The sequence below is a fragment of the Podarcis gaigeae genome (genome assembly GCF_964106915.1).
Source record: "Podarcis gaigeae genome assembly, chromosome: 11".
Classification (NCBI taxonomy): domain Eukaryota; kingdom Metazoa; phylum Chordata; class Lepidosauria; order Squamata; family Lacertidae; genus Podarcis; species Podarcis gaigeae.
In genome coordinates this window covers 6,281,983-6,570,340 of record NC_139687.1, presented here as the reverse complement: position 1 = coordinate 6,570,340, position 288,358 = coordinate 6,281,983, and the positions used below count along the sequence as shown (strand labels likewise).

General features: G+C 42.2%; 8 protein-coding genes across 22 annotated transcripts in view; 7 read left to right on the top strand and 1 right to left on the bottom strand.

The window, feature by feature from the left end:
• HNRNPK (heterogeneous nuclear ribonucleoprotein K) overlaps positions 1-4,650 on the top strand; it is a 17,702-nt gene extending 13,052 nt beyond the window's left edge. For 5 of the 9 annotated variants that reach the window (XM_083702089.1, XM_083702088.1, XM_083702092.1 and 2 more), the window contains 5 exons: positions 373-423; positions 2,067-2,088; positions 2,168-2,250; positions 2,558-2,727; positions 3,468-4,650. In XM_083702089.1, coding sequence (XP_083558215.1) covers positions 373-423; positions 2,067-2,088; positions 2,168-2,250; positions 2,558-2,727; positions 3,468-3,501 — 360 coding nt within the window. In that variant the 3' untranslated portion in view covers positions 3,502-4,650. The remainder of the gene's footprint in view (positions 1-372; positions 424-2,066; positions 2,089-2,167; positions 2,251-2,557; positions 2,728-3,467) is intronic. The other 4 variants (XM_083702094.1, XM_083702093.1, XM_083702096.1 and 1 more) reach the window with 1 other exon arrangement.
• A 3,593-nt stretch (positions 4,651-8,243) lies between these two features.
• Positions 8,244-19,524, top strand: QNG1 (Q-nucleotide N-glycosylase 1). 2 transcript variants are annotated; one of them, XM_083702124.1, is made up of 5 exons: positions 8,244-8,380; positions 10,920-11,271; positions 12,950-13,209; positions 17,370-17,565; positions 18,819-19,524. In XM_083702124.1, exons 2-5 carry the CDS (start codon positions 10,935-10,937, stop codon positions 19,049-19,051), a joined length of 1,026 nt encoding a protein of 341 aa, XP_083558250.1. In that variant the 5' UTR covers positions 8,244-8,380; positions 10,920-10,934; the 3' UTR covers positions 19,052-19,524. The 2 variants fall into 2 exon arrangements, with proteins under 2 accessions (XP_083558250.1, XP_083558251.1); XM_083702125.1 differs by having other exon boundaries at positions 8,245-8,380; positions 10,920-12,480; positions 12,838-13,209.
• A 3,182-nt stretch (positions 19,525-22,706) lies between these two features.
• On the top strand, positions 22,707-63,577 carry KIF27 (kinesin family member 27). Of its 4 annotated transcripts, none has more exons than XM_083701892.1 (18): positions 22,707-23,035; positions 24,364-24,760; positions 28,578-28,778; positions 31,397-32,367; positions 33,681-33,824; positions 34,710-34,910; positions 36,302-36,477; positions 37,151-37,275; positions 47,778-47,933; positions 48,546-48,751; positions 49,446-49,643; positions 50,562-50,669; positions 52,839-53,015; positions 54,632-54,847; positions 56,218-56,424; positions 57,782-57,980; positions 59,179-59,334; positions 59,997-63,577. In XM_083701892.1, exons 2-18 carry the CDS (start codon positions 24,463-24,465, stop codon positions 60,431-60,433), a joined length of 4,176 nt encoding a protein of 1,391 aa, XP_083558018.1. In that variant the 5' UTR covers positions 22,707-23,035; positions 24,364-24,462; the 3' UTR covers positions 60,434-63,577. The 4 variants fall into 4 exon arrangements, with proteins under 4 accessions (XP_083558018.1, XP_083558016.1, XP_083558017.1 ...); XM_083701890.1 differs by having other exon boundaries at positions 59,176-59,334; XM_083701891.1 differs by having other exon boundaries at positions 22,713-23,035; positions 33,684-33,824; positions 59,176-59,334.
• A 935-nt stretch (positions 63,578-64,512) lies between these two features.
• Positions 64,513-80,777, top strand: GKAP1 (G kinase anchoring protein 1). Its single transcript, XM_083702114.1, has 12 exons — positions 64,513-64,939; positions 69,205-69,471; positions 70,717-70,860; positions 71,425-71,502; positions 72,080-72,209; positions 73,024-73,046; positions 74,382-74,531; positions 76,725-76,826; positions 78,049-78,112; positions 78,380-78,450; positions 78,888-78,965; positions 80,464-80,777. Exons 2-12 carry the CDS (start codon positions 69,253-69,255, stop codon positions 80,509-80,511), a joined length of 1,107 nt encoding a protein of 368 aa, XP_083558240.1. The 5' UTR covers positions 64,513-64,939; positions 69,205-69,252; the 3' UTR covers positions 80,512-80,777.
• Positions 80,778-82,353: 1,576 nt separating this feature from the next.
• On the top strand, positions 82,354-105,731 carry UBQLN1 (ubiquilin 1). Its single transcript, XM_083702038.1, has 11 exons — positions 82,354-82,997; positions 88,957-89,108; positions 94,901-95,010; positions 97,099-97,361; positions 98,485-98,643; positions 100,057-100,297; positions 100,567-100,709; positions 103,043-103,126; positions 103,375-103,490; positions 103,766-103,964; positions 104,594-105,731. The coding sequence occupies exons 1-11, from the start codon at positions 82,839-82,841 to the stop codon at positions 104,747-104,749; spliced, it is 1,782 nt and encodes a 593-aa protein (XP_083558164.1). The 5' UTR covers positions 82,354-82,838; the 3' UTR covers positions 104,750-105,731.
• A 2,194-nt stretch (positions 105,732-107,925) lies between these two features.
• Positions 107,926-120,402, bottom strand: IDNK (IDNK gluconokinase). The gene is made up of 5 exons (XM_083702156.1): positions 120,287-120,402; positions 113,765-113,795; positions 113,050-113,136; positions 109,605-109,648; positions 107,926-108,417 (listed from the first exon to the last, which is right to left on the bottom strand). Exons 1-5 carry the CDS (start codon positions 120,328-120,330, stop codon positions 108,066-108,068), a joined length of 558 nt encoding a protein of 185 aa, XP_083558282.1. The 5' UTR covers positions 120,331-120,402; the 3' UTR covers positions 107,926-108,065.
• Positions 120,403-137,703: 17,301 nt separating this feature from the next.
• Positions 137,704-274,666, top strand: FRMD3 (FERM domain containing 3). Of its 2 annotated transcripts, XM_083702028.1 has the most exons (16): positions 137,793-137,893; positions 138,182-138,390; positions 196,709-196,813; positions 208,982-209,024; positions 219,055-219,133; positions 225,298-225,395; positions 226,947-227,070; positions 244,435-244,522; positions 247,761-247,849; positions 251,845-251,908; positions 252,663-252,751; positions 254,883-254,957; positions 256,303-256,371; positions 257,487-257,608; positions 259,282-259,425; positions 270,648-274,666. In XM_083702028.1, the coding sequence occupies exons 2-16, from the start codon at positions 138,241-138,243 to the stop codon at positions 271,244-271,246; spliced, it is 1,938 nt and encodes a 645-aa protein (XP_083558154.1). In that variant the 5' UTR covers positions 137,793-137,893; positions 138,182-138,240; the 3' UTR covers positions 271,247-274,666. The 2 variants fall into 2 exon arrangements, with proteins under 2 accessions (XP_083558155.1, XP_083558154.1); XM_083702029.1 differs by lacking the exon at positions 259,282-259,425 and having other exon boundaries at positions 137,704-138,390.
• Positions 274,667-278,718: 4,052 nt separating this feature from the next.
• The window catches only part of LOC310826719 (uncharacterized protein), a 45,551-nt gene continuing 35,911 nt past the window's right edge, over positions 278,719-288,358 (top strand). For both annotated transcript variants that reach the window (XM_083701914.1, XM_083701915.1), the window contains exons 1-3: positions 278,719-279,408; positions 282,348-284,479; positions 287,267-287,381. In XM_083701914.1, coding sequence (XP_083558040.1) covers positions 282,463-284,479; positions 287,267-287,381 — 2,132 coding nt within the window. In that variant the 5' untranslated portion in view covers positions 278,719-279,408; positions 282,348-282,462. The remainder of the gene's footprint in view (positions 279,409-282,347; positions 284,480-287,266; positions 287,382-288,358) is intronic.

Sequence of the window (288,358 nt, the reverse complement as noted above, 5' to 3'; positions counted from 1 at the left end):
ATTTTCCCTGCACCCCCCACCAAATCTCTAGGGATTCTCAACCTTTGTAACAGAATGGGGTGGTCTGCATGGGGAAGGTATGGATAAAGGAGCATTCTCTGCATCTGATTAAAGTCAATTCTGCTTGCATATGGACTTCACTCGCGTTGCTTAAGAGCTGCACTTGGCTGCAGAATAATATAAGTAGTGCATATGGAAATTGCCTTAAATTGTCACCTATCAAGCTTGTTTTGCATATATTCTAACATGCAAACTGGTTTATGCAGTCTGTATCACATAAGTTTACAGGCATGTAAGCTTTATGATTTATGAGTCTATAAAGTCCCAGATAAATTGTTTCAAATGTATTTTTTCTTTCTTCTCTTTGGCAAGATGATGCAATGTCATGTCAATGCTTGCGATGACATAGAAACGCCAGAAATGGTGAGTACACTAATTAAAAAGCCTGCTTTGATTGGTGTTCTTGATGGTAGGAGAGAGGCAATAAGGAACTGGTTTTGCGCATAAACTGCCGTTGCTAAAAGCTTCCATTTGGGGGTTTGCTGGATTTTAAGCAAGTAATATCTCCAACATCTTCTCCTAGAAGCTTGTAGTTGAAATGGATATGTTTAGATTAAACTCAAATACTTGTAGAGGCAAAGGAAACAGTTGCCTTAAGTATGGATGATGCAAAATTTACCACCTACTGCTTAATTTGTACTGTGGAATTCCTTCTCATATACTCTTTCAATCCCAGAAATGTTACAACATATTGTTTGTGTAATTAAGTAATATGGGATGAATGAAACATTAAAATACCTGAAGCAGTGATTTGAGTTCCTTATCTTAATGTCTCCTGAAATTTGTGTGCCTCTAAGTTGTCAACTGAAGACCTGAAAGATTCCAAAATGTTTTTTTCTCTTAATATGTTGTGTGTTTGATAGGCCTTAACTGAAAATGTTCAAAAACTTTTATAAACCTGTGTGCGCACACTGCCATGATGAATGTATGCATACCCATGTGTGTGCATAGGCTGCTTAAGCTGGGTGGGGACGGAGGGAGAGCTTGCCAGTGCACCAGGAAGGCATTCCATCACATGTTAAATTAATGGAGCTGAATTTGTAACATGCCTCTGACTAGAACTGAGAATGTTTTGAGTGTTGATTGGAATGTAATTAACATTAATGCCTGCCGTTTTTGTGCAATGTTGTCAGAATGTTAAATAGGGATAATAGACTAGTATTGAGGGCTATATAGTTTAGTCATTATCTGGTATCGGAATCTAAACATTTCCACTAGAGTTGTTATCGCTGACTTTGCATGAATCATGCTGCATAAAATGCGCCTGGTCAGTTACTGATTTGGTGTTCTCCATTGGAAAGTACAGTGGTACCTCGGGTTACAAACTCCGCTAACCTCAGGTTAAAAACTTAAACTCAGGATGTGAACAGAAATCACGCAGCAGCGGGAGGCCCCATTAGCTAAATTGGTACCTCAGGTTAAGATTGGTTTCAGGTTAAGAACAGACCTCTGGAACAAATTAAGTTCGTAACCAGAGGTACCACTGTAGTTTGAGATTGTTGAGATACCTAGATTCATTGGGGAAGAAGTTCCACAATGCTGGTGCTTTGGTGGTGAAAGGCCCTTGTTCTCTTTTGAAATCCAGAAATGCACAGATTTTACCTATGGTTTTATGGCAGAGGTCCAGTTATATATAGGTAGAGCTATATAGATAAAGGTAAAGGGACCCCTGACCATTAGGTCCAGTCGTGACCGACTCTGGGGTGTGGCGCTCATCTCGCTTTATTGGCCGAGGGAGCCGGCGTACAGCTTCTGGGTCATGTGGCCAGCATGACTAAGCCGCTTCTGGCGAACCAGAGCAGCGCACAGAAACGTCGTTTACCTTCCCGCTGGAGTGGTACCTATTTATCTATTTGCACTTTTGCGTGCTTTTGAACTGCTAGGCTGGCAGGAGATAGATACAGATACAGATAAAGATATCAGCTGTGTAGAATACTTTCGTTAGCTTCCATGTTACATGAAACAAAAGCTGCTAAGACTTTTTCTTTTTGTTTCCTTTTTGCTAGTTCGAGGGTGGATCAGGATATGGTAAGTTTTAATGCATGTGTACTATATACAATTTACTGTTCAGTCATTAAAAGAGCAAGATGCATACGTTTTAAATCAGACTATTCTTATGCAGGGGGCCGTGGCTCTTACGGTGATCTTGGTGGACCCATAATCACAACACAAGTAACAATACCCAAAGATGTAAGTATATTCCCTGTAGTGAAAATATTTTCAAATAAACCTTGTGACATATGTTTTTTTAATCATTGCAGTATGTTAGACTTACTGTTATCTTCAGGGTTATATGTTAAGCTTGTATTCTGCTTTGAAGGAAATGGGTTGAAAATTTCCTCCCCAACTTGTTATTGAACATACTGTCCCGGAGTGCTGCCTAATAAATTGTCATATTGTGTAATGGTATGTTTTTGTACTCTGGTAGTAACTTTGTACGTTGTAATATTGCAATTACTAGCTGCCGCTAAAAAAAAACCCCTCACTTTTTTTCTAGCTGGCTGGTTCCATTATTGGAAAAGGAGGCCAGAGGATCAAACAGATACGCCATGAATCAGGAGCTTCAATCAAAATTGATGAACCCTTAGAGGGCTCAGAAGATCGGATAATAACTATCACAGGCACACAGGACCAGATTCAAAATGCACAGTATTTACTGCAAAACAGGCAAGTTGCATAGAACTGCAGCTGTAAACTAAATGTGTAAATCATTACTGAACTTTGTCTCTTGTATGGTATGCCTTTTTAAAGAAAGCTATTTTAAGAACAAAAAACACCTTTATGCTGGTAGTGTATACTAACTTCTGCACTTCGTAGTATGCCTTTCTCTTCTGTTTTCCATTCTTACTCTATGAAGACACCCTCAAAACTAATCTTGCTGGAAGTGACCTTAACCAAGCAGTCCTCATTTCTCTGGTGAAAACTGCTGCAAAAAACCTACTTGTAATCTATTACATAGAGCCTGTAGAAAATATAGAAGATTTCAGTGGATGTTGGTCTAGTTCTGTGTGGAAGACTAGTGATTTTGTTGTTTTTAGATAACCAAATCGACAACAAATCGCAGTCTGCCATATGGCACAGACCATGCCTCTACAGGACAAGTTGAAAACTATTGGTGCTGTTAATGCAGCATTTCACACCTCACTGGCATTGCTTCCTTTTCTGCCATCTATAACAGCTCTAGGTTGTACTTGCTTTATTTCCTCTAACATCAGCTGTCTAGTGAGCATTTTGCAATGTGTAACTTGTCTTTTTGAAAGTAGATAGCTACTAATTACAAACTGTAAAATTTTAACCAGTATGTATTGTCTAATATTTATGATTGTGTAAAATGTATTGCAAATATTGATTCAAGTTGTTTGTTCAACCATTCTAATACATGCCTTTTTTTTTCTTTTTCCTTATAGTGTGAAGCAGTATGCAGATGTTGAAGGATTCTAATGCAAGATATTTTTTCTTTTTTATAGTGTGAAGCAGTATTCTGGAAAGTTTTTCTAAGACTAGTGAAGAACTGAAGGAGTCCTGCATCTTTTTTTTTTCTTAAATCTGCTTCTGTTTAAAAAGCCAACATTCCTCTGCTTCATAGGTGTTCTGCATTTGAGGTGTAGTGAATTTTTTTTGCTGTCACCAGATGTAATGTTTTTAGTTCTCTACATATAGGTGGGTGGGAGTGGGGTGGCTTGCAAAACTAACATTGGTATTTTGAAACAGCAGCAGAGAAGGTGGATTTTATTTTTGTTCTATGTTGGTTGTAAACTGTAATGTTTTTTCTGTCACTTGTGAACCATCTGCTTTATACCTTTTTTGTTTTGAAGAGGGAGAAGAGTACTGGTAGTTCACTTACCTATCCCTGGCATCCATTCAAAGCAGTGTGCAGAATGTAATGCTCTTTTGTAAGATGTTTTATGATTTTAAAAATAAATTTAGTGAACCAATTCTTGCAGTCATTTTTTAAATGCATACTTCTGTAGCTAAATACACTCTCTACACACCATTAATTGAGCTTGGCTTTTTCCCTATACCAGAGAAGCAGAACACCCAATTTCATTGTTTTGGCAAATTGGGAGTATTGATAATGCACTGACTCCAAAGTTTGATGTGTGAAGAAACTGAAAAATATTGAAACAGTTTTACGTTCTTGTTACTCCAAATGTATGCCCCTAATTATTGTACTGCAACTTGTTGGTTTGAATAAAATTTCACAAAACTTGGTTTGTCATGGAATAGCAATTAACTGTAGAGGCTATTGGAATTTTAGTCATTTCTAGCATTGGCAATCTTGCCCATATCCAACTGTAACTTGTTTAAAATGTTTCTATTGTATAAAAACTGAATGACAAAACAATTGTATCTCACTGTTTGAGTTGCATAGAAAATGTGTGTGGAATCAAAAGAACCTGGATATTTTCATGTAAAAATCTCAGCATTTGTATTAATAGTTTACAAGTTTATTTGTCTCGAATAAACATTGTAATAACATCCAGCTGCATGTAACTTCGAGGTTTCAATATTTACTCTAGGTCTAATTCTCTACAGACTTAAAATATTTTCCTCTTTGTGTTTCACAATAAATTAAAAGATAATTTGAAATCTACCATGCCCTTCTTTCTTAGCTCTGAATGCTACACTGAGAAGCTGTAGAAGAACATTTGCCAAAGATTCCTTCATTTGAGATACCTTTAGTATTTAAGGAAGAACATCTTCATGAGGGCTTTTTGCAAAACCTGGTCATGTAAGTGCTACTTATGTCAAAGTTAAAAAATGGCATATAAAGTTGCAAGTGGAGAGGAAGCTGTGCTGCAGTGGAGTGCTTTAGAGCAAAAAGAACAATCTAGATCTGAATTGTCTGGCAGATCTCTGAATATGAAGTGGATCGGCAGTGATACTTGATATCCCATTGGTGAAATGAAGACTTGGATTAATCGAAAGTGGATTTTCAGGAGTACAGAAGAGCTCCATTCAGTTTTGGTACTCAAACGGATATTTTTGGACTATTAAGTTTTATGCCATTTGCACTAAGCTCTGATTAATGGAACTTTAGGTTTTCACAGAAAATGAAACATCCTTGCATTAGAGTGTATTTTTAATACCTCTGGTGAAATTCACCTAAAACAAAAGACTGCCTTTAGCGCTGGGTGTTTGCATTTCATGGAGGGGGGAGGTGGGTCACATCCTGCATTATGCATCAGGATTTGAGGCTCTTGTGTCCTATTTCTGAACATTGAGTAAATGGGTCTTTAATCAGAAGATTTAGGCCCCAGTGTACAGTGGTACCTCTGTTCACGAACTTAATCCATTCTGGAAGTCCATTTTTAAACTGAAACCGTTCTTAAACCAAGGTGTGCTTTCCCTAATGAGGCCTACCACCACTGGTGCCCTTCCACTGTTTGGATTCTGCTCTTAGACAGAGATAAAATTCACAAACCAGGACACTACCGGTTGTAAACAGGACTGTTCTTAAACCAAGGTACCACTGTATTTGCTGTAGCCTTTGGCTATGTTGCCTTTTAAGTGTGATTAAGGGAAAGATGATTTTTGACCGGGGATGGTACTTTTGTCAAGCTGCTTATTTTGTCCTACGGTGTTTTCATGATAACAGTTATGTCCCAACAGGTATGGAAGGGATGCTGCAAGCAAATATTTTGCCTCTTCTAAACTTCCTTTAGGGGAAGGGTGGGCAGAAGGCAGATGGGGTATTTTTGGAGTACTGGAATGGGTTGGTAGCCCCTCCTAAATGGGGCCGCTGAAATTGTGAAAGGGAGAAAAACATGTAAATGTGAGATCTACTTCAACTACTGAAACCTGTTCAGAACAGTACCTCCCCACTCTCCTATGTTCCCCTTCCTGAGTTCCGGCTGGTGACCTGGGTTCTAGTGAAAACCAACCTAGATCCTACGAGACTGAAGTCTGCTGACTCTTGCTCTAAGGAAATAAATTGTAAAGGAAACGAAAATGTAGGAATTTTGCAACCATCATAATAAAGGACTCAGTTTGATGGCAAGGTTAACATTTCATTAAATGCAACTACAGTACTTCTAAAAAAAAAAAATTTGTCAGGTTGGGATCCCTTTCTACTAAGAATTGAGTTCTTCCTTGCCCCTACAACCAGGCTTTTGAAAGGTTTGCAGAGGAGTGATACTTTTCTCAACGAAGAGGCAATAATCTTGAGTTTACAAGTGAAGCCTATCGTATGAAACAGACTCGCAAAGTCACTGTACTGAATAAACTAGAGCCTGTTTTCTTGCAGGCTGTTTAGACATCGTCATTTTTCATTTATTAAATGTGTATATTATTAAATTTGACATCCCACCACTATCCCGTAGACATAGGTTCGACGATAAGTCTGTACTTGTTCAATCGTTTCCACTTCCAGTAGGGCTTCCCCCATGTTAAGAACTGACGTGCTTCAGCTTTTGCTCGAATGCAGCAAGTTCCCCTTGGAACAGTAAAACAAAGGGGATCATCCCTTCCAAAGCCCTTTTCCGATTGCAGGAAGGACTGGGGGTATTGGCCTAGGAATTAACAGTTTGAGGAATACAGCCCACTGCACTTGGCAGTGCAAGGGATTGGGATTGGGTTCTTAAAAGCGCCACCAAGTAATGTGCATAGTTGGGCACAGGCTATTTAAGCTGATTTTTAAATAAATGCAATTCCAGCAACCTTCGAGAAAGTCAAGCTGAGCAAGTGATTTGCAGGGACTGTAAGCCCCAAACCCCTTTGATGGGTGCAGGACAGATTTAGGTTTGATGAGGCCCTAAGCTACTGAAGGCAATAAAAAGGTAAAGGGACCCCTGACCATTAGGTCCAGTCGTGGCCGACTCGGGTTGCGGTGTTCATCTCACTTTACTGGCCAAGGGAGCTGGCATACAGCTTCCGGGTCATGTGGCCAGCATGACTAAGCCGCTTCTGGTGAACCAGAGCAGCGCACAGAAATGCCGTTTACCTTCCCGTCAGAGCAGTACCTATCTATCTACTTGCACTTTTCGGGTGTGCTTTTGTACTGCTAGGTTGGCAGGAGCTAGGACCGGACAACAGGAGCTCACTCCATCGTGGGGATTCAAACCGCCGAGCTGATCGGCAAGCCCAAGATGCTCAATGGTTTAGATCACAGCGCCACTCGCGTCCCACTGAAGGTAAAAGGGCCCTTTAAATGTCCAGCTGTCCTTTGTCAAGAATAAATTGCCACTTTTTTGTGTTGAATATATGCTATATGTCTAGTTGCAGGTAGGTAGCTGTGTTGGTCTGCCGTAGTCGAAACAAAACAAAACAAAATCCTTCCAGTAGCAGCTTATAAGTATCTTATTGGTATGAACTTTCGTGTGCATGCAAACTTCAGATACTTCTAAATAGATTGTAGATAGATTGTATCTGAAGAAGTGCATGGACATGAAAGCTATTACCAATAACAAACTTAGTTGGTCTCTAAGGTGCTACTGGAAGGATTTTTTTTTTTATTGCTGTGGGTTTAACCACAGAGCCTAGGACTTGCTGATCAGAAGGTCGGCAGTTTGAATCCCCGCAATGGAGTGAGCTCCCATTGCTCAGTCCCTGCTCCTGCCAACCTAGCAGTTCGAAAGCACCTCAAAGTGCAAGTAGATAAATAGGGAAGGTAAATGACGTTTCTGTGCGCTGCTCTGGTTCGCCAGAAGCGGCTTAGTCATGCTGGCCACATGACCCGGAAGCTTTACCCCGGCTCCCTTGGCCTGTAAAGCAAGATGAGCGCCACAACCCCCGAGTCGGCCACGACTGGACCTAATGGTCAGGGGTCCCTTTACCTTTACCTTTAAGGTGCTACTGGAAGGATTGGGTTTTTTTTTATGTGCTATATGGTGATTTATGGACTTAATAGGTATCTAAAACCAGTGTTATTTTAGGGGGCAGTCTAGCAGGCGGGGCCCATGATTACATCACAGGAGCCTACACAACACAAAACACTGTTGCTGTATGTAGGTTTTATTTTATTCGTTTTTTTATCTTATATTTCTAAATGTACATACAGGGGTTTTTTCCCCCTTTAGTTTTTTTTTTGGGGGGGGGCCAAGACAGTGGGGCCCTAAAGCTTGCTCAGCTTATAAGGCAAATCCGGCCCCGGGAGGCCTGCGAGGCCGCACGCAGCTACTTTCGCTTTCCGAGTCCGCCCGCCCGTCTGCAAATACGGCTAATTCTGATTGGAGCGTGAAAGTGGGAGGGCTGGTACGAAGGTGGGAAAGGAAGGCATTTGCGCGCGCGGAAGCGGGGCGGGGGGAGGAATCTTGTTGCCTTTCCTGCAACCGGAGTCCAGGTATCGTCTGAACGTGGTAACACCTGCTCGCTTGCGGAGGTAAGAGGGCTTTGAGCGCGCGGAAGCGTCGCGATCTTTGGTTCAGGAGAGAAAAGCGGCGTTGTAACTCTGCAAAAAGTCACAAAATCCGCGCCTGCACCTATTTTCCGCAGGCCTGCGGGAGAGCAGCGCTGCTGGCGCGGCCACGTGCGTGGAGGAAGGGGAGAAGGGGACCCGATTCCCTTCTGCCCCCCGACTCGCGCGGAGACCCTCCACTGGGATCCGATTGGGGAAGGGGGAGGGAGGGAGGAGCGGGTTGGCGGGGAACGGCGCCTTTTTTGGTATCGTCTGAAATGCCTGGCTTTGTAAGAATCCCCGGAAATCGGCAGATCCGCTAGCATTCCGATCTGGAGGCCGCTTTGCGCAAGACGGCAGGATGTTAGATCAACGCTTAATAAAAAAAGAAAAAAAGGATAAAATGAGAAGTGAAAAGTCACCTGGAAAGCCTAGTTATGAGTGAAACCATTAATCTGAAGTAGGCGGTGCTGCAGAGAGTCTTGCTGGCAACCCTGGAGAGCCCCTGCCGGCCAGTGTCGGTAATGCTGGACTCTATGGGGATAAAACAAAATAAAAAAATTCCTTCCAGTAGCACCTTAAAGACCAACTAAGTTAGTTCTTGGTATGAGCTTTTGTGTGCATGCACACTTCTTCAGATACACTGAAACAGAAGTCACCAGACCCTTCTATGTAGTGAGAAGGTGGGGAGGGGTATTACTCAGAAGGGTGGTGGGAATGGGTGTTTGGCAGATAGCTGTGATGAGCCTGTTGACGACTCTTAACTCTATCTGCCAAACACCCATTCCTACCACCCTGAAGAAGAAGTGTGCATGCACGCGAAAGCTCATACAAAGAACTAACTTAGTTGGTCTTTAAGGTGCTACTGGAAGGAATTTTTTTATTTTGTTTTGACTATGGCAGACCAACACGGCTACCTATCTGTAACTGGATCTATGGGGATAAGTTGGCCAGGGAAGCTAGAAGAAGTGCTGTCTCTTCCTCTCCTCCCAGATTATTAAATGGGTCAGAAGAGTACTATATTGTACAAGAGAAACTGTCGTACATAAAAGGTAAAGGGACCCCTGACCATTAGGTCCAGTTGTGGCCGACTCTGGGGTTGCGGCGCTCATCTCGCTTTATTGGCCGAGGGAGCCAGCGTACATCTTCCGGGTTGCGTGGTCAGCATGACTAAGCCACTTCTGGCGAAACCAGAGCAGCACACGGAAACGCTGTTTAGCTTCCCGCTGGAGTGGTACCTATTTATCTACTTGCACTTCGACGTGCTTTCAAACTGCTAGGTGGGCAGGAGCAGGGACCGAGCAATGGGAGCTCACCCCGTCGCGGGGATTCAAACCGCCGACCTTCTGATCAGCAAGTCCTAGGCTCTGTGGTTTAACCCACAGTGCCACCCGTGTCCCTTTGTCATACATAAGCTCCCTCAAGTTCAAAGCTTCCCTAAGTGCAAGGAGAAACAAGCTGTTGTAGGCAATGTTCATTCAGTTTTTGTTGAGGCAGGTTATACCCGGAAGAGAGTGATCTCAGAAGGAGCAAGATGAGGCTATTGGCAATAAATACAACAATTGTGGAAGAAGTAACACCTCCTCAGGCATCTGGCTGCATCTCTGTGGGGCACCCTGGATTTCTTTGCGGAGTTGCAGGTGCTGTGGGCCAGTGAAGGGACCTGCTTCCTGTTTTTGTGAAGCTTTTTCCTCTGCCTCCTTCTAAATCACAGGCCCTGCTTTGGTTCCTGTGCTCTGAGCTGATAACTAGATAGTCCAGCAAGCTGAGCCTGCAATAGGCTATTTCCTTGGAGAGGCTTGGCTGGTTATTTGCTTGACCTCTGAGACTCTTGGATCCAATCAGAAGCTCATTTATTAGATAAATGAGAGCTGATTCATGCATATTCCACTCAGTGGTGCAAAGTGTGCTGGAAAGCTTTGTGTCTGTTAGTCACACATTCCTAATCATGGAACAACGAATGCATGTGCTGCTTTTTTTACTGACAACATGCAGTTCAGAAATCATTCCCTTGTTGTTCTTCAAGTATGTTCATTTCCCCTGCACCTGCTGTCCACAAAATCAGCTCAGGTTGGAGTGCTGTGTTCCACTTATGATGTTCCAAAACAATTACACTCAACATACAGATACCAGAGCAAAAAGCGGCTACATGCACAGCCTACTGAATGGAAAACTGACCAGTGGGTGACACTAATGCTGTCCACGTGCAGGGTGGTACAGACTTCCATGCAGAGTGTCCTTTTCCTCTCCCTGCCACCAGCGGCCCTTGGCATTGCTGTCAACTTTTCCCTTTTCTTGCGAGGAATCCTATTCAGAATAAGGAAATTTCCCTTTACAAAAGGGAAATGTTGACAGCTATGGCCCTTGGTGAGGCTGAAAATCTGCTACAGAAGGTTGATGGGGTCATGGTGGGAGGAGAATAAGGACTGGGGGATGCCTGGGGAAAGCAGAATTAGTGTTTCTGCTTGCATGATAATTGGATTTCAGCCAGATCAGATTAACAGGCAATATTATCTTTACTTAGAAACGTAAGAAGACCATGGAGCCATTCTTGAACCCTAAAGAATCTGCCAAATTCATAGCAGAACACAGTAAAGATGTGTACATTGAAGACGATGGTGTACGGAAAGTTGCAGAGATGTTATTTGACAAGGTCTTGGAGAAAGAGTTCAGTGTGGCCGGCTGGAAGTCTTCTCATGAGCTGAACCCTCAAGCGGCAAATGAAGATGCCGTGAACTGGGTGTTCCTTGCCGATACCCTCAATTTTTCCTTTTGGTCCGAGCGTGAAGATCACAAATGTCTGGTGAAGTATAAAGGCAAAACATACAGTGGTTACTGGTCTCTTTGCGCTGCCATCAACAGAGCACTTGATGAGGGTTAGTTCTTAATTTTCAAAATTAAAGAAGAGAATTTGTGGGCGGCAAATAACCTTGATTTGGGGGGAAATGCAAAGCTCCATTCAAGCCAGTTTTGAAATCTTTGTGTTACTCATACAGCTGCAACTTTAGGTTTGGATCCCAGAGTCACAGGTGTATCATCATTATTTTAAATAAGCAGGGCACTTGATACCTAACTTGCCATGCTTCAGAACTCCAGTACCGAAGGGCCAGATTTAACAATAAGTAACAGGATTTGTCTCTCACAGTCTCTGCACCTATGGGATAAACCTGAACACTACTGGTGCCTGTGTGGTCATTAGGTAGCTTGAGGAGCCTGGAGGCAAGCTGGACTGGATGGTACGTTAGGGAGCTGCTGAGATAGGGTATTTAAGAATGATAGCTGCTGCCCAATCTTAAATTCCTTTCCCTGAATCCTACAATCCGACACAGGAGAGCTCTGGTGAATGACAGAAATGAGTGAGGTGAGAGAGCAAAGAGAAATGATAGTTTGTGGTATGAACAAAGTATTGATAGGAGAGAAGCGATTGCCTCTGGGAAGCCTACTTAGCAGAGAGTGCAAGGGAAGTGGCTTAGTCGGGTGGGAGAGGGGTAACAGCCTCATTTTCTAGATCACAGAAAAAGCAGCTCCTGGTTATTAGATCACCATCATTACGAGATCTCCAGAAAACCAGTTGCTCCTGTAATCAAGGATGAATCTAAACAAAATACAAGCAATATTTCTTTTTGTAGGGTTGAGGATTCATTTGGAAATAATGAAATAATATTGTTAGCCCGTGGGGACTTTCTGTGAGTGGGGATTCCACCTCCCTTCTATGAGGTGGCATTTCGAATCCAGTACTGGGGGCTGCATAGGCTGTCTAAGTGTTGGGTTAGTTAATATTTTGGTGGGATGAAGATGCTAGAGCCTTCTTCCACTCGTGTATCGCCCTCCTCAGCGGCTGTGCATAGGAGAGTTAAGTTCTGCTTTATATTGTTTTTATGTATTTACTGTGATTAAAGTTAGGTGCTTTGAGAAGCTGGAGCTGAAGTTAGAACTACATCCAATAATAAACACAATTTGAAGGGGGGAAATAAAAATATATATTATTAAATAATAGGTTAACTCAGGTTCTGTTTTCAGGCTTTCTGTGGGCATTTGTCTGGCAGGAGCAGGATCCTGGGCAATTTAGAAGTAAACAGTTTACAGTGGTGCCCCGCAAGACGAACGCCTCGCAAGACGGAAAACCTGCAAGACGAAAGGGTTTTCCGTTTTGGAGGCGCTTTGCAAAACAAATTTCCCTATGGGCTTGCTTCGCAAGACGAAAAAGTCTTGCGAGTTCCTTCAGGTTTTTTTCCCTTTCCCCCCCCTTTTCCTAAGCCGCTAAGCCGCTTATCAGCTGATCCGCTGATAAGCCGCTTAACAGCTGATCGCTAAAAGCCGCTAAATCGCTAATAGCGCTAATCCGCTAAGCTGTCAATGGGCTTGCTTCGCAAGACGAAAAAACCGCTATACGAAGAGCCTCACGGAACGAATTAATTTCGTCTTGCGAGGCACCACTGTAGTTGCTTTAATAACGTGAGCAACGGTAAACTTTGCAATTCTGTAGCTGGGATATAAATAAATAGAGCTTCATCTATGGTTGTTACTGTTCCTTGTTGTTTTTGCTTTCTGAAGGAATACCCATTACCAGCGCTTCATATTATGCCACTATGACCCTGGAGCAAGTGAAACATGTCTTTCGCTCGGACACAGAGGTTCCCATGCCTTTAATCGAGGAGAGACATCGGGTGTTGAATGAGACCGGGACAGTTCTCCTGGAGAAATTTGGAGGCTCTTTCCTCTCGTGCGTTAAGAAGAGTGGGAAAAGTGCCCAGACATTACTACAGCTCATAGTAGAAAATTTCCCATCTTTTAGAGATGAAGCTTCATTTCAGGTATTATTTTTATTATAGTTGCTTTTTTATTTTTTTTACAAAATGTAATTCAAAGTGGTTTACAAAAAGTAATACCTACATTGAAAACCAGCTCAAACAGAGTAAAAGCTAAAAACACATTCAGATTTATAAAAAGACAGGATTAAAACATCCCACCAACTGAAGGGAAACCACTTCAGGACAGGACACCCCTAAATATTGTGAGAATTACGCTTACCTGTCTCTTGCCAGGGTGGCAGTCATCACCCATTTGGGGGAATATATTCCGGATCTACTCTAATTTTCAGTGTAGAAAATTTTCTCTTATCTTCTAAATATTCATAACTTCCCATTGCAAATAGACACCATTCTTCTCTGGGGAAATAAAATGCAAACACTGTTAAATATTATGGACTGGTGTTTCATTGACTTCACAAAACAGTGGCTCTCCTCAGACATCACACCAGGCAATGGGCATGTTCCAAATGTAGTTTAGAACCCAAACAATGGCTTGGCCTTTCAGATAGTCAGGAAAGCGTGGTTTAGAACTGCTTGTTTGCTTTGCTTTTCTGTCTGCTCAGCAGTCTTGTATCTGGGAGCCTTAGCCATATCTGGTTTATTGTCATAAAGCAGTTTATGGTCACATGCAAATAGGGTCAAACTATCTCTTAGCATGAGAGAGAAGATTGGGGCCGCGTTGTTCTTCCTCTGGTTATCCTGCTGTTCTTGCATTGCTGTGAGCAAAGTGTGTTGTCTGAACCTTGCCTTACAGTTTTTCTTGCTCCAGAGAAACCATAAGCTGTCAGCTATGTTGTTCTCAGTTTACAGATCATGGTTTGTTTGGAGAAGTCAAACGACAAATCTTGGTTCAGATGACACCATAAACCAAACCATGGCATAGCTCACAGAAGCTCAGCAACAGCAGAAAGAAGAAACTAACAATATCTTCTCTGAGAGCCCCTCTGCATGTGTGTTTGCTTGAAGCTGCAGCTTGCTTTAGTGTTAACATGCAAACTGAGCCATGGTGTTTTTGAAAACTCACTTTAAACCATGCTTTCTGATTTGCTAGTGGATCACAAACTCTGGTTTGTTAGTTCACACTTCACACTAAAACATAATTACAATGCAATCCTATGCATGTCTACTCAAAAGTAAGTACTTTCTCCCATGTAAGTGTGTGGAGTATTATAGCCATAAGCACCATTAACCAGGGTTTAGTGTGATCTTTGAATAGAGCTAGTTACCTATACATTTACAGCAATCTATCTATCTATCTATCTATCTATCTATCTATCTATCTATCTATCTATCTATTAATTATATTTATTTATTTATAGATAGATAGATAGATAGATAGACAGACAGACAGACAGACAGACAGACAGACAGACAGATATGACTTCAGTGTGCAAACATGGGTTGTATAGTATATTCTGGTTACCATGTGACTTGGAAGATCTTGGCTAAATAAAATAATATATTAAATTGTAGTAATTTGTTTTCAGTGTCCATGGATTTGAACACTTGACTGTGGCTGCTGCGTATTCAGCTACAATATCATTTGTCATTCTTGTATTATTTAACTTGAGACTTGAAGTGTCAGTTCAGAATCCTCGTTCTGCCAAATGTATGCAGTTGTTACTTATTTGCATAGTAGTTTGTTACAATTGAACTGTCTGAACTTTCCGTTTGTAAAGTTTTAGATCTTTTTAAAATGCAGAATTTAAGGCCCCTTAAGGGTTTTTAAAAATCCATTGTTCTCTAAAAGGAACAGTAGTAAACAGCAACCTCTGCAATAGAAATAAGTCCTCTCATCTTTATACAATTGGACTGTGACTTTCTAAGGGAGAGTCCTTGGCTATTTTATCCTACCAGGTTACATGTTCTGAAGGAAGACCAAATTTTCACCACTTCTAACAAGATGGATGCTAGTATCTGTTCGCATTGTCAACACAGTTTCCCTGGCAACAGATTGAGATATTGCAGAGATTTGCACCAAGAAGGGGTGTGAGACGAGATTTAAGTGGTGAAAATGAATTAGATTTCACCACTTTAGTAAAAATGCATACTAGAACATGGTAAATTTATTAGAATTGCATCCTAATCCTAAACATAATTATATTGAAGCGAGTTCTGTTGATTTCCATGGGATTTCTGTGTATCTGTTTTAAGACGTAGCCATAGATTTTCTGCTCATTTTACAAGGTGCTATATGAGATCTCAGCCTGTGACAGCAGCTGAAAACTATTATTCACCTGAGGGAGCTATGAAAAAATAAAATTAAGTATTAGTTCCAATATGTAATTTTGGTTGTGTATAATTTTGATTTGCATATTACTTCAATGAACTTGCTTCTCAAAGCATCCTAGTCAATGGATGAATATTACTTTTATGTTGTTAATTATAGATATGAAAATGTTTACAGTTAGCAATGTAATGAATCATTTCATGCTGGTGACATTGTATGGTGACGTACTAATGTTAACAGTTGTGCTGAATATATCTTAACCACATCTCATGCCGTATAACTAAACCAGTAATAGTTTTGAAGTTGTTAGCCCCAGTGAAATCTACATACAGAAGTGTTATTTGTTACATTGGAATGTCAGGTATAAATCAATCATGCATTTTGAACATATGCACTGCATTATAGTACTTTTGGTGAGATGTACACATTTGATAGCTTGGTTAGTTTGCCCTATGCTATTTTGCAAAATTTAATTAAAAGTGAAACATAAATTATGGAAGTAAAATAATACTAACAAAAATTCTGCTTTTATTCTTGATTAGAGCTGCATCAGAGCACAAATGTTTTGGAGTTGTTTCTTATTACACTGCTCGTTATAGTTTTTAAAGATTGGAACTTGTACATTTTACAGCACACTAACAAAAAGCAATAAAAACATACATAATCATGGAAATCCACAGTAGGGCAATGCATTTTAGTAGGAGCAGTCAAAATGTTGCAAAAATGGTGCTTGAGCTTTTAAGTTACTTACAACTCTTCACAAGGTTTTTAAGTTACTTATAACTCTTCACAAAGCTGAAGTTGGGTGAATGAAGGAAAAATCCATTAAAAAAATAGGCTGGATGTTAAAGCCTTGACGTCTGCATTTATACTCATTCTGAATATAGTGATTGCAGACGGATTAGTCTCTACTGTATGTTTGCAAGTATCAGGTTACACCTAGAATTCTGTGATGAAGAAACATCATCTACCTCCTTTTTTTGTACACGAAAGGCCTGCTATCTTGTCTCATGCCTTAAGGGAAACACACAGGTCAGGGAATAATTTAGCAAGTGTAATATTTTGATATGGCACTGGAGTTTTGAGGTAATGAAAGGATCGTTTCAGATCAGAATGTGTGTGCAGATCTGAATAGATAATCTGACCTTTGAAATTTTCCAGAAACATGTTGCTTCAAATGAAATCCAGTATATGTATAGAAATGAAATCCAGTATATGTATAGAAATATATATAGAATCCAGAAATATACTGATGTTTGGAGATTTACAAAAATAATCCAGTGTAGAGCACAGATGCAAACATTAGTATATCAGCACAACCCTTTGCCAAAAATGCAAAATCCCTGAAATAACTGAAGTAAATAGGTTTATCAATGTATAAAGCAGGCACGGCCAAACTTCACCCTCCAGCTGTTTTGGGACTACAATTCCCATCATCCCTGACCACTGGTCCTGTTAGCTAGGGATGATGGGAGTTATAGTCCCAAAACAGCTGGAGGGCCAAGTTTGGCCATGCCTGGTATAAAGTGTGCATAAAGTCTTATGATCCTCACCTGTACCTAGAGCTTTGGCAGGGCATTGCAGCAGCAGTTCCTACTGTTGAAGAGGATTTCTTTATTACTGAACTGGGCAAAAGATTCTTGCATGGCAGGGGGCTGGACTAGAACGCCCTCTTGGTCCCTCCCAACTCTATGATTCTGTAACATTTATATTGCACTCCAGAACCAGATTAGAAGCCAGTGTAGATGACTAAGTGCTGTTGCAATGCAAGTGAATCGTCCAGTTCTAGTTGATAATCTAGCCCCCCTCTTTGGGAGTCACTGAAGTTTCCAGGCTGTTTTCAGAGAGAGGTCTCAACATGCATCTATGCTATAACTTGTCGAAAAGAACCTTGAAGTATCATAATGGTGTCTGTTTTTCCTTTGCCTATCAGGGTAGAAAAGTGGCTTTCTACAAACGAGCGCAGATTCTTGTGGCTGACACCTGGAGTGTTCTGGAAGGAAAAGGAGACGGCTGCTTCAGTGATATTTCCAGTGTGACTATATTTGCTGATTATAGAATACCACAAGTGCTTGTTCACCTGGGAGCAATGAAATATTCTGATGAACTAATGAAAAAGCTCAAGGAAGGTATGAAACCATTCAGGATCGTCAAAAAATGTAACATTTGAGAATTTTTAGAAATAGCTTTTGGCTTACTGTTCAGGGATGGGGGACAAATCTTTGTAGTGGTGCTCAAAATATAGGCTAAGTCCTATTACAGACAAGTTTTTTCAGCCCATGGAAATTAAGTTGCTAAATTGAATCTGTAATTAAAGTACCATCTTCTTTCCTGCTACTCGGTTATTGAAGAAAAATACAGACAAAAATATAAGACTGATTATTTCTGCAAAATCTCATATAGTCTCTAAGGATTTCATTTATATAATTATTTTCTTATCCAGTGGCAAAGGAGTGAAAGTTTTCATATTTTTCACGTATTTCTAGCAAAACATAAGCGTAAAGAGATTTGCATTGTAAAGGGTATACACATATCTTTGCGGTTCTGTTTCCTACTCATACCATGTGCACTTGTGGTTTACTCAGTCACAGCTGTGTGTTTTTTTTCATTTTTCTTCAATAATGAAATAGCAGAGAGGAAGAAAGTGTGTCAATTTACAAACCCATGACAGTGTATTTCTGTAAGAAAATTACCTGTTACAGGCCTTTAATATTTTATTTTCCTTACTGGAATCAGAAGTGATTGGATTTTTTTTAAAAAAGGAAGGCTAATTAACTAGTTAGGTGTAAATCAGGCATAGGCAAACTCAGCCCTCCAGATGTTTTGGGACTACAACTCCCATCATCCCTAGCTAACAGGACCAACTTCATTTACTACGTTGCAATTAAGATTGGTGCTATTTATAAGGAGAAGACCAGGCTGGCTCTTGGACATAGACCACATTGTTAACCTCTTTTGCTAAATGTATCACCAACTATCTTAGGCTATGTACACATTAGTGGTTTAAAATGAAGAAATGTTTCCCCTTCTGCATTTCAAGTTACATTGGCATGTTGCTGTACACACTAGCAAGGAGGCACCTTCTCATGTGCATTATCTGTTTTACCCAGGCATGCGCGCGCACACACACCACCACCACCCATGTACCAGCAGTGGGAGTGCACAAGAGCCAGAGCAAACCGTATTGTGTACACAGCTCCTGTTAGGTTTGCAGGTTAAACCATTGAATATACATAACCTGAATTATCCTGATTAAAGTTGAAAGCATTAGAAATGCCATCTTTTTTATACATATAAAAAAAGTGTTGTGTACCGCAGGTAGGTTTAATATTCTGAGTGTCCTACCTCTTCTGTTTTACTAATTTATATTACTCTCCTGTAGGACACATGTTTCCATCTGGAGACTATCAGGAAGTAGAAATCCGAGGTTGCTCTATTTGGTGTTGTGATCTCATTTGCAATCACTTGCTGGAGCTTTACAAAAAGAAAGGCCAGAAAATGGATGAGAAGATCAATGCAGTTCTCCTCGATTATTATCTATGGGACTATGCACGGGATCATCGGGAAGATATGAAGGGAGTTCCTTTCCATCGTACACGTTGCATATACTACTGAATACTGTTTTAATAATTGAGGATAAAGTATAGTATCAAAAATCTAGATGCTGAGTTGTGCCAAGTAGTGGTGCCATTGAAATCAGTAAGACTTAATTTAGTCAAGACTCATTTAATTCCAATTTGTTACCCAATAACAGTTTTGTATAAAAACTTGCAAAGAGTAAATTGAGAGCACTTATCATGTATTTTTCAGAATCTACTCTTTTAAAAGCTATTATGCACACTGTCTGTATCACAGGAAAGGTGTTTTCTCGTAATGTTTACACCATTCCTTTGCTGCTTTGATTGCTTTGTTTCAAGCGCGCCTGAGTCTGTAATTGATAAAGTTTCTATTTCTGTTTCAGCAATATTTTTGCATTCAGTTCAATTAAGAAAATGGTGTGGAATTATATAAAACATAATTCTGGATTATATCTCATAATATACCAGTAAGCTGAATACGGCATCGTAGTAAATGCATCTTCAAATTAACCACCTGTCTGCTTGTGCTTATATGCATATATACATATGCCTTATATACCTTCTAGTACCACATGTCTGCTGAACTAAAGCCACCAAGTTTTATTTTTATGTAAAGCATGTTTGTTTTTGCCCGTTATCCCAGTGGATTCCAGGATGCTTTATAATTTTGTTTATTAAAAAAATACAAATATACATAATAAAACTACATAAAGGATGAGACCAACAACCAAAAGGAGCAGTCAACAGCACTTTTGGCTTTTAAAGACAAAGCTAATGAAAAGGTTTTGGCATGATACCTAAAGATATAAGACTTGATACCTTCTGCATGCAAAGCATGTGTTCTACCCCATGATTTATAGCCTCTTGACTCACCCTTACAAGGATGCAAATCTAGCCACACAAAATGAAGACAATTGTACGTTGTTGTATGTAAGGGGCTTTGGAGGGATACCTTCTGAGACCTGAAGAAGTCCCTGCTGTCAGGAGCTTGTCCTACACTCGAGTAGGACCCTGATAGAGACACATGCCCGACTGGCATGTTCTCTCCCTCCTGGTCAATTGTTCGGGAACTTCAAAAGCTTTCTTCAGCCCAAACGTCAGCAACTGATGCCAACAGACACCGGAACACTTAGCGATCCGCAGAGTCTTCGCAGTTTGCGTAACAGACCTGAGCAACTCAGCATTTTGGCTAATCTACTTTATTTACATATAAACACACGGAGCACTGCAACATGGCTCCCTCCCTCTCTAGCATCAGACAGCAAAGACAGAAAGCAAAGGACAATAGTCCCACTTCAGGGAACACAGTAACACAAACATCCTGTCTCCATTACTTCCCACTCTCTGGAGTCAAAACATACACCGTCATCTGATAGACAAAAATCCCATGATTGCAATCACGGAGCAGGAATTCTAACAACTGCTGCCGTGGCACATGTGAGTCAGAGCAGCCATATGCCTACGTGGAGCATCTGTGGTCTAAACCACAGAGCCTAGGACTTGCCGATCAGAAGGTTGGCGGTTTGAATCCCCACAACGGAGTGAGCTCCCATTGTTCTGTCCCAGCTCCTGCCAACCCAGCAGTTTGAAAGCATGCCAGTGCAAGTAGATAAATAGGTACTGCTGCAGTGGGAAGGTAAGCGGCATTTCCATGTGCTCTTGTTTCCATCACGGTGTCTCGTTGCCCCCGAAGCAGTTTAGTCCTGCTGGCCCCATGACCCGGAAAGCTGTCTGCAGACAAACGCCGGCTCCCTTGGCCTGAAAGCGAGATGAACGCTGCAACCCCATAGTTGCCTTTGACTGGACTTAACCTTTACCTGGAGCATCTCCACATAAAGTGGGGGGACCCTGGGCAAGCCCCCCACCCCTGGAACTAGTAAACCCATAGTCTGGTTGTACAGGAGTGCGGCCACTTCACACACTGGCTAAACACGCAGCTGGCAGAGTTGTGAAAGTCATGGCAGCTTCACACAACACTCTTTCCTCTTTTGGTGGGTGAGGAAGGCAGCCTGCGAAAGCTGGAATGGGGGCGATTGAGGCCTAGTAGTCCATAAACATCCAGCAATGGCTCCAGTTAAGTCCTGCCAGGGCCGGCCCATCCCTGAGGTAAGGAGGTCAGGACTCAGGTGGCAAGATCCACAGGGGCAGCAGCAGCAGCAGATCCCACTGTCAATCTTCTGCCCTTGTTCCCGATATGTGGGTCGTCCCTCCCGCCTTCTCCCCTGCTGGGCAACCCACTTGGGGGTCTGCCTTGGGTGCCAAAGCCTCTTAGCCCGGACTTGAGCTCTTCATGTGTGAATGGCCATCCGTGGACACTACAAAACGTTCCTGTTGCCTCAGAGACGGCCAGGGTCAAGTGCTTGGGCCAGTTCCATGGGCGAATCCAGTGTTTTTATTGGGGGGCGGCAAAAATTGTTGAGCTTTTTTGGCGGAGATTGGGGGGCAGGCCTCTGCTGGGGGGGCAGAGAACCTCAGTTAATGAAGCATTTTTCATGCTTTTCGATACTTTTTGATGGCTGCCGCCTTGAGCATTGTTTTAACTATGGAAAGGCGGCATACAAATAAAATGATGATGATGATGATGAAAGGAGAATCTGAGCGGTAAGGGCAGGGGTCCAGTCCACTGTCCCTCAGACCTTGTGGGGGGCCGGACTATATTGGGGGAGTGAACGAATTCCTATGCCCCATTGATGATGATAATAATAATAATTATTTATTATTTATCATTTATACTCCGCCCGTCCGGCTGAGTTTCACCAGCCACTCTGGGGAAATAACCCAGAGATGCATTTTAAATAAATGTACACAGTCTACTCATTTAAAAACACGCTGAGGGTGAAAGACTTCTGGAAAAGATATATAACGAATTGAAAAAAATGTTGAAATATACATTTATAAAGAAACCAGAGGCCTTTCTTCTTGGAATAACAGGTTTGGAATTGCCCAAGAAAGATGTTAAATTATTTTTGTATGCCACAAAATTTTGTTTTTTGTTAGCTAAAAAGTGGAAAACCCAAGAATTACCAACGATAGAAGAATGGCAGATGAAGATGATGGATTTTTTGGAGCTAGCCGACCTAACCGGAAGAGTCTGCGACCAGAAGGAGGAGGAGTATCAGGAAGATTGGATTAAATTTAATGATTACTTAGTTAAATATGTTAAGTTAAATTAACTGAAAACAGCTTGCAGATACTAAATTGGCTTAGGATTTTATTTAAGTGATGAATTAATATGTTTAATTTCATAATGTGAAGATCTAAGGATGTCAATGTTTTAAGTTAATTTTTTTTAAGAACTGTGATTTGGAAAAGCGTTAAAAGGACATGCAATTAAATTCAACCAAGGGGAAGCGAGGAAGTCACTTAACAATGTTATTAAGTGTAATTTTTAATAAGGCTATGATTTGTGTTTGTTTGTTTTATGTCTTTGTTTGTTTATAATGTTGTGAAAAGCAATAATTCTTTTGAAAGAAAATAAAAAAATAAAAACACGTTGATCCCTGGACCGCCAGCAGGCCGGATTGAGAAGGCGACTGGGCCCTTAGTTTGGCTACCTGTGGTCAAGGCAAACCGCGCGGCCTCGGCGGGAATCGCAGCTTGCGCCTGCAGGGGGCGCTGCGCTCCGGAGGGCCGCGGCGAGAACGCGGAGGCGGCGCCGCTCTTGAGGGAGCCGCCGGCTGCCCGTCGCCAGCGCGAGAGGCCCGCTCGGTTGCCTAGCGACCGGGGTAAACAAACGTGGGCGCGGGGCGGGCGCGAGGGAGCCGCGGATCTTTGCGGCGGGAGGGAGGGAAGGAAGGAGGGCGGTTTCGCCTCGGGTGCGGCGGGACGCGGCGCCCCGCTCCTCCTCCTCCTCGTCCCGCCAGCAGCGCAGGCTCCGTGGCGGCGGCGGCGGCCGGCGAGGGGTCGCTCCCGGGGCGGGCGAGGCGAAGCGCGCCTCGCTGGACGGAGAGTTTCCTAGTTCCTCCTTCCCTGCTGCTTTTCTCTGAGGGGCGGCGCGGGGATCGCAGCCCGACGGCCAGAGGCAACTATCCCAACTTTTGTTTGGGGTCATTGAGCAACTTCGGAAGCGCTTGCTTGGGAGGGAAGCCCTCTTGGCCGCTTTGGGGAAGGGGTGGTGGGCTTACTTCTGAGTAAAGAGGCCTAGATAGGTTCGGGCTGTAAAGGATCTTTAGGCTGTGGAAGACTCTTGTGACTTGTGAAAGGAAGTATTTTGCAAACTGTGTTTTATTCTTTGCGTGGTTCTGTGGCATCCCTTTTCCCATTAATATTATGCTGTTTATTGGTTCCAGACAATGTTTCTTACACGAACTTGGGGGGGGGGGGTATTATCCCAACTCTACCCCCCCCCCCACAAAAGAGGTAGGTTAGGGGAGAGATTAGGTTAGGACACGGGTGGCACTGTGGGTTAAACCAGAGCCTAGGGCTTGCCGATCAGAAGGTTGGTGGTTCAAATCCCCGCAGCGGGGTGAGCTCCCATTGCTCGGTCCCTGCCAACCTAGCAGTTCGAAAGCACGTCAGAGTGCAAGTAGATAAATAGGTACCACTCCGACGGGAAGGTAAATGGCGTTTCTGTGCGCTGCTCTGGTTCGCCAGAAGTGGCTTAGTCATGCTGGCCACATGACCCGGAAGCTGTACACCAGCTCTCTCAGCCAATAAAGCGAGATGAGCGCCGCAACCCCAGAGTCGGTCATGACTGGACCTAATGGTCAGGGGTCCATTTACCTTTACCTTAGGGGAGAGATGGTGACCTTGTGTGATTCTGGGTCTCCCCAGTCCTGTTTGTATGGAATCCAATCTAGCATGGTCGCACACAAACACACACACACATCTACCTTTGATTCCTGTGGCTATTATACAGTCCTACCTCAGGTTACAGACGTTTCAGGTTGTGTTTTTTCAGTTTACGGACCGCCAAAACCCGGAAGTACCAGAACGGGTTACTTACGGGTTTCGGCAGTCGTGCATGCGCAGAAGTGCAAAAAACGCACTTTGCACATGCCCAGAAGCGCCGAATCGCAACCCACGCGTGCGCAGACACACAGCAGCAGGTTGTGAACGTGCATCCCGCACGGATCACGTTCGCAGCCCGAGCATCCACTGTATATGCATAACACGGAGTTCAACAGGTTGTGGCTCTTGACAGCGTTTAGAAAAATTTTCCCCTGTCAAAGTTCTGTTTGTTGGTTTTATTGATCTTGAAGAGCCTCAAGCAGTTCTGGAATAGAAAATGAGAGAAGATGCTATTTCTGCATAACTTTTCAGAGCAGTTCTTCATTATAGGTAAGAGTAATTCTTTTCTAGGTAATAGAAAAGTAATTTCTAAAATGTTGTTCTTTGTTCCCCCTTAAGTGCTGAAGTCTGGGAATATAATGAGGACAGAAATAAAAAGAAACTTTCTCAAAGTGAAGCTTGCAAAGTAAGCAGGAATTGTTTCACACACAAGCTGCAATGGAAGAGATTCCAGTTAAAGTAGCAGTAAGAATAAGACCTCTACTTTCAAAAGAAGTGCTTCACAACCATCAAGTATGTGTGAGGTTAATCCCAAATACTCAGCAGATTATTATCGGAAAGGACCGTGTTTTCACGTTTGATTTTGTTTTTGGAAAACATTCAACCCAAGATGAAGTGTACACAACATGTATTAAGCCATTGGTGGCATCTTTGATAGAAGGGTATAATGCTACCGTTTTTGCCTATGGACAGACGGGCTCTGGAAAGACTTACACTATTGGAGGAGGTCATGTTGGTATGTGTTTGAAACCTTATATTTTATGATGATTTAATCATAGTTTTCTTACAATGTTATTTTATGTCTCACCATTGGTAAAGAGACAACAAGGAAACTTCTGCATAAACTGCATAATCTATTGATATCTGTTGTGTGTGTGGTTTTTTTTTACTTCTCTTCTTCTTGAAAAAAGATGTAGCCAAAACTCTTCACTAAAATGTGCTTTTTCTGAGTACAGCAGTCTGCCTAACAGCATTTTTTTGTTAATTGCTGCTATATTGAGGTATTCTTAATTAGCCAAAGTAAAAGTATTTAAAATGTATCAAACTATTCTAATCTTAGTTTTCTGCTGAAACATGGAATACAGAAGCTATCCAGAACAGAGGGTTAATCTAGATTACTCTCAAAGTAGCTAAAAGTAGAATTTATGAAATACCGCTTTCTTAGTAAGGGATTCACTTTGGTACAGTACTTCCCAATAAAATAAAAAAAACTATTAGCCACTTATTGTCAGTTAGATTTTAGGGAACATAATGTGTTTGTGATAGATGGTCTACCTCCTGGCTTTCCATATTAAGATTTCAAGATGTACTGATGTGAAGCTGTGCCATAGGTAACGACCACAAAGTAAAATGGTGTTTGTGCCAGTCATTGTCCACAAGGATGCAGAAGGAAGTGTCATTGTCAGGTCATTCTGTGCTATGGTGTCACGTGACATTTTTAAAAATGCATTGGCAGTACCACAATTTACTTATCTATTAAATTTATACCTCTCCCTTCCTCCCAGAGGATATAACAATGAGCACTACCCACTTTGTACATTTCAGCAATTTATTCATTTGCTGAAGAAATTGGGGAAAAACATATTGTGTCAGATTAAATTCTGTTAAACTAAGCCATAAATTTTGCACTCACTTTTTAACTACACATTTGCAGGCGATTTGGATAGTACCAATTTGATCTTGAATGCAGACTTAGGAATATAGAAAGCTGCCTTATACAGAGTGTTCTACCACTGCTCTAAGCTAAGGGTCTTGGTTGTTTTTGTATTATGACTCAAAGTCAGAAATGCTGGCCTTTTAAAAAACAAAACATCGTGTTTTTTCTCTTCTTTCTTTTTTACTTCCTGCTAAAGTTCAGAGCGTGGCTTGACTCCACAATTCTAATAGCAGGATACTGTATCGCTTCCAATATGTTTGCAGAATTCTGAAATCAGACTCTTGCTGTTCAAATATTGATGATGTCAATAGATAGGCTGTTCCATTGTATAGGAAAGGAGCTATTTTATGTTTCCAGTGACCTGGGCTTAGGTTGATTATAACATCAAGACTAGGTATTGTAATGAACTACCGTACTTCTTCATGTATAACACGCCCCCTATTTTTGGGGACTCAAAATTAAGAAAATGGGGGGGGGGGAGGGAAAGAGATTCCCCAAAGTTGTTGAGCTTTTTGGGGGGAGGATTGCCCAACAGTTATTGTTGAGCGGTTTTTAGGGAGAAATGCCTAAAAACGCTCACCCGCCAGACTGACAATGCCGCTTGCACTTGTTGCGAAAGCAGCCCTTGAAGCAGCTACCAATAAAAATCTCCAGCTCACAGCAGCAACCTATTCCATGGCCCCACAATGCACTACCCATGTATAAGGCAACCCCTAATTTTGAACATGATTTTGGAATAGTCTTACACACGGAAACAGTGGCGGCGCTTCATGCTCCGGCTCCAGGGGCAGAGAGCAGGCGGGAGTGTGATGGGCACACATCCAGGGGGCGTGGCACACGTCCTGGGGGTGTGGCGCGCCACCTACGGGGCCATGGCACCTAGCATGGGGGGGCAGCCGCGATGGCACCCCACTGGGATCGTGGTGCTGGGGGCGGTGCGCTTCAACTGGCCCCTCTTCCTCCGCCAGTGCACGGAAAAGTACGGTAACTGAAGACAGCATTTAATCTCTTGTGGTTGTAGGTAGCCATCAGCACTTGGACTTCATATTTGGTTCAGGCCATTCTCTAAGGGTGTTGAGGGCTCTTTTTGGGCTTATACATTGTTGGATATTTTCAGTTGGGGGGGCATGAGGATGTGCACAATGTGCTCTGTAGGCTTTACCAATTCTTTCCCCTCTTGGATGAGTCTATTTGGCAAATACTTTTTTCAATTTGTAACCAACTATTTGTTATCTATGAGAGGAAAGATTTCTTTGTGTGACCTTGAAAGGATTAAATGATTCATATTCATAAAGCTAAGAAGCCTTCAGAACCTTTGTGGAATTTCCATGTGGACATCTTTAGCATTTGAATGTACAAATTTTAGCTGAGTGCTTAGGCTGTTTTCTTGTTTGTTTGTTTTTTGTTTTGTTTTTTAATTTTTTATTAAAGGTTTTCTCAATACAACAAAAAAAGCAAACAAAATAACATATAATTTTTTCAATATCCACATTTTCTTCACTTCTTTGGACTTCCTCACATCTCTCGTTCCTGCGTTCTAAGTTTTTCGAGCTTTACCCAGCAATTTATCACCTTGTTTCAATTCTTATATTATAATTTCCAATATTTTATATCTTATATTATAATTTAATATCTTATATTATAATTTCCAATAATTTCCAATATTTTCCTAATTTTAGATAGTTTTACCCAAACCTTAAAAGCTTAATTTTAGCATAATATTTATCCAAAATTTGTCTTTTCTTATATTTTCATTTATCTTCATACTCCTTTTAACTATCTTAATGGTGCCATATTATTAATAATCTTACATCTTTCTTAACACTCATACAATTTACAGTATTTTTGTAAATAGTCCTTAAATTTCTTCCAGTCCTCCTCCACAGCCTCTTCTCCCAGGTCTCGGATTCTGCCAGTCATTTCTGCTAGTTCCATATAGTCTATCAGTTGCATCTGCCATTCTTCCAGTGTGGGCAAATCTTGGGTTTTCCAGTGCTTGGCGATAAGTATCCTTGCTGCTGCTGTTGCATACATAAAAAATGTTCGGTCCTTCTTTAACACCCTCTGGCCGACAATACCCAAGAGGAAGGCCTCTGGTTTCTTGGTGAAGGTATACTTAAATACCTTTTTCAGCTCATTATATATCATTTCCCAGAAAGCCTTAACTCTAGGGCAGGTCCACCAGAGGTGAAAGAACGTTCCTTCAGTTTCTTTACATTTCCAACATTTATTATCAGACAAATGGTATATTTTTGCAAGCTTGACTGGGGTCATGTACCACCTATATATCATTTTCATAATATTTACTTTCAAGGCATTACATGCCGTGAATTTCAACCCGGTGGTCCATAACCTTTCCCAGTCAGCAAACATGATATTGTACCCAATGTCCTGTGCCCATTTTATCATAGCCGATTTAACCGTTTCATCTTGTGTATTCCATTTTAGCAGCAAATTATACATTCTTGAAAGTACCTTATTCTTAGGTTCTAACAATTCCGTTTCCAACTTTGATTTTTCCACCTGGAATCCTATCTTTTTATCCATCTTAAAAACCTCTTTGATCTGAGCATAATGTAACCAATCTTGCACTTTATCTTTTAGTTTCTCCAAACTCTGCAACCTCCAATTATCTCCATCTTTTTCTATTATTTCCCAATATTTCAGCCATTTGGCCTCCATATTGAGTCTTTTCCGGGCCTTAGCCTCCATTGGTGACAACCACCTTGGGGTATTATTCTCCAATAAGTCTTTATATTTTATCCAGACATTGAACACTGCTTTCCTGACAATATGGTTCTTGAAAGCCTTATGAATTTTAACCTTGTCATACGGTAACTGAAGACAGCATTTAATCTCTTGAATCATATTTAGTGGTTTTCTTGTTTCGTTTTAGCATCAGTTGCAGAAGAAGAGAGAGGTATCATTCCACGTGCAATTGAGGAAATATTTCAGATTATTTCAGAAAACCATAATATTGATTTCACTGTGAAAGTTTCTTACATCGAGGTCTACAAAGAGGAACTCAGAGATCTTTTGGAACTAGAAACCTCTATGAAATATCTACAAATTAGAGAAGACGAAAAGGGCAATACAGGTAATTATTTAAACTTAATTTGTCTGTTTTCACTTCTTGCTTCTTGCCAGTAAGTAATGTTATAAATGAATTTTTAAAACATACAAGTATTGATGTCAAAAATCTACTGCTAACAAGACAATTCTAATAGTATATCATTACATCCAAAATATTACATGAAAACAGTTGCCTCTGCTTTGGTATGAATGTAATTTAAAGTCTTTACAGAGATGAAAATATATATTGGGTTGGAGCAAGACTGCCCATGGGTAGAACTCTGCTACGAGAATTCTCCTGCTGGAGGAAGTGAGGAAGGCAAAATACTCTGATTTCCCTTTTCTCCTGCAACCCAATGTGTCCCCTGTAAAGCTAGTCCTGAAAAGCAACTTCTTTGTGCTGTGCATCATTGTTGATGATAATGTCACTTGTGGTTTAAGTACAGTGGTGCCTCTGGTTACTTACTTAATTTGTTCCGGAGGTCCATTCTTAACACGAAACTGTTCTTAACCTGAAGCAGCACTTTAGCTAATGGGGCCTCCCACTGCTGTCGCGGCGCAATTTCTGTTGTCGTCCTGAAGCAAAGTTCTTAACCCAAGGTACTATTTCTGGGTTAGCGGAGTCTGTAACCTGAAGCGTATGTAACCTGAAGCGTATGTAACCCAAGGTACCACTGTAGATGCTTGAAATTAGGCAAGTCTTTAAAATGGATGTGATAACTTGCTGATTTAATACCTAATAACATTCTGTTTATAGCTTAAACATGTCCACCGTTGCCCTATATTTTTAGTTAGAGTAATTTTTCTCCACCTAAACTGTCTTCCAGTTGTAATATTTCATGAAATTTTCATAGAACACATTTGGCCCTCCAGGCCCCTCTATCCCCACATCCCTGGTGTTCTGGTTTTACAGATGCCGATGCTTGTTCCAAAATGAACAGGGATGAGAGAGTGACAGAGTTTTTTAAAAGTCACAAGAACATACAGCTATGAACTTCGGAAGCAAATTATCTGTGCTTGAGCTTGCTTTTCCTTTCTCCCTCCTGTTCTTTTTTTCTTGTGCATTGTGTCTTTTTAGACTGTGAGCCTGAGTTCAGGACCAGTCTTAGTACTGATTTTTGTGAGCTGCTCTGAGAGCCGTTTTTATTGGCTAAAGGACAGGGTATAAATGCTGTAAATAAATAAATAAATAAAATATAACTATAGAGCAGCATTGTCAGCCTTTTGTCTCCCATTAATTCCAATCCCAATTTTTATGCCATTTTGTTTTTTAATATTATTTTTATTACATTGATCAATCACCATATACAGAAGAAAAAAGATATAGTATGAAACTTAGTGTGTTTTTACCAAGTCTAACTCTTGCTCCATCTAGCTCAGTACTGTTAACACTGTCTTGTCAGCAGCTCACCAGTTTTAGACAGGATTTGTTCCCAGCTGTCCCTGAGATGCCTGAGATTAAATATACTTTGTGTGATCAGCTATGGTGTGTGTGTGTGTGTGTGTGTGTGTGTGTGTGTGTGTGCGCACTCACTGTTAAGTTGTGGGTAAACATATCAGATGACACAGCGATTCTTCAAACAGCTATTGTTTATTCAGAAGCCAGAACAGAACTGAACTGAAGGGTTCAGCCAGCCTGCTTATATAGAGCTCCACTAGAAAGTAACTGTAACAACTTTCTGTAACTATCCAATCACTGAATGTCACTTTCGATCCCTTATTTGCATATGTGGACCTGAACTATCTACAGTATCCACCTGCTGGCCCAGGGTGAGAACTTCAGTAGATAACACTCACAACACTCTTCCAGATGCTCCTAGTGATTCCAAATTATTGCTTTTCCATTGTAAGCTACAAGTGGAATTGCAATTGATTTTCCCTGCTTTTGAGAGCATTGTGCTTTCTGTCTACACCAGTGAGTGTGACAGAGTTGCTGTAGATAGGATCAATTGCAGCTCAGCACACATTCCCTTGTGGAGAGTGTCATTTAATAACCACACTGTTATTTTTTAAAATTAAAGAGGTATAGCGCTATAAGAATACTGTTGTAGTGCTATAACACTGTACTACATTTTAAAATGTAGGCAGAGAAGCATTGGCAATAGGTAGATTGAACAAACAAACAAATCAGGGTCATAAAATGCTGCCCACAACAAATGTTGCAATGTGTGTTGTGTGGTGATAGATTCACTTTCCCAATACATCACTGCCACTGTCAAAATGTTGTCCTTTTTAAAAACCTGGAAGAGTAGTATAAAAAGTGACTGAATATGGAGATTGTGCTTCTGAAAACAGGTGGACTTTCTGAGGTTAGATAATAGGGAAAATACAGTATGACAGTGACTGGATGATGGTGTTGTGTAAGGGCCCCATAAAAAGTAAATGAACAAAGTGGGGCAATTCACCTTAAATACCTAACATGGAAACACACGTAGAACACACCCCATTCAAATATCCCCTCTTCAAACACTTGCAGTTGTTTATAATTAACAGCTGCATACTTTCTAATGCCATAATTAATTTGTCAAATGCCTTCTTGAATGAGGCATTTGATTTTTAATAGTCTGTATTTTGCGGTTAGCTTTGTTTACTATTCTTTATGGTTTGCTCTTTAAAAATGTGTTTTTAAATTTATTTTTAAAGTAATTGTTGGTGCCAAAGACTGCCAGGTTGAAAATGTGGATGAAGTAATGAGCTTGTTAGAAACCGGAAATGCCGCTCGACATACAGGCACAACCCAAATGAACGAGCATTCTAGCCGATCTCATGCGGTTTTTACAATCAGTATTTGTCAACAACAACAACCGGGTCAGACTCAGAAGGACACAGATTCTGCGCAAGAGTCACCTCAAAGTTCAAGCCAGCTGATTGCTTCCAAGTTCCACTTTGTTGATCTCGCCGGCTCTGAAAGAGTAACAAAAACTGGGAACACTGGTGAAAGGTTCAAAGAATCAATTCAGATCAACAGTGGCTTATTGGCTCTGGGAAATGTGATAAGTGCGCTTGGGGACCCAAAGAGAAAAAGTGCACATATTCCATACAGGGATGCAAAAATTACACGTATTCTTAAGGACTCCTTAGGAGGCAATGCCAAGACTGTCATGATAACTTGTATTAGCCCATCATCATCGGATTTTGATGAATCACTAAATTCCATCAAATATGCCAACCGAGCCAAAAATATTAGAAACAAACCTATTGTCAACTACAACCCAGACTGGGACCTTATTGACGAAATGGAGTTTGCCATCAAGATACTCCGTGAAACTGTGCAAAACCAGCAGATCCCTGGCAGTCAAGGGTCACAGGATTCATTTCGGGACAGAAACAAAATCCGTTCTCTTGAAGAGCAGCTTGCCCAGCTTCAGGTAGAAAGTTTTAACTACCGAAATTGCATGGAAGAAGCCTATGTGTTCCTTGCCGAATTAAAAAATATTTCTGGCCTATCAAAAAGTCAACAGGAAAGATTGCAAGATTGGATATGTGTGGCTCAAGAACTCAGGAGAGAGGCTTCTTCAGTCATTCCCCAGGTAAACTGTGGAAGTGGAGGTAACCAGGAAGGACCACATCACATCACAATTCTTCAGCTGAAGAGAGAGTTGAAGAAGTATCAGGTATTTTACTGTAAATTTAATGCAAGTGGTGAGTACATAAAAAGGAAATCTATGCTGTAACTGGAAAGTTTATCCATTCTTAATCAAAGTTCTTTGTAAATTGCACATACATTGTTTGCTCGTCTGGAGGGCAAATAAAATTTGCTAGATGTCCAAAAAATAGATTTTATTCATTGGGATAATATTTTAAGCAGAATTGTAAAGTTTGGAGGAATAAAAATCTGCATCAGCTTTACATGGCTAAATTACATATTAGTTCCTTATTTTTTATATTCTTCTGCAGCTTGAATACAGACAATACTAAACCACAGCAAAACCGAAGTATTGGGAGAGTTTGTCATAAGGGTGAAATAATTATCTCATACAAAATGATGTCTTATATATGGATTGATGTGGTGATACCTGTTTGTAAGGGAGGAAATTTGCCTTTACCTTATTCAGAATTTGCTTTAGAACACTGATAAAACACAATGTGCTACATTTATTTTCTTCTTTTCTTAATAATAACAAATTGGCTCCTAGTTCATTGACAGAATCTCATTGAAAATAACTAAAATATTAATAGTTGTTTAGTTCTGTGGGGCATCTTTCTTTGTGTGTTGCCAATTTCCCTTATATTTACAGTCTTATCGCTGTTTGGCTAGTGCATGATTCCTTGTTATGTATTGTGGTGACAGAAGGAATCAGACTACTGTATATCTCTCTGCATTCTGCCGCGGAGTGAAAAACTAAAAATTCTCAGCAGGGGTGTTATACAAGGGAAGGTGAAAGTGCAACTCCCATGCTGGTAGTTTTGAACAGCTGTTTCTGCTAGGTCACACATACCTTGTTGGTCTACACTTCATAATAGTGCTAGACACAAAACCTGTAAAGAGAAACTCATTTTCCCATTTCAGCCAAGGTTTACTGTTCTTATTCTAGTCCCTACAGCAAAAAAAAAAAAAAAAAAAAATCCCACATGAAACACAGATATATATAGTTGTTGTTTGAGCCAGTTTGATTACTTCATAGAAAAAAATCCCTTGTTTTTGCTTCCTGTGACTTAAAGTCATATACTGTAATCAAAGGCAAAGCATTAATAACCTATAACATCCCTCTTTTAACTTGCTGTTGTCCTAGATTGTAACAAATACTAAGGGCTGTATTTAAATTATATATATAGTAGCTTTGCTTTCTAACAGTTGCTGTTCAGATGGTAGAATAAAACATATCTAACTAATGGAGGAGCAAATACATTCAAGTTCTAATGTGCACTTTGTGCAAGACCCTCCATTTCATATATTTGGTATTCTTTTTAACCCCTTATTACCTAGCAGGCTCTTGCTACCGATGCAGAAGTGTTTAGTGAGAGAGAGCTTGAGATAAAAGTATTGCAAGATCAAATACAGAAGCTGATAAAGGAGAATCAAGAATATATGGAATTGCTGAAGGAGGCCCAAGAGACAAATAGGCTACAGGTAACTTTCCGTTGTGCTGGTTATTGGTGAAGGCTGTATGAAGTGATATTAAAGCTGTCAATCTTATATAAATGATTAAACCAACATAGTGGAAATAATCTTAACCCAAGGGAAGTAATCTGCAACGGACATTATCTGAAAGTCTTAATAGTGATATTCATGTTCATTTTAAAATGTAAGTATGTGTAGGATTGCAACCAAAGTTTGGGTTATGCTCTGTCAGAATTGCACAGTATCATTCTAGATGATTTTTTAAAGGGTGTATGTATGATGTATTTTGGTTTCTGAACTACATTTATTATAAAAGTTTAAATATTACATTCCCAGTCATCATACTGTTAACGTTTTGGTGGACTTGACTTGAATGAATCTCAGCATTGCAGTATCCCAACTATTTAATTCTTAGCCTGAGTTTTGTTAAGTTATATAGCAACTCTTAATGCTGTTAAGCTCACAGAGTTCTGTTTACTTACAGGCAAACAACTTTAGTGCTTAAATTGACCACACCTCACAACATTTAATTACCAATTAGAGCAATCAGAACTTCTATTTATTATACTAACTCCAAAGATGTATCAATTCACTAGAAAGGAATACAAGAGAAATTCAGTATCTCAGCCTAATCTACCTCACAGTGTTGTTGTGGGAGGGAAGGAGGGAAGGAAGGAAGGAAGGAAGGAAGGAAGGAAGGAAGGAAGGAAAAATTCAGTAGCAAGAACTGTTCAGGCTTATGTATTGGTCAGCGAGGGCAGAAATTACTTAGTTTTGCAATTTTGTCAGATGTTTGATAAATACATGTTTTGTTTTGTTTTGTTTTGTTTTGTTTTGTTTTGTTTTGTTTTGTTTTGTTTTGTTTTGTTTTGTTTTGTTTTGTTTTGTTTTAAGAATGATAAAATGGTGGAGCAGCAGCTTATAATTGACCGGCTAAATGACAAGTTAGAGAAAATTAGAAAGGCCTCTGCCTCCAGTGGTGGTTGTGGGGATGGACCAGCTGGTGTGATATCTTCAAAAAGACCATACAGTGTTCCTCTAACTAAACGTTTGGTGCAATCCTTTAATGCTACCGTGGGGCTGGATTCTCGAAAGGTATTTTTTATTTAACAAGTTTTATATAGTGCTTGATTGTATGAAAACCTCTAAGCAGTTGAGAAAAATATAAAATAAAACATTAAACTGCCGAATAGACAGTTAAAAACAGGTATTAAAAACATTCAAAAGATGATTTGAAATGTTGGTATGAAAATTACCGTCTTTTTTCTGATATATAAGTACGGTACAAAAGTGACCATTCTCCACCACAGTAAATGGTTTATCTGCCACTTCTCCAACCATATTGAGAAAGTTTCTGGTAGCTTGCAGGTTTGCAGCTTCATCTTTAGTTGAAGAAAACCATCCTAGAACAGAATTCCTCCCCTTGGATTCAAGAGGCAGGGCAAAGACGGCAGATCTCCTGATTCACCTGGAAGGTTTTTAAGAACATTAGAAGAGCCCATCTAGTCCACAGTAATGTTCTTGCAGCAGCCAGCCAGATGCCTATAGGAAGCCTTCCAGCAGGATCCGAGTGCCATACCACTCTCCCCACCTGCAATTCCCAACAGAATTCAGAATATTCTGGTATTTGGAGGCATACAGCCTCCAACAGTAGAGGCTGAACAAAGCCATCATGGCTAGAAGCTATCGATAGCCTTATTCTCCATGGATATCCATTAAAGCAATCAAAGTTGGTGGCCATCACTATGTTATGTTTTTATCTTACACTATGTTACTGTTTATAGGCTGCCTTTTGGCCAAAAAATGCCTCCAAGACAGCCTGGACAGTCATCTAATCTTCCTTGCTGTATTATACTGAATTGTTTTAATTAGTGTTTTTATAGTTGTTTTGATTTTGTGTGGAGTGCCCTACCTAGGTGGATGGAGCAGCCAAGAAATTTCGTTGTCCCGAGAGGGGGCAATGACAATAAAGATATTATTATTATTATTATTATTATTGTTATTATTATTAGTAACAAACAAATACAGGGTGGAATTCAGTATTGTGCTATGGTGAACATAGTGACAGTGCAAGCATTACAGCTTGCCAGATGGAACGACGCCCCACTTCCACACCTGCACCCCTCTGGAGGTTCTGCTAATACCATCGCCATCACAGCTCTAGCCAATATCTGGTTAGTATGTATGATTAGGACTGTGGAGACCTAGGCTCAGATCCCCATTCAACCATGAAGCTTACAGGGTACGTGCGCCAGTCACACCCACTTAGGCAAACCTATCTCACAGGTTTGTTGAGAGTAAGATGGGCAAGTGTAGAGAACTCCATACCTCACTTTTTATTTTGTTCTGTGTATATCACAATGTTCTTTTGTTGCTATGGCCGATGGCTGAATGAATGAAGTTTCATTCATTCATTCATTCATTCATTCATTCATTCTATATCCCACTTTGAGTTCTTTGGCAACCATTTTTTTACGTCTCTAAAGGTACACACAAGCCCGCCAACATATTCGCTCAACAGAGTAATGGCTGGATTTCGAACCCGTAGCCAAATAGTGTTGGATCATGTAGAAGAACAAGATGAAGTTCTTCATTGCTGCTTTTCTGATCACAGTGATGAAGATGAAAGAAATGCAAAGAACAGAAAGAGAACCCTATTTAGGTACATGTTTTGTCCTGTTTTATGCCTGTGTATTTAGGAGGAAATACTGGCCTACTACAAACCTGGGTCAAAATGCATATTATCGTTATGCTAGGCATTCATACGAAGTTGAATGTACAGGTGATTAGCATTGGAGTAGCTCCAGGTTGTAACAGAGATGTACTTGAATAAATAGGGCTGGCCTGTTAAATATGTGTCTTTTAGCACAGGGCATTAAGTTGAGGTGGGTATAAGGCAGGAACAGTGGAATTCTAGCTCTGCACCAGTAGAACAAACCAGAAGAAAACTTAGCTACAAAGGGATGTCAGAGCGTTCAGTGTAATTATTTTTAGTAGTACCCAACCTATCTGATTGGGTTGCCCCAGCCACTCTGGGCAGCTTCCAGCATATATTAAAAAATATAGTAAAACATTAAACCATAAAACATTTCCTATAAAGGGCCACCTTTAGATATTTGCTAAATGTTATATAATTACTCATCTCCTTAATATCTGATGGGAAGACATTCCACAAGGTGGGCGCCACTACCGAGAAGGCCCTCTGCCTGGTTCCCTGCTTATGGATTTGGCAACCATGTGAAGCATTGCCAGAGAAAAACACCTCATGCATGTGGTCTCAAAACTGTATTTTTCGGGTTTTATCAATTAAAATGCGTGGTTTAATTTTACTCTAGACGCTCCTTAAATCGTACATGGACACGAAAACAAGCTCCTCCCAGCTCTACACATGAACCAAAAGAGATGCAGCACAATTCCATTTCACAAAATGAAAACATTTTACAGATGGAAACTGATACAGGTAAGGAAAGGAAATGGATGCTGTCAGGACTGCCGCTAGGTCCCAGCTCACAGAGGACCAACGCCCAGTGGATATTATATACAAAAGTCTTTATTGAAGTTTAGTTTCCATTTCCAAGCTCTGGGCGCGCAGCCCCACGTCTTAACGCTAGACCGGCTAAGTCCCCTCTGACTCACTGCTCCACCCACACCAGTTTAAGATTCTAGCCCGGCTCCACCTCTTGCGCTGCTCTTTCCTGCGTTGGGTCCTTCTGCCCTCTGGGGTTCCCTCCTTCCTGGACTCCTCTGACGCGGAGCCTCCTGAGTCTTGCCCCTCCCTCCGGCGGGCTTTAGGACCTGGCTCCCTTCCCGGGCTCCCCGCTGTGCCGCGCTCCTGTACATTTGAACTTGGCGCGCGCGCCCAGCCGGTGACTTTCCTTCTGACCGTTTCCCCGCTTCCTGATGTGGGTGTTGCCAAACCTGACTCCTCTCCTCCCTCTGGTGGTGAGGACACTGGTCCCGACTCCTGGGACTCCCCCTCCCCACTGCGCTCTGGTGGAGACGCTGGCCCTGATCTCCAGCTGCTGTTCAGGGACTCCCCGCTGGCCCCTCCCTCTTGAGGTTTCTCCCTTGGAATCTCCCTTGCTCTGGCCACCGGCGCTCCCTTCTGTGAGTCCTCCGATTCGCTAGAGAGGCTTGTGGAATAACTCTGGCCACTGTCACTGCCTGCGCCCCCCTCGTACTCCTCCTCCTCACTCTCCATTTGCTCCCCCTCCTGTGTCTCTCCTTCTGAACCCCTGACATCCATCCCCCCCTCGAAGCCCCCCCTTCCCCCCTCCCCCTCTTCCGGTGCGGGTTCCGGGTGCTCCATTGTTGTAGGGGTGAGTCCAGGATACAGCTCGTCCCCTGAGGCTTGCAACCATCGAGATAAGTCCGGGAAGTCCCCCATGGGCTCGTCGACGACGACCTCCGCTTCCATCTCCTGCGCGGTGTGCTCGAAATCTGAGCTCGACCCCAAATCACCCAAGAGCCCTCCTCCCCCTGTTGCTTGATGGGGGTCCACCTCCCAGGGCCCCTTCGGCATGTCTCTGCGCCAGCCCACTTCGGGTTGGTCCTCCCACCAATAAGATCCCCCCGTGCCAAACCCTGAAAGCGATCCCTCCGGGGAGCTGCCTCCCGGAGCCGAGTCCTCAGCTGACGAGAAACCCCGGAAAGTGCTGGCCGAGAGTGTGGGTGTGAACAAACAATCCTCGAAAAAGCCCGCCGGCATAGGCTTGTGCGGGAAAAGTGTGTGGAATTCTTCCTTGAGCAACTGCTCTTCCACTGCGTAATCCGGCACCCACCTGTTGGCGCTGGCCGGGGTGTCCTCTGTGGCGAGAAGATATTCAATCCCGTCCTCCCCCCACCTTGAGTCTAAAATCTCAGTGGCTTCATTAAGTGGCTCCCCTTTCGGCGACCCCCCTTTTTTGGGCGCTTCCCTGAGCGGGTCTGGCGCCTTCCCCGGTGCTTGAAACCTGTGGGGCTCTCTGTAGGGCGTGAGCACTGATCTATGAAAGACCGGGTGCATTCTGGAACCCTCCGGGAGTGTCAACCGGAAGGCCACTGGGTTGATCTGCGCCTCTACTTGGTAAGGCCCTAGCTGCTTGTGCCCTAGTTTCTTCTTGGCTAACGATCTGGCTGGAACTGCTTGTGCTGCCAACCAGACCCAGTCTCCCACCTGGATGTCCTCCCCAACCCTCCTGTGTCGATCTGCCTGCACTTTGTAAGCCTGTTTTGCCAACTCTAACTGCCTCCTGAGCTGCTCGTGGATCTCCTGCAACTCCGCTGCCACGTCCTCTGCTCCCTGTGGCTCCCCCTCCCGCACTGTGTCCAGACCCGGGAAGGTTCTGGGATGCCTCCCGTAGTTGGCGAAAAATGGTGTCACCCCCGTGGACCCGTGCTTCGTGTTGTTGTAGGCAAACTCGGCCAACGGTAGATAGTCCACCCAGGTCGATGGCTGCTGGTTCGCGTAGCATCTCAGGTACTGCTGCATGATGGCGTTGACCCTTTCCGCCTGCCCGTTAGTTTGCGGGTGTCTCGCCGACGCCAGGCTGACCTTGACGTTCAGGAATCCCATCAGCTTTTGCCAGAAGTTGGAGATGAACTGGCGCCCCCGGTCGGACAAAATAGACCGTGGTAGGCCGTGCACCTTGAACACGTGGTCTATGAACATCTTAGCGGTCTGCTCGGCCGTGGCCACCTTCGCGCACGGAATGAAGTGGGCCATCTTGGTGAACAGGTCCACTACCACGAGCACTGCCGTCTTGCCCCTTGAGCTGGGTAGATCTGTGACAAAGTCCAGGGCCACCCTCTCCCACGGTACGAACGGTGTCTGTAGCGGTTCCAACAGGCCCGCCGGCGGCTGGTGCACAGGCTTAGCCCTTTGGCAGGTGTCGCACCTATTGACATAGTCCGCGACATCCCCCCGCATCTTAGGCCACCAAAAGTCTCTGGCTACTAAGTCCACCGTCTTCTCCTTGCCGAAGTGCCCCGCGCTGGGCGCGTCGTGCAGCTGTTGCAGGACCTTCGCGCGGAGGCTGTCTCCTGGTACGTAGAGGACTCCCTTGCGTAGGAGCAGGCCGTCGCGCACTTGGAATTCGTTGCCCCTCGCCTTGCCACTGCACACCTCCTCCATCTTGGCTCGGGCGAACGAGTCCGTTTGCAGCGCGCGGCGCACCGCGTCCAGGTCCACCGTGGCTGACGCGCATGCCCACGCCTGTGGTGTGAAAATGTGCTTGGCCGCCGCCGGTGCCTCTGCCTCCAGATACTGCGGTTTTCTGGACAGCGCGTCCGCCAAGACGTTGCTGTTTCCTGGGATGTACTCAATTCTGAAGTCGAAATCTGCAAAGAACTCCGCCCAGCGGATGTGTCGCTGGTTCAGGAACCTCGCCGTGCGCCAGTACTCCAAGTTCTTATGGTCTGTGCAGACCTGCACCGTGTGCTTGGCTCCGACGAGGAAGTGCCGCCACGCCTTGAAGGCTGCATGTATGGCCAGCAACTCCCTGTCCCAAATGGTGTAGTTCTGCTCCGCTTTGCTGAGTTTTCTGGAGTAGAAAGCGCACGGCCTCCAGTCCCCCTGGTGGTCTTGCTGCAACAGAACGGCTCCCACGGCCCTGTCCGAGGCGTCCGTCTCCACTCTCATGGGCCTGCTGGGATTTACGTGCAGTAGGTTCTCCTCGGAAGCGAAGAGCTGCTTGAGCTTCTGAAAGGACTGCTCTGCCTGCTCCGTCCAGATGAACCTCTTCTTCTTGGAACTGAGGGTGTCGGTGATGGCCGCTGTCTGCATGGCGAAACCCTTGATGAACTTGCGATAAAAGTTGGCAAAACCGACAAACCTCTGTACTTCCTTCCTATTGCGTGGGCTCTTCCAGTCCAGTACTGCACGTACCTTGGCACCGTCCATAGCCAGTCCCTTGTCGGACAGTTTGTAGCCCAAGAAATCCACCTCCGTCTTGTCGAACTGGCACTTCTCCAGCTTGGCGTACAGCCTGTGCTCCCGCAGCCTCTGCAGAACTTCCCTAACATCTCTCTCGTGAGCCTCCGGCGATTCCGAGAAGATTAGGATGTCATCCAGGAAGCAGACGCACTTCTTGTAGAGGAGACCCGCCAAGACATGATGCATGAAGGCTTGAAAGCAGTGGGAACCATTTTTTAATCCAAAAGGCATAACTCTGTATTCATAAGTGCCCAGCGGCGTAAACATGGTTGTTTTCCACTCGTCGCCTTCCCGTACGCGAATGAGATTGTACGCTCCGCGCAGATCCAACTTGGTAAAGATGCGACCCTTCCTCACCGTCGCCAGCAGGTCATCGATCTTGGGCATAGGGAAGGCTGAGGGCTTGGTCTTAAGGTTCAAGAAGCGGAAATCAACGACCAGCCTCTTTTGGGGCGTGTCCCGCTTCTTTACAAAGAATACAGGGCTGCCCCCTGCCGCCTTGGACTCCCGGATGAATCCCCGCTTCAGGTTGTGATCTATGAACTCCCTGAGCTCTTGCAATTCATCCTCAGACATGGAGTACAGTTTCCCCGTTGGGAGCGTCGCCCCGGGCAGGAGGTCGATCTTGCAGTCGTAGGGTCTGTGGGGAGGCAGCTTATCCGCCTCTTTCTCGCAGAAGACCTCCAAAAACTCCTTGTATTTGTTAGGCACCGCTTGCAACATGCCCAAGTTCAGCTGTGGTCCATCCTCGTGCCCCTCATCTTCCAAGTCCGCCAGGATGCAGTGTTCTGCGCAGTAAGAGGAGCCGAAGGTCAGTTGCCGCTGGTACCAAGCTAATGCCGGGCTGTGCCTATCCAGCCAACTCATTCCCAACACTATGGGCGTGTCTGACAGGCGGGTGACGTTGAAGCTGATGACCTCACGGTGGTTTCCAATGCGCATCACCATTGGCGGCGTCTGCTGTAGCACTTGCCCTCCCAGTAGCTCCCTGCCGTCCACTGTGACGACTTTCAGAGGTACCGCCGCTGGCAGAAGGGCTATGCCATGTTGCTGGATGAACTGCATGTCTATAAAATCTGCATTGCTCCCCGAGTCGATGGTGATGGGAATTTCCACAAGTAGCCCATTGGGGAGCTGAAGGGATGCGGTGAGCTGCACTACTGGTTTGGGTGGGAGGGGGTCGGTGGGCTGTAAGATCCCTGGGGATTGCTTCACTGACTTGTCTGGCTGGTCCCCAGAGACGCCATCTCCAGCCAGACAGTGGAGTTTTCCTGCTGCGACTCCCTCTGCTGAATTGCGTCTGTTACTGTCGCTGCGGCTGCAGTATGCTTGTGAAACCGCTGGGGACACTCTTTTGCCATATGCTGAGCACTGTCGCAGATGTAGCACTTCCTGGTTCCTCTAGGAGGCTTCATCTTGACTGCTCCCGGAGGTAGGGCTCCGACTGTGGAGTGAGCCTTAGCACCACCTATCTCCATCGGCTCCTCTCCCCCTCCCAGCGGAGGCATGGATCGAGCGCGCGCCACCTCCTTGGGGAAGGGAGGCAGTCCTCTCGCTGGCGTGCGTCCCAAATGCCCTTCCTCCTTGCCCCAAGGGCGTCCTTCCAACCGAACCCCAATGGAGAGTGCCCGTTCCACCACGTCCTTGGTGGTTTGGGGTCTTCCCCCCCTTGCGATCTCGTCTTTCACAGCTCCGCTCAACCCCTCCCAGAACAGGTCTCTGACGGCAGGCGATTCTTTCTCCCAGGCTAGTACATTCACCAATCCAAAAAAACGTGAATGATATTGCCTCACAGTGGCTTTACCTTGTCTTAGTCCGTGAATCTCCCTCCTAGCGATCTCCACATCAATCTCAGATAAAAAACACGCATCCATCACTTTAATGAAGGCAGCCGCATTTTGGAGGGCTGGATCCTTGTCTCTCCATAGATTGCGCAGCCACGATTTTGCCTCCCTCCGTAAATGCGAAATAATAAATCCCACTCTCTCTTCCTCATTTTTAAAGTCTTTGTCCAGCAGCTGCAATGCATAAATTACATCTGCTCTGAAGTTAGGATACTCCTGCAGGTCCCCATTGAAGTGAGAAACCAGGCTCCCTCCTCTGTTTCCCAGCCCAATCCCTTCTGGTCTGGTGGCCGGTAGCCTCTGTGTACTTAGCACTTCTAACCTGGTTCGCAGATCCTGGCAGGCAGCAGCTGCTTCCTGTTCTTTCTTTCTGGAAGCCGCAATTTCTGCAGTCAACTGCGTCACTGCGTTTTGCAAACTCGCTATCCTCTCTTCGGTAGTCATTTCCCTGTTTTTCGTGAGCTCGCGAAGCACCAATCTTCACCCCTCGCTGCTTTCCCGCACTCCACGAGGTTGCAAAATTGGTGAAAAAAGGCTGTCAGGACTGCCGCTAGGTCCCAGCTCACAGAGGACCAACGCCCAGTGGATATTATATACAAAAGTCTTTATTGAAGTTTAGTTTCCATTTCCAAGCTCTGGGCGCGCAGCCCCACGTCTTAACGCTAGACCGGCTAAGTCCCCTCTGACTCACTGCTCCACCCAGACCAGTTTAAGATTCTAGCCCGGCTCCACCTCTTGCGCTGCTCTTTCCTGCGTTGGGTCCTTCTGCCCTCTGGGGTTCCCTCCTTCCTGGACTCCTCTGACGCGGAGCCTCCTGAGTCTTGCCCCTCCCTCCGGCGGGCTTTAGGACCTGGCTCCCTTCCCGGGCTCCCCGCTGTGCCGCGCTCCTGTACATTTGAACTTGGCGCGCGCGCCCAGCCGGTGACTTTCCTTCTGACCGTTTCCCCGCTTCCTGATGTGGGTGTTGCCAAACCTGACTCCTCTCCTCCCTCTGGTGGTGAGGACACTGGTCCCGACTCCTGGGACTCCCCCTCCCCACTGCGCTCTGGTGGAGACGCTGGCCCTGATCTCCAGCTGCTGTTCAGGGACTCCCCGCTGGCCCCTCCCTCTTGAGGTTTCTCCCTTGGAATCTCCCTTGCTCTGGCCACCGGCGCTCCCTTCTGTGAGTCCTCCGATTCGCTAGAGAGGCTTGTGGAATAACTCTGGCCACTGTCACTGCCTGCGCCCCCCTCGTACTCCTCCTCCTCACTCTCCATTTGCTCCCCCTCCTGTGTCTCTCCTTCTGAACCCCTGACAGATGCTATGATGCAAAAACATTTTCATGTATCATGCATTCTACTAATAATTATTAGGGACAGACATTAGGGTCCAACGAGTAGCATTGGTCTTGTAGTGTGGAAACATTGATCAGGATCTGTAAGATTAATTTGGGAGTGTTGACATTTGCCCTAGGGTGCTAACCTATTGTAATCTTTACAAAACAAAGGAAAACATACATAAAAAGGAATAGAAGTTGCCATCATATTATTATTTATTAAATTTCTATTGTTGTTTAGTCGTCTTAGTCGTGTTCGACTGTCCGTGACCCCACGAACCAGAGAATGCCTTGGAAACTCTCACTTTCTTCTCAAAGCTTGCGTGACGGAGACCTGGGTACGGGAAGGTGAAGTAGTCTCCCTACATGAGATAACACCCCCAGGTTTCTCTATCCTCCATCAATCGCGGACTGTGAGTCGGGGGGGGAGGAGTAGCATTGTTATTCCGGGAGGATTGCTCTTTCAGAGCTCTGCCATCACCGGCGATCTCCGGCATTGAATGTGTTGGTCTCGTGTGGGGCACCAAGGAGAGCTTGGCTGTCTGGCTGGTGTACCGACCACCCAGCACACCTGCAGCCACCCTGTCAGACCTGCTGGAGGTGGTGGCAGGCTGGGCCTTGGAGTTCCCAAACCTACTGGTTTTGGGAGACTTCAATGTCCATGCCGATGCCGCTCCCTCCTCACAGGCTCTGGACCTAGTGACTTCCATGGCAACACTAGGGCTCTCCCAGGTTGTTTTGGGCCCTACCCATCAAGCAGGCCACACGCTGGATCTGATCTTTGGGGCTGGCATAGATGTGATCATGCTCCCTGCTGTGGAAGTGCCATGGTCTGATCACTACGCTCTGAAAGCCAAGATTGACTTCCCGCTCCTCCCTGGCTCGGGTGGCGAACCTATTTGGGCTCGTCCGCGAAAACTGATGGATCCTGATAGATTCCGACAAGCCTTGCGGAACCCTGCTCCTCCTGGCGACTCATTAGATGACCTTGTTGAGGACTGGAATAACCGGCTCTTGGCAGCCATTGATGAGATCGCACCTAAGCGCCCTCTGCGACCCCGTCGAAACCGGGCCCCTTGGTTTACTGAGGAGCTCCGGAAAATGAAGCGGGATCTCAGACGGCTAGAGCGAGTATGGCGACGGACTCGTGACGGAGCCTCAAGAACATCTTATAGGACGCTTATGAAAGCCTATGAGATGGCTATGAAAGCTGCTAAGAAATCTTACTTTGCAGCTTCCATTGCATCCGCTAGCTCTCGCCCGGCACAACTTTTTAGAATAATTAGGTCAATAACGTCCTTAAGAGGACAATCAAATTTAAGCACAAATTCGACTCACAGCTGTGAGGCATTCACGAGTTTTTTTGCGGATAAAGTCCTATTGCTCCGCCGTGACCTCCCTGCCAATTTAGATACACTGACTGAACTGGAGGCCCCTCGAATGACTTCAGGTCCAGTGTTGGACCATTTCGATCGGATACTCCCTACTGATGTGGATAGATTCCTCCAAGTTAGTAGGCCCACCACCTGCCTCCTTGATCCGTGCCCGTCTTGGCTGATTAGGGAGTGTCCAGATGTTGCGCGGACCCCTCTGGTTGAAATTATCAATTTGTCCCTTGACACGGGGACATTCCCAGGGGAACTGAAGGAGGCAGTGGTGTGTCCACTCTTAAAAAAAACTTCATTAGATCCCTTAGACCTATCCAATTACCGCCCAGTTTCAAATCTCCCATACCTGGGTAAGGTAATTGAGAGAGCAGTTGCTGAGCAGCTTGGTAGGTTTCTGGAGGAAACATCGGCATTAGATCCATTTCAGTCCGGTTTCCGTCCTGGTTTTGGGACGGAGACGGCTCTGGTTGCCTTAACAGACGATCTCCGTAGACAACTGGATCGAGGCGGGTCAGGACTGCTGATCCTTTTAGATTTGTCAGCAGCCTTTGACATGGTCGATCATGATCTTCTGGACCACCGCCTCGCAGACGTGGGGATACAGGGCATAGCCCGTAACTGGTTGTGCTCTTTTATCTCTGGTCGGGGACAGAGGGTGGCACTAGGGAGGGAAATGTCGTCGCGCCACTCCTTGGTGTGTGGAGTGCCGCAGGGCGCAATTCTCTCCCCGATGCTTTTTAACATCTTTATGCGCCCCCTTGCCCAGATTATCCGGAGCTTTGGGCTGGGCTGTCACCAATATGCTGATGACACTCAGCTCTATCTGCTGATGGATGGCCACACCGACTCGGCCCCAAACACATTGACCAGATGCTTGGAAGCTGTGGCTGGATGGTTTCGTGGGAGCCGATTGAAACTAAATCCTTCGAAGACAGAGGTCCTATGGCTAGGTCGGGATGGCATGGGGATGAGGGACCAACTCCCTTCTCTTGCAGGGGCCCAATTAGTGCCATTGCCTTCCGTTAAGAGTTTGGGTGTAATCCTTGACGCCTCCCTTTCCATGGAGGCGCAGGTTACAGCAACAGCCAAGGCGACATTTTTCCACCTTCGCCGCATCAAGCAGTTGGTCCCTTACCTTTCCCGCCCTGACTTGGCCACAGTGATCCATGCGACAGTCATCTCCAGGCTTGACTACTGTAATTCGCTCTACGCGGGGCTGCCCTTGAAGCTGTCCCAGAAACTCCAGCGGGTACAGAATGCTGCAGCGAGGCTCCTCACGGGGTCTCTGCCATGGGAGCATATTCACCCAGTGCTTTTCAAGCTGCACTGGCTCCCGGTGGAGTACAGGGTCAGATTTAAGGTGCTGATTTTGACCTTTAAAGCCCTTCACGGCCTAGGACCCTCGTACCTCCGGGACCGCCTCTCCTGGTATGCCCCACGGAGAGCCTCAAGGTCCATAAATAACAACACCCTAGTGGTCCCGGGCCCTAAGGAAGTTAGATTGGCTTCGACCAGAGCCAGGGCCTTTTCAACTCTGGCTCCGGCCTGGTGGAACGCTCTGCCTCATGAGACCAGGGCCCTGTATGATCTGATTTCTTTCCGCAGGGCCTGTAAGACAGAGTTGTTCCGCCTGGCCTTTGGCTTGGAGCCAGTTTGATTCCCTCCCTCCCCCCCTCTTTTTCCCCCTTCTTTTCCTTCTCCTCCTGCGATGAGGCTACATTTTAATATTTTAATGTTCCATTATTTTAATTGTTGTGTTTTATTTTTGTTTTTAAGTTTGTAATCATTCATCTTGTTTTTATTATTGCTTGTAAGCCGCTCTGAGCCCGGCCTTGGCTGGGGAGGGCGAGGTATAAATAAAAAATTATTATTATTATTATTAAAGCTCCTTTTTTATGTATGTCCATGGAGTTTTCTTGGCAAAATACTGGAGTGGTTTGCCAGTTCCTTCTCCAGGTGGATCACATTTAGTCTAAACTCTCGGCTATGACCTGTCCGTCTTGGGTGGCCCTGCACGGCATAGCTCATAGCTTCTCTGAGTTATTCAAGCCCCTTCGCCACAACAAGGCAGTGATCCACGAAGGGGTAAATTTCTATACCACCCTTCATTTAAGGATTGCAGTATCTACTTCACAACATTGATTGCTCATGTTCAAATGCGAGTGGCGTTGGATGTGCCTTTTACCATGTTCTAGCACAACATACTACCACAAACATATTAACCAGTGTGGTACAAATTGTTAACCAAGGTCTGTACCAGGTGTGGGGAAGTGGATGTGGCTGGAGGACTGGATTCTGAGTTGGTTCACCCTCTGTAGACTATTTTGACAAGTGGGTGGTATCTGAGTGTCCTCTCTTGTTCAAAAATATAAATTAATTTTACTTAATAAATGTGTAATCTACTTTTGCTCCATGGGTCCTAAAGCAGATTTGTAGCTAAAAATCTCTTTAAGCTCTGAAATGAGCTGTACATTCTTTAAAAGATGATTCTTTTTCCCCGAGGTGCTGATATTGAATGTATTCAGAAAAGTCAAATACTGAATAGGCAGAAATTGAAGAACTCAGAACTAAAGCTTATTGCTGCTAAGCAAAAAATGAGTGAACTGGCCCTTAATATCAGAATGAAGGAAGAACTTATTAAAGAGCTGGTGAAAACAGGTAACTGGCTTTTGCAAGCTGAATTTTATAAAACTGGAAACATGTCAAAAATGATACCTTAATTACTGTTACAGTCAAACCTCGGTTGTCAAATGTAATCCATTCCGGAAGCCCGTTCAGCTTTTGAAATGTTCGACAACCAAGACTTCTGATTGGTTGCAGGAGCTTCTTGCACTTAAGCAGAAGCCACAATGGATGTTTGGCTTCCAAAAAAGTTCAAAAACCAGAACACTCACTTCCACGTTTTTGGTATTTGGGAGCCAAAATGTCCCAAAACGTCCCAAAACACAGAATTGATAACTTGGCACTCTATTCAAGGAAATAATCCATATGCACAAGGAGTCCCACTTATGCAACAGAACTTCCTCTCCTCGCCCCATGTCCGTGGGTTAGTAAGTCCATTTCAGTCTAATAAAGTGGTAGGTGGGGAGGACACCACCACAACTTGGAGGAAAGGGTGGTGATATATATGTTTATACAGAGAGAGAGAGAAAGATTAATAAGTTTGTGGGGTTTTTTTAAAAAAGGGAAGAAGTTCCTTTTGAGCAGTGAGCTGCTACGTTGTCAAAAGTTACAAATGATGCCTTTGCTTTTAATTTGTGGATGTTTAAGGTAATGATGCCCAATCTGTAAGTAAGCAGTATTCACTGAAAGTAACACAACTTGAGCATGAAGCAGAGCAGGCCAAAATGGATTTAGCTGAAACACAAAAGCAACTGCAAGAGCTAGAGAACAAGGAACTACGAGACATTGCTGAAAAAGCCAGGTTACAAAAAGAATTCAGAAAGAAGATGGATACAGCAAAGCTAAAAGTACAGGTATGTGTAGTTGGGAAACTAATTTCCCAATTTCCTTAATTGGCAAGTTGGCGTAGGATCTTATGTACTCCATTGTATCAACTTAATGATAGTATTCTCTCAAATAAATAGTTTAGGGTTGGGTAGAGCATGGTGGCTTAGAAACAGAGCCATTGATTAGGAAGTCATTGGTTTGGAATTACTAGGTAGCATCTATTTATACCACTTCCTGTATTGGTACCACCCACAAATCTCTTTCAGACTTGCAGTACATTCCCATCTATTCTGCATTTTGTTTTATTAGCCAGGTAATTTCTTGTATAGGCCAGGTGTATGTGCCATATAAAACCAGCAATGCAAATTTAACTATTCACAAGTGATTTCCCCGGCAATGAACTACTTTTTTGAATATGCAGTGTTAATAAATTCTGCTTCTAGGCAAATACCCATCGCCTTGGTTGATGATATTTATACATCACAGTACCCATTGCTCCCCACCCCATGCAAAACTTGGTTTATGTTCTGCCTACCTGTTTTTCTTTAAAGTATTTTGTACAGCTTGCCTTTCTACTTAAAAAACAACAACTCTGCAAGGAGGCTTAACAAAAGCCACATAGTTAAACATATTAAAGTGGTCAACTTTACAATTATAAACAACACAATAATACTACAATACAGTATAGCAATATGGACTAAACTGGCTATGTTGCATTAGGACTTGCAAAGAAAACAGCAAGACACCAAGAAACTGGCATCGCTGTCCACCCAGAATGAGAAACGTGTAACTGAACTGGAGCAGAATGTCAGTCACATGAAAAATCAACAAGTCCAGCTTCAGAAAAGATTGCAAGAGGAGAGTGAAAAAAAGAAAAGCTTGGAGGCAGAAATTCAGCAGGGCCAACTGCAGATAAAGGCAAGATATTTCATTTCTGCATGTCCTCATAAAACTGTAATACTGGTTTCATAGCCTTCTGTGAGACATATCTTTGGCACTTTTCCTGTAGAACATCATGCAGTACTAAGATGATTTTTGTGTCATTTGTAAACCAGGTAATCCCTGGTTCAAATTTCACACCGGCTCTGAATGCACTAGGTAACCTAGGCAAATTGCTGTCTCTCAGGATCACCACCCACCCGCCCTGAATATGAAGTAATAAAAACCTGCCTTACAGAGTTCTTTATAAAGATTATTCCATCCAAAGAACTCTGAAGATTCTGAAGTGATACATACACGTCTTTTCCTGATATTTCTATTTTGAAATACTTGTAACCCATCAGTTTGTTTCAAGACTCATATGTTAGAACTCCCAGTGCTGTAACAAATACTTTCTGTTACTAAAATAACAGACATTAACTACCAGGCTAGGTTCAAGGGGCTGGTTCTGATGTGGAAGGTCCTGTACAGCTTGGGACCAGGATATCTAAAGAGTAGTCCTGTTCTTTATTTGCCCAGTCAACCACTGCACTCTGCAGGAGAGGGTTTCCTGCAAATACCATCTTATTAGGAGGTCCATTCCACACAATATTGGATTTTGACCTTTAGTGTTCTGTTGAATATTAAACTGGTACCACCTCTATGTTGTCTTTTCAGCACCCACTAAAGACCTTCCTCTTTAAACCAGCCCTTTTCTTTCCCAAGCTGCAACTGTACTGGAATTGTTTTTGGATATTTTAATTATTTTATTGCTTGTCTGATTTCCGCCCTGGGCTCCTTTGAGAGGAAAAGCAGGATATAAATTTAATAAATATATATATAGAATAACAACTAAACTTTAGTTTTCCTTTCAAAAACTGAGCTAATGTGTAAAAAGGATTCTTTCTTTACTTACAGGAGCTCCAACAAAAGACAGAGCAGCAGGAAAAGATTCTAAAACTAAAAGATGAAGAAATTGCTGCATTTAGGAGAAAAAACTCATCTGAAACCACTCAGCAACTGCAGGTATGCAATATTTTGTAAAGTTGGCAAGTTAAAATGCTACTGACTGATTTTTGAGGCAGAAGCATCTTCCTTTACTAGGATCTACTGTAAAGCTCAAGGGCTGCAACTTGTTAACTTAATTTTTGAAAATAGAAATTCACAAGGAAAAAATGGTTCTCTAATTGAAAGCAACAACAGCAAGATAATACAGTGTTTCAGTTATTTGTCGTGCTTAACCAACCAATTTTTAACTGTACCATTAAAAACCCTCTGGTTAATTAAGCAATTACTAAAAAGCTTGAGATGCAATTCTTAACATGTACACTACCCTGCAAGCCACACAGATGGAGACTATGTTGGCATGTAGGGCTTGAAATATGCAGGATTCTTTTTTTGCAGAGCGCTTTTATATATAACATTTTGCAAAGGTGCATTCCTTTGCATTCCTTCTGACAATAATGTTGCTTAACACAAAAGTTGCTGTTTGTGCTGTGTGGACGTACAGGTGGGCATGTTTACAAAGTAATCTGCATCAATGTTTTATGCTCCCCTCCTCTGTTAACACAGAGCCATCCATATATACCTTTTCAACAGAATAGGGTGGGATATAGTAAAGGGTGCCTTTTACGGTTGCCACTCCTGCTGCTCTAGGGTCATTCCACGCCTTGAGTCTGACACTTATTGCCTAAATCCTTTGGTTTCATTCATAAGAAACTTGTTAGACATTTTTAAAGTACAAAAATTAAAGGCATACATTTTTTTCTTGCTGATTCAGAAAGGTCATATTGCATATAGTGGTCAAAACAGCATCATTGACCATATTACATGTACAGTGGTACCTCGGGTTACATACGCTTCAGGTTACAGACTCTGCTAACCCAGAAATAGTACCTCGGGTTAAGAACTTTGCTTCAGGATGAGAACAGAAATCATGCTCTGGCAGCGTGGCAGCTAAAGTGGTGCTTCAGGTTAAGAACAGTTTCAGGTTAGGAATGGACCTCCAGAACGAATTAAGTTCTTAACCCAAGGTACCACTGTATGGGAAACAAAATAGCTTTGACCATATCATTGCAGAAGTGTTTTACATACAAAAATGAACAAGGGCTCTGAGAGGTATTTTGTTTTTATTAAATAATCAATAAAACTTAATTTTAAAATAACTTCAGATGACATTGTAACATAAGAGGGTACAATTTTAACTATTCTCACAAATGTGTGAGTTATTTCAGGCTCAAAGAGCCCTTAAACCTGTCCAAAAAAAGTAAAAAAATTGTAAAAAAATACCTCAAAATCTATTTATTTTATAACCACAAAAAACACCCTCCTTATTTTTAAAACATAACAAGTACATGGTTAGCCATGTACTTTTGTTCTACAACAAAAGTATGATACACATGTTAGTTTTTTGCGCACTATGGCTTATCAAAGCTACCGGGAATAAAATTACAAATATGCACTTTGAATGGGCAGTGACCCTTTTCTGTGGCACTTAATCCCATTTTTATACCTTATTTTGAAAAAGACAACTAGCTTTATTTTGATACCAAAATAAGCCCAATCGGTTGAAAAATAAGTGAAACAGGATTTTTTTTTCTAAACAGGCGCAGAAATTGCATTAGCCTAAATCGTGCAAAAATCGAATTTTTCAAAAAAATCCATGCCCAATTTTAATAATTTATTTGAGGTTATCTGATAAGTATCTACAGATAATTTTTTTTTGAAGAAAATCTGAGTCATGAGAGCATGGTTGAGTATTAAAATCAGGTGATTTGGCATGGAATGACCCTCTAGAAAGAGACTCCATACGGTCATAATGTCCCTATTGTAAGTCTGGATCCAACTGAGTGTTTTGGGTTTTTTTGTAATTGGTCTGTAATTGGTCTGTTTCATATGAAACTGTCCTTTTACCGAGGTTTTCCAATGTGTAGAGTTGATTGATTATCAGTTTATTTCATTAAATTAAATATCTAGATGGCAGTTCAGTACTTAGTCAACTGAAACCGAAGAACTATCTGGTCTTAGTTCCACCCCTTCTAGACATGTCAGTATTAGGTCTTGTCCAAGAAATCTGAGATTGTGCTGTGTTTTTTTTTAATGTGGGGAAAGTGACTTTGTTGAAGACCATGTATCTGAGAATATATTTATGAACATATACAAGATTCCTCTGTTTTCTTCCTTGCCTTGATAAAGAAATTAGAAGAGAAGAAGAAATGGCTGGATGAAGAGCTAGAGAAAGTTTTGCATCAGCGGCAAGAGTTAAAAAATTTGGAGGAAGATTTAAAGAGAAGAGAAGCTATCATTTCCAAGAAAGAAGTGCTGACACAAGAGAAGAGCCATTTGGAAATTAAAAAACTGAGATCCAGCCAGGTGCCTTATTTTTGTAATAATACTTGCTGCTGTCTAATTGAAGAGGTGCCATGGACGCTCCCCAGCAAAATAAATGCACATGGCAGATAGATAACTCTTTATTGTCAAAGTTGACCACTTACAGTCATTTCTATGGCTCATGCACACCAGTCTTGCATGTAGGCAGCTATTCCCAGGTCTGCACTCTATGGAGCAGTTGCAGCAACAAGAGGCCACTTCACCTCCATCAGTTTATGTATCTTTCCCCCAAAGGCGCCATGCATGCAGCCTAAGACTGCGTGGAAGTTGCCTCTGCTCTTCCCACTTCAATTATCTCCTGGTTCTGGGAGACAGTAGTGCAGGAGACAGTTGTGAAGCACCCACTTCACTTGCCTGGCCAGGGTTTGGCTCCTCTTCTTCTGACCTATTTTGTGCTCCAACTTACTGCTCTGAAGCTTCCCCTGCCTCCAGCTCTTGCCTCCTGGCCGGTACAGTTCCCCACAGATCACTGGCCCAGACTCCAGCCCCTCTTCCCTCAGCAGCATCCTGCCATTCCCCTACAGGCATCCCCAACCTCGGCCCTCCAGATGTTTTGGGACTACAACTCCCATCATCCCTAGCTAACAGGACCAGTGGTCATGGATGATGGGAATTGTAGACCCAAATCATCTGGAGGGCCGAGGTTGGGTTTGCCTGCCCTACATAGTGTTAGTGAAAGCAGGTAGCACTCTGCTGCTATGGTCAAGAGGTTGAGGTTCAGGCAAAATAAACATAATTCTCCCCTTCCCTTTTTTTTTGTAAATTTGGGCTACGCCCATACGGGGTGAGATCTCACATTATGGCTAGCTCAGATCCGGTTTTCAATGTGTGCATTGGTGCAAGGGCATTGTACATTTCCTGCCTAATTCCTAAACCACACATCCACACAATTGGGCACTCTTTGATGGGAAGGCATGTACTTAGTACATACACACCCTCCGTTATCATTTCCCCCCAAACTGGGCAGGTGTGCACGTATTTCTTTACCAATGCACACACATCTCTCTCTATATATGCACACCTCTTTTTATTTGCAATGAAAAGAGAGTCCTGCAGAAATTTCCCCCTGGATCTGTCACCGAACAGCCAGCTGAGGAAGTCTGCCTGCCTGCCTGCTTTCCTCCCTCTCTTCCCTGGTGTGCTCTCCTTTCAGTAGGTGATGGCTTTCTAAGAAACCCTTAATGCAACTCAAATGTATTGCAAAGATGCTGCACCCTTCTGATTAGGGAGTTCTGCAGCACAAGTTGAAGGGAAGGAAAATGGAGCAGAGGCAGCTTCCACAAGCAGGAGCTCAGCTTGCTGGGATCGCTCCCTCAGCCCCATCCAGCACAGTCCCCTGACCTTGGGAAGCCATGGGAATCCAGCCCTGTTACATTCAATTAGCTCTGGATCCAACCCTATACTGTCAGTGAACTTTGGAAGGCTTTGTGTGTTAGTTGCTAGAACTTCTGCAAGTGCAGAGTTTCCATAGGCATGATATATACCATATTCATTGTATTGTTTTGTAATCAAACACTCTCTAATAAAGTGGCTTTTATGTTCTATTTCGGGGAGGGGTTATCCTAAAATAGATTTTGTTTTCACTTGTGGCTTTATAGGCCCTCAATAAAGACAGCTTAAGACTATCGACTCGTCTGAGTATGCTGAATCAGGAGTTGTGTGACAAAAATATGCAGCTGCAGAGCAGCAGCACTGATGACCAAGAAAAGATTATGGGAGAGATTCAGGCTCTACAAAAGGAAAGGGATCAGCTGTTGAACAGAAGGAATAGTGTGGATGAGAAACTGAAGAATGGCCGAGTGTTGTCACCAGAAGTAAGTAAACTTTTCCATTCAGTTAAGCACAATTATCAACCAATCGGAATGACTCTCTTATATTAATGGTAGCTAAAGAGCTAGTGTTTGGAAATACTAAAACAGAAATGAATCCCAGAGTTTTTCAAAACACAGTTTAAAAAATAATTGTGAGGATACATATCTAAATAACACTGAATTCAGCGCATACATATATTGTAGTAAGTTCATTCAACTCAATGAGACTAAATTCTCAGGAAGCATTCAGAGCACCAGGATGTACTTTAAAAGCACAATTTTAGAAGTCTGACATTGAAGTGAACCTACATGAGGAATAGATACTATTACCACTTGTATCTCTGGGCTGATTTTCCTACATGTAAATAATTTGGGGCTTTTGACCACAGGTTGGCAGTAAGAGAACTCTTATTTCATGCTGACAATCATGTGAAGGATTTTTCATTATATTGCAAAATATCCCAGGGGAAAGCAACCCTATCAAATACTATTGCCACCACCTCTAAAGCCCCCAAACGTAGAGGCAGGGGAAGCCCAAGTTGTTTCTGGGTTCTTTTGGCTCTTGTCTTTGTGAATCCCAACAGTCTGGCCACTGTCTTTTGAGCCCCAAGTCCAGTAGCGTATGACCAAGCAGCCATATACCAGATTCAGAGCCAGGCTTACCTTAAAAAGCCACACGAAGAGTAAATGAAATATTTTATTGAGGTTACAAACAACAGAATAAGAACACTTTACCAATAAAAGGCACTTAAGGAAGGCTCACCATGTAAATACACTTTTGGGAATTAAAGTACAGAACAAAATAACAAAGCTACCGGTAGCTTTGTTGCAATACATGATCCTTCATCTGATTGAAGGTCACTAGATCCGGGTCAAAAAGATCTGGATATAGAAGGTTATATTTTCCTTTAGCCAATCAGGGTGCAGGGGCATATTTCCCTAGCATTAGAGGGTGTGCATGCTGGAAGACAATGCAGCTACTCTGTGGATTTCAGCGCAGTCATTGTGATCTGGACACAATCTTGCATGGGGCACTCACACATGTGGCAAAATGGACCAATTAATGGATTAGTCTTCCCCAACAGCCTGCACCCAGAATCCTAAGTAAAAATTTTAAACTGAGCCAAAGAAGTGGGGATTCCTTTACACAGCTTAATTTAAACTATATACTGTATTTTTCCATGTAAAAGACGGTGTTTTTTGCTTTTAAAAAATTTGCAAAATCTTCTAGATGCCATTTAGAAAACATGGTCATATGCATGTTGTTTGCAATGTATTTTGAATGTTGGCAGATTTTAATAATATTTCAAAACTTTTCCAATAGCCTTCTGCTGTGAACCGTAACGATTTGATAATCTCTGCTCTCTTGCCAGGAGGAACATGTTTTATTTCAGCTTGAAGAAGGGATTGAAACCTTAGAAGCTGCCATCGCTTACAAGAATGAAAGTATCCAGAATCATCAGGACTCCATCAGAGCCTCATCTCAAATCCTCACACAGAGTGAGGCCAATGTGATGGGAAAGTTGGTTTCCTTGTCTGCTACAGAGCTGAGAGCAATTCTTTTAAAGTATTTTAATAAGGTTTGTTGTTTGAACAATTTATAACAGAGCAAATTCTGAACATTTTTTCTGTTGGCATAAAATGGCTTCATGGAGAACTTTATTTTGCTAATTAGTGATCGTTGTGAAGATATTTAATTCTGAATAGGGTGTATTTCATACACACTGTATATTCTGAAGCATAGGTAGGGACGTGCAGCCCTTGTTCTCTTTTCATTTTATGGTGGTAGGAACCCAGAAGAAGAAAAGTGTGGTAGTGAGAAAGCAATTGAGGGTGGAAGGGGAAAGAGGGGAAGACCTCTGCAAGCGATCAGGTAAAAGCTCAGGCAAGAGTGATGTTGCCCTGTCCTGGCAGCCCACTGTGAGCAAGGGTGAGAAATAGGGATGTCAGACAAAAGAAATGCGACCGTGAACTCTGGCCCTAACCACTACCGGCTGTGGCCCCCAACAGATTATCTCTGAGGCAATGTAGCCTTTGACAGAAGAAAAGGTTCCCCATTCCATCATAAAGGATTACCTTGCAAAGTGAGTGATATCCATTGTGTCATACTCAGAGTAAAGGTAAAGGTAAAGGTAAAGGTACCCCTGCCCGTACGGGCCAGTCTTGACAGACTCCGGGGTTGTGCGCCCATCTCACTTAAGAGGCCAGGGGCCAGCGCTGTCCGGAGACACTTCCGGGTCACGTGGCCAGCGTGACAAAGCTGCATCTGGCGAGCCAGAGCCACACACGGAAACGCCGTTTACCTTCCCGCTGGTAAGCGGTCCCTATTTATCTACTTGCACCCGGAGGTGCTTTCGAACTGCTAGGTTGGCAGGTGCTGGGACTGAGCAGCGGGAGCGCACCCCACCGCAGGGATTCGAACCGCCGACCTTTCGATCGGCAAGTCCTAGGCGCTGAGGCTTTAACCCACAGCGCCACCTGCGTCCCCATACTCAGAGTACACACATTTAAATCTATTAACTTAAGCAGGTCCACTCTGAGAATCACTAATTGGATATTGTCCTCTTGATAAAAAACATGTAGCATAGCCATAGATAAAGCCCAGTATGTTTTGTTTCTGGTTTTTTCTTTTTCTTTTTGGAAGTTTGACAGTTGTGGAATCTATGATGGAGTTAATAAATTATATATGTTTCCTGGGACATTTGGATTGGATGATTCAATTGACCTTCAACTCAAATATGGGACTCAAAATATCTTATTAGTGAGACTATATAAATGGTGAAAGATGTACAGTAATGTATTAGCTTTGCATCATATTCTTTCATACTTTGACTCGTTACAAATATGACCTCCATATTTCATTATTTGTATGGTTGCCTGATTTCCATGGCCAGGCAAGCTTTGATTTGGAAAAAGGAAAGGCTGTTTCTTTTTTAGGTTGTCGGTCTCCGTGAGACTGAACGCAGATTGCAACTTCAGGCAGAAGAAATGGGAATGAGGGTAACGGAAAAAGAGAACGTAGTAAGAGAACTTGAATCGGCACTTGAGCATCTCATGCTTCAGTGTGACAGGCGTCTGACCCTCCAACAGAAAGAACATGAGCAAAGGATGCAGTTAATATTGCTTCATTGCAAAGGTATTTTGGCTTTGAGAACCTTGAAGTAACATCTGGTTAATAATGATCGTGGGAAGCAGGATGTCAGTCTGATCCAACAGGATTCTTCTACTGTTCCTAATTTTGAAATTATATCTAGTCGCTACTAAAAGTGTAATTCCATCAGAAACGTTCATATAACATGTAAGATTTGTATATTTTACAGTGGTATGAAATTACAAATTTCATTTCAAGTATTCCATTATCGGGACGCAGGTGGCGCTGTGGGTTAAAGCCTCAGCGCCTAGGACTTGTCGATCGAAAGGTCGGCGGTTCGAATCCCCGCGGCGGGGTGCGCTCCCGCTGCTCGGTCCCAGCGCCTGCCAACCTAGCAGTTCGAAAGCAGCTCCGGGTGCAAGTAGATAAATAGGGACCGCTTACCAGTGGGAAGGTAAACGGCGTTTCCGTGTGCGGCTCTGGCTCGCCAGAGCAGCGATGTCACGCTGGCCACGTGACCCGGAAGTGTCTCCGGACAGCGCTGGCCCCCGGCCTCTTAAGTGAGATGGGCGCACAACCCCAGAGTCTGTCAAGACTGGCCCGTACGGGCAGGGGTACCTTTGCCTTTACCTTTTATTCCATTATCACTTCACTCTCTTGCAATCCAAGGATATAATGTCCAAGAATCTTATCCTCATCCCCACAAATTCCTACCCAGATTTAGGCAGCCAGACAATGCCTGGCCCACCAGGCATTGGATTTTATTTTAAGATGCAAAACATAATTGTATCAAGCAGAAGTATTGAAAGTAAGCTTGTCTGGGTTCCCTATCCCTAATCTTTAAGAATGCAAATGTTCAGATTTGCTTAATATTTCCCCCCCCCCCACTACTCAAATCAGTCACATTTCAAACTTGTTAATGATTATCTTCCTTTGAGCTGAAGTGTTAGTATTATGATTATAATTTCTCTCTCTCATCCTTACAGCTTCAATTATTTTTCTTTCCTCCATCTCTCCTTCCCTCCCTCCACTGCTACTCTTTTTTCATTTGTAAGAACAGTACCTATATTTCTGCTGCACTTCTACTAAACATGATTCCTAGATTTATACATTTAAACATATTGTGGCGCTTAACATTTACACTTTGAGACAAATTACAAATGAGATGCAGTGTATGCTATCTGCAACTCTGTTCGTGCTATAATGAAGTTTGAATCTAAACTTAGTTCTGTCTTTCTAGAAGAAGATGGGGAGAGTATTGCAGAAACTTTTAAGATGTACGAAACTAAAGTCCAACAACTGGAAAGAGACTTGTTCTTCTATAAGAAAACTAGCCGTGAATTAAAGAAGAAATTAAAGGAACTGGTTGCAGAATCAATACACCATCCTCTGACACAAAGTAAATATGAGAAGTATTGTAATTCTAAAACATACATAGCTGCAATGTAACTCTTACTCAGTTTGGTAGCAAAACTCCCATTAATCACAATGAAGTTGGATTTATTTTAACATTATCAGTATAGAGGATATTTTAGATTTCAGGTCTCCTTAATTTTCTTAATAGCTTTCAGATGCATAAAGAAACATTTTAGCCCTTTAACTTTTGCTGACTTGGATCATTAAGTTCGTACTCAGAAATGGAGATGAGGGAAGACAATTTTCAATGATTTTCCCCATGCTCCCTGATTTCCCCACTACTGGGATGGAGCCTTCAGCAACAGCTTGAGAGGTGGTGTTGGGGGCTGCAGGGGAAATGGGCAAAAATAATTTCCTAGCCATTTTCTCCAGCAGGAGCCCCTGCTAAACTACACTTCCTTCCATGAATGCAGCGAGCCCTTCTGTTTTCCAGCAAGGTAACTAGGGATCTCAGTATATTTTACTCTTTTTATTTTTTTAGCTAGCATTGTTTATCATTTATTAATTAACACCCTCAGTGGATACTGTAATAACAGCAAACAGTTGAACCAAGTTATATTCATAACATTACAAAACAGGACAAACCATAATAGTTCCCTCAAAGGATCCAAGCCAACTGCATTTTAAAAAAATATTTCTTTTTAGATAATTGTTCCAGTGATGGGATACTGAATCAAGAAGAAGTAATTACCTTGTCAGAAGAATTCAAACGGACATCCACACCAACAGGGAAATTAAAAGAAATAAACTCCCCAAGGAGTGATTTAGGAGCACAACAGAATTCATACAGATTTGAAGAGGAAGCTGCAGAACTGGGACCCAACACATCCAACAGTCACAAAGAGCAAGCAGGAAAAGTACATCAGCCTGCAAAATCTCACCCACAAGTGTGTTGCCCTTCTCAGGCAAGAGAGACTATGACACAGCTTCAAGGAGTAACCCCAGTAAAACTTCCTCGCAAAGAATTGCGCTATATCCCTGCTTCTGAGCTTTCATCAAGGCGTTCCGGCCTTGCAGTTGGTACAAATTCTGTTCCTGCTGATTCTATTGAAATGCCTAGAAAATCTGACTATAATATATAATTATCCTTGTAATATTTTGAAAGCAATTACACAGTTCCCTTTTATTTCCAGTTTATTTTAGGCAGCTACGATATTTGAGTTATTTCACATTGCGTGTCTCACACTGCTGATCATTTATTATGCCCCATAGAAATCTGAGGCCTTAATAGCAGACTGATTATATCAGGGGTTGAAACCAAATGACTTTTTGTCCTTAAAGAATTAATTTTATTTGTACTGATTTCTCCTTTAGAGTAACTGATGGATTTGTATTCCACGTCTTCATAAATGCATTCTTCTATACCGCAAAGAATCTTAGGGCTGGTTCACAAAATACATTTTTAGCTGCATGAGTTATCATGATCATTCTTGAGTGCATATTTATGAAGACAAACAATGTATAAAAGCAATCACAGTTACAGTCTTATTGTATAGCTGTGAGGGGTGGAAATCACATTAGGTTAAATGCTGCTGACTGTATGATTGGTTATTTTTACACATTATTTGTCCATATGAACATGGTGGTGGTGACAGCCTGGAGCACTCACATGGAAATAAGAAATCTGGTGTGAACCAGCCCATTGTAACAAAGATCTTCATAGATACATCAGCAATACTTGGTTTCCAGTCCAGGCATATTTATGCTGAAGTTTGACAAAGCACTTGTGACTGACCAAAGCCTTGGGTTGTGAATGTCCTTTAAAAACAAAACACGACTACAATGTTTCTAAGAAATTAATGTTTTCGCAAGGAAATTTATTTTGCCCAACTCATATTTTAAATGAATATGCTCTCAAACATCAATTTCTCTTTCTTATAACTAACTCTGTTGTTATGTGACTTTGAAACTTTCTGTGGGGAGAAAGTTTTTTTCCATAATAGAAAAGAAACATTTTTATCGGCTCCAGGGAAATTACTCTCTGCTGTGTCACGTATCACTGAGATAGATGTAGATGTGCTGTCAGTGAACTAGGGCAATAAAAAGTTATTCTGCTTGGAAGGCACAGCTGTGTATCTCTTAGCGTGAAGTACATGATAAGTTAGAAAACTGCTTTGTCTACTCGACCTGGTGTAGACATAACACTTACTGTGGATAAAGGGACCAGGAGCAGACTTGCAGCATATATGCTCACTCTTCCTATGATAATTCCCTTGACCCCAGTTTCTCAGTACATAAGGTCATTGTTAGTTCTAGATAAAATGACTCCAGGGGCATTTCTAAGTTTTTGTTTTCCTCATTGGTTCCCAAGTTGTTTATTATCTCTGCACAGGACGTGTTTTGTGCACAGATGGTACTCCAATCCAGCAGAGGCTTCCACTGGCCGAAGATGGGTGACTTCTCCCATATTGTCCCCCAGCCTCCTCCAGTAAATTTGAAAGACACAGAACGGTCAACTAGCAAAACTGCCTCAACCCCCCCCCCCCTTTCCATTGGCTGGAGCATCCCAAGTGGTAGTTCTTTCATGGAGCCTCTAAAATCTAAGCCAATGTGTGCCTAGTTTCTTAAAAAATTAAAAAATAAAATACAGGATTGTATCAAACTCTGTCCCTCTGCCAATAAAAGACACTTTTGATCCAGTAGATGCTTGCATGAGTGGGAGGTCAAAGGTGATTTGGGCAAATTCCCTTATTCCCATTGCTCTCTCATTCTTCCCATGTTGTTCCAGAGGATCCTTTAGCCTTCTGGAGCAGGGTTGGGAGACATAAAAAGGGAGGAAATTACGGGGGGTGAGAAGCTCTCCGGACTATCTCAGCACCTTTACTAATGATCTTTGGGGTAGACTATTGTGCATTAAATATTTGTCGTGAGTGTGAATGTTCAGATGTACTTTACAGATAGTTAATTGCCATTTTTGCAAATTTGGGCACATCAATCTTTGCTCTTAAAAATATTGGGTACACGGCACTCTGCTGGAAGAAGAGTTGTCAATTCTGGCCTTTTCTCCCTCCCCTGCTCTGCCTGCCAAAAATATGCCCTGGAGTGGCAGGGAACTCTGTTCAAGAGTGTAGGAGATTAATTAATGAAACCCACCTCTATCCTCCTTACTCCAATGGGAGCCTCCTCTGGATATTGTTGCTTTCCATAGGAGTCTGGATCCAGCCCATTGCTTTTAATTATTTTTTGCTTAGGTTGCATTTTTTAAAAAAAAAACCTGGATAATATCTTACACAGTTGCTATCTGCTTGTAGGCATCATTAACTTCCAGTAGTGATTCTTAAGAAGAAACCTTTCTGGTCAGGATATCATGTTTTAAGATAGGCTGTGAACATGCTAAAAACCATAGTTCATCCTATTCTGTGCCAGTGTGTCCAACTGCTTTATTTGTAAACTGCTAAAATATTTTACAATTTCTCAAGACGGAAATAATTGTTTTAATTGCATTTGTTATCTTTTGCTTTGTTGAATCGTGATTTGAGTTTTGCAAAGGGGTGTGGTCTTAAGTTCAAATATTTCACTCTCTTAACACTGCATTGTTTATGTACTTATACAACCCAAATACATCCTAAAACACAAAATGAAGTACAGTAAATGGTTCCTACAGTATGCAACTTCTTTAAAAAGGTGCAGCAAAGGAGGCTGTGTGGGTTGGTCAGCTCACAACATCACAAAGCTAATCAGCACAGTGAACAGCTGCTGTAAATGTATGGAGCTTTCTTTTTTCTTTTTAACCCTTAACTTGATGCTGGAGAGGAAATGGTGCAGAGAACCTTTAAGTATGGTTCCACTGTTGAAACAGTATTATCAACTAATTGCTATAAATTACAAATGTCTTCGCTTTCATAACATGTACCCATATACTAAATTAATAATCATATTTTAAAGCATGGGTTTCCAACATGGACACTGTGGCTTGCTTGACGTCTTCCATGGATGTCCATTCCTTAAAGCCTCTTATGTGCTTTTCAAGGTTCATTATTAATTTTCTTGGCTCTGACACTTACACTGCAAGATGTGTCTGTGGGTAGGTGTTCTCCGTCTCAGGAGCAGGGATAGTAACTTTAAAGGTGTTTTAATCTTCTCACTGCTTTAGGCAACCAATGTGGACACCACCACCTGTTCAGAAAATGTCTTAAGTCATTGCAGTGCACAAGTAGGCATGTCTAAATTGATTTCAGAGATGTAAAGCAGCACTATTGGCCTAATAAAGTTGGCTTTTTAATTTAGCCTGTGTGTGTGTCTGTACAATGGTACCTCTGGTTACGTACTTAATTCGTTCCGGAGGTCCGCACTTAACCTGAAACTGTTCTTAACCTGAAGCACTACGTTAGCTAATGGGGCCTCCCGCTGCCGCCGCGCCGCCATAGCACGATTTCTGTTCTCATCCTGAAGCAAAGTTCTTAACCCAAGGTACTATTTCTGGGTTAGCAGAGTCTGTAACCTGAAGTGTTTATAACCTGAAGCACATGTAACCCGAGGTACCACTGTATCTACCTACCTACCTATTGTTGTTTAGTCGTGTCCGACTTTTTGTGACCCCATGAACCAGAGCACGCCAGGCACTCCTGTCTTCACCTCCCTATACCTATCTGTCTATAGATAGGTATAGGTATAAAAAAGATAAAGGGACCCCTGACCATTAGGTCCAGTCGTGACCAACTCTGGGGTTGCGGCGCTCATCTCCCTTAGCCGGCGTACAGCTTCCAGGTCATGTGGCCAGCATGACTAAGCTGCTTCTGGCGGACCAGAGCAGCTTACAGAAACACCGTTTATCTTCCCGCAGGAGTGGTACCTATGTATCTACTTGCACTTTGACCTGCTTTTGAACTGCTAGGTTGGCAGGAGGTATAGGTATAAGTAGATACGTAGATACTGTATAGATACACACACACACACACATACATATATATACAGTATTTCTTTCCGGAGAGCGCCACTAACCCTGATTTTAAAAAAATGTAAAAGAGCATATATTAAAATGATAAAACCACAAGTGCGCAGTCAACGCCGGCAGAACGTCAACCACATGTTTCCCCAAAAGAGCAACGGAACAGAACCGTTTTGACTCCGGGGGGCGGGACCTTCCCCCCGCCCACGGAGCGCCCTTAATTGCGGGGGGACGCAAAGAGGAAGCGGCGCCGGCGGCGGCAGCGCACCTGAGGGAGACTGCGGAGTTTAGGGGGGGGGGGGGAGTGCGTCGCCCTCTCTCGCCCCCACCCCCGCCCGCGGCGACCACATCAGACGTCACAAACCCGCTTTGTTGCGCATGCGCCCCCCCGCCCCTTCTCCCCTCCCTCCGCGTCGCGCCCCCCCCCCCCTGGAGCGAAGCGGCCCGAGACATAAACAAACTCCGCGAGCGAGTCAGTCCGGCGCGGGAGCCTCTCCTTCCGCCCCTCACGCGACGCCCCGAACCGTTTCCCGAACCGCCGCCAGCTTCTCTCAGCCCCTCCGCCGTCCGGGAGGCGGCCTCCTCCGTGGCCCCTCGCTCTCCGCACCCCTCGGGGCCGCCATCTCTCTCCCCCGCCGAGACGGGGCCTCGCCTTGCCTGCCTCCTTCCAGCCCCTCAGAGGAGGCTGCTGCCCTCCGCGGTGGGTGGCCACCAACGGTTTGCTTTGGGGGGGCGGTTCTATTATTATTATTATTATTATTATTATTAGGGGTTCAATTATTATTATTCAAGGAAGTTTTTAATGTGTGACATTTTTATGTATTTTTAATCCTCGTTGGAAGCCGCCCAAGGTGGCCGGGGGTGCCCAGCCAGATGGGCGGGGTACAAATATTATTATTATTATTATTATTATTATTATTATTATTATTATTATTATTATTATTCAAACTGGGGGGGGCGGGGGCGGCATGCTACCCTCTGGGGAGACTTTCTGCTGAAACGAAGGGCTAAAGGTGGAAGCTCACCCCACAATTTCTGATTATCCCCTTAGCTTTCATTCATGTACTTTTTTATTTTTACAGGGTCCTCTCCAAAAAGTAGGGGGAGGGGGGTTTACTGCTGGGCCCGTTAATCTTGGGGTGTCTCTCAGTCACCCCTTTCTCGAAGGCAGAACCCAGAACTGGGCGGGGATATATGGCATTTCAGGAGCGCCATCCTCCACCCAGTGTCAACTCGTTTATGTGGGGCAGAATTAGAAAACGGGTCCCCAAACATGAGAACTTGAAAGGGCTTAGCTTTAGTTGGGGTCGTGCCCCTGTTGATATGGGATAAAACTGCAGAAAGCTATTGGCACTGGCAAGTGTGTTAATGATGCTGTTAAATGGCATGTTTTGTTGAACCAGTTTCTGGTGGTAAGAATGTGCAGTTGTCTGACCTTTGCAGGACTGTTCTTTAGGCATATATATATATATATATATATATGCTTTCGTAGATTTTCACGGGTACAGGAATGCAGGTTTTGGTGTCCTCGGGTGTCTTCCCGTGTAAAAGTTGGGGTGTCTAGGCGACGTTTCGACGAGGTCTCACTCGTCATCTTCAGGCTGGTGCTTTCGGCTTCTTGTTACTGGAACAGAGCGGGATCTCAATGTTTGAGTTCCTATAAATACTGTAGAGGGGGTGTGGTGTCTAGCCTCCAATGTTCTGGGCAGAGAGGAAGTTCTGATGGCTGATGGCTCCCTAGGACACACTATCTACCAGAAAAAAACACACACCAACCGCTACTTACATGCACAATCACACCACCACCCTGCACAAATAAACTCCGTAGCCAAGACTCTCATCTCCAGAACCAAACGCCTGGCTGACAAAGACCACTTGACAACTGAGTTACAGAATCTCTCAAATGTGTTAATTGCCAATGGATACCAGCAAAACAGGATTACGAAGCTAATCCAAAAGGAAACACCCCCCAAAAACCAAGACACAGAAGAAAACAATGGCATGGCCCTCCTTCCTTATATCAAGGGCACTACAGATAAAATTAGCAAAATCCTCCATAAACACAATATCAAAACAGCCTTTTGCACCAACCAAAAAATAGCCAATATCCTCAGAAACCCCAAGGATAAAATCCAGTTGGAAAACCAAGGGATCTATGAAATACCCTGCAAAGTCTGCCCAGCCACGTACATTGGACAAACAAACAGACGAATAAATGCACGTATCGCAGAACACAAGAATGCCGTCAAAAAAGAAGAAAAAACTTCCTCTCTTTTCCAACACATGAAAGAAACAGGACACGAAATTAATTTTGCAGATTCCAAATTGCTCTTTAACACGGAACATCACCACAAGAGAATAATCATGGAAGCCATCGAGATAGAGAAACACCCTCACAACATGAACAAGCGTGACGACACATCCCGCTTGCCAGACATCTGGAAATTAGCCCTCCCCACAAAAACTGACACCAGATCCAGAGGCACACAGAACGCCAACACCAATCAACCACACCAGACCCAAACCCAGACCCTCTCCACAGATGAATTACTGACACCATCCAGTAGCCAATCCATGGTGGCACCTCCGGATGCTGCACCCCCCTGCAATCCCTACACAGATCTGGCTGACACAAGCCACAAAACCACAGCTCGCCCCTATACACGAAGCCAAGCCAAAGCACAACTAAGTGCAATACAGCCATCTTCTCAGGAAAACTCTTCACAAAGTTCAAGAGGTCAAGACACAAAGACTTTAGCAACTAATCCACACCTAATGACCCACCTAAGTGGTACTCAGGATATCACTCAAGAAATCACTCAAGGTATCTCTCAAGTAATTAAGGAACAAAAGAAGAAAAGGCACACTAGCCTGGGAACTTCCTCTCTGCCCAGAACATTGGAGGCTAGACACCACACCCCCTCTACAGTATTTATAGGAACTCAAACATTGAGATCCCGCTCTGTTCCAGTAACAAGAAGCCGAAAGCACCAGCCTGAAGATGACGAGTGAGACCTCGTCGAAACGTCGCCTAGACACCCCAACTTTTACACGGGAAGACACCCGAGGACACCAAAACCTGCATATATATATATATATATATATATATATATTTGCTTTCGTAGATTTTCACGGGTACAGGAATGCAGGTTTTGGTGTCCTCGGGTGTCTTATAAGTAATAGTTTAACTGCATGTCTTGCCATGTTTACAGACACGTAAAGCATACGTATTCATTTTCATATATTTATCGTTCTGAAATTGTGTTTATTTAATCCATTTTATAGAGCAGTGTTTGCTCAGTGTTAATGGGACATTCCCAGGCTACTGCAATTAAGACTGCAACCTATTTAGCATCACAGAAGGCAATTTCATCCGCTTTCTAAAACATTTTGTCAAAACCTTGATTCTCATAAGTACACGCCTAAAAGCGGAAGATGGAAAGTCTCTTTTAAGAAGATCTCTGTACCTTTTGAAAAAACTTGCACCATGTTCAGAAAACATCAACATGGAATATTAGCGCTGTAGATTTTGATCCATAGTTTCTTGTTATTTGGGCCTTCTTGCATGTGGAAGAAGAGACACACTTATATTGAATTCTTTAGAAAGCAGGGAAGATGCCTCATGCTTATTCCTCTTGATTAAAAGATCTGTTAGTTCTGTCTTTGAACCTTGGACCTTCCTACAGTGGTGCAGCAAGATCCACTATAAACATTTTATCTGATACTTTTCACAGTTACACTTCCATGAAATTATATAGCTCTTTTTGTTTAAAATATGTTCATTTGATGGGAACCATAGTTCCACAGACTCCTAAACTTAATCCTTAAAAGTACATGATACTTTCTTAGAAAATCCTTGTTAATCTTCTGAAGACTATGCTTGTGTGCCACTGTTTTCAAAAGATCAACGAGCTTCCCTTTTGCAATCCTACATAGGAATAAAATGACAGCTACATTGTCAGTAATAGTTCCTATTGGTGACCTTTCTATCATCTGAAGTGTTTAATAAGCACAAAGTTTAGAGAGTGAATAACAGTATTTAGTTATCTATTTTTTTAAAAAAAACCCTATAGTATTAAGTTAAAAAAAATTGTTTTATTTTTATCACCATTCTTTATATTTTGCACAGAAAGTAGGAGTATAAATTAATCATCCAAGGCTGCTACAAGAAATTCAACAAAAACTACCAATTAAAAATATCTGAAGAAGTGTGCATGCACATGAAAGCTTATACCCAGAACAAACTTAGTAGGTCTTTAAGATGCTACTGGGCAATTTTTTTAAATTTATTTATTTATTTCAATTAAAAATAGTTATTAAAGAAGTACTTTGGGGCTGCAATTCCTCATTCATTAAAAGTATTTCTGCTTTCTTGCAAAAATTATTACCCTGTCCCTTGAACAACTTATTCAGGGTGTTGTCCAAAAAGGGGCCAGCTATTGAAACTAAATTGGAAATTGGAATACAGAAAAGGGAGGTGTGAGGAAGTTGGGAAAGTAAGGTACATGAAATTAAGAATTGAACTTATATATTTTTGTTTGATTTTTATGTGTTATATTGTTTATTGTTTGTTATTGTGTTGTTTTGTTTTGTTTGTTATGATAAAATTTGTTGAAACCTTAATAAAAATCTTTTTTAAAAAAACCAGAAAGGGGCCAGCTATTTTTGGGCCTATTAATCTTGGGCACGCTCTCAGTCACCACATTGATTAATGCACCTAGAGCTTAACGGGATATGGTATTTCTAGGTTACATAACTCTGCAAAATGAAAAAAAAAAAAATCTTATCAAACCTGATTCAGAAAAATGTGGTAGTTTTGTTTGTGAGGTCTTTTGGTTACTATATAAAACTCTGTGATCCATTTTTTAAAAAGTGATTTAATGTACCAGTTCTCCTATAGTAAAATGGTGGATCTTTTTTCTTCCCCCACCCCACCCCATCCTTATATTGCTGTTACTTATCCAGGTAGCTTCTTGAAACAGCGGCTTGCTTCTAGACGCCTCCAAAGTTAAAATGGCCTCTGCAGTTATTAGTTCGGTTCCTACTACTGCATCACGGTTTGCTCTTTTGCAAGTTGATAGTGGCAGTGGATCCGATTCAGAATCTGGAAAAGGAAGAAACAGTCGAAATGGTGGAAAGTCCCAAGCTTCAGGCAGCAAGTCAACCACAAATGAAAAGAAAAAAGAAAAGAGAAGAAAAAAGAAGGAACAGCAACAGAGTGAAGCCAATGAGGTGGTGTGACTGTTATGTTTCAATACTCAGTTGGGCCAGGTGTCCACATACATGCAAAGGAAAAGTCAAAAAGTGAGGGATCAAGAATTAAGTATACTTGAGATGTGGTGAAGATTCCAGCAGGGGTTAGAAGTGGGAAGGTGTTTATGATCAGGTAAATCCTAAACACTTTTCTTTCAAAACTAGAATGGCATCCTAATCCAAAACGTTTATCTTTGGAAGGAGATGTTTCTGAAGAAATCTGCCCTAAGGTAGGGCAGATGTTCGAGTGCTTCTTTTCTTTAATGTAGGTGTCTAGGTTCATAGCATATATTGGTGCATATGGTTCAGATAGTTTAAAAATAATACTGTTTGTGGGTGACAATGCCTATATACAAATATTATTAAGTAGTATTAAGCGTTATTCAGTTTTCAAACAAATACTAAATTAGCAGTACTTCTAGAACATACTATAAATTATTTTGAACTTGGAAGACTTCCTCAATTTTGCTTCCTATCTTACTATATTGTAGCTACTCATGATATTTGCAATGCATCTGTTGCTGTGGAATTCATGTCAGGTTATATCAAATTGTGCTAGCAAAAGCACTTCAGGCAGGGCACCTGATTTTCACTGATTGCCCCTGAAGGTTATGGGACCACGTGGAACAGTGGGATGTGGCACAGAGGACTGGAATTGATGGGAAGGGTTTGTGGCAATGGGGCACCTCACTTTAACTTTACCTTTTGAGCTTTACATTAGGAGAAGCACTTCAGCTTACATAAAACCACCATTGGCTACAACCCACCATTATTGATATTTTAAAATACCATACTTTTATTCCTATTTTCAGAGAAAACTAGTCTCCCAAAGCATCATGTCATTCAATAATTCAGTATAGTTCTGGTGGTAGGTGCAATACATAAATGAAAAAGAGATACATTTGTGCTTACTACTTACAAGGGGAAAGGGAAAGGTAGGGGGGGTCAGTTTGAGAATGCTGGAATGATGTGGTGAATTGTATATTACACTTAGTTTGGGCCCAGCTGATCTTTCCTTGTTCCTCTGGCCATTTGTACACAGGGAACCTAACTTGTGTTTATTGTTCTAGCCAGTTTAGACCACCAACATTATGTGAGGGTTTCTTCTTAATGAAATCACCACAATAATGTAAGGCACTTCAAAGCAAACCTACACTGAGGTTTCAGCTTGTCACAGCGTTTTACACTTTATAAAAAATTTATTTATGTTCATTGTTTTTATAGCTCAGAAATCTCGCTTTTAAGAAAATCCCTCAGAAAAGTTCCCATGGAGCTTCTTTGTCTCAGCACGAGCAAGCATTAAATAATTCAGCAAGAAAAGATTCTCAGGAAGAGAACTGGCAAGAGTGGAGACAAAGAGATGAACAGGTAATTCATCAAATATGTTATTTTAAAGTTTTAAGTGTTTGTGATTATTCATTTTAACTGCTGCACCTGCTTTGTATGCATTAGCATTGGCAGGCATTTGGGTCAGGTTTGAAAGAAAGCTCTATTAAACACAATAGGACTTAATTCTGCATAAACGTGCAAATGATCAGGCTATAACTTTCAGCAATCATGAGCGTGTGTTCTGAGAAAAAAGTTACATTTAGTTCAGTGAGATTTATTCTCTAGTCAAGGTGCCAAATAATATCATTTGCTACCCACCCCTTCACCCTTTGGTTCCCGGTAGGTTACAACAATTAAAACACAATGCTAAAAGCAGTTTAAAACAGCCAACAATCAAATAAGGTGGATCCTAAAAATATACATCTCTAGTGTCAAAAGAGGTGTGTCCTCAGCAATTTCCCGAAGGTATATAATGAATTTGCTAGATGTACTTCTTTTGGGGAGGGAGTGACTGATAAGTAACTGGCATATGATACTAAGAGGGTGGTGTATGTTTGAATAAAACCCTGCCACATGGTACACTTTTCCATCTTGTTTCTTCAGTTGACTTCTGAAATGTTTGAAGCCGATCTTGAAAAAGCTTTACTTCTCAGCAAACTGGAATATGAAGAACACAAAAAGGTATTCCCTTCTCTAAGTATGATTAAAACACAAATACAGTGGTACCTCCAGTTGCGGACAGGATCCATTCCGGAGCCTCAGTCGGATCCTGAGGTTTCCACAACTGGAGGGACCGCTTCTGCACAGGCACGCGTGTCGAAACCCAGAAAAATACTTTCGGGTTTGCCGCATTCGCATCCTGAAGGATACAGAACTGGAGGTGTGCGTATCCAGAGGTACCACTGTATTCTTAACAATGCACTTTTTATGAGCCTATGTACAGCTGTAGTTTTTTTTTGCTAGATTCAGTTGAGTTAATAACAGATCAAGAAAATATTGCCTATGGTAATAGTAGTGGTGAAAACAGAATTATTTCTTATGTAGTTTTGTGTACAATCCTGGATGTGTGGTTTACTTGTTTAGAGAGGCCAGTTGCATAGACATGGGTTCAAAATACTAAGCAAGAGACTAAAATGCTTTATATTGTTTCAAAATATTTCTTTGCGTAACTTGTTTTCCCTTTGGCAGTGTTTAACCATAATGTTCTATGATTTAGTCTCTCAAAGACAGATGTATAAGGTGTTTTTTTTCTTTACAGGAATATGAAACTGTTGAAAGTGCTTCTCCATCAAAAGCTGTGCACAAGAAAGAGAAAAGAAAAAATCAGCAGGGAAAAGACAAACCTCTCACTGTGTCTTTAAAAGATTTCCAGTCTGATACTAACATTGGTAAGTTTTTAGTGCTAAATGTTTCATAGAATCATTAGGTCTGTTAAAGAGTCACAAGATGTTGACACCTGTCAGGTTAGGAATTCAGACTTCACTTCCATCGCCAACAGTGTGAATTGGGGGGGGGGGGGCTTTTGCCAATTCCCCCTTTGTACCCTCAGATATGTTCCAGAGTATTGGGGGATTAATTGAAACAATCTGAGAAGTGTTTGTGTCCTGGGTGGTGGGTGGAGAATTGGCAAAATATGATTCTTCCCCTTTGGTTAGTGAGATCTTTCTGCTTAATCAGAAGTCTCCCATGGACAGAATGCCTGTACAAAGAGCTAAAGTGAAACTTTACACTGCTTTGATCTTTTATGTTTAAATACTGCTGAGAGAAGGATATAGTAGAATTAGCATAGTCGGACTCTCTCCTTCTATTCCCCAGAAAAGGTGGTCCAGCAGGACAGCTAAAACAGTTTTAGTTTTAACACCAGCCCCAAAACTACTTTGAAGGACCTCTAAACTGGTTTCATCCCAGAAAATCAGGGGCCATTTTGCAAATCACACACTTCATCACACTTTGTGGCAAATTTGATACTCAGTTGCAGTAGTTTAGTTTCAGGTGGGTCAAGTGGTGCTTTGTTACTAGATTTATAAATCTGGCAAAACAGAATACAAGGAATTTAAAGTATGAATGGAAATTTTAGCTTAGACTTAGAGAATCATATTATTTAGCAGCGTATGGCACTGAAATGTTCCTGGATAATCAGTTTTGGGTTTTCGTTCACAAATTAAATTTAATCTGTAACATACATTTTTCATGTTGTTTCAGATCACCTTCCCAAAAAGCAGGAGGTAAGTACCTGATCAAACAAAAATAATGCTTGAAGTATCTAATGAAGGAATTATTTAAATGGCACCATTAATTTTTCCACTTTCTTGGCAAGCATTAGTGCATGCTCTGTTCTAAATAAGTCACATGAAAATATTGTTTCTGGTTCTGTTGGGGAGACTTAAGTGAACAGCAGGACCCTGGAAATTGTGAAGAAATTGTATATGAAAGATTGTGCTATTAAATTAACATTTCAGCACAAGCTTTTTAAAGATTTCTCAGTGAATAATTTCTGTGGCTGCACCAAATTTTTTGCACTATATATTTTTAACAAGGAAAGTGGGCTCTTGAAAGTTCAAAATGGTCCCTTGAGAAACCTAATCAGTTCTTATTAGCTGTCTCTCTTGTACCTGTTCACAGCCTGACCTTTGGTTGTTTAGTTGCTATAATTTTTTGTTTCTAGCTTATCTTTTGGCTTCTTTCTGAATGACTATGTGATCTCAGCTAATCATGGTCCAGGTAGTGAATGCGATGACATCATAGTACTCAGTAGTCAGTCTAAGTGTACTACATGATGACATCACTTTGGGCAAATTACCATATTTTTCGCCCTATAGGATGCACTTTTTCCCCTCCAAAAATGAAGGGGAAATGTGTGTGCGTCCTATGGGGCGAATGCAGGCTTTCGCTGAAGCCTGGAGAACGAGAGGGGTCGGTGTGCACCAACCCCTCTCGCTCTCCAGGATTCGCGGACCTCTCCGCAAGCAGCGGAAGCCAGCGCTGGGCTCCCACGGCTTGCAGAGAGCTGCCTGTTTGGGGACTGGGGTCAGGGGAAGCTCAGGCCTCCCCCGCCCTAGCCCCGCGCCTGGGGGGGAAATAATTTTCCCCCCTTTATTTCCCCCCCCCCAAAAAAATAGGTGCGCCTTATGGGACGGTGTGTCCTATAGGGCGAAAAATATGGTAAGCCTTGGCTTTACCCTCAAACTGAATGAATGCAACACTTTCTTGCTGTGCTGGAAAGGCAAAGAATGAAAGCATTGTAGCAAGAGAATGGTTACTTGGTTGTTTCTGAAAGACACGAATGTATTCCATGTCTTGCTGCATTACAAGGCCACCAAATTTAGAATGTGATTAAAATAGTATCTAAGCATTATTAAAACAATGCTAATTTTTTGCCTGATGCAGTTACCAAGACCTATTGTAGGGATGGAGGGCATTTAGAAAAAAATATATTACTGTAATTTGATTTAAAGCTGAAATTTCATATTTAGATTGGAATTCCATATATAAAACTTAGAGTAATTACTTATTAAGTTGCTGAATTGTTTTACTAGAGATTAATTATAGTTTCTTGGCAGGAATTGAGCTCTTCACATACTGTGTTGCATGATGGTGAATTCTTCAATAGACTGGAGGATGATGTGCACAAAATAATTACTAGGGAGAAAAGAAGAGAGCATATCACAGATAATGGAATGGATAACAGTACATCGCGTGATCCCACACATGTATGTTAAATGCGTTAAATTCCTGAAAGTATACTGTACTGATTATAATAGAGGAGGTGAAATTGAGTAGCTGCTTAAAAGTGCATATAGGTATGAAAAGTCCACTAAATTTCCTCCTCTGAGAAATATCTGCCAAGGAAACTGTAACTTTAAGAACGGGTGCCTTAGTTTCTCTGTTTTACTCTTCCATTTTTCATTTTGTATAGTGCCTTTGGATTGTAATCCTCTGGCACTGATTGCCTTGTTTTTACTTTTTTATTCATCTTTTTGGCTGAAGAGTCAAGTAAAAGTAGTTTAAATAATGTGTGCCACAAGGATTGGTGTGTTTGTTCACCTACCCTAGGAGTGGAGAACCCGTGGCTCACCAGATGTTGCTGAGCTACAGCTCCCATCATCCCTGGCCATTCATTGCCCATGCTTTCCAGGACTGATAATAGAAGTATGAATTTGTAGAGTTGGAAGGGACCCTGAAGGTCATCTAGCCCAATCCCCTGGAATACAAGAATCTCAACTAAAGCATCCATGACAGATGGCCATCCAATCTCTGTTTAAAAACCTCCCTTTCACAGTAGTCCATTCCACCGTCGAACAGCTCCTAACATCAAAGTTCTTCCTAATATTTAGTTGGACTCTCCTTTCTTGTAACTTGAAGCCATTGGTTCAGGTCATATTCTCTGGAGCAGGAGAAAAGAAGCTTGCTCCATCTTCCCTGTGAAAGCCCTTTAGAGATTTGTAGATGGATATCTCCTCACTCTCTTCTTATCTAGGCTAAACATACCCAACTTCCTCAGCCGTTCCATATAAGGCTTGGTTCCCAGACCATTGATCATTTTGGTCACCCTCCTCTGCGCATATTCCAGCTTGTCAATACCCTTCTTAAACTGTGGCACTAAGAACTAGACACACCATTCCAGGTGTGGTCTGACCAAGGCAGAATAGAGTGGTATTATTACTTCCCTTGAACTGGACACTATTCTTCTTTGATGCAGCCTAGAATAGCATTAGCTTTTCTCGCTGCTGCATCACACTGTTGACTCATGTTAAGCTTGTGATCTACTAAGACCCTTAAATCCTTTTCATATGTATTACTGGCGAGCCAGGTGTCCCCTGTGCAACTGGTTATTCCTGCCTAAGTATGATACATTTGTCCCTATTGAATTTTTTTTTTGTTAGTTTGGGCCTAGTTCTCCAATCTGTTAATGTCATCTTGAATCCTGATTCTGTCTTCTGTAGCATTGGTTACCCCTGCCAGTTTGGTGTCATCTGCAGATTTGATGAACATCCCCTCAATTCCTACTGCACCCCATTTGTCTCCCCCCCCCCCCAGATGACAAGGAACCATTAATGAGTACCCTTTAGGTTCAGTCAGTCAACCAGCTACAAATCCACTTCACATTTACCTCATCCAGCCCACATTTTACCAGTTTCTGCACAAGAATATCATGGGGGACTTTATCAAAAGTGTTACTGAAATCAAGATATACTACATCCACAGCATCCCCCTGTTCCTTTAAGCTTGCACAATAACTTGGTCAAAAAAAAAGAAACTGTATTTCAATAGGCCTTACTTGTTTTGAGAAACCCAGGCTATGTCTTAGTAATCACAGCATCCTTTTCTAAGTATCCCTAGACTATCTGTTTAATTATATGTTCTAGGACCTTTCCTGACACCAGCATCAAGCGGTTCAGTAGTTACATGGGTCTTCTTTACCCCCCTTTTTCAAGATGGGGACAAGATTTGCCTGCCTTCAGACTGCAGGGACCTCACCTGGGAGTGGGTTGTAGTTGGCAACATGTGTAGAACCACAGGTTCCCTATACCTGCCCTACCTGAACTCTGGACAGGTCAACTTTTAATGCTGCTCTGAATTTCAGGGGCAGCTTACCCTCTGGGTAATGACTGAAATTTCTTTGTAGTGAAATAACTTTTGACCAACTGTAATAGCTTCCTGAATGAGGAAACATTTTGGACTAACAATCAGTGTTCTATGTCAGTTTCCATAGAATATGTGACCATAGAGTAAGTTCCATTGTATTTTTTAAATACGAAAAGTTTAAATTGCTAGCATTTTAAAGCATACCTATGTTCATTTGTTACTTTTCAAAGTATTTTGAATGCTAGTTCACATCTCCTCAACTTTGTTAAGGGTGTAAAATTCATTTTACATTGTATCTCTCTCTTTAAAATCTGGAGGATTTTGTATTGAAAGACGGAAGAATAGAGAGACTAAAGCTGGAACTTGAGAGGAAAGATGCAGAAATCCAGCAATTAAAGAGTGTAATCACTCAATGGGAGGTATGTAATGGGTTTCTTTATGCAGCATTTAATTTAAACAAATGTTTAGATTGAAAATATTTATTGTATTAGCCTTTTAAAAGCACTGCTTTTCAAAATAAAAATTACATTTAATCCATATTAGGAGGAGAGGTTGGCATCTAGATAAGGTTATTATTTCAGAAGTAAATAAAATATTTTTACTTAGTAAAATAGGCTTATTATTTAAAGGCTTTCAGTGTACGCTATCAGTCATCCAACCCCAGCCTCAGAAAGTCCACATGATGACATAGTAATTGTAAATCAACCGTTTTCTTACTGTTTTCTTTCATATATATTCTTTATTCTACCAGTTAATGCTGCTGTAAGGAGAGAACTTAGTAATTATAGGTGTTTCTACCACGTGAGAGAGTTGGACATATTGCATTAAAAGTCCACATTTATAAATAATTAACTACTTGTCAACAGTTTGTTAATGTTCAGAAGAATTTGGTTCAGTGGGGGGGGGGGGGGAATAACCACAGACTTGGTATGCGTTTACTAGAATCTTAAGAGTTGGAAGGGACCAAAGGGTCATCTAGCCCAACCCCCTGCAATGTAGGAAAATCAACTAAAGCATCCATTGACAGATGGCCATCCATCCTCTACTTAAAAACCTCCAAGGAAGGAGAGTCCACCACCTCTCATGGGAGTCTGTTCCACTGTTGAACAGCTCTTAACTGGTCAGAAAGCTTTTAAGAATGTTTAGTCGGAATCTCCTTTCTTGTAACTTATTAGATATTTTTGTTGCATTTATGAATGTTGCCAAGAGTAATTATTTTTAGTACATTGCCCACCTCATCTGTTTAATTGTCAGTAGGGATCAAGGAAGATTAATTGATCTTTGAAGGCAACAGTCAACCTTATATAAATGGGGCAATTTTGTGAATTTCCAGCTCAAAAATATATTTCTCTTTTTCGCTGCCATCCTCTCCTCTGATTCTTGAAGCTCACCCACACATACACTTTTATCAGAAATGGAATTTGGGGGGTCTTGAGTGTACTTGTGTTATTATATTTTCCTTTTGTCCCATTTATTAGAGATGGATTTTGAAATGTTCAGGCACCAATTCTAAATACACTTACTGGGCAGTAAATTTCAGTGAACATAGACATGGATAAGATTGCACTGTACAACCAATACTCTAATGTCCATATTGTTTAAATATGCCATTTGCATTAATTGAACTTTTAAAACGTTTAGGCTAAGTATAAGGAAGTGAAAGCACGAAATGCACAGCTGTTGAAAATGCTGCAGGAAGGAGAGAGTAAGTACTGCTTCGTTTGTTAAATATTAAAATTCTTTTAAAAACCTATGTTCCTTAAATCTATCTGCAAATTGTTTGGACAGTGCTAAGACAAAGAGGCTTGTTCAGTTTTTATTTCATAGCAGCCCTATGCAATCTGTGACCCTGCATGGCTGAATGCAGCCCATCAGACATGTTTCGTGGTGCTTGAAAAATGTGCCTCTAACTATTCTCAACATCTTTAAAAATAGAAAGTCTAATCTTTTTTGTTTTGTTTTAAAACTTTAGTGAAAGATAAAGCCGAAATACTGCTTCAGGTTGATGAATCTCAGAGTATTAAGAATGAGCTGACTTTACAGGTAAACATTTCTGCAATATATTTTAAAAAGCACACTAAATCAAAATATCAGAACAACTGGGTTGGAAGAACTATGAGTAATGTTATGTTCATGGAACAGGACCTTCCCTCTGCACCCAGCTTAGATGGCTTAATTTCAGTGAGGAAAAATTAGTAAGATGTAATCCTATCTTTTCTCTTTGCAACGGCAACTTTATGTAGTTTCCTGTAATTCTCAAAATATTGTGAACTTGCTGCCAGAAATGGTACATGTTGCCACATTATTTCCAGGAAAAGTTATCAGGCAATAATTTTGAAACTCAGATAATAGGCAAAATAGCACATACTGATTTTCTTTTTCATTAGTGCTGTCATAGGCATGTAACTTTATTATCTTCAAAATGTCGCTTTGTTAAGAGACAAGACAGTAGTTGTTGAGCTTCTATTTTGTTTTTTAAGGTTACCAGCCTTCATGCTGCTCTGGAACAAGAACGATCTAAAGTGAAGTTACTGCAAGCAGAGCTAACAAAATATCAGGTAACGTTACTAGCTACTTCATAAGTAAACAGAAACTCACAGGAGAAACTTTTCTTATACCCATCCCACCACTGCAGCTGCCTGTACTCCTAAAAAGCCTCTCCAGGAAGGTTGGAGGTCTTGAACAGTGTCAGAGAAGCAATGGGAGCTGCTAGAGGAAGGGGGGCAATAAACTTTTCCTTCAGTGAACTTACTTAGGATCCAAGCCTGTTTGTTTATTTTTACATACCAAGTTTGTGTCCGTTTGCTCTAAAAAGGAGCTTTTAAAGCAGACTTTACAAATATTTCCTCTGGATCCACTGTATTCAGTGAATCTCCTTTTCTGTCTCTTTGCTTAGTGATCTGCACAATTCCCCCATCACCATAATTGTTTATTACCTGTTATCTCTAATTGACAGTTTATACACACACAGATGATACCTATAGATACATATATAGATACACACACAAAATTACCGTATTGGCCCAAATGTAAGACGCACCCGCAAATAAGCCACAACTTTAAAATTCAAGGCTTATTTGCGGGTGCGGCCCGCCTGCCGGCACTACTGCCCTGAATGGGGGCGGCCGGCACCCCACTCCCCAAGCCGGCGCTTGGTTTTGAGCGCACTGCTCACCTACCTCCCAACACAACCACCTCCCAGCACTACCTCCCCAAGCTGGTGCTGGGGGAGGCTTGGGAGCAGTGGGCGGGCTGCGTGTCGTTGCCTCGGGCTGCTTCTGGGGGGGGAGGAGCCGCACTGCTTTACCGGTGGCCTCCACCCCTTCCCCCTTCCTTACAGCAGCTCGGGGTAGGCTTGGACGATGCGGTTGGGACGGGCGCTGCTGTCCCACACCCACGATGGCCCTCGTGGGCAGCTGTTTCAGCAGCGATACTGTAAGGTTGCGAATATAAGCCACACTTTAACTTTTCACAATCAGAATTTGGAAAAAAAATGAGGCTTATATTCAGGCCAATACAGTATCTATCCTGTGTGAGGGAGGCATCCAGACATGAGTCACTTCCACCCAGAACAGGCAGGGTCACATAATACAGTTATGAAGACCTGGGCAGGCAGTTCTTAATTCTCCTCTCACACACATCCTTTCTTTGTGTATATGTTGTACTTCAGTGTGCAATAAACAGCAACTTGAGAATACTATTAAGTCTCCTCCCTAGTATTATGCTCAGGATCCACAAGCGTATTCACTTGTTTCAGCAACAATGAGCATCCGTCTAAAGAAAGTGCTGCTTGTGGATGATGAATCACACCTTGAGAAGGGAAAGGACAAGTGATTTCTATTCCTCCTGGAAAAAAATAACCTGTGAAAAGGGAGAGAATCCACCCATTCTTTCAGGAGTGTTTCTCTCCTTCCCAGAGGGCTCTTGTGGGAAGTGGCAGTATTGAAGGGCACAGCTAGTGCTTTCTGCAAAAGCCCTGTTTTGGGGGGAAATTTAGCATTTTTTTGTTGATACTTAGGTTTTCATAACACAAGCTTTTTTCCTTCTCTGTTATAGGCTGGAAGAAAAGGGAAAAGAAATTCAGAGACTGATCAGTGCAGGTGATCACATTTGTACCAAAATCAGAGCAAAAAATAAATTTGATCTTCAGGGGTTTTGCAGAAATGTATTTGTACTACTGCTTAACTATGCAGTTTTCTGGGTTTGGGAGTGAAGTTTAATTGACTAATGTTCTGAATATTGAATCTATTGCACTTCTAGTATAAAGAAGAGAAGCTGGAAACTAATGTTACAGTGATGCTCAAACCTTGTTTGTCCTAATGCTACACCTAGTTTTTCATCACTCAATAAAGTTTTTGTCATTTTTATGACCCTGGTGTGTTTAATGTTTTTAGCCTTATTGAAATTGTTGGCCCATACTGTATTTCTATGCCATTTCCATCATTTGTACATTCTGCTTTTTCACACATCCACTCAATTTTGGGTGCTTGACTTGTTTAACCTAGTACTGAAGAGGGCATAATAAAAAAGGGGAATGCAGTGGTTCTGGACAAGGCCTTCTGAGGGTAACATCAGACCACAGGGTCTGCAACAAGAACTCCTGCCAACACTGTTTTGAAGGGTTCAGTAATTATGTAATGAACTTTAAATGATTAATGCTGTCACTTCACCTTTAGTCTTATATATAAACAAGATTCCTTAAAGCTAGGGTTGTCACGTGCATTTATTTGCTTTGCGTTCTCTTTTTTGTTCTTCAAGGTATGACAACCCCATGCGGTATGCTTCTTTCCAAAAAGAAATAAAACCTTTCTCCCTTACTCTAGTCCTGCCACATGGAAAATGTCCTAGATTTTTTTGCGCAAAAAGATTATCTTAAATAAAATTTTAAAATCTCATGGTTTAACAGGTTTATAATTCTACAATTATAATTCTACAATGTTTAAGTAAATATATTTATACTCTCAGCAAAGGCTTGCTTAGAGTAGAGCAGCAAGGAATCCTCAGTGCCCAAGACATACTTTTTCTTCAGGCACCTTTCACTTTCAAGTCCCAAGGCAGGTTACAACATTAAAAGACAACATTAAAAACAAGTTACAACATAACACTGGAACTGTTCCAGTTCTTCCTACAAACTGGCTTGAACAGAACCTAAGAGGACAATTGCTTTCCTTGCTAATTTTAGTACAGCTCTCATTTAGTTTTTTCTTTAAAACACATCAACCAAACATCAGTTTATCAGATTATGCGGCTCATAGAAAGTACCAACCCCCAGGTGTTTCTTCACACCACCTACATACTGGACAAGCAGCAGATTTGAAGATACGATTAGTATGCAAGGCTCAGCCTGTTCCTTTGCATATAAGTTGGCAACACCTCCTCTTATGGAACACAATCCTGAACTTGTCAGCGATGGACATCTACGGCATGAATAACACTTTTAAAAAGTGAAGCTGGATGACAATGACAGATAACAAGCTGCCGCTGCTGGAAGATGCAAGCAAATACCCTTTTCTTGAAGGTTAACTGAATAGGAACAGGCTTGAACAGAAAAAGAAATAAGGCAGGGGTGGGGAGCGTCAGCCCAGGGGACTGCGCTCAGGGCGCTCTATCCAGCCTGCAGGACTCTTGCCTTGCCAGGCCCACCCTAGTCCTTAATCTGTGCCCCGAGACAGCTGCTGTCTGGCTGGAGCACCCTTTGAACTATGACAACGCCTCTTGCTTGTCCTCAGAGGTGCCCAGAGAGGGACGTGTTTCAGCATAAACCCGCCTTACGTTGCTCCGTCCAGTTGGGAGTGCATCCCAGCACCAGTTCCTCCCTATCAAAGGTGGGAGGCCGGTATGTGCTGAGGCTGCAAAAAGGCAAATGGCTGTACGAGGCTCCACGTGCAGCGTAAAAAGCAGCGCCGCCGTCACGTGAGCAGCAGGGAGACCGTATCCGCGCATGCGCGAGCACCTCCTTACGGTGTCGTAGCAAGCGCTCGCCTAACAATGCCAGCCTGGGCCTTCCGTGACAGATGCGCTTGCGCAGTGGGCTTCCGATGTGCGCAGGCGCACCGTGCTCCTCTTCTCTTCTCTCTCCCCTCCCCCCCCCAGTTCTTTTTTTTACACATGCGCAACACGCTCCCGAGTCCCACCTCCTCAGTTGCCGGCCAAGTCGGTTCCTCTTTTCTAGTAACTTCCCCGATTCCTGACGTCATCAGCAGGCGCCGCGGCCGAGCCGGGCTGTTTCCGTTGAACTCTCCGAGAGTGCGAGCGCTGTGGCGGCGGCGTCGCGGAGCGAGTGAGAGAGAGGAGGCCGCGAAGCGTGAGGCGAGGAGAGGGGAGGGTCTGCCTTTCCCAGCGTCCCCCGCGCGGCTGGGCTAACGAGTCCCGGAGGCCCCTCGGCCGCCCGTCCTCCCTCTCCCCTCCCCCCCCCTCCGCGCGCGCGCGCCATGTCTGAGAGCGGCGAGAGCCCTCCTGGGCCGCAGAGCCCCGACGAGACCCCCGGCCCGGCCGCCTCGGCCTCGGAGCCGCGGATCATCAAAGTCACCGTCAAAACCCCCAAGGAGAAGGAGGAGTTCGCCGTCCCAGAGACCAGCAGCATCCGGCAGGTGAGGCCGGGGACGGGGGGAGGGGCGTGGCCGGTACCACCGCGCGAGTGGGCGGGGGGGGGAAAAGGTGTGTGTGAGGGGGCAACCGGCGTCTCCTTTATTTCCACGCCCGCGAAGACGGAACCCGGCCGGCGCCCCTGCGTCGTAGTCCGTTGGCGGGCGGAGCTCTTGCCTCACCGAAGGCCTCGGAGTGACTCGGCTGCAAAGGGAGCGCGTCTCTCTCGTCGCTCTTCCAGGTGCGTTTCCTCTAACGACGCCGCCGCCGCCGCCGGCGAGATGGCGCGCAGCCCGGTTCTGGACGACGTGTCCGTTTGCAAGCGAGGCCCGTGCGGTTCGGAGAGGCGGACTCCCCAGCAGGCGCGCGTAGGACTGAACCGGTCGAGGAAGTCGGGGCAGGCTTGGTGGTGGCAGGCGGAGAGAGCCTGGCTGGGGAAGCCCCGGAGATGCGGTGGCTTTGTCTGGGAGGGGAACACAAAGGAGCCAGGCAGATCGGCGAGGCGGGAAGGCGGGCAAGCGACCAGCCGGTTTTAAAGTGCAAAACGGGAACCTCAGGGAAAAATGTGGACTCCACAAACATAGAAGGTTCTCTAGTACTTTGGCGTAACACTGCTATATAGAACACAAAAGTACAAGCTGCGCCTAGGAGGTTAAATGTGGTAGAGGATCTTGTGTCTCTATATGGCTTCTATGCTGTTCCCTACATGGTGGTACTTCCTGACAGATTTTAAGTGGCCCTCTGTATCTTTTCATTACTTGATACTTAAGCTAGCACTACAGTATGTTTTTCTGATTGTATACAGTATTCTATGTATATGTATTACTGAAAAATCAGTGTGTCATTATACTTGAATATGGTAGCTGCCGAGTCATCTGCACGACTACTTCAGTGCTTTGAATTCGTTTCTTCTCAGCCTTTAATGTCTTGGACGAGTCATATTAACTAGGCCGGGTCATTTGGTAACAAAAGGCTACTGTAAAATTTTAAGGTTCTAAACATACTAGCTCAAAGACAAACTTCAGAGACTAGAAGATATATGCTAGCAAGATCTACATTGTGTGGATGAGTAGCCAATCCTTTGATCATGCAGATGTTAAGGCTCCTAATCACATTGTCATTTGAATGTGCTAAAGACATTGTATAGTATGTATCTGAAATCTTAATTTTTTACAGGTGTGAGAAGATTTTCTCAAACTGACACTTGGTAGTAGAGTGGCTACCTTTGTCTAGGGTTCTTCCACCTTGATTACAGTCTAGCTCATAGAGCAAGAATATGCCATTGGGATGACACTAATTTGCAACCAAACAATAATAACAGTTACACCAGTCAGTTCTGGTCATTTCATTCAGTATATTAAAACACTGCAGTTTTGTTGCTTCTAGGAATAGGCCATTTAATATTTAAAAACAATGCAGGTACCTCTGTTCTCTCTGGAGTTGGAATTTTTAAATTGTAAGTAACTGCAGTATAGGGTCATTTTATGTACTCACTTGGCAGTAAATAAAGTCTTGCAGGTCTTTAAAAAGAGCTTGTGGATTTTAGTTTTCTTCCATTGCTATTAACACTGGACTCCTTGTAATAGGTATAAAGTGGTAAACTTTGTTTGACTCCTTGATGTAGAAGGAATTTATGAACTCTTGTCCACAAATGACTTGCATTTACAAAGTACTTAAGTTTCCCTACTTAAAATATGCAGGATGTATATCTTGGTTATGGCTATTTTAATTAAGCTAAAACTAGTTCTACCTGAAAAACTAAGGCTTGTTATCACAAGTACTTTGTCCAGTTTAATAAACTCTTTACTATTACTTTATTTCTTGCAAGCACTTGCAAGACTTGAATTAATGATACTGGAAGCCAGTTTGCATTCAACTTTTCCTCTGAATTCTGGCATGTAACCCAGTTTTTGTGTATTCTTGGGAATCGCTTCCTTCAATCTCCCCATTGTAAGTAAGAACATATGAAGGTGCCTTGTAAAAAGTCAGATAATTTGTCCATCTATTTCAATATTGTCAACGCTGCCTAGCAGTGGCTCTCTAGGATATCAAATGGGACTTTTGGAGCCCTACCTTGGCATGAAAGGGATTGAACCTGGAACCTTCTGCATGCAAAGCAGATGCTCTGTTACTGAGCCAGAATTTTATTGCTGAGCCAGAATCCTTCCAGCCACAATGCACAACTTCTGCAGTTGTTTATTGGATATGCACAGACGAACAGGGGGAGAACGTGGGGCATCAGCAGGAAAAATAACATAAATATGAAATCTAGATCAGAGTACTTGTGGAAAACCATGAGAAAGTTCAGCTTTGGGACACATCTTTGAATAAAATCTTGAGAAATACTTGAGAGCCGTAATCCTGTTATTCCAGGTTTTCAGTTGATGTACACCTTGGGGTACTCTTCCGGTCTCAGCTATCTTTTAAATTATGGTGGCTACTGCACTAGCCCAGGAGTGGAGCCTGAAGTACTTGGATTTAAACAATTTCTGTGTAATCAGGATCCTTAGTTCATGTATAATTGGCGATACATTGATACATTTTGCCTATAATTTCAGTGCCATTTCATATTGCCATGACTAGCTCGAGAAAGGTTATGTTGATTTATCTAAAAACAGTTCTTAAAAATGTGTCTTACTCAGTTCATGCAGAAAGGGTGACATCACCAATCAATAGATTAGATAGTTACTTTGATGAAATTTGTTAGTGTATTTTGGAGATGAGCTTGTGTTATGCCTATGAACCAAAACCACCAATATTCAGGGTGCCTGGTTAGCCTGTACAAATAACAACCATTTTGTACACTACCAAGGCATGCACAACTGCCAACACGGCCACCGCTTTGTGCCCTGGAAGGGTGCAGGACAGGCTTACGTCCAACCGCTGACATGCACAAACAGAGAGTTGCCTGTAGTATTGTTAGCTTCCATTCAGAAAACCCAAACTGTAGTCACAATACAGTCATTTCCACAGAAATTGAAGCATTTCTTCTTTGCTTAACCTGTGAAGACAGGTGTAAGTTACTGGGAAATTGATGGTCATGAGGTCTGTCTGTGGTTGCAAAATCACAAACCCATAGGAATCCACAAATAAAGCATGGTGTAATTGGCCACAATGTAGCATGGTCAGTGTTTTCCTTGTTTCCACTGTGTGGTGCAATGCATTGCATGTTGATGTGGGTGGACCTTTTTGCTGTTTGATGTGGTATATGTAGGACTCCTAATACAGCCATACAGTACTCCCCTTCAGCAAAAATCTAATTCATGTTCCTGGACCAATAGAATTGTGTGCTGTGATGAATGCAAGGCTAGGGCCAAAGTTAGATTCCATTTTCTTCAAGAAAATTCTATTTTTTATTGGCGGGAAAAGGACAATCATGATTTCCTGGAGTTGTAACTTTTCACATCCAGCTAAGCAAAATTATAGTAAAGAACAAGTTATTTCAGTCTCCATTGGATGATTCAAAGCTAAAAACTTTGTTTGTTTGAACAAAGACTGGTATGCTTGGGTTGCAATAGTAGGTGTCCTTGGCAACATTGGTATAATCCTGATCTACTAATAGTAATCCTAACCACTAGACCTGCTGTCTAAATGTAATATAGGGCAATTGCAACCAGAAAAATCATCTGATGCTTTAAGAGTGATCTAATTAAGCATGTTTGCTTTATTTTATATATAGCAAATAAAAGTATTTTGTGTTCATTTTTTTTGTCCCAGTACCACTGTACTTTTCCAGGACAGTTTCTATATGTTATTAAATGTTTCCACATTCTTGTTTCATTGTTTGCAGACTCCTTCCAATAATATTTACATCTATTTATTTTATATTTTTTTTATACTGCTGTTTACCTTCAGATGTCAGGGCAGTTCACAACATAGCTTCCCTTCTCAGTGGCTTCATTATGATGATGCCAAATACTAGGTTTTTTCCTAGTTCAACATTGTTATGACTCAGTAACCAGATACACCACCAAAAAAAAAAAAAAGAGGGGGGGAAAAAAGATTTTATGCAAGCATTTTCATCTTCTCCAGCTCAAAAAAAGAAATTATATAATTATATAATGCTCAGGAATTTGTGCCTTCACTGAAAGTGAAATTAAAATGAATCTCCATTTTACTTTCACTTTCTCTAGCAGTCTGAGGCTAAATAAGACTGGTTTGATTTAACCTGCATAGCCAGTGAGGTGGTTTCAGTTAATTACTTGATTTATTTAAGGATGATAAAATCTGTCTTTAAATACGTTAAAGGAGATAGGACAGCGGTAAATAAATAAAAACAATAATAAATAGTCGCAAATGTAGAATAATTAAAAACCAGAACAATACATAATCATTCATGGCGAAGTATTCTAAAATTATACATTTGTTGTTTCAGTGTTCTTTCAAATACAAATCAGTGGCATATATGTATTATTTCACATTAAAGTTTTGAAGCTGTCAGCCTTCCCTAATGTTATACTTGCATTTGGCATCCATTCATTTTTACTAACGAATTTATGGACCGGTTTCCACACCACAAGTTGGGCTGGATAGCCTTGGATGTGTTTGATCCAAAGCCCCTCTGTTCTCCCAAGAAGGCCCAAGATTGGACCTGTTAACTAGGCCAACCTGGAAGTAGCACGCATATTGGTTTTGTTAGACAATAGGGGTTAAAAGGAGGGGGGAACACACTAGGAAGTATCCCACTAAGTCATACCCAGAGTAGACCCATTGGAATTAATGGACCAAATTTAGTGATGTCCATTGATTTCAATAGGTTGTATCCAGCACAGTTCTGCTGGCACAAGCAGTTTTAGCTGTGCAACTAAACTTCCCTTCCCTGTCCTCTCCCCATGCACTCCCTAAATATGTTCTGGAGAACAACAGCAGCAATTTCTCCAACTGTCTGAAGCAGTTTTGGGGGAGGGGAAGTCCGTCATGTGCCATTTCATATTAAAGCCTATGAAGTTCTAAAGAGATTGGTAGTTTTAGTTTTGAAATATCTAAAATCCGGACTGAGCTTTTGAGGTTTTTGTGTAGTCCAGCAAGGCAAAAAATGTCATTTTTTGAAATTTTAAACCCTCATAACTCAAAAACTGGATGAGATAAAAAAATTAAAAACAGAGACCTGGGGCCTTCTCTTATACTACTTTTAGGAAACTGAAACTGAAAGCAATATAAAATGGTGAGGTAAAAGTCCCTGGATCACTTGACATGGAATGACCCATAGAAAAGCCCCCAGTTACTGCAAAGTTTGCTCAGTCTCTAACCTTGCTGCCAAATCGGAAAAAGAATTAAATGAATAGTGATTTTCTGGAAACCGAATTCTACAGCCGATAACAGACTTGTGGTGATCTACTGGAGTAATCTGTTTCTCTACATTCCCATTGATATGTATAAACCATCTCTTAAGTATTTAGCAGCAATAACTTATAGCTAATGTGGTGTTATCTTTAAATATATATATATAGAAAATGTCAGTAAAATTATTCCACACTCGGAGTGAAATCCAGTGTACTTTTAAGGCTATTGCTCCAACAGTACAATAATTTCTGCTTGTACAATTGGAATTTTCTCCACTCCCCCAAACACCCTCCTCCAATCTTTTCTAAGATTTCCTTCAACCCTGGATTAATGTTGGATGTGTTATCTTAACGTATGTGTGCATACTTATAATACTACATATCTTATCTTTAAAAGACATCTGAAGGCAGCCATGTTTAGGGAAGTTTTTGATATTTAATGCTGTATTGTTTTTAACACTCGATTGGGAGCTGCCCAGAGTGGCTGGGTAGACTCAGCCAGATGGGCAGGGTATAAATTTATTATTATTATTATTATTATTATTATTATTATTATTATTATTATTATTATTACTACTACTACTACTACTACTACTACTACTATTCTGGTACATTGGTAATGCTAAGAAGAAGTGTATTGAATAAGTTAATCCTGAGAATGAAATTATGCACTCTTTTTCAGTTCAAGGAAGAAATTTCGAAGCGTTTCAAAGCCCACACTGACCAACTTGTGTTGATATTTGCTGGGAAAATTTTAAAAGATCAAGATACATTGACTCAGCATGGGATCCATGATGGGCTTACCGTTCACCTTGTCATCAAAACACAAAACAGGTAGGCCGGGGGGTATTATCTCCTGTTCAGTTATTCGTGGTTACTTCCATCTGTGGCAGCCTTGGTCAAGTTGAATTGTTTCAGAATTACCATAGTTTTCGCTCCATTACACACATTTTTTTCCTCCTAGAAAGTAAGGGGAAATGTCTGTGCGTGTTACGGAGCGAATACTTCCCTCCTCCGTGGTTTCCAGCGGGGAGAAGAGCCGCTGAATGGGGAGGAGAGAGGGAGCCGCTTCTTTAAAGGAGCAAAGCGGGAGGGGAGGGGAGCCGCTTACACAAGTGTAAGCGGCTCCTGTCTGGTTGGCTCCTTTAAAGCAAGCAGGCTCTCTGTATCTCTCTCGTCCCCACTCAGCGACTCTTCTCCCGCTTTGCTGGAAATAGCAGGAAAGATTTTCAGCTCGCTAAGGGGGGGGGGGGGGAGAAGCAGAACCTGCTTGCTTTAAAGGAGCCTACCGGACAGGAGCCGCTTATGAGTGTAAGGAATCAGACTCTCTGTCCCTCCAGCAAAGTTTTTCAGCTCGCTCTAGGGGGGGGGGGGAGGGAGAGAAGCAGAGCTTGCTCCACGCGTGCTCCTTATCCCTTGAGTGTTTTCCTTCCCTCCCCACTTAAAACGTGGTTACAAAGCACAGATCCACATGGATCCTCAGGATTTTTGCACTGGGTCACCCCAAATTCACCATCAGATCACATAGCATGTCCATGGCTACGGTTTGCACCAAAAAAATCACACACCTACTGTTGCCTGGGGTGCAAAACGTGGTTACAAACATGGATCCACATGGATCCTCAGGATTTTTGCATTGGGCTGCCCCAAACTCACCATCAGATCACATGTCTGTGGCCACAGCATGAACCACAAAAATCATACATCCACTGTTTCGTGTAGAATATTTTTTTTTTCTTGTTTTCCTCCTCTAAAAACTACATGCGTGTTATGGTCGGGTGCGTGTTATCGAGTGAAAAATACGGTATGTTTAATTTAAACCAATAGAACAAAACAAAGCCAGTAAAAGGTTGGGTTGCTGCAAATGGCAAAGGTATCTTTATGTATCTTATATCTGTGTGTGCTTCCTGTGTAGTCTGAACTCTTGGCAGTTTGTGTAAAATTTCCAGGTGCGTTTGGCTCTTCCTGCAGAAGTCATGCTTTCTCACCACCCATTGTAGAACTGAAGGGGTTGGTCAGTCTCAGTCTCTCTATCTGCCAAGTTGTTGTCTATGTTACTTTCGCTCAACGAGTGAAAGTGTGATGAAGGAGAGGCAGATTCTAGAGAAACTGGGCAAAATACAACAGTTGCACAAGCAGACAACTTTGGATAAGCCTTCAAAATCCGTCAGCCAGGTGCAAAATGCGCCTATTGGCCACTTGCAACCCAGTGAAGATACCTGGGCACTGGGATGGCACCTGACATTTCCACCATCTGGAGGTGCATGCCTGGGGATCCTTGGATCTTGACTCTTTTCACACACTAGCAACACATCCTGTAGAATTCTATTTGTTATATTTTATCTGCACAATCAGAATTAATTTTAGGAACTGACTGGCCCCAAAGTGGCAACTAGGCATTCTGTTTTAGAAACTGTAACCTTGGCTTAAGGAGCCATTTGGTTCCTTGTTTATATATCTGAGTTTCTAACACTGCTTTGTATATAACCCTCTGAGTGTCTTTACTGCACAGAGGATGTGGATCAGATACCCATGCCTGAGCCATCATTTTAGAGTATGTGTAAGAAATAGCCAAGTTTGTCAATAAGTGCAAGAACGTAGTCTTGTTATCTCTAAGTTCTTGCACTTACTGACAAATTTTAATAAGCTACCATGTCCAGATGGTATCATAATCTGTTTGAGTTCACATGGACAAAACATGACCTGCAAGTTTCTCCTAAAATTTGCTTCTGTAACACATTACTGGAAAATAGCCAATGAAACACTGATCTTTAGAAGCAGATCAAGGAAGCAACAGTCCAGTTAGCTTTGTATCAGCACTGAGCAAATTGGTGGAAAGAATTATTAACAGCTCATTTTTAGACACACAGAAGAACAAGATTTGCTAAGGAAGAATCAGCTTGGTTTGTCCAGAGGGAAATCCTCGCTCAGCATGCATTTGGAGCACTTTGAAAGTGTCAGCAAACCTGTAGTTAGGGGTGATCCTGCAGACATTATTTATTTGGCTTTCCAGAAGATGTAATGATGGCCGCTGATGGCTTTAAAAGGGATGATGTATAGCTATTGACAGCTGTTAGTGATGATGCCTATATGAAACCTCTGGATTTGCTGGAGAGAGGCAGTGGGAGAAAGCTGTTGCTTCCTTTTCTTTATTGTGGACCTTCTAGAAGCATCTGGTTAGCTATTGTGGGAAAACAGGGTGCTAGAGTGACCCTTTGGACTGATCCAGCAGAGTTCTTACAATCACGAATGGCCAGGATTTCAGCAACATTCAGAGCTACTTTTCCACATTTCCCCCCAACACAAGCACTTAATATTGTGTTGGAAAGATTGTGTACCTTGGAAGGGATTAAGACTACAGGAAGGCCACTTGTAGTGACATCCTGTTATCATCATCTGCATCATCAGGAGATGTGCTTGTAATAAACAGCACAAAATCACCATATGCATCATTTGTACTTTCCCCCAATACAGTTGGTCATATTTATGTAGGAAAAAATAATTTATAAAAGTCTGGTGTCACACAAGTGGAAACCCACTTGCACAACAATATTTATTCTTCCTTTCTCCAGCCCCACCCCCCTTTTCACAGCAATTGAGTCTACTTGCTTGTGGACACAATTGGGCAAGACCCTTTCCTCTTCTCACATGGTGGAGGAGGAGAGGGAAGGGGAACATACAAACCCAAAGCTGGCTGTGGTTCATTCACTATCATTTAAAACCTAGCTAGGGTCATCTGAACTAGGCCTTTAAAACCCACACAAGGATTCACCAGTCTCTTGTTGGCATCCATCTGTCTCAAGAGACAGTGGACGAGTCAAACCGTTGGAGAGTTACAGCACTTGCTTTGGTTCTTAAGACACAAGTTTTTCTCTGTCCTTCCTACCAATACTTAATGGTCACACAACTCAGCCTTGTAATTAAATAACACATACTTCCTTTGATATGTAAAATATTTTGCATTCATTATGCTGATTGAAAGCCCATTTTATGCAAATGCATCAAATAAGCCTGGTAAATATTTAGAACTGGAGTGTCAGACAAATGCAGTTCTGTGAGTCAGCTCGACTCACAACGAGATATCTGACTACCAGGAAGCATTTGTGTTCAGAAGATTACTGGTCCAAGAGTAGCATCAAGACAGATTGACTGGCTTCTAAATTCATGAATCTAGGGAAGAACGGCAAGCAACCCAAGCTGTTTCATGTTGGATATGAGTTAGCTGAGAAAAAATGCCTCTGATGTTTCCAAAAGCAGATCTGGGCTTTGAGGAATTTGCATTTTCCACATGGAAAGAATCAGGAGCCTGGGATATATTCCATTCTGTGTTTACTGCCTTTTAAAAGCTTTGCTGTGTCTGTATGAGAAATGAGCCCCAGGAGCAAGAATCCTTCTGGAGTATTTTTTCTTAGCAGGCTGACTAGACAGCAATCCTTTCCTGCTGTTGCATCATGTCACAGCTATTCCAACAATTGTAATATTAATTCATTAAGCAATGAGCTGCAGCAAACATTGGCTGTACTCAGAGTAGACCCATTGAAATTATTAGATATGGCTAACTTATGTCTCTTAATTCTATCAGGTCTACTCTGAGTAGGACACAACAAATTAGTCTTATAGCATGGAAATTTGCACGTAATTTTGCTTGAAAGTTGAATAGTGTTTTGATTCTGTAGCAGCACCATTCTCTGCATGTTGAGGAAAGTGGCTAATTGAAGTGCTAGATTTCCTTTGCCAGTGTTGATTTCACAATCATCCTTTAGTTTCTCTAGCTAAATTTGAATGGTTATTTTTTTCCTGCTGTCACCAAACCAGATTGTATCAAAAAGAGAAAGCCAGGTAATCCAACAATGAAAAGAGAATATTGGAGCTAGTTAGCATGTAACTTTGAGTTTGGTAACAATGACTTTTCAGCTAGCTTGTGAAATAGCACAGATGATTACGTGAATGCAAATACTATTTGTCTTCCAGCCCTGTACCTCTGATAAACATTAAAGAGACCTGGCAAGCAGCCTATTCAGTAGGAGCTGATCTAAGTTTTTATTGCTCTTGCTTTCATCTTTCTTTTTCTGGCCAGTATATGCTGCTTGCATATAAAAGTATGAGGCCTTTAATACAATAACTACAGACTACAGATGCCTGTTGAACTACATGCAAAATTGATATATTCTCATTTAACCATGGGTTATTAAGAGCTGGTAATGGGTTGGTGCAAAGGTTTTCAACCTTTTTTACTCCATGGCTCCCTTGACCAACTACATTCTTTCTGCAGCACCCCCGTGGGGCTCAGGAGCCCAGTTATGTCACCCCTTGCCTGCAGACCTGGCAGCCTCTCACCTTTTTTTGAACACCCTTGTGGAGTGTTCCCTCAGCCTCCTCTCTCCTCTTCTTGGGAGTCCTCCGGGCACCAGCTGCTGCTCTTCCTGGTCTCTGAGCTGCACCCCTCTGCCCCAAAGAGAGGTGCCACCTCACACTGCCCCATAGGGGACTGGGAAGAGGTTGCCCTCCAACCTTAGTGACCCAACAAAGACTGGCCAAAAGTGGATGTAAGGCCAGCACCGGGCACTCAGCTCCCAGGCAGGCCTTGCACACAGCAAGCACAAGAAAGTCCAGCGTGGCACCTGCCTGCCCGTTGAGCCTTCCACTTGTCCATCCAATCCCAAAAACTAGGGCTGATGGAATGGCTGGCTGGGCTCCCTTGCCCACTTGCTTGCTTACTCCAAGGCTGGCTCAGCTCCTGATAACCAGCACCCCCTGGCCAGCCCAGAGGCACCATTCGCCTGCTGAGCTAGAGGCCAGGGCTGCTGCAGCAAAAAGTTGTGCAAGCCTTTGGGAGGCAGAGACACGAGAAGGCATCAGAGGAGGGAGGAAAGGAAAGACGGACAGAGACCAGTGTTGCCCGCGGCACCCCTGACCATCATTGAAGGCACCCTAGGGTGCCATGGCACACTGGTTGAAAACCACTGGGTTGGTGTGTCATGTGCTGTACTAGAACAATAGTCATTAACTTTTTCAGACCAATGACTTCTCTTTATCAGCACCAGACTGTATACTCTTACATATTGAAATAAAGCTACTAAGTATATTCCTCTCTGTAGTAGGGCCACATGCAAACAATGGAATCTTCTCCGTGCAATGATCAAAAGTAAACTAGCTGTAGTCTCCTTTGCATATGGCTACCTTATCCCTGTTTGTTTTTGCCTTCACTTTCATCTTAAGGAAAAACCCTAACAGCAAACAAAATGTTGGTGGTACTTAACTTGTGTGACTTGTTTTAGGTTGGAATACAATCTACATGTTGGTCCTGACCCACCTGCTGAAGACCACCCTACTACTAGAAGACACTTTCCCATATCATTTCCTCAATTGTAGTGCATTTCTTCTCCCGTGATAGGCAAAAAAATAGAGCCCTGCATTTAATTTTATGTTCAGGAAATAGTATTGAAGTGATCTATTAAAATATGAATGAATAGTTCTGGTTTAATAGTTCGTGTTTAACATAATTGTAAAATGAGAAAATTGAATTGCTAGATATTTGTAAATTGGCCTTTCCAATAATCTTTTTGTTTTGAATCTCCTTTAAATTTCCTCATTTGTTGAAGTGTTTATGTTCTATATGTCTTTAGATCACATGACAATTCAGCTCAGCAAACAACTACTGCAGGGAGTACTGCTACCACAACAGCATCCACCAGTAGCTCTACAAATTCAACAAACACCAGCCCTTTTGGTTTGGGTAAGGCTCCATAGTGTTTTAGAGCTTCTTGAATAAGAATGCTGCTTTTCTAACGTAGTTCGGTTGTTTCAATCGTACAAATAACTTTTTCAAACATATTTATCTTGCTGTAGCTATATTTTTCAAGTAAAATTTATATTTGTATGTTTTATAGAAGCTTTTTCTTACTAGTTTTTAGTGAGTAGTCGTGAGACTGAACGCACAGTAATCTTTTCTCACCTTTAAATAAGGAGCTGTAGAAAAATCTGCTGGGTAGCTTAAGAGAATAAGAAGTTGGGTGTTTTCCAATTGAGCTCTAGCTGAATATGATTATACTGTTGGATTACTAAATACATGTGTTCTCTTGAGCAAATAGATGTGTGTAGTCCTAGGAATAAATGGTTCTAGGATCAGTTGAATGCCTTCCTGGAGTCTGTAGTGAAGTCCAGTGGTATCTACCAATGGATCAAACACTGCAAGTGGAAGAGGTTTCCTCTCTTAAGGCCGTCCCCAGAAGGTCTTCTGGGGTGTTTGTTTTTCTTTCTTCTTGTTAAAAGTCACAAATAAATGTAAACAACAATAAACAGATTCAGAGTACACAGGGGCTGCAGGAGAGTAGAGAGGAAGGAGAAACCCCATTGTACGAGTGGAGATATGATTGCACAACATTGGAGGTGCGCATACAACTGTACATGTTTCAAGCTGTACTTTTCCAAACAGTCAATGGAATGGCCCTAGGCCCGGGGACATCTTGCTACTGTGTTCCTGCTCTGCTTCTGAGCACATTCTGCAGGACATACTGTGCGAACAGGACTAGTGAATATCAGGTTTCAAAAAAAGTGTTAGTTTTTTGAGTTGTCAAGACAACTGTAAAGCACTAATTAATAGTACTGAATGGCCCAGTGTAGCTTTTTCACTGAATAAAGGAAAACAAATGATAAACGCTGCATCTTCTCACATGCAGGAGGAGGATCTGATTAGCAGTTCAAAATATCAGTGGTAATTTGCTTTTAATACAGCTTAGGGTCAGACTAGTTATTACCAAGTTATTCTAGGCATCAATATACCAGTGCCCCAAATCTGAGTACTAAAATCAGAGAGCAGCAGTATGTTTGGAATAAATTGTATAATTTTTGGCAGTTTTGTACAATCCACCTTGATTTAATTCATTGCCAAAGTAAGTTCAATGCTATGTGAAAGAATTGGTGCTATGACTTCTTAACACGCAATTAATGTAGGCGGGACAAAACTTTGGTGCAAATGTTTGGCTTCATTCAGTTAGTTTGAGATGTTCTGTTTGATAACGGAGAGAGTGTATTGAATGTCCAAGAAAAGATAGAAATTAAAACAGGAATTTTGTGGAGGGAGAGAGAGCTCCACTAGAAGTTTTTTCAATATTTAACCCTTCAAGAGATACATTCTGAATCAAAAGGATTGGAGCTTGCTTTTTAAAACTAACAGAATATGCCTTTTTATATATTTGTATATTGAGAGAAGATTAAGAACAGCAACTCCTTTTCTTCATGTAAAACTGAACAAACAAATGTGTTGTATTGAATATTGCAACCCTAGATAAAATGTGGGTAAAAGCAAATTGCTGTCACAATAAAATTAGGGAGGGGGGACCCTTATTTATTTTTATTACATTTCTATCCTTGTTTCCTTTGGTGAAACTGGCATTTCCGTGCAGTCACTGACCAAGACTTAGGCTAGCTTCAGCAAAATTGCTGCATCATGGGTATACAGACCAGGCTGCAGGGGACCTATGCAAAACTTCCCCTCTCCAGAATTAGTTCTGATAAAAAAAACTTCTGGTAAATAACATTTATAGGGGTTATTGAAATGTTCAGATACTTAGAATGCAGTCAGTTTTATCAGTGTTCTAGTCCTTATTTTCAGTAGACTTATTAGTTATCCAATACTTCATAATGCAAGTTGTCAATCAGTTGGATATGAAAACTAACACCGGGATAGAGTATTTTGGGGGTGCTGCTGCTAGAAAACGGTTTCTTTTGTTTTATGATACGAGAAACATTTGCACAAATAGAAACTGATCTAGGAACATGTTTAGAAAGTGCATTTTCTTCTTTCTCTCTCCCCACCCCCAAGGTGGTCTTGGAGGACTTGCAAGCCTGAGTAGCCTAGGCCTGAACACATCAAACTTCTCAGAATTACAGAGTCAAATGCAACGACAGCTCATGTCCAATCCAGAGATGATGGTTCAGATTATGGAGAATCCCTTTGTTCAGAGCATGCTTTCAAATCCAGACCTAATGCGACAGTTAATTATGGCTAATCCTCAGATGCAGCAGTTGATACAGCGAAATCCAGAGATCAGCCATATGCTTAATAATCCAGATATAATGAGACAGGTATGTGAATAGTTGGTCTCTAAAGAAGGTGTTTGCAGTTTGTATACTGATTCATCTCTGCACACTGCAAACAAATTCTGTGACATACTATGTTTAACATAACTGCTGAAACATTTACTAAGAGTGTTTTTCTTGTTTTTTGCCATTTTCCCAAATTAAAAACTTACTTTCAATTGACTTTTCAAACCATTGGTCCATTTAGCCCAGTAATGTCAACTATGGCTGGCTGTGACTCTCCCAAGCTCTTAGGCAGAGACATTTTCCAGGTCTGCCTACCTGAGATCCTTTAATTGGATTTGCCACAGATTGAACCTGGAAACTCATACAAAGCATGTGCTCTGTCTTTGAACTAAACAGGTTAAGGCCCAGCACCATTCATCCTGACCATGGTGGATGATCATCTATGAGTTCCTAAACAATAGTGCCATGAATGTGCACTCCTCCATCTCCCCTGCTAATATTCTTAGCTTCTTTATCGACTTTAAGAGAGAGTTGTCCACTTCAGACATAGTGGAGTACCCTGGCTTAATGCAAGGTAGTGTCTGCACTGCTAGTATGTGGCAAAAAGGAGTATAAAGTGCCAAACTTGAGGTAGCGCCTGTTATATTTTAACTACACTGCATACCTAGCAGTTCGAAAGCACGTCAATGTGCAAGTAGATAAATAGGTACCGCTCCAGCGTTTCCGTGTGCTGCTCTGATTCGCCAGAAGCGGGTTAGTCATGCTGGCTACATGACCCGGAAGCTGTACACCGGCTCCCTTGGCCAATAAAGAGAGAGGAGCGCCACAAGCCCAGAGTCGGTCACGACTGGACCTAATGGTCAGGGGTACCTTTATATTATATTTATATAAAACCTTTATATTCAGCAATCAGAAGAGCCACACAGCCAATTCCATGCTTCCAGGGGAGCTTTGGACTTAGTTTTGCTCAAATACTTTTGAAACTGACTAATTAAAAAAGAAAAGAAAAGCTTAATACCAGCTGGGTTGTAAACATTTCTTTAAAAATAAGTCCACTCTACATTTGCAAGCCTTTGAGCACCCCTAAAGTAGCTCATTGGACTCCAGTCTTAAGACCTTTAAGAATAGTTGTATTTCTAATGTGAACTATTTTATTTCCCAGACTTTAGAACTTGCTAGAAACCCTGCAATGATGCAAGAAATGATGAGAAACCAGGACCGTGCCTTGAGCAACCTTGAAAGTATACCTGGTGGTTATAATGCTTTGCGACGCATGTATACAGATATTCAGGAGCCAATGCTCAATGCAGCACAAGAGCAGGTGAGGAGGACTGGTGGGGAGGGCCCAAGCTGAGTTAAAGTGTTTTACCTCAGGTACAAATAAGGATTTGTCCCTGCTTGGATTCTTTTTTTTTTTTAACCTTTGTTTCATTCAGAGCTGCTGCCAAAAACAGCAACCATGTATTGAGTGCTCTTCCCACTTCCTGTAATATTTCAGCGCATTTGACCTTTGCCATTTCCCTGCCAGCCACAGTCAGTGTTGTGGACTGGGGATGGGAGAACATAAGACATGATTTCATTATCTGTTAAATTTATACCCCAGCCTTCCTCTCAAAGGAGTCCAGGGTGACCAACGTATGATAAAACAATAGAGTTAAAAATAAAACCAATCAGGTAAGGAAGCTTCATGACACAGCTAACAGGGTCTAAATGATGGGGGAGAATAATCACAAGGCTGCTGTTTTCAGCTACAGCCCAGTAGTTCTGGTCTAAGGTGAATAAATGGTTCAGCTTTAAATCTGGTATTTTATTTCCTTGGTGCTTCAACAGCTTTGGAGTATAACATTCTGTTTTTAAAAAATGATAGTGATTCACTTAAGTTGCATCAGATCATGGGTCAGACTAAAAGTCCAGCTTTGTGTTCTCACTGTGGTCAAGCAGGTATTAGTAGGAAGCTTGCAAGCAGGGCATGAGTGCAGCAGCATTCTCCCACGTGTGGTCTCCAGTAACTGGCACTCACAGGCCGACTCCCTCTGACAAGTGGGGGTGGCAAATAACCATCATGGCTAGTAATGATAGCCTTATATTCCATATACTTGTCTAATCTCCTTTTAAAGCCATCCAAGCTGATGGTCATTACTGTATCTTGTGAGACTGAATTCTATAGCTTAACTCCGTGCTGTGCTATAGCTTAATCTCTGGATGGCCAGAATCTTTCAACTTTCAGCTTCGTTGGATGGCCTTCATTGGATGTTCTCGAAAATGACTGAAAACGTTGCTTCAGATACATGCCCTGCTCCTCATTTGTTTGTTCAGATAAAAGAAAGAGATGGTGTAAGGTGCTCCATCTGGACAACATCTGGGGACTACAGGTTTCCCACCTGTAACTGAAACTGCACCAGGCAAGGAAGTGTCCCAAATTAGTTTTGAAAGGTAGCTTATAGTAGGACTCTAAAACAAGAAGAAAACTCATTACAGGCCTTATTGGCTGCTTACGGTGTGCTGTAGGAATTATAAAATAATGGGACCGCTAATCTTGACCATGGCCACTGCAAAATCTTGAGCAAGCTGTTGGCAACTCTTCTAAGGACCACAGTTCTTTAACAAGCAGCAAAGCAGTGCAATCATGGTCATGCACCTAAGTGTGTATTCAGGGACTTCTCCAAAGCAAGTTCTGTTGAATAAGAATGCTTCTCCTTAATCCTGTTTATCCATAAGCACTTTTCTTTTGTAGTTTGGGGGCAACCCATTTGCTTCATTAGTAAGCAATTCATCAGGTGGAGACAGCCAGCCATCTCGCACAGAAAACCGAGACCCATTGCCAAATCCTTGGGCTCCTCCGTCCACCACACAGAGCTCCCCAAACAATAGCAGCAACAGCGGAGACAGTGGGGGAGGCAGCAGTGTTGGAAGCAGCAGCACTGGAAACACAGGGCAAAGCTCAACAATACCGAATTTGGGACCAGGTCTAGGAGGTATGTTCACTACACGGCAGTTATATCGGCTTCCTTGCAAAATGATAGCCCCAAGGGCATGGCTGTTAGCTCTTTTCTCAATTGGGTTTGGACTTCAACTTCAATTATGAGTTAAATGTAACTTTTCAAGGAGTAATGGCTACTGTCCACTACAAAGCAGCCACAATTTGTTGGTTTTTCTTTTTGCTGTTGACTTGTGTGTCACTTTGTTAACTCACAACTGGTACCACATCCCTGAATTGCTGAAAGTTGTCTCCTCCTCTTTAAAGCTGGCATGTTCAACACACCCGGAATGCAGAGCTTGTTGCAGCAAATAACAGAAAACCCACAGTTGATGCAGAACATGTTGTCTGCCCCCTACATGAGAAGCATGATGCAGTCATTGAGCCAGAATCCTGATCTTGCGGCCCAGGTAAGTCCTGAAGTGCATAAAGATTTGGAATGCAGTGTTGTTGCTGGTATGGTATCCTATCCTGGACATCTACAAATACATTTTTCCAAGTCATTTTATCCAAATTGTCATTCTGGAAGGGCTGTAGCTCAGGTAGAGAGCATGGTTCAATCTCTCTGACATCTCCAGGTAAGGATAGGAATGTCCCCTGTCTGAAGCCTTGAAAAGTGGCTGCTAATGAACTGAGCCAGATTGAGCAATGGTCTGATTTGGTATAAGGCGCTTCCTGATGGGATGTTACTGGATTATTAGTTGTAGCTGGAGGCTGTTCCAAAGCTTTTTGTCCTTGGATAAATTGATGTAGACGAGCTTTGGAAACAAGATAAACTTGTACATAGCCAGATCACCACCAGCAGCAAAAACTACAGCCACACTGGCTCCCAGATTGTAGACATGATCCTTGTGGATCCCACTGGTCAGTCCGTCCTGTTTTAAACCCTATAACATCAACACAGTTGTGCAGATTCTCTGACTATCCTGTGACTGACAACTTCTGTTTCATTGCTCCTGACTTCTAGCTGCTCTCGGGACTACTGCTACTAATTGTCTTTTCTAGCAGGTCTAGTGAACTGGTTTTTTGTTTTTAATCTGTCCTGCTTTTCAAGATAACTCCTTATAAAGTACAGGTGAAACTAAAAAAATTAGAATATTGTGGAAAAGTTCATTTATTTCAGTAATTCAACTTAAAAGGTGAAACTAATATATGAGACTCATGACATGCAAAGCGAGGTATGTCAAGCCTTTATTTTTTATAATTGTGATGTTTATGGTGTACAGCTGATGAAGACCAGGAAGCTTCAATAGCAGCCTTCAGCTCTTCTGCATTGCTCGGTCTCATGTCTCTCATCTTTCTCTTGGCAATGCCTCATAGATTCTCTGTGGGGTTCAGGTCAGGCGGGTTTGCTGGCCAATTAAGCACAGTAATCCCATGGGCATTGAACCAGGTTTTGGTACTGGTATTTTTACAGCTGGTGTTGGTCCACTGTGCTTCATTAAGTCCAGGGTCAATGCAGCCATCTACCAAAAGATTTTGGAGCACTTCATGCTTCCTTCTGCATATGAGCTTTATGGGGATACTGATTTCATTTTCCAGCAGGACTTTGTCACCTGCCCACACTGCCAAAAGTACAAAAAGCTTCCTGGTCTTCCATAACACCTCAGCAGTGCCACAGGCTGATAGCATCCACGTCACGCCGCATTGAGGCAGTAATTGATGCAAAAAGGGCCCAAACCAAGTACTGAGTACATATGCATGCTTCTACTTCTCAGAGGTGCAATATTGCTCTATTTGCAGTCCTTGTTTTGCTGATTTCATTTAATATTCTAATTTTCTGAGATTGTTAATTTGGGGTTTCATCAGCTGTATGCCATAAACATCACAATTATAACAAATAAAGGCTTGATATATCTCGCTTTGCATGTCATGAGTCTATCTCATATATTAGTTTCACCTTTTAAGTTGAATTACTGAAATAAATGAACTTTTCCACAATATTCTAATTTTTCGAGTTTCACCTGTAGCTTACAAAACTCAAAAGCAGTATCACATCTTGCCCTGCTTGGGGGCCTTTTCTCCTGCACTTCAAACTGCATCCTGTAGCTCATTTTTGGTGGTTTGATGTTTGTCTTTCTGAGGAGCCAGCAAAATGTGCTGAAGGATCAGGTTGGAGGGAACAAAAGCTGAACCTTGCTGGTACATAACCCTCACCCCACCCTCTGCACCCCTGGCTCCCTTTTTTGTTGTTGTTCTTTTACTTTGGCTGTGCTTAATAATGTAAAATGCTGTCAGACACCCATCATTTTGAAGAGTATGTATGGGAAAGCCTTTATCAGAAACCAGCTTTTCAATACCAGGCATGTGTGAAGCACTAGTATCAGAATAATGTTTCTGAGTATATGCCCAGTGAGCATGTCTCACCACTAAATAAATGCAGCTAGTGGCACACAGAGCAGAGTGGTAGGGAGAGGAAAACAGATTGCTGGCTTGGTTTAGGGGCAGTTAGGGGGAGCGGAAAAGGAAAACCGAGATGGCTAGCAGGCTCGGGGATACTATGGAGGAGAGAGAAGTGTGGCTGCTCGCTGCAGTTAATTGATGGAAGGGAAAGTTTTTAAGTTGACTGAGGCATGTGTCAATATGAGAAGGGTGTGTGTGGCTGCTTGGGGAATTTGAGGGGTGGGCTGGATGGAGGAATGAGAATAAGCAAGCTTTGATCCTACCTGTAAGGCTGCCAATTTCTGGTGGAGTTTATAATTCTGCAGCTTTTTACAGATAAAATACTCACTTATCCCTACAGATGATGCTGAATAACCCTTTGTTTGCTGGGAATCCTCAGCTTCAAGAACAAATGAGACAACAAATTCCAACTTTCCTTCAACAAGTAAGCCACCTATTAGCTTCTTATCACAATTCTTTCCTTAAAATGATTCCATTCTTAATCCTAAATGGTTACAAAGGTTGCAAACCACTTTGTGGTTGCAAAGGTGTAGAACCATCATGCAACCACCCAAAGTATTTTACTGGTCTCCAGGGGTTCATGCATTTGCACATATTTCCATAACCAATTGTTACCAAATGATCATTTTGACATGTCTGCACATGTATGACGCATCGTGTTTCTCTTAATAGATGCAGAACCCAGATACGTTATCTGCAATGTCAAATCCTAGAGCTATGCAAGCTTTGCTACAGATTCAGCAAGGTTTGCAGACTCTAGCAACAGAAGCACCAGGACTTATACCTGGGTAAGAGTTGGCAAGATTTTTTATTTTCATAGTCTGACTATAAGTTTGCACCCATAATATTAATGTACTAAGCTGCTTGCAATTTAAGAGTTTGGCTTTTGAATTGGTAACTAATTTTTAGTAAGGAATAATTTGAGATTCTGATTTCGTGAAGAATTTGATAGTTGGGTGTTCCTTATTTGTGTCACAAATAAAATTCTTGTTTGTGGTAAACTGAGGTACGATTCCTACCTCTCGGGTATAAATAACTTGAATGTGTCTTCTATTTTGTGCAGATTTAATGCTGGAATAGCTGGATTAGGAAACTCTGGCTTAGGAAGTGCTGGACTAGGGAGCACTGGCCTTCCTACTGCAACAGCCGTGCCCACTTCCGTCCCAAATGAAACGACAAGTCCAGCGTCAGGAACTGGTGAAACTGGACACCAGCAGTTTGTTCAGCAGATGTTGCAGGCTCTTGCTGGAGCCAACGCTCAGGTAACATAGTAGATTGTTATGTTTTTATTCCTCTCCTATTGTATCACTAAAATAAGCAATCAGCATATACAGCTTTCAAGTCTATTCACCGAGAAAGCTGCAAGTTTTGTTGAAGAAACAATACCTTTTGTTTTCTAAACCACTGTCCTATGTAAAGGGCCCTTTGCTCAAGATTCTGCTTAATCTTTGGGTTCTACAAGTATCCTAGGACCCTGACCACCTCCCTGAAAGATGTGTCCCCATTTCCCATGAGATGGCTAGACTTTCCTTCTTGCTGATAAAGTCCAAGTAGCATTATATTCCTTGAGTAAAATAGATAGGCATATCTGAAGTCTGGTCCCTAAAACCTCAGATGCAGGAACTAATTGAAATACTTGATAGCCCCAGTGAAAATATCAGTGTCAGTGTCCTCAGAATAGGGGGGAACCTTTGAATCCTTATAACTTTGAAACCTGTCCATTGTTCAGCAACTGCTTCAACATTTTTCATTTCAGCCTGTTTAGAAAAATAGTTATTTGCAAAAAGACTGGCTGAAAAAAAAATCTAACTTTGGCTCCTCCTTTAGTTTTGCATGTTGGGTAGACATGTTTGTACAGAAATAACACCAATTTATATTTTTATCTTTTTAGCAATTACAAAATCCAGAAATCAGATTTCAGCAGCAACTGGAGCAGCTCAGTGCAATGGGCTTTTTGAACCGTGAAGCAAACCTACAAGCTCTAATAGCAACAGGAGGTGATATCAATGCAGCCATTGAAAGGCTACTGGGTTCCCAACCATCATAGCAACATTTCTGAAACTTGAAAAATGTAATTTATTTTTGATAACAGCTCTTAAATCTTTAAAATACCAGCTTTATTTCATTCTGACTCTTGGGAATTGTCTTGTTCTAACTAAACCCAGTCTGATGCATTAAGGTGGAGTGCAGTAGTTTTCTTCGAACAGTGGGAATCAATGCTTTTCACTTGGTTGTTGCATGCATCAAACACTTCTTCATTCTGCATTTATTGTGATTTTTTTAAAAAAGGAAATTGCTTATACAGTTGGGTGACCAGGTTTTATCTGACCTTCAACTGTCCAATTTAGTTGCTTCTTAAACATTAGCCTTTGATAGTAATTTATGTAGAATACAAATTAAAGAGGAAACTAATTGAAGCTATAATTTGTGGGTACATATTGCTTATTGTGACTTGGCATGTCTCTCTTGCTAGGAAAATGCTGTAAGATTTATACCACTTGATTTAGCTACTTTCTTGCTCTTTTGTCTCTATGAAAAAAATGTATAACACGGAAACAATATTTTTCCAAGCAAATCTTCATCTCAAAGCCAGAATAAGTGAAAGACATGAGACACCGCCAATGGAGTAGAATCTTACAGCATCTTTAGCAAGTATCTCTTAGCAGAAGTGCTTTGGCAAATTCTTTTAAAATACTAGGATTGCTGACCTGATCTTTACAACTGTACAGAAACCTGCATTGTAACATTGTCTCAAATATTCACAAGGATTGATTGTAAATTACCTTCGTCTTTGTGCAGATTGAAGGGGCGCAGCCTTTTGCTCTGAAACTGCTTTTGCCTAAAGCTCTTTGGCTTCCCCCTTGAGATTCTAACTTGCATTATGATTTGTAATTGGACGCATACTTTCACTGACACTGTCATGTGATATTCTAATTACTTTTAACCACCATGTAAAAATACTGTATATCTTTTGGGTTTTTATTGGTAGTTATTTCTCTTGTGCACAGGTAATAAATGAATTAAACTTCTTTGTGAGCAATTATTTGCAGTCATTTTATCCCTATCGGCAGACATTCAAGCCACCATATTTAAGGCTGGGACCATCTTTGTTCATCTTGCCCTTAACAGTAGCTTGCATTGGAGTTCTTTTCAATATGCAATGATGAAGATTATTGTCATAAAGCAGGCCTCTCTCACTGGTGTGAGCTCCTAACATTCTGTCAAACATTTTTTAAAACTGTTACTAAGGCCTCCATGTAGGCATTTCTGATACTCTATACCAGCAGATGTGTTCCTGAATCCTTTTCTTTGGAGACCCCTAAACCACAGGGAAGATGGTGTTTATTGGAACCCTTCTTGTAAGAATGATAAACATCATGAAGTGGCTCACTTGAGATGAAAAAATCATGTAAAAAATGTAAATTACTCATTTTAACCTACATCCCTGCATCTAGGTTCATTTAATAGAAAAATGTGGGCTTGCATTTTAGGGTTTGCCTGTTATTATACCACAAGAGGGCACTCTTTATTTGAATTTTGTGAGACTTGAGTAGTCAAAACATGAAGCAATTGTTATAATAATAATAATTAATAATAATTTTTTATTTATACCCCGCCCTCCCCAGCCAAGGCCGGGCTCAGAGCGGCTTACAAGCAATAATAATAGAATTTAATAGAAATTTAATAGATGAATGGTTACAACTTAAAAACAAAAATAAAATACAACATTAAAATAATGGAACATTAAAATATTAAAATGTAGCCTCATCGCAGGAGGAGAAGGAAAAGAAGGGGGGAAAAAAGAGAGTAATAGTAGCTGGGGGGGGAGTTAAATGTTCAGATTTCTCAATAATAAAAAATCTACCTTTGCTTCCATGAGGCAGGCTCAAGTGAAGCAAATGTTGTATCACCTCTAGGGTTTTTTATCCCTTCCCGATTTTACTTTGGTGACATGATGGCTCTACAAATGTGAGAACCTCTATTGCTAGAAGTATTGAGGTCATGTATTTCAATTTGTTTTAACTTGTTTTATGTGTGTTTCAAACAGCTGTATGCAGCTGGCTAAAAACATTTATTGCATAACTTGATGCATGTAGATCGCCCCCCCCCCCCCCGAATATAAATTCTTAACCCAAATTGCTGGCACACAAAATATCTACTGGTTAGATTTTCACACTGGGTGGTATCCATTGCTAGTCACTCAGAGTAGACCCGCTGGAATCAAGTAAGTTAAACCAATTGTATTTGGTCTACTTGAGTATGACTTATTTGGCTACCCCCATTTCCCCAAAAGCAAATTAAAAGTGTGTGCTCTAAAAATTTCTTAATGTTCTATTGAAGTTAGTGAGTCATAGGCTGTAGACAGTGGTTAATTTCAGCTGGTAATGGAGCACAATTTCATGTCAAAGAATGTGGCTTGTAGATTAGAAATTGTGTACCTTATCAGAGTTGCAGTATCAGAGACTTTTCACACTTGGCCCTTGGGATACTCTAGAATTGTTGGAGGCAAAATAGTTATGGCTTAGAAACTTAAAACACTTACTAAAGAGAAAAAATGCCAAAGTTCCTTCATAGCTGACGATCAGTACAACTGATGATGGGATGATTCTAGAGTTAATATCTGTATATTATGAACATCTCTGTTGTGACTTGGTACAGTCAAGATAATACTGTCACACACACACACACACACACACACAGAGAGAGAGAGAGAGAGAGAGAGAGAGAGAGAGAGAACTAAAACTACATCCACATCTTTTGCTTCCCTACAAGAATGACTTTTTAAACATCTGTCAGCTGCTATTTCCAGTTTTTGTGGAACTCTGCAATCTTAACTCGTGGAGGTGGTAAACATGAGACTGCTGTCACTTTAACTGCAAGTGTTTTGACTTCTGCCACTTATTTTGCACATAACTCTGCTGTTGCTGCAGAACTATAGACCAAGCACTTCCCCAATTCCACCTTATTCTCCCATCTGTTCTGCTGCCAGTTTCCTACCACTGTAAGGATGACAATTGTGGTTGTTGCCAGCTCAAAGGTAGTGGGTGGGTGGGTGTAGAGAGAGAGAGTCAGAAATAAGCCTTGCCTCATCCGACAAGTGGAACTGTGCTTCCCTCTTCTGTTGTAGTTCCTGGAGTCAATTGAACTTTTCAGGTGAGTCTTAAGTGCTTTCGAAAATCCTCACAACTCCAGCTTGTGTACAAAAGTTAAATACCATATGACTAAAATGTCTTTTATTTTGTGCTCTTCACAAGGGGGGGGGGGGGAGCCAATGCATAAAATTCTACTTCTTAATCAAAGAGAAATTGTAGGAGAGCTGTCTTTGTTCTGAGATGGTATTGTAGTTCAGGAACTTGGTACAATTAACAATTCAAATTTTTAATATATTCTTCGATTTCAGATACAATTTCTGAAGCGGACTTTTCTAAACTGACAGTAATAGACTTTTCTGGGGGTGATGGAGGTTCAAGAGTATCAAACTGAGACTGGAGTAGAGCAGGTGGCATAAAATGTCGCTTTCTTTTCTCCAGCCGTTTAGCAATTAGGTTCATAGGGCCAGCTAAGTGGACAAAAAGGATATTTAGTGGTGAAGGCACCTCATCTTCCTCTAGGTGACCACGGTCGCCACCAGTCCCTCCGTTCTCCAAAATGCATCTATACATTTTCTTCAGGGCTGAGCAGGCTAAAATTGCATTCTGTCCTGATGCTTGTTCCCTACAAAAAGGGAAAAAAATATTATTACTTGCACACCTCAGGAAAATATTATGCACTTAGTGATTAAGCTTCCTTAGGACCGAGTTTAAGGAACAGCCTACCTAGTTTGTACTACCTTCAAACATATAGTATTTCTGAATTCTCGCTCATGCAAAAAGCCCCCTGCATGTAGAAATGAAGCTAGGGTACGGTATAGTAGTTTTTCCACAAGCAAAAATAGTGACATGGGGGAGCATTTAGCCATGTATTCCCCCTCACACAAGTGGTATCATCCCCATTAGGGCTATGTTGTGTATCCTTCCTGCAATTAAGCCATTTACTGGCAGTTTGCTAGATTACACAAAAAGTTAAAAAGGTAAAGGGTAAAGGGATCCCTGACCATTAGGTCCAGTCGTGACTGACTCTGGGGTTACGGCGCTCATCTCGCTTTACTGGCCGAGGGAGCCGGCGTATAGCTTCCGGGTCATGTGGCCAGCATGATGAAGCTGCTTCTGGCGAACCAGAGCAGCGCATGGAAACGCCGTTTACCTTCCCGCCGGAGCGGTCCTTATGTATCTACTTGCACTTTGACGTGCTTTCGAACTGCTAGGTTGGCAGGAGCAGGGACCGAGCAACGGGAGCTCACCCCATTGTGGGGATTCAAACCTCCGACCTTCTGATTGGCAAGTCCTAGGCTCTGTGGTTGAACCCACAGCGCCACCCGCGTCCCATACACAAAAAGATACGGCAGAACTAAGCTTTGATTCCAGCTCTCCAAGACCTCTGGCAGGGCTGGGGAACCTTTGGTCCTCCAGCTGTTGTTGGACCAGAACATCCCTCATCAATGGCTGTGCTGGGTGGGACTGAAGCGAACTGGAGGCCAACAACATTCGGAGGCCCAAAGGTTCCTTGTCTATAGTCCTACCTACTGGCTTTCTAATAGTTTGCTCTCACTTTAAGTGGTTAATGTGCGTTACAGAAATCTGTCCTGCTAGTCATGGAAGCAGAGCTAAGTAAGGCATTTAATACTGAGCTCTTGACTCCTGGAAATCCTATTCAGCTATATAGTCTGAGGGGCTAGAAATCTTTCTTTCAACAAAACTTAATGAGCTCCATACTCAAGCAGCCGTTTTTGGCAATGGTGTGGGTTCTACAGCAGAATGCACAACACTGGTTTCAAGTTTCTTAAGATTCAGTCACTTTCATACCTCATTAATATGTCATGCAGGTGGCAAAGCCATGGGATTCTGTCCTAAGAAACAAGACAGACAAAACAGACAGGCTTAAGCAAATTCTGCCATTTTACCTGAAATAATAACGCCTAATACTCTCAGGTTTTCTGCCAGAAGTACATCATAAAAGGTAAAGGTAAAGGTACCCCTGCCCGTACGGGCCAGTCGTGTCCGACTCTAGGGTTGTGCGCCCATCTCACTCAAGAGGCCGGGGGCCAGCGCTGTCCGGAGACACTTCCGGGTCACGTGGCCAGCGTGACATCACTGCTCTGGCGAGTCAGAGCCGCACACGGAAACGCCGTTTACCTTCCCGCTAGTAAGCGGTCCCTATTGATCTACTTGCACCCGGGGGTGCTTTCGAACTGCTAGGTTGGCTCTTCATATTAACAGCAATCACAAATCATCATCACCATAGCTACATCTGCTTCAATATGAATCTTTAGTGAGGGATTAACTTCTGCCTGCTAGTTCACTTGGCTCAAATGAGTATGGCAAATACAATCAAAAAGATTGATCAGCTTCTCAACGTAATCCAATTTAAGCTTTATATTGCCTGCAGATTTCTTTGTAATTGCTCAGCATTAAAGCTTCACCTTTCTGTCTAGCTTGTGTTAAGACAAGTTTTATAAATGACAGCTCAAAAGTCTGCCAGGCTGGGAAGATGGTGGGAGACTGTTCATTCACTATGAAGCACACTCCTGTCTTCCAGGCGGCTTTCACAGTTTCACGCCACCAGTTCATTCATCAGAAACCATCTGCTTCCTTCACCGGCATAAACTTCGTAGTGTTGGCAAAGGCCAGTAAAGAGACACCTATAAAGGATGTTCTTAGGTGTATCCTATGAACTCTTATTTTGAGGGTGATACTGCTCCTTGCGGTGACATCATTAGTAAATCTTGAGTTTGCCCATGTGAAAATTGTATAGTAATGTGCACATGAGCTATGCTGGATGTAGCATAATCGTTTCATCCACTTACACAAGGTAGCTATTACTGTATACAGTATTAAGAAAATGGTTGCATTTTTACGTGTTATAAAAACGATTGCAAAGGTGTAAGTGGAGTCTGCTTTTAGCCAGCCACATTCCAAAACAGTGGCTGATATTCATATGTTCAGTTTCCTTTAAAATATTGCCTGTGCGGGTATGTTATATAACATTTTTAGTTGATTTTCACCAACAGTTCCTGTTAACTTGTGTATGTCAATTGAAAAAGCACAGGCACTAACTGATAAAAAGTGGAAGGAAGGAAGATCCACTGTGATGGATCTTTCTAGTTATTTCTAGTTGGTAAAGGTACAGTGGTGCCCCGCAAGACGAACGCCTCGCAAGACGAAAAACCCGCTAGACGAAAGGGTTTTTCTGTTTTGGAGGCACTTCGCAAAACGAATTTCCCTATGGGGTTGCTTCACAAGACGAAAAAATCTTGCCCCCCGGCGGGTTTTTTTTTTGCTTTTTTCGCCCTTTTCCTAAGCCGCTAAGCCGCTTATCAGCTGTTCTGCTGATAAGCCGCTTAACAGCTGATCGCTGGAAGCCGCTTGACAGCTCTAGCACTAATCCGCTAAGTTGTCAATGGGCTTGCTTCGCAAGACGAAAAAACCGCTAGACGAAGAGAATCGCGGAACGGATTAATTTCGTCTAGCGAGGCACCACTGTATCCTGCAAAGAGGACTATTCACAAACAGTGTCTAGCAGTGTAGTCAAAACGGCTTCAAAGGAATTAAACCCAAAGAAGGAAGATTTATAGACCATGCCTTCGGAAACAGCTTCAGTGAAAACATTTTTACTTCACCGGGTTTTCACTTGTGTAATAAGCGGGTGTTTTTGTCTGCTGTCACAGCTCATCCAACCAAAGCGAGGCTGCAATCCTATTCACTAGGGATAGAGACTCTCCTCCCTGAAAGAGAGGGGAGTGGTTGTGGGCGGGAGCCCGAGCACCGCCCAGCAGGGGGCGTTGCCCCCTGCCTCCAGCTCACCTGGCTGGCGCTCACGCCCCCCCGGTGGCCACCCAACCAGGTGCCGCGGTGGGGGCGTGTTCAGCAGCCTTTTGCTGCAATGGCAGCCTTTCCCTGGCCTCATTCCTCATCGTCGTCCCGTCACGAGTTACCCACCCTCCACTCCCTTTTAGTTAGGGCTTAGGTCATTGGCCTTGCTATGGACCTTAGGTTGGTCGCCCTGGTTGCCCAGGGGGCCTGGTAGGAGTTTTTCCATTTGGCAATAGGCTTTTTGGTTTTTTCGCCTACCTCGTAGCAATCGTCACAACTTTTGTGGTATTGGTGGGTAGGTTAGGCATTGGAATAATGTGTTGTGGTGTGTCGAAGTGCTAGGTGTGGCCATCGCCTATGCCTTCAATTTTTAGGGGTATTCCGTTAATGGAATCTGGCGGTCGTGTATTCCGTCCGAAGCCTGCTTGGCGGAAGGCCATGGCACGACCCTCGGTGACATCAGGGGTGAGCCTATAGTTGGATTAGCATCAACAGGTGATGAACCCCTGGTGAATAAACCCACTTGTTTCGATCCAATGCCTAAGCCAATACCTTTTCATTGCTGTAATCAATAAAGTTGTGGCCTTTTCTCGCCCATTAACCTTATATCACATGTCCTTGTGTCTTCATTTCACTTCGCGGGGGTCGGGCCCTCGAACCACAACCAATGTGACTACAACTTCCACCATCCCTGATCATTGACCATGCATCATTTGGAGGGCATCACACTGGCTACTCCTGCTATACTCACCTGGGGAAGTAACCACCACTTGTTTCTGACTTAAATGTGCATAAGATTATGCTGTCAATAAATTTTAAAATCCTACTGATTACAATGACAAAGTTAAACATATGCAATTATTGCACTGCTAGAAGTTAAGAATTGTTATAATCAACTAAATAACTGCACATGCGGAACAATGTCCACAACTTCAGTGAAACTTGCCTTGCCTCTACTTCCTCTGTGCACCCCCACAAATCTCTGTGTTTCCCCTAGCCCCCCCAAAGCAGATTAGGAAGGGATGTGGGTGGCATGCAAGGGCATGAGAACGTGGCTCATGGAAGTCATTTTGTGTGCACAACAATTTAGCTGGATGCAACCCAGAGTTGTATAAGATGAAAAACACGGCTCACCTATTCAAATGTAACTGGGATGTTTACTCAGAAGTAAGCCTCCCTGTGTTCAGTGGAGCTCATTTCCAAGTTAAGTGTGCACAGGATTACAGCCCCAATTCAACAGACAAAAGAAAAAGAGAGTTCTTGGTCTACTGGCACAGCAGCAATCCATCAGAGCCCAAGTAACCTGCAGATTATGGTTGACTGGGGTGTGGGAGGCATACAGAGACTTCCTGTTCCCCCTAATTGTAAACACATTGCTTGTTCACAGGCAGCTGAGAGGGGGAAGACGAGGCTTCTGGAATATACCAGTATGCCATACCTGGTCATTCAGAGGTATTCCTGCTGCCATTTTCTTTCTGTTCTCTTCTGGATGATAGTCGTCGCCATCATAGAATTTCCATCCGAGCTAAATAGGAATTATAATTAGGGATTACTTCATCTTAGTTTTGCAGCAACAAATCTTAGCAAACACACAATAAGGATTACACAACCCTTATGTCACAAAATGAGTCACCATTTATATCGGCCTTTCTCAACGTTGGGTCTCTGGAAGTTGTAGGACTCCTATCATCCCTGACCGCTGGTCCTGCCAGTGTGGGATGATGGGAGCTGTATTCCAACAACATCTGGGAGACCCAGGTTGAGAGGGGCTGATTTACAGTCCTGGAAAAAGAAAGTGCACATTCCATTCCAGGCAACCTCCCAGGGTGGGCAGGGCTAGAGGCAGAAAAGGGTGGAGCAGCTGATGTAAATTATGCCTTTGCACAGTCAGCATGTTTGTATGCACACACTCACAGCCCTCTCTGCATATCCAGGCAGAGTTACAGGGCATATTCCAGCCAGGCCAAAACATTCAAGGAGAGTGGAGTGGCTGGGGAAAGGGCGTGCCTTGCAGGGAGTCCCAAGGGTCAGGCAGAAGCCTGGGGGGCTGTCCTTTGCCCCTGGGTCTGAGGTCCTTCACCCCTTCATAAACACTTGGAAAGTGCAGCAACAGACAATGAACCCATGTATGAAAAGTAATATATCAACGGTACCTTCTCTCCCAGCTGGGAGCCCACAGTAGATCTGTAAAACAAGACGGAGAAGTGTAAATTCTGTATCTGGAGAATAAATTCGCTAGATAAAATCAACAGTCAATTCTATCTGTTATCCTGCCTATAAATGCCAGAGGACTGTTATAAATCTAAAGTGGAAACTCTCAAGTGGGAGAATTATGTTGATTATCTGGAGATAAACGTATCAGATATAAGTTACAAACGAGTAATATATGTAAGTGGGTGACTCACAGAACCTTCACTTCAATCAGTCTAACTGAAGTTACTATTCTAAACAAATGCAAATGTCCCAGCTGAAACAGAAATGAGTGTAAAATGCAAATTATTATTATTATTTATTAAAGTTGTATACAGCCCTATAACCATAGATCTTAGGGCAGTTCACACGATGCTGGCAGAATATAGGAGCTGACCAGGTCTCCACTGCAGGTTTGTGAGGAAATATTATAAATTGCAGCACCTCTGGTAAACTTCAAAGTCTCCACACCTTTTTCCTCTCTCCACCACCCAAAAGCAGCAGCCTGTCTTTCTAGTTCATACCACTTTGCATGAGGCTCCCAGCAATGTTTTCAACCGTAACAAACCAATTTCAATTTTCTCATTGCTGAAGCACAGAAAGAATAATGTACATTGTCACACACAGACCCAAAAGCTGAGACAGGCGAGTCAAGACGCTTCTCAGAGAGACTGAACATCTGAAGAGTCTTCAGGCTGAAGTCCTATAAACACACTTGGGAATAAACTCCACTGTAACTAAGGGAGGAAACTTTCTAAGGGGGGAAAATGCATAGGATTGGGTGCATGCTAGCCAGTTTTCGGGTTGGTGCTTAATCCTGAACTAAAATAGAGCAGGAGCTCTGTCTCTGCTGGAGACAGAGGTAACTTGGGTTCAAATTCTGTTGTACGTGTGAAGCTCACTGGGTAGTCGAGGCCTGTCTTATACTGAGTCAAGCCATCGGTCCATCTAGTTTAGTACTGTCTGCACTGAGTGGCAATGGCTCTCCGGGGTTCAGAGTTCTGTCTTCAAGGGATTGAACCTGGGAGCTTCTGAATGAAAAGTGTATGCTGCACCACAGTCACCCCCCCCCCGCTAACCTCAAAGAATAGTCGTTCTTGGTGTCTGCACTCATGCCTATGGGATCTGCACTAGAGATTGCTAAAAACTGGCACTCTTTCCCAGAATGGTGAGGTATCCTTACACTAAAGGTGTTATGTAGTGAAGTTTCACCCTGGGCCAGCAGGGGGATACTGTATATAGTTTTCACTCAGGTCTGTAGATAGTTTTCACTCAGGTCCACGTCAGTTATTTTAGGCGGGAACCCTGGGCTGTTGTTGCTACAATGTTGACAGCCGGCTGCCTATAAAAGCAGGCCGGCTGAGCTGTTTGCAGTCAGTTCTATTCCAGCTTACAAAATAAAGAGCTACTTGGAGAAATCGCTGTGTCGGCTGCTATGTCAACCCAAAACTTAACAAAAAGGATTACATTAAACTGCCCAGTTCTAACCAGTGTGCAGTAGCACATTTTCTGCAACAGTATATTCCTGTGAAGATCGCTGTGTCGCTTTGGACAAGTAGAACCAAACTCAGAGCTTGTTGTAAGAGTAAAGCAGGAAGGAGACTATGTATTCTGGTGGGAAACAAATGCTAAACAAACAAACAAACAAACAAACAAACAAACAATATTGTCTTTTTTGGCACTCTTTAGTGAAAACTGATGATTGCATCTGCATCATTGAGGCTGCAGCTCTATACACGCTTACCTGGGAACAAGGACCACAGAATTCCCATCACTAGACATGCATAGGGCCGCGCTGCTAAGTGACCGGCACTCTTGGTGTGTGCAAATTGCCACAGATAGAGGACATTGCCTCTGATCTCCTTCAACATGCCCTGTATAAGCCAATCAAAGGTTAGATCTCTGTCCCCAATTCTACATAATGGGAGCTTGAACAATGCAAAGTGTCAGTGCTGTTATCAGGTTATGATCATTTATAGCCTTCCTTTTGCTACTGCGGCGAACCTTTTTCAAGAGGTTGCCGTGTCTTCTGAAGAAGAATACTTAACCTAGGCAATGACATGACTTGTACAATAGTTGTTCTTCTGTCTGTATGTTGAATAGGCTGATCCTTAAGAATGAATGGGGCAATGCCCCAGCAATGTCAGCCAGCCTCCACCTCCTCCTTACATCCAGCCCAGGGTACAGCACTTCCTGACATCTGCTTTAGCTGAATTTTGCTTTAGCTGACATTCCCGCATCGCAGGGGGTTGGACTAAATGACCCTTGGGGTCACTGCCAACTCTACAATTCTATGATTCTTAGATTCCTAATCTCAGTGCTGCCTTTGCATAACTCAGCTGGGAGGTGGATGGGTGCAAAATTAGAATTTGTTGGCTCTGCCTGTTATTGGCCAAACTCAGCCTACTGCTCCTCTCTCTGCTTTCTGCCCTACCAGCCACCACTATCAATAATAATAATAATAATAATAATAAATAATTTATTTATACCCCGCCCATCTGGCTGGGCTTCCCCAGCCACTCTGGGCGGCTTCCAACAAAATATTAAAATACTGTAATACATCAAACATTAAAAGCTTCCCTAAACAGGGCTGCCTTCAGATGTCTTCTAAAAGTCTGGTAGTTCTTTATCTCTTTGACATCTGGTGGGAGGGCGTTCTGCAGAGCAGGCGCCACTACCGAGAAGGCCCTCTGCCTGGTTCCCTGTAACTTGGCTTATTGCAGTGAGGGAACCGCCAGAAGGCCCTCGGCACTGGACCTCAGTGTCCGGGTAGTACATATGCTTCAAGATTTGACGAGATCTGTAAAATACTATGGTTCCATAGCTGTGTAACTGTGAATGGCCATGCCAATAGCCAATGATATTCAACACATGAACATGATTGAGGGGAGCTGTATGTTTCATCTACCCTATTCTGGTGTATGCTCCAATAGGACTAGCATTGCCCTGCAGAATCAGTACAACACGGAGGATTGCTACAGGGCTTGCATCAACTTTCAGTACTAAAGGTCAACGAAGCAAGTCTCGGTTCCATGCAAGCTTACATTCTCTTCCCACTGAGCCCTGCACTTTCTTTTATTCTTTGTGAAGTATTTGGCCAGCCTTGCTTTGAGGAGATCCCAAAACAAACAGCAATTATTCACATTTAGTAAATAACCCTATATATAAAACTGATGTACAAAGAGTTGCTCCTGCGAAGCAACACTCTCTCAACGTGCAATTTGAACAGTACAATTATGGCAAGAAGGCCTATTAAAATACATACTGTCTCTTCCAAAGTAATATTTGGTAATAGGTTATCAGATTAGTTTTGACATGCATGTGTGGGTGTTGAACACGCCCACAAGGGTTTCTTCATGCAGCATGGAATTAAGTTTTCACATCACAAGCTCCCCAACATACTCTGGGGGGAAAGGAAGGCTGCTTTAAGTGCACATATCAAAAGCATGCAGATATGCGAGTTCATTTGGTGGTATCTGAGCTCGCTATGGAACAACGACTAGACCTCTGCAATCAAAACATTTTTCACTGTCATTCTAAATGCTGTTGTTTTAGCCTGTGATGTTGCCAGCACCACATAATGTGTTTTGCCATCTTGTACTAGCAAAGCTGGAGGAACACCCAGTTTCCACACACAGATTATCACTATCCATTAATTAACTGATTAAAACAGTGTATTGTTGAAATGTAGGTGATAGTTTGAAAATAAGGAGTAAGGACCTTATGATTTCCAGTGGAATCTTACAGGTCTACGAAAAAGGTCATTGTGTTCCTTGTGGTTTATTCATAGGAATCTGTGCATAGGACTGCAGGCGCCTTCATTGGACTACCTAATCAATCCTGCCAGCCTATCATTTCCACTCCTGGAAGAGTATGCATAATTATGACCTGAATCTATAGGTTGCCCTTCAGAGAGTTCTGGGGACCTGATTCTAGATTCATCTCTGCCTCAGAGTAACTCTCAGGACTGCTGGGCACGCAGACACTTCACCACAGCAAGGGGAACAACATGATTGTTGCAAGGCTTATAACAAAATCCCTCCTCCCCACAAATGGCTGCTTGCCACCATTTTTCCTGACCAATGCTCTGTGGCTTTAACCTGACAGGCAGATGTTCAAGAGGTATGGCTTCCCTAGCATGGAGTTGCAGCGAGACAGAAAAGCTGTCATTTTTTGCCTGTCCAGTAACATAGCCTCTGTCAGTATATATTTTAATGGCTCCCCTTAAGAGCCACAGTGCTTGATATAAACCCACATTGGACATTCCCTAGAGTAAGAATGATTAGAATAGGGTTTGGATTAAACAAAAACAACTTTAGTAGCTACTCTGTTTTAGAAGGGGAGACATTGCGGTCTATGGAAGAACTAACAAGGAGCAGCATTTGCGGAAGAAGCTCATATAGCCTTCCCACACAATGAAGCAACAATAATTGTGAAATGGGTTGTGATGTCTATGCTAAATACATATGCAAAGAGTGAGGAGGTATGATGTAATGTGGCAGCTAAGTGTGTGTAATCCAGGAGCCTTCTGTTTAACTGCAAGACATTTTATGTAAATATATGAGAATTCAGTGCACAAATTTTAATGGGCAGGATTCAACTAATGAGTCCTGTCCACCAAAGCCCTGCACACAAAGACCTCCGCTTGCACAATGAGGCTTTTTCCTCCCTCGTGTTCCCCAAATGTTTTGTGGGATTTCAGGAGAATCCTCAGAAGAGCCCACAGGTGGAGAGGAGAGCGGATCATGACATTTGGAAAGCCAAAACGCTCATCCTGATGGAACCATCAGCCTAGCACAATGTAGAATTCCTCCCTGTGCCCTTTATTTGGGAAAGGGCAGAACAGCAGCAGTTTTTAGCATGGCTGACAAATCAAGGTATCTGCAACTATATGAATCCAGCTATTTCTTGTGATCACCTTCAAAGCCCCTGCTTCATGTTCCCCTTTCTCCACAGGTATGGCGAGTGGGCCCAAGAGACAGAGCCTTTTCTGTGGTAGCACCAATACAGTAGAACAGACTGGCAAACATGACTGGATGCCTGGATATATCCTCTGTTCTCCTGCAACCAATGCCCTTGCCAGCACTGGTTTACCATCTACGTCCCCCTCCAACTACAGCAGCATTCATAGCTACAGCCGCAGAATGTGTGCCTTCTTGTCCCTCTCAGTTTGGCTGGGTAATGTGTGGGCTGCTTTGCTCTGGCAGCACTGCTGGGAAAGTGGAGTGAAAATGCTGACATGTTCTTGCAGGAGAGCAGACGGAGAGTCTTGCACCCATTTAAACTGGGTTAATTGTGAGATAAAAGACATGCTGGCGGTCACTACTGCCTGAGCAAGAGAACTGCTGTGGGGAATGGAAGCTGTGCTCACCCAGTGAATTTTCTTGAGGTAAAGTGCTTATGGGGCTGCTGTGAGAGGTGGGGTTTGGGTGGGAGGGCAAAGTACAGAAGACGGCTAAGAATCGAGTTTTTCTCCTCCCATCAAGAAAGCTCTGAAATAAGGCAATAACTGACGCCAATGAGTTTCTGAAGCTGGCTAAAGACAGATATGTTATATGCTTGCAATTAATATGGAACTGGTTCAGAGTGGATACTTGTGTAATTAATGGCATTTTAATGTGCTGATTTTTATAGAAAATATCTTTGTACTGCTGTGAATGGCTCTAGAATGATTGACAAAGAGCAGTATAGAAGTAGTTTTAAAAAACAAAACCAGACAAGATTTTAAAGATTTCAAAGTGGTAACCTGGCAACTTCCCCAACCCCTGGCAGCTGAGAATGCATAGGCAGTTCTTTCCCACAGTTTGTCAACTCAAATCCTTCTTCCAGGGCAACAGCTGTAATTAAAATATATTCCAAACCGGTTTTTAATCTCCAGCTGGAAAAAAAACAATAATTAGCCCGCTCTTCTATTCACACACCTTTGTTTATGTTTTAAATGGCCCCATTCCTGTTACTTCAGAGTAAAAGATAAGTGAAAAGGACTTTGCTCAGTTAGCAAGAGGGCATTTCACCCCTTTTTCTTTCCTTGCTCATCCACCAGGGACCATTTCCTTCAGCTGCTCCTTCCAGAAGGCACAAATCTCCCCGTGCATGGAACTCACACACGTGTCCTGCGTTGCTGGGCATCCCCTCCAGCGTCAGCTCCTACACGAGCGTGAACCCAGCAGGACAAGGCACGTGAGGACGGGGTACACGGGAGCCTGGTGGCACATTTGTCTCCGCGCCTCGCCTCTTTTAATCTTGCGCTTTCACACCGTTGCAAACCCCCCCCCCCCGGGGACCTGAAGGCGAAGGTCGGGAAAGGAGAAGCACGCTGTGAACATAGAGAAGACTGAAGAGACCTTTCAGAGCAAGGCTGCGAGAGGGAAGTTCTCGGAGACCCGGATGAGGAGGGAGGCGGCGAAACGAGCCTCTCCTCCTCCTCCTCTCTCCCGCGCCCCTCGCCGCCCCCCTCGCCCTCTCCCCTGCCGCCCTCTACCTACTTCCCGGAGCCGCTCACTCCCATGACCACCAGCTGGAGCGCCATCACGCCCAGGCGCCCAGCTCTTCCTTCCTGCGCTCCCGCTCCGCTCCGGCCGCCTGCTCTGCGCGGCCCCGCCTCGCCGCCGGCCCGCCCCGCCCCGCCCCGCCCCGCGAACCTGGCGGGCGGCTCCGCGGGCGAAGTGCACGGGGCGCCGCGCGCGAAACGCGTCCGCTTCGCCCTGGCGGGCTGCGCAAGCAGCGCCTCAGGGGGACTCGAAGGGGCTCCGCTTTCCTGGGGCGGGGGGAGGGGGGGTGCATCTTGCCCTTCCTCACAGCAGCCAACTGCTCGGGGTCCCTTCGGCCGCCCCAATAAAATACTTGAGGGACCAGCCCCCTCGACGTTGATGGCTTACCTCCCCCCCCCCGCATATTTTATGCAAGTGGACCTCCCTGCCCCCCTTGAAAGGAAGGATGGCTACCTGGAAGAAGTTTAAAGACTATTTGCAGAAATATTGTAAAATTAAGGAATGTTAGAATGATGTTGGATAGAAATTAAGTGGTTTTCAGGTGTAATGTTTAAGAGATAGGGAAAATAAGGTTCTGAAATAATTAAAAGAATTAGTGGTGAGGATTTGCTGAACAAACAATTTGAATTGGAATATAAGAAAGGGAGGTATGAGGAGGTCTGGAAAATAAGTCAAAAGAAAGTAAGTGGAAACTCTGTGTTTTTAAATTGTTTTTATTTTTGTACTTTTGTATTTTTGTTTTTTCTTTCTTTTTGTTTTACAATGCATTATTTTTGAAAACTTTAATAAAAATCTTATATATATATAAAAAAGAAGAAACGAAGGATGGCTACCTGCCAGCTACAGTTGCCCAAAGGGTGCCAAGGCCTTAATAATAATACTGTGTAATAATAATAATAATAACACAGTGGTACCGCTGAATGCAAAAGGGATCCGTTCCAGAGCCCTGTTCGCATCCTGAAGAGAACGCAACCCGTGTCAGCAGGTCGCGATTCACCACTTCTGCGCATGCGCATGACGTCATTTTGAGTGTCTGCACATGCACAAGCGGCGAAACCCGGAAGTAACATGCTCCATTACTTCCGGGTCGCCGCAGAGCACAACCTGAAAATGCTCAACCTGAAGTAACTTTAACCCGAGGTATGACTGTAATTTTATTATTTATACCCCGCCCATCTGGCTGGGTTTCTCCCAGCTGCTCTGGGCAGCTTACAGCATACAGTGGTACCTCTGGATGCGAACAGGATCCGTTCCGGAGCCCCGTTCACATCCTGAGCGGAACGCAACCCATGTCTGCGCATGCGCATGTCATGATTTGCCGCTTCTGTGCTCGTGCGGGACGTCATTTTGAGCGTCTGCTCATGTGCGAGCGGCGAAACCCAGAAGTAATGCATTCCGTTACTTTTCAGGTCGCCGCGGAGCATAACCTGAAAACGCTCAACCTGAAGTGACTTTAACTCTAGGTAAGGCTGTATATAAAACATAGCAAAATAACAAACATTAAAAACTGCCTGATACAGGGCTGCAAAAATTTCCCTCCGTTCTCTAAACAAGCCATGCAATGCAACCTTAGCAACCACTGCAATTATAGGCAAACCCAAGGCTGGATTAAGGGATAGCTGTAGAGCATGAGACTTGTTGTCAGGATTGCCCCACATTGGGCAGAAGATTCCTGCATTGCAGGGGATTGGATGAAATGACCTTTGTGGTCCCTTCCAAGTCTATGATTCTAAGGTGGTTGGGGGCCCTGTTGCAATTCCTTAGGCCCTGGATGGGGCAGTCTGTGATTCCCCCCTCCCTTCCCTGTTGAACCCCAGCTCCCCTCAGCCCCAATGGGCAGCAGCGAGGGAAAGGGTCCAGTTTTGGTCTGGCATGAGTCTCAATGGGGCATGAGGCCTTTCTCCCCTAACCACTCGCCGATAGAAAACTTGAGCTCCCTTAGCTCTCCTAGCAAAGTCCTTAGCAGAGTTTTTGCAGCGGCAGAAACTGTTGCCTTGTGTGTGGATAATAAATCAGACTGAATGCAGGCTTCTTGCTAATCTCCAACAGTCTTTTAATGAGAAGAAAAACATCATAAATCAGCCCGGCGAAAGAGCAGACATCCTTTCGCCTCTCAGCCATAAACGAAAGGAAAACACACACACAAAGAAGGATTCCCGTATGTGAACATAACCACGCCTCAGAATGTGAGACGTCACACAGAACTGTTTAACCCTGTAAGTTCTGATTCTCCTCACACACACACCAGACCTATGAAGTAGAGGAGGTAGAGACCAGACTGGATCAACTGCAGAACCGGATTGGAGCACAAAGCTGCCTGGAAGTCACCTCCCATCAACTGATAAGTGGTGACCTGAAGCCTGCCCAGCAAAGTCCCAGCAGTCATCATCTGACAACAGGTGATTGAGAAGTGGGTGGCCTCGCCCCACCCACCTACCTGTCAAATGAGCTTGGGAGAGGTAAGGGAGATAAGGATCTGGCCTGCTGGCATCTGGAGGACCTCAGGGTCTCCATCCCTATACTAGGGATATAATCCTACCCACTTTGGAGCCCTTTGAGCCCAGAGGAAAAATCCCAATATCAGTTGAAGCAGGAGACATTTTGCAGTAGTTTCATATGTTAAGTTGGAATCATTACCATATGACAAAATAAAAACTAGGAATGCAACGCTGACAAAAGAGTATTCCAAGACTGGCTGCTAAAACATATTTTAAAAGCTGTTTTCTCCAAACTGGTGCCCTCCAGAAGTTTTGTTTGACTACGATCCCCATCAGCCCCAGCCAGCATTTTTTAATAATAATAATAATAATAATAATAATAATAATAATAATAATTTATTATTTATACCCCACCCATCTGGCTGGGCTTCCCCAGCCACTCTGGGTGGCTTCCAACCAAACATTAAAATACAGTACTGTAATATTTACATACATTCCAAAACATGAGACAGCACCAGGTGAAGGCTGCTTTAAGGCTTGACCACAGAGTACCGTAATTACTGTAACAAGATTGTTTCCTTTTGTTGCATGGATTATATTGCAGGGCTGTAATATATCTCAAATGGAAGGAAAATGGAAGAGATTAAGACACTGACTCATTTTATGCATGAAATCATTCATGTAGTGTTAAATTATACTCTCAACTATATATTAAGATGCAATTTTTAATAATATCAAAAGTAAGACTGAATTTTAATTACTTTTCTTATAATTTCTACAGTTTGTGGTTTCTTATATACAGTTTCTTACAATTTCCACAGTTGCCACCGTTTATTAGGATTATATGCAGGTTTATCTAGGAAAAGCTGCATATCATCCTAAGAATAGAACAGATCCTCTCTCTGTCAATACTGCACTCCTGATCAAATTTGCAGGAAATGAACTTCAGTGGAAGATTTAAAGCAAGCTCATAATTTCCCCCCATTTGGATGATGCTCAGGCAATAGCTGGAGAAAATTTAATTTTGCTGCCTTGATGACAAAGCACCTCCCTTTTGTTTCCAGACTTGCTTGTGATAATACCTGGGGTTTGGCTTTTTAAAAATCTTGGATTGAAATGGAATGCTTATTCATGAAGTCAAAGACAACTTTGGATAATTTTTTGGGCACTGTATTATGGTCATAGATAGGCAAATGGAGTATCAAATTAAAGCACAGAACAAGATTTGAAGAAAAATAATAGAGACCTTGTGAGGGAGCATGGCAGTCCATGTCCTGTGCCACTTGAAGTTGCATTTTAAAAATTATATTGAAGTAAAAACAGCTTTTTTTAAATTAAAAAAGTTGTCACTGCCCTTCCTAAACAGTCCAGCCTCCAAAATCTCTCCTCCAGATTGATTTTCTTTTCCAACTTTCACCCACTCCCAGTCTCCATGAAATTCAGCAACAAAACACAACAAAAACAAGCAGCTGCTGCATGATATCCGATACATTTAAAGAAATATGTTCTGGAGCTTCCTCAGCTCCATCAGGTCCCAGGGCGGAGGGCAAGGTTGTAAAGGGGAGGCAGTAACTAAGTGACAGGAATTAAGAATGAAAATGAAAAAATGGAACTAATCTCCCAGCAAACACTTGATCCTGTAATGTGCTGTTTTTAATGCACTCCAGCACAGAAGAGGACACAAAGTTGGTGGCAACATTTTAATTTGCTTATGTCACCTCAACCCTTTAGGCTGGCCTTGACCATGGGCATCCTAGGCACTCTGTATAAGCTTAGTAGGAAAGGAAGAACTCTCAGGTGGTTGGAACCTCAGTTTTTTAGGGTCTGCTATATTTTCTATGAGGGACGCGGGTGGCGCTGTGGGTTAAACCACAGAGCCTAGGACTTGCTGATCAGAAGGTCGGCGGTTTGAATCTCTGCAACAGGGTGAGCTCCCATTGCTCGGTCCCTGCTCCTGCCAACCTAGCAGTTCGAAAGCACGTCAAAGTGCAAGTAGATAAATAGGTACCACTCCGACGGGAAGGTAAATAGTGTTTCCATGCGCTGCTCTGGTTCGCCAGAAGCGGCTTAGTCATGCTGGCCACATGACCCAAAAGCTGTACGCCGGCTCCCTTGGCCAATAAAGCGAGATGAGCGCTGCAACCCCAGAGTCGGTCATGACTGGACCTAATGGTCAGGGGTCCCTTTACCTTTACCTATATTTTCTATAGATGAACAAGCATTTGTCCAAGGAGTCAAGTCTTAGAATTTGCTGCTGAGCTGTCTTCAGCCTGAAACAATACTGATAGTCTAATTTTGTATGAACATATCTAACATAGATCTGATGTCTGGACTGGCTTTCAGTTTAGTCACCTTCATTCAAGCCATCACTGACTTCAGGCACTCTTTAATGAAAGCCATAGCTCCTCCTGGATCTCATAATAGTAAGATAAATAGGGTGAGTGTTATCAGCATAATAATGGCACTTGTTTATAACCACGAAAGACAACATTATCTCTGGAGGCAGCCAACAGGATAATTCTCAGGAGGAGCAACAAAAGTGCCTGCCATGTAGGAGTGGAACCACTGCAAATTGGAGCCCTGACTACCAACCCACACAGATGTATTTGTTTGTTTATGAAATTGCTATCTTGCTCTTTCTCCCAAAGGAGCCCAGAGTGGCAGACAAGAAAGTAGTAAAAGCAATACAATTCTGATAAAAGAAAACATATTTCAAACAATTAAAAGCATTTAAACACAAAAAGAACATTTTCAAACTTTGAAAAACAGCCACAAACCCTCACAACTAATCATTTCAAAGTTGCTAGGAATGTATCTTTCACCCATCAAATGACCCAGAAGGGCACATATATTTAATATATTGGGCATCTTCCACTATTTTTATGATTTATATATCACCTAACAGGCTTAAAAATTATAAAATACTAAAAGCAGTTGTACGTCTTTCAGATTTAAGAAGTTATATTTAAGCTCCAGTTGCAAAGAGAACAGTCCAACTGGCGTGGGTTTTGATTGGGGAAGCGGCTAGTATGTGCTGATTGCTGCAACCCTAAATTATGTACATGTACCAGGGAGTAAATCTCATTAGATACAATGAGATTTGCTTCCAAATAAACAAACATGGGATTGCTTCGTAATCTCCACCACATATATTGGTACTGTCTTTATGAATTCCATTTCTAGGCTGTTATCCCTGTTGAGTTTGCATGGTGGAAAAAAGCAGGATGGAATTCTGAAAGCATACATACATACGTAAACATCACTGTTGCTGATGAACTACTGATGTTCCGACTGTGCACTTCTTCAAAAATATTTCAGATTCCCAGTAAATCACACAGGAATAATTTAGATTCTCACACCCGAATATTCTTGTAATGCAACAGATTCATGTAATACAATATTCCCAAAGGCCTTAATTGCTTTCAGATTCCTCTATACATAGATATATAAATCTTCCTCATTATCTTCAGCCTCCATCAGAACACCCTGGAAGCACATTCTGCAATCTTATGGGAACTCTGATGCACTGATGCAATACGTGGTGGGGGAAGTTCTCCGAGGGCAGTGCTTAATGAGAATGCCAGCCTCTAGGCACCAACACTGTGCCACTGCTGTTAATTAAACTTTAATATGTAGCATAAAAGAAGCGAGGGGGGAATGCATGACTGGTAGAAATTACACCAGAACAAATTTATGACGAAAGACCAGATCTCTCTCCCCCCCCCCCAATTTTGTTTTTGAAGCATTCCAACATCATCTAAGATACAGTCTCCCCGACAAAATTAATCCTATCTTTTGATCTTCTGTTTTACTAGCTGGAACTTACAACTTTATTTCAACGTCACTTGGAATTACAGTACCTTTTAAAAATGAAAAGTGACAAACGGAAATCCACCTGTGCAACACAACTTCCAGTTTCTGTTCTTTCTCCTCCAAATTTGCTCTGGCGGCTTCTCTCCCAACCTTTCACAGCAGACTTGGGTGATGTGTTGAGGCTTTCCTTTCGCATGTTGGGTCTCATTCACAGATGGAGGGCTCTGTGATCCATGAGAGGATGTGATTTCTTTTTGCTGATTCCCCTTCCTTTCACAGCCCAATGCCCACACACCCCAGTCTGCTCCAGAGGATTGGAAGACACTTTTGAATACCACGAGTGGTGGCATGGGAGACAAAAGCTCTCATCCCTTTCCATTCATGGAAACCACTGCACCCAAGAGTCCTCCATGAGTGCAGGGATACCGTTGGTTACAACTTGCTGCATATAAACTCAGAATGGCCCTTATTCTGATACTTATCTTGCACAAATGTTCTGTACTAAAATCAATGGTAGCTGAAGCCATGCAATTTATACTCTCACTTGTTGAGTCTGGGTTAGTTGAATACAGAAGATGTTCCATGCAAGCTGTTAGAATGTCCTCATGTTTCCTCCAGCTTCCTCCCGTGCCTCCATCAGTCGGGATGGGTGCCTCTTCAAAATATGCCGCTAGCTGCCTATCAGCTACCTAAACCATACAACAGAGTAACTGTTTCCTAAATGCAGTTTTCCATGGTAAATCTTTGTGGATATGATTAAATTTACAATCATCTGCCAAGGGTGTCCAGAAACATTAGAGGAGTGCAGGAATGGAAGCCTAACTCTGGCCAGAAGTATAATTTTTTCTCACTTTGACCGTTCTTAAATTCTCTGCGTTAATGTTGCGTGTATATTCCCCTCCCTGCAAAGTACACATTAAGGACCTGTGCTCTGCATTACAATGAGAGTGCTACTCCTGCCATATCTGAGAAAGAGAATGTTGAGCCAGATTTGAGTATTGTGAAAGTGGCTCGATAGCACAGAATAACTCCTGTGAGATAAGCATATTTAATTGGTACAGAAAACATGTACAAAACAATTATCTCTATATAACACGTGACACCGGCCTGTTATTTGCATTCATTTTGTCTCATATACTCTCAGAGCACCACATTAATTCAAATGAATTCAGTGACTCTCTTTCAGCTCCACCCCATGGCTCCTTTTACTTATGTGAGAATCCAGCATCTAGCACATTTTCCCACCAACACAGCATTGTGATGAGAGATTATGTTCTGGTGGAATTTCTGTCTTCCTCAGATGTTTTCCAGAGAAGTAAAACTTATTCCATTTGGTGATAGTTAGCATAATGTTTCAGCCAATGCTTCTGTTAGAAAGATCCGTTCTATTCCTATTAGGGTGGGGAGCTTGGGTAGCCATTTCCCAGAATTCTTTGGGAGAAGTTGTGGCTCTTAAAAGTGCTTTGAATGCATGGTGTAGATGTGACTTACAATGCAGTGCCTTTATTCATTCAGTCAGTCCCAAACACTGAGGATCCAACATGCTGCCTTACTTTTGAAGTGACCCAACTTGTATAACCTCATCAAACCTTCAATGTTTGTTTGCTTTTTCAAAGTACCATCCTACCATGTCAGTAGCCATCAGTAGAGTGGAGCAGAGCCATGGAACCATGCTCCTGACACTGCCATCGCTACAGCTTATCTGCACTATGCTGGTGTGAGGCTGTGAGGGGTGACATGAGGGCTGGGGTGTGTGTGTGCACTGCTGAAGTCAATCTGGCAATCCTACATATGCCTGGCCTTCATGGCCTAGGACCCTCGTACCTATGGGACCGTCTCTCCTGGTATATCCCACGAGGACCTTACAGTCTTCAAATATAAACATCTTGGAGATCCAACCACAGGGCGGTTAGGCTGGCCTCAACCAGAGCCAGGGCTTTTTCGGCTGTGACTCCGATCTGGTGGAATGCTCTGTCACAAGAGACTAGGGCCCTGCAGGACTTGACATCTTTCCGCAGGGCCTGCAAGACAGAGATGTTCCACCAGGCCTTTGGCCAAGGCGCAGTCTGACCCCCTCCTTCTGTAATCCTCATAGCACTCTGGCCCAATGGTTGCCATTAATTTGATTTTGAATTAATTTTAGAATGAATTGATTTTAGAATGTATTTCAATTAATTGATTGTGATTTTATGAAAACTGTGTTATTTTTACTGTTGTTAGCCACTCTGAGCCCGGTTTTGACTGGGGAGGGAGGGATATAAATATTATTATTATTATTATTATTATTATTATTATTATTATTATGATGATGATGTTGCCCTGCAATGCTGCAATGCCGTTACTGGGACGGCAGCTTCATATTCGCCCCACTATAATGGGCGCTATTACTGCTTTAAAAATATTTTTAATAAACATTCTTAAATTGGTCTTGAGGTTTGGCACGTGTCTGCGGCAGGCTCAAGGGCTGATGTTTCCTCTAAAGTGCTTAGATTGCTTTGACTCCATGCTGTCCATGTATTAGAGAAGCCTCAGTGAGAGCAAGCAGATCCCTGCCCTGCAAGAGACAGCGAAAGTGAGGCACTCTGGACGTTGCCTTGCCTAAGTAAGCAATGTGCTGGTATTGTTCTGGACTTCTGGGAAGAAGCCATGACTGTTTAAAGTGGAATGAAACTGCTTTAAATGTGTAGCGCAGATGAGGCTCAAATGTGTACAGTGGTAACTTGTTCTGGAAGTCTGCTCCAAAACCAAAGTGTTCTAAAACCAAGGTGTGCTTTCCCATAGAAAGTAATGCAAAATGGATTAATCTGTTCTAGACTTTTAAAAACAACCCCTAAAACAGCAATTTAACAAGAATTTAACAAGAATAGAGGGCGAATTTCTGAAGGGAATACAGGCAATATACTTAGTCCAAACTGCCAAATTAGTAATAAACAATAATCTTACAAACACATTTAAAATCGAGAAGGGAACAAGGCAAGGATGCCCTCTCTCCCCGCTCTTATTCATCATGGTATTAGAAGTACTGGCGAATAAAATAAGATCGACATCGGAAATACAAGGAATTAAAATAGGACTGAAGGAGTACAAATTAAAAGCCTATGCGGACGACCTGATGTTATCCCTGGAAGAACCGCAAGAAAGTATGGGCAAAGCGCTGGAGATATTAGAAGAATATGGCAAGCTATCCGGATTCAAATTGAACAAATTAAAGACAAAAATGTTGACAAAGAACCTGGGAAATGAGCAAAATGAAAAATTAGAGAGAAATCATGGAATAAAGGTGGCAAAAAAAATAAAATATTTAGGAATATGGCTCACACCAAAAAACATAAATTTAATTGAAGATAATTATTCGACAACATGGAATGAAATTAAAAAAGACTTAGACATTTGGAATAGAATTAACCTCTCGTGGCTGGGCAGGATGGAGGTAATAAAAATGAATGTTCTTCCAAAGATGCTGTTCTTATTCCAGAACATACCTGTAATCAGGGGACCTAGACTATTCAAGGACTGGCAGAAAACCCTTGCAAGATTCATATGGCAGGGAAAGAGGCCTAGGATTAGATTTAAACTACTCACGGACCGAAAGGAGAGAGGGGGGTTTGCAGTTCCCAATCTAAAATTGTATTATGAAGCTGCTTGTCTCTGCTGGGTTAAAGACTGGATAACCTTGGAAAATAATGACCTATTGGACTTGGAAGGGGCAGACAACAGGTTTGGCTGGCACGCTTACCTGTGGGCAAATAAAGAGAAAGTGCACAAAGGGTTCTCAAGCCACATTATCAGGGGCCCACTGTATGAAGTGTGGGAAAAAAACAAAAAACTGCTGGAATGGAGAGTACCTTGGTGGCTATCCCCAACAAACATCCTAATAAACAAAAAAATAAACACGGAGGAGCAAAAATTGACTTACGAAGATTTACTGTTTAGATCGGAAGACAGCTGGAAACTAAGACCGTATGAAGAACTAAAGGGAAAGATGACAGGCTGGCTACAGTATCACCAAATCAACGCAATTTGGTCGGAGGATAAAAAAATTGGAATGAATGAAAAAAAATCAAAATTTCAGATTGAGATAATTGAAAGTAATTCTAAATTATTGTCTAAAATGTATAAAATATTATTGGACTGGGATACAAAAGATGAAGAAATCAAAGAAGTTATGGTTAAATGGGCAATAGACTTGGGGCATAACATAGAATATGAAAAATGGACAAAATTGTGGAATGAGGGAATAAAATTTACGGCGAGTGCTGCAATCAGAGAAAACCTAGAGAAGATGATATATAGATGGTATATAACACCAGAAAAACTAAGTAGGATATATAAGAATGGAAATAAGGCTTGCTGGAGATGTAAAACAAAAGAGGGCAATTTCATACATATGTGGTGGGCATGTGAGGAAATAAAGAAATTTTGGGACATGATATATAATGAGTTAAAAAAAATATTTAGATACACATTCCCTAAAAAACCAGAGGCCTTCCTACTAGGTATTATTGGAGAAGAAATTAGGAAAGAAGATAAAATTTTATTTCAATATTCAACAGCAGCGGCCAGAATGTTAATTGCCCAAAACTGGAAAAGCATAAACATTCCAACGGTGAGGGAATGGCAAACGAAATTATTCGATTTCGTTGAATTGGCAAAAATGACGCAGAGAATTAGAAACCAAAAGAATACAAAGTTAATTGATGACTGGATTAAATTTATGACATATATTGAAGGTAATCATAGAAACCTACCAACTGTAGCAGGACTGTTATAAAACTTCCGATGTAAAAACTAATAACCAATACCAGCTGTAAAAATGAAACTTTTAAAATTAGAAACCCGAAATCAGGAGGGAAGGAAGTCTGACAGTGTGTATTATGTATTAGTTTTTATTTTTCTGTAGTTTTCACCCTTTCTTTTTCCCTTTTTGTTTTGGTGCCTTTAATGTATTTGTGTTTTTTTCTTTCTTGTGTGTATGTGATAAGTGAAACTCAATAAAAAGATTTAAAAAAAATAAAATAAAGTGGAATGAAACTGCTTTAAATGTGTAGCGCAGATGAGGCTCAAATGTGTACAGTGGTAACTTGTTCTGGAAGTCTGCTCCAAAACCAAAGTGTTCTAAAACCAAGGTGTGCTTTCCCATAGAAAGTAATGCAAAATGGATTAATCTGTTCTAGACTTTTAAAAACAACCCCTAAAACAGCAATTTAACAAGAATTTTACTATCTAACGAGACCATTGATCCATAAAATGAAAGCAATAATCAATGGACTGTACTATAAAATAAATAAGACAGTATTGTAGATGATAAAAATTAAAATTAATTTTTTACTTACGTGCACTGATGATAGTCATTGTTTGGATGGGGGGCTTTTATCCATTTCTGCAGTCACACAATCAGTCAAGAGAGAGCCAGTATGGTGTAGTGGTTAAGAGCAGTAGACTCATAATCTGGTGAACTGGGTTTGATTCCCTGCTCTTCCACATGCAGCTGCTGGTTGACCTTGGGCCAGTCACACTTCTTTGAAGTCTCTCAGCCCCACTCACCCCACAGAGTGTTTGTTGTGGGGGAGGAAGGGAAAGGGGAATGTTAGCCGCTTTGAAACTCCTTAAAGGGAGTGAAAGGCGGGATATCACATCCAAACTTTTCTTCTTCTTCTTCAATCAGTAGCTGAACTGGGTTCCACACAGTCACAAAAACGAAGTCACAAGCCACAGTCACGTCAGTCCCATAAAATGAAGAACAAGTCACAGTCAAAAAACCGAAAAAGCGACACAAACAAAAACGGAAAAAAATAGCAAAAGCAAAAGCTCCAAATATCACCTCTGTGTTGCGTGGGTGCTCGGGACTCAACAGTTAACAAACTCAACAGGAAGCCTCTAATTAGTAGCGGGGGGCTCAATTTACAAATGGAACACCCTCAACATGTTCACCTTCCAAGGCAAAGTTCACAAACTGGAACACCTACTTCTGGGTTTGCAGCGTTCTGTTTCCAAGTTGTTCTTAAACTAAGCTGTTCTAAAACCAAGGTGCCACTGTATAGGATTGCAGTCTAATTCTCACAGACAGCAATGAGGTGGTAAACCTGTATCTTAATTGGAGGGGGGGGGCATTCCTACAGATATTAAACTGTCATGCTAGGCTAGATTAAAATCCCCTCCCTGACATTATCATCTACATAGTGCATGGATAGCTCAGTGGGTTAGGGCATGGTGCTGAGAATTCCAAGTTTGCAGGTTCAATCCTTGTATGGAACAGCTGCATATTCCTGCACTGCAGGGGGTTAGACTAGAATGTTCCTCCCTACCGTCTAGTTCTACTGGTAAGAAACATCTGCTGAGAGAATTAGATCTCTAATGCAACCTTGCAAATCAATGCCTTACATTTATATTTGTGCTCCTTCGCAACAGTTTTATTTTTTAAATGCATTTTTAAAAATGCCATTACATCAGGCATAGGCAAACCCGTCCCTCCAGATGTTTTGGGACTACAACTCCCATCATCCCTAGCTAACAGGACCAGAGGTCAGGGATGATGGGAGTTGTAGTTCCAAAACATCTGGAGGGCTGAGTTTGCCTATGCCTGCATTACATTATAACTATTAAGTGCTCAGGTGTCTACTCAAGTTTCATGCTAAGAGCAGAGAAGCTTAATGTTTCTAGTTGAATTCTGATGTTGAGGTCTGTTAGAGGACCAAAGAGTATTGAAGCCCCAGTGTTTGTGGACTGTAGTAATGAGATGCAGCATGATGGTATATCTGATTTTAGCATGGTGCACATGTGTTTTAAGAGTATGCCTCATTTCATGGTTTACATATTTGATTTCGTGCAACATTGCATATAGCATATTTGGGCTTGTTTACTCCTTCCTGGGCTCCTATATTATGCACATTGTCTGAGCATAAGGAATTTGCTGTTTCATCCTCCCTTCAAATGTTTATGACGTTGCCAGAATTGCACAGATGTGCACTTGTGCGATGTTGGGAAAATGTGATTGTGACAGCTTTCAAATTACTCCATTAACATCTTGATTGCCACTGTAATTAGCAGCAATCTTGTGGTTTTGGAGTTCCAAAATGTGAGTCCTACAAGTCAGTGACTCACTGCAAATTTGTTTTGTTGATAGTTCGACTTTGGCACAGGCAAAAAGTAGGAAAAGACAGATGACAGACAGGCAGATACGTACACTCCATAAAACTGTGAATGACCAAGGTATACTTACTGATTTATTTAAATAATACATAAATGATGCACCATTTGAAAATATTGAGGCAGTGTAGAAAACAAAAAGAAAATATATATATAAGATTTTAAAAATGCATTAAATCCATCCATATGAGAAGGGAGAAAGAATACACTTGCAGGACCATAAGGAGAATAATAATTGTGATAGGATCTTCCAGCTGTAGTTCTAGACAAGCACAGTGGTAATAACTAATTCCTGGTTATGCTTATACAGTACAGTCATACCTCAAGTTGAATGCACTTCAGGTTGAGAGCGTTCGAGTTGCGCTCCGCGGCAACCCGGAAGTAACGAAGTGTGTTTCTTCTGGGTTTTGCTGCTTGCGCATGCGCAGACGCTCAAAATGATGTCATGCGCAGAAGCGGCGAAAAGCGACGCGTGCCTGTGCAGACATGCCGTCACTAGTTACGTTTGCTTCTAGATGCGAACAGAGCTCCGGAACGGATCCCATTTGTATCCAGACGTACCACTGTAGTGGAGAGCAGGCCTTAAAACTGCACCTATTAGTAGTATAGATCTTAGGAGTCAGCTGATCTTTCTCATAAGTATCTATCTGTTCCACTAATTATGCAGATACACGAAATGTCAGGCCTCTGGCCCATATCTGACCCCCTGGGCAATCTTCTCAAGGCCTGCACACAGTCCAGCAATTCTGATTGTTCAGAGAAAGCCTTGATGAGCAGCCACAGCCTGGAGATCTTAAACTGCTCCTCCAGATTTAATGCAATTAACTCTTGTATTTGATTGGGATCATGTACAGTAAAACCAGCACTTTATTAAATATTAACAGAAGCAGAGGTAATTAGCTTTTTATCCTTTCCACTCTGCTTTCGCCACTCTATCCTGAATTCACCAGGACATGGTTAGGTCTTGATTAATATCAATTGTTTACTTGGGAAGGGGGTTTAACTGTACATTCCTCTCTCCCTTTCTTAATTACTTTACTATACAGTTGTCTGCTTATCACATCAAAGAAGTGCACTGAATTAAGTGCGTCTCTTCATCCTTATGCTATTTCCTGACACTTTCCCACAGGTTGGTAAGGTAACAGCTGAAGATTCACACTACGAAGCCATGACCCCATTCTTCCAGGCCTGATTTGGGTGCCAAGAAAGGCGCCAAGGAGCTAATAATATCAAGATTTACATCCTTCCACTTGGCAGAACAAGTCGTTTTTAGGAACTGGGAAAGGCCGGCCCCCAACAGCTGCCAAACCTATTGTGTCTAGCTGTTACTCGAGTGCAACAAAGCAACTAGATCAGAAGATCAGATGGGGTAGGGGACGGGTAGGAGAAAACGGAGAGGGTGCAAAAGAAAATGACCGGTAGACTTTTTGTTGTATTTTACAGTCATACCTCTAGTTGCGTTAGGTTCAGGTTGTGGATTTTTGGGTTGCGAACGCGGCAAACCTGGAAGTGTATACTTCCAGGTTTCGCCATGCGTGCACACACAGAAGCATTCTGCACGCTTTGCACATGTGCAGGTGTAGCCTTATTGCGTCACGTGCACGTGCAGAAGCAGAGCTCTACTTAAGAGATTTTTTGGGGTGCGAATGGTACCCCGGAACAGATCACGTCCGTAAGTAGAGGTACCACTGTATTTAAAGTATTTATGCACCTGCCCTTACATTCAAAATTCCCCAAGGCAGTTTATAAGAACTAATGCAAATCACTTTAAAAACAGTAATAGGCAGTACCAAAAATGATCTATGTTGTTGTTTAGTCGTTTAGTGGTGTCCGACTCTTCGTGACCTCCTGGACCAGAGCACGCCAGGCACTTCTGTCTTCCACTGCCTCCCACAGTTTGGTCAAACTCATGCTGGTAGCTTCGAGAACACTGTCCAACCATCTCGTCCTCTGTCGTCCCCTTCTCCTTGTGCCCTCCATCTTCCCCAACATCAGGGTCTTTTCCAGGCAGTCTTCTCTTCTCATGAGGTGGCCAAAGTATTGGAGCCTCAGCTTCACGATCTGTCCTTCCAGTGAGCACTCAGGGCTGATTTCCTTCAGAATGGAGAGGTTTGATCTTCTTGCAGTCCATCGGACTCTCAATAGTCTCCTCCAGCACCATAATTCAAAAGCATCAATTCTTCAGTGATCAGCCTTCTTGATGGTCCAGCTTTCACTTCCATACATCACTACTGGGAAAACCATAGCTTTTACTATACGGACCTTTGTTGGCAAGGTGATGTCTCTGCTTTTTAAGACACTGTCTAGGTTTGTCATCGCCTTCCTCCCAAGGAGCAGGCGTCTTTTAATTTCATGGTTGCTGTCACCATCTGCATTGATCATGGAGCCCAAGAAAGTAAAATCTCTCACTGCCTCCATTTCTTCCCCTTCTATTTGCCAGGAGGTGATGGGACCAGTGGTGATCTATAGGCAGAGGTTAATAAAGCCTGGGGAGATAAAAAGGTCTTTGGAAGGAAAAAGAGGAATGAGTAAAAGCTTATTTATTTGGCACGGAGAGCATTGCCATACTCACTGTGAAATAAGCAGTGACGCTCCTTCCCTGCCTGCTCCAGAGAGCTGTGAGTGCCATGCAGCCTGCCCTGTGCCCACTAGGCCAACCTGTTGCAGTGACGGACTCTGTTTTGTTAGCAGTGAAGTTTCATCTGCCAGTCTGGTGAGCCTCTGTAGTGTGGTCTAGTGGTTAGAGGATCAAGGAGAGCAGTGTTCAAAGCCACTCATAGGCCCAGTCTCTTAGCCTAACTCAGGGGCCAGCAAACTTTTTCAGCAGGGGGCCGGTCCACTGTCCCTCAGACCTTGTGGGGGGCCAGACTATTTTTTTTGGGGGGGGGGAACGAACAAATTCCTATGCCCCACAAATAACCCAGAAATGCATTTTAAATAAAAGCACACATTCTACTCATGTAAAAACATGCTGATTCCCGCTCCATCCGCGGGCTGGATTTAGAAGGCGATTGCGCCGGATCCGGCCCCTGGGCCTTAGTTTGCCTACCCATTGCCTAGCCTCATCTATAGGCCCGTTGCACAGATAATGGGGGAAAGAGATATGTATGGGAAAGACGAGGTAGAAACCTAACAAATTACTAAATGCATAGGATGGGAAGAGTGAACTCTTATCCTTGGCCTCAGGGGCAAAATGTCCTGCACTAGCCCTCAGGGGACGGTGGTAGAGCAGGAGGCTTTCAATCTCAGACTTGTGGGTTTGAGCCCCTTGCTGGACAAAAGATTCCTGCATTGCAGGGGGCTACAATTCTGTGAAATGCACAAGCCCCGCTGATGGTCACCCCCCCCCCCGTTTTCGCCAAAGAAAGCTTCCTTATTGCTTTCCAAACTCAGTAGCCAAGGGAAGTGTCCCCCAAGCGAGTGGGTCCCCTCTGGGTCTCTGCCTGGGCGCCAAGGGGAAGGGAAAAGGGAATGAAGGGGCCGAAGACAATATAAGGCGAGGAAGCGAATATGCGACGGAGGGAAAGTGGAGAAAACAAACGAAGGAATGAGGGGAGGAAAGAAAAGAAAAGTTGAGGGAGGGAAATGGGAAATGGCGCAAGGAAGGGGGTAAAGCATGAGTGGCGAAGGCCAGTGGCGTAGAGTGGGTTGTCAGCACCCGGGGCAAGGCAAGTAATTTGCGCCCCCTAACCCGTGGATTTGCGCTCCCTAACCCTAACCCCCAGATGTTGCGCCCGGTGCCGCCGGCCCCCCCTGCACCCCCCACGCTACGCCACTGGAAGGAAATAAATCTGAGGCTAGGGTGGAAGAAATGGAAAGGACGCGAAGAGGAGCAGGAAAGGAGGAAGGGAAAGGGCCAGGAAGCGAAGGAGAATCAGGAGGAGGCTGAAGGAGAGCGGCGGCGCAAAAGGAAGGGAATATGAGGGCGAGAAGGGGAAGAAGGAGCGAGGGGCGAAGGGGAGGGCAGGCGCCCGAGGGAGGGGCAACGGCGAGAGGGAGGGAGAGGGGGAGAGGGAGAGGGAGAGGGAAAGGCGGCCGGGCGGGGAGGGAGGCGCGAGAGGGAAGCCTGACGCAGCGGCGGCGGCGGCGGCAGCGGCAGCAGCGCAGTGAGCAGAGCCGTCCCCACCGCCGCCCGCCGCTGTGAGCGCGCCACGGGCGTTCTTCCTTCGCCTCCGGCGCCAGCGCTGCGCGCGGCCCCCTTTAGGCCGGGACAGGAGCTGCCGTGGGCAAGGCGGCGGGGGGGGCAAAGGGAGGACAGCAGCCTCCGCCTCCGCCTCCCCTTCGTCTCTGCTCCGCTCCTCCCGCCCCGCTTCTTCCTCAGCATGATGTTCACCCAGCAACAGCAGCGGGAACCGCCGCCGCCTCCTCCTCGGGCTTGAGGCGCCCGCCGCCTGGCGAGGGAGGGAGGCGCTCGGTCCCTCCTTCCTCGGCTCCCGGGGTCTCCTCCTCCTCCTCCTCCTGCTCCTCCCCGTCCATCTCCCCTCCCGGCCAGGAGGGGCCGAGGCAGCAGGGCTGGTCGCCGGGCCGCCCCCCCGCTCCGGACTGCGGTGCATGTTCGCGCCCTGCGAGTGCGTGAGGCGAGGCGGCAGGAGGACCATGAAAATGATCCGGTTCCGGAGCTCGAGCATCAGGTCTTTGAGCCAGGAGATGAAGTGCACCATCCGGCTGCTGGACGACTCCGAGATCTCCTGCCACATCCAGGTGCTTCTACCCGGCTGGGCTGCGAGGAAGGGGCTCTGGGGCAGGCACCCCATTGCCCCCATTGCAAAAAAGGGGGCTGGCTGGCGGACGCCCCCCGGCATCCCTGCTGGCGTCGCGCAAACTCTCCCTCTCTCGCGCGCAATTCCCCCGAGCGCATCAGCGCAGGGAGAACTTCCTGGCAGGCGAAGGGCTGGGTACCACCAGGTGGGTGGGTGGGAGAGCCGCGCTTAGAAGTGGAAAACTGGTGCTAAAAACCTGGGAAGTTAACCAAGGAAGGGCCTTCCCAGGCTACTGCTTTGCAGCGCAGCGGTTCCATAGCTGCTGCGCATTCCTTGCGTGACATCCAGACGTGCTTCCTCGAGAAAGCCTTTCTGCTTTGCAGAGGCTGCAGCTCTGCAATAGCAAAAGCTGCATGATATCGTTGCTTTTGGGGAAGGGGAGGGGAGGGGATGCGATCCTTTTTCCCACTCAGAGGGGCCATTGTGAGTTGGGGTGCTCTCTGGATAGCATGGATGGCACAGCTCTGGTTGGGTGATGCCCGTGACAATGCAGATGACAGGAGAAGCAACTTTTCTTCACCATTTATTAGTTGTGCTGTGTTTTCTACTATAAGAAACTTGTGCATGTTGAATTTGACTCATGGTCTGTCTGGGTGGTACTGATGATTCTGAGTCAGGGCGGTCAGCACTTTTTATTTTTTAAGAGTTGAGCACTGCCTTACTGTGTTGTTCAAATACTGTTCGGGAGTGGTCATGTAGTCCTTTGAAAGAAAGACATAAATAAAACGTAAGCACCACAAGTGAAGACTAAAGTATTCTGGTGATGAAACAGTGTGCCGACAATTTTTGCTCATTGAAAACAGGCTGTTATGGATAGAGGTGGACTCTTGCTGTTATACTTTCCTTATATGCTCCAGAATAGTGTATGGTATTTCTAGGGACATAGAATTCAACCGGGTGCTGGTTGGCTGGTCCTGTTGCAGAGGAGGTTTCAGAAAAACAAGGCTCTTGGTATCTATGTATGGTGTCACTAGGTATATTGCAGCACAGAAATCCTCAGCCTTTAGATGCTTACTTATACTGTATTTACATTTTGCATCTGTATATCAGGATGGTTAACAGTATGTGCAGCAGCTTTCCCTTTTTCCTGTGTGGTTAAAAATAAATAAATCTCAGACCAATACACAACCCAGCAACTGAATTAGGAGCTAGGGAACCCCCTGGCAGCAGTTCTAGCTGTGTTGGGTAATAGAAAAATATTTATGCTGTTTGTGGGGCTTAAACAAAAAGAATGATCAGGGCTGGCAACCAGACAGAGAATGTATAGTTGATTCCTGGCAGGTTAAATCAATTAATGAATTGATCACATGGAAATAAATTTTGAATATTATTCCTTTTTGAGATATTGAAAGGAGTACAATACTGTACAGCTTATTAATTAATAAACATAAGGAAAGCCAACACTTGCTGTTCAAGGGCCATTTTTAGTTTTCTCATTTTCATGAGCTCTTACATGAAAACCAAAATAGCATGGAAAAATAAATATCCCAGCAAATTAAAACTAATTATCCCTTATTAATCAACAAAACATTCAGTTGATTAATCTACTAGCCTAACTGCTGAAAGATTTCGGTTCTATTCTAGAAGGAATGTATGGGAAACATAACCTCTGCTGAGAGTGGTTGGTAGACTGCATTTTTCAATGCCTCTCTGACAAGTGGAGATGGACAATACAATTAAGAATCTATTAACCTCTTCCTCTCTCTTTATTTCCAACTGCCAGGAATTTTGTTCCAGTATGTTGTGCTGTTAACACACCCCAATGGCTTTTAACTGGAGGATTTAGTAGCAGGCTTCATTTAATACAGGAATGGCTGAAATCTATTGAATATGAAAGCTACTACTGAATCTAGTTCCCCAAGGGGGGAAAAGATTAGTGAACCACTATGCACTATATAGAAATGGTTGACTGAGTGTGTGTGTGTGTGTGGTGTAGAGGAATTTATTTACCTGTAGTAGGAAAACATTCATTTGATATATGTTTACTACGGAAATGTTGATTTGATAGATTGCCAGGGAATTGTAACATGAAGTGGTGGAGTTGTTGATATATTGGTCATTTAAAAAATAGAGTACAAATCTGATAATGTTCAAGATGGTTTAGCACAAGTGGATACTTGAAGCAATTTGAATAAGTCTTTCTGCTTCCACGGAAGAATATTTTGAAAGAGATAGTTGTTTCTTTGTTACTTGCAAAGGTTTGGAGATATTAAGTAGGTGAGGCAATATAACTTAAATCACTAACTTTTGTTTTTGTGAGTATATATAAATGTCTATGTTTGATAGCATTTTTTTCATAGGGCAGAAAAGAAAGAATTTGCAGTTATGACAGCAAATTTACTTATAGCAGATAAGTAACAGTTAGCACATTGGAGTTTTTTAGTACATCAAATAAAAGAAAGCTGAGTACACTGATCGGGAGGGGGCTATCAACTGCTGTACTGACCCAAGAAGCTGATGCCAAAGCATAGGGTTTGATCCGGTCCTTTGTACATAAAGATGGGCTTAACTGCAGGGAATGGACCATTCCTAGGTTTCCTCATCACAGTTGGATGATCAAGTATAGGAGGCCAAGAAGACCCTATTCACTTACTGGATGATGGAGAAGTGGGTGAGGATATATTGACCTGCAGTCCAGAGTCTACACTGGCTGGCCAAAGTACACACCCACATGCATCAATCTCTGCTCTGCTTTGGCCCCAATCAGGTATATGGACCTGCAGTATCCCTTCCTCACACAAACCAATCCCCAATTGCTTAGACTGCCAGTGGACTAATTACCGTACATACTGCAGGCAGGAATAGCCTTGGCTGCTGGACACCATGGTTGAGGTATGCGATCAATACTTTGCTATGGCCAGTCAGGAATCGTATGCATATGATACAGCAGCAAATGGGCTTCTATCTGTACACTACACCTAGTTGAGAGGCGGAAGTCAAAGCATATACTCCTATTCATATTTGTTGTCACTCTGCACCATGAGATCTATAAATATGGGGTAGAATCTGGACCATGCTCATAACATGGTGGAGTGGATGACCCAGCCTGGGTACTTGCTACAGCAGCAGTGGCCGGGAAGACATAACCATGAAACTTCATTCTCCTTTGCCAGAACACTTCTCCACCCTGGAGCAGGATCTGAGGACCTGCATCTGGTGTTGGGTCAACAAGGCTAATGGGATGCAGCTTTGGTTGGCTTCTGATACCAGTTGAATGCTTACTGGTTACTCTGAGTGTAAAAGTTGTTTCTATTAGATTGCTTCAGGAGGAGTTATGGGGCAAGGTGCTACCAGTAGGCTGATGACACTCAGCTCTATTTCTCCATAACATCCAAATCAGGTGAGGCTGTGCAGTGCCTGGGCCAATGGCGGTGGGATGGATGAGGAAAAATAAGCTGAGCTTGAATCCTCACCAATTGAAGGCACCATGGGTCAGTAGTTCCTGTGTTTGGGAACTTGGTCAACTGCCTACCCTGAATGCAGCTGACCTCCGCTTGAAGGAGCAGGTTTGCAGTTCCGGGTGATTCTGGATGCAGTCTCAGGTGTCTAGAAGTGCCTCTTACCAACTACAGTTGGCACAACAACTACACCCATTGCTAGACCAGGAAGGCTTGGCCACAGTAGTTCATGCACTGGTTACCTTAAGACTGAATTAGTGTAATGCGCTCTATGTGGAGCTTCCCTTGCACTTGATCCGGTAGCTGCAGTTAGTGCAGAATACTGCAGCACGATTGCTGACAGGAGCGAGATCTTGTCAGCATGTAGCACCTGCGCTCCGAGATCTGCACTGGTTGCTGATTTGTCAGGTTCAAAGGGTTGGTATTGGTATGTAAAGCCCTTAAAAACTTGGGACCCTTCTACCTGCGAGATTGCCTTACACCCTTTTGCTCTGTGAAACTGGCACTGTTACAGGTGCCACGTAATACCTGTTCTGCAGTCGTAAGAAATCGATCTTTTAATGTGGCAGAAACTACACTTTGGAACTTCATGCCTATTGACATCAGGCAGGTGGCTTCACTTTATTCTTTTCAGTGCCTGCTAAAACTATTTTTGTTTCAACCAGCCTACCCAGATATTTAGAATGCTGATGGGTTTTTAGTTTATTGCTAGTTTTTAATTTTTTGAACGTTTTAATTGTTGTTACTAATAATCTTGTTGTTTTATTCTTTTCGTAAGCCACTTTGAGGTTTTCTATAATCAAGCATGAAATAAATAAATATTGTATATTTTATTGTTTTCCAGTGGTTTGTACCAAACTGTTTTGTTGAACACCGCCTTGGTATTATTTTAATAAAAAGTACATAAATTATTTTGAATACTACTACTCTTCTATTACTACCACAAGCTATAGCAACAGCAACGTTGCAAAGTTTGTGCTTCATCTAATGGAGTAGAAGTGCAACCTTCATGCAACTTTAGTCAGTTTTACTTGTCTTTCAGTCAGTTTAGTTTCGTTCAGTCAGGACAGTTGGAATTCAGATTTGCCGGTGTAAGGAAAAGCTCGGGGATCTCATTTTTCTCCAGTCTTGGCGATGTGGTCCTTGTTCTGCAGACGTTTTAAAGGCAGGGTCTGTACAGACTGTCATGGCCGCTGGTTTTTAAGAGGTTTCACACCAACTTTTATGTTTTTTTCTACATGAATGGAAAGCATTCAGCATGCTTCCATTAAATGTTCCTGGGACAAGTAAATGAAATAAAAATGCACGTGTGGTTATGTGTGTTTTACACATTGTAAGTTACATAAATAATTTTTTTTCTGACTTGTGTTATTTATATTCATGTTGCAGCAGCCCATTACCAGCAATTCAGAGTTCAGATTCTCTTTTTTGGGAATTCTCCTATCTCATGCAAATTTTTGTGTGCTGCTATTGATAAAACAACCACGGAGGCTTGTGTAAACATCCACTCTTTACGCTGCCCGTATGAATCTAATGACCTTAGTGGAGTCATTTGAGGACACCTCCTGACATTTTATGCTAGAAGAAAAGACATGTACTTTAGGAGGTTCATGTTCTTGTAGCTCCAGCTGGTTCTGTTCCATGTGGACTAAATTCTCTGCAGATAGTGCCGTGAAGCATCATGCGCTGGCATGTGTTCACTGACAGACTGCCAAGAGCCTAAATGAGTATGGAACCTGCCTCAGGTTTAGTGGAATGCCAAGCAATAGGAGGAACAGTCTCTGAGACATTGTATGTATATCAACAATTATTTCATAATGGAATGTTATAGTGATGATCTCAAAGCTTACATGAGAAAGTGAGCATTAATGTCCTCCATAATGCCATTAAATGAAGCATTATTAGAAAAATAAAGTAAAGCAGTCTCTAAGTATAGGATTTGAAACCAGCTTTTCAGCTGTGCTTGTTTGGCATTGCATATGACTAGACTGTGGGCAAATTCATGTTGATGCACATAGAGAATATGGGATTTGGTGCTCTGGGAGCTGCGAAGGGAGACATATGCTGAAATGAGCATGAAGTGACTGGCTTCCATCCAGTGCAGGCTTATATTATCCCTATGCACATCTTGCTTAGATGTGTGTGTTGTTAAATATAGAAAACTGTTACTTTCACAGTCACAAAGTCATTTTAAAAAGAGACGAAGCAGGACAGCTGTGAAACCTGATATTATAGTACATGGTGCTCTTTGGTTCGAAATATTCTGAATTACCCAGTCTGCTTTCAGGTGCCCTTCAAAGCCTCTGTGATAACCTAGGGACAGCAGCCAATAGGTGCTTCAGAGTATACTTCCCTTTTAAGATTTTGATTTACCCGTTCCAGTCAGAAGCACCACAAACGACTAACTTCCAAAGCACCCTTATGCTGTCGTTTAGCATTCTATACCAATAATCTTTCAAACCAAACATCTGCAATGACTCTTATTTGTAGTGCATGTGAAGTTCCAGATAAACACTTATTCAAAACAATCCCTCTCCAACATTACAGAAAGTGTTACAGCAGCATAAGGAGGTATAGCTCAGTTGGTAGAGTATGAAACTCTGGATCTCAGAGAGTCATGGGTTTGAGTCCTAAGTTGAACAAAATATTCCTGTGTGGACTAGGTGACTCTTGTGGTCTCTTCCAATTCTACAATTCTATGTTTCTAATATTAAATCAAAGTAGCAGGCTATGAAACACACCAGAAAGGACATTATTGGTTACGTGGGATGTCTTTAGTTTGTTCTTTTTTTGAAAAGCAGCAACAATAGTTTGCCCTCTTTCCCTGGTGTAATTTTTTTAGTGTTCCTGTGAAAGTAGCACTAGCACTGGAATGCTAATGTTCTTTGAAAATTGGATCTTAGGCACTCAAAAAGGAACGTAGTGCCTAACATGGGTGATGAGGACTCCCTTTGTGGAATCATTGAGTGGGCTGAGGAATGTCTCAAATGAATCAGGCTATTGCAGATTCTAACCAGCTGGTTAAAAGGCAGAAGCATTATCATATAGGTTATTGCATGGCTTAGGGCTAGATTTCTTGAACAAAGGTCAACATTCAATATGCTGTTTTTTCATACATGGGACTTGATGATTAGCAATTAGGTGAAGCAGGCAAGTGGCAGTGGAAAGGGTCAAGACCCATGGCAAGACATAAGCAGTCTTTCTGATGACATAGTTGCCCTGGTGTTTGATTTATTTCTTAACCCCCCCCCCCTTTGGGACTCAGCTGCTTTGCAGCATCGTTGAGTAAAACTGCAATGGCACAGCAGAAAAAGGAGACAAGTAGAATGGAAAATAACCTGAAATCATAACGGCCACAGTCTGTAACACGCAGACTCTTTGTAAAAGATGGTTGACCTGCCTGACCAAACGCAAAGCTGAAAGGATTTCAGTGAAGATTTAAAGAGCAATTGTAGACAGACGCAGCTTAAAGCAGTGGAGGATTTTTTCCAGTCAGGTTGGCAGGTAGATAGTCCATGTCTGCAAATACAGGAATTATAGAAAAACAAATCAAAGACTTCTTCTTAATTGAATTTATATACTGCCCTATAACTGGATGGTAAGTTTGCCAAACCCATGGAGAATACATATATTTCAGTGCCTGTAATATAAAGACCTTAATCTAGTGTGGGCAGTCTTCAAACTTGTAGGATCTTTTTCTTTTTTTAAAAAAATATAAAATGGTGGCCCAAAGTCTGCCAACTAGAACCAGCTGCACGGCAGTAATTGGTGTGTGTGCCAAAGACGCTATGGAGGGGGGTGTTGCCACGTGACATTGTGAGAAGTGCTGACATCACCACTCAAAATTGAAGGGTTCTCAGTCCTCTCCTTAAGAACTGGGGGAGGGGGGGCAAAATGCTTCACCCCCCCAGCTGGTACACCAGGTTATGGGTACAGGCATACACTTAGAATTAAGAAACAGAATGCCTCTGGCCATGATTCTGTGCTATGATATTCTGTATGCTCAGAATACAGCATACTGTGTTTTCAGTACCATAGTTTACAGTCATTCTACTCGTTTTCCTGGGGCTTTTAATTTAGATTTGGACTAAATACTTAGTTTGCTTCCAGGTCGAAGACTTGCTTATTGAACATTCATCCTGATTTGTTTGCAGGGAGATTAGACAAGGTTGATGATTTAGTGAACATTCAATCTGATTTGTTTGCAGGAAGGCAAGACCTTGTTAAATCAAAGCAAGTGTTATCCCACACTTTCCACTGCACCCCCCATCACTTTTCTTATCACAAAATTCTGACTTTTTGGGGAAGCGTGTTTGTTGTGCATGTCCTCCCAATCAACCTGAATTTGTGACTCAATCTTACCCCCCAAAAGTGACAGCCTGGGAGTGCCCTTGAGTCTCACTGCTCTTTTGAAGACTTCCTGCCCTTTGTCCCACCACTAAGGCCAGCCAAGAAGTGCTCCTGACACTGACAGTGAAGGAGGGCAAATTCTTAGCGTATAGTTTAATATCAAACAACACCAAACTAAATGTAAAGCTTTCAGTGCTTGGTGTTTAATGTTGCCCTATTTTTTGGAGGGATGTGGTGAGGAATGCACTTTAGAAATAACAACAGGGCTGTGTAGATTCTGCACTTTAAAAATATCACAACGGTACCCTCTAAGCTCAATTTTGTGGTTTATATTCATTACCCAGATTAAGAAAATGTGACCATGTTTGCTTGTTCTGCACAACTTAATCAGCTGCTGCTGAATCTCAGGGAAAGGCTTCTGAGATTTCATGAGCCCCGTCCAACACACTTTCAAGAACATCGCCTTGTTTGTTTTTAAATAAAAGCTGTGATTTTCAGAAAGTTAAATTCCATGTCAGTACCAACTTCTGTGTTTATGAAGGGATCCAGAACTGCAAAATGCACACAGCCATGCATATAAATAATTCAAAATCATGTAGCTTTTTGCATTGTGGGACTGCAATTCAGTCTTCTTTCCTTTTCCTCTCTCATTTTGTATATTTAATTTAAACTATTGTCTTATGGCTGTGTGCGAAGAAAAGTTTTGTTTTGTTTTGGGAATGCACAGCTTAGCTGCCATCACCAAATTTGAAATAGAGGTTCTTAAGGAATTTGAAAGCACCACTAGTATTTGTGGTTCAGGAGAATAAGCCCTGTTGAGATCACATTTCATCTGGCAATGGAGGATGTCCTCACAGTAGTTAATAAATTCGCTCTAGAAAATCTGGACTGTAGGGAATTCCCATCACAGATGGTAGAGTGATCCAATCTGCCTACTCACTTTCCAACAAAGGGGACTTAATGTCTTTTTGATTATGTGCAGTCTGACAGGTGTTGTATACCAGTGGTTTAGCAGCTCGTTCTGGCAATTCTTCATGCAGATCAGCCTCTTCGCATTCACCACCCAGCTCTTGTTCCAGACTTCCTCCTCTAGTTTCTCATTCAGGTCTGTGTTCCATGCCAGGGTGTGAAACCTGCATTTTCTAATGAAAATATCTAATAAAAGTAATACTTCAATGAAAGTGGTTTTCTTTGGGGGTGTGTGAATTTTTCCAAGGCTAACTGAAGTAAGTTAAGAAGTGACTCTGACTGATTTACAGAGAGCAGGGCATTTTTGTAAGACTCTTGGTGTGTGTGGTGGTGGTGGGGAAATCAGATTTTATTATATCATCATAGATCATGTTTTCGATGTTTATATTGAAGCCTAACTTTATTTCTTGCTTGATTATCTGTAGCAATTATTCTGTGTGCTGAGGTAGGTTGCCTGGTTTATGTATGCCAGCCTAGTTGTAAAACACACGTAAAAAACTCTCTTGACCTCCTTCAGTAGCAGATGTTGCACCAGAGTTGTGCTTTCATATATATAATGCAGTAGTATTTAACATTCTTATAGCTTCATTATAGGTTATTTCTACTCATTCTGCTGTGATTGTATTTTTAAATTGTTTTCCCTTAGGAGCAACCTGTGGTGTAAAAAATGAAAATGTAGGATATTGTTTTGATATACTGCCAGTTATTGTACAATTAATGTGAGATTAACTAGTTTTCTATTGGTTTTATGCAGTTATATGCCGTTATTATCTTTTCTACACAGATTTTAATTGTTTAAATGTTCATTTATTAAAAAAAAAATCATATAATCAATTACATTTGATGGTACATTTTCAGAACCATTTCCTGTAAACAGTGCACCTGATATCTGCTTGTACACTGTGCTTTGAATTGCACATAGACTGATCTTTTCAGCTTGCAGGGTATCCTACTGGGCAGGAAACTATTTTGGAGGCAAATGTAGAATATGATGACCTTTGGTGGCATCTAACTCTGTTTCTGACATTAGTGTACCTTTGAAGAGTTCACTCAAAAGCCAAGTTATTTATCTGCAAAACGGAACTTCTTATTACGTGTGTTCCATGAGCCCTTTACTGCAACGGGCAAGATGCAGGCAATGCCACAGTTGACTTCTATCATTTTCATCTGCACAGTTACTGTACTACAGTATTGTAATCACCTACTCAGATGGTCAATAATTGTGTCATTTCCTAACTCCCAGTCTCTCCCCCTTCCCCGACCTTCAGCATTCATGTTATATGCTCTTTAAAATATATATATTTAGTAGTATGTGCTAGGCTTCGTATCTTATGGATAGGTAAAAGTAAAGGTACCCCTGCCCGTACAGGCCAGTCTTGACAGACTCTGGGGTTGTGCGCCCATCTCACTCAAGAGGCCGGGGGCCAGCGCTGTCCGGAGACACTTCCGGGTCACGTGGCCAGCGTGACATCGCTGCTCTGGCAAGCCAGAGCCGCACACGGAAACACCGTTTACCTTCCCGCTGGTAAGCGGTCCCTATTTATCTACTTGCACCCGGAGGTGCTTTCGAACTGCTAGGTTGGCAGGCGCTGGGACCGAGCAGCGGGAGCGCACCCCGCCGCAGGGATTCGAACCACCGACCTTTCAATCGGCAAGTCCTAGGCGCTGAGGCTTTAACCCACAGCGCCACCTGCGTCCCCCATCTTATGGATAGGTTATCTTAAAAATTAGTTCCCTTTCTCCAGAATCTCTTATTTAAAGTTCCTCCCCTTGTGATGCTTCATTGCAGCATATGTTGACGGCAGTCTTGAGGCACAGGGCCAGTGGTGGCTGGGAGATGAACCCCACTGTCAAGAGGTGACAGTTTGAGAATCAAGGAAGAATAGGAGGACAATAATGGGAATAGAGACCTATGGGGCCCATGGGTATGTGTGCAGAAAAGTGCCTTGGACATGGGAAACAAAAGGTTAAAGGATTATGCAGACAGCACAGCAGGCAGGAGATTTAGTGAATTTATATTTATCCTGCAAGTGATGTCAGAACCTCAATAAACAAGAGCTCTGATCTGCTGTGACAGTTAGCTCACAAACAGTAGCAATATAAGAACATAGAGTGGACATATTTAAAGATTGCTGCTGATGCATGTTTTGCTAGACTCTGTGAATTCAGACCCCACTCTTTTCTCAAATAGCAGACGGAGTACAGCATTTCCTCTTGTCCAGTTTTAGTGCCTGCATGTTTGTAACTTATATTTATCAACAGGATGCTCCACATGAGGCCATATTTTAGGATGAATTGGTCAAGCTGAAAAAGTCCCAGAGCCAGTGAGAAAAAAATTCTTGAGCTCTGAAAAATATAGTGCCCATAGGTTGTGTTTCTCTCTCTCTCTGTCTCTCTCTCTCTCTCTCTCTCTCTCTCTCTCTCTCTCTCTCTTTCTCCACCCTGGGTTCCTTCAGGAGGAAAGGCAGGCTATAAATGTAATTCAATAAATGGCATTTTATTGAATATTTTGTTTTAATATGTTTTCTGCTGCTTTGGGGGCCTTTGGCCCAAAATTTGATATGTAAAGAAATAAGGAAATGGCGCTGGTGGTGATGCTAAGTTTGCAGAGGAATTGTTGTTGTTCCAGTGGTGCATCTGTTGGTTTGCTTACACGTGGACTGGTCTGCAGGTGTGATAAGCAATCTGAATAAATTTTAAGTGAAAAACTGGTCATGGGGAACACCTAGACAGGCACGTGTCCTGTTTAAATAAGGACTGAAGTTGGTCTACTGTATTGGACGTTAAAATATGCATTGTTTCAAGATATCTTTTTTGCTAAATACGTTTATTTTAATTTATTACTGTTTGATTTTATTCTCAAACTGACTTGCCTATTGTTTTGAATGTCAGGTGGACTTGCTATGCTTTCAGGTCTGGAATATGGGACTTTTCCTGTGAAATACAGCTATCTAATCATGTACAGTGGTACCTTGGGTTACATACGCTTCAGGTTACAGACTCCGCTAACCTAGAAATAGTGCTTCAGGTTAAGAACTTTGCTTCAGGATGAGAACAGAACTCGTGTTCCGGCGGTGCGGCAGCAGCAGGAGGCCCCATTAGCTAAAGTGGTGCTTCACGTTAAGAACAGTTTCAGGTTAAGAACGGACCTCCAGAACGAATTAAGTACTTAACCTGAGGTACCACTATACAATCAAGTATAACATTGTTTGTTTTCTGACTCATGCTGATGTCTGGGGAATAAATTGGGGAGATGAAATCCCGAAAGTGGACAGGAAAGAAGATTTGGGGGGGGCAGAGCCCTTTTTTTAGCCAGAACTCACTGGAACTCAGTTCTAGCACCTCTCGAGTGGGTGCCATTGCCATTATAAGAGAACAAAGGAGGTGTTCATTATCGGTTCTGACACTTCTAGAAAAATAGCACTGTTTGGGGCCAGCACACTTTGAATTAAAATTATTCTTCTTGGACACTTAAGAAGCACATCACTATGTGATTTCGTGAACTATATTTGTTTGTATTGGGCCAATTTATTTTTCATTTTGGTGCATCCTTGATATTTTATCCCTCCCCCCTTCAGTGTAATTTGTACCTTCCTTTTTTGGTTTTCTTGCTAGTGGGTACCAACCTCTTTATTTTTGTTGCTTTGATAGATTTGTTAATCTCATATATTCTGAGACTTTCATAGTAACATAAAACTGGATATACATTCCCACCACAGTTCAGCTGGTTTCTCTGTGTTCAGATTCTTTTATACTTTCGCTGGAAAACTTAATTACTTCACCTGAATCCTTGAATTAATTTTCATTCTTGGTATGACTATTTGTATCGCAGAGACAACTCTGGGGGCTGCTGAGGTTTGAAGGATAAGAGTAATCAGTTCAAAGTTAAACAAAATCTACCCAGCTGAGCATAACAATATCCCTAGAGAAAAAGAGGCAGAATAGCTAAGTGAAATGTGAAGTGTAAATTGCATAGTTGCAGAGCATTCAGTTTCAATCAGTTTTAAAAATGAACCTTCTCACAGGCTTAATTCTTCTTAGGAGCAACAAAAACCTCTCATAGTCAAATTCATTATATTGCAGGTGCAAGACAGGCAACCAGAGTACATTCTATTTGATTATACGCCGTTCTGTTGTCCCTACATCACCATGAAATTTCTTTTGAAAGTCCAGCTTCTATCACTTTGGTTATTGTAAGAATATAGGAAATTGCTTTGCATTGAGTGTGTTTCATGGTCAACCATTCAGTACTGTCAGCCAGACGGGTAGAGCTCTCCAGCTCATAATCACATACTTTTCTTTTTAAAAAAATGTTTTTATTAAAGATTTCCTTGGCTTACAAAAGTACACCTCAGCCTTCAGGATCTTTAACGTTCATTGTGTTTTACCACTGAGCTTTTGCTCCTTCCTTGAGGTAACAACCCAAAGGACTGACATTGCCTTCGGTGGAGTTCCACTTCCTCTGAAGTCAGGTTCACAACTTATGTGTGCTTCTGCTTCCAACTTTGAGACTGGATGCCCAGGTTACAGCAGTACAGCTGAGGCTTGCCCATCCCTTGAATTATCATACCCAGCCATAGTAGAACATGTCTTCTGGATTACTGTAACATGGTCTATGTAAGAATGCCTTTGATGAGTGTTCATTAGCTTCAGCTGGGTGAGTTATTAGGATAATGAGACTCCACTGCTTCACTGACTAGAAATATATTCCTAGGCACAATTCAAAGTAATGGATTTGAACTTTAAATCCCTAAAGAAAGTGGAAGCTGGGTGTTCAAAGTGGTGGCTTCTCCTATATGAACCCTACCCAGGTCTGAGAATTTATAAAACCTATATGCAGTTGGGGACGTCTTGATTCTCTTTCAAAATCCCCTAATTATGTGGGCACCAGTAGCATAAGTTGAGCAGAGTTGCAATGAAGATAAGCTTCAAGACAGTATGCATCTGAAAAACAGTGCTGAAAATCAAAGAAGAAAGAGAGATAAATTACCATAATTTGTTTTACAGGAAATCAGAGATCACATGGCAATGGAAAAGGAAAGGAAGAAAATGCTTCCAAAACTGACCGAAACATGTGAAAAATAGAAAAAGAGCAAGGTTCTTTAGACAAGTGTCTTCCTGCATTGGCTGGTAATGATGAAACATCAAGCAGGGCACTCAAAACTTCCATTGCTCCAGGAGTACTTTTGTTCTCTGATTTTTCAAGAAAACCATACACTTTACCTGGGTATCAGAAGGAAAAGTTTGATTTGAGAGAGAGAAAGAGAGAACTGAACTTGCTGAGACACCCAAGTCCCGCTTTTTACAGAAAAAAGATCACTATTGACAAAGGGTATCGGCTCCTATGGTGATTCAGACCAGCTGATAGCTTGTAAGCCCTCAGAGAGTCTGTAAGGATGAATGATGTCATATCTGCAGTAAGAGAAACCTGCCCAGCTGGATTGCCCCTTCAGGTGGTACAGGGGGAGTCCTAAGAGAGGAACACAGACAGTCAGAATTTATAACATTTCTTGACAAGGCCTATTTGAGAATTTGGTTTTCACATGTGCTGAAAATGATGAGAGTGAGCCAAGTCCCAGCCCTCCAGTGAATCAACTCTCCTTCCACACAACCCACAAATCAGAATTTGTAACAATACAGTGGTACCTCAGGTTAAGTACTTAATTTGTTCCGGAGGTCCGTTCTTAACCTGAAATTGTTCTTAACCTGAAGCACCACTTTAGCTAATGGGGCCTTCTGCTGCTGCCGTGCTGCCAGATCACAATTTCTGCTCTCATCCTGAAACAAAGTTCTTAACCCGAGGTAATATGTCTGGGTTAGCAGAGTCTTTAACCTGAAGTGTATGTAACCCGAGGTACCACTGTATCTAGAGCTGATAAACCAGTGTTTCCCAACCAGTGTTCCGCGGCACACTAGTGTGCCGCGAGACGTTGCCTGGTGTGCCGTGGGAGGGAGGCGGGCGAGTTGTATGTTACGCTTATAGATCTCACCCTCTATGGTACTGGGGGAGTAAGGAGCGGCAGCGGATGCGGCGGGAGCAACGGAAGGAAGCTCTCCGGCAGCTGCCGGAAGCTGGGAAGCGGCGCGGCTGCCGGCGGCGCTTCTAGTAGCTTCCAGGCGTGGCGAGAGAGCGAGGGCGAGGGGCGCTCGCCAGCCAGCCGGGCAGAGGCAGAAGCAGCGAGTCCTTCAGCGAGGCGCTAATGGCCAAGTGGGGAGAGGGAGATCCGCGCTGGATTGTGGAGCAGCGCGCGGATGCCACCAACGTCAACAACTGGCACTGGTGAGCGAGGGGGGCAGGAAAGGCAGCGGGAGCTGGGGGGGCGGAGGAGAAGTGGCTCGTGTTTGGCGGGGGGGGTGCAGCTCTTCCCCTGAGGGCTTTGGAGGAATAAGGGCGGCCGTGCTGCCACCGCCACACCCACAGCCACCCACACCCCCGCGGTTGCGGGGACGCGTGTCTGCTTCTCTCTCCCTGTCTCTTGCCTCTGACCCCTTCGCACGAGATTCTCCACCGCTTATGCGTATTCGCGCCGGAGTCACTTTCCTTCAGGTTCGGTGGACCTTACTCTCAAATAAGTGTGGTAAAAGATTACAAGCGCGGGGGGAGATAGAGAAACCTCCCTGGCCTGGTTTAACCTCCTTTAAAAAAAAAAAATAACAGCTGGATCTGTAGAAGGGCAGCTAGTGAGAGTTTGGGTGCTTTTTGGCACAGAAAAAGAAATATGATCGCTAGCTACTTCTTTCAGATCAAGCTGCGCTGAAGTGCATGGGAGCTAGGGGCTGGTTAAAACAAACAAAAACGTTGGCAGTCTTTTCTAGGGGCCAGGTGCAGCATCTGGCAAAGCCAGCGAGTGCCTGCTGAATAAAAGTTTGCAACAGGGAGGCAGCCCCTCCACCTGTATCATAATCTGGTCTGCACAAGCACTCTCCAGAATAGGAAGCACCTTGTCAATTTTAATGGTGTGTTTGTGCTAACTAGCAATTCTGCCACATACAAATTAATGGCTGATTTGACAGCCAGATGGGTGGGGTATAAATAATTTATTATTATTATTATTATTATTATTATTATTATTATTATTATTATATGAACTAGAATAATTTTTGTGTGCTGCTGTAAGAAAGTCATTATAGCTCAGCATCAGTTGGTGGAAAGGACATGACTTTACAGGAGCAGGAGGAACTAACTGAACTGAGACAAAATCGTGGTTTCAAGCTAAGATTTGCTGATCTACCTTTGGACAGTTTTTGGTTGGAAACTGCCAAGGAGTTCCCCCTTCTGGCAAACAAAGCTATTTTGACATTGCTCCCATTTTCCACTACATATCTCTGTGAGTTGAGCTTTTCAAGCATGATTGCTATAAAAACTAAATACAGAGAGAGACTGAGAGCTGTTGACGAAGAGCTACGTGTGTGTCTTTCTTCGATTCCAGCCAGAATATCAGCTTTGTGTTCAGCCAAACAGGCCCAGGTTGCGCACTGAATAAAGTATTTTATAATTTTTCATATTTCTGTTTACTTACTATTTCATAATAAAGTAATTATAAAATACTATCTTTGTGTTTATTTGATTCCTATTAAAGAGTGTTACTTTATATATAGTCAATATAGGCACAGAGTTAATTTTTTAAACATTTTCTAATGGTGGTGTGCCTCGAGATTTTTTTCATGAAACAAGTGTGCCTTTGCCCAAAAAAGGTTGGGAAACACTGTGATAAACAACTAATGATTTCTCTAACCGGTTATGCTGTGATACAAAAACAGGTTCCCTTTCCCCTCCCTGCCAAATATGGCTTTGTCCACTGAGAAACTCCCCCCGACTTCATTGGATTTAAATGGTGGAATATCAGCTTGTGAAATCCAGTCCAGTGAATGGGAACTTTACAGACGGTTGCAACTCTAATGCAAAGTGTTGCAATATGTCTTAGTTTGACAAGCAATCTTCATGCTGCACCAGCCTCACACAGACTGGGAAATGGTTGCCAGCAATTCAATTTGATTGGCTGGATACTTGTAGTTTTAATGAAATATTTATTATTTGATAGTGCTAATCATTATTTTATCATGCTGTCCTTCCTGTTGATATGAGACAAAGAGTTTCTTTCGTTAGAACATTGAGAACTGCCAAGGCTCTGATTGTTTTGCCTTCTTGCTTGTTTCTTTCCAAAGGATTTGTCAATGTCTTTTGCTGGGAATTAGAGATGTGTTTCAGGGAGTAATTGTGCCATTTTTGAAGCAGCCCAGTGAAGAGAAAAGTTAAACACTTCTTTTTATAAGCAGAGAGGCTGGGTCATAGGACATGTCAACCTCATAGGATCATTTGACTGGAAGAGGCCGGGTAGTTAGTGACTCTAGCTCAGTGGTGGCGAACCTATGGCACACGTACCAGAGAGGGCACTCAGAACCCTCTCTGTGGGCATGTGCGCCATCGCCACAGCAGGGCCATAGCTTCCATGCCAGGGGTGGGCGGGGGAGGAGAGGAAGGCTTGCGCACGCCGTCCAAAGCCTGCGGCACCAGGGCCTGGCGAGCATCAAGGGGCTGAGCAGGCATTGACTTTCGATGTGCCAGGGCCTCCCGCTAGTCTCTTTTTCCTACTCAGGAGTAAGTCACCTTGAGTTGAGCAGGCCTTAACTCCCAGGTCAGTAAGCATATAAAGACAGCAATCTAAGAGGGGGCTGCTGGGTTTACATGTTCGCTGAGCTTTCCCGTGGAAGCCAATAGAGAAATTCATTCCATGGAGGCTGCGATCAAACAGCAGCCAAATAAATACAACAACAACAACAACAACAACAATTATTATTATTATTATTATTATTATTATTATTATTATTATTATTATTGATACCCCGCCCATCTGGCCAAGTTTATTTATTTATTTATATTTATATGTATGTGCGCACGCTATCGTTATTATCTCATTAAAAATTGGGAGAGGGTGGCTCTTCGTACAGCCCTCCAGTGTACACTAGTGGCCAGAATTGTGGAACTTGCTGGAAAAAATATATTTCCAAGGTTTGATGGCTGATAACCTCACTTTGTTTTCGAGTAATACCAGTGATTTTTTTCTGTGGGGGCGCAGACCCTTAAACATTGTGAATTTAACGGAAGAAGAAATTCACTATATTTATTTTTCCTGATTTGAACTGTATTTATTTTTCCCTGGTGGCGATTTTCTTGAGTCAAAATGAGAGTACCCCTAAACATTTTTTTAGAAAAAAAGCACGGAGTTATACCATAAAATTATATATCAATGGAAGGCTAATTTAATGAAGAATGCAATGCAATAACTTTTATGAAGGAATATTTATTACAACAGCAGTCATAAAGAAGAAACGAGAAACAGACAGAAAAAATGAGATATACAGGTTAAATTACCGTGTTTGCACTTTGTGATAAATAAGTGGGTTTTGCTTTGCAGTTTGGGCACTCGTTCTCAAAAAGGTTTGCCATCAGTGCTCTATCTGTTTGCTCCCAATGTGGGGGGCGGGCGCTGTTTGCCCTTCATCAGCTCCTCATAAATCAAGCTACCCAATCCAGACTGTGTGTTCCTAAAAGAGAACAAAACTTAACAATGTGACGACAACTTGCATGTGTAGCGGCAGTGTTGGCTCTAGCTAACTCAGATAAATCATCCTAGCTACATGCTCACTAATACAATCCTACGAGTATACCACATTTAGATTTCTAAGCTATTAAACTCAAGACCAGGTTGCATGGCACCTGATAATCAATATACAAATTGAAGATAATAATGGGATATATATTTCCTGGATGGTAGGTGAAAGATCTCATGTTTCTAAAGATAAAAAAATTGTGCTTGTAACCTTTCTTTGTAACATGCATGTTTACTACAGGTTTGGGGTCTATGAGATTTGAGGGATTGGGAGGGGCATTCCAACATGAGAGATCCACCACCCGCACTTTGGAGTGGCAGCAGATACTTGGAAACTTTGCCCCGTGTCTATATTTGCCCATGTGCCATAAAAAGGTAAAGGTAAAGGGCCCCCTGACAATTAAGTCCAGTCGCGAACGACTCTGGGGTTGTGGCGCTCATCTTACTTTACTGGCCAAGGGAGCTGGCATTTGTCCGCTTCCACAGACAGTTTTACTGGATCATGTGGCCAGCATGACTAAGCCGCTTCTGGCGAAACCAGAGCAGTGCAGGGAAACGCTGTTTACCTTCCCGTCAGAGTGGTACATATTTATCTACTTGCACTGTGTGCTTTTGAACTGCTCGGTTGGCAGGAGCTGGGACTGAACAACGGGAGCTCACTCCGTTGCGAGGATTGATCGGCAAGCCCTAGGCTCAGTGGTTTAACCCACAGCGCCACCCTCATCATAGATAAGATTAAATACATCCTTCACTGATGTAACCAACAAGGGTAGGGTTAGGATCACACACTCATGTTACAGGGCCTCTCCAACAGATCTTTGGGTCCAGTTAGTGTTTTATAGTACTGTCCTTTAGCTTTGCTTTGGGGTTTTTTCTTTAAAATTTGTGTTATACCCACTATAGTCGAGTTCTCAGCTCCCATTCATAGTTACAAGATAGTTGAAGGTGAATATTAACAAAGGTTTCTAGATAGCTTCAACTTTCTCTACTTTTCATTAATGGACACTATAGCACATATCACTGCTTTCTATGTTTATCAATTTCTCCAATGAAAACAGGGACGCCCTATTATTTTATTTTTATTTTTATATTATTTTATACTCCACCTATCTGACTGAGTGGGCCCCAGCCACTCTGGGAGGCTTCCAACATATAAATACAGTGGTACCTCTGGTTAATTCGTTCTGGAGGTCTGTTCTTAACCTGAAACTGTTCTTAACCTGAAGCACCACTTTAGCTAATGGGGCCTCCCACTGCCGCTGCGCGATTTCTGTTCTCATCCTGAGGTAAAGTTCTTAACCCAAGGTACTATTTCTGGGTTAGTGGTGTCTGTAACCTGAAGTGTATGTAACCTGAAGTGTATGTAACCCGAGGTACCACTGTAATAGTATAAAACATTAAACATTAAAAAAACCCTCCCTATACAGGGCTGCCTTCAGATGTCTTCTAAAGGTTGTATAGCCTTGGCACAGGGGAGGTCGCAAAACTCCATACCCTACAACATTTCTCCAATGATAATAAGGACATCCTAAGGAAAAGGGGAACATTCTGGGATCAAATCAGAAACCGGGACAGCTTCTGTAAATCTGGGACTGTCGCTGGAAAACAGGGACACTTTCAGGCTCTGAACCACCACTCATTGCTTAATGCTATAACCATACAGTTGCTAATAACCTTAGACTTACCAGCTCTACATAGCTTTGTTTATCTTATCTTATTTACAGTATTTATATTCATATGACAGTTCTCTGAGCAGTTTACAAGTAAAAATAAAATCCGTAAGATACAAAGTTAAATAGTAAACATGAAATCTAAAACATAATAAAGATAGCAAAATCCAAACAAAATTAGCGGCAGAAAATAACATAATTAGTAAGCAGGAGAAGATTTTAAGATTCAAAAGGCTGGAAAAATAACATGCCTTTGCCTGGTGCCAAACAGACCACAATGTAGGTGCCTGGTGAGCCTCTCTCGGAAAGGCATTCCGTCACCAGGGAGCCACCATCAAAAGGGACCTATTCCTTGTATCCACCCACAACACATCTGCACCCAGAGCAGGGCCACAGATGGCAAATGTAGTAAAATACACAAAGCAGAGTCATTATGATGCCTTTCCGCTAATGGTGCTGTGGACTCTCTCTCAACGCACTGCTCTGTCTTGCCACTTAGTGATGCTTCCAGAGTGCTAAAAGCTTGAATTCCATGGAGCTCTAACATATTCCAAAATGTTTCCTGATTAAATAGGAACTTCCTAAAGCGCACCATTTGTGATACTGACTACCTAGTTTTAAATGATCGTTATCGTAACATAATAAAAACCACACATTTCACATTTAAGGAACAGCGCTTATTTTAAAGTCTGGAAGTAATGCTCAGACATTACTGGTTCATTTACCTTGGATTAATACATAAAACATGCATGGCATCGTAACGGATGTTCTACTCAGATGAATGTTAGGAAATGGCAAAGTTCATCTTTGTAAAATAGCACTGCTAATATGTACTCTTTTCAGCAGCTGCTAAAAACATTCATGTTTAGATAGACCTACCCAGATGCTTAAAAAATTAAAGTAATTTCAATTTTTTAAAAATAAAAAACCTTTGTACGTTTTGAAAGTAGGGCTGTGGGTTTTCCCTTATTTTACTGTTTTATCTTCTGTAAATCACTTTGAGGTTTGGTTTTGTTTTTTTCAATCAAGTGGTGCATAAATTATACGAAACAAACAAACAATGCAACAGGGCAGACTCACTTTATTTAGGTTCACACAAAGAACTTCTCACTTGCAAAAGTATTTTTGGCATGCAGCATTTGGGAGGGGGGTTGCTGTTTAGGGGGGCTGGGAGAACCCAACTTCCTTGGTTTAATTTTAGAAAGTTGTTGACGAGCTGGAACACGTGCAGGAGGGCAACCAAGATGATGAAAGGTTTGGAAACCAAGCCTTATGAGGAACAATTAAAGGAGCTGGGTATGTTTACCTTGGAAAAGATGAGACTGAGAGGAGATATAATGGCCCTCTTTAAATATCTGAAGGGCTGTCACATGGAAGAGGGAACAAGCTTGCTTTCTCTGCAGAGGTGTAGCAAGGTCAGGTGGTACCTGGTGGCAAATGAGGATACACAGAACTGCTTTGAGTGTGGCCCCTTCAGTGGCAGCAAGGGCAAGGCTTTTTTAAAGGGCAAGGCTGTCTGGTGCCTTGTCCTAAATAACTATAAGCAGACTCGACAAAAGCTCATTTTACATCAGTAAAAACGTTTACACTTAATGACCATGCCAAGATGGGAAGAGGGAATATTTGGCCCCAATCTGCTTTCAAGTCCCTTGAGCTCTTCCATGAATTTGCTTTAAAATTATTGGAAAGTACAACAATTCTGGTGTGAACATTACCATTTAAAGCATGGAAAAAGGATGTTTAAAAAGTTATTGTTAAAAATCTGCTGTAGCGGGAAAGCATAATTTAAATTGGATGCTGGAAACACTTTTGATTCTTACTGTTCAATCCTGACCAGCCAAGTGCTGACTCACTGCACAATAAGAAGTGCAGGTTGTAAGGGTGTTGGTTCAAAAGTTCCTAATGCTCTGAATAGGTGTCATTGCTTAGTCTGTTGACAAATTTCTTGGGAAAGAAGGGCTCTGTAAACATAGTTTCTAGGAGTAAAAATAGAGAACAATTGGCAGCTATCAAACATACTCAGTTTTGAATTTGTTAGTTTGGAATGAAATTGTAGGGCTAATGAAGCAGACTGACAGAATGGGCAAATATCTCTCTTTTCAGCTGAGGTCAGGAAGTAGATGGATTTGGGCAGAAGAGAGAAAATAAGAAATGTTGCTTAAAAAATGTCTTTTATAGCAGCAGTTTCCAAAATTAGACAAGTGCAGAAAGGAAGAAAAGGGTTACCAACTTGGAGCTAAAAGAGAAATAAACAATTTCTGTGTAATACAGTACAGTATAGTAAATCTTCCCTATTAGACATTTAATGAGCAGAGGAATGTAAATGTTTTTTAATAAAACTTTTACAGTTGATTTTTAAAAGCATAGTTTAATATGATTAAGGACAAGAATGCTACCAGATTGAATCCCAGAGATCAAAAATATAAAGGGAATTGGTTTCCTGCTTGTTCCATTATTCATATCCCACTCTAGGATATTATGTATTAAATTTAATGTGGCATTCATGAATTATGAAAGCAATTTGCTTATTTGCAAGAGATTCTCCCATAGCTTTACTGACTGATCTATAACACCAGAAGTGAACATGAAAACCTGAGCGAGCATTCATTGCCAAATGAAAATCTTCAGGGTACTCAGAACTCTAAGTGAGTACAATAGCTTTTAAGATGTAGGAATGTTGCCCCCCCCCCAAAAAAAAGAATGACAGTGGACCCGATGTACCAGCACAAGGTCTTTGCACCATTAACAAGAACGGCACTTTAATTGAATGGAAATGCTTCTATGTGGTGTTTGGTCCGGAAATCTGAAATAACATGAGTTTAATTGCCAACACCTGAAGCTTATGTTGGAAGCACAAACCAAACACAGTGCCACAAACCTGTTCTTTGCTTCCCAACAGCTGTGGGAACTGGAGCATACACTTGCTTAGCCTGAGGCAGGATTACAAACGCCTAGGGAGGAAAATGAAGCTATAAAACTTTTTAGGAAGGTGGCGTAGCTGGGATTGTAGCTTTACTTGGTCAGACTTGCAGCCCAAAATACAGGGCAGATGGCATTTGCACCTTCCTACAAAATATATGGAGAAACAGTCTCCAGTGGAAATGCCATACAAACAGACATAGATAAGTTGGTGAAGGAGTAAGTACCAGTCTGAAGAAAGGAAGCTTAATGGTTTCAAGTGTTCCACCCAGCATAGCGTTTTGCAGTTGCCTGGACCTAGGGCATTCCTAGCCAGATTCTTTTTCCAAGGCATTGGACTACTTTGGATTTATTGGCTATCGTGTGTGTGTGTCTGTGTGTGTGTGTGTGTGTGTGTGTGTGTGTGTGTGTGTTCTCCTATAGTTGTGACTATAGGTAAAGGTAAAGGGACCCCTGACCATTAGGTCCAGTCGTGGCCGACTGTGGGGTTGCGGTGCTCATTTCGCTCTATAGGCCAAGGGAGCCGGCGTTTGTCCACAGACAGCTTCTGGGTCATGTGGTCAGCATGACTAAGCTGCTTCTGGCAGCGCACAGAAACGCCGTTTACCTTCCCACCGGAACGGTACCTATTTATCTACTTGCACTTTGACATGCTTTCGAACTGCTAAGTTGGCAGGAGCAGGGACTGAGCAACGGGAGCTCACTTCGTCGTGGGGATTCGAACCGCAACCTTCTGATCAGCAAGTCCTAGGCTCTGTGGTTTAACCCACAGCGCCACCCATGTCCCACAGTTGTGACTATATTTTCCTTCAAAAGAGGATGCATTTCAGCTTTAATGACATAGCCAGCAATATTTAAATTAAAAAATAAACTGGCAAGGAGTTGCTCCTACCTCGGTCATAAATGGAGAAGCTGGTCATGAGAGAAGAGAAACAGACAAGGAGTTTTATCCAGGACCTCTAGTACCAGAAGCAAGTGGGGGGGGGAGTGGAGGAAGGATGGAGAAGATATTGGCAGAGGGAGACAATGTAGACAGGCAGAGAGGTGGTTACACATAATCACTTACTCCTTGCTGGCCTTCGGTGCAGGGCAGATTGGGCCAACATCCAAGGGAGGCAAGTGGAGGGACACTTTTCTCTCTCACTTTAGCTGGAATGTGTGTGATGACATATAAAGTGGGGAAACTTTTAAGCTGTGAATGGTGTTGATATGCAGTTACTGAAATGGGAAAATATTATTGAAAGACGTTGAGACACCTTAGAATGAATGTTACATTTTTCCTCTGGAGTTGACATTGTATGCAGTGCCTATCATATCTTAGTTCAAAATTGGGGGGGAAAGCTGTTTGTGAAGCATTCCTGACACATCTGTCCCCATCCCTCTACAAAATAAAATAGCTGGGAGGAAACAACATTTGCATGTGGAAACATCTGAACATTCCAGTGGTCTATACTGTTTCCAACAAAGCAAACAGATATTTAGCGAACTGCTTATTTTTAGCAAAAACCACCATTTCTCTTCACCTGAAATATATACTGCCTGTCATATAATGAGAGGGTGAAATGTAAAAATATTTTACCAAGTTAAAATTTGGCCTGTAGTGTTTTTAGTTGAAGATGATCTGCATTGCAAATGAAAATCTGGGGTCTAGCTACCATTTAAAATAAAAATAAAAGTGAAGCAATACATACAGGCTATTTAATTCTTCCAGCTCAATAAGTTATCCAAAACTAAGGTGCAGTTGCATCTGCTCAGAGCAATGTCAGTACATAATAAGCAGTGCATGTCAGGTCTGTTGTACTAAGTGGATCTCTTTTCTGTCTTGTTATAGATATTAAGGTAGCCTGTTACTATAAAATGGCATGGGGAAAGTAACTCAGAGATCTGATCTAAAAGCGTAACTATAAAAAATCTATTTACATATTTTGCTTGCTTCAGAACTACAGCAGGCACTTTACAGAGACTCCACGTTTAAGAAACTGTTTGGAAATATATTTTGGATTGACATTAAAGTATTGTATAGGTGATTAATTTGAACTTTCTCTGCATCATGTAGAAACCTGCCAAGAATAAATCTTAGTGCTCTAACATGTTTTACATCCTGAAAATTGGCACACTCACTATTAGTTATGCTGTGATGGGTGTAGCTGTTAAAAGCTGTAAAAAAAAACCCAAGTAGCTGTGAAGATATGGGTGGCCAGACTTCAGTCATGTTGCATCTACTTTTTTATCTATCAACTAGAGTATCCCTTCTCAACCTTGGGTTCCCAGATGTTGTTGGACTACAACTCCTATCATTGCTAGCCAGTATGGCCAGTCATCAAGGATGATGGGAGCTGTAGTTCAAGAACATCTGGGGATCCATGGTTGGGAAAGGCTGAACTAGAGTAAGGTGCAAAAGAAAGCATTAAAGAACAGGATTCTTCTGAGCACCTTCCGAGCCTAGCAATTTGTTTCCAGTATTAGAACTGGACTAATGAGTTTACTCGGGACGCAGGTGGCGCTGTGGGTTAAAGCCTCAGCGCCTAGGACTTGCCGATCGAAAGGTTGGCGGTTCGAATCCCTGCGGCGGGGTGCGCTCCCGCTGCTCGGTCCCAGCGCCTGCCAACCTAGCAGTTCGAAAGCACCTCCGGGTGCAAGTAGATAAATAGGGACCGCTTACCAGCGGGAAGGTAAACGGCGTTTCCGTGTGCGGCTCTGGCTCGCCAGAGCAGCGATGTCACGCTGGCCATGTGACCCGGAAGTGTCTCCGGACAGCGCTGGCCCCTGGCCTCTTGAGTGAGATGGGCGCACAACCCCAGAGTCTGTCAAGACTGGCCCGTACGGGCAGGGGTACCTTTACCTTTACCTTAATGAGTTTACAGTTATTTCACCCAAAAGCCAACTACTGATTCAATTTCTTCACTTCAGCAGCCCAACTTAGGTGGGAAAAGTATTGATGTTATTGTTAAATAAGTGGAAGACAGAAACCCTTGGTAATCTACTGAAAATCACCCTAGGATCTACCTTCTGCTCACCTGTGTCTTAAGAGGATGCAGCGTTGCTTTAATCCAGTCATTTTTAAATTGCGGGTTCTGACTCACTGATGGCTTGCTGAAGGGCCTGCTCTATAGACGACTGCAGTACAGTGGTGCCCCGCAAGACAAATGCCTCGCAAGACGGAAAACCCGCTAGACGAAAGGGTTTTCCGTTTTGGAGGCGCTTCGCAAAACAAATTTCCCTATGGGCTTGCTTCGCAAGACGAAAAAGTCTTGCGAGTTCCTGCGGTTTCCCCCCCCTTCCCCCCCTTTTCCTAAGCCGCTAAGCTGCTTATCAGCTGATCTGCTGATAAGCCGCTTAACAGCTGATCGCTAAAAGCCGCTAAACCGCTAATAGCGCTAATCCGCTAAACTGTCAATGGGCTTGCTTCGCAAGACGAAAAAACCGCTATACGAAGAGCCTCACGGAACGGATTAATTTCGTCTTGTGAGGCACCACTGTATCCCCACTCCCAGCATATTACTTGAGTCGCAAGGAGGCACACAATCATTTACTTTCTACTGTTTTGCTTATTTTGTTCTTCCACGATAAAGGAAATATATTTGGCAGTTTTATGTTAGTCAAACTCTGTAAACTATCTTAGTAAATAGTGTGCATCAGGCTGGGAAAGAGACCTTAGAAGCTGCAAGAAACAGACTTGAGAAGGGTATCCTATTTTTGGTGCCCCACCATTTTCCCTGGGAAACCCCACTGCTTACCACGGAATCAGAACAAACTTCAATTTGCAGAAAACCTGATTGACATTTGTTATGATTCAGCGGTGAACAGGAGAAAGCGACAGGGCAAACAAAAAACCTATTTGACCCGTGCCTAGAAAGCACGAGAATAGTGGGAATGTGGGCAAGCCATAAGAGGTTGAGAAATAATTCTTCATGAAGTGCTTGGTCTGTTGCAGTATAATTACAATTACACTAACTGACATTATTTTGAGGTCACTCCGTGTTGCCTGGACTGCAGTCTGACTGTTAGAACACAACGTGGGAGTATAGGAATGCTGGATATCTACTGTCATTTATTTTACAGTTGGGCTTGTTCTTTGGACTTGACTCATACCACTTCACTTTTCAAGCCTTTTGTGTTAAAATGGGTTTTATCCCTAATTCACAGAAATAGCTGCAAGAAATAAAATGCAGGGGTGTAGTATACAGCTGTTCTAGCACTTGAGGTTTGTTGGAGTGTTTGCCTTTTCTACTTCCTTTTGTGTCCAACAATCTATTTGCACACACCTTGCCTATATTTAATAATTGTGGCATTTGAATGAGAATCATTTCCAAACAAAGAGCATATGATATAGTGAAATCTCTTTTGACAGATATTAGTGAAAACCTTTGAAATGAGATGAGGCACTCTGAGCAAATCAACTGCAGGTTAAAATGTGCTGTTGGGGTAAAAAAAAGAAAAATCATTAAAGGAATGAATGCTACTATTTGCTGCAAGAGCAATAGCTTGGTTTCTTTAATTGTAAAACACATAACATTTGATTCACTCTGCCTAAAGCAGCAAATCAGAGCTTGCTAGTCAAGTACTATGTCTGAGATGGCAATTTTCTGATTAAAAAAAGAGGGCACATCCATGCAACTCTGTCCTAAAAATGCAAAAGAATTCATTACACAGACTTTTGTGGTACATTGTTACCAACAAGCTAGCTCACAGCATACTAAATGAATATGCCAAGGGTTAGAAGATAACAAAGTTACTAATCAAATAATACGCCCGCAGAATAATTGGGTCAACTTTCCCAGTGAGATTGGATACAGTATTCAATTATACAATTTTAAACAAAAACATGCGGTCAACTACCAGCACCTTCCCATGGTTTGCACTTCTTTTTTGCAGTCAGGAAGCGGGTGGCATGGCATGTTAGCAGAACTGAAAGCCAAACAAAACACGTGACAATGGAGAATATTTTAATGGTTGGTGAAATATACTCGAAGTTGAGAGTGGATTTCATGCTCTTTATTCAGCTCATAGTGGTGAGGAGGAATGGAAGTTCCCCCACAATATCTGCTTTATATACATTGTTTACACAATGGGCTGCACGTGATTGGCTAATTCCGGGATTCTCCTGTAGGCCAATCAGGTTGTGGATTCATTTCCACCTGGAGCTGGATTGGGTGGCTCCTGCGGACCAATCATACTGCTGCATTGTTCTAGGACCAGTCAGACTGCTGCATTTTGGATCCTATTGTTCCAGGACCAATCAGACTGCTGCATTTTGGATCCTACTCAACTCAGTACATAACAGTTGGAATGTAGAAACTGGAAGCTAAGAGAGAGAGCAGAGTTTGAGTTGCTCATGTGTAGGACTGGTGACATGACTGGTGTTCCTGTTGAAGCCCTGGCCAACTTGGAACATCTGAATGGCTCAGGCCTCCAGAGCTTATGAGGAAAAAGGCTGAGAGATGGCTCAAACATGAATGGAGAAAAATTCCAGTCAAACTGAGCCTACGTAGTGGCAATAAAAGCAGCAAAGAAGGCATATTTTGCTGCCTCCATTGCATTCTAATTGTGCTGTCTGGCAAAACCTTTCTGGGTACTGCGGGGCCTTTTACAGTCTGGCCCAATGGAGCTGACAGATGGTAGCTTGTTGTGACTTGTCTGCAAAGCATTTTGAGGATAAAATTACTTGTGTGTGCTGGGACCTTGACTCCACTGTTACGGCAGATGAATCTCAAGGGGTGTCCAGAGCACAGTCAACTCCTAGGGGCTGGGGGTCTTTGGCATCTCCAATAAAATATTTGAGGGGGCCACCCTCCAATGTTGAGGGCATTGCCATTCAAATGGTGTGTATGTGCCATATCATGTAATCAATTATACTTAACTGCCCCTCCCAATATTTTATTCAGGTTGGCACCCCTGCCTGTTATGTTGGATGAGTTTCAGTTAGTAAGGCTCAAGGATGCAGACCAGGTGCTTGGATCTGTCTGAACGACCACTTGGGCTCTGGACCCTTGTCCCTCTTGGCTAATAAAAACTAGCAGAGGAAGGGACAGCTGTCTGGGTCAGTGGAGTGATTAATGCCTCCTTGTGAGAGGCAGTGGTGGGATCACTGCTCAAGAAACCCTCCCTGGATTTGGAAAATCTTAACTAATTACTGGCCAGTTGCCAGTCTCCCCTTCTCAGGCAAGGTTCCAGAACAGGTGGTTGTGGACCAGATCCAGGGGCTTTTGGAGGAAACTGATTTTCTAGATCCATTTCAATCAGGGTTTTGGCACAGAAATGGCTTTGGTTGGCCTGTATCAGGGGTGCCAGTTCCTGGGGGCTGAGCCCTTTCCCCAATATTTTTTGGGTAGGAGCTAGGTCCCCCAATGTTCAAAGAGCACAGAAGTGAAGAGCTGATTGTGGCACAGCTCCAGTGGCCAACTCCTTCCCCTCCTGCCATGGAGAAGATGGAGGATCGAAGCAGCCTCCTGCCAGTGGCGTCACTAAGAGGAGGTGGTAGAGGAGCCACTGACCATGGTGTGGCCACCATGTCCAGCTCTGCTCCTGGCTGCTCCCAGTGTCCTGACATCATGCCTGTGACATCCCCCCCTCCATCACCCTTTCAAGCTGGCACCTCTGCCCTTTATGGTGACCTCTGTTGGGGGAGAGCCAAGGGAAATGTGTCCTTGTTAAGTTTCCTCTACCTCTCAGTAGCTTACAATACCATTGACCACGGTATCCTTCTGGAGTGGCTGTCCAAGTTAGGGGTGGGTAGCACTGCTTTGTGGTGGTTCCTGTCCTACTTGGGTGGTCGTTGGGATCATTTGCTTGGGGAATGCTCTTTGGCCCCATGGAGCCTTCAACGTGTACTCCTCAGGGTCTGATTTTATTCTCCCATGATGTTTAACATCTACAAGAAACCACTGAGTTGGATCATCCAGAATTTTGGAGTATGTTGTCATCAATGTGCCGATGGCACACAGCTCTACTTCTCCTTTACATTTGCAGGTGTGGCAGTGGATGTCCTGGACCATTGTCTTGCCTCAGTAATGGACTGGATAAGAGCCAGTAACTAGAGCTCAGTCTAGATAAGACTGAGGTACTGTTAGTGAGTCGTTCTCTAGACTGCACAGATGGGAGATGGCTTTCTCTTGATGGGATTACAGTCTCTCTGAAGGAGAGGGCACACAAATTGGGAGGGTACAGAGGTGTTGCTTGAGGTTCAGGTGGCCTAAGTGGTACTTCTCACTGCCTGGTGTGTCTGCAGGTAACATGACATATTGCTCTGCCAGTTTCTCTTAAGTCCAAGTGCCCATCCGTTCTGTAAAGTGATATATCTATCACAATAATATAACATTTCGTCTTAAGCTTACCTTCCCTTCATTTTAAGCAACAAATTTGGTTGAGTCATACAGCATATTTTGATCAAGTTATCTCAATTTGAGATTCTAAACTGTCACTTGTTATTTATTTTTTGGCATTTCTCCCACTGAAATTAGCATTCATAATTCATGAAGAAAAAATAATGAGTTGATTATTTAGGGATAACTAACATAAATCTGAAGGATTGTATGTATGATTAAATGAATTTAGCTATGAAGAGCCAATTTAATATGTATTAAAAATGAGTGAAGTCTACAGATTAGAAGAAGAAAGTATCTCATGTCTTCATTCTCCAAGTTCAGCTTTTACTCTCTGCTTAAATGTGTTACTAGAGTTCATCTCTACATTGTATAATATAACAAGTCCATGCTGATTTTAAAAGAATAAAAATGGTACAAAAGAGTCAAGAAATAGTTAACAGCAGAAGCACATTACTAGTGGATAACAGATCTTTTTGATTAGCCCCCCCCCCCTTTTTCAGTCAAAAGATTGTTTTCAAGCACCAATTATACATCATTTATGTTTTACTGAACTGCTTAGAAATTTATGATTGGGTTGACATCAAGGTTAATATCTTCCTGTGGAAGAGAGCTAAGTTAAAATTGCAACGAAGTTCTGGAACCTAAAAAAAGTCCCAGTTTGTTATTTAGTAATGGTAATTACTGTTATATACATAACTAGGCGCTATTTACAGGTCAAAGTGTGCCTCAATGTGGAGATTTAAGAAGTATGAAATATACCTTGTCTGTAAGCAGATACTTATTTCACTGTAGTATTAAACATCATATCCTGCAAAAGGGAGATTGTTCTTACATATGGATGTCTGTGGAGAATTTGTGATCTCCAGATGTTGTGGTAATCCAGTTTGTACCAGCCCCTGTCAACATGGCCAATGGTCAGAAATGATGGGAGTTGTATTCCAATAACATATTGAAGGCCACAAGTCCCCTATCACTGAATTATGATAAATATGGCTTTATCCTTTCCCTCAAGCTGCTGCACCACTCATTTTATCTTCTCATCCATAATGTCTAACAGGATTTCCCTCAATCTATATTTCCTAGCCTTATCTATGTAGAACATTCTGATGTCACAGCTAGAGATGGACTGACCAGTCTAAGTCCATTCTGTGTCAAGTTCACTGGCTCTGAATTATAGATCCAGTCCATCCCTTTTTACTGACTTAGAGAATGCCTGAAAGATATGCTTGTAAATTGGACACATTTAGTGTGTACATGTTACTTAAAATACACATCTCCGTTGTACATATTTCCGTGCAGTTACCCCTTAAAGTTCATGTTTTATATGCATTTTAAAATAAAGTATTATTTTTGAGAGGCACTATCTGGGACCAAAGCTGGCTCAAATCCAGAGAAGTGTGGTATCTTACTGATAAAGGTAAAGGTAAAGGGACCCCTGACATTAGGTCCAGTCGTGACCGACTCTGGGGTTGCGACGCTCATCTTGCTTTATTGGCCGAGGGAGCCGGTGTACAGCTTCCGGGTCATGTGGCCAGCATGACTAAGCCGCTTCTGGTGAACCAGAGCAGCGCACGGAAAAGCCGTTTATCTTCCTGCTGGAGCAATACCTATTTATCTACTTGCACTTTTGACGTGCTTTCGAACTGCTAGGTTGGCAGGAGCAGGGACCGAGCAATGGAAGCTCACCCCGTCGTGGGCATTCGAACCGCTGACCTTCTGATTGGCAAGTCCTAGGCTCTGTGGTTTAACCCACAGCGCCACCCGCGTCCCATCTTACTGATAGTTGCATTCCAATCCACAAGCAAGTTCAGGAACATCAGATTGGGTTGGTCTGCTCTGAAAAGTGGACTGAATGAATTCCTGCCCCAACCCTAGTCACATTATGAAGGGTAAGGAGGACCTAGACATTCAAACTATTTGGTGGCAGTTATGCATTCTCCTAATTTCTAGGTTGGCTAATGTCTAATTATTTTAGTATAAGCTGAGGCCATAGTCTGCCCATTGTTTTATCTCCGTTTTCCTGTTTTAGCTTTGGATGACTGGGCAGAATTTTAGCTGGTTTTTAATGCTCAGTTGAAGCACTGGAAACCTTTGAATCTCTTTCCATCTGACTCTGACGTCAATAGAGTTGATACAGAGCAGTACTGTATTATAAAGCTGGCAAGGCATGTACATCAAGTTAACTTTGGGTGAAGGGAAGTAACTGTTCAGCACACTTCATTCAGCACACACAGTTGCATGCAAACACTTTGGGGGGGGGTAGGGGGAATTAGAATTAAGGCAGGTGATGTTTGCCCATCAAAAATATGTATGAGAAGATAGTGGAGACTAGAATTGTGACATGAAGAATAAAATTCCCTGACTAGAATTGTCATGCATAACTAAGCCTTAAAGGAGCTAGCAACTGCTAGTTCACGAAACAAAGAAGGCAGGATTTGGCATGAACTCTTATTTTTTTCCCTTTTAGCAAACACATCATCCAAGGGCATGCTCTAGATAGGAATTTATCTTAGCCATTGCCTCATGGAAGATACAAAGTACATCTTCTAGCTTATTATGAGATCTTGAGCAGTAATTTGCTTTCAGATTTTTCCTGTTTGTTATTATAAGGAACATCAGATTAGAGCTTAAAAAAAACCTTGATTGTCATGTTCAGTCCTTACAAATTGCTGCCAAAATTTGCACCCATTTATTTGTAAATCTTCTTTTCCCTAAGTGCCTACTAGTGCTTAGCAGTTAAACATTGTTATGAGTTTGGGTACTTGATTCTCCCCATAATTCCTAGAGTTAGTAAATGCTACTAAATGCTTGGAGTCTTCACCTGGGTGCAAAAGAGTAGTGTAAAAAATGCAGGCTAAGCTGTTTTTCCTGGGAGAGAAGCCATTAAGAAGAACAAAGGTACTGATGGGCAGTCAGTCCATCAGGGAAAGATCAGGCAATGCCAGGGTTTCAGTGGGCAATGACATCGGAGGCAGGAAAAATTGAGACTTGAAAAGCAGGGGAGCAGGGGGCCAGCAGAACTCTTGGCAAGCTAGCTGTGACAGGTTGGGACAGAGAGATGGAGATTGGCGCTTGGGATGCCTTTGAATTCTTTGCTGTGCTGATACAGGGAGCAAGCCCCTCTGGAGATGTCATTGCTCTGAACTCTCTTCATCTAGACGCAGGTTGTAAATATATGTAAATAAACTATATTTCATAAAGACACTGCAGTCTCCGCTGTGCCTAATTTCCAAAGGAAACACAAACCCTAGGGTGAACTTCTGGAACTCCCTGGAATCTTGTCACCACTTGTCAGAGATTGCAGATGGCTTGTAACCCTGGGATCTGTGTTTCCTTTGCAAAAAAAAAAAAAAAGTACACAGCGGAGACTGTAGTGTCTTTAAGATATATGGTTTTATTTACACATATATACTGTACACCTGAATCTACTGTGGAGAGAGTTCAGAGCAGTCACATCTCAAGAAGGGCTTGCTTCCTCTAGGAGTTCAGCACTGGATTCTAGGGTAGCCAAAATGCCATCATTGTGTTTCTGCCTCAGCTTATCTCATCAGCTCTCCTCCTTCTCCCCTGATTTTCAAGCCTCTTGCAAAAGACCACAATTTTTCCTACAGCCTACATCATTGCCCACTGTAACCTTGGAAACTTCCCCCCAAAACTCTTCCCTTGTCCCTCTGAATGGCTTATCTCCCAGGCAATGCCTCAGTCCAGAGGCTCTGCCTGTATTCTTACACTGTTACATCGTCTGGCACCAGGTGAAGACTCCCAGCATTTCATAATTCCAAATATTCAATAATCTCTGACATTTGCTAACTCTAGGAGTTATGGATGCCTTTGCACCCACCAATTCTGGGACCCGAACAAATAACAGTATATAATCTTTAAATGCTTCAGTTAAAAACGTAAGAATTGCTTTTCTGTGTCTGATGCCTCATGCCCACCCAGCCTTGCACTTGTCTCCAGTGGAGGCCAGAATTTTTACTGTAAAACCCAAGGTTGCATATCATGGAGACAGGATAAAACTAGCTTCACTGTGTGGCTGGATGCTGGAGATTACCAGTTCTTCTATGGTTGTAGTCACTCTGTAGCTCTTTACATGACTTTTTACAGAGTAGGAACAAAAAGGCGGATCCGGGTCCCAACACAGGGAGCAAGAGGAGTGTTTGTTAGTAGTCAGATGGGCTGCATGACAGACCTCTTCAAATACCCAAGGGGCCATCAGATAGAAGAGGGCAAAGACTTCTGTGCTGCACCACAGGGCAGGACTAAATCAGCTAGGCTTAAGTTACAGAAAGGTTGATGTCAGTTAAAGATCGGGAGAAACTTCTTGACAATAATAGCAGTTCAGCAGTGGAACCAGGTTCTCCTTTTGCTGAAGATCTTCAGTCAGAGGCTGGACAGGCATCTTAGAGTAGATGGCCTACAAGACCCTTCCAACTCCTGATTGTGTCAAGTTACTCATGCTGAAAGATCTGCTATGGCTGCCTATCAGCTATCAAGCCATGTTCAAGGTTTTTGTTTATTAACATTTGAAGCCCTAAACAATTTGGGACCAGATATTCCCAGGATACTTCCAGTACAGACCAAACCAATCTTTAAGGTCTTCTGAGGAGATCCAGCTTTACATAACCAGAAGATTATCACTTAGTGACAACACAGAAGTAGGCTTTTTCAGTGATAGTACTCACCCTCTGAAATGCCCTCCCTTGGGTAATTTATAAGTGGAGATTGTAATGATTTTTAAACACAGTTTATTGAAGCTTTCCTGGACTCTGACCCTCAATTTTTAATTCTTGTTTTGTACACTACTCAAATTTTATTTGTTATATACACGTGTTTTATTTTTGTCTCATTTTTATCTTGCTTTTAAGATATTTTTTTGATTTTTTTTTGTATTTTTCTGTAAACCACTTAGAGAATTTTTTTATTATATGAAGTGATATAATTATAACTAATATATAAACCATAGGACAAATTACTGATTCAGCATCCTATTTGCTGTCTTACTGCAGTTCCTATAAGACAATTTAATTTAGGAATGCTTTCTGGGGGGAAACCTATCCCAAATCTTATATGACATCTTTAAAATGGCAACCATGGGTCCTGTTAACAACAGATACTATAATGCAAATAACAGATACAGTGGCACCTCGGGTTACATACGCTTCAGGTTACATATGCTTCAGGTTACAGACTCCACTAACCCAGAAATAGTGCTTCAGGTTAAGAACTTTGCTTCAGGATAAGAACAGAAATTGTGCTCTGGCGGCACGGCGGCAGCAGGAGGCCCCATTAGCTAAAGCGGTGCTTCAGGTTAAGAACAGTTTCAGGTTAAGTACGGACCTCCAGAACGAATTAAGTACTTAACCTGAGGTACCACTGTACATATATTTCATGTTTGCTTTTCTGTGTATGCATTTTCCTTTGTGCTTTTAAACTGCTGTAAGAGTATTTTGTGTATGTGCAAACTCTGCTATTATTTCTCCTCCCTTCGAAGAGGCATAGCCAGCAGAGATACAATATGTTTCTGAACTGACCAGAAACTTAATCTTATTTTTCATATGTTCTCTCTGGATGATGAGTCCCCACTTTCTTTCCTGTATTACATCATCTGCTTACTTCAGCCTCCTTGCTTAATGGAAGTGCTGGTGGTTAGCCGGCATCAATAAGTGCCTCATCTCACTTTCCGTCACCAAATCCTTTAATACCTTGCACTCCTTTTTCCTTTGTTGTTCTTTCTAGCAGCATTGCTCCTGGGGGGGGGGGGCTCTTCTTGCAGCCTTTAAATTCCATATGCTTCCCTGTGCTCTTTAGCACACTCCTCTCTACAGTGTCTATAGTTCAATGCTGTCCCAGGAGGTATCATGTTATCTGGCTCAGGTTTAGAATTTGACAAGAGACACGGCTCAGTTTCAGCAGCTGATCTGAACCCAGTCAGGTATCTCAAATGCCTCTTCCTATTTATTTCTGCTCACTCAGTTTTGCTATTGTCAGTTTGCTTTTAATGGATCTACTTAGTGTATAATCCATTGCCAGTCTGTTTTTATCTGTCAGTAAGCAATTTCTGCTGTCCTGTATTTCGCTCTTCTCTTCATCTTTGCCACAGGTACAAACAAGTAGAGAGATAAATTATGCCCTCGATCCGTGGCCTGAATGTGCTGCTGCACTCAGGCTTCTAGTGGGAACAGGATACTGGGTTAAATGGGTCCTTGGCCTGGATCTAGCAGGTCTCTCCTTATGTTTTTAAATTAAACAACCCCATACAGAAAATGAGGGTGTTTTCATAGCACACCACTCTTGGCATCAGCACAGATGAATTCTTAAGCTTCCCCAGTTTCCGTTGGTAGTGAATTAAATGTACACTTTGGATGGAGGAGTCCTAGTGTGACAGCTCCACAGCTTCCTCAGAGGACTTGTTTGTGCCTCAGGGCTTGTATACACGTATGCTTCATTTCCATGTTTGCAAGAAATAAATATTCATTAAATCACAACATGCACAAGGCTTGACATATTGAAAGTATCTTGGGACCCCCTCTGTGAATATAAATGAAAACAAAAAGATATATCTTTGATCTTATCACTTGAGTTTTTGATTTGATGTATTTTTAATTTTTCCATCACTTGGTCTGGACTCTTAGTTCTGACACTCCCATGATGCTTCCATAGACTTAAGTAAATTGGACAGCTTAGCTCTATCGGCTTCTTTCCTGCCTAGGGATGGGTGAGCGGAAATAGACAATATCCTCAAGCACATTGCAGTGTGGAAATAATGACGTACAGATTCACATAGGTAAGTACGTGAGAACACAAAAAAGCGTAATACTGGCTTAAAAGAACCTAGCATTGGTGGTCTTTGGGGTCTCAAATTTCAACAGCACCCTGTGTGATTCCCAAATTCAGCACTCTCGGCTTTTTGCCATTCATTCTACATCATAGCTGACCAAACTGGTTGCATTCCCTTAAATTAAGGTTACCAGATTTTTTTTCAATGAATCCGGGGACACTTTTCAACTTCAATGGATTTTGTACGGGGACTGATTTGTAAATCCAGGGACTGTCCCCGGGAAATGGGGACGTCTGGTAACCTTACCTTAAATCCGCCTCTGAACCTAGTCATAAGGTTTTTTTTGTTTCTGAAGACATGATTTAGAAATTATTGTAGCCTTCCCTTGTCAAAGGAAAAAACACATATCTTTAGCAATGCCACATGCTAGAAAAAGAAACAAAGAATAACACCTCACTAATCTATATGCTGGATGTTGCCTTGCTGTAGGGGGGCTGCTTCAGATGTTACAAAATAGGCATGTAAAATGTCATTTTTTAAAGGTGAAGCCTTGCATGCATTCGGCAGATAAAAGTATGATTTATTTACATATGTTCCCATCATAAATGACATGTGCAAAGGAATAATTTCCTTGGTATAAAGTGTGAAGCAGCACCTACAGTTGGGTAGAACTGTGGAAAGGTTGATTTTTTTTAGTTGCTTCATTGTAAAGATTGCTCACTCATTCCAAGGGTTGGTAATGGTTGCAGCCCAGCCCAGCCCAGCCCAGCCCAGCTCCTGTTGCCTCCAGCCTCAGCCAGCCACAGGGGAGAACTGGATTGACCAACCAAAAATGTAAATCAAATGGACCAATAGTGGCCTTTTGGGAAAGCAGGGTTTCAGTGATGGACTAGACGGAGCAAGGCTTCACTCTAGTCCACTGCTACAGTATATAAAGGGCCGCTGCGCTGAGGGGTAGGCAGCGCATTTGGTGATACATAGTCATGCAAACCCAAGCGTCTGTTGTTTGGATGTTACATGTTCACAGCACTCAGATGTCAATGTGCGATTACTGCAAAAGATACAATTCACCCAGTCAGCTAATAGTTATAAAGCAGGTAGGATGAGCATATGGAATCCAATTGTATGAATGGGCATCTATTGGCTTTTCTCTGTGACACCATTTTCATTATTAGGTTGCTTTGGTTGTATAATTTATATTTTACTTTCTTCAGTAATGTTTCATTCTGGGTTGTTCTATTTGATGTTTTAATGTGTTGTAAACCACTTTGAGATTTTTTTCTTACAAAAAATTAGAGTGGTATAGAACTGAAATGAATAATAATAATAATAATAATAATTTTTCATGCTGAAAAGATACATTTTTAGACTCTAGGCTTTACAGCTATTTCCACTTGCTCAGCAGACCACTCGTGAATAAATGGGGGGGGGGTTTACTCCTTCTTGCTACCACAAGCCAGATAGCTACTTTAAGTATGCTACATCTATGTACGTATACCAGTGATTATTTTTTTAATGGCCATTTCCCCTGGTACACTGCCAAATTGTTTTTCCAGATGCTACCAACCTCTACAAAAGGTATAGAATTTAATGTGGTTTTCCAGCTTGTGGCCCAGTATCAGTAGCAAGAACAAAACTAAGTAGAATGCTTATATTTATGTATTCTTTTGCATGCATTAAATATTTTACACTGAACATATGACTGGCTCTGTCATATGACAATGTGACACAGCCTTATTCTTTTGCCAAGTATTTCTTACATAAGATTTTTTTTGGGTATAATTTATTGGATATACTGAGTTGAAATGGTTTGCTGTTTACCCGTGCCTGCCTTATTACTATATGCTTTGTTCAGTAAGTTGAAAAAGCTTTCTAATTTTTCTCAGTATAAACACTGAGGAACCAAGTCTGGACCCTCCCAACAACTTTCCATGAGGGAAAATTGTGTGTTGTAGCCGTAGGCTGTCTTTCTGCCTTGGAGCCAAACTACAATTAATACATAAATTTGTCTTGCGGTTATAAAAGAGGGATACAGTGGTACCTCGCAAGACGAATGCATCGTAAGACGAAAAACTCGCAAAACGAAAGAGTTTTTTGTTTTTTTGAGTTGCTTCGCAACATGGATTTCCCTATGGGCTTGCTTCGCAAGACGAAAACGTCTTGCAAGTTTGTTTCCTTTTTCTTAAAACCGTGCATTCACTTCGAGGAGCAACTCATAGCACGCGGTGTGGTAGCCTTTTTTGAGGTTTTTTGAAGACTTTGGTGATTTTTGAAGCTTTCCCAAAGTCCGTGCTTTGCAAGACGAAAAAATCGCAAGACGAAAAAACTCGCGGAACGAATTAATTTCATCTTGTGAGGCACCACTGTACATTGTCTGTGATGGAGGTATTGCTTTTCTCATTATTTCCCATACTAAAGCGAGACCATATGCTTTCTAGAGTGTTGCAGGGTGGGTTTTTTTAAAGGTGAGCTGTTTGTTCACAGTTTGTCACAGCTGTTGACCCAAATTCTTGCATTATGTCTCTGCAGGGGTCCAAAACAACAGGGGAGTTTTTATCTTTCGAGACAGCTTTGTACATTTGTGCAATTTAACTTGACGATTTGGGCCACAATCCATATCAGAGTGAAGCACACTTTAGCCCATGGAAATAAATGACATTGTTTGTTGGAAATTCACATTGTACTTTTCTTACACGTCTCAGTGGGACTTGTCAGGATGAGCACAACTGTACAAGAATCCAAAGCAGTTGGCCAGGATGGCACTATTTGGATTCCTGCTTACATAGTCACACAATGTGATATGTAAAACTCAGCAGTAGACTACACTAATCGGATCATGCCCAATCGGATCATGCATAATTTGGGAATTGCTCTCTGTCATTTGCAAGCTGCAAGGGATACTAGGATGGATTTTCCAGGTGGTGCTTGGAGCAGCAAAAAGTCTTGAGCCAGCTTCGAGGCTTACACATACAGTGGTGCCCCGCAAGACGAATGCCTCGCAAGACGAAAAACCCGCTAGACGAAAGGGTTTTCCGTTTTTCGATGCGCTTTGCAAGACGAATTTCCCTATGGGCTTGCTTCGCAAGACGAAAACGTCTTGCGAGTCTTGTGATTTTTTTCGCTCCCCCCCTTTTTCTAAGCCGCTAGTAGCCTTTTAGCCGCTAAGCTGCTAAGCCTTTAATAGCCGCTAAGCCGCTAATAGGGTTGCTTCGCAAGATGAAAAAACCGCTAGACGAAGAGACTCGCGGAACGAATTATTTTCGTCTTGCGAGGCACCACTGTAGTTTCTAGCCCACGGAATTATGTAATTGGCACAGTCTACACATTAAATGATATGAGTGCATCTCGATGTCATGCAAGTTTGCAAATCTGAAAATCCCACCTGATGTCATTTGTACTGAGGCCTAATTTTCTGAGCATGCTTTATTTGCTGGTAAAGTTGTTCTTTTTGGAAAAAAAAATTAAAAATGAACCATTTGAATGGAAATGTTTTTAGCAAACATTTATAAGCTGTTCTCTCTCTCCTATCTTATTCTAGTAAGCAATTATGGAAATATATATCAAGACAGCATTTTTCTTATATATAGAAAATGGTCATATTTCTCAACAATTTTCTCAAATTACATTTTTCTTTCTTACCCTTGAGGATTTTTCATAAATGGTTAGTTCTCTAATCAACTTGTTTTAGGGAAGAGTCTCTTTAATAACTTTCTGACATTTCTCAGCAAGCTTTTATCTTGACAGATAGCACTAGACATACACTGAAATCAAATGGATGCTTGCTGCATGAATATGAGCGATTTTGAAAAATCAGCTCTGTAATTTTGTTTTTGATTCTTCCCTTCTTTTAATCAGTGGAACAGAGCATTCCCTGCTGTGTTTGTAGTAGTAATTCATTGGAAATGTTTCAGTGGTTTTACTACTGTTTCAAGAAGCCTCATTCAGCAGCCTGCATGTAGCGATGGATAAACCATGCGATGTGCCTGAATCTGGGAGGTGAAACCGTTGTGAGATTCCCTCAGCAGATATTTCCTGAAACAACAGAGCTGTGCAAGGAATGATGATGTACTACCGGTACATATTATTCTCCTCCCCTCATATTCATCTCCCTGCTGTTTATATTCATTTTTAGATAGATTATGCAACTCAGATTATGCACATGACATTAAAAAAAGGTTTCAGAGTGGAAAAAAGAGGTTTGCATTCATTCAGGGCTTCACAATGAGTAACACATAATCTTTTAGGAAACTCTGATCTACAACAATTTCTCAGAGACAAAGGGTGTAGAAGCAGTCACTTCCAGGCCAGGGGATACTCCTTTAAAAAGCGGAGGTGGTGCAGTTCAGGAGAGGTATATCAGACTCACTCCAGACAGTTTATAGCATATTTAAAGCACTTGGCTGTACCCAAAGAATCCTGGGAACTCACAGAGCTGCAATTAGTTTGTTAAGTACTCCTAAGAAGCTATAGTTTCCTATGATTATTTGAAGGAAAGCAATGTGCTTTATCGTATGGATGTCATATACTGTAATGTATGTTGTGATTGGGGCAGGAGGACTTATATGACCTCAGCCAGCCTCCACTTTTTGTTGTAGCACTTTGCTTTCACAGAGATCTCCAAGGTGCCACCCAACCATGCCCCATTGGTTTGAAGAATAGAGAAAACAGTGGTTAGTAACCAAGAAAATCAGGTAAATGTGATGTGATATTTAAATCCGGTAAAATTGCTACATGTACACATGAGCCTTAGAGTTCCCTTTGGAGAGGGATTGGTTCGTAAACCACTCTGAAAATTGTAACTCTGAAAAGGGAATAGGGAACTCCTGATATCTCTCAGCATGTGTAACAAACTGAAGTTCCAACGATTAGGGTTTTTTTTTGGGGGGGGGCATGACTGTTAAAGTGGTATAACAGTGCTTTAAATGTTTGGTGTGAATGTGTCTTTAACAGAACAGTATTACATACCCAGTACATTTGTGTGTGTGTGTGTGTGTGTGTGTGTGTGTGTGTGTGTGTGTATAATGTTATTTCAAGTACTGAGTATATACTGGAAAACACTTATAATAGTGCCCACAGGTCATTGCCTGGCACTCTCACTTCAGGGTAGACCAGTGCCCAGTATGAACAGGATGCCAAAATATGATTGCTGCTCATTTGTACCAACTAATACATTATCCTGGAGCAAAACCTGCAAATATAATCATTTAGGTAAGGAAATCCTAGGTTGCATGGCTTAGTAAAATGTATTATAAGTGTTTTCCAGTATATACTCAGTACTTGAAATAACATGGTCTACCCTGAAGTGAGAGTGCCAGGCAATGACCTGTGGGCACTGATTGGGAATAACAGAGTTGGCTGGCAGCCATTGCAAGTAGGAGGTGCTGTAGCTGGTTGCTGGTAACAGAGTTGTAAGTATGAACTGCAGGACCCAGGACAGCTCCCAAACATTGGTAGAAACTGAATGGAACTTAAATGTACTTGCCTAATGTCTTAGTCAGTTAGACTGAGGCCAAGACAGGTACCAAATCAAGACATGTGCCAAATGACATGTACCAAATCTTCTGATTGCACTACTGTAGTCGGTAACATCATTTAACAGAAGGCGTGGAGATATACCCTGCACTGTGACTTGCCTCTGTTTGGGACAGTGTGAAATTCTCTGCCTTTGGTTCAAGGTTGATCTTTACCTAATCACCTGCTTCTTATTGTTACTCTGAAATAGGATGATATTCTAGTTTGGCAAGCTGTTGAGTAAATGTGGGGAAAATGAGATAATTCACACCATTAAATTGTAAATTAGCGTTAGAATTTACTGCTCAGAGTGCAATCTTACAAAGTAGGCCCCAAAGAGTTCTATGGGGCTTACTTCCAGGTAAGGATTGCAGCTCTGTTAAATCCGCTATCCAGTATCCAGTTTTCCTAATCCTGATGTATTCTTAAAGCATTAAAATAAGTCAAGATGTCTTGAAATAATAATGTAACTAAAATATGACTAAATGCATCTAATATATCTTAGCCTTTCATTAACCCCTCTAGTGTGATTATTTTGCAATAATGGCTGTTTATGAATTTGCTTAAGCAATTCCTTTCAAGAGATTGAGTAGTTTTGCTATTTAGTTTCCCTATTTTTTAATTAAAAATTTAAAATAAACCCATAACTTCACCTTTAACACTAAAAACATTCAGCAATGTTAAGGATGGTGTCTATTAGGGGATAATAGTAGGTAACTTCATAATAAAATGATTTCTCTTTTTAGGAAGGAGAATATGCTGCAACTTTTGCAATTCCTGACTACCAGGGCAGGTGTGCAAACAAGGGTCTCTGAAGTGAGGGTAAATTCCCCTTCCTAATTTATAGAAGACTGGAGAAGACACTTCTGTGATCGAGTTCATAGCCTCTGGGATAAACCAAGTGTACGTGAGAGTAGTCACAGCCATTTCCTCCTGTTTTTTTCTAAGCTTGAAACTGACATTAGAGACACTGGGGAATCATATATGATCTGAAAAGTGGATATAAGAGGAAAATATACAACATTCCCCCCCCACACCTGAGCTTCAAGTCACTTTAGCCTCTGGTGTATTAACTCTTGTGCCAGCATTTCAGATAAAAGACTTAATCCAAATCCAAAACCCTTCTGCTGAACCGGCCACTGTGATAAGGAGAAAGAGATGAATTTGCATAAACAGCACATAATAATAATCATCAGTAGCATAACTAAGGTCTCATGGGCCCTTTGGCCAGGAATAAACAATGCATTTATATAAGCTTGTTTCTGTAGGAAAAAAATACGTAGAAGAAGCTCCGAATTCAGTGTAGCAAATATCTCCAGTAATTTAATAAGCATACAGAATATGAAAAGCCCCTCATTTAAAGTAACATCATATCTTGTTCAAAATGTGTTTTGAAAAAGTATCCAAAAGAAGACGGAGAGTAGGAAGGCCGCAAAGGCACCCTCTGTCCTTACAATACCAACATTAACTCTTCAGAAAAAGCATGCTAAAACTATTAAATGAGAGCTAATTTTCATACCCAAACAAGCCCATACCCGCAAACCATTATGTCTTTGTCCATTAAAACTGTTCTGAAATTTCTAGATGTTGACCTGCTAAATGTGGTTTCTATTTTTCTATTTTTTTTTAAGATACCAGTTCTGCATTTGATGGCTGGAAAGGGACTGTAATTTTGAAATGGTTTCCTTTTCATAAAAATAATTTTGCCACTGGGGTAATATTATTCAACCAAGGATGAAGTATGGTGCATGTCTCCGCAAACAGCATGAGCTAGGAACTGGCTTAGTGGACTAATTAAATGATTTCTTTGCATGGATTTACTCTGATGCTTTATAGTGCAATCTTCTGCATGCTTACATGGAAGTAAGTCCAGTTGAGGTCAATGGAATTTACTCCCATCCTAAGGCAGCCTTAGCAAAGAAGCTATTTGTTACTTGATAAATTTCTCATATTTGTCAGTTGATAAATTTGCCTGCAGAGGCATGTGCTGTTTACACATGACAAGACAGTTTCAGATGCGGCAGCAATTTAATGCAACCTTTCTGTTAGGTGAGAACAGCAGCAGTTACTGGTCAGTCACATAAACTAGGCTATCTCATATGGAAGAATGCACATTACTATCATAGTGGCAATGTGCAACTGAAATAAGTAGGCAAACAGCAGAATGAAAAGCTTTCTCTCCCCTTTAAAAAAACAGCTTTAGAAAACTTGTTTAAAACACTCTCATAAAGAAGCCAAAGCACAACTATTCATAGCAATAAGCTTGTGCATCTCCCCTCACCCTGCTCTCTGAGTCACTGCAGTCATGGGAAATTATTTCAGAGTGTTAAATTTAAGATAAGAACTGGGACCAGCTAAATAAGAGCAGAACGTATCTTCAAGGCAAACTTTCCCATTAATATGAATTAATTATACAATGTGACAGAAAATCTTGGCCTTAGCTGTTAATGCTCTTTTCATCTAAACTGGTTTTTCACTGATAACTGTATATTAATTTCATGAAGTGTATTTATTTAAATTCCGAATTAATAAAGTTTGCCACGGATGGCAAGAAGCATTTAATTGGCTTCCCCCCTATTTTTCACACTTTAGTTAAAAAGAAAACTGTCCAATTAATTATGAGCCACGTATATCTTCAATTTTTGAATAGTAACAGGATTCAGAATTTTCTTCAATTTTCTTCATGTAGCTAGGTAACAAAATTAATATTTAATATAAGGTAGTCCTTGGAGTTCCTTGTGTTTTGATATTCTGCAAATCACTCTTCCTCATCTAAAATTTATTACTGGTGTTGTTTTACACAACACAGTCCAAATTAGTTTTAGAAGTTCTAATAACAAAAATCTAACCCATGCATTGTTTTGAAGTGTGGTATTTCCAGCTGCTGAGATTATCCCACTTTGACAAAGTCTGACAACTGCTGCATGTAATTTTTTCTAAAGTAATGATTAAAACTTTTTAGGCCTTAAATGCATTTAGTAGATGGTTTGCATGAACACATTTCATACAAAGTGAGTTTGTTGTTGCTATTGCTGTTGACAGTCAGTGTATAAGTCAATGTTTGTCTTTTCTAAGGAGTAAAAAGCAGAGACACCACATTACTGACAAAGGGCCGTATAGTTAAAGCTACTTTTCCCAGTAGTGATGTATGGAAGTGAGAGCTGGACCATAAAGAAGGCTGATCATCAAAGAATTGATGCTTTTGAATTATGGTGCTGGAGGAGACTCTTGAGAGTCCCATGGACTGCAAGAAGATCAAACCTCTCCATTCTGAAGGAAATCAGCCCTGAGTGCTCACTGGAAGGACAGATAGTGAAGCTGAGGCTCCAATACTTTGGCTACCTCATGAGAAGAGAAGACTCCCTGGAAAAGACCCTGATGTTGGGAAAGATGGAGGGCACAAGGAGAAGGGGACGACAGAGGACGAGATGGTTGGGCAGTGTTCTCGAAGCTACCAGCATGAGTCTGACCAAACTGCAGGAGGCAGTGGAAGACAGGAGTGCCTGGCGTGCTCTGGTCCAGGGGGTCACGAAGAGTCGGACACGACTAAACGACTAAACAACAACAACAACAACAACAACAAGGAATAACTACTTCCTGACCAACAAACATTTATGAAGCCTCACATTTCTAGGTTAACTAAAATATTAGATAGGATAGGGAAGCTGAATCAGTGGTGGGTAATATCTTAAGATAATGCTCTTTATAAAACCTACAGAATCCCTGTACCCTGCCTCTACCTTTTATGATAGAGCCACATCTTGAAAGTCTTATCTCCTTCCCTGTTCTGATTTTAGAATTTATCTCAGCCCTTCTGTCTTTCTGCACCCTTCACAAGTGCTGTTGCATAAGTACCTGATTCAGTTCTCTGGAATGGCAGATATTTTGCTGAATATGCCAGATACTCAGTTACAGTGCGTATGCCCTTCTGACTTCTTGCAAAGGTGACCAAGATAAATATACTTTTGCAACCTTTGTACACAGAACAATTCTTGCAGCTCAAATGGATTCCATCTCTTAAAGATGTTGCTATGTTCTCTTATTAACTTTTTTGGATGCACATATACTGAATACCAAAATAAAGAAATCTGCTTTCCTGCACCTAAAAAAGCAACCTCAGTTGTTGAGCCCTATGAACAAACTTGTTAACAAATAATAATAATAATAATAATAATAATAATTTATTATTTATACCCCACCCATCTGGCTGGGTTTCCCCAGCCACTCTGGGCGGCTTCCATAGAAACCAAAAATACACTAAAATATCACAGATTAAAAACTTCCCTGAACAGGGCTGCCTTAAGATGTCTTCTGAATGTCAGGTAGTTATTTATCGCTTTGATATCTGATGGGAGGGCGTTCCACAAATGTTAAATGAGGACAGCATCTGTATGTAATAGTGAGATTTGATGCTTTTTTCTTTTTAAGTTGCCTGCATTTTCCTGTTTACAAAAAACATATGAAGCGACATGTAAATAGTGTACAACTCTATGCGAGTTTTTGCAATGCAGATGTCTCTTTTGTGTTGATAATTTTGTCACTGTAGACCTCTTCCTTCCCACAAGAGGGCAAAAGCAGAACTTTACAATATGATGTACTTGCTGTACACACAGTACAGAAGAAAAGCCTGTCTTTTCTGAAGGAGGAATTTAGTATTGAAAAGATTTAAAACTGAAATAAGAACTATTGAAGCAAAGATGCCCAGAGTTTTTGCACTGACAGATTTAAATATGCCACAGGCCCAGCTGTAACTTTAATGAGATTTTTGGACATTTTCTTTGAGGCTTTTCTGGATGAAGATTTTGGTGGGGAAACAAACCACAATCTGCCAAGTTACAAGAAGATCAGAACAAATGCTCTCTCATAGATTTTCAAGGATAAGGAGATAATTCTTCCCCTCTCCTCAACTGAATCCATGAATTAAAAAAACTGTTTTGTTTATTTTCTTCCTTATTTGTTGTAAATAAACATTGCTAAGAAACAGGGGGTTGCTATACCTTTACACAAGGGTTTTCTTACGCATAGCTTATTTCTTTTACAACTGTTAAGGAGAAAACAAAAATTGGAGTACCCTACTTAAAGGGTTTCCCAACTTTGTCAGGATCTGGTTCTGTGGGTCCAAAAACTGTCAGATTCAAGAAGAGACTGCAGCCAAGTTAAAGAGCAAAAGAGCAGCTATTAAGCCTGATGGTTAATTGTCACAACAATGTTTCAACTCCTAAGCAAGCAAGCAAAGAAGAAGAAGCCAGAACAAAGGTTACAACAACTTTTTAAAAGCAACCACAATTTCCCACAATGCATTTCAAGAAGCATCATAAAAATGTCAGAAACATGTCGATGACGGTAGAAATCTGAGTCCTATGTATGCCCCTTGTCACTCAAGGCAGTGATTATATACCTGTCTTTCATCTTTTAAAGAAAGTATTTTGTTTCCTTGATCTTGAATCAGTTGACATCATCTATTCTTGATGCACCTCGTGAATCCCATCCTGAGATAGGTTTTGTACATTTATTGTGAGTCTGATGGGCTTCTGTCTGGCTCTTTGACATGTGTGATATTGACCAATCTGCCCATCAGGAGGGGGATTTGGCGATTATGTCTGACCCTGTCCCACCCCCATGGCTACTCAGGTCTTCTCCCCTCTACCTGTGTACAGCATCTTTATTACCTTTAGAACTAAATGAATCCATTTATTCAGCTATTTTGGGTGAATTTCTATATTTCAGAAAATGCGGTTTCCTTGACTTATTCTGGTAAGATGGTTGTAGGCATTAGTTCCTGAGGGTTTAATGGGTTCACTGTGTATCCATGTGTGTACTTTGCTTCAAGACCCTGCAACGCCTCTGATACATTGGTTGCGTACCCAGCGCCATCTTTACCTGGGGGTGCAAGGGGTGCGGGGCACACAGGCGCCAAACTCTGGGGTGGCACCAATTGTATACCTACTGTATACTGATTGGTGGCAGTGAAAAGCAATGGAGCGAAAGTCTCTGCCCCCCCTCCGTCGCTCTATTACTCCATAGCATCAAATATTCCCGATAAGTCAGGAAACAAATCAGTTTTCCCCGCTGCATCGTCGTTACAGGTGAGCGATTTGGGAGGCCTTTCATCCCAGCTCCGCTTCCTTAGCTGTCATTTTCACCCAGTGCAAAATGGACTATGGAAAAGATAAAATGTTTTATCTTAAGCTCAAATGCTTGATCTTACAAATGTTTTATAACCAACGTGATACTGAGTTAGGACCTGAAAGACAGAAAGAAAAAGGTATTATTTCATCAATATTGCCCCAACTCTTGTGAGCAGAAAATATATGTAAACAGTTTAGGCAATTATCATCTGGAGTTAAAGCTACGTAGCACTGGCTTCTCAAATCTTGTCCCTTCAAAATTCCTTAGATGTTTAGGACACTTCAGCTTTTTTCTACTGGCTTGTGTAAAGTTGTGTGTGGAATATGTTATTACATAAGTCTTCATGGCTTCTTTCCTAAGTAGTTCTTCCAAGAATAGAGCATTATAAGCTCTACAGATCTCAAGTGGGCATAGTTAATTATTTTTCTCTGGTACACTTTTAATGGTTCACCATTGGTAAAGAAAATGCAGAACAGAAGTTTATTCTAGAAGGTTTTACAATATTGTGTGAAAAATCTTTTGGGTGCAGTGAACAGGCATAGTTTAAGGATACAGTATAGTGATTTGAAGCCGGGAAAGGGCATATTTGCTTTTCATGCAGAAGATTTTAGGTTCAATCCCTGGCTTATTCATGTACGATTGGGAAAGTCCCCCATCTTAAACTCTGGAGAGCCATTGTCAGTCAGTTTAGGCAGTGCTGAGATAGATGGACCACTGGAAAACAGCTGCCGATATGTTCCTACATGTGGTTTATGTGTACAACAGCTGCCATGCCCCATCAGTTCCAAAGAGGTGCCGAGAAAATAACATTTTTGAGTGTTTGTATATTCCCAAATAATTTTTTTTTTTAATGTTCAGTTTTGGAAAAATAGTTCAGTTCCATTAGTACTGGTGTTTTTCTTCTGGAAGCGGCTTTAAAAATAATAGATGTCACATGACGTGGTCTTCAGAATATTGTTCTACAAATAACTGCATACCATCTTCATTATATAGTTTCTTTTGAATGCTTTTACTAAGGTCCAGTCTTAATATTTTTCAAGCTAGAAAAAAGGAATGTATTCTGTAAAGCAGAATGGGAGCATGAGGGTGATTTCTGAACAAGTTTTGAATGTTTTCTGATTGACTTTCAGATTTGTAAAAAAAAACCCAACCCTTCCCTGTTACACAGAGGCTATCTCCACATAGGAAACCTTGTCTACTACAAAGCTCTCACCCACTGAAAATACTGTATTCATCATTTAGGAATTCCTAAATGTCTCAGTGCAACTCACTACACCTAAGATATTGTAGCAGTTAAAGGTGTTTTAGTAGGAATTCAGATGGCATGTCATATACTAGCATGTTTCTCTTGCCTCACAAAGGGTGTCATCATGTCTTGATGAATCAAACAAATTACTTTTTAGCTTATGAGAGCCAGAGGATATAGTCATGATAGTAGTTCAAAACGGCCACATATCTGCTCATCTGTGGAGTAAGATTCATAACCTCCAGATGGCCAGAAAAGGTAACTCTTGTACAATGAAATAATTCAATCGTCTTCTTTCAGGCTCTCACAAATGACTACTCCAGGTTTATGCTGCCTGGCTGACATATCAAGATGTCTATGTCTTGTGCTGATAACTTATGTGGACTTTGAATAAAATTTTGATATTATTTCCATTTTCTTACCTGGATAAAAATGCTTTTCAGTGGTCATTCTCTTGAGCAACATTCTTTTGTGTATCTATTCAGAAGTAAATCCCACTGAGTTCAGTGGGACTTACTCCCAAGTAAATGTGTATTGAATTGGAACCCAAACTGACTTTGGTTTTCACTGCTAGATCTTAAAATAGCGACCACATTTAGTTTATGTAATTTGGATTAAATGTTACAGATGGGAAGAAATATAATCTGGTACTTTCGAGGTCAACAGACTCTCCTTTTTATATGAATGCAATTAATTTAAAGAGGATTTTAACCACATGAATTCTGTTTGGGACTAAAGTGTGCTGTGTTTTCTAGCTGCTGAATGGTCTGATAGAATCATTAACAGAATACTGTTTCACCACTGATTTCGAGGACTTGAATGTGATTGATGGATTTGATTTTTTTAAGCATGAACACACATAGTGAACTTATGTATTAACTGATGCAAAGCTGGCATTCAATAGAAATGGACTGGATTTACCCATCCCTATTCTGCCAGGCTGTAAGCAACTCTCTTATAACTGTCACAGAAAGGAAAAATTTTGGAGACTGAGGTTATATCAACCATAGTTCTGGGCAGAGGACTAGAAAACTCAGCCCTTCACCACATTTCAGTTCCCAAAATTCTTTGGGGAAGCCATGACTGTTCTTCGGCATCTTGTATTAGCAAAGTGGATAAACTACATAAGATGGCAAAATGGGAGACAGGGATACTGCATTGCATGCCCTTTGAATTCATATTGCATATATCATTCTTCTTCCATTGTATAAAGTGAAATCTCATAGCAGATTGATACTTTTTGTGATTTTTCTTCCACTTCTGACACAACTCAGTACCTGGAACAATAGGAGGATCATAGGAACACAGGAAGCTGTCTTATCCTATTGGTCCATCTAGCTCAGTATTGTCTACAAGGACTGGAAGTAGCTCTCCAGGGTTTTAGGCTGAAGTCTTTCCCAGCCCTACTTGGAGGTGCTGTGAATTAAACCTGGGATCTTCTGCATGCAAGACAGATGCTCTATCGCTAAGCTATGGCCCTTTCCCATGTCAACGTAGACTGGGACAGACGTGTGAACATGTGGGCTAGGAAGAGCACATCTTTGTTTGAGACTGTCCTGCCACGTGATGCCCCAAATCTTCCTGACGCATATGGAAAACATTGAGGCTTTGCTCCTGGCGGGTTTATGTTGCCCATGACTCACTTCCATAAAGCAGTGTGCTCAACACACACGCCTGATAGACCTTCATCTTGGTATTGGTCATTAGCATCACATTATTGTATAGCCTTTTCAAGAGGCAAGCTATTTCCGTAGCTGCCTTGCTAATAGGCTTGCCCAGCTCAGTGTCAATAGAAAGGTTGCTGGTTATGGTGGAGCCCAGGCAGACAAAATTGTCTACCACCTCAAGTATGTGGTCAGCAATGCTGATGCTGGTGATGTCCTGACCAAAAACGTTGGTCTTCATCAGGCTGATGGAGAGGCCAAACTCCATTCAGGTTTGGACAGAATGGTTGATGAGCCTCTACAGAGCTTCCTCAAAGTGCACTATCAAGGCTGCATCTAATTAAAACATAAACATCTAATTAAGGAACGTAGCATCCATAACAATTAGTCACTGTATACAGAATGCTCATACCTAAGTCGTCTTCTTCACAACCATGCTAACTCCTTTACATATGCTTTCTTTAACTTTATCATTGTATTTCCTCTGTCTCTTGCTGCCATTGTCTTTTTCAAAGCCCCTAATGGGACAATGCCTTTTAATAATAATAATAATAATAAATTTTATTTATATCCCGCCCTCCCCAGCCGAAGCCGGGCTCAGGGTGGCTAACAACACTAAAACAGTACAACATTATAAAAACATTATAAAAATTAATTAAGATCAAAATTGATGGCAACCATAAACTAAAGTTTTGTAAAGATTGCCAAAGGAGGGAGTCAGGCTGCGCCCTGACCAAAGGCCAGGTGGAACAGCTCTGTCTTGCAGGCCCTGCGGAAAGATGTCAAGTCCTGCAGGGCCCTTGTCTCTTGTGACAGAGCGTTCCACCAAGTTGGAGCCGCAGCCGAAAAAGCCCTGGCTCTAGTTGAGGCCAGCCTAACCTCTCTGTGGCCTGGGACCTTCAAGGTGTTTTTATTTGAAGACCGTAAGTTCCTCTGTGGGGCATACCATTGTTTACCTGTCACTCACTGTAACTCAGGCCAACATTCTATTCCTCTTGTGTCTCATTCTTCTGCCCACTCTTCTGCCACAGAGTCCTTATCCCATTGACAGTTCCCTTGAGCCCCCCCCCCCCCCGATTTCACCTGCAGGGTCTTCTCATTAAAAGTTGACTGGGACATAGTTTGAGTTTCCTCTTCCTCTCTATCCTTCACTATATCAACTGAAACTCCAATCATTCTCCTTGGGCCCCTTAGTCATATTCACAATTTAATACATCAAAGCCAGAGCAAAGCTGTTACTTTGTACTGTGGGGAACTGTTGGTCCTTAACGGGTTTCCCGAACATTTTCTTTTCTACTGTCCATTGTACAACCAGCTATGCAAAGTAAGTAAGCAAGCAAACAAGCAAGCTTTGGCCCTTTTTTTCATTTTAACACAGAACTGAGTTTCTTAACATTAAAGGTAAAGGGACCCCTAACCATTAGGTCCAGTCGCGGATGACTCTGGGGTTGTGCACTCATCTCGCTTTATTGGCCGAGGGAGCCGGCGTACAGCTTCCGGGTCATGTGGCCAGCAGGACTAAGCCACTTCTGGCGAACCAGAGCAGCGCACGGAAATGCCATTTACCTTCCCGCTGGAGCGATACCTATTTATTTACTTGCACTTTGCACATGCTTTCGAACTGCTAGGTTGGCAGGAGCAGGAACCAAGCAATGGGAGCTCACCCCGTCACGGGGATTCGAACCGCCGACCTTCTGATCGGCAAGTCCTAGGCTCTGTGGTTTAACCCACAGTGCCACCCGTGTTTCTTAACATTGCAACCATACTAAAATGGACTGCAGAAAGTGTGACCCAGAGCGCCTAGTTAAGATTCAAAGGACATAGGAATGTAATGCAGACATTTCATCCTTCTCATCTTCTGTTGAACAACAGCACCCCTCACCATGCAGCAGCTTGGGAGAGTTTCAAAATTTGTTGTGGGGCATATGGATCTGTTGTTTGGTGAACAAGCTAAAAGCTTAATACTGCTCAGGCATGCATCTGCATTATGCCTAAAGCGTTTGCCAGAAAGGTGGCATTCTGACATTTTAATAAATAATAGTGTGTGAAACTGTGGTTCTAGCCCCACTTAACCAGGGAATTAGCTCCATTAAATTCAATGGGACTGTCATGGTCCGGTCTACGGGTGATCAAAGTCCCGGCTGAGGACGTCGGGACCGGGGGCAAGATGGTGGGGTGGGAGCAGGAATGAGAGTCCAGAAGCCAGGGATCCAAGGGTCAGGAAGCAGGGAGTCACAAAGTCATGGGCCGAGAAGCAAGGAATCAAGAAGCCAAGGTTTGAGGATCAGGAAGCAAGAAGCCAAATGCAGTAAGGCAGGAAACAAGTTGCTGTGGCAAAGAGCCGAAGGGAAATGCTGACCTTATATCCCTTCCCGGCTCTTGCCACCAGGTGCAGTGAGTTACCAAGGGGCCTCAGTCCTGTGAAGCCCTACTGGTCACAGGGCCTGGCTCCTGCCCGCACTCCTGACGGGGACTTTCTTCTGAGTAGATTGATATGCACTTTATCTGCATATGTTCAGATGATGAAGAAGCTCAACTAAAGATACTTTTTGCTACTGAGCTAACTATATCATCCGTTTTAAGTGGACTGGGTTTTGTGCACACTGCGTTATAATGAAGAGCTTCATTCTGACTGGATTTGAATTAGAACTCTTAAGAGTTCTACTTCCCTTCTTTGTTTAATGAGGAAGGCTCTCTTTACTTTCATGCCTCTCCCTCTTCCTCACCCCCTCTTTCATTTTATAGGAATGTAGGAAACTGCCTTCTACGGAGTCAGTCTCTTGGTTCTTCTCGCTCACTGTCATCTACACTACTGACAGCATCTCTCCAGGGTTTTGGACAAGGGTTCCCAGCCCTAGCTGGATGATTTAAAAATGTATTTTCTGAATTGGAAGCGTTCCTTTAAAATTGTACAGCTCAACTCCACCATGGGAAATAAAGGAATTATTCCTCTATTATTGATTTGTAGATGCAAATCTATGAGATGAGGCACTTTGTTGTGGGAAGAAACTGTATATACCTCATATACTTTCAGAGCAGTCTCCTGAGGAATGACGCATTAGGGAAAAAAATCAGTATTTTTTCAAGCTGCCTCATGAGTGATGACACTTTAGAACAAACATACAGCCATTTACTTTTTAAGTTAGCAACATTAAATTGCCTGCAAGTGGGTGAGGAAGACAATACACAAATGAGCTGAACATAGGTCCTATGTGACATGAGGAGCATCTTTTGATTTATGCTGGGAGTAAAAACTGTATATTCCCCCCGCCCAAATGAACAGGTTTACCATGCCAAGCAAATCTCAATCGTCCCACCTTTACATCTGTGAAAAGCTCCTACCCATTCACTGCCATGGGACAAAAATATTTTGTTTTCTTTGGCATTAAATTCACTAAGCAGCATTTCAAGGTTGGGCTGTTTACTACAATATGTGAGGCGAGATGAGGAACTTGAGGCCCTCCAGATTTTGCTGGATAACAAATCTCTGTCCATAAGCTGTGTTGGTTGAGACTGATGGAGTTCAGTAACATCTGAAGGGCTAAAGGTTCCTTTACTCCTGATCTAGGGGAACCAAAAGAAATGTATAGAAGGGGTTTTACAAAGAGGCTCTGAGTTTGTAAAAGTTTTCTCTTGTGCAAAATCATGGTGTTGTTTTTTCAAAGCAAGCTCTGAAAGTTCAAAGCAAGCTCTGAAAGTAGGATGTAGTCAGTGACCTGGTGACCATAGAAACTGAAGAGCACCAATGGCTTGGTTTTATGGAATTATTCACTTAGGAATAGTCTCACTCAACTGACTCAGTGAGATTATTCAAGAAGTGCAATTAACCCTCCTGCCTCTACTGCTCCCATTTGTAAACATGTATCTCACAGGAAATTGGTGAGGAGCAGATGTTAGGGGTCATCTATTGGCATTACTTGAAATGGTGATCTATAACTGAAATTGCCTGTGTGCTTATGAACCTCTGGGAAAACATATTTCAGCTCACCCTTTAATTATGCTCGCTTGGAAGCATGCTGTATTTTAATCCTAAACTGAAGTAACGTAAATGTAAATGCAAAAGAAATGACTTCATATTGTAATGGACGTGAAGGTGACTGTGAATAACAGTTTCCATAAAGCAGATTAAAAACTTTTATCTCTCAACACTTTCTAACAAAAGAGAGAGAGAGAGGAAATTTAATAATAGTTATCCAAAGAAGAAAACATTTCTTACTATTACTCCCTACCTGTGGCTCAATATTGGTGATTTTTGCTTTAGAGCTAAGGTTCTCAAATGTTCTGAGGAGGGGTCCAGTGAGTGGTCTTAGAACACAATATGCTGTAGCATTACAGAAGCTAATCAAGTATGGATCTGCTTAATAATCCTAGATGGAGTCTATTGAGAGCTGATGTAGATGTATACATACCTACATGTATCTACCATATATTCTGGAAAGTTGTTTGTTCTCTGGGAATTTGGATGCTCTTTGAGATATTTCCACCCAATTTGACATTAGGGTTGCTGTGGTGGTTTGGGCTGGATTGTGGGTCAGGATTTCCTTGGGTCAGGCTGGATCCCTGTGTCTGGGGGTTGGACTGTACACAGCCATAAAACTAACAGAGTGCAGTATTTATTTCTAAATCTCAATTTTTTAAAATTTATTTCTGGTTCCTTAGAATTGCTGGCCAACACTGTGTACTGTTTCAGCTAGTCTATTGTGTGTTTGGGAAAGTTTCTTGATTGCCTTTTTGCTACGCATTTGGACACCATTTTGCGTGGTGATGCCTGAGATCAAGGAGCAGTTTTTAATCATGTACCATTTTGAACCAAGGTGGTAGACTGAACCTTTTAAAACTGCACTGATTTCAAAATTGCACAGTTTTCTTTGTTTTTTTTTCTTATAATTTCAGAGCAACACCAGGTATAAGGCTGCTCATTTTAGACATATTTTTTAAAAACTGCTGCTGTGGGGAACTTCCTAAGTTAAGAAAGATGTACATACTGTACCTTTACCAAGAGAGTTTGAACGTCTACTAAGTAGCTTGGATGTGGCTATGACTTTGTGAAGAAAGGTTTTCCAGTCTTTGCTTCACTCTGCTTCTTTCCCTCCTCACCATCCGTATACTGGGGTTGCTGCTAGTGATCCTTGTCCGTCATGATCATCTCTTGTGTCTGACAGAGTACCAGACAGGCAGCTCACATAGCAGTTCCTCACAGGGCAGCACTGTATGGCCCGATCACAACTTTGCTGCTGAGGAATTGGGGTGCTCGGTTGCCTGCCACAAGCAACCAGACATGAGTTAAATGCCAAAGCTCATATAGCTCTTCAAATGCGTACTTGAGCAGGGGCAGCCAGTATGTTGTCCTCTTGATGTTGTTGGACTATAGCTGCATTGGCCTATTGGTCGCCGCCCCCATCGTTCTGCCCGGACGCTGAGGTCCAGCGCCGAGGGCCTTCTGGTGGTTCCCTCATTGCGAGAAGCAAAGCTACAGGGAACCAGGCAGAGGGCCTTCTCGGTAGTGGCGCCCGCCCTGTGGAACGCCCTCCCATCAGATGTCAAAGAGATAAACAACTACCTGACATTCAGAAGACATCTTAAGGCAGCCCTGTTCAGGGAAGTTTTTAATGTGTGACATTTTAGTGCATGTTTGGTCTCTGTGGAAGCTGCCCAGAGTGGCTGGGGAAACCCAGCCAGGTGGGCGTGGTGCAAATAATAATAATAATAATAATAATAATAATAATAATAATTATGGACTATAGTTCCAATAGACCATTGGCTGTCTGTGGCTGATGGTTCAACAAGATGATCTGAAGGGCACCATGTTGGTCACCCCTGTACTTGAGCGCAAAGGAGCTATCTGATTGCATTTCTCCCTAGCTGCTTATAGATCCTGTTACTTATTACTGTATATACCAACTTCATTTCCACTGAATGAGATTCTCAAAATGAGTGATACTAACAAACTTGCATCTCGGTCATCGTATCTTTTGTTCAAACTTGTCTGTTGCTCATGTACCTATTTAGTATAGCTTTTGGTTTAGAAGAAGAGCTTTGTTGTTGGTTTGAATAAAATGATTGCATTATTCAGCCTTTGATCAGGTACTAATTAACTCAAGTACTCTGTGTATAGGGATCAGGAAGATTGATAATCCAATAAAATGAATGGATTAGAGAGTAAATCCTTCATGCTTATCTATTTTTTGTAATACAAATGCCATTTCCAGGTGTTGTGCTTGTAAGATGTTTGGTTAAAAATGATATTTTCCTTCTAGGACTTTTTAGCTGCTTAGCTAATTGAATAATTGGACACTTTGCTAAAATGTTTTTCACAATGCTGGATCCAACAGGCTATTCACATTCTTATGATCTTAAGTAAACACACATTCAAGCCCTTTTCAGACCTTGCCTCTGAACCCAACAAAATGGTGGGAGGTGGAAGGGGCAGAATCAGTGTGCACAGCCGTACACTCCATTCACTCTTAAAACTTTGTCATGCCTGAGAAGGACTTTAGAGAGGTGAAACTGTGGTGCTGATTGAAGGAGAGAATAGATATTTCTAATGGAATAGAATCCCCACTTCATGAAGCAACATAATTAATATATAAAGTGTGTTTAAACATTAATTTTAAAAGATAGGCATAATAATTATGTAGAAATAACCTATAGCCTTACTATATATGTGTGTCCTTTTTCCTTTTCAGAGAGAGACCAAAGGCCAGTTTCTCATAGATCATGTTTGCAATCATTACAGTTTGCTGGAGAAAGACTACTTTGGCATTCGCTATGTGGATCCTGAAAAACAGCGGGTATGTATATGAACTCTGAACAGAGTGCATTTGTCAATTTGTGTCAGGTCTGTAAAACTGCTAAGCTGGCAAGCAGAACCAAGAATTTCTTCTCATTTTCTATCTGGTCTTTCATTGCCCTAGTATAGATTCCTCAAATTGTGATGTCATAAGCGTCAGGGGTAAGTGTTAAATTCCCATTTATTGAGTTGATGAGCAATCTGCAATATATTAGGACAAGTGCAAGAGTTCTCCTGTGTGGGATGGTTAGGACCCTGCCAGTCTCTGAGCTGAGATACATACTACAGTTGCCATGGGGATCAGTATCCCTGTGGTGGCTATAATGTGTAGCCTAGCTGTATCTCTTCCCTGTTGCTCTGTCAACCCTTTTTATAGCATGACCAGGGGAGCCACAAATGTAGAAGCTGAAGATCCACAGATCCACTTCCACATTATGCCACAGCATTTTGATGCTAGCCTTTTCATGGTCTGGAACATATATAAACAGTGCTGGATTTACGTACAAGCTAAACAAGCTATAGCTTAGGGCCCCACTCTCCCCCCCCCCCATTTCAGTTCAACAATTACTTTGATAAAATACATATTTTGTTATGTGCAAATGGCTTTAGATACCTATTAGGTCCATAAATTACCATATAGCATATATCCAACACAAAAAACAGTGACAATTTGTTGTTGACAAAGGACAGCTGGACATATAAAGGTCCCCATTACCTTCAGTAGCTTAGAGCCTCCTATATAAATATAGGAGTCTTATTATTATTGTTTTCACTATAGTTTATACCGTTAGAGCCACATTGGTATTTGGGTACCTTGAAACTAAGATAATGGTTTAAAAATAGACATTCAAAGAATTAGTGAATTAAAGAATTTAAGTTTTGCATATTGCTCCACATTTTAAATCAAATCATTCCCTCCCCACTGCTCTGGGTTAATCTTCTTAGATTATAATAGTGGGGTTATGAATATATAAATTGTGTTCTGAGAAGCTACACCCTAGAAGCTTGCAAATGTAATGCAAGATTTGTGACTGCAAATAAATCACAGGAACAATAAGGCTGGAAGATGCGGCTGGCGAGTGGCTGTTGCAAATCTTCAGCTTGCAAACAATAGAATCCTTAGAAAAGCTTCCAAACCCTTTTTCAAAACTATAAATCTTCCAGCAAAGGAAGCCTCCTAGTTTAAAATTATAACAATGGGAGCTATTTACTAGTGACCTCAGTAAATGACTATTAATATTGTGTATTACGGTAATAGGCAAACATTTAGTTTTATACTGTGTGAGTGGGAAAATTCTAACTGAGTGTTACTGTTGTGCATCACAGAAGTTGATGCACCCTTCCTGCTAAGGATTTGAAATAGCAATAGAAAAACTCCATCTTCTCATGCTTAACATCCTATTCATTTTAAATGAAGAAATAAAATTACTTCAATTTTTAGTGATTTTCCAAAAGTCCATTTTTAAATCTTCTGTATGGGGTTTTGATGTCCATTACATCTGTCAACCTCAAACCATAACACACATCAATCACTGCTAGTTGGAAACACTTTTTACCTCCCCTCCTTGGAAAATGAACTTAAGAGGTTTCCACGTGTGGACTTTGTCACTTGGTTTTGCATATATTATGCGCTTAAATTCCCATTGTATGTTGAACACTATATTAACTACTCTTTGGAATTGTATATTTTACCACTGTAAGCAGCTTTGAGACCGACATGGTGAAAGTGGGATATAAATTTGTAAATAGATGAATAAAGATAACATTAGGAATGCATTATTCTGTTTTTAAAAATAGACAAAAATACATTGAGCTATGGCAATGGCTATGCATATTGGGTTGAAAGCAATATGCTTGTCAAGATGCTTCAGATGTCCCCATGCCAATAAACATTATAAATAATACATGGAGATGTGCTTGCATGCTTTAGGTGACAAAGACTCATATCCCTTGCCTTCCTTTAAATGATCACTATACAGAAGCAACTGGTGATATTCTTGAGATGAGTGGCAAATTTAAAAACAGATTTTTAAACACCTTGGTAGTGTCTCCTGAGGCTACTAAAGTTTTTTGCTGGTTCAATAGTTTGATGCCCCCGCCGGCCTGCACACCGTCTCTGATTTCTGCTGCCTGAGTTTTGCATACAACCGAGTTTGCTTAATTGCAGTCTGTGCAGCTGCTTCTGCTTCCAGAACCATGTGGCTCAAACTCAGATTTATTGCTCGTATTAAAGGACTCATCATGTTTATGAGTGCATTAGTTGTTTGCTGAATTGCACAAAAGTCAAGGATCTTCAAATGGAAGAGCTAACAAGCACACTTGGTTGGATAGCATTGCCTCCCAATAATATTTTTATATCATTGGCAACATTTATTCTTTTGAATTGATTTCTGTCAGAGCTTTATTTCTCGCCCAGTTTGCCTCTTTTTTCTTACAGTTTGTCCTTTTTTCCTTATGAAATTCATACAAAAGAATGTCTTGGTTTGGAGTAAAATTGACAAAAACCCCTACAGAATTATGCACATAGGAGCCCAGGAAAATAATCCTTTGCGCTGTTGCATTGACTGGTAATAACTTGGACAACTTGCTTTCTCACCTGTACAGCTGACCGCAAAACAGCTTACAATGTGAAAAGTATTTGTTTGTGACCTATATTAAAGCTCATCTGGACCAAACCTTTTGGAGGGATAGCTTTTGAATTTATGTAGTCAACTGATGCGTTATCTGCTTTTACGCAGCAGTTGTGGCACTGTTAAGGATGAAATGACAGCATGTACAATTTTCCCAAACCAGTAATTTTGGAAGACTCCTGCAGAGTAGCTAGAAGGAAGAAAGGAGAATAGTCTGCAGAAAACAGAAGTGAGAACACCGGATTTCTGTCTATGAGCAAACAATATTACTTCTTTTACCAGTTTCCCAAGTGAAAAGAACACCTACAAATTGTAGCCACAAAGGAAGTGCTGCCTGGAATTGTAGGCTATCACAATGGGCACCATGTAGAAGATTCTCTCTCTCCCTCACCCCAAATTTCCCTTGTAGTGTGTATTTGCTTGGGCCATTACTTTGCCAGATTGGTTCGTAGTTGAGGATGACTTTAGCAATTCTAAAGAATCTTTTAAAGTAAAGTAACATCTAAAAAAATGTCCTTTGGTTAAGGTAACCATTTACATGTGTCCCTCCCAAAAAAAAAGAGGCAGGGGGAGAGAAAGGAAGAAAGGAAGGACAGAATGAAAGAAATCACCAAAAAGGAGGAAGAAAGAGGGCACAGACTAATATAAAATTTGCATATGCTGATTTATTTGTATAGATGCAAATTCAGAAAGCATTGCTTTAGAAGGCATGTAGTTTAAACATAAATACAAGGCATCTCACTGTAGCAGGAAAAACTACAACCAGGAGGTGTGTTTTGTGCCTGTTCAGTCTGCTGTCCAAATGCTAACTGTGGATGGGGAAATGCAAAGCCTGGTCTCCTTTTTATGATTCTTTGTCCTGAAACTGAACTTGGAGCAGCTGACCCTAAAATAGAGGTATGTCCTCTGTAAAGTAGGTCACATGGTCTTCCAAACAAAGGCCAAGATTTTTCTGGACCAGAGCCTTCATCAGATACATATATTAGAAGTGGGTTCTGGTCCATGACGGCCTATGCTACAATACATCTATTCATATCTAAGAGGCTATAAGACTCTGTTTAAATTAGGGGTGGGAAACCAGTGGTCTTGCAGGTGTTGTTGGAGTGCATGTCCTATCAGCCACAGCCAGCATGACCAATGGTCAGGGATGATGAGAGCTATAGTTGAGCAACTGTATATATGTGTGTGTGTTTCTGTTGAAAGGGCACAATGCAAAGCAGATTGTGAGTGGCATTGCCTGTGAGTAATGCTGGCAATATTTCAAGTACGTCTGGCAGTAATAAACAAGGCTTTTAAATATTTAGTTCCCACCAAGTGGCAAATCTATTATGATGGCTGTTAAGTTGGTACGCTGGGATTTCCATGCTTCTATAATGTACCCTCTCATGGCTTAAAGCATGTTTCGCTTCTGAAAAATAGTGCTAGTATTTCTGCATAGTTTCCGCATTCCTGGGTCTAGGGAACATTTTGAAATTCAGTTTATTTTGTGTTTTCTAATTTGGAGGTGGGTAGCACTCTTAGATGTTCAGAAACCTCTTTAGGTACTTAGCTATGTTTAGATCTTTACAAAGAAAGCAAACAAATTTTCTGACTGCATGAAATGACAGGAACAATATAATTTTAAAGAATTTTAAAAGTCATTCCATTTAATCCCAACAAATCTTAAGACTTCTGCCATAAAAGTCTATCTCATTGTTTGCAGTTGTAGCAAACCTTCCTGAAGCAACCACCCCACCCCATTTTATTTAACTGAATATTGAAACAAATCATTCAGCGCTGCAACATTCTGGCACTTCGAAATTTATTTAATATAGAACTTGTATCTTTGAAAATGAAACGTGAATGGAAGGTTAAGCAATGCAGTTTTTTTTACTATATTTGTTATCTTCATCTGAATCATGCCACACAGCACCTTTTGCATAACGCCAAAGCACATTTGGTACATACTGCACTGACAATGCAGAATTCTCTGGAGGTGTCAACAAAACTGTAGATGTGGCGACTGAGCAGAAACCGTATACCTGGATTTTCTGCAAGCTTTTACAGAGTTATGTACTTCCCTTGTACCCTGTGGGTTAGGCTGATTATGGGCCCAAGGCCACTCAGTGAAGTGTTTATTCTGCCAAGGGTGGCTGTTCTGCTGGCAGACATTGTTGGATTGCACCACAGACCATGCAGGTGTTCGTTCAGCTGAACCAACCACTATGCATCTTTATTTACTCATCCTGTATCTAGTAATCCAGTTGTCTAAATCACGCTAAACGTCAGGAAGAACTTTTTGACAGTAAGAGCTGTTTGACAGTGGAATGGAATCTCTTGGTTGTGCTTCGAGGCCCCCAAGCCCTTCCCCTGAAAATAACTTTACACTGCCACATAATTTTAGTTTAAGTTATTGGGCAAAATTTAGGCCACAACTTTATTGATTACAGCAAAGTGAGCGGTGTTGGCTTAGGCATTGGCAACAGACTATAACTGACTCCTGCCTCTCTGGCTGGAAGTCTGAAAGGGTAAACGCCAAACGAGGGAGCAACATCGATGAAGACCAACGAAGCTCACCCCAGGGTTCCTGTGGTCCTGGCATGGCCCTAGCCCCTCAAGTGGACTTTGAACAAGATCCAGGACCCCCAGATTCCTTTACTGGAATACCCTTATTCATGGAGGGGCAGTTGATGGCCGCACCTCCCCTCCCACACACGTCAATAAGCCAATGCCTAACTGCCAAACCTTACAAAGTTGTGATGATTGCTAAGGGAGTAGGCGAAAACCAAGTGGCTACATCCAATCTGCCAAATGGAAAAAAATCCTACCCAGCCCCTGCTCCAAAGCAGGCGATCCAGTCCAAAGCAAGGCCAAAGCACGACCACCTAAAATTAGGGAGGGAGGGTGGGTGTTCGCCAGCGTTATGCAAGTTCCTCCAGTTACGCCGCACTGCCACTTTTATAGGCCCCAGGAATCGCGCCAACCGCCCGATAGGCCCAAATAGCCTGGCACGACCCTGGGGCCCAATGGTTAAAGCTTGGGCCATGCCCAGCAACAACTCTCTCAGTGGGGGTGCCTTAGGGGTCCGCGTGCAACCAGGACCCTCATTAAGGAGGATCCCATTAGGTTGTGGACCCTCCCTCGTTAGAGATTTTTAAGCAGAGATTGGCTGGCCATCTGTCTTGTGTGCTTTAGTTGAGATTCCTGTATTGTAGGGAGTTCACCCTTGGAAGATAGGCCTCCCAACTGTACAATTCTATCCAGGTACAGTTCAGCTAGGAAATTCTCACTCCCCATTCTCTTAAGGGAGAAGTGGTAACATACTGTATCTCTATCTCACCTCCTTATTGAAAGGAGAGATGAAGCCATGTTCAGCCTCACTGCTACCCCCTAAAAACTAGGAAGAAACAACTTCTACAAAACAAATACATTTTAATTGAAATGAGCCTATCTATTATGGGATATGAAATGGGTCCTCTTATGAATAATAACAGGTGAGAAGACAGGATTAAACAACAGTGATGATAAAGCAGGAAAACAAATAGAAGATCTATTTTAGGGGGTCTGGTGCTACTTTAAGAGACCTGTAAATTAGTGAGGTAGCAAAGCCTGGAGGTGAAACAAAATGATTCAGGAAAGTAAATTTTCAAGCAGACTCAAGATTTCCAAGAGGTTCTGCCCAAACCTGCTGCCTAGATAGCAAAATGGCAGATGATATTCCACATTTGGTACACAGTGCTGCACATCAGGGACATCATTGTAATATTCACTTATATGCCAATGGAATCTAAATAGTCTGTAACCAGCCACAAAAATATCCATGTTTATCCCCCCCCCCAATTAGTTTCTGATGAGGCAACGATGATGCAGATTGTCTGTCCTAAATCATAGAATCATAGAATCATAGAGTTGGAAGAGACCACAAGGGCCATCGAGTCCAACCCCCTGCCAAGCAGGAAACACCATCAGAGCACTCCTGACATATGGTTGTCAAGCCTCTGCTTAAAGACCTCCAAAGAAGGAGACTCCACCACACTCCTTGGCAGCAAATTCCACTGTCGAACAGCTCTTACTGTCAGGAAGTTCTTCCTAATGTTTAGGTGGAATCTTCTTTCTTGTAGTTTGGAACCATTGCTCCGTGTCCGCTTCAAATCAGATCGGGACCTTATGATGATATGAGGGACAATATTTGAAGAAGCATTTCTTCAGCATCATTTTACCTTCTAAGTATATAAGAGACGGGGACAACCTAAAGTATGGCTAATTTAGATGCCGAGATATCATATAAAGGCACATACGGAGAAGTGGCCATTTGACAATATTGTTAAATCATACTTGGGTTTTTCTCCCTTTAAATGTATTTTGAGCTTTGTGAAATGACCTTTCCAACACAGACACTTTCTTTGCCGTGGAGCCATGCATAACATATAGTCCTACTCAGCATTGTGGATAATCATCCAGAGGGCACCTGGCCTGGGAAATGGCGACTCAGGGACATCGAAATGCTGATCCAGGATTAATACAGTGCTTAGAAAGTGAAGAACATTACAGGTCAGCGCACAGCAAGCAATGGGATACCATATTGCAGGTGCAGTTGCCTCCCTAGCAAAAAAAGATAGAGAAGTCACATTACTTTAGCAATTAAAAAACACTTCTCTAAATATTTTCAGTCTGACACCTTCACAGATATTGAAATTAGCTCATAATAATGCATTTATGCCGTTTGATTTTGTCCACTCTGACCATAAACACCATGGTTAATTAATTAAGCCAGGATGCAAACTTGACATTTTCAAATCACTTCAGCATGTGAAGGTTTTGGTTCCATGCTTGTTAATATAGCAGATATTGTATTGATCCCTGTCATTTTCACCTTTTACATTTGTTGCTATAATTTAATTAAATTCTAATAATTTAATTTGCCTGCTCATGCATTTCAATTTTGCTAAATTTGTATTAGAAGAAGAGATGAGTGCAGATTGATAGAAGGAAGAAACTTCATAGGAGTGAATTAATAAGCATTTTAATGAATTATTAAGCGGAAGTGATAGAAAGATTCCAGCTTTTTATCACATACCCCGAAAGCAAAATTCAGCTTCTCTGGGAAAGTTGTAATAAATAATAAGTGAAATGAATATAACCTCTTTTGCCAGAAGCTAGAACAAAAGAGGACAGATTGCAGTGGTTGAGTGTTGGACGAGGGAGTCCCAGGTTTGAATCAATGCCAAGCCTCATAGTTTGCTGGGTGATCTTGGTCAGTCACAAGCCTAATCCAGAAATCCCTAACTATTTTCGCCTGGGAGCTCATCTGGAGATCTGTGAAGCTATTGTGTGCACTGCCACAAAATGGTTGCCATGAGGAGCTTGTCTAGTGACAAAGTGATGGCCTAGCAAGTAGTCAAGAAATGCAAATAACTTGTCCATGAAATTCAGTACCAGGCAGAGGTTGGGTCTGAGTTCCAAATACCAAACCACTATCCTCTCACCAGTGCATAACAAACTAAGCATTTTGCAAAAGGAAAATTGGTGGTGCTCAGAGAGACACAAATAAATATCACACATATGCACCTCAAAACCAACTGACAAAATATCCAAATATCCCCTTCAAAAAAACCCCAAATGCCTGCCAGCTTCTCCCCCCTCACTGCCTCCTGGCACATCTGGCAGTTTTAGCTGCCCTGTCCTCTTCCAGCCTATGAAAGATGGCTCTGGGTCTACGTGGCAACCAGAAACACTCTGTGGAAAAGAATGGAAGAGGCTGTCGTGGCTGGAGGCCTGCTCTTCACTTTCCAGTGAGCATAGTCATTGCACAAGGTAAAAAGGAGCATCTCCACCCTCATCATTCTGCCCAGACGCTGAGGTCCAGGGCCAAGGGCCTTCTGGCAGTTCCCTTGCTGTGAGAAGCCAAGCTACAGGGAACCAGGCAGAGGGCCTTCTCAGTAGCGGCACCCAGCCTGTGGAACACCCTCCCATCAGATGTCAAAGAGAACAACAACTACCAGACTTTTGGGAGACATCTGAAGGCAGCTCTGTTTAGGGAAGCTTTTAATGTTTAATGGACTATTGTATTTTAATATTTTGTTGGAAGCCACCCAGAGTGGCTGGGTAAACCCAGCCAGATGGGCAGGATATTAATAATATAATATAATATAATATAATATAATATAATATAATATAATATAATATAATATAATATAATATAATATAATATAATATATAATGATATGATATGATATATGATATGATATGATATGATATTATTATATAAAACAAATGAGCTCAAGGCACTCTCCATCTTGTTTTGATTTTTTAAAAGCAGTTTTTGGTGTCAATTTTTAAATTTTTCAGTAAAGTTTTTTTTGGGGGGGGAAGGAGTGACAGAGGGCCTTGATGGGCAACCAGGAGATGGTTGGGGGTGGGGGCATCATGGCATTACGCTGGGGATCCTAATCTATTTCACAGGGTTAGATGAAATAGGTGAGAAGAGAACCATCCATGCTGCCCTGAAGCTTCTTTGAGGGAGGGAAAAACAGTAACAAATGTAATAGAGGCTCACTATGTCAGGTTCCTACTGGAAGACCGGACAAATGCTAGAATGTTAGCAGTGGCAAAGTTTTTATCGGTGGTTGCAAGAATAAATGAGCCCTATATTCTAAACAAAATGCTTGTTTAAGCTGGAGGTAGGCTGTATGAACTGTGTATTGATTTGTAATGATTTGTTGGGTCTCTGGACCGTAATAAATATATATATATATATATAATAGAAACGCTGTAAGTGGATCATGCAAAAATTGTTCTTTGCTCACATTCCTTTGGACTCACTCCTGACATGCACAGTGTTTTGCAGACTGGTCTGCAGTTCCTGCTGTTGCTGACTATTAGCCTTGCTGGCTGGGCTTGATGGGAGCTGCAGGCCAGAAATCTGGAGGGCACTGCATTAGCTACGCTGGCGTATTTGATTATGTCTGTGGTTGTATGAGGCAGCTATATTTTTTTACCTGGCTTTCAGCAGAAAACAGACCTCTTTAGACATGGCTTTGTGAAATCTATATATTTTTTTATAATATTTATTAAAGGTTTTTTGGTTACAATATAAAAAAGCAAACAAGAATTTTACATATCATATTTTCTTATCTCCTTTGGACCTCCTCACATCTCCCGCTCCTGCGTTCCAAGTTATAAAATTAAACCAGCAATTTATCACCTTGTTTCCATCCTTACTGTCTAATTTCCAATGTTTTTAGATTTTAGATACCTTAGTTTTACTCCTTAAAAAATTAAACTTAGCCAAATAATTATCTAAAAATTTGTTTTTTCTTACATTTAACTTATCTTCCTAATTCACTTCATCTATTTTTAAATAGATAAAATAAAAAAATTAAAATAGGCTTTGTGAAATATAATCACCAACATTATTACGATCAGCAAATTTTTATTTGTTTGTTTGTACGCTTATGCTAAAACTTCTGTTTCCTTTGTGAACAATTTACAATCTGTCTGACTCTCTGGAAATGCATGGTTGGTGGGAATTTGCAGTATATATAAGCAATTATAAGAATTATATTTCTTTTTCATGCAGTGTAAATATAGCACAGCTTACCTTTTTACATTAAATATTTATGTTTTTAAAATACTGCTATAAATCAGCCTTGACTAACTTTCACAGCGGGGATTTAGAAGTGACATCAAATTTAAATGGGAAAACGGTTTCCTAGTTTCCTGCTAATTTATTTTATTCTATTATTTTTATTTATTAAATTTGTATGCCTCCCAAACGCGTAGGTCTCAGGGCGGTTCACATGATAAAATCAGAATATACCATATTTTTCCATGCATAACACACCCCTGTGTATAAGATGATCCCTATTTTTTGGGCCTCCAAATTAAGAAAATGGGGGGGGGGGAGAGATTGCCCATAGTTGTTAAGCTTTTTTGGGGGGGGGGATTGCCGACAATCTCTCACCCACCTCACCCTCTCCAAAGCCACCAATCTTATGCACACTTACTGCCAGCAACCACAATTTGCTGTAGAGATACTTCTTAGCAAATATACCATATTTTTCGTTTATAAGACACCCCCATGTATAAGACGTCCCCTATTTTGGGGGACTCACCAACTGCCAATTCACCCTCAGCACTATCCGTGTATAAGATGCCTCCTAATTTTTGACATTGTTTTTTTTTTTTAAATCTTTTTATTGAGTTTCACTTATCACATACACACAAGAAAAAACAAACAAGTACATTAAAGGCACCAAAACAAAGAGGGAAAAAGAAAAGGTGAAAAATACAGAAAAATAAAAACTAATACATAATACACACTGTCTGACTTCCTTCCCTCCTGATTTCGGGTTTCTAATTTTAAAAGTTTCATTTTTACAGCTGGTATTGGTTATTAGTTTTTACATCGGAAGTTTTATAACAGCCCTGCTATAGTTGGTAGGTTTCTATGATTACCTTCAATATATGTCATAAATTTAATCCAGTCATCATTTAACTTTGTATTCTTTTGGTTTCTAATTCTCTGCGTCATTTTTGCCAATTCAACGAAATCGAATAATTTCGTTTGCCATTCCCTCACCGTTGGAATGTTTATGCTTTTCCAGTTTTGGGCAATTAACATTCTGGCCGCTGCTGTTGAATATTGAAATAAAATTTTATCTTCTTTCCTAATTTCTTCTCCAATAATACCTAGTAAGAAGGCCTCTGGTTTTTTAGGGAATGTGTATCTAAATATTTTTTTTAACTCATTATATATCGTGTCCCAAAATTTCTTTATTTCCTCACATGCCCACCACATATGTATGAAATTGCCCTCTAAGTAGGATATATAAGACTGGAAATAAGGCTTGTGGAGATGTAAAACAAAAGAGGGCAATTTTTGACATTGTTTTTTAGGAAAAAAACCTAGTCTTATACACTGAAAAATACAGTAGTTTCTCGCTCTCATCCTAACCTCTCTTACAGGGTTATTTTTGAGGATAAAATGAGAGCGAAAGAGCCTGTAAACCATTCGAGAGTTGCTTGGAGGAAGCTATGGTGTATAAGAAATAAATAATATCTAGAGGTTTAAGTTTGTTCTAAGGAGCCTTCTCTAGCTCCCTGTATTAACAAGTTGTGGGTGGTATTTACTCAGAGTAGAATAATTGAATTGACTAAGTTAGGTCCATTAATATAAATGGGTCTAATTTGTTTATCTAACTTAGTTGAATGCTACCTTATAAATATATTTCTGTTCCACTGCTGAAAACCCTGCTTGCTTCATAGTTGATTCACTTCTTCCCATTCCTGTCCCCAAGGTCCAGACTTTGAACAAACATAAATACGCCCATTGTGTATACTCTTACAGCATTAGCTATGCCTTTCACGTTCAACTGATTCTTTTTCATTATCCTTCCACCAGTATAAGCATCCCTTTGAAGCTCTTTGACACAAAACACAATAGAAATCACAGCTGTTATGAAAACGGCTTGTCAGTTTATTATGACCTTGTGGCAGTAAATAAAAGTGATGTCTTTTGCAATGCTCTAACCATTTGTTTCTGCCTCTCTTTTCTTCAGCACTGGCTAGAGCCTAACAAGGCTATCTGCAAGCAAATGAAATGTAAGTGTTGATAGCTCAGTTTAAAATGTGGCGGGCTAATTTAAAAATGCCATGCAGTAGTATGTTTCTATCCCCTTCCCCACTGTACAAGATGGTTTCTTTATATCTGCTATTCTCTTGCTGGATTTCTTGGGCCATTTCACATGACTGTAGTCATTTTGAACCCAGAACCAAAGAAGCACCTCAGTTCATTCAGAGAGAGCTGTGAAGTGTTGAGTAAAATATAGAAATGAGCGCCATATTCCTACCCTTTTGTTTTGGTATTCACAAACTTTTTGCAAGTCCTAAAAGGGACTTACTGGGAAATATTGCCCAGTTTCAAGAAAGAGCCATGCAGTTTCTGGTCTAGCTCAGCTCCAAAGGTGTGGCTTCCTAAAAGCATGTGACTGGCCACTGAGAGAATGGGATGTGGGATTACACAGGCTGCTGCCTGATCTAGCAGGCTCTTAGGTTCCATTCCAAAACATTTGGAAGACAGCAGGCTAGAGAAGGTATATCGGATTGTGTTGTAGATTGTAAAGCAGGCTTCCTCAAATCTGGCCCTCCAGATGTTTTGAAACTACAACTCCCATCATCCCTGACCACTGGTCCTGCTAGCTAGGGATCATAGGAGTTGTAGGCCAAAAAAATCTGGAGGGCCGAGGTTGAGGAAGCCGGTTGTAAAGGATAAAAGTTGTGTGATTCTATTTAAATATTTCCTTCCTTCCTCCCTCCCTCCCTCCCTCCCTCCCTTCCTTCCTTCCTTCCTTCCTTCCTTCCTTCCTTCCCTCCTAAATGGCCGCAACTACTGTCATTTGTTGGTGATTTGATATGATGCCTGAGACGAAAGCTCAGTTTGCAGTATCTTAAGACTTGACTTTAGATAGTGAGATCTGCTGCTTGTTTTACTTATGTAGGTTGTTGTCAACATGGTTAATTTATGAAAAGGAGGGAAGTTCTGTCCCTTTAGTAGCATTGTACATTTTCAATAGAAGCATAAGTGATTCAGCAGCTAGCAGTGTATGACAGAATTTAGACATGTATATCAGAATGAATAAAATCGAAGTTGCAATCTTATACTCACTTAGGTAAAGGTAAAGGTACCCTGACTGTTAGGTCCAGCTGCGGACGACTCTGGGGTTGCGGCACTCATCTCTCTCTTTAGGCCAAGGGAGCTGGCGTTTGTCCACAGACAGCTTACAGGTCATGACTAAGCCACTTCTGGTGAACACGGAAACGCCGTTTACCTTCCCACTGGAGCGGTACCTATTTATCTACTTGCACTTTGACGTGCTTTCGAACTGAAAGGTGGGCAGGAGCTGGGACGGAGCAACGGGAGCTCACCCCATCGCGGGGATTCAAACTGCCGACCTTCTGATCGGCAAGCCCTAGGCTCTGTGGTTTAGACCACAGCGCCACCCGCGTCGTATAGAATTGAACTATATATTTTTAGTTGTGCAGAGGAGTCTTCAATGCTCTCCTCATTTCCTTAAAAAGGTAAAGGTATAAACCCATAATTTTAAAACAAGGTGCACAAGAGACAAAGACAACATCAGAAGGTCAATGTGTCACATATATCCATTATACAAAGGGGGGGGGTGTCTGTCCACAATTTTCCTGATGGCCTTCTAGTACAGTATGATGATCTTTCTTTTAAAGAAGGTTTTCTGTTTTTAGTGGCTTTCATGAATTCTGTCTGATTAGCTATAATTTGTTGAAATTAAGTGTGAATAGATCTTATCAGTCTCTAGGTGACCCCTCACAAAGAAACGTGTGCAATCTGCTCTTAGCATTCTGAAGGAGAAGCAAGAGTGAAGTTAAATAAGCAAACTGATAAATAAATGCCACTGTCGTAGCAAAGAGAATGATAGAACCAGAAGTGAAAGCCCATAAAGTTTAACAGAAATGTGAAATGAGAGAATATCCTTCCAAGTACTGGCGAACCCGGCTGAAAAATGGCTCTGGGTCAGAGAATATTCAAGCTTTATGGGATGCTCAAATTCATTTCCTGAACCAGCTTTTTTCATATTCAGTGGCAATTCAATTCTGTTGAACATATTACGAACCCCTCTAATGTGTGGGGCCCTTGTAGGTGGGATTCCTTCCCGTTAACAGTTTGTGTCAGGCTACCATCCCAAAATACGATTGCAGTGACTCTTACTTGAGAGTAAGGAAGAGATCTTTATTTGGGGTAATATTACATGCTCAGCAGCAAGCACAAGGTCCAGAAGTCAAGACTCCAAGGTATAAGAGCAAGACAAGAGGTTCATAACTGAATGGAAATTACAAAGATGTCCTGATAGTTCCAGCAAGCTTTTAAAGAGGAGGGAGCTCACTCATAAGACTCTCTCACCCTGTGGATCTGAGCCCACCTACGAAGGTGATGCCTGATTCTTGGAGATAAAAATGTCCTGCCCTTTTGCCTCCAGTTCTGCCACTCCCTCCTTTGGTTCAGCATCTCCCTCTGGCTGAAGTTCTCCCTTCTCCCTGATGAGGCTCTGCACTCCACAGAAGGAGTGATGGAGAGAGTTAGCAGATCTGCTTCCCCCTCTCTGACATCTTCCTTCATCCTCCCACCTTGGGTGCCATCCTCCCAGCCCTCCATCTGCTCCTTCGTCTTCCTCCTCTTCCATCAGGGGCTACTAAGCCATGCCAGTTCTTCGCAGAGCGGAGGGGGCCCTGACATCGGCATCTTATAGGAAGCTTTTATCTTTCCCTTCCCTTTGTTTCTTGAATACTCTTGGTGCGTAAGCCAGCGAGTTATTAGCATCACTTTAAAGATGCTGCACTGAATTCATGGCATGGTGTGTAAAATCCTTTTAAATGATTATGATTATGAATCCATTTCAGCAAAAGAGCTGTGCCTCAGATGACAGAAAAGCCTGTGACAAATCTTGGGCCCTCCAGTGTACCAGCTGGGCCTTATCTGACAGATAAAGAGGCTGTTCTGAAAGGAAGGACTCACTGCTACAATAAACTTGATTATTTATGCTTCTTTTGCATGAGAATACTTTAACCAAAACGACATCTTATTTTTCTTTTCCTGTTCCAGTTTTCCTTTTCAGTTCTTTGAGTGACTGCTAGGCAAATGGTCTGTTGCATTGTGCATATGTGTGTAATTTACTGGCCACTGCTGTTTTTCTCATGAGTCACTAACCTTTGTTTATTGTTCCATAGTCTTGTGCCACAGTGCCGCATTAAAAATGGCAAAACCTTGATAATGAAGTCCACTAAACATATGCAATAGGACTACTGAACTATTGGACTATTGTCCCCTGCTATTAAAATGGCAATCCTTGCAGCACTTTCCGTCCTAGTTACAACATGCACAATTGAATGATCCTTTAGCACTTTAAGCAGGGTGAAGACAAGGCCATGTTCGATAATGGCTTGTGTTTGTTGAGTGTCCATAGAGAAAAGGCTATCCCTGAAGACTCCAGTTTTTGTTTAAAGAGTGTATTATATTTCCCTTTATGTTATGGATGGGCAAACATTAACAAAAAAGTCTGACTGCTTTCAGCTCTTATGCCTGGCATTCACCAAAGCCAAGGCATATTCTGTGTAAAAGGTGTGAAATTCAGCCTTAGAGTTTTCGTTTCGTTTTGTTTTAGGATCCTACATTACTGTTGTTCAATGGACAAACGGAATTGATAGGTCATTTTAGTGCCTTACCCACAGTGCTGGGCAAACACTCTATATTATAGTAATATAATATAGCTACAGTATTTTAATATCTTTGGTATGCCTTTTTGCCCACAACTCATGCCAAGAAACAGATTCATCCTCAAAGCTTTCAATTTTTTAAAACTGACATGGACTTGAAAGTTTTTTTTCTACAGTGTGGTAGAGGTAAGATGGAAGTAGTTTCAGTAAACTGTGAGTTGGTTGGTTTTCATCATTTCATTACCTCAGTGAGGTAATAAGTGAATCCAGGTAGGGAATGTAGATGGACTGGTAGAACTCTTCTGTGGATTGGCTGGGATATTTGGCATGGCTTTTTCTGTTGTTTGGTTTGTCCAAGTGCTTTAAGTTCTACATTCACTTCATCTGTCAGTTTCTCTGTTATTGTGCTAAATGTCTCCTCTTTAGCTTCCCTGTGCTGTTCCATTGTTCCCCAAACTGTTGTGTATGTGCTTTCATTTCTATTACATCTAACTGAACAGATTACTGAGCTTGGATGTCTGGTTCTAGCATTGAAGAATATTTGCTTAGGGTCACAAGATGAACAATTAAAATTGATGTCCATGAAGCACACAATAAGTGGTACAAAAGTTGTCTTGTCTTGGCGTTGCTTGATCCTGCTTATTGTTTGAGATGCAAGACAACACTTGGGTAACTTTATGAATAGGGATACTTGTGAATCATTGAGTCTACTGTGTTTCACATTTCATTGGTACGTTAGGTTTTGGATGTCATCTTTAGATGCTCTAATGGAAAAAAACCCCTTTATAATGGCTCTAATTGTGCCAACCGTATTACACACATGATTACACTATTCAGATAATTTACAGTTAGATTAAGTCTATGGGATGAGCAGTGGACAAAGGTTGCCTGAGGATTGAGTGTCCTGATTTGTGCTTGAGTCCTACCTTCTTTTCCTGCCATGATTGAACAACCATCATATCCTTGTCCAACTAGCTTATTGCGATCTACTCCAAAAATCAGAACAAGCAGATAATATTGTGTTTGTTATGTCTACAGCAGTTTGGTCTGAGATTGAAATGAGCCCAATGATTCATTATGTATTCCCACCATTTTCTTCTATAAATCTTACACCTCAAGATGGTTTTTCTATGCCAGAAATATTCTCTTTTATCTGCTAAAACTGAGAATCCCATGGAAACTTTGGCTTTCCCAACAATGCCTGTCTGCAAAATTTCACCACACAGCTTCATTAACTCATTTCCTCATTCTTGCAGATGTGTGCTTGGCCTCACCTGTCCCAGGTTTTTTTTAAACAAAACAAAACAAAAATCATCCATTGAATTAGCACAAAACTATAAAACCTCTATCATGTTACCTGTTGTACTGGTCTTACCATGAAGAACATGATCATGTGGTCCACAACCCCCAGGGGCCATAGCTGTCAACGTTTCCCCCTTTTAAAGGGAAATTCTCTTATTCCGAATAGGATTCCTCGCAAGAAAAGGGGAAAGTTGACATCTGTGCCAGGGTCTGATATGATAGAGTACAGCTTCAGTTTATTTTCCTCTGGCTCTTATGACTTACTAAATTTCTGTTCAATTGACAGCTTTTTCCAAAATGAAAATAGGCAAAAACAAATGAAAACCTGTCCTGTAAACTAAAGAGCAAACCAAAACATAAATATTCTAAAATACTAAAATGTTGGTACTATATATGCCTTCTTGGGAATGTAGTATACTAAATATTGTTGAATGTGTCTGAGATGCTACTATGCAACAAGATAAGTGTGAGAGTATTTGTTCTAGTAAATATTATTATGCTTTTTAATTGCAAGTTAATGATTATAGTCAATTTAACATGCAGACAGTGGAAAAGAGCTTCAGAAATGTGAAAGGAAATCAACCCCCCTCCTTCCCTTCCCCCTCCCTTCCTTCTGTATAAGGAGCTTCCAAGGAAGTGATCCTTACTGTGAGAATAAAGATATTAAAAATATGCAAGAGTGACTCTGATATCATGTGTTGAGTGTTAAAGGATCTGCCATGTTTGTGAAGTCCAGATAATGTTTATTGAAAGGGATAGAGGGTCAGAGAGAGGATTGTTGTACCTAAGAAGCTGATACCACTAATCTGTCCACTTCTCGCCTCCCAGTAGATTATAACAATTCAAAAATATAGTGACTTGCCCTTTACAAGTGAACCATAATTGCCCTTGACAGAAAGTGATTTTTCATTGACAGCTGGGAGCTGGTTCTTAAAACCAGATGAGTCTTTCCATACACTTTAATAGTCTTAGACCTGGTTTAGGATCATGTAACATGGATATTCACACATTGAGGTATCCTTGGCCAATACCAAGGAAACCAGTGATCCAAAACATACGGTCGTATTTGTTAAGTTGTGGGTGAACATATCAGACGACACAGTGATTCTTCAAACAGCTCTTGTTTATTCACAGGCCAGGACAGAACTGAACTGAAGGGTTCAGTCAGCCTGCTTATATAGAGCTCCAGTACAATGTAACTGTTATTATTTTCTAAAACTATCCAATCACTGAACGTCACTTTCGATACCTTATTTGCATAACTATCTACAGTATCCCCTTGCAGGCCCAGGGTGAGAACTTCAGTACATGACAGTATTTCTGTACCTAATGAACTGAGCTAGCAAAATGAATTAAAATTTACACAACTGTCTGAATATATTACATTGTTTTTTCTTTCTTCAGCCACTTGCTTCCTTCATCTTATTTATCCATTTGCGGCTGACTTTCACACTCTGCTTCCCACCCTCCCCGCTTTGCACTGTTTTTCCTTAACCCTCCTCCATTGTCCATTTTACAATTTGTCAATTATTTGCTTCATAACAGTAAGTCGGGTCCTCAAAAGATGAAACTGAGAACTTTATAAAAAACATTGCTGGTTTCACAAGAGCTGCCTAACTGGTTTTTAAATTATGTGTAATGATGCCATATTGACCCACCCAATCATTGTTTGGCTGTCAATGTATTTAAGACTTACAGTTTCTTCATAGAAATACTTAAACTTGAATGTATATGATGCATATCACAGTGAAACATAAAAATACAAAAGAATAAAAGAAGAAGCTTTGCCCCTGTGAGAAGAGCCTGAATCTTGTGTTTTATTATGGTGAGGGATGGCTTGACAGAGAATATATCAAATTAATAGCACAATCCTGTTATGAATGCTTATTCAATCTCCGAGGCTTATATGGAATAAAGTAGACATAAAATTGCAGTCCTCCTACATACATTTTCTCCCCTGAATGCAACAAGACTTTTGAGTATGCATGTTTAGGATTACATTATAAGACTGTACCAGTTTCTGGGAACAAGAAGCCACAAGTTTCCAAGATCAAGTAAATATAATAAAATCTCAAGGCAGTTTACAAAGAGGACAAAGCAATAAAATTATCAGTAAAAACAGTTCAAAATAACTATTTAACATGTTTTTTAAAAAATCAGGAATGAACCAAAACCAGAAAACACATATAAACAGTCTACATATCTGGGCAGGCTTGTCTAAACAAAAGTGTTTTTAGCAGGCGCTGGGAAAGACTATAGTAATGACATAGCCTGGTGTCAATATGCAGAGGATTGATTTTTTGCAAATGTGGAACAGGTATTATGTGGCGCCCATAACGGTGCTAGTCCTGCTAGTTTATTCAGTGCCCGTTCATTCAGAGACTTGCTTCTGAAGAAACATGCATGTTGTAAATTACAGCAGGAACCGCTTCTTACCAGGTGGGGGAGGGGAGGCATTGGCGAGGACACGGCTGCAAGGGCGCAGCGGCAGGGGTGTCGGGGGAGGTCCACAGGTGTGTCTGCACGACCCCAACCTCATCACCACCTTGCCCCTCCCCCTCCCAGTAAGACAGAGTGACCCCAGTGCTGAGAGGCTCTTGCTATATCTCCACTCTGCTGGGTGGAGGCCAAATAGTAATTTTATTGCCGCTTGAGAAAGTGCTTTGTATTTCTCCTTCCATCACAAACTACATTCTTCTCCACCACTAAAGACAATTACATAAATAAATAATGCAAGCAGTCTTTTATTTCCCATGTCTTTTCTACCTGCGTGTCTAGATTACACTACACATGAAGTACCGTATTTTTCCGTGTATAAGACTAGGGTTTTCCCCCTCAAAAAATAATGTTAAAAATTAGGGGGCGTTTTATACATGGATACATCTCCCCCCATTTTCTTAAATCTGCGTCCCCCAAAATAAGGGGCATCTTATACATGGGGGCAACTTAGAGACGGAAAAATACGGTAAATCTGCAGAGGTGCCAGCTTGTGAGGGCAATTGGGGGGAGCCAACGTTGTGAAGGGACGCAGGTGGCGCTGTGGGTTAAAGCCTCAGCACCTAGGACTTGCCGATCGAAAGGTCGGCGGTTCGAATCCCTGCGGCGGGGTGCGCTCCCGCTGCTCGGTCCCAGCGCCTGCCAACCTAGCAGTTCGAAAGCACCTCCAGGTGCAAGTAGATAAATAGGGACCGCTTACCAGCGGGAAGGTAAACGGCGTTTCCGTGTGCGGCTCTGGCTCGCCAGAGCAGCGATGTCACACTGGCCACGTGACCCGGAAGTGTCTCCGGACAGCGCTGGCCCCTGGCCTCTTAAGTGAGATGGGCGCACAACCCCAGAGTCTGGCAAGACTAGCCCGTACGGGCAGGGGTACCTTTACCTTTACCTTTTAACGTTGTGTGCATGATGTCATGTGTGATGTCAATGTCCTGACATCATGCGGAGCTGGGGGTGGAGTTGAACACAGCAGCCATGTGACTTCAGTGGCTTCCTCCTCCTCCTCCTGACACTGCCACCAGTGGGAGGCTGCTTCGACCCTCCTTCCTCTCCACAGCAGCAGGAAGAGGAGAAGGAGCTGGCCACTGGAGCCATGCCATGCTCGGCTCCACAATTCACCTTTGTGCTTTTTATACATGGTGGGGCAGCCAAAACCACAAAAATATTGGGGTGTGTGTGTTTGCAAAAGGGCTTGGCCCCTAGGAGCTGGTGCCCCTGTTGCGTGGACAGGCGGAGTCCCCAGATCCCGCGCGGTCCCCCCGTCATGTGGAATAACAACTCAAGACAACGTGCTATGGGATTAAATTGGCCACAACTTTATTAAATTTCAAATGTGGGTAGACCTTGGCTCAGGCATTGGGCGTTCTCCCTCCCCAGTCCCCAGCCGGGGACCTAGGGAGCATCAGGGTTATCCAGTGTGTGGGGGGGGGGATGGGCCGGCTCTGGAGAACATATGTTCAAGCAGAGATAGCCGCCCCCGTTACGCCGCCGCCGCCACAGGAGAGAGCAATGACGACCTTTCGGCGTACGGTCAAAGCCTCCCTTCAGAAAACCCCTTTAACGGGGAACCCTGGTATCGCCGCCACAAAGAGGAAGATGGACTAAAGAATTCTGCCCAAGGCCTGATACCGCCAAAGTTGTGACGTTTTGCTACGGGAAAGGCGAAACCTGCCAATGCAGGGAAATTCCTTTCCGGCCCTTTAGCAGCGCCTGCATACCTGTGAAGAAAAGTTAACCTGCAAAATAAGACATTAACTGAGGGTGGGTAGGGTGGGAGAAGCTCTGGAGCCAAGTGAGGATTCCCAGGTAAGATCCTCCCTCTATTGTGTGGGCAGGTAATCCCTCCCCTACCTGGCCTGGTCTCCTTGGCAACGCTTCCCCCAGGTGGGATTGGACAACTGACTGAGGTAGGCAGAGACCTCCAGGTATCCCACCTGAGGGAAGGCAAAACCAAGCCTATGCTGTTGGAGCCGCTCCAGATCTAGGGGCTGCACGCGTCCACGCAAAGGGCGCCCCCCGTTTTAAGCGGGGAGCGGTCACTCTCATGATATAGTTGCAAAACTGGTGTGTGAATTTACAGGTGCTACAGGTTGCTGGGACAAGTAATTCCTAAGCAATATCATCTGAAATCTCTGGAGTGGCAAGGCCTGTCTAAGTACTGAGAGCCTAGCCTTCTGTCCTTCTCTGCACAACAAAACAGAACTTTCTGCCTACTGAATGTCTTCTGACTACAGGAACATGGGTTATAAACCACATTGTCCATATACGGCTCATTGCACAGCCCCTATGTCCAGCCCAGATACAACCAATAATTAGGATTTTAAAAAAATATTTATGGTGGAATTTCTCTGGCTTGCTTTCTTTAATTAAAAAATGACATGGTACACCTCTCTAGTTTAGACTGACTATATTGTGCTTATGCTTTGACCTTCCTTATCACACATTAGATCTGCTTTTTGCTTGGTTCTCTTCTTTATTTGCGGCACTGCATCTCACAAGCTATTCTGAGAAACCAGTGGTAACATTTCCTGCAGTGCAAGAGAGGCCATGTTTTATGCTGCTTTTCTCATGCTTTTTCTTTATAATGTTTCAGCTCATCCACCATATACCATGTGCTTTAGAGTGAAATTCTACCCACATGAACCACTGAAGATTAAAGAAGAGCTCACCAGGTATTTTTTTTTTTATCCCTGTCTGTTCATTTAGTCAATATTTTGGGAGCATGGCTAACTCTTATCATCACCTATGATATGCTAACCTTCTACACTTTAGCTAACTAAAACTGTCCACTCATACGCTGGAAATTTTAAAAACTGCTTCTGGGAGCTAAAATTGGGCCACCGGTGATTATTAACAGAGTAAAGGTGTTTATATGAAGCACTCGATGGTGAAGCAGTGGTAGAAAATGGGATGTGAAGCTAGATTCCTGGGCTCCTTTTCTTCTCCTCTAGCCCAGCAGGCCTCTTGGGATATGCTGCTGTTGAAATTCCTGGAGGGGTAATCTGTGGCATACTTACTCAGGTGTAAGTCCCACTGGGTTCAGTAGGCTTCACACCCACATAAATGTTCATAGTTTCATCCTGTTGGGGCAAGGACACCCACCTGTGCAATGGGACTTCCTCTCCTTTCCTTGTGTGCCCTGTGTGCTCCCCCCAACACTCTGGGGCAGATGGGGGGGGGCTGCAGAGAGAGGAGAGGGCAAGGAAGCCCCATTGCACAGGTGGAAGCCCTTGCGCCAGGGGGGTGACATAATTGCATACAACCCACAGTTCAAGGTATTCATCTGTTTCAAAGAAGAACTATGGGTCTGGACAGTTCCAGCGTGCATAGAAATAAAACCTCTAGGTCATGGGTAGGCAAGCTAAGGCCTGGGGGGCCGGATCTGGCCCAATCACCTTCTAAATCCTGCCTGCGGATGATCCAGGAATCAGCGTGTTTTTACATGAGTAGAATGTTTCCTTTTATTTAAAATGCATCTCTGTGTTATTTGTGGGGCCTGCCTGGTGTTTTTACATGAGTAGAATGTGTCCTTTTATTTGAAATGCATCTCTGGGTTATTTGTGGGGCATAGGAATTTGTTCATCCCCCTCCCCAAATATAGTTCGGTCTACTGTTCCTCAGTCCGGCCCCCACAAGGTCTGAGGGACAGTGGACTGACCCCCTGCTGAAAAAGTTTGCTGACCGCTTCTCTAGGTTCTGCAGCAAGCCTTCCACTAACCAGCATGCCAACTTCTTGTTTTCAATTAATTTTACTTCACTTATTGCTTTATTTTCTTGCAACATCTTTATTCGCCCTGCCTATGAACAACCTGAAAGTGCTAACTTTGTAAAAAGGTAAAAAACAAATGATAATTAAAGTGTGGCTGCCAACAGAAACAAAAAGCCAAAATGAAAATGGCCACGGTGAGAACTCGTTTTTGCGTTTTTTACCAAGTTGTGCTTCGTAGGAACACTTGCTTTATAGCTGAAATTATGGAGCTAAGTAAACGCAACAGTAGATCTTTGCGGTAGAAAAGCCTTGCCCAGACTGGGATCTTCCTGGGATGTTTTATGGAACTTTTACAACTCCCATGAGCTGTAGCCGTGAGACTTGTGCTACCTGGGTCTGCTGGGAATTGTATTCCAAAATATTTGGAGGACACCAAGCAGTGGAAAACTCTGGAAGACGCGCTTCCCTACCTCTTTCAATCCCTAATTTCTCCCCGCTAAAAAAAGGGTGAGATCTGCTTGCACAAGTGTTTGAGGGGTTAGATGCTTCCTGTACTCTAGAGGGCTGGGACATACCCCCAGACACATTTTGGCAAAGTGTGGGTAACTGGGGTGGGGCGGTGGGGAGAAGTCTTACTGTGCAAGTAGATTTCCATCATGCCAGTGAGCGGAGAACCCTAATTTTACTCTCATTTTTCTGCTGTGCCTTCCATGGGCATAGCCAGGATTTTTGTTGGGGGGACAGAACTGATGTGATTGGTTAGTTAGTTAGTTAGGTATTTCTATTGTTTTACTTGATCTAAGGGGGACAGCTGCCCCCCTGCCCCCCCCTTGGCGCCTTCATGTTGATGAATGTTTTTAGGTGCTGCCCATTGCAAACTGGTAATTGTTTATTTTGAGCAGTTCTAATTATTCGTAAATGAAAATGTAGTTTATAAAAAAATAAAAAATACAACACTACGTATTGGCAGGAGGCATTATAAATTATTTTTGTCAAGTGCATAAATATTTGAAATAACGTCAGTCTGTCTGGGAAAAGAAAACATTGACAACCCTAGGGAGAGGCTGTGTGAAAATGATGTTTGTTTATTTTGACAGCGCACTGTGTGGAGCAATTTGCTCTGTTGGCTGACATTGCCAATTAAGTGTTTTCCTCCATTGTTGTAAAGATCTTTCACTGAGCAATGGGGAGAATAGTTAAACACCTGGGAGCAAAGCTATGGTAAAGTCACAAATTTAGCAAAAGCAAAATCACCATAATTTTTATCTCTCTCTCCTCTTTTTGTGCACTGTATGCTAGCGAAGCTTAAAGTGTGCAAAATCCTTTACAGAGCTAGTGTGTTCTATCAGTTTTTGAGAATGTTCTTTTGGAATCTGTTACTGAAGAATCCTTTCTTCCCAGCTTTCTAGTTGTCCCTAAAGTCGTAATGATGAGACATTGGCAAAGTCAATTTTGGAACAGTCAGAGAAGCAAGGGAAACCTTTTAACACAGGGGGCTGCTTTGTATACTACATTTTTATTTGGGACTCGGAAATTAATACCAGCGTACATGCCTAGTATTATAATTATTAAGAAAAACATTTCTAAACTGCTCTTCATCCGATGGATGCTAGAAAAATGTACAGCAAACATAAAAATGAATCCAAAATGCAGTTATAATGGCCATCAAAGCAATTACTTACTGAGAGGCAACAAAAGATTTTAAAAGCTAACGGCAGGTTGAAGCAACAGTTATGATGAATGACCCACTTGAAATAGTAATCCATGCATTTTGCATGCTAATTGCACATGGAAAGCAACTGTTAAAGGATTGGACTGCTGTTCCTGTCTATTTTGGAGGTAAAATCTGCAATTTATGCAAATAGATTCAGTTCATATAAGATGCTATACATATGTTGTTGAAACAAAATATAAAAAATCCTTCTAGTAGCACCTTAGAGACCAACTAAGTTTGTTATGTGCATGCACACTTCTTCAGATATGTTGTTGTTTTTCCATTTATTATATGCATAATATGCATTTTTAATGTTTCAAAATGAGCTCCAGTACTACTACTACTACTATTAATAAAATGTAGATACTCATCACACTACTGTGTTTTGCGGTGCATTAAATGCTGAACGAATATACTTTTTGAATTGTGGGTGATTTCTGTTGCGAGGGAATATGCCTTCATTTGTGAGTGAAGATGAAGGACAAAGTGTGCTTCATGAAATAACTGTAGGGATACTTTAATCCAGCACTGTCCAACTTATGGTTCAAACTGTATACAAATATGTGCTATCATCTGATAAGAATTTGGTTTTGGAAACCTACACACTGTATGCTGTCAGTCAGAAACAGGCAACACTAAAAGATTATGTCACCACTACTGATCTCTTCCTAAAAACCTATTTACGCGTTATCTCACACTTGATCCTTTCTTTCAACCTTTGAAAACATCAATTTATAGCGATGGGGGAATCCAATGTATCTTGTTTATAGAACAGCGTAGCATGTACTGAGATGAAAACATTAAATTCCTCTCTGTGGAATTTGTATCACTTCTCACCAGAATGCAAACAGTTCCCCAAATGTGCTCTTTAGCCAGAGCAAATTCCCAGGGTAGTGCAAACTGATTTACACAACTAGGAAGTGTTATTAAAACTTTCCCCCTTCTTCATTTAGAGGCTAGTGTGGTAGTTCAAAGTATAAGCATACTGTGGACTTATTTAGCACATTGCCTTGTGAAGTAAGAAATTTTGTATCTGTTCACTATAGTGGAACAAATTTTCTCTCTCGAGACCCACTTATGTAACGTGAATTTTTCAAAGGAGCTTAATGAACTGTGACTGGCCAAAGATTACATTAGGAAGATGCCACAAAAAGGGCAATTATGAATGAAGCACAACAACAATGAATTCTGCAGTAACCTTCCTTATTGGACCGCACCCCCAAACAACTTTTTGAACGATTAAAGATCCCTGGATTTCAGAGTAGAGCTGGGATCCAAATTACTAGAGGACTGGGTGTGGGTTGTTGTTGTTTTGTTGAGAAACAAAAGTCCCAAACTTCCCCTTTATGTGTGTGGAAATAGTTACACAGATCTTCAGATCCTAGTCTAGGGATGTAGTTTTCTAATAACCTATGCAAAAAATGTATGTGGCGCACAGTTGCAAATATATTTTCTTGTGTGTTTTTAGTAGAAATCTTAGGAGGCAGAATTTTAGGAGGCAGAAATCTTGAGCAGAAGACCACTAAGAAAAGGAGGCTGCTTAAGCCTTGCCTTTCCAGTCACTTCCCTCACAAAACAGTCCCTCCCCCCAAACTCCTTTTTCCACTTGTGGAGAAAAAACATACAGATGCCCCTACCTTTTCCCGCAAGGGAAGAAGAAAGTGGCTGGGAGAATGATTCTGAGTTGGAAAATGGCCAGAGGGCAAAAGGTCAAGCAGCCCATTCCTTCCCTCTCCTAGTCTTTTATTTAAGATTCAGCCTCCCAAGATTCACCTGCTTTTGGTTAAAAAAAAAAGTCATGGAACATGATATCTGAACACGAAGTGGGGTCCAGCCACATATTGAAACTAAATCCTTTGAAGACAGAGGTCCTTTGGCTGGGTTGGGATGGCATGGGGATGAGGGACCAACTCCCTTCTCTTGCGGGGGCCCAATTAGTGCCATTGCCTTCCGTTAAGAGTTTGGGTGTAATCCTTGACGCCTCCCTTTCCATGGAGGCGCAAGTTACAGCAACAGCCAAGGCGACATTTTTCCACCTTTGCCGCATCAAGCAGTTGGTCCCTTACCTTTCCCGCCCCGACCTGGCCACAGTGATCCATGCGACGGTCATCTCCAGGCTTGACTACTGTAATTCGCTCTATGCGGGGCTGCCCTTGAAGCTGTCCCAGAAACTCCAGCGGGTACAGAATGCTGCAGCGAGGCTCCTCACGGGGTCTCTGCCATGGGAGCATATTCACCCAGTGCTTTTCAAGCTGCACTGGCTCCCGGTGGAGTACAGGGTCAGGTTTAAGGTGCTGCTTTTGACCTTTAAAGCCCTTCACGGCCTAGGACCCTCGTACCTCCGGGACCGCCTCTCCTGGTATGCCCCACGGAGAGCCTCAAGGTCCATAAATAACAACACCCTAGTGGTCCCGGGCCCTAAGGAAGTTAGATTGGCTTCAACACTGGCTCCAGCCTGGTGGAACGCTCTGCCTCATGAGACCAGGGCCCTGCAGGATCTGATTTCTTTCCGCAGGGCCTGTAAGACAGAGTTGTTTTGCCTGGCCTTTGGCATGGAGCCAATTTGATTCCCTCCCTCTCTTTCTTTTTTCTTTTCCTTCTCCTCCTGCGATGAGGCATTTTAATATTTTTATGTTTCAATATTTTAATGTTGTATTTTAATTTTGTTTTAAGTTGTAAACATTCAACTTGTTTTTATTATTGCTTGTTAGCCACCCTGAGCCTGGCCCTGGCTGGGGAGGGTGGGGTATAAATAAAAAATTATTATTATTATTATTATTATTATTATTATTAGAAAATGTGTTTTCTCTCCTTGCACTTTTTCTTAGCATTTTGATTAGAATTGCATGGCAAACTTTCACTTGAATGCCTTAGTCTGATGGCTGGAACAGAAACACTGAGCATGGTTTGACTCAAGAGTAGACCCAATGAAGTAAATGAACCCAACCTAGTCATTTATTCCAATTGGTCTACTTTGAGTAAAATACCACCCTGTGTAGATTTATACATTGGGGGGGGGGGGGGAGGAATGAATACATTTGCTGTCGTCCTGAGAGTCTTCTGTTGGAACCAAGAATATATTGTAATCCTTTAAAGGCGCAGTTGTGATAAAAGGAGATAAATTAAATATTGCATCTCAGCTTTGTTCATAAGCAGCATGCTTAATGTCATTCTTTCTTTTCAACACATGGCCTGGTTGGTAGAAAGGAGAAAATATATTCGTACCAGCAACCTGATTTTTACTTCTGCATTGGCTCTCTGGCCAATTACATTAGCTAATGTTGTGATGTACATTGATTAAATGAGAATAAAGGCAAAATAAATATAGAAACAGAATCTTCATAAGATAGGGTCCCATCCAACTCTATGATTCTATGTCTGTTATATATAGTATTTTTCCTTACACCATGCAGGTACCTTTTATACCTACAAATCAAAAGAGACATTTTCCATGGCCGCTTGCTGTGTTCGTTTTCTGACGCTGCCTTCCTGGGCGCATGCATTGTCCAAGGTAAGACAACAGCATCTTCAGACCTTTTCTCAGAATCCCGACCAGATATATATATATTGCAATATCAAAAACCTTATGAAAGATTTATAAACTAATTTGGTTTGGATCCAGATTTAGTTAGTCATAGTTTAGTCCCATTGAAATTGATATGATCTTAGTTAGCAATAGCAGCAGCTGCTGGGGGTGTATGTGGGAGCAGAGATGCGGGTGGCACTGTGGTATAAACCACTGAGCCTAGGGCTTCCGATTGGAAGGTCGGTGGTTCGAATCCCCATGACGGGGTGAGCTCCCATTGTTCTGTCCCAGCTCCTGCCAACCTAGCAGTTCAAAAGCAGGCCAGTGCAAGTAGATAAATAGGTACCTCTGTGGTGGGAAGGTAAACAGTGTTTCCGTGCGCTGTGGCTTCTGTCAAGGTGTCCCGTTGTGCCAGAAGCGGCTTAGTTCTGCTGGCCACATGACTTGGAAAGTTATCTATGGACAAACGCCAGCTCCTTGACCAGAAAGCAAGATGAGTGTCACAACCCCATAGTTGCCTTTGACTGGATTTTACCGTCCAGGGGTCCTTTACCTTTCCTTATGTGGGCGCAGTCTCCTCCTGGCAATGGCAGTGTTACATTTGCTGGGGTGGAATAAGGCCACTTGGAATAAGGCCACTTGCGATTTCACACTGTCCCACCCTATCCCAGTACAGTGGTACCTCTGGTTAAGAACTTAATTCATTCCAGAGGTCCGTTCTTAACCTGAAACTGTTCTTAACCTGAGGTACCAGTTTAGCTAATGAGGCCTCCCACTGCTGCTGCCGCCGTGCGATTTCTGTTCTCATCCTGACGTAAAGTTCTTAACCTGGGGTACGACTTCCGGGTTAGCGGAGTCTGTAACCCAAAGTGTTTGTAACCTGAGGTGTTTGTAACCCGAGGTACCACTGTACCAGGAAGCAGTGGCATCCACTGCAGGAACCACTGCAGCTCTGCCAGCTAGATATTATTCATTCGTTTGTTTATTTTTCACAGAACTGGTGTACTGTTTCATTGAAATAAAAGCTCAAAGTAGATTTCTGACAGAATGAAATAATAAGATTATTTACAAGAAAATCAGAAACGATAAGCTAAAAACTAGATTAAAACGCATGCTGACTAACTTGTCCCATTAATTTTGGTGGGATTTACTCCTGACAGGCTTAGTCTGGAGCTATCCAAATTGTAAATAAATATGTAGCTGAAATAACAGGCTGTGTGTAGCTTTTTCTGTTTCTCTTTGGAGAGAGCGTTCCATAGGCACCACAACCAAAAAGGCCGTCCCTTCAGTAGTCATCTGCTTAAGATTTGAAACTGCCAGAGAAAGGCTTTCTGAATGAAAAGAACCATTCAGATACCTGAGTCACAAACTATATAGGGCTTTAAAGGTAAGCACCAGTGTCTCAATATTATATGCGGAGGTCTACTCATATATTAATTACAAGTTTATTTTTTGTGACTAGGGATTCAATTTAGCTAACTGCTCACATATTTGGTACTTCTTCCCTAATCTTTCTTTGCATTTTTATCTGTGCAGCTGAGTTTGGTGACTATGATCCTGATGAACACTTGGACAATTATGTCAGCGAGTTTAAGATTTTCCCCAAACAATCCCAAAAGCTGGAGAGAAAAATACTTGATATACATAAAAACGAATTCAGGTAATTTTGAAAGCTGATTAAAAGATGTATTAAAAGAGGATTGTTTAACTATTATTTGTTAGTGCTTTCTGCAGGTTGCAACTTACACAGGTAGAAAATAAAAATCTGTATTTTAAAGGGGTCAATAGATGATAATGCAATATAAAATTTTGCAAGTCAACAGATCTGCTCAATATGTTATGATCCAAAACTGAGCAGATACCATGGTAAGGCCACAATTAAGCTCATTGATTTCAGTGAGCTAACACAGATGCGACTCCATATCTGATTGGTTTAAAAACACTTTGGTTTAAGAACGGACTTCCGGAATGAATTAAGTTCGTAAACCAAGGTACCACTGTATAAACTCTCAAAAGATCAACAAGTAGCTTATAATCACAACATACATAGTGTTTTATATTTCTCTATTTTTTACCTGGAAGTAGCAAATACTGAGCTAGCGTATATGAATGTCACTGCTACTGACAAGCGGTAATTTTGATTTTGTGGTGAATTTTAAAGAAAAGAACATGGTTGCTATCTAAAGGTTTAGAACATACTTTGGTGTTCAGTTACTTTCTGGTTAAACATTTTACCATTTCCTAAAGAGCAGCTATGTTAGTTTGTGGTGCCTTGCAGTAAAAGCTAACTTGTTTATTACTGCAACATATTCACAGGCAAGAGTCTACATCTTTGGTTTTTTTCAAAAATAATAATTTTATTTTTCATTTTCAGATTTTACAAATATTTTGACAAGAAAAACAAAATCTTTACAAATCTAAATTACCTTCCCCTCGACTTCCCTCTGCTGCTTTCTGCAGTTACTTATTTCATATATTTTTATTACGGTATTTCCAATTCAAATATATTAACAAATTTTCCCAAATCTTCCCCTTAATTGTCTCTTACTGCACATGTTTATATCAGTCCTGCTAATGTTTTAATTTGTTTACAATATGTCTTCAAATAGTCAATAATTCCCCCCCATTCTATTTTTACAAGTCTACTTTGATTGTAGTTCTCTTTCTAGAAGAAAATCATATGAGAGGTTTTATTACTTCTTTCATTTCAATTACCATTCTGTTGATTTTGTGGTAATTATCCTTTGAAGGATATTTTCTTATTACTGTTGGGTGAGCACTTTTAATGTACATTACAGTTTGTAAACATTGTTGTTTGGTTTTTATTAGTTTGAATTTCTGTTCTAGTTTCTTTGAGACTGTTCCGATGTAAAGCAACTCATAAATGTAATGAATATTAATAGCTTATCATCATCATCATCATCATATATATGTAGAACATTTCTCTCCATTGACATATTATTTGATAACAAAACAGAATAGAGAGGACAAACCATTTCTCTCTTTCTATAGACATTTGCAGCCTCTTATTATTTTGGAGATAAACGTTGTTTTGGGAAAGGCTGCCCCCTTCAGGCATACTTTTCAACTGAAGAATTAAGAGCATACTTTAAATTATCCTGCAGTAGATGTGAAAAGCGTCATGGAATGTTGCTAGAAAATCATTGGCTTTGTTTATGTAACACTTGTAATTACCAGCAGATTCCAAGACCTAGAAGTAGTCAGAAGTTCATTTAGGGAGAGATAAACTGTGCTAGCTGTTAAGGTGCTACACTCAATATGCCAGCAAATTTGGAAAACTCAGCAGTGGCCAGATGATTGGAGAAGATCAGTCTACATCCCAATCCCAAAGAAGGGCAGTGCCAAAGAATGCTCCAACTACCGCACAATTGCACTCATTTCACACGCTAGCAAGGTTATGCTTAAAATTCTACAAGGCAGGCTTAAGCAGTATGTGGACTGAGAACTCCCAGAAGTGCAAGCTGGATTTAGAAGAGGCAGAGGAACCAGAGACCAAATTGCAAACATGCGCTGGATTATGGAGAAAGCTAGAGAGTTCCAGAAAGACATCTACTTCTGCTTCATTGACTATGCAAAAGCCTTTGACTGTGTCGACCACAGCAAACTATGGCAAGTTCTTAAAGAAATGGGAGTGCCTGATCACCTCATCTGTCTCCTGAGAAATCTCTATGTGGGACAAGAAGCTACAGTTAGAACTGGATATGGAACAACTGATTGGTTCAAAATTGGGAAAGGAGTACAGCAAGGCTGTATATTGTCTCCCTGCTTATTTAACTTATATGCAGAATTCATCATGCGAAAGGCTGGGCTGAATGAATCCCAAGTCAGAATTAAGAAAAATCAACAACCTCAGATATGCAGATGACACAACCTTGATGGCAGAAAGTGAGGAGGAATTAAAGAACCTTTTAATGAGGGTGAAAGAGGAGAGTGCAAAATATGATCTGAAGCTCAACATCAAAAAAACGAAGATCATGGCCACTGGGCCCATCACCTCCTGGCAAATAGAAGGGGAAGAAATGGAGGCAGTGAGTGATTTTACTTTCTTGGGCTCCATGATCACTGCAGATGGTGACAGCAGTCACGAAATTAAAAGACGCGTGCTCCTTGGGAGAAAGGCGATGGCAAACCTAGACAGCATCTTAAAAAGCAGAGACATTACCTTACCAACAAAGGTCTGTATAGTTAAAGCCATGGTTTTCCCAGTAGTGATGTATGGAAGTGAGAGCTGGACCATCAAGAAGGCTGATCGCCGAAGAATTGATGCTTTTGAATTATGGTGCTGGAGGAGACTCTTGAGAGTCCTATGGACTGCAAGAAGACCAGACGCATCCATTCTTAAGGAAATCAGCCCTGAGTGCTCACTGGAAGGACAGATTGTGAAGCTGAGGCTCCAAGACTTTGGCCACCGCATGAGAAGAGAAGACTCCCTGGAAAAGACCCTGATGTTGGGAAAGATTGAGGGCACAAGAAGAAGGGGACGACAGAGGACGGGATGGTTGGACAGTGTTCTCGAAGCTACCAGCATGAGTTTGACCAAACTGTGGGAGGCAGTGGAAGACAGGAGTGCCTGGCATGCTCTGGTCCATGGGGTCACGAAGAGTCGGACACGACTAAACGACTAAGCAACAACAAACAGAATACAGTATCCGAAGGCAATGAGCCAGCACAAGACCATGCAGGGAACAGTATCTGCAGCATGAGAAAGTGCCTGTTAATGTGTGCATTTTTGCAGGATGGGCTTTGCACAAAATGACAAGATTGGTCTCCGTGATATAGGTACACAACTAGGGTTGCCACATTGATGAGCTTTTTTAAAGGAAAGACCAAGTTGAGCTTTGTTTCAAAATCCCCGGCACTTTGCCAAAGTTCCCCCTAGACGATATTTCCAGCAGGAAATTCCAGGCGTAGGGCAACCCTACACACTGCCTCTGTGGTTGTGCATCTTGCTTTGCATGCAGAAGATCCCAGGTTTTCAATGCTGGGCCTCTGCAGGTCGGGCTTGGAAGTCACCAGCCTAAGCCACTGCCAGTCCATATAGAGAAGTATTGAGTCAGTCAGGCCAGTGGTAAGTTTCAATGTGAGGCAACTTCCTATAGTCCTGTGTTCCTAGGGAACATTTTGTGATGGCTTGTGAATGCTCTGCGCAAGAAATGCCTCTGCTCACTCAGAGATACATATATATAGTCTTTATTTTACATATGTACAGACAGCACGTTACAATCATGCATCCGAATCCTCCGCCCCTTCTCCAACAGAAAATATGTGGAATTTTCATGTGATGTCTCTGTCCCCTCCTCTTTAACACTCTCCTTTCCTTGGCAGATGGAACAGGCATTGTTTCACTGTCTGTGCCAGAACTTCCCGTGCGGTGTTGAGGCTCTGGTCCAACATCTGTGAACTGTCCCTCCGCCTGGCTTTCCCTTCTTTCCTCCACTGCCACTTCCTGCCCCCCTTCCTCTGCCTGTCTCTGCTCCTCCCCTTCATTCTCCGTCAGTACCATGACACATATGCACACAAGTCTGTCAGCTTCTGTCAAGTGTAAATAGGTTGCTTATGATCTCTTCAGGTACTACTTCAGGGGACACCCCACCCCCACACAAATAATGTCTGGGTAAAATTGAGCAAGTGGGAAAAGTGAATTTTAAAAAAAGGAACTATGGAGCCAGACAAGTTGATACAATAAATGTTTGAGTGTGTTTAACGTGTTTTTATTTTTTAAAAAACAGCTGCCTGTTTGGGATTGGGATTTAGGATCAGGATTGTGCTATGCAAGGAGGGGTAATGTTTCCCTCTGCGTCATAGTCCTGTTGAAAATGCACCCGTCCTCAAAGCTGACGCTACCCCTGGAATGGAAGCTGATATTTGTCTCATTGCAAGACTGACTGATAGGCAGGTGAAAGCAAGACAATCTGCGTAGTGCTATAGATAAGCATATATTTCAGGAAATAGTAAATGAAAATGAAAACAAGCTGCACAAAACAGCAAGTGAAGTCACATCAGACTGCAGGTAGTCCAAAGTTAAATCCTGTGATTGGTAGAAGGGGCATAGAAACATTTTTACTTAATACAGGATGCTTAATTCTAGTTCATCAGGGGATCCATAGGTGCTTAGTATAACTGTCACATATTCTACACTTCAAAGCCTGAATTAAATGTTCAGTACTGTATTTGTAATATTGCCACATACTCATTACTGGCAGATAAAATATTGCTTCCATCTTCTATCCTCTGTGAGTTTAGAAAGACTGTCATGGGGTCTTGCCAGCTCAAAACATTTTTCAGATGTTATTTCACTGCTGGTGATTTTTGTTTGTTCAGTGCACTGTGCCATATTAAATTAGCATAAAGTGTCTCTGAGAACATTTGCAAGATCTCACTCTTTTATTCCACATTAGTCAATACACATTAGTAAATACTGTCATCCTATCTTTCTCTCTGTTCAAAATCTAATCACAAATTAGACTTATCAGTCCACGCTACAGAGTGCAGTTTCAATATCCTTTCATTTCTGTATATTAATTACTCTTAACGTGCTGTTGGTAACATGTTTCAGGTGGCTAATGAATGATTAGAAAATTGTCTTATGCACATTTTCAGTGCTTAGTTATGGCAGCAGTCTAACAATTCAGTGATGATACTCAATGTATTTTTAAAAGAATTAACCCTGAATACCATCACTGCAAGGGACGCAGGTGGCGCTGTGGTCTAAACCACTGAGACTAGGGTTTGCTGATCGGAAGGTTGGCGGTTCGAATCCCTGCAATGGGGTGAGCTCCCATTGCTTAGTCCCAGCTCCTGCCAACCTAGCAGTTCGAAAGCACATCAAAGTACAAGTAGATAAATAGGTACCACTCCGGCAGGAAGGTAAATGGCGTTTCCATGCACTGCTCTGGTTTCGCCAGAAGCGGCTTAGTAATGCTGGCCACATGACCCAGAAAAACTGTCTGCGGACAAACGTTGGCTCCCTTGGCCAGTAAAGCGAGATGAGCGCCGCAACCCCAGAGTCGTTCACAACTGGACTTAACTGTCAGGGGTCCTTTACCTTTACCTTTACCATCATTGCAATGGTTGAGTTTTATGGAAATGCTGATCTCTGATCCTGACTGCAACGGAATCTCCTAAGAAGCTGCTGACAGAAGGCATGGTAGCTTTAGAGCAGTGTTTCCCAACCTTGTGCCTCCAGATGTTTTTGGCCTACAACTCCCATCATCCCTAGCTAGCAAGACCAGTGGTCAGGGATGATGGGAGTTGTAGGCCAAAAACATCTGGAGGCACAAGGTTGGGAAACACTGCTTTAGAGGACTGTAATTAATTAGGCCTTGTAAGCTTTTCATCAGTTTGTCCACCATAGTGAACAAAGAGGATGCTACCCTAATTGACTTAGAAACTATCAGGTGCTAAATTTGTGTGATGGGGGAAGTTTTAAGCAGATATTCAGCATTACTAGTTTTCATGTTGCCTTAAGAAGTATGACATATCTGTGACAGTGTGAAAAGAGCAAATCAGTAACCAGGTGTTGAAATAAATAGTCAAGTGCTGTAAATTAAGACTCAGTAGAATGATAAGTAGAATGATACTGATTAAGACTCAGTAGTGCTGGGACGCAGGTGGCGCTGTGGGTTAAAGCCTCAGCACCTAGGACTTGCCGATCGAAAGGTCGGCGGTTCGAATCCCTGCGACGGGGTGCGCTCCCGCTGCTCGGTCCCAGCGCCTGCCAACCTAGCAGTTCGAAAGCACCTCCGGGTGCAAGTAGATAAATAGGGACCGCTTACCAGCGGGAAGGTAAACGGCGTTTCCGTGTGCGGCTCTGGCTCGCCAGATGCAGCTTTGTCACGCTGGCCACGTGACCCGGAAGTGTCTCCGGACAGCGCTGACCCCTGGCCTCTTGAGTGAGATGGGCGCACAACCCCAGAGTCTGTCAAGACTGGCCCGCACGGGCAGGGGTACCTTTACCTTTACCTTTAGAATGATATAATATAATAATATATAATATAATATAATTTAATTCTGGTGGTCAAAAAAATCCCAGGTACTAAATTTCTTTCTGCTAATTGAACATACTGTAGAAACCTCCTGTGGCAGCATTAGGATAACAGTTTGTCATGGGGTCCATGGATACAGCAGGGCAAAACAAATTATCAGTGAACAAACTCCGTATCACATGCATGCGCTGCTAGGGAAATGGTGACTCACAGTGACAGGTGCCAAAGTGGGGAAGAGGCATCTTTTTCAGGTCTAAGAACATTTGCCGTTTTCTTCCTCATGAAGATCTAACAAAATGTGGAGCATAATCTTTGTGAAAAGCAAACAGAATTGGTGTCTGAAGGCTGTTCTGTCTGAAGTAGATGTCAGATTTCTAGCTGTACTTTCTAGGGGTGCTTCTTGTCGTTTTAAATGCACCACCTTCCACTTTTATCAAAAAGAAAGTACAATTCACATTGATTCAACAGCAATTTTAGGGAGCAAACATACATACATACATACATACATACATACATACATACCATTGTGGCTAAATGCTGGTTCTAATGTAGTTTTGCTCAGAGGGATTAACCTTCATAGATATTTCATGCATTTTTACCTCCAAGAAGCTCAAGGCAAACATAGGGGGTCTGATCCTACAACAATGTTTCCTTTTCTCACCCCAGCAGCTTCCTTTCAATATTTTCCAGAGGATCTGGGGCCATTGCTGGGCTGTGTTACGGGGGGGGGGGGTGAGAGGAGAAAACTTTAACCTAGGCGATCTTGAGGTACAACCCATTCTTCCCTCCCATTTTAACCCTACAGAAGCCCTATGAAATTGGTTAGACTGAGAAAGAGTGAGCGGCTCAAAGGCATCTGGCTGAGTGAGCGAAGGCCTTCCCTGTCCTAGTCCATCACTGTCTGTTCAACAAACATAGGAGTCATATGGAAGGCTAACACATTTATCTACTATTGCATGGCATGGTTTCAACCACTTCTGGGATTCTTCACAGAGCATTGTCTGACTCGTAAGAAGAGACAGATAGAAAGCCTTACAATTGTATTAGTAGCAGCAATGTGTACATGGGCCATCACATATCTAACTTCAGACAGAACTTCAATTTCACTTCACACAATGCTTTTCAATATAGTCAGCTCATACACTTGGCTACTAGTCACCAAGTGTACAGTAAGTGCTTTGAAAATCCTGATTTTATTTTCTGGATACACATTGGAACATTAGAGTCATTCAGTATTAAAAGCGCACATTTTAAATAATATGGACTTTCTTTCTAGATCTGCGATCCAGCTATTGGTTTATAATGTCTCTTTCCTGCTGAGGAGATGTGAAAGAGGGTGTTAAATTTGAAGGTGTCAATAAATATGAAAAGGATTTTTGTTCCTAAGCTGTTAAGAGTCCTGCTGTATTCTCTGTTTTAAGGTCTGATAAATTTACAAATGCCATTTGAAAAATAGCGGTGTTAAGCCTAGAATGTCTCTTTCTACAGATAATGACCCCAATTTGTAACTCGGGTCGTGAGAAATTAGCCCTCCTACCTCTTCTGTAGTAGCTTGCTGTACAGATTGTAAAATGGCGTTTCTTTTTTACTGATCAACGTGGAGGTTCTGTAATTTCAGCTTGTTGAAATTCTGCTTATCCTTCTCAAAAAAGATCTCTGCAAAGTTCATACTCTCAGCAAGATGTACTTAATGTGAAGTTATTGGGATGGTGTGCTATTTAAGCAGTCCATAGTAGCTAAAACTGCTCCTCTAAATTCCACTTACCCAGTTTTGATTGCAGCTCTTCTGCTTTGATCCTTGCAACTTCTACATTTGTTTTTAATTCAAGTGTGAGACCAGCAGCTGTCCCAGATTCCAAACCCGTCAGCAAAGACTGTACAGAATTTCCCCTCTCACACTATTATGACACACTTAAGATCATTGCTCAGCCGCTGGCCCCTCAGTGGAGCTATAAGCAAGCATGATATTAAATCTAGCTTTTGGACTGGATTGCTTAGACCCTCCCATGGCCTAGGGGAAATCTTTTCATTGCATTAGTTTGAAATCATTTGAATCAAGGTCTGGCTTAACAATGACTCACGCTGACAAGAAAATAACTTTCTGTCCTTTTCACGTTACTTGAATGGTTTCCTAGGGATATTCCCCTAGAAATGAGGGGCAGGGGCATATTTCTCATGGCTGTTTGTGTGTCTCTGTGGTGGCACCTTCTTATAGTAGTTCCATCACCTACTACTGTGCCATGTTGCTCTTGTTTGCTACGCAAGTTGGCTCCCAATACACAGGTAGCCCGTATGCTGATGGCAAATCATGCTGCTGGCATCAAGCTGGTACAAATGAGACACAAAGGCAATAGGTGTTCCAGTCCCATAACTACTTGACACTGCAGTAAGTAAAATTATGCCTTAACCCCTGCAAGGACCTGTGGGACCGCCTCTCCTGGCATGCCCCGCGGAAGACCTTAAGGTCCATAAATAACAACACTTTGGAGGTCCCGAGCCTCAAGGAGGTTAGCTTGGTCTCAACTAGGGCCAGGGCCTTTTCAGCACTGTCCCCGACATGGTGGAATGCTCTGTCCCAAGAGACTAGGGTCCTGTGGGATTTGACGTCTTTCCGCAGGACCTGCAAGATGGAGCTGTTCCACCTGGCCTTCGACTTGGACTCACTCTCACCCCTTATATGGGATTTGGTATATAAATTTTCCCTTGGCTTTTTTGCTGGCCCATGTAGGACCAGCATGGATAGCTGGCTCGGGTGAATATCTGATGTTTCCTCCCTTTATGGTCTTGATTTATGGGCTACTACTAAAATGAGGCTGTATTTTAAGCTGTATTTTAAGCCGTATTTTAATTAACTGTTTTTTTCTTTTTTCCTATTACATTTTATTGTAATTTATATTCAGTGTTAGCCTCCCTGAGCCTGGCCCTGGCCGGGGAGGGCGGGGTATAAATAAAAAATTATTATTATTATTATTATTATTATTATTATTATTATTATTATTATTTATTAAGTGGGCAAGGCATTCTGCTCTTCCAGTCTTACCTGCAAATTCCTTTGCTTCCAGCAACAATAGTGCAAGGCTGTTTAGCTGTTTCCATCTTTGGGCCTTTAAAACTACCTTTAGATGTTGAGCTATCTTTTTTTATAATATTTTTATTCATTTTCAAATACAAATTTATTTAACCAATATCAGAATTTATCACATAATCTTCTTTTTTTTTTACTTCTGTTTTGTTTATTTATTCACACATTTTCTGATTTTAATATTGCCTTTGATATATAACCTCCCCAATCTTATTCCCCTTTTTACAATATTCCTCATATTTTCACAGAACCTCTTGAAAGCCTACAAGCATTGTCTGTTCATCGCATATACTTTTCAGATAATCTGTAAATTTTCCCCAGTCCTTGGTGAACTTCTGATCTTGCAAATATCGAATCTTCCCTGTTAGTTTATCCAGTTCTGCAAAGTTCGTGAATTTCAATCTCAATTTCAATTTCAATGAGCTATCTTGAAGGGGTCTGTGATGTTAATATATGGGAGTGCTGGAGGTGAAATAGTTAATCAGGTTACCCAATCAGAACCCAGGGGCGTGGAGTCAGAGGGACTATAAAACCAGCTCTGGGAAGGGCGGAGAGGAAGAGTTTGTTGGGAATTGGGTGGTTGGTTGGAGTGGGAGTGGATTGGGATAGAGTCTGTGGGTAGGTTGAGTTAGTGTAGCGAAATAAGCTGAGTCAGGAACCATTAGGGGCTAGGACAGGGGTCTGCAACCTTTAAGACAAAAAGAGCCACTTGGACCCGTTTCCAAAAAAACAACAACAACTGGGAGCCGCAAAAACATTGCAACATTTAAAACAAATATAACACTGTATATATTGTTTCTTGCCTTAATGCTGTATATACAGGATTGTGCAGTCAGCTGTCAATCTCAAGAAAAAAGGACAAATAGCTAATTAAAATATTTAATTTACAACCAGGTAACCAGGTTAATGGGACTTTTGCTCCTGAACCTCAGTGCTCAGTGTCTGCACATCAGGGCTGTAAGACGTCACCTTCATTTTCACACAGGCTTGCAAGCTGTCATCTGTGAGGCGTGATCGGTGTTTGTTTTTAATATAGTTCATGTTGGAGAAGACCTGCTCACATACATATGTGGAACCGAAGATCGACAGGACTCCAAATGCATACTTTTTCATGTTTATATAAGTGTTGGGGATGGCATTCCATGTTTCGAATACAAGTTTGTCCTGTTTGGGAAGGTTTTCAATATCACTCCATTTATGATTCTGAGCCAGAATGGCCTTCTGACGGGCAACATCCTCAAGAGTAGCGGTCAAGCATTTGAACTTGGACACCCATATATCTTTGTCGGCTATATCGGCCAGTTCCAGCTCAAGATCAGGTTGACCTACACCTGGAAATGCAGTCATATTCAATAGGGATGGATCGATCGCCAGGGGAGTGACAGGGAAGGATAATGTGTTTTTTTCCTCTCTGAACCCACAGAATCGTTTCCCAAACGAGCTTTGCATTGCGGTGATTGCAGACTTGAAATATTCCAAATTTATCGTATCATGACTTTGTTTGAACTCTCTCAAAGAGGGAAAGTGAGACAGTGTACCTCTCTGGAAATCTTTGACAAACACTGTCAACTTGCGCTCGAATGCCAAAACCTCCTCCAGCATGTGCAGGGCTGTGCCTCCTTTCCCCTGAAGGGTTGTATTTAGCGTGTTTAGATGGGCTGTCATGTCTACCATAAAATGTAATTTTTCCAGCCACTCTGGCTGTTCCAGCTCAGCAAAGGTAAGCTCTTTCCTGGCCAGGAAGGTTTTTACTTCTTCCAAACATGTGACAAAGCGTTTTAGCACCTCGCCTCTGGACAACCACCGGACCTTGTTGTGGAGCAGGAGGTCCGAATATGTGCTTTCCACCTCATCCAATAGCAAACGAAACTGGCGGTGGTTTAAACCCTTTGCCATTATCTTATTAACAATCTGAATGACCACATCCATCACTTTTGTGCATTCGGGGGGAAATGTTTGAGCACACAATGCCTCTTGGTGCAGGATGCAATGAAATGACAGCAGCGTTCTACCCAGTGCCTTCTGCAGTAGAGCCACAAAGCCCTTCTGTGCTCCTCTCATGCTCGGTGCCCCATCAGTAGCCACTGAGACCAGGTGGTTGGTGTTTATTTTTTTAGCACTTAAAAAGTCCAGGACATCCTTACAGATATCCTCACCCCTTGTTTGGTCTTTTGGTGGTATCAGCTCAATCAGTTCTTCCTGTGGCCCAGAAGAGTTCACATATCGGCAGAACAGCGCTATTTGTTCAATATCACCTTTATCTTTGGACTCATCACAGGCGATGGAGTACGCCACAGCTGAATTAATGTCTTGAATTTGCTGTTTGCTAATGTTTTCTGCCATTTTTAGGGTTCTGTCTTTAACAGTCTTCACAGACAGAGGCATGTCTTTGATTTTCTGCACAATTTCATTCTTGTTTTTGAAGTCCATGTATAGATGTTCCAAAACCTTAAGGAATGCTTCTTTTATATACTCTCCATCTGTGAACGGCTTCCCATGCTTGACTATTTCCTGAGCGGCTACAAAACTAGCATATGTTGTGGAATTTGCAGACTTCACCCAATTCTTGAAATTATTTTTGCTCCTATCAACCTTCCTCATAAGTTCTGCAACGGCTTTTCGTCTCTCATCTCCATCTGGATATTTTTCTGCAAAGGCTGCGTGTTTATTCTGGAAATGTCTTGCAATATTTGACTTTTTGTTGTTTGCAAATTTCTCACCACATATTAAGCATACTGGTAAACCAGTCTTGTCAGTAGAGAATGCAAATGATTCTGTCCATGTATCATTAAACATTCTGTTTTCTTCAGAAATTTTTCTTTTCTTGCCTTTATCCATGGCTGGCCTACCGGGGGTCCAAAACAGGGACGTAATTAGAAATCAGAGGGCTCCATAGCAAAATTTGCTATGCCCGATGTCAGGGAACTGACATCAGAGTGAGAGGCGAAGGGGAGGCTCCCAGATTCTGCAGGCAAAGGACCCAGCACCAGGGGGAGAAGCAGCTTGGTAGAGGGGGGAGGAAATCAGCGCAACACCAGGGATAAAGGGGGGCAGATGGGGGAAGCGGAGAGAGAGCTCCGGGATTCTTCTCTGTACATCAGTGAGTAGAACCCTCCACTAGCCACGCCCTCCCTGCGCAGAAGACTCCCGCGCAGTGAGAGGAGGAGGCGACTGGGAGTCAGACAGCTTCTATGCTGGAAGAGGTTTAAGAAATGCCCACAGACGGATTCTGCTAGCGACTGAGACAGCTACGCGGAGATGGGCTGTGCAGTCAGAACGGTTTTAAAAGGCAATTAAGCCTAGAGAGGCGGCAGTTTACGCACGAGTAACTCAGACCCATTACACATGCCCCAAAGTGTACCATAAATCATAATCAGTGCCTGATGTAAATAATAATTAATAATGAGGCATTCGTCATTATAAAAATACCTTTTTATTATTCATTTGTTTGACCCCTCAGAATTACTCCTCCTCATAGAAATAAAATTAACAAGTTACCTTTTTTTGAGTGTGTGTTCTTCACTCCCCTTCAAAACAGTGACCAGTGTATACGGCCCCTTTCAATGCAGCCTGCTTTCCCCAAGGAAAGAACAATTCACCAAACTTCCCCCTGCTTAAGTTTAAAAAGGGGCTTCAGGCAACTAACTCCTCCGCCTCCTCCCCTCGCCTCCTCCCCTCGCCTCGCCTCCTCCCCTCGCCTCCACTCCTCGCCTCCTCCCCTCGCCTCCTCCCCTCGCCTCCTCCCCTCCCCTCGCCTCCACTCCTCGCCTCCACTCCTCGCCTCCTCCCCTCGCCTCCTCCCCTCGCCTCCACTCCTTGCCTCCTCCCCTCGCCTCCTCCCCTCGCCTCCTCCCCTCGCCTCCTCCCCTCGCCTCCACTCCTCGCCTCCTCCCCTCGCCTCCTCCCCTCGCCTCCACTCCTCGCCTCCTCCCCTCGCCTCCACTCCTCGCCTCCTCCCCTCGCCTCCTCCCCTCGCCTCCTCCCCTCGCCTCCACTCCTCGCCTCCTCCCCTCGCCTCCTCCCCTCGCCTCCACTCCTCGCCTCCTCCCCTCGCCTCCTCCCCTCGCCTCCTCCCCTCGCCTCCGCCCCTCGCTTCCTCCCCTCGCCTCCTCCCCTCGCCTCCACTCCTCGCCTCCTCCCCTCGCCTCCGCTCCTCGCCTCCTCCCATCGCCTCCTCCCCGGAGCCGCAGCAAAGGCTTTAAAGAGCCACATGCGGCTCTGGAGCCGCAGGTTGCCGACCCCCGGGCTAGGAAGACGAGTAAATATCTGAGAGGTGGTTTAGTGAGTGAGAGCAGGTAGCGGAAGTTATAGGTCTGGATAGGCACCCCATGAATGTAATTGACCCAAACTGTTTATGAAACCACACGCTTGTTAAACTGCAATAAATAAATGTTCTATAAATATATATATAGACTCAGTATTGTACCAGGTAGGGCCTGGGTGGTGGCAGCGAGAAATAAAGTGGTGGCACAGGGATCAATAGACAGTGGAACGTCCGGGGACCCTGTGTGATTGCCACAGGGCCACCCAAACTTCACTGTAGTATTGTGCAATGGTACTTCAAAGAGAGCAGGAAAAGTGCTCTATTGCCACAATATCCATGAAATACCCTCCAAGGGTCCCTATTTTCCGGGGACAGTCTTGGAATTACGAAACCCACCCCAGCTTCTGATTTGATCCAAGAATGTGCCCATTTCTCCCTGCCAGCGCCACCGCCACCGAGCTTGGGCAACTCGTAGCGGCTGCATGGAGCAGGTGAAGAGGAGGAGAGGCTGTCGCTGCTGAGTCCAGCCTTGTGGGACGCACCATCTCAGAGGTGCAGGCAGAGTGCAGGGCCACCCTGGTTGCGAAGAAAGCGAGAGCGGAGCAGAGAGCAAGGAGTCTTGTAAAAAAAATAAATGCTTTGTGCGCCCGTGTCTAACCTTGAGGAGGTTTGAGGAGGGTCAATGGGGTGGGGAGTGAGAAATGCCCCTATTTTCATCTGAGGGAGGTTGGAGAGTATTCCATGAGTTCCACTGAAAGAGTAATTTTGCTGGATTTAGGTTCCGCGCATGTGAGTAAATTAACAGCCCCCCCCCCCACATATACCAGGACAGGCATCTGCATGACTGATCCCATAAGTCAGTGCTTTAATGAGGTAGCTTGTTCAATTGGGCTATTAGATGAAAATCAATTAGTCTACAAGGTGCTTTCGTTGGTTCTTGCTTCGTTTAGTTTGACAAGAATACAATCTAATAGCCCAATTTAACGTGCTGCCCTTGAGTACCCCCAGAAAAAAACGCTGTGTGATGTAAACCAGCATCAGAATTCTTTCACGACCCACATTCAGTTTTATGTTTTACTGCATTTTTTTGAATTGGGTGGGGTGTGGGGTTTTTTTGTCTTGAGAGTCAGATTTACTTTTCTTCTCTTTCATCCACATTGTTAGTGCAGCCCTCCCTGGTACAAAAGCAGATTTCTATTTTGCTCTCTAAGAATTTCAGAAATGACTCCTTCCTGTATTTAATGTCTTCTTCTATTACTGTCCTCACTCCTTTTCTCATTTGTGACATGAACATGTGACATTGCTTGTGAAGTGGCCAATTTCTTCACAGTTTGCCTGGGTTAAAATGTTTTAGTTGTTGCAAATCCAAAACTAATAATTACTAATATATTTTCATTTTCTTGGCTTTCTACCCATTCCATTTCCAAATCTGGGAGGCATTGCTACTTTAAAACAGTGCAAATGCATAACATAAATTCTATCTACTACTGTTAAACTGATTATTCTATATTTGACTGCTACTTAATATTGAGTTAGACCATTGGCTCAACTAGTCTAGTAGTAGTATTTATATCCCACCCTTTTTCCCTGACAGGGACTTAGGGGGCTTACAGATAAAAGAGAAGCAGCTACAAACATAGGAAAAAAGCTATTACTAAAAACAGTTTAATATTAATAATATATAAAAACGTTCTATTAAAACATACAGATCATTCTGACTGGCAGTGACTCTCCAGAGGTTCAGAGGACATTTCTTAGTTTGGGGCACAATTTTTTTCTCAGTTGCAGATCCTGCAATTGCCATATTTTTCACTCAATAAGACGCACCTAGTTTTTAGAGCAGGAAAACAAGAAAAAAAAATATTCTGAACGAAACAGTGAATGTATGATTTTTGTGGTTCATGCTGTGGCCACAGACATGTGATTTGACGATGCAAAAATCCTGAGAATCCATGTGGATCTGTGCTTTGTAATCACATTTTTGCACCATTGCGGCCCCACGCAACAGTGGATGCGTAGTTTTTTTGGTGCAGACTTTGCCATGGAAATGCAATGTGATCTGATGCTGAATTTGGGATGACCCAATGCAAAAATCCTGAGGATCCATGTGGATCCGTGCTTTGTAAATCTGCGCCCATCTGCCTGCAGTTGCTCTGCAGCAGAGCTCTGCACAAATGCTGTGCTTCATATTGGTGAATCATTCTGCAAAGCCAGAAGTGATCTGTATGGTTCCCTCCAGATATTGGTGGACAACAGCTCCCATCATCCCTGACTGTTGAGCCTGCCGACTGAGGCTGATGGTTATTGGGAAGACTCACCTTTGTTCTGATTTACAATTCAGTTAATCTGCAGGTGGGAAGCAGATGGGGTTGAATATCTCACACATTGAAAAAGTAGTTTTTTGCTTACTTTAGATAGTTTAGCATGGAAGGAGAAGGACCCATGCTTTCCCCAATATCCTATTCCCCAATGCAAATCCATAAAGAGGTCACTCTGTCCCAGGGAGAAGAAGAGCAAAACGAAAAATAACTTTGAAATTAAGCACGGTTGTGGAAGTGTGCACCGAGAAGTAGCATCTGAAGTGATCAAATAAATTATGATGACCATTTGGTCACTGAGAGCAAAATAAAGGAGAAACTTCCGTCTCACAGATTCACTTCCACCTGCCCCAGGGCAAAAAGCTGAAGGTCGCGCAGTAAAGGAAACCAGAGATGAGGGGGCCAAACCAGTTCTGCAGGATCAAACTCATTCCTACCATTAATTTGAATGATCTTGCCACACTGCTGGGTCACATGGCGTGTGGAGGGGAGCTTCCCAGGTGGAATTATCCCTTCCCCATGATCCCACCCCATCCCCACACACTCAGGGCATGGGAGGAAAAGATGGGGCAGGGGGAAGATGGTGCAGGACCTCCGCTGATGGGGCATATTAGGTGATTCCTTCCCCGTGGGTTTGTCAGGAGGCTGGAGGTTACAAACGCCTCTGCTCCCTGTGCATGGATCATGGATTACTGCACAGCATAGCCTTAATTATGGCTAATGCTAACGGCTTTTGATAATATTCACACCGCCACAAAGCATTTATGCAGACAGTAGATTTATCTGAAGTATGTATGTCAATCCTTGCTGTTTGGAAAAACACACTACCTTGGTGCCAGATCAGCAGGTATGCATGACATGGTTTACCATTTGGATCATGTTCGTGATTTGGATGCACGCATCGTAAAGTGGAGTGTTCCACAAGAATGCTGACAGATTCAAGTCTAGGCCTGGAGAGGCAGCCATGACCAAAATACCCTTGTTTATTTGCTTGTTTATTTCCAGAGCAGGAAAGAAACACATCTTAATAGGAGTGCTTCTTTAAAATGAATTTAGGAAATAGGTCATTGGAAACCAAGACTGCAGCTTATTTCTCACTAAGCTCCAACTGTCCCATGTGCACCAGGAGAGAGCAAATATTTGAAGGATACTTGATAGCCCCTGATTAACTGCACAGCTCACTGGAGTCCCGAGAATATGTCAAGAGCATCTAGGCTTAATCCAAAGGGATTAGGTGGTGTGAGAGAGTACAAGCAGAATCATATGAAAGATCTCCTATTTCCCCTCTCATGATAGATACCTTTGGCTAATTTTTTTTGTATTTTTAAATTTTTTTCATTATGCTTTTTTTTAGGGGTCAGAGTCCAGCTGTTGCTGAGTTTAATTTATTATTGAAAGCACATTCTTTAGAAACCTATGGTGTTGATCCCCACCCTTGCAAGGTAATGTATTTATGTTATTGTTTTAAGCACAATTAGCATTTTCCATATTTAGTGCCTGTTCAATACCTCCCCATCTATGCCATTAAATACGTACTGGCCTACCATGGGATGCAGGTGGCGCTGTGGTGTAAACCACTGAGCCATGGGCTTGCTGATTGGAAGGTCGACGGTTCGAATCCCCGTGACGGGGTGAGCTCCCGTTGCTCAGACCCAGCTCCTGCCCACCTAGCAGTTCGAAAGCACATCAAAGTGCAAGTAGATAAATAGGTACCACTCTGGCAGGAAGGTAAACGGCGTTTCCGTGCACTGCTCTGGTTTCGGCAGAAGTGGCTTAGTCATGCTGGCCACATGACCTGGAAGCTGTCTGCGGACAAACGTCGGCTGCCTCGGCCAGTAAAGCAAGATGAGCGCCGCAACCCCAGAGTCATTCGTGACTGGACTTAACTGTCAGGGGTCCTTTACCTTTACCTTTTTTTACCATGGGTGGAACTCTCTATACACAGTAAAAATGCCAGTGGTCAGTGGTAGGTACCTCCACGTGCAGTTAAGCACAATATGCAGTATATATTGGGAGCCTGATCATCATTATAATAGTAAATAAAGAGCCATGTATTGCCTTTTAAATGTATTTGTGAGAGGAGGGTACTGGTTTATTTTTGGGTGTTGTTGTGTTATTTGCATTCTCATTGTGTGTTTTTATGTTGTGAACCACCCTGTGATTTTCAGATGAAGGGCAATATACAAATTTAACAAACAAAGTTTGTTCAAACAAATTTAGTTGGTCTTTAAAACTAAAACAAATTTAGTTGGTCTTTAAGGTGCTACTGGAAGGATTTTTTTTTGTTTTAACAAACAAATGTATGCAATACATTACGCAATGCAGTACATTAAGTATTTTCTCTTTCTGTAGTATGATAACAGAGTACACTTAAAATTACCAGTATCTTTCATTGTAACTATAAGGTGTCTTCTACCAGACAGAAGGGCTGGGAAAGAAATTGTAGCATTTATCTTACTGTGTTTTGCTTCATATATTTCCAAACTGCTTTTAAAGGCAAACCGTATGAAGGCATTAAAAATGCATACTTGGCATCAGACAACAAAGGCCAGTTTGGTCCTATCAGTTTCAATGTTACTAAGCCAGTTTGAGTGTTAGAGTGCTAGTTTAAGCGGTTTGTTATATATATATATATATATATATATATATTTGCTTTCGTAGATTTTCACGGGTACAGGAATGCAGGTTTTGGTGTCCTCGGGTGTCTTCCCGTGTAAAAGTTGGGGTGTCTAGGCGACGTTTCGACGAGGTCTCACTCGTCATCTTCAGGCTGGTGCTTTCGGCTTCTTGTTACTGGAACAGAGCGGGATCTCAATGTTTGAGTTCCTATAAATACTGTAGAGGGGGTGTGGTGTCTAGCCTCCAATGTTCTGGGCAGAGAGGAAGTTCCCAGGCTAGTGTGCCTTTTCTTCTTAATTAAGGAACAAAAGAAGAAAAGGCACACTAGCCTGGGAACTTCCTCTCTGCCCAGAACATTGGAGGCTAGACACCACACCCCCTCTACAGTATTTATAGGAACTCAAACATTGAGATCCCGCTCTGTTCCAGTAACAAGAAGCCGAAAGCACCAGCCTGAAGATGACGAGTGAGACCTCGTCGAAACGTCGCCTAGACACCCCAACTTTTACACGGGAAGACACCCGAGGACACCAAAACCTGCATATATATATATATATATATATATATATATGCAAATTGTGTTTCAAGTTGCAGTCTAATGGCCAACATAGACATTTCCTTTGCCATGCAATTTGGGGGCTGGATAGAAATTTGCAGGGGGAAATCTGTGGGTAGGAGCAATGTGCATAAGCCCTCCTCTACTCTCCTGCAAATGCCCTCTTGCAAGTAGCCCTCCCAACTAGACTATAAAATTGGTACTGAGCACATTTCAGCAAAGAAAACTAGTGAGATTGATGTAGGTCTAATAAGAAGACCAAGGACACTGGTGGCACTCTGGGTTAAACCACAGAGCCTAGGGCTTGCCAATCAGAAGGTCAGCAGTTTGAATCCCCGCAATGGGTTGAGCTCCCATTGCTCGGTCCCTGCTCCTGCCAACCTAGCAGTTCAAAAGCACGTCAAAGTGCAAGTAGATAAATAGGTACCGCTCCAGCAGGAAGGTAAACGGCGTTTCCATGCGCTGCTCTGGTTTGCCAGAAGCGGTTTAGTCATGCTGGCCACATGACCCGGAAGCTGTACACCGGCTCCCTCAGCCAATAAAGCGAGATGAGCGCCGCAACCCCAGAGTCATCTGCGACTGAACCTAACACTCAGGGGTCCCTTCTTATTTCCTAATAAGAAGACCTAGCACTCATTCAAAAGCCAGAATCAGCAGATCAGCATTCCAGGCCAATATTTGACTGAGTGAAATGACACAGCATGCAACAACTGAGATGACCCTCAGGTAAGTGAGGAGTGCATCACTTAAAAGCAGCTCCCAGTGCATCTAAAACCTACCTCAGTTGGAGTTCAAACTGATGTAAGCTGGATGTCAACATGGAAAATGACAGGAAAGGTTCAAAAACAGGTTCCTGAATAGACCAAGTGGAGCTGATTAGGAATATAGTACAGTACTACCTTAGGGTCATGGGCGTAGTGAAGGGGGGGCAGCAGGGTAGCTGCAGCAGGGTAGCTGCCCCCCGCATCAAATAAAGAAATAGAAAAACTAACTGACCAATCACAACATAGATAGCTCAGTTCTGACCCCCAACATATATCCTGCCCCCCTAACATAAATTCTGGCTACATCCATGCTTGGGTTTGAAGGGAGGGGAGAAATCACTCTGTTATTTTTGCATAACAGTGTAGTGGCTCTGTAAAATTTGAAACATTCTTCACTATTATGTGTCTCTCCATTGCTACAAAAGTGTCTTGCACTGGTATAAACTATAAAACTTAGCAAGAGAGACTATCATATAAATGTACTTACATTACATTTTTATGCTAACAATTATATATGACCATTGTGTTAATCCTCCTGCGCTGCCCACTAAACCTGATTATATTCTGGCAAACTGCGACAAGCTCGCTTTCTTAAACAGCTGGAACACCAGCTTAAAAGCAAATTCATAGGATCTTCTACAATACGAGGAAATATATGTAGCCAAATATTGAATTTTCTGCATGTTTGAACACCCCCCTACAGTTTTTAATTTGTTTTATCTTTTTTTCCTTTCTTTCAAGGATTCAACAGGGACCACAACATTTTTAGGATTCACAGCCACAGGTTTTGTTGTTTTCCAGGGAAATAAAAGGATACATTTGCTAAAATGGTGAGCTGAAAAATGGTTAACTGAATATGATTTTTAATGTTCTAACTTGTCTTGGTTTCTTCCCTTCCAAAAACTTACGTTGGAAAGTCTTGCTATTTTTTCCTATATATTCATTGTAAAGCGCTTTTAGAGAACCAGGATTATTAGTCCACATTTAAACCATGCGATCCAACCTGCAGCCCAAGAGCTAGTTTTTGGTGGCTCTTGGCAACATTTGACTTTCATCCTGCCTTCCCAAAGCCAGCTAGTGAGGTGATGGGCTTTGGGAAGGAGGTGTGAGGGCCCTGACTGGGTGCTAGAGTCCTCTGGCCTCCTTCCCAAAGCCTAGTCAGCACTTTCCCAGCTTTGAGAAGGAGGTGGGAGTTCTCTAGGACCCTGCCAGAGCCTTCCCAAAACTCAGCGCCAGGTGAGATAGAAGGAGGTCATCCACATTGTGGGAGCTAAGCAAAAAGAAACGGACACTTTCCATACATTCAGAGAAGCACTTACATCTCCAAACTTCATGCATGTATAGCAGTCATGTCAAACCAGTCGATTGTGATTTACCAGTTGATTGCGGGGCGTCCCTGCTTGATCCTTGTCCCCCCCAAAAAACCTCAAGAGCTTTGGAGAATTCTCCAAAAAAGGTCGACAACTTTGGTCAGTCCAATGCATAGATCACTGCCAGTTTTTTTTATAGTGGGACTAGATTGCAGTCTCTTGGGAGTTGGACATTCCTGATGTATTGGATGAGATTCAGGGTTTGTTAAAGCATTACTTTTAAGTATCAACATGGCACAAGTCTTAAGATCTTTCATATCTCTTACACTGAGAAGTAGTACTACATATACAAACATAATTTCTCCCTGAATTCCAGACTCATCCCCAGAAAGAATGGGTTTCTCTACAACAAGGAAATCCTTTATTTTTAAAATGTGACTCAAATATGGATCAGGCATTACTCCTTACCCATAGGGAGGGGAAGGAGATGCCCAAGACTCATACTAGATTGAGTGTAACATTATGCTAGCTTTTGAAGCTGATTCCAATTTACTGCCCCGGCAAATCCGTTCTCAGATTAAGCACTGAAGTGGCTTCGTCTTCATTTCTGCTTGTGAAAGTGACCTTGCTGTACAAATGGAGCCACGGCACAGGACTGAAGTACACGGAAGTTGTATTCTGAACAATATTTCAGTGATTTCCTTTTATTTATTTGAATGCTTTATAGGCCACTTACAATCAAAGTGGTTTACATAAAAAATAAATACATCCTGGCACACAAGTATGCAGTAAATATATGTGCAACTGTTTAAGAAAAGAGAAAATCCAAGTCAATAGATCTAACATATATTTAACAATAATATAAATACTAAAAAAGAGAAAATGTGTATAATCTAGCTTTCAAAAACATCCTACTCACATCATGGCTGTCACAACCTCTCATTTTCATCAAACACTCTCACCCACGTACACAACCATTATGAGGGCTTTATTTCAATGTTTTATAACACATTGGAAGGACAGATCCTGAAGCTGAGACTCCAATACTTTGGCCACTGTCAGGGAACAGGGAACAGCCACGAAGTGAAGGGCTGTCCAGCCAGGAAAGGGTTAACCAGGCTACCTAGCCAGGAGTGGCGGCAACTTACGCACGAGCAACCCCATATAACCATTACAGCCACCTCATGAAAAGAGAAGACTCCCTGGAAAAGACCCTGATGTTGGGAAAGATGGAGGGCCCAAGGAGAAGGGGACGGCAGAGGACGAGATGGTTGGACAGTGTTCTCGAAGCTACCAGCATGAGTTTGACCAAACTGCGGGAGGCAGTGGAAGACAGAAGTGCCTGGCGTGCTCTGGTCCAGGGGGTCACGAAGAGTCGGACACAACTAAATGACTAAACAACAACAACAACATAACACATCAGCCATAATAACAATTATAAAGCGGCCAAAACTCAATAATAATCAAACTTTCCACACCAACAATGTCAGTAAATCTAGCCCACTCCCACAAAACTGACAGGTATTCTCTTTCTGCCTCTCAGTCCTGTAGCAGTGCAGCCTCTAACCCAGGGAATAGTGCAAGCAGCATCAGTTCCAGGTTGTACAACCTACACAATTCCTCCTAAGCCTCCTGGTTCATCCCCAGATATTTCTTTTTCTTCTTTGGTGTGCGTGTATATAAAGCTACATTCTTCCCAATAATGCCAAGCCAAATCATAATGCATACAGTGCTTTACCAGTTGCACCCCATGACAGATCTACAGCATGAATCCAGCAACAAATGCAACACAACATCAGTGTGGTTGCACCCTCTCTGCAAACCTAAAAGGTGGCAGGTTCACTTTTATGACTGCAAACCTGGTTTTTCCAACGATATTGCAGTTAGATACAACTTTGATGCAAATGCAATCCTTGCCTGCAATTACATGTGCTACCTCTTTATATAGAACCCTCATTGAGTTGAATACGATTCAAGCATTTGATTGCATCACTAATGATTAGATTGCATCACTAATGATTCTACCCTGTTTCAAATATACTGTAGCACACCTTCTTTGTTAAAATGCACTAATTGCCTATGTTTTTATGTGTACTGTAGGCCACCCAAAGTGACTGAGGAAACTCAGCCAGTTTGGGCAGGGTATAAGTAATATTTTTTTATTAATATTATTATTTTAATGCTTTATTCCATGCATTTAAGGGTCCTGAAGCATGAGCTATTAAAGCTGAAGTGTGCTAATAAAAATATATAACTTAGTTATGACTTCATGATTTGTACAAATAAATACAATGCATTGGCGTGAAAGTTTGTAAACAAGGGCAGTAGGGCAATTTATTAATTAGGTGCAAATTCTGTAACTTTCCTTTATCTCTGGTTGATTTCAATCTTCTGTCTGAAATGTGGATATACAGCAAATGAAATCTGGATATACACTTAATTAAGTAATGAGGCTTCCATTGTACCTGTGATTAAGTCTCAGTGAACTCAGCAGGTCAGGCTTATTAGTAGGTCCATGAAATTTCTGATGACTTGTCCATATTTGGACTGAAAATACCAAACCCATAACAGGAATGCTCATCAACCCATTTTTAAGTATAAAGCTTTAACCAATACAAGAGATCTATAATTTAATGTTTTAAGGGTATTATACCTGTCTGTGCATCATCTGTTCATTACTTCTCGTTTTCCAACTATCTACCTCCCAAGAATTAAAAATATCCTGATGTGGGAAGAGCACCTTAAAATTAATTTGAGCACCTCAAATTAATATCTTCAAAACCAGAAGAGTCCAAATGTGGCCCTCCCGGCCTCTTCATAAGGCCCTTGGGACTCTCCACTGGCAATGCCCTGCTCTTCCTCCTAAAGTGCACATGTGTGTAGAACCTTCTGACTTTCGCATGGCTGGATTTTAGCCTAATGTACAAAGGTTAAGAGCCACATCTATTGTTCCACCCACTTTGGCCTTTGGCACTGACCACCCCCAGAATATGTCCCTTTAAAAGGTTCCCCAAACCTGCTTGCTCTTTTTTGGTTTCATTTCTCCCATGTATTATTTCTTTTCAAGTTGTAGCCAGTGCTGCTGCTGTTCTGCTTCTACAATGAAGATCGCCCCCTTCTCCTCCCTGCAGCCCACTGCACACCTTAAACATCTGTTTTAGGTGGTTTAGGGCCCCCTAGAGCAGCTTTTGGGGGCATATGGGGAAGTTTAGTTATGCAAGCAGAACTCTGTGCAGGGTTAGATATAAGCCACTATAGATATTATTCTCCTTGGAACCATTCAAAAATTAAAAATAATGCCCCTACTCACAAGTTTTCAATCCAATATATTGAACTGTTCAGTTTGTCTTATGCTATGGGTTTTAATAAGCTGTCCTTACCCTTTGCACTGAAAATAATTCATTTCACAGCAGCTTATTCTGAATGTTTATGAATTGGCTATAGTTTCATGAAACTGCCAGTTGTAAAAAAAAGAGTAATGTATTTTCCTTATTTAAAGTGCTTTCTTTTTATAGGTGTGATGTTTGCAAATTAAAGTTTGAAGGAAAGACCTTCTATGTGATTGGAATTCAGAAAGAGGTTGGATATTTTAAGTTCCCTGAATACTAAAATATTTTAATTTAACATTTGTGCATTTCTAATGGATAGCAAGCATGTTTGTTCTTGATCTTACAAAATAAGCTTCTACCTTGCATATGTGAAGCAGTCAACTTATGCTTTTAATTAAATATAGAATTTCCTCTTATAAAATGTAGCCCAGTTTTAGACAGAGAAAAACGCAACTGAAAAAAACTTAGGAAATCTATATAGCCTGTTGCAAAGGATTCTTCTTTATTGTTTATTTTTATGCATATTCATTACTTAGCTTACACTTCATATAAGAAGAGTTGGGACAATAATCTTATTAGTGGCAAATCTTCAGAAATGAAACCATGTCAGCAGTATTACAAATTTGCCGATTCAAAGTTTCTGTATCTGGACTTTTTATGTTTTTCAATAATCCCAACTGGGAAATCTATACAAAGTGACACAGCAGGAGGCCAGGGGCTTACCAAGATACAGCCTAGACCTGCTCTAGGAAGCGGGTCTAGAAAATGCAGAAGGCAACCAGGCTCCATGTTGGATAAACATGGAGGCAAGATGGAAAGGCATCAGTAGTCTGTGGGTGGTAGATCATGGAACTCTTAGATTTGGAGACTTGGGGGAGGGGGAGAGAAGAGACCTAGTGGATCAGAGAGCCCACACTTCAAATTTTCTAAGTTGTAGGCCCTTCCCCAGCTTGAAGAAGTCAACTGTTTATCTACTTTTGTTTAATTTTTCTTTGAACACATAGAAAAAGGCTATGTTGTCATTCCATACCTCTACACCAGCAGCCTGCAAACATCTCTGGAAGTGTGGAGTGGAGAACCAAGCTTTTTACAAGTAAGCAAATCTATGTAATCCCAGGTTATAATGCAGAATGTGTAGATGAGCAGAGAGGAGTGAGAGATTCCTTTCATGTTCAGTGACCATGCTATAATAACAAAAAGCACTTCGACTGTTTTGCACATCAGCTTAGTGATGGTCCAGCCTCAGGTGATATCTACATCAATTGGTACGGTGGCTTTGATGTTGGAAGCGAAGAAATTCCTTTCAAATAACCTAAAGTTTGATTAGGTATATTCAGTCCATGTTCTTTAGACACAAAGCAGAATAAGTTTTTGTTTTTATAAAAAAGCGATATTTTTAAAGGATCACCTCACACATGCAACAATTTAGCATTTGCCACCCAGAGCTGTCACAGTGCTGTTCTGTCTCTGAAACTCTGGGGAAAAAATAGGATTTATAGCACACATTAGCATGGCAAAGGGTAAAAAGGAGATAATCAAGGCAAGGAAGTCATTGGAGACAGGAGACGGCCAAGCAGTATTTACACAAAATACAAGAAATACTAGGCTTGGCATTTGTACATTGCCTCAAAGCAGCACCAGTTTCTTCCTAAAGCTCCATTGTGCCTATAAATGAAGTCAGTGCAAGGAAGTCTGACAGTTATGAGATATACTGTTGTAAGTCATGCAGTTGAAATGAGCAAAGCAGAGACATGGTTTTCTCCTCAAATGTGGTGCAGCCTGGGAAACCAGTGGGCCACTGGCCATTTCAAGTTTCTGGGATGCAAACCATACCTTCTGGTTTGTGTAACCTCAGTTCCTTATTATTTTTCGCTCTATTGGACACACCGGACCATAGGAGGGGGAGAACAGGAAAAAAAAATTCCCCCTTGTTCTCCCCTCTAAGTCAAGGTGCGTTCTGTGCATTCAAGGTGCGTTCACCCGCTGGGCTCTGGAGGTTTTGGGTTCCTTTCAACCTGCTCTTTGGGGCTGGGGGGGGGGAGTGCTGCTTTCCCCCACCGCCAGCCCCAAAGACCAGGTCGGGGAAAAGCGGGAAGGTGGCCGCTGTCCCCCGAGCTTGTGGGGCTAGCGGTGGGGAGAAGCGCTGCTTTCCCCACCACCAGCCTCCAAACCAGGTTGAGTTTGGAGGCTGCTATCCACAAGCCTTGGGAACCCGCAGGAACTCCCACTGGGCTCCCCAGGCTTGCGGACATCATACCTACATGGAATTACATATGTCCTGACTGTAAATGCATGTGTATCTTTGCAAGAAGTAACTGAGCAACGTACCCGAACAAGAAGTCACTATTAACCACCAAGAGACAAGGCTGTTCTTTCTAAAGACCTTCCACTTTAGGAAATGCATGTAATGACTCTGAAACTGGAATGTTTGAGTTCATGGAGTGGATTTGGTTGACAGAGGACTGAACCCTGTTTTGAAAGGCAGAACAGGAATTGCACTGGAACTAGACTGTCTGCATGCTAGCTTTTATATACCCCTCCCTCTAATAATGGGGGGTAGGGAGGTGGCAACTTGCATGTTTATAATGAAAAATATTATTAAACATCATTCAAAGCACATGTACTCTGTAAAGGTTGCTGTCAGGGAACTGACATCGGAGCCAGAAGTGGAGGCAGGGCTCCCAAGCGATGCTGGAGAAGGGCCAAGCAGGGAGAGAGGGGACTCATCAGCTGGGGAAGGAAATCAGCGTAACACCAGGGATAAAGGGGGGCGGATGGGGGAATCGGAGAGGGGGCTCCAGGACTCTTCGCTGGAGACCAGCGGGGAGAGCACAGGTCCTCCGCTACCCACACCCACCCTGCGCAGAAGACTTCCGCGCAGGGAGAGTAGGCGGAGACTTGGCGTCAAAGAACTACTTTGCTGGAAGAAGTTCAAGAAACGCCCACTGACGGATTCTGCTAGTGACTGAACAGCCACAAAGTGAAGGGCTGTCCAGCCAGGAAAGGTTTAACCAGGCTACCTAGCCAGGAGTGGCGGCAACGTACGCACGAGCAACCCCATATAACCATTACAGTTGCTTTGATTTTCTTACCTCTCTGGAAATTGAAACAACATAGCAAGGAGTCTGCAAGTGATAGTGCTAACATTTGTGTATTAATGCATCCCTTTCCCCCCATCTTCCTGGAAATGTAACTGCATCTGCTTTGCTTTTCCTCCCCTGAAGGTATGCAAAATCAAGCCAAATAAAGACAGTGTCAAGCAGCAAAATATTTTTTAAAGGCAGCAGATTTCGATACAAGTAAGTGTTTTCTTATCCTTGTAGCAATGTCTGGGATGGGGCAATGGGAGCTGCCAGTGATATGATGGGAAACTTTCCATCTGTGATCTTCCTTACCTTAGTTAGGGTAAGTTACCCTAACTTACCTTACCTATGCTTTTGGGGCATTTACATTTTAGTTGCTTTATTCCTTTTTGTAAACTGCCTTAGGGAGATATTGAAGGATGATATAAATATTGGAAGGGGGGAGTGAACTTGGAGATCAAGACTGTAATTCTACACACATTTACTTGGGAGTATTCTGTTGGCGGGACGTGGGTGGCGCTGTGGGTTAAACCACAGAGCCTAGGACTTGCTGATCAGAAGGTCAGCAGTTCGAATCCCCACGACGGGGTGAGCTCCCGTTGTTTGGTCCCAGCTCCTGCCAACCTAGCAGTTTGAAAGCACGTCAAAGTGCAAGTACATAAATAGGTACCGCTCCGGCGGGAAGGTAAACGGCCCTTCCGTGCGCTGCTCTGGTTTGCCAGAAGCGGCTTAGTCATGCTGGCCACAGGACCTGGAAGCTGTACGCCGGCTCCCTCGGCCAATAAAGTGAGATGAGCCCAGAGTCGGTCACGACTGGACCTAATGGTCAGGGGTCCCTTTACCCTTTACTTTAAGTTCTGCTGGACTCAGAGAGACTTGCGTCTGAGGAAACATTCCTTCACCAATTATTCATATGAAATGTTTGAGAAGATGAAGGCACATTGTGTTTAGTGGGCAAGGGCCATATTGGAACCAACCTCTGCTGTAAATCAGAAATCAGTAAGCTGTGGTCTTCCAAATCTTCCTGGTCATCAACTCCCTGAACCACTGGCCACTCTCACTGGGGGTGATCAAAGTGGGGAGTCCAACAGCATTTGTAAGGCTGAAGTTTCCATATTCTTCTTGTAAATAAAGCTGGGATTTTATCTGCAATTCTTTCAAATGAGTTGAATTAATTTTTAAATATAGATCACCATTATACAGTGGTACCTCTGGTTACGTACTTAATTCGTTCCGGAGGTCCGTTCTTAACCTGAAGCTGTTCTTAACCTGAAGCACCACTTTAGCTAATGGGGCCTCTTGCTGCCGCTGCGCCGCCGGAGCACAATTTCTGTTCTCATCCTGAAGCAAAGTTCTTAACCCGAGGTACTATTTCTGGGTTAGCAGAGTCTATAACCTGAAGCGTATGTAACCTGAAGCGCATTTAACCCGAGATACCACTGTATAGGCTAATATCCTTTAAATATAGATATTGATTGGTTGAAGTATTCAGTTACTTTACTGCACATAACATCTCAGTCTTTCAAATAGCTCATATGTTAAACTTTGTGTTTTGTTATAGTGGGAAAGTTGCAAAAGAGGTTGTTGAAGCAAGTTCTAAAATTAGGAGGGAGCCACCGGAAGTGAACAGGTACTTTGTCATCTAAATTCCGCTAGCAAAAATGACTGTGGATGTCCAGAGAAGCCCTTAGAGCTCTTGCTCTTGGCTGCCAAATTGGTCATCATCCTAGTTCATGCCAGCATTGCCAATGTCACCTATACCTTCTAGACCAAAGAACTAAAGTAAAATTGACGTGTATTCCCAAATGAAGAAGTCACACAGTGTATATTTGATGATGATGATGATGATGATGATGATGATGATAATAATAATAATTTATTATTTATACCCCGCCCATGTGGCTGGGTTTCCCCAGCCACTCTGGGTGGCCTCCAACAGAATATTAAAATACAATAATCTATTAAACATTAAAAGCTTCCCTAAACAGGGCCGCCTTCAGATGTCTGGTAGTTGTTTATTTCCTTGACATCTGATGGGAGGGCGTTCCACAGGGTGGGTGCCACTACCAAGAAGGCCCTCTGCTTGGTTCCCTGTAACTTGGCTTCTCGCAAGTTTGCTGACTCATTGGGTAGGAAGTTGCAAGGAAAGCAGAAAGCAACTATAAGGTTTCTTTTTCTGTTTTCTGGCCCATTCCTGCAAAGGAACCACAACCTCGTAACTTGGAAGCCCAGTTTCTATTTCAGAAAATCCCAATGCTCCCCAAACAAGAAAATAATAATTGAGCAGAGCCACAATCATTGGCCACTATAAACACTGCATTGGCCAGAAGGTGGTGAAATGAATCTAGATATAAACCTCTTTACTGCCTGGGCTCGGAAGGTGTAAAAATAAGGTGAGCATAGTTGATCTCACTACAATCTATACAGTGAAGACTGGGCTCACCATTGAACCCCCCCCCCCCCAATTGCTATTTCCTTGCTTTTCATTATTTCACATTTTACATACCTCATTTTCCTGCTGACCAAATATCACACAATAATATTCTAGGGACTGTGTAAAATAAGGAAAGGTAGACCTTTACTAAATGCTCTTAAAGTGTTTCTAAACAAAGAAACGCTATAAAGACGATAGACTGGCACCAACTGGCCCTGCCATGCCTTTGTTATATGCTTTGAAATATTGAGGTTTTATTTATTGTCAAGTGTTTATTGGTGAATAAGGTCTCATTTCCCGCTTCTTCTCAGAACCAACATTACTCAGAGTCGCAGCTCTCACTCTTTGAACAAACAGCTCATAATTAACATGGAGCCTTTGCAACCTCTCCTTCCAGCCTCAAATGATCAGGAAGATGTCCTCTCTGATGAAGGCAAGTCTGTTCCTGATGCAGCTTCTTGTTTGTTTGTTTGTTTGTTTGTTTGTTCTCTCTCTCTCTCTCGCACACACACACACACACACAGAGCAAACAAAAAATAGTCCAAACCAAGCAGATTTTGTGCATAGAATTCTAATTTAACTTTTGAGAGATGTACAGCAATCCTGAAGGATCCTTTTCATTTGGAGTAACAGGAAACAGCAGCACCACTTTTAAAGTAACAACAACAACAATCTTTATTATGGTCCAGAGACCCAATAAATCATTACAAAGCAATACACAATTCATACAGCCTACCTCCAGGTTAAACAAGCATTTTGTTCAGAATATAGGGATCATTGGTTCTTGCAACCACCGATAAAAACTTTGCCACTGCTAATGTTCTAGCATTTGTCCGGTCTTCCAACAGGAACCTGACATAAAATTAGTATTCTGTGTTTGAAAATGAAACATTTCAGCTATTTTTGCTTATATTAGAGGCTGCTGCAGGCCTAACATGAAGAGTAGGAACTGGGACTCCTTCATTTGTATCATAATCTTGTGAAGTAGAACCCTCATTCTACAGAGGCAGCACTTAGGTTGAGGGATTACAAATTGTACAAGGCTTCCCATTGAGTGTCATGACTGAACTGGGATTTGAACCCAGAATCTGAGACTTCCATTGTCCAGTGAACGCATTGACTTTTCTTGTTGAAAGCCTCATGGTGAGAGTGCAGTATAACCACATTTACTCATATGGGCACAAATAGCCTGGATTTTGTGTACTTTTAAGTGGATTCTGTTTAGAAACCTAATAGGCCCAGGTGGAATTGGGAAAGTCCATTGGAATATCAGGTGGCCCAAGAGTGTCTTCCTTTTGTTGGAGGCTGTCTAGTTCTGAGTACGAGAGGCTGGAAACCACAGGTGGGAAGAGTGCTCTTTGGGGTCCTGTCTGCTTCCATGGGCATATTGTTTGCTACTGTGAAAACCAGGTGCTGGCTAGATGTGCCACTGGCCTGATTCAGCAGGCTCTTTTTAAGTTCTTTTGTTTGCAGTATCAAAGGAAAGCTACTATTAGTTTGTTAGGAAGAAAGAGTTAGGGCTACTTTAGTAAGCATGTGATAGAAGCAGCAATAGGAGTTTGCATAGGCTACTGAAGATGGTTGGGGAGGAAGGTTTGTATGTGAACTGATATTAACTAAGCACCATCAGAGTGGAACCGTGCTGTTCAATCTCTTTCTCTTTCTTTAATGGGGAGCTGCAACATCTAAACTTATTTGTTTCACAGGGTGGTATAGGTGGTGATATTATTGTGCTAACTTCACAGTTCTCCCATTATTTTGTTATTCCTGGGCAACATCCCCTATTTCCAGCTTTCATGATGTGAATGTATGTGACTGAATTTCCCCATCTCCAGTCCTCCCTCCTTTCTCCCCAATCTTCTACCTTTGTCCCTACATGAAATGCACAGTTTAACGAAAGCTCGGGTTTTCTTTTTAATGTGTTCCTTCAGAGCATGCAGCTGATATTATTCCTATCCTGAAAGCCTCCTTGGCTTTTTTCTTTTACTGGTTCCATAGACCTTCCTAAACTTTAAAAAGTCTTCAGCTTCTTTAGCTGGGTGGCTGAGAAGCTTCTCCAGCTGGGATCTTGCTCTCACTGCTGCTGCTCCTTTTATACTCTGGCAGGGGAAGACCCTGCCATCAGTTCTCACCTGGTCCAGCATGACCCCATCCCTGTGTTCCTCCCTGGAAGCCTGGCAGCTTGGGAATCTGGCTCCTTCTCCGTACCGCATGATCCTCCCTCCTGTGTTCGTGCCCCCAGGTGTCTCGGTGAGTGATGCTTTGGGGTGTCTTGGGCATTTGGTGGCTAGAGGAGGGCTGGCTAAATAACTACTGTATATATATTGCAGGTATATATATGTGTGTGACTACTGGGTTAAAAAAATGCATTTGTTTGTGTGATAGATGAAGAATCAGGCAGACATAGTGTACACTGTCTTCCTCATTGAAACATGGTCACATTTCCAAGCACAATTCAAAGTGTTGGTGCTGACCTTTAAAGCCCTAAATAGCCTCGGCCCAGTATACCTGAAGGAGCGTCTCCACCCCCATCGTTCTACCCGGACACTGAGGTCCAGCACCGAGGGCCTTCTGGTGGCTCCCTCACTGCGAGAAGCCAAGTTGCAGGGAACCAGGCAGAGGACCTTCTCGGTAGTGGCACCCGCCCTGTGGAACGCCCTCCCACTAGATGACAAAGAGAAAAACAACTACCAGACTTTTAGAAGACATCTGAAGGCAGTCCTGTTTAGGGAAGCTTTTAATGTTAGATGTATTACTGTATTTTAATATTTTGTTGGAAGCCCAGCCAAATGGGTGGGGTATAAATAAATTATTATTATTATTATTATTATTATTATTATTATTATTATTAAATGTATTTGGGGACTGGGTTTATGGATTACTCTCAGTGGCATTTTCCAGAACCTTGAACCTTTCTCTGAAGATTGCTCCTTGGGTTTAAACCCTGGTCATTTGGGGAATAAGAGTAGTACAGGATTTTCGACATACTGCATTCTGGCCTTGCTATCACGCTTATTCCAGTTTGGTCCAGAGGGGAGGGCTATAACTCAGTGGTGAAGCATCTGCCTCGTATGCAGAAGACCCCCAGGTTCATCCCCCAGCATCTCCTGCTAAGGCTGGGAGAGAAACCTGTCTGAAACCTTGAAGACCTGCTGCCAGTCATTGCTGAGCTGATGGAGCTGATGGGTTTGACTCGGTAGGAGGCAACTTCCTATGTTCCCATATCTGCTTCTGCAGACTGCCATGAATAAATTGGCAGTATATTCTCCCTTAGTCATTAGATTCGTGAAGGGCTTGGTGCTTTTGAACTCTCTATCCAAGAGGATTCTGTGAGTCATGAACTATTAATACAGTCCACATGAAGCTGCTGGAATCACCTTGGATCTCTGTGATCTCATGTTCCTTATAAAAGGTTGCTGTCCTGATGACAGGGACTTTGCTGCTGGTCCATAGTATAGATATGCAGTACCCCCGCCCCTTCTCAGTTATATGGTGGGTTAGCCCCAGTCCTGCAACAGTAGGTGATAGTTACCGTATTTTTCGCTCTATAAGATGCACCAGACCACAAGACACACCTAGTTTTTGGAGGAGGAAAACAAGAAAAAAAATATTCTGAATCTCAGAAGCCAGAACAGCAAGAGGGATCACTATGCAGCGAAAGCAGCGATCCCTCTTGCTGTTCTGGCTTCTGGGATAGCTGCGCAGCCTGCATTCGCTCCATAAGACGCACACACATTTCCCCTTACTTTTTAGGAGGGGAAAAGTGAGTCTTATGGAGCAACAAATACAGTAATTGTACAGATGCCTTGGGATGCCTAGCAGCAATAGGAATAGCCTTTGCCTCTTCTAAAAAGCAAAGATGTGCACTTCTAATTCTGGAGAGTGGGAGCAAAGTGCGTATTTCAATGGACACCCCCAACCATCAATACACATAAGGAAATGTTCTTGAAATAGTAGGCATTGCTGCAAGTTGGTGCTCGTGTAGCCTTGGTTTAATGCAGTTGTTGTTAAGGATCTAGATGACATTCACAAAAATAGAGCTTGCATTATGGAGAGCTCTATATGTATTCAGCAAAGCTAGCACTTCCGCTGCAAAGAAGCCACATTTAACCAGCAAGATACTAAGGCAAGCCTTTCAATAGCTAAATGGAGCAGAAATGTTCCAAAGCAATATGCCTCTGAATACCAGTTGCTGAAGGGAGCAAAATTATAGGTGTGTGCATTTGTGCGCATGCAGACACATGCATGTGCCAATAGCAGTGAATTTTCAAAAATATGAATTTTCCAAAAATAGAGAGAGAAAGTGGGAGAAATCATTAACACGCATTACCTAAAAACAGAGGCCCACATCTTCCAAAGAGACAGGCTAAAACAACAGATTTGTTGGCTGTTGTTTCTGAATGAGAGCTAAGGTTATTTTAGCTCCGTGGCTTCAGCGAGGATTGTTTTCTGTATGTTTGGTGTCACTGAAGCAACCAGGCCTGAACACAGATGACGGCTGGAATTCAGTCGCCAGAAATGTCTTTGACACCTGACCGCAGTAATGATTTTCAACACAAGGAGTGCATTTGTGAAGAGAAAGGATCTGTTTCCTGCTTGTAGACAGTTTGATTTAATGGCTATGAATGTGTGTGGCTGACTCAGCTGTATGATTTCAGGCTATACATTTCAGCACAAATTCTTCAGCCCTCCATATGTGGGTTTTTCCATGTAATATGATATGATTTATTTATTTATTTTACACAAGTGTATCTGTTGACCTTGAACATAATTCACCACCTTCATTGATCCATTTGCTCACCTCGGGAGGCTTGTCTATGAATTAGGGAACATGTTAATAACTTGGTGAGGCCCTTATGATTTTATGCATTATAAAAATAGCACATCAGCACCACTTGTTGGCAGTTAGAAGCTTGCTTTTTATATCCTGGAAACTGCTCCAAGGGGTGTTTTTTTTTGCATCAGAGGATGACACAGGGATGCTGTGTCTGAAAATATGACACAACAGTCCAAAGCAGTTGTTCCATTTCCCCTGAAAGAGACAGTTAATGGAGAATCCACTGAAATGCTCGAGTGGGAAATGAAATCAACATAATTGCTCATGTACACTCTGAAATTTGTCTGTGCCTTTACTTACCGTATAAGGTTGCCTAGTAGAAACAGAGGTTCCAATGGAACATGGTATGCATAGTAAACAAAATTGCCATTTGTGGGAATCAACATGTATTCTGCTGACTTGCAAAAATGGCATTGGTTCTGTCTGATGCATTGTGGACAGCATGATAATTTTGAGTCCAACATTAACCACCTCTCCTCATTCTACATCTAACCTGACCCTTATTAACTTTTCTTTTGAGATAGAATCGTTCATAAGAACATAGGAAGCTGCCACATTCCAAGCTGGCATTGTCCTGTTAAACTATTTGGGAGTGGCTCTCTAGGTTTTATCTCTAGTTTCTTCAAGAGATTCTGGTGATTACACCCGAGACTTTCTGCATGAAGCTAGAGATGGGCAAGATTTTCATTTTTAGAACCTTAAGATTGGCTCTTCACATTTCCATGTAAGGTTGCAGTTTCTTTTAAAGTCCTGGTGAAAACACTTCAACAAATTCCTCCTAATATACACATTTTTTCAAAGCAATTCTACCTGCTCTGCATTTTTTTTTACCAGGCAATATCTCCTAATGTAACACATTTTAAATATTACTAATATATTCATTTTTATCTACTGTTTACCCTAGTACATGCATTTTTGCACACATTACTTGGCTGGAAATCTGCACTGCAAAATTCAAAAAAGTGTGACTCTTGAAGGATGGCTGCATTTCGGTTTGCATATTGTTTTGGAAAGTGTAAATTAGGTAGGTTCAAATTCCTCCCCCATCCCTACGCACAACACCTGTATCCTACCATAGTGCTGTAATCCTCTCCAGGAGACTCATTCTGTTCTTTTTGCACTCCTAGTTGCATTTCCCCTAAACTCTCAACGACTCAGCATAACAATTGACAGATGGGACACACAGATGGCCCCAGATTCTGCTGTATTTTACCCAGGCCAGATTTTTGCCTTCAGCTATTCAAGAAACATCAACTCTTCAGAGTGTGCTTTCTTCCTAATGTCTTTTCTTTTGCCAAACTTTATTTATTTATTATTTTATTATTTGCTTATATGTTCCACTTTTCTTCATGGGAACTTAAGGTGGCATACGTGGTTCTCCCTCATCCTCACAACCAGGGGTGCCAACTTGAATAAAATATTTGGGGGGGGGCAGGTAAGCCCTTCCCCCATAATCAATCACATGAAGCGGTGCACATACAGTATTTGAATGTCCATCAACTTTTGGGGGGGGGCTAAAATATTTTATTGAGAGGGTTGAAGACCCCTTGCCCATAGAGATTTGGAGCCCAGGGTTCTTAATCCATTATTACCAGAGGTCCTCTCGTAATGATTACCTTCAGAACCTCGCCCTCCAACTTGTGCAGATTGGAATTTGGTGTGCTCGTCACTTCTCGTGTGTTAGTTTCACATACAGAGTGTCACATGCTGAAGAGATGTCTATATCAGTAAACAGTGCTTCCATGTGCTCTGGCACTCATCATGGTGTCCCGTTGCGCCAGAAGCGGCTTAGTCCTGCTGGCCCCATGACCCAGAAAGCTGTCTGTGGATGAACACCGGCTCCCTCGCCTGAAAGCGAGATGAGCACCGCACCCCATTGTCAAGTTTGACTGGATTTAACCATCCACGGGTCCTTTATGTTTACTTTACTTTTACATATCCAACCCCTTTGTGGTCAATAGTTTGGCCTGACAACAAGAACTAGATCAGAATTTCTGTCCGTTGCAGATTAATTCTTTCTCTACAATGCCGAATGGGTTTGCTCTAGGAAATGTAGTGGATGTTGCAGCCATGTCCCGGGTGCTTTGCTATCACTCTTCGCTTTGCACAGGTCATTTTTTTCTGCACAATATAATAAACTTCAGATGCCAGTCTTTTCTTTAGCAGTTGCTAGTAAACCGTCAACACTGCACACCCCACTCTAAACCCTTAAATATGGTTACTGTGCCAAAAATCACGACAGTGGAAAACCTGCAAATATTCAAGTCACAATTGTTTCTCTGACATTTTAGTGATTAAATGCAACCTTTTAATTTCTTCATTCATTATACCTTACCACTAGAAGCTTGAAGTAACAATTGAAGAGAAGGAAGAGCCTGCTGCTTAGTTAGAATGCTTGAGAGGTCAATACAATTTGCTTTTACTTCAATATGAGAGTTGTGAACTTCTACTGCCTGTTGATCCGCTACACTGCATGATTGTGCAGTAAACTAGTTTAAAGGCTTTAGACCGGTATGTGCGGTGCAGCTGTTTACTAGCAACTGCTAAGGAAATGGTTGGTATTTGAAGTTAATTGTATTGTGTATTATAAGACAGTTGGAAAGCTCCAAAAATAGCCTTCTACTCTGTTCTCTGGTGGGCTATTTCTATTGGCTGTGTTCGAAGCCTGTTATTTGATTCATTCAGCAGGACTCTCCCAGGCTGAACGCAGTGGAAACTTAGCAAAGGTCACAGCCAGTATGGGTGACTAGTTCATAAGGCTGCCACAGAAAATAACAGCAATTATTCAATATGGTGAAATGCCTAGTCAAAATCCAAACCAGGAGAAGTATTCATTTGCGAATGGTTAACCATTGTAGCAAAGATGTGTGCATTCGCCTGCTGAGACATGGGTCTAGGATCACAGCTACAAGTGCTGGTAAGTTGAATTGCAATTTTGCTTAGTTGTTTTATGGACAGAAAGGTCTGCTTTCAGTTTGTCATACTAATAAAGGTCCACATTTTGTGTGCAGTAAGCTATAGTATTAATATCTGAACAGTCACCCCCCTCCCCCCCAAAAAACCCTGACACAGAATAGGATAGGAGAAGTAGGGGGTGGGGAAGGGTGATATAAAAGTTGTACTCAGAGTAGACACATTGAAATCAATTGACTTAAAATATCACCCAATAGTTTCAGAAGTAATCGCTTCTCAGTGAGGTGATTCAGGAGTAAATGAAATCATCATTCCATCCAACTACTTGAGTTGACAAAGAAAAAGAAACTATAGGTATAAAGTTTTGGTTTTTAAAAAAAAGTTATTTCTGAAATTTACATACAGAATTATGAATCTAAGAAACTGAATTCAACAAACTATGAACTACAGATGGTTCACTCCCATGGCATTTAATGTTTAGCCTTGGGATTATATACAACCAAGCACAAAGAGTTACAAACTTTAATTTTGTGCTGAAAACAAAACTCTCACAGAAAGCATTAATTAATACTAACTTTTCTTAAAACTGCATGACATTGAGAAGACAGTTTTGAGTTGAGAAATAGCAAAAAGATTTTCAAAAACATTACAGTCTATCTGTGGAAAAAATACAGCACTCTGTGATGAATTCTAGGATGTTTTATTCTCTGTGGAACAATATTAAAATCACTGTGATGTTTTACTTTTTTGTAAAAAAAAAAAAAGCAGCTCATGATCTTAGTCAAAATTCAGATTTTGTCAAATGTAGTTCACCAAAGCTAATAGATATTTTAAAAAGAAAGCATTAATTAATAGATATTTTTAAAAGAAAGTATTAATTAATCTATTAATTAATAGATATTTTAAAAGAAAGTATTAATTAATTTATTTTAAAAAGAAAGTATTAATTGATTGATTGATTAATTAATTAATTGTAAGACATTTTTATTTTTTAAAAAATCCAACTCAACAAATTTGCAGGTCAAATTAAAGCACTGGTGCTCTTTCTTGTCATTATGTAACAGAGCAATCCAGCCTCCTTTGCAGCAGGCTAGGGGGTGTTGATATTAGATTGGTTGGATGTGTTCCTCCAGTTCTTCTGGATCAATCCCCTGTATCACTGACAAAGTGGCACTCCCCCTTTGGCCCATGTAACATGCAGGCAGGAGTGCCGTCAGTGAGATGCCCACTAGATATTTATCACTGGAAGATCTTGAACTGGGCATTTTGAAGGTGGGGAGGAGCTAAACTAGTCTCACTGCCATCACATGACAGCATTAAGCCCATCTGATTGCTGCACCAGCTCTAGACTGTCTTAGCAGTCTTGCTGCTCCCACCATCTGCCTCTGCTTCCATGAGTGGCAGGGCACCATCCTATAAACCCAGGCAGGGGAGGTTTGAATTGCAGTCTAAAATATCAGGGTTGTAAATATTGTTTATTATCAAAAGAGAAGGCACAACCAAGCAATCCTCAACTCTCTCCAAAGGCTACCATGTGAGCAGAGCTCTTAACAGTGCCTAAACATATTCAGTGCTGAAGCTCTGAAGGCCACTTTAGGGAGGACAATTCAGTCCCATAACTCCTGCTCCTTTTAGAGCAGGCATGGCCCACCAGCTGTTTCGGGACTACAACTAACAGGACCAGGGATGATGGGAATTGTAGTCCCAAAATAACTGGAGGGCTGAGTTTGCCTATGCCTGTTTTAGAGAGACCAGCATCAGGTGCTGAAAGAAGACCCCAGGCAGAAAGGACTCAATGAGTGGAAATTGGGCAGAGCTGCTCTGATGGGAAGATGTCTGGGGTGTCAGATGGAGCTCGCCTCTTCTTCAATGTCTGTGTCTAGAATCCTCTATCCATCCATTGCTGTTGACTAAAAATCACACAGGTATTTCCAGTATCTGATATCTGGCCCCATCAAAGCATATACAGTTACTGGGGTTTCATGAGCCAGGCAAGCACACATGGCACCCTATTGCAGCTGTCAGTATCTCTTTAGAAAAGATCTAGAAAAGATACTGCCAGCAGTAAATTGCTTCCCACTCACACCTTAGATAAGGTAAGAAAGATGGAGAATTCTGATGCTGCACTACTGCTGGTTGCTGATGGAGAACATTGCCCACACAGCGCCAGTATCTCACATCCCCATAAGGAGGTGGACTATCATGGATGCTAAGTCGGGATTCAATTGATAGGAAATGGTGTTTGGATAAGCACAATTCTGCTAATTCATCTACGGAAAAGCAGTGTTGGTGGTAGAATGCACTTCATGGTGGTTATTAATACTTCATCAACTATGTTACTATGCAGGGAATTAAGAATTGCTGGTTCGCTGCACAGCTGAAACAGCTGAGAATGCATATATGCCTTTATCAGATACAGAAAAGATTGAAATCTCAAGATGAAGGCCAAATGAAACTGTTGCTGCACCAAGTACCAGTGTGACTGCAGAAAATGTTTTAGACAATGAGAAGATGTAATGATAGCAGGAGAATTTACATCTAGGTCAGCAGCCATTCTGAGATAATTTATAAGTTCAGTTCCACGTGTGCCATTTAAATGATTGATGAATCTGTGATGTGTGTAAGACAGAAATGCAATTTTCAATGACTCTGCATAATATTTTAATTTATGGTATTGCAGGTAGAAAAATGCATGTACGGTTCCACTTCAATCTTCCTACTGCAGTTTTACCTTTGAACAGATGCATTCTGCCTGAAATGCTTTATTAGTTCTCTGCTTCTTTCTCCATATAGAACTGTATACATTTGGGGAAAGCTGTGACTCTGTAAATTTGACACGTCATTGGAAAGCATCAGTTATATGCTTTAAATACATCAGCTATTTCCTTCACTCTCCCTTGCTCTGGTCTCCTGAAACCAATGTGGTTGGAAAAAATTATTATCATTTGTAGCAGTGTGTTTTTGCCCTTGAAATGGACATGTGGGCCTATATATTCACACTGACACTGGTATACATATTTCTATCCTTTTTTTTGGGGGGGGGGAACACTGATGAGGCTTTCTTTGGAGTTTGCCAGTTTCACCCACAGGTCAGAGAAGAACATGGATGAAATTGACAATTGTCTCCACCCCAGAGACTAGAGTGGAAGGATAGTGAGGAAAATGGCAAGGAGGAGAGTGGGCAGGTATTATAGAAAGGGTGATAAACACTGAACCAGTTTGCGCATAGCACTAAACCAAGCTATGATTTAGCATGAATGTGTAGGCTTCCAGGGAGAAGAGTGTGGTCACATTGCAATGTGTTTGGTGCTGGTCTTTAAGCCATGGTTTGGCATAGCGCACTCATGGAACCCTGACTTGTGGTTTATCTCAATCCAGACAAACCATGAGCTGTAACCAAAGTTTCATGATTTGTTCTGGTCACCGGGCAATACGGAAGACAAGTGTGCTTTCTCTTCTTACAGCCAAAGAAAGTGTAGAAACAGTTGAAAAGCATAGATTTTGTACATTGGTAATACGTTCTCAGGTGACCATTAAGTACTTGAAAATGAATGCGTGATTTTGACTTAGGAGCTGCAACATCTCGCAAAAAGTTTATTTGTTTCACTATCTATTCTCCTCTTTCACCATCTAAATAGCTGCATTTGTATAAATGGCATTCTGAGCCTTACAAAACAGAAAATAATTATTCCCCCCGCATTGTGCTGTGCATACTCAGATAACTGATTTGGAAGAACAATAATTCATCATGTTTATGTGGGGGCACATTAGTAACCTTAATCTCATGTTAATCATTCAGGAATGGTAACTGATGATAGGATCTAGGAATTCTGCCAAATTTGTGCACAACATAGTTGGTCATGCAGTTGCTTCACTTCAGTTCCATCTGAAAAGAATCCTGTTCTCCGCAGTTGGAGTCTAAATACTTCTTTTGCAGAAGCTGAGATTGGGATAGTGTTTCTGCAGTTCATGACTAGTGAATGAATGTAGGTAATACAAGCTGAGATTTTTAATTGCTTTGGGTGTGTTTTCTATTAGTGCTTATCTGAGTTTAATGTTTCTCTTACATAATTAATACAAATGGAACAGTGTTATGAAGTTTGATACCAAAAACAGAGCTTTCAATGAATTTTGATTTCTTGAACTTTGCCTTTGAGCTTTCTTCTTCTTTTCTATTGTATAACCTAATGTGCAAGAGGGCATGATGGGGGTGGGAAGGTATATGGGATGAGTACTATTTTCATCGGGACGCGGGTGGCGCTGTGGGTAAAACCTCAGTGCCTAGGACTTGCTGATCGTAAGGTCGGCGGTTCGAATCCCCGCGGCGGGGTGAGCTCCTGTTGTTCGGTCCCAGCTCCTGCCCACCTAGCAGTTTGAAAGCACCCCTAAGTGCAAGTAGATAAATAGGGACCGCTTTATAGCGGGAAGGTAAACGGCATTTCCGTGTGCGGCGCTGGTGCTGGCTCACCAGATGCAGCTTCATCACGCTGGCCACGTGACCCGGAAGTGTCTTCGGACAGCACCGGCTCCCGGCCTCTTGAGCAAGATAAGCGCAACCCTAGAGTCGGTCACGACTGGCCTGTACGGGCAGGGGTACCTTTACCTTTACTATTTTCATGGTACTAATTAAAATAGCTAAGACATGATGCAGACACAATGTTGAAGGGGGAAATGTAAAAGCCAAAATGAAAAATAACCAAAATGTGTCGATATCAAATAGTTCTATAAAGATTTATTTAAATTCACAATTACTGAAATATTTACAAAATTATAAACAAATAATTTCCCATAAAACTCTTGCAGCAGAGGTGTATTGCTGCATTTTAAACATATTGCTACTAGGATTACAGATCACACTGAAATGTAAGCATTGTGGATTAAAACTCAGATTGGCAGACACATTTCAACTTCTTGGTCTTCTTCGGTGGCCAAATACAGAAAACAGTGTTTGCTCCTTCTAAGTTCAGTCAGAGTTCAGGTTTGCATTCATTCATACATGTGTTCTTTAAGAAAAAATATGTCATATTTTAATTCATCTTTTCTTCATGTTTAAGGCACTCCACTAACAATAGTCTCTACACAGAGATGTATAATCTTATAAAAGGGAAGAAGTTTTTTAAAAGTTTATTTTTAAATAGCCTTTTTATCAGATCCCTTACTCATAGAACTCTTTTCAGTCAGGTTTGAAGTTAAAAGACAGAAGTATGACCTTAATATTTTATTGCACACAACACTGTATTATGTAGTATCTTGTCACATGGAACAGTGATTTATTATTCTGTCCTGAGAAACAGTATCATAAAGTTGGGAGAATATCTACTTTTATATGTACAGTATATATTGTAACCAACAGATGCTAAACTAATGCTGCATATTATTACACATTTTTCAGCAGATACATGTTGAATGTATCTGACAATACAAAGAACCGCTTGATTTCAAAACTGTGGTTGCTGCCAACTGTGCAGTAACTTAACATTACCTTCAAAGTTTGCAAAATGTAGATTTGCATTTCTATTTTTTTAATATTCTAATATATACATATCACAATAGATTGTTGAAAAGTTAAGAAGATCCATTCATGTCAGTTTGAATTTTGAGTTCAGTAATTTTTCATTTTATGAACACTTGTTTCTGGAACCTTTCTTGTACTATTTTGTTAATATCTCTTTGAAATGTTTCACTGAGAGCTTAAATAGTCTATTTTAAATCTATTTTATAGGTATCCAGCTGCCCAAAGAAGATGATGTATCAATACCTATGATATCTAACTCTCCTGCTAAGGAGGCAGATGATAGTTCAGATCTCTCTATCGAGGAGGATGAGAAAATCAAGGAAGAGCCTTTAACAATATCAGAATTGATGTACAATCCAAGCAGCAGCTTGCTCCCCACTCCTGTTAATGATGAGGAGATTGATCTGCTTTTTCAAACCTCCCCAAGGGCAGACCATGAAAAAGAAGATACAGATTCATTTGAGGAACTGGAGGCAGATGAAAATGCCTTTTTGGTTGCAGAAGAGGAGGAGCTGAAAGAAGCCAGGAAAGCACTTAGGTGGAGCTATAACTTTTTGATGGGCAACATGAAGATAAATGCTGTCCTGAAGAGTTTTTCCAGACTTCTTCTTGTTGGGCTTGGAATAATGCTGGTTGTTTTCCCTCTTCTACTTGTGCTCTTGGAATCAGATCTCGATATCTCCTTCCTCCATGAAATCCGCCAGACTCCAGAGTTTCGGCAGTTTCACATTGAATATTACTGTCCTCTTAGGCAGTGGGTGGCCTGCAAAGTAGACTTTGTTAGCCATTTGCTTGGCAGTTCCTAAAAATTAAGAATATGCGACATGACTAAGGGCTATATTCAAAACTAGTGAATTTCAGTCAGTGCTAGGTGCTCATAAACATATTTAAGGCCATCAGCAAGTAGTTCTTCATTTTTAATCCATAATGGACCTATGAAGTTCTTAAGTTTCCTTTTCATAATTGAATTATTGATTTAGCTACATGGTGGCCTTTCAGTAACCAAAAAGCAGTTATTTTTTTCTTGCTTGCTTGTTTTTATCAATGACTGAATAGAACAGAAATGTATCATCTCTACCATTGCAAGCCATGATGTACTAAATTTAATTAGCGACAAAAAGAGGGTGATGCGTTTGAATATACTCCTTAGTGAAACAATCTCCACTAACCAATGCCTATACAAGCAATGTTGATTGCTGAGGTTTTCTTTCTTGGTTTGAATTTTCATTAAAGAAAATAATAATATTTTTATGTGTTTACAAAATTTTGGTAAATTTTTAGCAAAGTCAACTTCTGAAGATATTTAAGTGTACAGATTACTAAAATAAATGCACAAAGGCATGTCTTGGTTTTTTAAAATGTTTAAGTAAAGTTTTTTTAAAAAGATTGAAGAATGGGGTTCTCAGACATCTGCACAAGATGGTGAGTAGATGAGGGGGAAATTAGGCAGGGTCTGCTAGATAAGAGTTGAAATGACAATACCATGTTTCTAAGGTCCAAACTACACATTGCAAAGCAAACATGGAATTCCCTTACAATGGTGATGTAGGGGTTTCTTGCAGGGTTGAATTAACTGGCAGAAAGAAGTGCTTAAGCCTTCTTGTGCCCAACTGTTCTCTCTTTTACCATGGTCATTTTCCAATGCTCTCCCACCTTGGTAGACTCCAAGACTTAGAGATGCCCAGCTGTATGGGAAAACAGCCTAGAGGGGAAATATGCAGGAAAGAATCTTTAATTAAGCTCTTCTTTCTGTTCATTGATCCTGCCCAGCAAATCTCTATCGCCCCTGCAATCACGTCAACTGCCAGATATTTTGGCTTTCCAAATGCATGACATATAATGTGTAGTTCTGTCCTGGCAGTTCTAAAGCTGAAGAGAGGTGAGTACTTTTCATAAGATGACAGTTCAGCTATTCCTGTGGTTCACCACTTGACTCAATGGTAATGAAAGGTCTTTGCAGGGCAGTGGAAGTACGGTTCTGTAAGAGGTTTTCGGATTAACTGTAGATTGTTGTACATAACATAGAAACATGCAGATATAAAAAACAAAAAGTCTAGGTAAGCCTACTTAAATATATAGAACTTAAAAATACACTGGTCTCTAAAAACAGAGACAGACTTTATGAAATGCATCCTACCCCCTGAATCCCAAGCATCTAAAGATGATTTTCTTAGTTCTTGATACCTTTTATTACTATTTCATCAAGATGTATCCCAGAGTTTCTTAGTTCTTGATTCCACTCATTACTGTTTCATCATGATAAATCCTGAGTCACCGTTTTATGTTATTATTTCTTGTGCATGCTAACTCTCTTACCGAATATAAGTGACAATGGATGCACATAGTTCGCTCATAAATGTGTCCCTATGACAGTGGTGTGTGGTTATCTTTGTTGTCTTTGATGTGCTGGAGGTTTTGTGCCTGTGTAGCTCCAAGTACTTCTAAGAGGCTATAAATGCATAAAACCTCACGTGTGTAGAAAAGATCAGTAAGTCCCAGTGCCCAACTTTGGGAAAAAACAAAACAAAACTACTTTGTATTCTCCAGTTTGGATTTCCTGACACAGGATTATTCTCCCCCTGTATCTAACTGTATTAACTGCAGGACTCTTAAAGCCAATAGACTGATTTTCTGCCAGTATGAAAAACACAACATTCGTTCCATTATTGCTGTAAGAATTGCTGCTATTTATGATTTTTATGGAATTTATCAGTGTATAAAGTACTCAATTTTTTTTAAAAAAAAAACATTTCCCCTCACAACAACCTATTGTGGTAAGGTTATAAGGTTGTTGTGTATCATTTAACCAGTTGAGCCTTCATAGTGTTTCATCCATGAGGAGTGTGAATCAGTGTTAACATGTGAAAGCAGCACAATCTAAGTCACAACTGAACATGATTAAGCCCTTCTTATTCATCTGCAACCCATAGGTGCTCAACTGCACATCAGATTGTGTCTGTAATTTGCCCAATGAAGGCTTAGCAATTCTTTCCTGGGGAAACATCAGGCACTCTGGTGAAGCTTCATGTATATTCTCTAGCTCTTGAGAATGTAAGTAGCTGTTGGATCAGGAGGTAAAACTGCAATTTGTTTCCTCTTTTTGAGCAGTTGGCTAATTTAGAATGGGGGGGGGGCAATTTACATTTGCTTGCCCCCTATCCCTTTAAAAGGTACCAGATATATTTTTAGAATAACCTTTTCTCAACAGTAACTATCTGCTGTTCTCTGCCTCTCTTAAACCGTCAGTTCCCTTGCAAACAGTTGCTGATCAATAGTTTTTATTGCATATTTAATTCTTTAACAACTCCTAGCTGAATCCTTTCTATTGAAACATAAATCCACTTAGGACACATCTGCCTTTGGTTCCCAAAACAAAGATAACAGACTCCTGCATTTTAGGCACTATGATGATAGAATTAGGCAATACAGACTTTTGCATATTGTGTACTAAAATAAAACCAAGTTCTATTCTGAGTCCTACAGATATATAAATTTACTGAGCCCCTTAATTATAATCACTTAGGTTCCTGGCTTCTAAAATGTAGTCTTGCTGATGTCATAGAGCTCCAGGAACATTAGAAACATTTGTTTGTATGATTTGATTAGGGAAGCGTTGGGTTGCATGAGGAACAGAATGGACTGTGCAATAAGGGTACATGTAGGGTTAGATGCAAGTGCATGTACATGAATGTCTAGATGTATATACACATCTTGATCCTTTAGAGCTTTCCCAAGGTGAATTCTACAGAATTATGGACACACCTTTTCTACATAACAGAGAGAACCGAGAAGCTGGGAGAGTGTGTGTATATAATCAACAGCATGTACTGCATAGACTGAAGCAAAGTCTTGTCTCCAGTACTGGAAGTGTCTGGCATATGAAGAGTCCGTAGGTACAGTATTGTGTATTTCTGTCTGTGCTTGGAATATATTGTAAAACGTTATGTACTTGAAATCTATTTTGTGATTTGTCTAATATTTATAAACACAACTCTGGGAAGAATTAAATGGGGTTTATTTCGTTAAATGCAAACACACACAAAAATCTAGGGGGAAATGTCCCTGTATACTTGGGCCTTATCTTTGTAAAGTTCACATTTCTATGTCAACATCTTGATTGTTTTATATGTTACTATAATGACAGGACTCCCTAATAAAAGTATGTTGAAAAAGCCATTCTTCAATGTTATGCTCCTTATTGTGCAATAAAGTTCTTTGCAGAAGGAGAGTCGCTGCGTTATTATTGCTTGCATCATAATCATCACATTTAGAGGGGAAAACACATTAATGGCACAGTCCTCAGACTTGATATGCTAGCATGGGGCATAGGATTAGGTGTGCTGACAGTTGTAACAGCCCATGTAATGATGTCACTACTGGAAGATACAACAGCAGTATTTAGAGTGAGACCGTAATAAATCTACACCTAAATGAAATTAAACTCACACCATATTATTCACGGCAATTATGCTTACTATATTTCAGAAACGGCCACCCAACTTCTTCAAATCATTCCATCAGCGCTTTCCAAGTGGAATGATCCCCCCTCTCCTCCCCCTGTGTTCCTTTGGGGGTTCCTCTGACACACACCCCTAGCCAATTTGGGGAGCTGTGAGGGGCTGGTGGGGGGAGCAGAGGAAGGAAAACTCAATTGCGCAAATGGAAATCTTTGCACAGAGCTTCTGATGTTGGGGCTGGAGAAAATATGCTAAAAGGAATAAGTATTTGAGAGTTAGGTATACTTGGCAATGGCATCCTGACAATGAACCACTCATGGTTTTACTTATCATACTTAAAAAGTTTAGAGAAAAATCAAGAGAATATGTCTTTGTAAAATGGGGATGGTTCCACTTCAGGAATTTTGTTTCATGAAAGCATCACACAGATGGTAAGTGAAACCAAACAATGATGCGTGAGTGCCATCTTCTGACCTTTTAGTATAATCCTTGTCTAATGGATGCTGATTACATTTATTACCCAGCCTTCACCAGCAGGTTCCAGGACAGGGTATAACAGATCACAGTCACAGGACTAACATAACATCCATTATGAATACAGTACCAAAAACCATCCTGGGTTAATATATTAGGCAATTAGAAACCCTTAATAAAAAAGAATGGCTAATTTGAAAATTAGGATTTGGATGATTTTTGATGGAGATGTCAGGGATTGAACCCAGGACCTTCTGCATGCAAATCAGATGCTCCACCACTAAGCTGTGACCCTTCCCTCAGCTTTGCAGCGGTGATAGGGATAAGGCAAGGGATGGAACAGAGGCAGTCCAGATCACCCAGTACTAGGCAACCATAATAAGCTAACTGCAATCCTATTCATGTCTATTCTAAATGAAATTCCCATTGAGATCAATTATTCTCAAGTGGGTATAGTTTTGTAGCCTTAATGTGTCTGAACTGGAGTTTGGTCTCCCTCTGTTTAGTCATTTGGTACACATACAATTTTGACATTTTATATTTTGGAGTTAATTCGTACAACACATTTTTCTCTGCAGGATCGGCTCTAAGCATGCATATATATGTGCTGATATCAGTGCTTTTCTGGGTGGGGGGACACAGGGATACGCATACCCCTAAACATTGTGAATCTAAGTTTGGCCTCATTGAGGGGCAGTATTTCAAGATGAGTAGGAAAATGAGAGTACCCCTAAACATTTTTATTTTTTTAAAAAAAAGCATTGGCTGATATGAACAAGTGTAATGCATGAACTGGGTGACTGCAGTTGGTCAGCAGCAATTGGCGTACAGTGGTACCTTGGGTTACATACGCTTCAGGTTACAGACTCCGCTAACCCAGAAATATTACCTTGGGTTAAGAACTCTGCTTCAGGATGAGAACAGAAATCGTGCAGCAGTGGTGCAGCAGCAGCAGGAGGCCCCATTAGCTAAAATGGTGCTTCAGGTTAAGAACAGTTTCAGGTTAAGAACGGACCTCCGGTACGAAATAAGTTCTTAACCCGAGGTACCATTGAAGTCACAAAAGCTGCAGCACATATGGAATTTGCTACTGACCATCAGTGCTTTTTTAAAAGAAAAAACGGTGCCGGTACTCACCGTGAAGTGCCACACTTTTAACACACTTAAAACATTGTCCAGTGATAGTACGGAACATGAAACTGCCTTAAACAGGGACAACGGGTCAGTCCAGCCCAGTCTTGCCTCCTGTGGCTCAAGGAGGCTCTCCCAGGGACCCAAGCAGAAATCTCTCCAGGCCTGCAGCCTGTGATCCTTTTAACTGGAAATGCAGGGGTTGACTGGGAAACCTATATGCAAAACATGGGCTGAACCCCTGAGTGATGGGTCCTCTCCACTTAGAAAAGTAAGAGAAAAACAAAGCTACCCGCCCCAACATTATTTTGAAACAAGCTTTTAAAAAGGCAGAAAACAAACACACAGAGAGACCACTCCAGGATTGTAAAAGAAATATGCAACTGTCTTTAGTAAATCACTGAAATGCCTGTGGAACAACTAAAGTAAAATAGCTTGATGCTGGGACTACTGGCTTAAATTGCAAAGGATAATCTTACTATGGAACTATTGGATGCACAGATTACTTAGTCTCTAGTAGACTATATAAAGTCAGAGAAAAATACTTGTTTTGGAATTTGAGCTGAAGCTTGGATTACTCCCACATAAGATTGAACTCCCACATAAGAAATAAACAGAAACTGGAGAGGAGTGTTCAACTAAGGCTTGTTCAGAAGAGACCCCGTGAAATTAACAGATTTAACTTAGTCCTGTTCATTAAGTATTTGTGCACTACTGCAGCCAGTCTTTATGCAGGACTCCAGGGCCCTTGGGTTCAAAAAGAAGAAGCACAGCTGTCTATGGAGGCATTTCTGACAGTAATGGCAATCAAAGGTAAAAAAAAAAACTGAGCCACTCTGAGCACCTCTCCCATTCATGCTTCCTAATAATTTGGAGATATTAGACGAAGTCTTACAGGGGTAAGACCAAAAATAAAAGCTGTCCATCTCATACTGCCGATATGCAAGTCAATGGTGCAACAAAACCATGTCCAGTTCTGGTTGCCTAGCCCAGAGAGCTGGAAAAGGTTCAGAACAGGGTAAGCAAAATACTCAAGGGGTTGGATGAAGGGTTGAGGCATCTGGGGCTTTTTAGTTGGGGGGGGTGTGTGCGCGTGTTACAGGTGTAGAGAAGTTATGCAAGGCGTAAAAGATGAAGAGAGCACAGCAGAGGTTATATTTTCTGAGAATCTTCCGGAAAAATAATCTCTCAAAGAACCTGTTGATGGCATTTATACTGTTGAGAGTGTATTAACATATGGTCTCTGTGTGTGGTTTGGGAGCTGCAGGGTTAGGGGGAAAATAATGCTGTCCAGGGTTGTAAAGACTGCGGAGAGAATAACTGAGTGCACTCTTCCCACCTTGGATCAAATCTATGCTTCCAGGTGCCATAAGAAAGCTGCAGAGATCGTGCAGGATAGTGCGCACCCGGAAATGATCTCTTTCAGCTTCTGCCTTCTGGAAGAAGGTACAGGGTTATAAAGACCAGGACTAGCCACCCGAGAAACAGTTTCTATTCAAATGAGATTTTGGTTTTAAACGCAGGGTAACGCAGGTGGCGCTGTGGGTTAAAGCCTCAGCGCCTAGGACTTGCCGATCGAAAGGTTGGCGGTTCGAATCCCTGCGGCGGGGTGCGCTCCCGCTGCTCGGTCCCAGCGCCTGCCAACCTAGCAGTTCGAAAGCACCCCCGGGTGCAAGTAGATAAATAGGGACCGCTTACCAGCGGGAAGGTAAACGGCGTTTCCGTGTGCGGCTCTGGCTCGCCAGAGCAGCGATGTCACGCTGGCCACGTGACCCGGAAGTGTCTCCGGACAGCGCTGGCCCCTGGCCTCTTAAGTGAGATGGGCGCACAACCCCAGAGTCTGTCAAGACTGGCCCGTACGGGCAGGGGTACCTTTACCTTTACCTTTAAGGCAGTGGCGTAGCGTGGGGGGTGCAGGGGGCCCGGCCGCACCGGGCGCAACATCTGGGGGTTAGGGTTAGGGGGCGCAAATCCACGGGTTAGGGGGCACAAATTACTTGCCTTGCCCCGGGTGCTGACAACCCACGCTACGCCACTGGGGTAAGGCAGTCTTTATGTGAGTATATTGTATTCAATTACGGGGTACTGTATCAGAGTTTTTAGGGGCTGACCAGGCTGGGATAGCAGGCTTGTGGGTTTTTGAATGCCTGATGTAGATTTTTTCAGTTTCGTTGTTCTGCATGGGACAATGACAATAATGATTATCCTATCGTATTGTAACTCTCTCACCCAAATGCTATGACCGATAACGAAGTGGAAGAAGAAAGCTCATTTTCTTCGTCAGGGTCACGGCGCCTCCTAGTGGAGCCAGCAGCCTGGGCCGCTTTTTATTCCCTTTCCTCGAAGCCCCTCGAGCCTCCATCTCCTCAGCGCAACAACTCGCAAGAAAGTCCAATGTGTTCCCAGGGAATTTCCCCGGCAGGGAAGCAACAGGACGCCCGGCGGCGGCGGCGGCGGCGGCGGCTCCCCTGCGCCATATGCCAAGGCAGCTGGACCCCCTTTCCGGAGCGGGCTCGAGCTGGCGACCGCACGAAACCGGCGCGGGGAGTAACGAGGAGAGCCGCTTGGCGCCCCTGAAACGAGAAGCGCTGAGGGGAAACCCGACGTCCCTCTTCGGAGGCTAAGCCGCCTCCCCGCCCGCTTTGCCGACTCCACCCCCAGCGGCCGGTTTCCACGGGGACCAGAGCCCCGCGCCGGAGGCAGAAGGAGGCGGCTGAGGCGCCACCCGCAGCCGCCCTGCCTGGCTGCTCCTGCGGGTCGGGGCTGGAGAGGCGCCGCGCGGGACGGGGCTCCCTCGCGAACCGGGGCGCCCTTCTCCCCGCGCTGAGCGACTCGCGCCGACAAGGAGCATCCCGCTCTTCCCAGGCGCGGCCCCGGGAGTCTGGCCTCTGCCGCTTGGTGAGGAGGTGCGTTTCCACTCGTAGCCCCCCGTCGGGGACGCGGCTGGCTCGAGGTTTTCTCCTCAGAGGAGAAGCCCCAGGTGCAGCAGCCCTGGCATCGTCCCGCCTCGTCCCGCCTTCGGGCCCTTAGTTCGCCCCCTTCTCGGGCACTTGCTGAGGCGAGCGGGCCTTTCCTTCCGCTGCTCTCGACCCTTTCGTGTGAAGAGAGAAATAAACCTCCCATAAGCCCCGTGCATTTTCTGGGCGTGAGTCTCTCACGCCGCACCAGAAATTCGCCAGTTTTGTGAAGGGGCGAACTTGGCGCGGGACGCGCGCGCGGGGCCAGATCGGATCTTCTGGGCCTCCCTGGAGAGGGAGAGCGCTTTGAAACCTCGCCTGAGACCCAGAAACGCTGCCCTTCAACAACAAACAGGGTTCCAGAAAGCACATCACAGCTTCTGGGCAGTATCCAGCACCTGAGAGCAGTGCCGGATTTACGTATAAAATTTAACGGGGGCGGGGGCTGGATGTACCTTTCCAAAATATAAGATAAAAAACAACTTCTTCTTTATTTTTATTTCAGTTCAACAATTACTTTGATAAAATACATATTTTGTTATGTGCAAATGTCTTTAGATACCTATTAGGTCCATAAATTACCATCTGCAGGGGTGTCCAAACTTTTTTCAAAGAGGGCCAGGTTTAATGAAGTGAAGGGCCGTGAAGTTGTTGTGCTTTTTAATGATTTTACCCCAAAGTTGTTGAGCTTTTCTTAGGACTGAAGTTGTTGAGGGATTTTCTAAGGATTTTACCCTGGGAAATAAACTGCCACAGGGACCGGATTAAAATGACCAGCGGGCCGGATTAGGCCCCCAAAATGGACTTTGGGCATGCCTGCTATATAGCATATATTCAACACAAAAAGCAGCAACAATTTGTTGTTGACAAAGGACAGCTGGACATATAAAGGGCTCCATTACCTTCAGTAGTTTAGGGCCTCATCAAACCTAAATCCAGCCCTGCCTGAGTGCATTCACTGAACTTTGATATATTTATGCAGCACAGTGCTCTTTTTCTAGAAAAAGAGGTGCTGGATTTGGCCACGAACTTCTCTCTTGTTCTCTTTGAATGGTGGAACTGAGCTCCAGTGAGCTCCGGCTCTAAAAAAAAAGCCCTGTTTATATGTTATGGAGTTGCAGCATATTGTATTTATATATAACCTCACACAGCAGCATGCTGGCATATGGAAAGGGTTTACACAGCACACAATGGCCTCATTGCCAGGGAATTTTGATGCTGTGAGACATGTTTTCCCCTCTGTCTTAAGATCCAAGTAACAGTGGACTCATTGCCTTCGGTTGTTAATTAGCGTAAGGCAATCACGACAACAAGAGTTCATCTAACCCTCTTTTGAAAAGTCACTGGTGCCTTCTGGGAAATGAAAAAACAAGCTGTATGCATTATTTTTTTGCCTGTCTTCTCCAAATCACCCCTTGATGCCTTTGTTTCCTCATTTTTGTCTCTTCCTCCTAGACTTAACATTTATTTCCCATATGGGCTGCCCTTCTCAATATTGAAGCAATATTGAAAGTGAACTGAATTAATATCCTGTCTACAATATTATATTAAAACAAGAGTACAATCAAGTTACACCTTTAGGTGGCAGCTTGAGACTATATTTTATTTTGAAAATGAATACACAATTTTGTTCATGTGTAATTACTACGGTATATTTGACATGAGAGACATGTGTCCAGTTTTGATTTGTTACAGCCCACCTTTTCTTTATTCAAGAAAAGGAGACTTGTGCTTTAGGTCAAAGCAACCAGCCTTACTTAGTTAAACTGGGAGATAATGACCTGCCCAAGATGACCCAGTTGGCTTTGTGGCCAAGTGCATAACTGAACTTAGCTTCCACATAGCTCAAATTGCCACTGCACCGTACTGATGTCTTTCTCTTCTTGATTATGTGGTTGAAGTAGCTTAGTTTTCTTTTGAAATAATTTTTGGGCCTCAATCTTGAAAAAGGTGTGTTCAGATATGAAGCTTTCATGTTGCAGCCAGCCTATACCGTGTTTTTATCATTACCCTTTCCAGTAGTGAGCTCAGGTCCTGAATGCTGACAAGATTGTAACAGAATCGGGACTACTAGGAATCAAGAGGGAGGTACAGAGTTGTTTGGGAATTCCTGATGCTTGGAAAAGGACAGAAATACTTCTGGGGAAACCCCTGAAAGTCCCCCCAAAAGCCTCCCTTACGAAAATGTGGAGTGGGGTTGGGAGAGACAATTGTGGAATGTCCTAGTTCCTCTTAGTTTATACTATTCAATAGGTGACTCGGTGAAACATTTTGTTTCATGCCTACTTGCTCCTTCTAATAACAATCTTTGGTGGCTGAGTGCCCATACATTTAGCAGTGAAACTCACTAGCAGAGAATTCTGCATATCTAAGGAGTCTCCCAACAAATACACACACACACAGCCACACACAGCGCTGTCCAATAAAGACCCATGGGGTTCCAGCAATATAGATAGCAGTTGAGGCTATAGAGGTAAGAATTAGGACCACATCTGCGTAGCTTCAACAAAACCGCAACATTTGTACAAATAATTTATTAGGCCCTTTCCCACCATATTGTTTGTTTTTTCATGCATGGCATTGATAAGCCATTTTATAACTATGTTTTTAAGACATCTCACTACAAGATATTAAAACCATTTTAAATGCACAAACAACGAATTTTTGTTCTTTTATTAACCTGATTTTGCTTGACACTTCAGTGGGCTGGTTTTTGCTACAATCTTGTTGGTGATCCCTACCTGTTAGACAAATGCAAAGGTTAAGAAGGTGGCCCTGAATGTAAAATTTATGACAGAATAGACATTTTACTCATGTGGACTATCCTGTTTGCACTGCCAATAAATAATTAGAATAGCTTTCATGTATAACTGTGTTTGTTTCAACAGATGGCGCATCTGTCTCCTAAGGTAGAATCACTCTGCTGGAAGTGAAATTGATACGGCATGTACACAGAATCTGACATTCTCACGACTTAAGCGGCTAACTTTCTATGGAAGGACAATGTCTGGCACTGTTGGTGATGCTAATAGCCCAAATTCAGTCAAGGCCAAAGGTATCCCATTACATTCTGTAGCTGGTGCTAGCATGGGCTTTCAGCAGCCCAACAAGTCGCTAAGCAGAGGAAATCATTCAATTCAGAGACTCTCTAGCATGAGCTATCCAAGAACGGAACAAGAAACAAGTAACACAAATGAACCACCACACAGAAAACGTTTAAGCAGTACCTACATATCAAAATTGGATAATCAACTACTTGAGGATGCAAGCATTCCTGAGACACAGAAACTGAGAATGGTTGCAAGCTGGGCAGAATTGTTTCATGATACATCTGTTGTTTGGGACAACCTGCAGGAAGCTGGAAAATCTACCTTGGATTATGATACAGTGGTTCAAAATAGCAGTGGTGAAGATGCCATAAATAAAAATGCTGACGATTTGGAAATGAAGTTATTACATGCACATGTTTTAAATCCTTTCATAGCCTCTGAAAATAGCTCGGCGCGTGCTGAAAGATGTACTCCTCCTGTTTTTTTATGTTGTAATACGTCACCTCATCCTTGCAAGAGTTCTGCTCAAGCAACTAAGCTTGAGAGAAAAGGAAGGGATATTAGGCTTTCCACCAACATTTCAGAAGAAAGTGAAGTTGAGGATGACATGTATAGTAGCACAAGAGAAGCCAGTTCTTTAAATGCTCATAATGTGTGCAAGCTAGATGATTCATGTACAATTACGGTGGACCTGCACAAAAATGAAACTTTTTTTTGGCCTCCTCTCAGTGATAGTTCAGATGAGGAATTTGCAGATGTGAAGACTGATTGTCTAAAACTACCAGAGAGCAAGGAACACACAAGCCCTCTTAACAGTGATGTTGAGGCAGAAAATATTAAACTCATCAATTTATCTGTGCTGGAAGGCAGACACTCCTTCACAAATAGTTCTGACATCTGTGAAAAATGGAATCCAGGAACAGAAAAGCTCTTGGAGATCAAAGAAAACAAATGCAAAGATTTCACGTGGACTCTCAAACCTAAAGCTTCCAGTGGGACCAATGATGTTGGAGAGACTACAGACAGAAACATCCCTTTTCATCTCAAAGTAAAAAAAGATGCATTAAGGGATGGGAGTTCAGACTTTCAGCCTCTAAAGAAAGGCATCGATCAGAGAAATGCATTTAAATCTGAGCATATGCTAGGGATGGTTAAAACTCTAGAAAGGGAGAATATCACAGAAGAACAAGCAAATAGTACATCTAATGGAAAACACTGTAACAGAGAAGAAAGGGAAACAGAATTTAAATTCCTGATGAAAGATCCAGCCATGCAAATTAAGAGTTTCTGTGGGAACACATTATTGAACCCTTCAGAAAACAGTACTTCAGTCTGTTTGAATGACAGTTATAAAAGCACTTACTTGGGCAGTAGCAGTGACTGCGTTTTGTTAGACATGCTTCTCCAGTTTACTGATAGTGTAGAACCTAAGTCCAATACAGTTCCAATATATGTGCATGGTGATATACCTGAAAATGTTTCTGAGGGCGTTGCAAAATCAGTAGTAGGTTCTAAAAAGAATACAGAAGAATTTCTTGTCCCAAGAATAAAAGCTCATGGTGATGAGAAGCTATTTTGGAATGACAAATCCCAGTTTGATTCCAACCACAGTGATAGTGTTTTGGCAAAATATTACTTCTATTTGAGTTATCTCAATAAGTCCAAAAGGCTTCAGCAAGAGGTTGGTGGCAATCTTCTCTCTTGTCAACAACATTTTGGAATTTCTAAAGAAGCAAAAATATCCGCACTCGACTACCATAAGGGTGGTAATATATATGAGCATAAGGCTACTGAATATACGAACGATGACGTAAGCTACTGTGAAGATAAAAGTTCTGAGGTTATAAAACAGCAAAGCCTTCCTGAAAAACAGGAATCAAAGTCTTCTTTTTCATGTAACAGTCCTGAACATTTATCTAATCTGTTATTGACGGAAAAGAAACAATTGGAGAATGGACACATTTTGAAAGGTAAAAATAGACTGATGTTGTCTAGCAGGATTGTGATGTATATATATGATTTCCCCCCCTTTTGCATAAAATAATGTGTCAAAATAGCTACATTGTTGTGAACATGGAATATAAGTAGATATTTGCCAAATTTCATGGAAATGGCTTTATTTCTATACAGGCTGTGGGGTCTCAGTTTTCTGTGTTATGAACATAGCCTTCAACCCGTTTGTAAACCCATAAACACACAAAATATGATTTATTGTTTTAAAAAGACTCTCCTCCCTGAAAGAGAGGGGAGTGGTTGTGGACGGGAGCCCGAGCACCGCTCCTAGCAGGGGGCGTTGCCCCCTGCCTCCAGCTCACCTGGCTGGCACTCACGCCCCCCCCCCGGTGGCCGTCCAACCAGGTGCCATGGGGGGGCCGTGTCCAGCAGCCTTTATGCTGCAGTGCCAGCCTCCCCCCCGGCCTCATTTCTCTTTGTCGTCCTGGGCGAGTCACCCACCCCCCACTCCCTTTGAGTTAGGGCTTAGGTCATTGGCCTTGCTATGGACCTTAGGTTGGTCGCCCCGGTTGCCCGGGGGGCCTGGTAGGAGTTTTTCCATTTGGCATTAGGCTTTTTGGTTTTTTTCGCCTATCTCGTAGCAATCGTCACAACTTTTTGGTGGTATTGGTGGGTAGGTTAGGCATTGGAATAATGTGTTGTGGTGTGTCGAAGTGCTAGGTGTGGCCATCGCCTATGCCTTCAATTTCTAGGGGTATTCCGTTAATGGAATCTGGCGGTCGTGTATTCCGTCCGAAGCCTGCTTGGCGGGAGGCCATGGCACGACCCTCGGTGACATCAGGGGTGAGCCTATAGTTGGATTAGCATCAACAGGTGATGAACCCCTGGTGAATAAACCCACTTGTTTTGCGATCCAATGCCTAAGCCAATACCTTTTCATTGCTGTAATCAATAAAGTTGTGGCCTTTTCTAGCCCATTAACCTTATATCACGTGTCCCTGTGTCTTCATTTTACTTCGCGGGGGTCGGGTCCTCGAACCACAACTCATAGCCTACGCCAATGCGAAGACTTGTATTAAACAACCTAGGCTGCACTTACTTAATTGAGTGCACACACCACTGAAGTTAGTGACACTTCTGAGAAGATGTATAAAGGATTGCACTTTCCATATGTTGCACGTCAAACTTTTAAGTGCCTTCAGTTAAGCTTCTGTGGCACCCAGAGGCTACTATGTGTGTGCAAAATGAGTTTGAAAATTGCTCTAATGATGACCTGCCTCCTTTCTCAGGGACTTTGTATGGGGGAAGAGATGCCTGCCTGTTAATGTGCTCACCAGGCCCCCGGCTTGTGGATTTTCAGAAACAAGCAATAATATGGAGCTGGCTACATGCAGCACTGAGACACACTGTAAATAGACTGATCCATCCATTCCTAGCAAAAGGCTAGGAAATGCCGGGAATTATGAATGAATATCTTTCCCAATATATTATTTATTTGTTATGATTCTACTTAATAACATTAGAAGAATTCTGAGTGACCTGGTCCCATGCTATTCTAGTAATGTTTATAGCGTGGAACCAATATTGGGTGGGGTGAACCAGATGGCACTGCCAGTTCTATGTTCATCCATATAATGGATATGGCTCCTATGCTTCTGCAATAATGCATGGGCAGAAAAAGAAGGCAAAGAATAAGCAGGAGTGCATGGCCAAAACAACTGTTTACATTGATCAACATAATGCTTAGGAAGGCTGGTTTCAAGCCAGATGGGTTATTGCTTGGTCTAATTGCTATGACACCAGTCTTGATAACAGAGTAGGGGTGGAAGTCCTCTTCTCCTCACTCATGTAAGGAGAAGCTGAGCATGTGACGCTGCTCTACATTTTCTGGACCAAAACAAGTGTGATGTGGGAACTCTATGGTCTGTTCTCCCAACAATTTGTCATCATCAAAAAGCAACTGGATCAGAGCTCTAATTTCGATTGGAACAGAAGATGAGCTCTAAGGGAATACAGTACAGTTTACCCTTTCCCTTTCTGTGGTGATTTTGTGACTGAATCTCCCTTCAACTCCCTTTATCATGCCTGTTTTCAGCTTCCAAACAGAGCTAATAGCAGTTTGGAGAGGGGAGATTGATTGTGGAAGTAGGTGAGCAGAGTTAAACATTATCTCCCTAGCACCACCTCTGCTGTCAAAATCAGAGCATCCACAGCTGTTTTTGAGCTTTACTTTCTAATTTGTTTTATGAAAATATTGGGAGAACTGACTATGGATCTCACAGACCATATCTGTTTTGGCCATTTTAAGTTGCCTTTTGTACCATCCATGCCTTACGCTTGGCAGTGAATTAAAAGAGAAGATGGTCTGAATGTATATTTGGGAATGAATTCATATGCAAATATTGGCGCTGTGGTCTAAACCACTGCATCTCTTGGGCTTGCTGATCAGAAAGCTGGCAGTTTGAGTCAATGCAACGTGCTGAAGTCCTGTTGCTCTGTCCCAGATAAATAGGTACTGCTGCAGTGGGAAGGTAAATGGTCTTTCTCTTGCACCAGAAGTGGTTTAGTCATGCTGGCCATGACTCGGAAAGGTGTCTGGACAAACACCAGCTCCTTCAGCCTGAAGCGAGATGGGCGCCGCACCCCATAGTCACCTTTGACTGGGCATAACCATCCATGGGTCCTTTACCTTTACCTCATATGGAAATACGCATCCATGTTTGTAGATGATTATGTCATAACCCCTGAGTCTGCTTTTATTGTTATGACTATGGAACTACCTGTGACTGCATCATCTTTTGTAGGCAAGAAGCTTTTGGGGGCCATGAAAATCAGCACAGATGCGGTTGGTTTTAAGAGGTGTTCTGAGAGATCAAGCACTGTATGTGCATCTTTCACACAGAGAGAGCTGAAGCCAAGGTTTGCCCTTTTATATTTTAATATTTACCATCCAGTGATTTTGTTGGCTTTTGAAAGAAGGATGGGTTTGCCCTGATTCTCTGCAGGTAGCCTAAGTGAAATGTCTGTATTAATTTCCCATGTTGTCAAGATTAAAGTTTTACAAAGAAACCAATAGACCATCCCTTAAAAAACAATGGTTTATGTCTTTAAGAGAACTTTGATTTATTGTGGTTTTCCCTGCAGGCCTCTTCTCATTTAATTTAAAAGGCTAGTTGGGAAAGAGTTTCATTAGAGCTGATACAAGAAACCCTAATAATAGTTGTAATCACTTTCTACACCTATGTGTACATTTTTTCAGCATCATAATTATGTGTTATCAAAATGTATGGGTTTCATCAGTGACAAATATATTCATCATGTTTTGTGCTTACATAGGCAGAAATTAGCTGATCATTTTTTTTTCTTCTGGAAGATCTTTTGTGTGAATTAATTTAAGCAATTAAAATACATTATTTGCCTTTTAACTGATTAATTATAATTTAAATAAGTTTGTGTTTTACCAAAACAGCAATATTGGGTGTCTTTTGCAATCATTAAGGATGTGTAAAGTATCTACTTACAATCTAATCCCTGTTACTATGCAAAGCTATGTTTAATATTTTGTTCTTTTCTTATAAAATTTAATAACCCCTCAAAGATAAACATGTATGTTCTTAATCTGTAGTTTGCCCAACTGAAAGTCCTTCTCCACAAAAATATTGTGAGAAAGGTTGCTATTACAGTGGTGCCCCGCAAGACGAATGCCTCGCAAGACGAAAAACTCGCTAGACGAAAGGGTTTTTCGGTTTTTGCGTCGCTTCGCAAGACGAATTTCCCTATGGGCGTGCCTCGCAAGACGAAAACGTCTTGCGACTTTGTTTCCTTTGTCTTAAAACCGTTAAAACCAAGGGTGCTTTGCTTGAACAGCAGCAGTTGCGACTTGACTTCGAGGAGCA

Coding starts and splice junctions, on each gene's coding strand:
- GKAP1 (XM_083702114.1), top strand. CDS start 69,253: ATGGCCTCTGCAGTTATTAGTTCGGTTCCTACTACTGCATCACGGTTT. Junction 76,827..78,048: donor GTGTAATCACTCAATGGGAG/GTATGTAATGGG, acceptor TAAAACGTTTAG/GCTAAGTATAAGGAAGTGAA. Junction 78,966..80,463: donor CAGAGCTAACAAAATATCAG/GTAACGTTACTA, acceptor TCTCTGTTATAG/GCTGGAAGAAAAGGGAAAAG.
- QNG1 (XM_083702124.1), top strand. CDS start 10,935: ATGGAGCCATTCTTGAACCCTAAAGAATCTGCCAAATTCATAGCAGAA. Junction 11,272..12,949: donor CAACAGAGCACTTGATGAGG/GTTAGTTCTTAA, acceptor TGCTTTCTGAAG/GAATACCCATTACCAGCGCT. Junction 13,210..17,369: donor GAGATGAAGCTTCATTTCAG/GTATTATTTTTA, acceptor TTTGCCTATCAG/GGTAGAAAAGTGGCTTTCTA.
- UBQLN1 (XM_083702038.1), top strand. CDS start 82,839: ATGTCTGAGAGCGGCGAGAGCCCTCCTGGGCCGCAGAGCCCCGACGAG. Junction 95,011..97,098: donor CACCAGCCCTTTTGGTTTGG/GTAAGGCTCCAT, acceptor CCCACCCCCAAG/GTGGTCTTGGAGGACTTGCA. Junction 98,644..100,056: donor TCAATGCAGCACAAGAGCAG/GTGAGGAGGACT, acceptor TTTCTTTTGTAG/TTTGGGGGCAACCCATTTGC.
- KIF27 (XM_083701890.1), top strand. CDS start 24,463: ATGGAAGAGATTCCAGTTAAAGTAGCAGTAAGAATAAGACCTCTACTT. Junction 32,368..33,680: donor GAGAGTTGAAGAAGTATCAG/GTATTTTACTGT, acceptor CTTATTACCTAG/CAGGCTCTTGCTACCGATGC. Junction 54,848..56,217: donor GCCGAGTGTTGTCACCAGAA/GTAAGTAAACTT, acceptor CTCTCTTGCCAG/GAGGAACATGTTTTATTTCA.
- IDNK (XM_083702156.1), bottom strand. CDS start 120,330: ATGGCGCTCCAGCTGGTGGTCATGGGAGTGAGCGGCTCCGGGAA. Junction 113,796..120,286: donor GGAGTGAGCGGCTCCGGGAA/GTAGGTAGAGGG, acceptor CTTGTTTTACAG/ATCTACTGTGGGCTCCCAGC. Junction 109,649..113,049: donor GAATACCTCTGAATGACCAG/GTATGGCATACT, acceptor CTTGTTTCTTAG/GACAGAATCCCATGGCTTTG.
- FRMD3 (XM_083702028.1), top strand. CDS start 138,241: ATGTTCGCGCCCTGCGAGTGCGTGAGGCGAGGCGGCAGGAGGACCATG. Junction 219,134..225,297: donor ATTAAAGAAGAGCTCACCAG/GTATTTTTTTTT, acceptor TACACCATGCAG/GTACCTTTTATACCTACAAA. Junction 247,850..251,844: donor AGGATACATTTGCTAAAATG/GTGAGCTGAAAA, acceptor TTCTTTTTATAG/GTGTGATGTTTGCAAATTAA.